Consider the following 272,413-nt stretch of genomic DNA (forward strand, 5'->3'; position numbering starts at 1 on the left):
TGGGAGTAGTCGCAGACAGTCTTCACAAATCACAGTATTGTAAGACAAAGAAACCTGCACAAGCTGCAAAAAACGTTGCTTCTGATATTGTCTTATGTCTTAAGGGTTTAAGGCGTAGTCGGGTATGTAATCCTAGCTCTACATCTTCCTTTTTAGTCAAGCTTGTGACCATTTTTTCATCCTATCCCCTCATTTCCTCTTAGCCCTTTATTGTCTACTGTCTAGCAAAGCCACAAAATGCTCTAAAGTCAAGAGAAGCTTTCTTATGATTATAAAATCAATCTATATGAAGCTCTGGCAGCTTCATTATACATGCTAGGATAAATAGCTTTCTGCTAAATGTCTCCCAACCTCAATAAAGAGCTGTGGTTCCAGATAACTAAGAGTACTAACAATGACGGATTAGTATGTTGGTCTATTGACTTATTACTGAAATTGAATTCCCCTCACCACCAGTAACTGGCAAGAGCAGAGGCCATATTAAACTAATTATTAAAATAAATGGAATAAAAAAGAGTCACGTCTATGATAGCTTGCAGTCTTCACTGTCTTCTCTAATGCATTAAAGTTACTTTTAGGGCATCTACAATTTCTGTCAGCATCAATGTCTGTGTGTTCTTTAAAAGCTTGTTTCAACTCTTCACTGAATCTTGGGTTTATAACAATGAGTGAAAAATATACAAAGATCTTCTTTTGATTCATGGCTTATTTCCAAACGTTGGCCTCAAAGCTGTAATCTTTTTTTTGAAACTTGAGAAAATCTTCTGGAATTGAAACACTGCTCTGTGAGTTTGGCAGGACAGCAGCAGTCTGTAAAAGTTGGCCTGAATAGTCATTATCAAAACTCTTATCATAAGCTTTATACAACTATAAGCCATAAAAATCCCTCAGACTCTTTAATTTAACTCAAAGATTTGTATTCTTAATCCTACACAGAATCTTTTCAGGTTTTCTCTCTAACTCCAGCTTCCCCTCGGCTCTGCTTCCCTGTGACTGACTGCACATAACTCTCCCTGTGTGACTGAGGTGATGTATTCTTTTCATGTACAGAGGAAGCGCAATATCCTGTTCCCGCACAGCGTCTAATACCACACTGAGGCAGACTGGCCCCCGGCCTCTCAGGGGCCCGAGTGCTCCTGAAACTGAAGCCAGTGGCTCTCTTAGACTCTGATATATGAGGTGTGTGTCTGTCTGTGCCTCAGACTTCAGCCTGTTACATGTCAGTAAAAGCTGGGACTAATGGGGTCCCTGCTTTGAGAGTGCAGAGAGGACTGGTTCTCATTTTAGTGGCAAATGTTCCCTGAGGGCCCTCATTGAAAAAGAGCATTGTCCTGCTAAGTAATTGTTGTGAAATCCAATATTTCAAGTTTCAGTTTTCTGAGATAATCTCATGATATCCCTGTTTACTGCAACAAAAAATAACAAGTTATTGTCAGTGTACAAATAAATATTTGGCAGCTGCTCATCACGAGGAGACTGAGAAAAAATAAAACCTTCAGTCATGCTTTATTCTTGCTTTTACCATGTCTGCTGTCGGCAACACACATCCAGACATGTCCTGAACAATCTTTATGAGTTCTAACTTTTTTGTGTTGTTTTGTTATTAGTGAGGGATTGATGCAGTAATTTTATTTCCAACAGTTTTGTAGATTATCCAACTTTTGTTAAATCTTCTTATTGAGTAATGTGTTACTCGCCTTTTTTTTTTGCTGTGTGGTTTTATTACAGACTTCTTGTCATGTCTCCTTGCTGTCTGTCTCTGCCTTTGTCCTAGCTGTCTTTGCACTCAGGAATAAATGTTTTATAAGAGGAAAATAAATAAAATATGTAAATTCACTCAATATCATATAACAGAAGCTGGCTTTAAGGTGTGTCACCCCTGTCAACATGCTTCCTTTGATGGTGATGTGTTTGTAACATGCAGGAAGTATTTTTACAAGCCCTCTATGCTGCTACTCTTAATTAAGACCTTTCCTTCATTATGGACAAGATTTAAGCTTATTTTGCAACCAGCTGGCTACTTTGCTGGGTGCTTGAACGGCAGCCTGCATCATGCAAGTATAGCTTTAATAAATCAAATTAAATCAATGAGCAATTAAAAGTCATTAAATATAAATTGAAAGTATTCTAAATCAAAACGAGCTTTAATTGTAGGCCATGAATCAAACAGCACCTGCTGGTGTCTTTACAGGACTCCCTAAAAAGTCCATCAGACAACTGCAGCTCATGCAGAATGCTGCTGCTCAAGTCCTAACAAGGACCAATAAAGTAGATCACATCACTCCAGTTCTTAGACCCCTACACTGGCTTCCTGTCTGTCAGAGAATATACTTTAAAATCCTGCTGATGATTTATAAAGCACTGAATGGTTGAGGCCCAAAATACATTGCTGATCTGCTGCTACTTTATGAACCATCTGGACCTTTGAGGTCATCAGGTACTGGTCTGCTTTCAGTCCCTAGAGTCAGAACGAAACATGGTGAAGCAGCGTTTAGTCATTATGCTCCACATATCTGGAACAAACTCCCTGAAAGCTGCAGGTCCGCTCCAACTCTCACCTCTTTTAAATCAAAGATTAAGACTTTTTTATTTGCAACTGCCTTCCTATCTTAGCTTATTTTAACTTTAAATGCAATTTTTAATTTTATTTGTAATATATTTCTAATTTTCCTTTTTTCCCCAATGTTTTATTATATTTATTTTTATTATAGTGTGCTATTTTATGCTTGTCTGGAAGTTTCCAATGCTTTTAATGTTTTAATGTAAAGTACATCTATACAAATAAAGTTGCCTTGCTTTGCCAGTAAGGTACAGGAGAGAAGCAACACACAACACATACACACACACTGGTGCACAATCAGTGGGAGGTCTACCTGTGTGACCCAACAGCAGCAGCAGACTGATGATCCCTCCTCCTCCTCCTCTGCACCGTCACTGGTTTCCCTGGAAGCCGAGAGAAACCAGTCGGACGTTCCCGTGCCTCCGGTTCACTCGCTGCAGAACTCTGACGCACGCACACAGGAGGAATGCGTGGCAAAACACGGAGTTTGTTTGGATTTCCACAGAGGAAGAGTGTCTTTTAACAAGTGCATTTCAACTCCTGGCGTGGTAGCTCCCTCCTGGAGCCGATAAGGGAGGTAGACATGTCCCACCAGCAGCGGGTTGTCCAGCTCGCCGCCGCCTCGCTCGCAGTAATCCTCGGCCCGGACGAGGAGAGTTTGCGCGCCGGCGGAGGGAAACTTAACGCCAATACTGTGACCGGACAGGAGATTTTTGCGGACTTTAGGGCGCAAAACTTGCGCAGTTTCTGGAATAAGAGACTCGTTAAGGCTATAGCTGAAGTATACTTTCAGGGATGGATGGAGAATTTTGTGCTTTTCATTCACGGGAATGCAAACAACCTGGAGGTGCTGAGAGAAGCGTGGATGCGCAGAGCTCTGAGGTCACCGAAGGGATTTATCATCAAAGCTGTCGGTATGTAACATCAGTCTTTTTCAATGAAATGTCATCGGCCACATGATAAAGTGTGATAACGAATCAGTCGAGTCGGGTTGCACAACTTCCCTGCACACCTGAAGTTGAGAAGTTACACGCCTGTGTCTGTAGTGCCTGCAATGCAAATGAATAAGAGTAGGATAGCCAATGGCACAGGAAATAAAACACTGTAGTGGTCAGCTACCTATCTTCTCGTGCAAGAGTATAAGTGTTTTTGTTTTTTTGGAGGGACACTGTGGAGTCACACAACCGACAACATTTGTTTTACACGCTGACAGAAAAGTGTGAAAGCTGTAAACTGTAGACAATGCTGAGCAGAGTAACACTGTCCCTGTTACTCTTTGGACTTTTAAGACTATTCTACATGATGCCAAACACAATACTTGTTCGATTTTTAGTTTAAACAGTAGAATAACACCAGGTTTGGACTCTTACACTTTGCCATCAGTGACTCTATGTTCCATGGATGTTGCAAAATGAAGAGGAAAGATATCTAAACCTGATTATTCTCCTTTCTTTCCTACAATACTTCTGCTCCAAGTTGCATTATTTTAGCAGAGCTTCTTTGAGCAACAATCACTTAGTGTTTGTGTGTTGTTAAAGCTGATGAATGGAGGAAATGTGCCAGCTTGCCTTCTTTACCTGTCTGCAGATCTTTTTTGTGATGTGCTTAAAACTGTACCCCCCTCCAGGTAATTTGAACAGAAACCACAAATTACCTGGAGGGGGAAGGGAAACTTTGCATGCTCAACAAACTTCAGACACATTGTAACACATCATGTTTTGCATAAAGCATCAGTTTAACTGGCAGATAATCCTTAATCTCTCCCCGCCATCCATATTTGTCCTGAGTGTTTAAGGGGATGTCCCGACCATCAGTGTCTCTTTCTTGACGACGGTGTGATATGTTTACCGAAGCTTGTTAACAAAGCTCTGTATACCATGTTATTACTTCTAATGGCTCCCCTCCCCTCCTCTGGCTCCCCCTCACAGATGTGTTTTAAAGTGCACAGAAACAATGAATGGAAACCTTAAGGTCGCCTCCTGTAGCGTGATCTCATGGGCTATAAATGCATGACAGAACAGACTGCTGAGAAAATGACATTCATGCGTGGGTTTCAGACCTAATGACAGTATTAACGAGAGATACAGTTTTTTTTTACATGTATGAGAGACAGATGCTACAGTGTAAGTGAGGAAACTGGTAAAGCACCACCTCCAAGACAAAAGCTGCACAACTACTGGATGCAAAAGTGTTTCGAAGCTGCTTCATAATGTTTGAAGGATTGTTGAGCTGCAGCAGGTTTTTTGTGTCTGTTGAATAAGTGTCCCAGTGAAACACACGCTGGCTCTGAGTTACCATTTGGTCCAGCTGCTTGCCTCAATCTCAAACCTCAGCTTTGCATGACCTTTTTACGTGTTGTTTTAGTGCTATTTGTCTGGATGCACTCCTTGCCTCTGTTGACTTTGCATCAGTCCGTCAGCTCCCTCGGATGGAACAGTGCGCAGACAAGTGAAGGTAGGAATGTGAAGGGAAAGAGAGGAAGAAGAGACCACACAAGGGGAGATGTGGGAGGGTGTGGAGCGACGGAGGGGTTGGGGGAGGAGGTAGATGCTCACATGCCAACCTGCTGTGAGATGTTTTCTGACCCAGAGCTTCAGCTTAGCAAACAAACAAACTGCAGTGTGAGCCAAAGGTGGAGCTGAGCTTATTACTCTTCACTGCGTCAGCTTTAATGTGCTGACCAACGTGTGCGAGCTCACAGTTCGAGAAAGGTGGCTAGACAGAGTATCCATCCATTCAGATGTATTCAGATATTGTGTAAAAATAAGAAAACACTTGTAAAAGTGGACTGAGAAGTGGAAGTACAATGAAAAAGTACAGACTTTGACATGAACTCGCGGGACGAAGTGGATGTGATGAAATAGAAGCATGTGCTGAAGCTGCTAAATCACTGCCCTGAAGGACCTTAACATGCTTCTTTGGTAAGGCAAACTGAACCTAGCACCATGTGTGGGAGACTTTCAGACTTTTGGCTCATAACTTCCAATAAAATAGCAACAAAAATCTGACAAATATGGCGGCTGGTTCGGCTCATGTTGCTAAACATTCTCTCTGTTTGTAGAGGTCACATTCATAGCAGACATGTTTTTATTTTCTTGTCTGTTTCATTTTGTTATCTTTGAAGTTTATTTCATCATGTTTCAGTTATCATGTGTGATATGCACTGGAAATAAGGGCTGCATTAATTGAAATCCCAGTGTTGCTGCATTATACACATCCCAAGGGTCTGGATGCATCAGAATTACCAAGTTGTTGTTTTTTCATTTGTATTTCATTTTTTATTGCAGGCAATCATTTTTCACACATGTGTAAATTATAGCTGTACACAGTTCAATGTAATATGATACAATACCATATGATATGGTATGGTACCAAAGGATACGACACAGAATGATATCATACAATGTGGTGCATTTTATTGTCCTCATTTGTCCTTCCGAAATTTATCTTCCTCCAAAGTATTCTCAGTCAATGAAAAACAAACAAGCACAGATTCCTGAAACCTCTACCCAGTGCAGAAAGAATTTGTGCTCCTTACTTCCCATCCTCACACCCGGATGCCAGGCAGGTGTCGATAAGTAGTTGTGTTTGAGCTTCACACCAGTAACTTGTAAGCAAACACGTCTCTGTGTGGACTTGTCACCTCCTTCTCCTCCCCAACAAATCTCCCGCCTCACACTGCAGCAATTTGTATGGAAATCAGTGCTGGCATTCTGTCAGAAGCTGGTTTACTGCCTCCTCACTGAGAGTCGGTCAGCAGTGAATCACCGTGCAACTGCCTGCCGACCACCGCCGCTTTTTTTTGTTACACAGGATTGATGTGCCTCCAGTTTCATGGCCAGCGAGGGAGTGTGGAAGTCAGACCTCTGGATTGATATCCGGCATGGACTCAGAGGCCTTGACATTGTCGTGAGATAAATATGTCATCTAGAAAACAGAAATGTTATGAGTTATGGGCTACAGTGAGTTTCAAACAACCCTATTTCCTTTCTCCGGGTCAGAGCAAGGTTGGGACGTGACTTTACTAGCAACCGGAAGGTAAAGAAACCAGTTTAAAAGATTAGCTAAAAAATGCCAGATGTGGCGCAAAGTGGTGTTGTAATTGGAGACAAAGATGGTAAAACAAAAGCACTTGAACAGGTTTGTTCTGGTTCCTTAGTTTGTCCTGTCTGATTATCAGAACCTGAGTGAAAACAAACTGTCCGGTCAGCCACCACTGGGTCTGCTTTGTAGGAATAACATAGAAAAAAGAGGTGATGAGGAGGATTAATAGAGGATTGGGATGGTGGTGAGGTTAGGCAGAGCTAAACAGACAGAGTGTGGAGTTAGTGTGAACAGGCTGAGTTTGTTATCCTTGTGGGAATGGGACTCACTGGTACTGAGGTTGACCTTTCCCCTTCAACTCATGAATGTCTGCAGGGTGTTTCTCATTCTTTCTCTAATACTCAGAGATGATGTCCTCATCCCTTCCCTTCACTCATGTTGTTGTTTTTGAAGTTCCTCTGCGTAGTTTCTTTATTAATAGACCTGAGTACAGTCCAATTCCTGCATGTTAAGAGCAGACATTCACTGTGTTTGCATTTACAGTACAATCTGAATACTTAATAATGAGATTAAGATATGGTTTATGGCAACCCAGATAAAGTTTAAGATAATATTTAAGTATCAGGATAAATATGTGGCGGATATGTTAAGTTATTTTCTATATTTCTCCATGTGTACTCAGGGTATTGTCGTAGTTGATGCCTGATAAATATTCCTTAGATCATCTGATTAAGGTACCTATACCAGCAGCTGACTTGCCCAACACAGTAATGGCCGATACATTACAAGGCAACACATTTCTCTCCAGATCTGTAAAGTGAAGACTGTATCTGTTCTGACTGACACTAGCCATGCTAACCCGGCACACCTGTAGAAACCAGAGGCTTCATAATGACTGTTAGCGGGTCCTGCATTATTTAGAGTCTAGCTGTTGTTCCTGCAGCAGGATGAGCATGGATCCAAGAGCTGAAACATTTATATGGAGTTAGCCAGTGGTGTAATGAGGTGTCCCGTGTCCTCGCTCCAATCAGACACTGTAAACAGTTCTCTTGAACATGGACATGAATGAGTCCTCTCATAAGAGACCTCTCGCTTTCGTTGTGAAATTGTTATATTCTTACCAGTATGGGGCAAAGCAGGTCTGTCTCCTCGCTTTGGAGAGCTTGAGGACAGCTGTGCTGGACTTTTTCAGCCAAGTTTTCTTTTTCAGGGGTGTGTTTCATTTAACTTGCCATACCATGTGAGGCATTCCTGAAATGCTTCATTTACTCTTGAGATCATTTCCTGAGTTTGCCAGCTCAGAGAGCCTCGTCTCTGCTCCTTACTTTTCACTTGAAAGTGTCCCAGTTTCACACTGGGGGTGTCTCCTTTCATGAGGGTGTTTTGTCAGAGTCTCAAAGCGCTTCACTAATGGTCATAACTCTTCCAGATGTTGGCTTATTAACTACGACACCCCCTCGCAGGGCCCTACCAGGTTTAAATGGCCCACCCTGTCCTAACTAAGCAGCACAGGTCAAAGGTTACAACCTCCTTCCTAACAAGCCACCTTGAGGTCACACAGCTTCAGAGGGCTTGTTAGCAGGCAAACAGGGAAACACACATCAATACAGTATCCAGGTGTTCCTTCCTCACTGTTCAGCTTCTGAGGGTTATATCTGTCTCCAAAAGTCTAAGTTCAACACACGCCTACACCCCCATTTTGTTAAAGTAGAAAATTCTTTAATGCTCTTTTGAAAAAAGTTATTTACTTTGGTCAAGTTTGCATTCATACTACCACCAACCAGAGCAAAGGGGATGTTTAACCTTTTACTTATTTTAGCTAACACTTTAATCTATTCACTTCAATTATGCCAGCTATTCAATATTTCCAGAAGTTTATCCATTGGGCTCTTTTAGCTAATGCCTGTTTAACTATTAATACATATATAAGCTACATTACTTAAGCTAACCATTTCCAGTGTTCGAGACTTTTAGCCAGGACATTACAATTGTTTATTCAAAAGCTAGCTTGTGACTGTTTATCTGTTAACTTAAGCTAACTATTATTAAATTGTTTGTTCTTAACTAGCTAACGATTTCCACTGTTTGATACTAGCCTGCTATTGCAACTGTTTCACCATTAGCACACCAAAAAAAAACCCCAGCTATTTCTGCAGCTTATTTATTTGCATTATGCTAACTTTTTCAGTTGTTTATAACGTGCAGCTAACCCTCTGATCTGTTCATCCTTGTTCTTTAGCGACCGATTTCTGTTTTGAGATCGCTAGCATGATGGTTACTGTAAGCTTAGGGGCGACTACCGGTTTGTAACATAGATGGCCTGTTACAACTTTGAGTTGGTTGCTTATATGAACCCTCTTAAGACCAAAATTATTTTCAGGCTGCATTTCCCCTCGCTGAGCGTATCTTTACCGTAATGTGCAGTGTATCATACCATACACCATTGGAAAGCTCTTGTTCTCTACTTTTGGAATTTGTTTGAATTTTTTTAATTCAGGAGTTATGGTACTGAGAAGCTCACGTTACAAACGTGTGTGAATTTTGTCTGTGATTGGACGGTTTTACTGTAGAAGTCCTAGTGGCCACGGTAATGACAACTATCTGGGCACAAAGGTCTATTTCCCCGCTTTCTGGTGATTTTTGAATTTTCTAGCTATCTTAAACGGTTCAGGAGTTATGGTTTTGAGAAGTACGCACGCCAGCGGCAACAGATTGGGCATACACTGTGCAAAATGAGGCAGATTCTGGACCGATATTTGAGTTGCACAGTTGATTTTGAAGTCAGGCCTGATTTTAGTCTGATCATACATTGTTTGCTGATCAGTGTACAGAGGGGCATGAGGAGTAGTTGAGTTTCTACTTGTGTACAGACCTGTTCATTAAGCCTTTTAACTGAGGACACTGTTAAAAGAAATCGTATGATGTTTAATGCACTGCTCTGTGTGTTTTCTCTATTTACACACTGGTCACTAAAGGGAGCACAGAGAAAACCATTTGATAGAGATCAGCTCCACCGCGCTCAGTCACAGATGAGTTCAAATGAAAGACAAAGATAAACACTATCCAGCTCCTTTGAGGCTAATATTGAAATATTGATATTACAACATTAAGCTGTTAAACTAAATGTATTGTGCTGCTTTGCAGACTGGAAATGATGAAGAGTCTGAATTTTGACAGCGGTGAGTGCAATCTTGTTCTTTCAAAAACAGAGCTGGAATGTTTTTTGAAAGCTTACACCAAATATTATACCACATGTGCTTGGACCAAAGTGAAGTTGTCATTTAAACTGACTTCTTGGTTTAGTTATATCAAAGCCCACCTAATTTTATTCATAACACTTGGCTAGAGATTTATTAAATGTTAACATGAAAGGGTTTGACTCCCTGCAGGAAAATTGGAAGAAAATTAGCTTTCTTGAAGTTTAAAATTACTCTTTAATATCCTTCCTTGGTATGAGGCGATTAGTTTGCAATCTTATTATACAAGCAACATCCTTTTAATCTTTATTGCAGTGCCAAGGGTATGTCTTTGCGTTCAGAATTTACTGCTATTTCTCTGTAAAAGTTTTATTAGGCCTATATAGTCGAGGTATGAGAAACCTTGACCTCTGTTTCCAGACGTGACCCTCCACAGTGCCTACACATGTGCATGCACGCCTCTCAGCACATCATTTGTCAGCCACATCCTTTTCCATTGAGCAGGAAGCTCACCCCTGGTGCAAATCAGGCATGTTGGCCTTTTTATCGACCCAAATATTGGGCTCACCCGTAGCGGTGGAGTGGAGCATTGCCAACAATAACAGTCGAGGAGTTTCCTCTGTATCCCTCAGCTTATACACCCTGTCAGCAGCTGCTTGGGTTTCCCACGTGGGATTTATATTCATTCACTCTCTGGGCAGACAAATGGGTCAACAAAAAAATGAAGCTCCATTGCATTAAATTTGGTATTACTATTACTCTTCACTTTCCTGGCAGGATGTTTTCTTTGCTTCATTTAGCAGTGATAAATGCACTGGTATGCTAACATTGGTTCTGTGATAGCAAAGTGCTGTGTTATTGTAGTTCAAGAGTGAAAGATTCTTTCAAAGACCTGGACTGAGCAGCGTGCTGACCATTTAGAATGCATTAAAAAGCAATGGATCATATGGCAGACACTGGACAGGAGCTCTGGTCTAAATACTGGGATAACAAACGCAGGAATCCACTGCAGCATGAGCTTGGTTTAAGAAGAGGAAATGGGTTTCATCTGCCAGCAATAACTGCCATCACTCTTGATTAAGGGGTGTGGATCTACTGGAAACCCTCTTAGATTATGTTCATATGTTTTGGTGGCGGTCGGTGGTGGTGGGGTAAAGCCACATGGGGCACTGAAGAAAATACCTAGACTAAGACATAACTGAGGAGACCAGACACTTAGGCCTATTTCTGAGTTAGATAATCAGTCTAAGTGTACAAGCATGATTTAGCTCATTATCACTGAAGTAGTCAAACAAAGTTTACTGACAGTTAAGCATGCACCCCATATAAAGAGTTGTAATCCTTGTTGCAGCAGTTTCTGGTTTGATTCTTGGCCACAACCCTTTGCTGTATGTCTTCCCCCACTCTCCGCTTCCTGCACTTCCTGTGTCTCTTCATCTGTCATATCAATAAAGGCAAAAAAAAAGACAAATTACATTGGCTACTGAAATTAAATCAAAATACATTTTAGAAAAACATCCGGCTAAGAGCTTGTGTCTTTCTTGAATGAAATGTGACGTTTGAGATCAAGTGCATCTGAGAAGAACCATTCACGCAATGCAATTACAAAGTTATTTCAGGTCAGCCTGTCCATGCATGCAACCTCAAACTCATTTTTATAATGAGATGTACAAACAGCCAATTTCTGATTCATTTTTTGAAACAGTGAGGGCCATAAAGTTTCTTTCCATAATACCTGGAATACCCAAATAAGTCTTTTGGGATTGACCAGTGTTGATGTTTCTGGCTCCATTAATAACTGTAGACTATGACTGTGATGGATTTCAAAGATATTCTGCTGTAATCCATAATTAATCAATCCCTACTCATATTAATGTTGAGCCTTTGAGCCCAAATTGTAATTTTAAAGGAATTTGTGATCATAGGTTACAGGCAGAATCAGAGAAATTGGGCTTTGTATGAATAAAAACTCCTCTTTAATCCTGCTATTTTCATTAAAATAGACTATGATTGTGTTAAAAAAGTAAGAAGTTGTTTTCTCTGTTTTCAATGTAAGTGAATTCATCAGCTGCGAATGGTAGGACACAATTTCTGTCAATTGGTTTTACATTTTCTTTTTTAAATTCTTCTTTTCTTTTTTTAACTTCTTGTTTCATTGAATAACTTTCATATCCTGGCAACAGTAAGTGGTGGTGAAAAGGGCTCTGAATCTGAGGTCATGGGCACTGTCAGCGCAGAAAAACAGCTTGCAGTTTGTCCCTTTGGCTGACACCTACCATGTGGCAGTGGTTTTGGACACCAAAAATAACATAGAAAGAGTCAGTCTTTTGCTTGTGTTCTGGTTTGCATTTTTAGTTCTTCAAGAGGCTTCATTGTTTATTTCAGTCTGTTTCGTACCTAGTTAAAAACTCCTCACTTCCATAAAAATGAAAAACATGTACGTAACCAAAGTGGGGCTACTTGGGCACATTTAAATGATCAGGACTATAACCAGGCGTCTGGCAGACTGTGCGCTAATGTTCAGGTTCTTGAGAGCAGACGAGAGCCAGAGATGTTGGGGTGTGTCCCATTAAGTCTGAAGAGGTTTCAGGTAAAGAGATGGGAAAATAAAGTGTTGTGCATAGAATCCACTCTCCCGGCATTACAATGTGTTGGTATCAAGTGACACTAGGCACTTTGGGCTTTGCAGTAAAATACAGGCCAGCCTATCTGCACATTGTTACAGGTCCTCTGTTAAACACCTGGTCGGGTGTATTTCCTATTTCACAAGAACATGATAGCAGGGTTTTGGCCCTCTAGCTCAGCACCAGGTCTTTTATTCATTATTGCATGATGTGGACCACATTTCAAATAGGTTTTTTCTATGAATCAGATGGTAAAAACATAGCTTAATGGCATTGCAGCTGCAGAGATTTGCAGCCAAGATCTATGGCAACCAACTATGTCAGCGTAAAGATGTTTTCTAGCCAGGTTGAGAGTCTTAGGCGCAGCCTGTCTGTGCCTTGTTGCCAACATATGTTAAATGTCAAAGGGTTAGTTCTGGCAAAATGAGTCTCAAGGCTATAGGTGGATTAAAGACACCCGTACTATACTTCCGCTGCTGTTTCTTCTTCTTCTCTGGTTTTGTATTGCATGTGGCAGGTCGCTGCAATAGTAAAGGTTTCTATGGTGATGAGTGTCAACACAAAGCATGTCTGTGTTTCATTGGTTGACATTTTAGCTCTTGAATCCTATTAAACCAAGCTATTTTGGCTTTCTCTCTTATCTGTTTTGTTTGCGGTCGGATGTAGCATTAAAAGAGTCAGAATGAATATCCTGACAAAAGACAAAATTGCATTAAATGATGCAAAAAGATCTGCTGATTTTATCTCCTTTGAATCTGCAGCCAACGAGACAGTCTCTCAAACGCTGATTACTAAGAGTCCAGATTTTAGTCATTTCCTCCAACTTTGCTCAATTTTTAAACACAAGCACTCTGACACACTTGACTGCCAATGGGTCTGATTAAATATTTACCTGATACCTTCAGGTCTGGGCAGGTTTTATTGTTGTGAACCAATCAATAAGCCGTAAAAAGATGGCTAGCTCAGCTCTCCCAATTTGATTGATTATTGATTGATTTTTAAGTGGATTTGTGAGAGACACACTGATGACACTTTACCAAACACATGAAGATGGGCCATGTTTATTACTTGCCACAGATATTTCTTTGTCTACATCTTAATATAACATTATTAGCAGTATGAAGCTACAGTATTTCTTTCAGTGCGCTCCAATTGGAAGGACAGGAAAGGGCAGTGCTGTCATTAGTCTGGGCGAGGTTTGGTTGTTGGGACACTCTGGGCTGTGATTGCCTTCTGAAGGGATCTTTTCACTCAGTTTATTGGGCCATTTAACTGCAACGCCCACTTCTGTGTGTTGTACGAGACTGAAAGACATAAACTCGTAAAGGCCTTTTTAAAAGTCTGATGACTGCACACACACACACACACACACACACACACACACACTCACACATTAGAAGGGGAGGGAGGGGTCCTGGAGGCCTGCAGATCCAGTAACAAAGGGAAGTGGTCGTGGGACTTGGAGGGATTTGTGACATAAGTTACAGTCGGGATCTCCTCCCATTACACTAAATCTGACTGTATGAATGTTTGACGTTGTATCACCAGGGATTTGACTCAGATTTTTCACATTTAGCCAGCAGATCCGCTGGAGCGTGTTCTTCACATGCTCTCAGTTGATGGGAGAAGTGGAGGATTTAGCAGTTTGGGCAGGCTTCAAGTTTATGTTGAATGCCGTGCAGTGTGTCCTTAATGAGGGAGAGAGAAGATTAGCCCGTTTGCTTAGTGGAGCCTAAAAGATTAGACGGAACCAGGATGAGATAAGATGGTGTGTGTCTGTGAGTGTGTGTTTCCAGAGAGGCCCTGGAGTGAGGGACCGCAGCATGATGTTTCAGTTAGATGTTACCTGTGATAGCATGAATGTGAGCGGTCGGTCATGGACTAGATTCTGTCACATGCTATGCTCCCTTTCTGCTCTCCCATGAATGTAGTATGTCTGAAACCCTGTCATAATAATCTGTCGTGGCATGACCCTTAAAGGGATAGTTCAGATTTTTTTAAGTGGGGCTGTATGAGGTACTTGTCAATAGTAAGTGTAGGCTGCAGAAGGGGCCGAGTTAACCATGTAATTAAGCTTATTTTAAGAAGATCCAACCCAAACAGTAACGTTGACATAAGTGTTGCTATAATTAGAATATTTTCAGAGCTTTACTTTGTCATCAGAAAGCCCATTTGTTGTAGCCATTTTTGCAATAACATGCATGTTCTGCAGCGTGCTGATCAGCTGTTTGGGTTCACAGGCTTTGAAAGAGACACATTTCAACAAAGCTTAAAATGTGGGGATTCTGACAGCTACAATTACATGCCATTTACTGTGGGTACAAGAGGACATCTTTTGATCCAGAGTATAGAGAGGAAGAATGAAACTTAATGGGTTGAGAGAACGAGGAAGAAACTTCTGTGCTTGCTAAAGAGCAGAGAGATCCTAAGTTACCTGGAGGTGTAGGTGTGTGACTCATGCCCATGAACCCAGAGAGCTTTAGCTGTCATGCGGGGACTTTGAGATGTTCTAGCAGCAAAAAGCAGTAGCCTCAAACTGATCATATGGTCATCAACCCCACAGCATTACAGCTAATGTCTTCACACATCAAAACCTTGTTTATTTAGCACAATACATTATTCCTTGTTTTCAGATTTCAAGGTCAGTCTACTGCTTAGTATGTTGGCAGAAGACAACCACATCACAATTTAAGCTGAAAAGTTGAACTGTAAATGATGTGCTAGTTGTCACGATGGGTATAACTGTACCCCTGAATCTGAATAAGTGTTTTTTGTTGGTTAAACTGCGTATTTAATAATAATAATAATAATTCATAGAATTGATATAGCGCTTTTCTCAATACTCAAAGTCACTTTACATAAGGTGAAAACTAAAAATAGAACATATAAATAAAACCAAACAGGGACAGAGGTGGGGCGGGGGGAGAGGTCATGTGTTGTATGCTTTTTGAGACAGGTAGGTCTTGAGGTGGTTTTTAAATGAGAGGAGAGAGTCAGAGTTGCAGATGTGTGGAGGGAGAGAGTTCCAGAGTGTGGGGGCAGCGATGGCAAAGGCTCTGTCCCCCAAGGTGCGGTGCTTGGACTTGGTGATAGGGGACAGGAGGATGGCATCTGATGATCTGAGGCAGCAAGATGGGGAGTGGCGTTTGAGGAGGTCGGTCAGGTAAGAGGGGGCGAGGTTATTGAGTGCTTTGTAGGTGATGAGCAGGATCTTGAAGTGGATTTGGTGCTGAATGGGGAGCCAGTGGAGGTGCTGAAGGATGGGTGTGATGTGGGCTCTGGAGTGGGAGTGGGTGAGTAATCGGGCAGCTGAATTTTGGACAAGGATACTTTGGTGATGTTTCTGATGTGAGGTCTGAAGGAGAGGGTGGGGTCGAGGGTGATGCCAAGGTTACGGACTACTGGGGAGGGTGTGACTGTGTGGTTGTCGATGCATAGTGAGAAGTTCTGGGTGGAGGGGAGGAGGGATTTGGGGCCAATTAGAATGATTTCAGATTTATTGGAGTTGAGTTTTAGGAAATTGTTGCTCATCCAATGTTTGAGGTCAGTGAGGCAGTTTGTGGGAGTGGAGATGATGGCAGGAGTGATGGTTTTTGTGGAGATGTAGAGCTGGGTATCGTCGGCGTAGCAGTGAAATTTAAGTCCATGGTGGCGTATGATGTGACCGAGGGGGAGCATGTACAGGATGAACAGAAGGGGACCAAGCACCGAGCCTTGGGGGACACCATGTGTGACGGGGGTGGTACGGGACTTGCTGTTATTGATGGAGATGTATTGGAGTCTGTCGGAGAGATAGGAGCTGAACCAGGAGAGTGCTGAACCAGTTATTCCAATGCATGAGTGCAGGCGACTGAGGAGGATGGAGTGATCAATTGTGTCAAAGGCTGCGCTGAGGTCGAGGAGGAGGAGGATGTTGAGGGAGCCGGAGTCAGTGGAGAGCAGGAGGTCATTTGTGACTTTGAGCAGAGCAGTTTAAGTGCTGTGGTGGGTGCGGAAGCCGGATTGGAAAGTTTCATATAGTTGGTTGGTGTGGAGGTACTGCTTGAGTTGGGCTGAGATGGCGCGTTCTAGTATTTTTGAGAGAAATGGAAGGTTTGAGATGGGTCTGAAATTATCCGGGTTATCAGTGTCCAGGCCAGGCTTCTTGAGGATGGGTGAGATTGCAGCGAGTTTAAAAGGAGAAGGAAAAGAGCCAGTGGTGAGGGAGGAGTTTATGATGTCCAGGATGAGCGGAGTTAGACAGGGGAGGCAGGATTTGACAAGAGCGGAGGGGATAGCGTCCAGGTATGTGATCATACCACATATTAGGTTATGATAGGCCTGCATGTTGCGTTCCACTGTTCAATGCCAAAGATCAGGAAGACTGATCTTCAGGACATAATGCTGGGCAGTGCATTGCTGCATGACTCAAATGTCTCTTATTTTGTGTTGGTTTGCACGTCATGTTGCAGTGTCCATAGCTATAAGGATTTTCTGCCTCAGTTCAGTTAAGATAATCTAGAGATGGCACGACATTAAGAATAAGACTTTCCTTTCAATCTGAGGTAATGCAGCTGATGGAGGCTCTACAGTATGCACTGTATGGTGTATAAGTAAGGTTTTTTTCTTAGAGACTTGAGGTAATGCAATCACTTATGAAATTGGACTCATGTGGCTCTGAGAGCAGCTAACGATGCAGCCATGTGAATACATGTGGCATTGATCAGCGTCTGCTGCCAGAGAGATCTCAGAGGGAATAGAGAGAGAAGGTCTGTGTCAGTCATCTCCACGATCTGAGCACTCAGCTTCAGGCTTTTTTCATTTTTATACCCCAGGCTGCTTTTTCTTAAATTTAAAGTTAATGACTAAAGAAGAAATGCACGATTTTGGTCTCTGTGGGTCAGAGAACATGGTCTTTCAATTCATTTTAATGGTATTAAAAAGAGGACCATTAAAGTTAAATTGCATTTTTCTCTTTTATACCAAACTGTCTTATGGTTCACTCCTAACCAGTGGTACTTTGGCTTCATTTTTAAAAGTAATGTAATGACGTATGGCATTCATAAAGAAACCCAAATCTAGTCCTGAACTTAATCAAATATAACCTCCTCTTTCCAACTCTCCTCTGTATGTTCGTGTCTAACTCCACAATGTTTATGGCACGCAAGAAATAGTCTGGGCAGAAGTGGCTGACATATCCCTGTTTTTATTGGTCAAACTCCAAAAACAATAGATCCTAAATTCCCAATCATGCAATTCAACTGTGGTTTCATTACTGTGAGGTCAAAGCAAGTTTTTAAAAACAAAAGTGATTTGATGTTCCAGACAGCATCATAAAAACATAAAAAAAAAATGAACTCAATGTCTGTCAGAGGGCATTTATAATTTAGTACTCAACAGTATTGTTCTTCTCGCTCAGGTGTAAAAACCATTTGAACACCTGACAGACAACTTAGATAAAACGCACTGATAGATTTGAACTCCCTAGTCTGCACTACCCATTAGAAAGTTCAACTTTTCAACCTGATATAACTCTTATGATATCTCTGGGACATTATCAGGGTTATTTCTTTAGCCTTGTAAATTCTCCTCCTTACTTTCCCAAGCAGAGGCGGACCAACACTTCAGAGTAAACACGCACTTTATATCCAACCTCTGCGTCTCTTTCAGTGCTTTAAGTCAAGCCTCTTCTCCTGCTCGTCTCCCTCCCTCTTCCTCGTGGCACAGAGTTCGGTTGCCATGGCACGGAGCTGGGTATTCATTCAGTGTATGACAATGAGTGTAAAGTCAGCGCCCTGGTCTAAGATTACAAGAACACAGAGGTCTGTTTCCCCCCTGAGAGAAGACAGTGAACCTCTACGACCGTCACGCCTGCTAAAGTTAGACTCAATAAACACTAATCCTCTTTCTGTTGCAACCTTTTCCTATAAATAAATACTCTAGGTCCAATGTTGTCTCTTTTTCCCAACTCTTTATTTTCAGTCTGACTTAACTGTAAAACTTTGTACTCAATACCGCTCTCAGATTGTAACATTTGAATATTATTTGCAGGGGTGTATCCAGACTCTTAGTACTGGTGGCCAAACTCAGGCACTAAGTTCAGCAGGGGTGGCATAAAGTATTTAGTCACACATATGAATGCTTTAATGAACACATGCATTTTTTATTTAACCTTTCTGTCTGCACCAATCATATCTACCAACATTAACTAGGAAAAATCAATGCATTGAAATGCAGAGAAAGCTACAAGCAGCCTTTGGCATACGGACAAGATTGATCTAGCCAATCATAGCCACAGATTTTGGGATGACAGCAGTGGTGGTCAATCCGATTTTAAGGGTCCTGGCCACACATCGGACACACACCTGGTGTGTGGGTATGCATTTCTCCGTTTTAACTCCTCTGAGAGTATAAATCTTGCTAGCAGGCGTTCAACAGGACATCCTGCTTTAATCCAGGACATGAGTAAAACTTGATCTCCTTAAGATGCCTCTGTACAAAGAGATCAGGGAGTTTGTTTAAAGAAAGAATAGTTTTCACATTAGTTTATGATTAAGACATTAATGTTGTGCCTCCTCATCCTCTAACCCCTTCATATCTTTCCTGGCCTTTTCCCTGTTTACAGCAGTATGAAGTGGTTGCTATGTGGACGACCGGCCAGACATCCCTATAGGAAGTTAACAACAATGAGGAGCTAAGTCAGCAGCACTAATTCACTGCCCAGGGAGACTCCTATTGAGATATCCGCTCTGAGGTTTAGTCAGATTAACGTCTTCTGTCGGAGCAGAGGAATGGCAGATGGGATTTCTTTACGATCCCCTCCGTGTGTCATGGGATCAGTTTTAGAGAGAAAGACCCCTCTCTGTGAGAATTACAGACCTTAAGAGAGCCCACTGTGCTGTTAATTGTTTTGTAACTTACTTTGCTTGAAATATTTCTTACAGAGGATAAAAAATGTTCTCTTTCAGCCTCTTCTGAAACTCAGGAAACCCATGTGACAAATTGAAGCAGAGAAAGGTGTTGCTGTAGTGAGTCGTTTTTACACCGAGTCCAGCTACTTTTCATTTATTTTGGTATGTTTTGGATAGTCTGAGAAATTTGGGGTGTTTTTTTTCCACAAAATTTGCTTCTCACATCTCCTTATTGGCTTTGCTGATATTTTCACAAAGTTAAGGCTTGGCTTATCACATGATGTCTTAAATAGATAACCCATGAAAAACAAAGATCTGTTTACTCTATGACCACTAACATTTATTTTTTTTTACCCATTATAGTGCAGGATTTTGGCCAGATAACTCTTTGCCAGTAAAATGGAGCAACAGAGTCTGCAGTGTGTCATTAATAGTGATAATGTGCAGCAGAGAAAAAGGCCTTTTGACTGATTACACCCTTCTTGTTAAACAAAAGTTATTATTAGGTGTGCCTGGATGTGTCGAGTGTGTCTGTTTTTGTATGTGTGAGTGTGTTCTGTCATACTTTGCTACAGCAGATATCTGATTTGTTGTTTATTTTACCTGCCTCCGACATAAGTGGTTCAAGTGTGAGGGTCGTAAATGTTTGGTTTAAAAGAAGTGTGAGCTTGGCAGTGTTTTCATTATATGACCTGGGGTTGATGGAAGAATTACTCGCAGTCGCACACAACACAGTTGAGATCTGAGTTCTAACATTTATACAAAAGGTTGTCCACACAGCGGCTCATGCTTACATTCAGATTGTACAGGATAACTGGTATACCTGCAGCACTTCAAGGGTTAAATTGCTGTTTTATCTCTTACCCTTTCAGCCTTTCATTAATGATGTGTAGCTGATTAACTCAAACTAATTTTCCAGTCCTGTGGGTAAGGTTATGTTCATGCCCTTGTATGCAGTTTTATATAAAGGGGGGTCTGTACTACCTCGGTTCGGAGGCTAATCATTTACCAGCAGTGGTAAATGGTTTGTTTTGGTGCTTTTTCTGAGCTCACCTCTGACAAGTAAACATCACTCCCTGTGCTCTGTTTATACTGTATGCATGTTTTATGGAGAATTAGCCCTGAAATGCAGATATTGGTGTCAGTATGTCAATGATTTTAAATAATTGTTAATGCAGGCTGCATAAGCTGAGCAAACATTTCTCTATTATCGCTCAGGGGTTCATTATGTAGTCTCAGAGATCCCAATGTAATTATGCAGAGAAATAAATACGCTCATTGTAACCACAACCACATCGAAGCTACACCTAACCACCAACCATTCATAATCCCACAACATAGACACATGCATACATTAACATTTTTTAATCAGCTCTGTTGCTTAAACTACCATCTGGAGATTTATACAGTATCATAGGGATAATGTATATTGGGCAGGTGGATTTTAATTTGCATAAAACGTACCTGCTGTATGTATCCCTGAAACTAAATATTGTTGTAAATATTATTTTACGAGTGATTTATTTATCTAGCTTAAAAAAATAGTCTCAAAACCAAAATTGTGTTCACCTTCCTCATGGTTTCTGCACTTTTCCTCCTCTCCTCTGCCTTACTTTGCTGCTGACTGGTCGACCATTAACCACAAATAGGAAGTTTCTTGTTCTCCAGATAAATTAAAAGTAATCAATCCACCATGTTGTTAATCGATGCTGTCAGAAAGTAACATTTTTGCCACAGTGTCAACAGGCCAAGGAACGTGTGATGTGTGTGTGATGAGGTGTGTGATCAGGTTGTCCTTGGTGTCACTTTTGCTGCTGAGAATTCATCAGTATTTTCAATTGGTTTTTACCAGTCTAAATCAGCTATTCAACACCGCTGAGTAATACCTAAAAAGTGACATTTCTTACGTGTTACATAAAAACAACCTTCAATTCTTGCAGCAACTGTAATAATCAGAGGTGGAAATAATCCAATTAGAGCAATCATGTCCACAAATGAGGTAACCAATTACTAAAAAACAACTGTGCTATTTAGTTGCTCCTGCTCCTTCTGTTAAATTTGCTCAAGAAACCCCTGGTTGCCTGACTGTATGCAACCACTGCATGTTGTTTCAATTACGTTTCTCCATATGTGACATTCTGCTGATTGTTTTTATTCTTAAATGTTTCTAAAATGTCTGGTAATCTTTAAAGCAGCTACATTTTATGATTTAAAAGCCCTGTGGCTTTTGTATAATGGGGTCCCACGGTTTGTTTGTATGCTTAACAATATTTTTCAAAGACAAATGTCTCCAAGACTGTCTCTGTCTTCTTTCTCGGTCCTCTCACTTTGGGTAGCATGTTTGTCTTAGGGAGCCCCCTAGACGTGTGGGGCTGTGTGATATGTGAGGCAGGATATCTGATCTGCCCAGCAGGCAGACTTGTGGTCGTTTCTGTGGGAGTAATGGAATTCTGCGGTCTATCTTGATACAGATGGAATTCTCAAAGGCAGTCAGGCATGGTTCATATAACTCACATAAATAGACCACCTCGGTCATGATTTAGAAGGTGGTCAGGAGAGGAATGTCAACTTCAGAACTTCAGGTTGTTTTCACTGGCAGCACAAGCCAGAGGGAGACCTCTCTAACCCAGGTGTGTTTGTGTTTTCTGCAGCAGACCCACCTGTTTCCAGCCAATCATCTGCTCATGTTTGTGTGTTTCAGGTGATCTGTCACCAGTGCAGATGTCCGCTGTCCCACAGTCCCAGTTCATTCCCTTGTCAGAGGTGTTGTGCTCTGTCATCTCGGACATGAACTCCTCTCAAATCATCGTCAACCAGGAGGCTCTTGTGAATTACATGAGCAAAGCCCATCCAGGTAATTAATAAAATATTGACTCATCTCATTTCAGCTGCAAAATGTGTAAATTGATACTTCTGTTATGCCTGTATGACTAATAAGAAGCTACAGCTTAGTCTGTTAGGTTTGAACAAAGAGAGGAAACAGGAAAAAACAGCTAACCTGGCTTTATCTAAAGGTCACTAAAAATGTCAACCAGAACCTCTAAAGCTCTAAAACAGTGACTGGACATTCTGTGTGTTTAGAATGTTTATTGTCAAAATGTAATAGTTTCCATTAGCTGCTTTAAAACAGTAATATATCTTGGCCAGCTCCAGTCATTTCCATGAAAAGCCCTGCACATTACCCTTTGTGGCTATAATGTCACCATGTTTCACCATATCACCAGTTCAAGGCTCTACATTTACACTCCTACAACATCTCATGTTCACAATTTCACTGTCACAGATACATGATGGTGGTACAGTATGGCGTTATAGGGGTGAGACCGGGTCACTATGAGAAAGCTGAGCAGGCAGGACAGAGCAGCACTGTGTGTGTGTGTGTGTGTGTGTGTGTGTGTGTGTTTGTGTGTGTGTGTGTGTGTGTGTGTGTGTGTGTGTGTGTGTGCGCGTGCGTGCGTGCGTGTGTGTGTGCATGCCTGAGTATGCGTGCATGAAGTTTGTGTTTGTGTGTTTTCATTTTGTGCCTCACACACTGAGACTCCAGTATAATGCTGTTTCAGGATCAGTATAAAAGAACCGAGGCTTGATGATGGTAGAGCCTGTTTTCAGATGCAGATTTCAGATTCACAATATTAGAAGAGCTCGAGCTAAACTGATCTAAAAGTTACTATTAAAAATTTCCTTTATTGGCATGAACAAAGACATGTTGTTGCCAAAGCACATAAAATTCATACACATACATTACATATATATTCATTACATATTATATATATTACATATTTTATACTCATTAATGAACAATGGTGTCACCCATACAGCATATCTCAATGTCCTCACTTGATGCGGAATGCTAAAGCTTTATTATGTGTTGAATGCAAATAAAACCCAAAGCTTTAAACTAAAATCTAGAAATGGGTTATTTTCTGTTACTATTTCTTGACCACCACTCAAGAGAGATGGTGCTTCCTGTAACCCTATGAAATTTTTGATCTGTTGTTACTCCTTGGTTTTTGCTTGTGTGAAAAAAGAGAGGGATATACGTGACGTTGATGACAGAGTTTAGAGGTGCTCTTTAATATTTGTTGCTGTACGGTGTTGCATGTTTGCTGTTTTACCATTCTCAGTCTTTGTGCAATGACATGGTTCAAAAATGTGGAACTTTCTCTTCATGGAGTTGTTTGACTTTGACTCTGATGCCTTACTTTTTTTTCTATTGTGTCTCAGGGATAACCATCCCCACTCAGGACATCCTCTACAATGCTCTTGGAACTCTGATAAAAGAGCGCAAAATTTACCACACAGGCGAGGGTTACTTCATCGTCACACCTCAGACCTATTTCATTACCAACAACATGGTCCGAGAGAAGAACTTGTGGGCCTCTGGGTCAGCAGACGACCTTCCTTCCCCTCCTCCCATCACTTACCTATTGAGCAATGATGCTTGTGTTGAGAGCACTCAAACTCCACCGGTTGCACATTGCAAGTCTTGCAGCTGCTTCAGTCCTCTTCAAACATCAACTAATATCCCCTCCACCACGGTGACAGCAACCATCCCTCCCTCTACTGTCCCAGACCAGCACTCTGTCTCTGTTTCCATGAGTGAATGTACAGGCAAGAGTTTGAAGTGGCCGCGACCATTAGATCACAAACCCACAGTGCAACATCAGTCCACCTCCACAGCTGCAGATTGCCAAGCGAGTGAGATCAGCAAAACTACAGGCACTACTAATGCCACCGGTCGCAAAGAAAAAGACAACAAACCAGGGAGGAAGTTTGGTCTCAGTTTGTTCAGGAGGAATGGAGGTAAAAAGGAGAAGCCGAAGAAGGAGTATGCGTCATTCTCAGGTCAGTTTCCTCCAGAAGAGTGGCCAGTGAGAGACGAAGACGACCTCAACAACTTACCCCGGGATCTGGAGCATGCCATCATCAAAAGGATCAACCCTGAACTGACCGTGGACAACCTGACACGCCACACGGTCTTAATGAAGAAGCTGGAGGAGAGGAAAGAGAGAGGGATGGACAGAGTGTTGGATAGGGGTCTCGAAAAGGACGATAAGGGAGTGGACAAAGGAATGTCTACTGAGATCCTTACCTTCTCTAAACCGAGGCATCATCACTCATCCAAGACAGGAGCAGGGAAACGATCTGCTCAGAAGGCCTCTCGCAGCAAAAGGAGGGCCCATTCCTCCAGGGAGAAACAAAGAGAAAGGGAGAAGGAGAGGGTTAAGAGTAAGGCCCCTATATGTGTGGATGATTATCCAGAGGGGGAGGATTTGATCCCGTCTCGGCTCAGAGTGGAAATCCCTGTAGACGAACCAGATCAAGCAGAAGAAGGTGCAGCTGTCGAGGGAAAATCTCTTTATAAGAAACGGATTGAAAACCCTTTCCAGACGAGTCCAATCAGAGAAGCTGAGCCGGTTATTCCTACCAACATAAACAAAGAGCACAGAAGACGAGAAACAAAAGAGGGAAAGACTTCAGTGCCAGGGAGGAAGGAGCGAGCCAGTCACCGCTCCAAATCGTGGGACCCGCATCGAGCAAAAGCAGGAGAGCATGCAGGGAAATCCCCTGCGTCTGAAGACAGGTACAACTGTTTCAATGAGAGGGATCTTACCCCTAATAATGTGCTCCAACCAGACACAAAGCTCAGCAGAGAACTGCCGCTCGACTACAGCTCAGCCTACCCACAGAGCAGTACACTCCGGATAGACGACAAGGTCCGACATCAGAGGGAGGGCAAGGAGAGCTGGGAGAGAGAAAACAGACCAGGTCAGGAGGCAGAGTTTGGTGCTGTTTCAGACCAAAATCAAACTACGAATAACGGTCGTTCTGATATCCAACAATACTCCAATAGTAATGTGATCCGTCCTACCCATCCCTATGAACCTGTCATAAACCACTCATATGACCAAACTCTGCCCTGGCCAAGGCCTCCTCTACAGCGGAAACACTCCCTCAGACTCTCCAACCCACAAAGGGAGGATATCCAAAGACCGGACGAACTCCTTTCACATCAGCAGACCCGTGAAACTACAGCCACACAGGAACAACAGGAGGTAAGACCTTTTGCCATCCATAACAGAGAGGGGAGTATCATGAGCCAAGGAGAAAGGACGGATCTGATAGCTGATAGAGCACCCTCCATAACGGACACTGATGGCTTCATTGAAGACGACTACAGACTCTACAGGAGAGTAGAGGAACAGGAGGAGGAAGACGCCTGCAGCTCCTTGTGTCTGAACGAGGAGGAGGGAATTGATGATGTGTATCAAACAAGTTTAGGGGACTCCCGTGACCAAAGGTTGGTTTACCGTTGCCATGATTCAGATGTACGGTATCAGGGAACCAACCGTCACTATTACAACTCTGACCTTCACCAACCACAAGCTGCCTCAGTACAAGGCTCAAGGGATTTCAAAGAAACCAAAAGGGACGTTTCCCTCAGCCCCACCAGACCTGGAGAGACCAGCTGGAGACTCCATCAGAGGACTAGATCATCAGGAACACCGAGTGAAACCAGCCTCAGGCGAGGAACACTGATTCAGGGGGATGCACAACGTGAGGTCAACCTTGATTTGGAAACACCTGAAGTTGCAGACAGCAGCATCTTTGACTACTGCCAGACTAGCGAGATGGAGTCGGACACAGAGACCGTCCGCAAGTCAGCCGATGAGGGAGATGGGGAATCTGCACACTGGGCAGCTGAAGTGGAGGAAGTGCGGGACGATGAGTTTGACGAGACAGGCGATCCTCAGAGCCACAGAGCTGCTCTGAGCATGCCCAGTGGAGCCAGAGGAGCAGACGTTGGGGAGGCAGTGGAACTGTTAGAGAACCAGAGCATCACGGGAGACAGTGGCATAGATTCTCCTCGGTGAGTGTCTCTCCCTTATACTTGTTCACATCAAGTGTTATAAGATACTGTAATATTGTGTTTCCATTTCATAATAGGTCACTTTGAGAGCAACAACACCTTCTCAAAGCCACTGAATTACACAAAGGGAGAGAACTCAGCACAGATTGAGACAAAACAAAAACAGGTTTTCAGAAGACAAAATCGTCCCAAGGCCCAATTTTATCTCAACACTCGACTCTCCCTCTGCATTCTTGAGGAGACAGGCAAAATAAACACTATACTTGAGTTAGTTAACCTCTAGGTTACGTGTGTGTGTGGTTGGCCTTCTTCCCAATTTGAGCTTTTTCCTTTAAAGCAAGCTGAGCAAACACCTTGTGACCAATTATACCATTGAGTATTTGGACAGAAGGGACTCATTTTGATAATTAAGTGTAATTGGTGAGCAGCTCTTTAACTCATGTCGTAATCAAAACAGCAGAAAAGACTCTTTTATGACACTGAACTTGGGTTGCACCCAAAGTATGTTGGAGGACAGATGGCTTTCATGAACACGTCACCCCCGTACAGAATATGTGGAATATTTATAGACGTAATCAATCTCATGCACACTGGTTTTTTTCTTCTTCTGCTCTATAGGACCCGTGTCAGTCTGGCCTCCAGCAACACGGTCATCCTCGAGGGTCTCAAGAGAAGAGGCTTTTTACAAAACCTGGAGAAACTGCATTCAAAGAGCAGCACCATCCGACCACAGAGCTCACTGCTTCAGTTAACTCCTGTCATGAACGTTTAACAGATGTGCTTTAATACTCAGCTCCATGCAATCACAAGCATATCCAGTAACATCTATTCCCATGTTGATAGTGATAACAGCTAGGGTATGTGTACAGATGTAGAATATATATATAAATACGTTTTTCTTTCTGTAAATAATTTTAAAGGTATTAGCTTTGATTTCTGTATTCATTGAGTACTTTGTTTATGATCTGTTACTTGCATGGTGTACTGATCTAATGTTTTGTGATATAAGTGTACAGTTATCTTTCTCTACTTGATACATTTGTGAAAATTTTCAAAGCATTAACATCTCATTTAACTGTCTCTTTTCATTTATGGTGTAGCAGTTCATAAAATAAAACTGTGTATTTCAACCAAGGTGTTTTTTTGTCAACACATTGCCCAATAAAAACGTCCACCTGTAACATCAGCACAAGATCAATAACTGCAACAACAGAGGAAAAATACATGTATCCATCAACTCAGGAAAGAACTACATTTGTTGTTTCTGCACAATTAAGATTTGCCATAGCAATTTAGCATTTTATTTAAAGTTCCTGTGAGGAATTTTTGGTTGTGTTGTTTTTGGAAAGCTCTTGGGACAAAGTAACACCTCTTATCAGTGCTGTCTTTGTCCTGTACAAATACGAGGAGTGATTTTCACAGAAATATTATCTTGTGTTCTTATAACAGCAGGGGAAGATCCAGGGACTTGCCAGGGGTGGCTGTGCCCCCACATAAAATCTGATAGGCCACCCAAATGGTCAACTTAACCGAGGCAGGACTTATGATCTGATCAACTATTTAGTAACAAGCTGATATTAGTTTTCCCTGAAATTAAATACAGCACCTAGCTATTTGTTAACAGTTTTTTAACTGGTGACATTGGATCTAAATGTTCTTGAGTCCTTTAATATTTAATCTGAGAAAATTCATATGTTGGCATTTCATTGAGTAACTTAAAGTTCTAAATGTGCAGAGGAATATGTAGTTTGTAGTAAAAGTGATCAGGCAGAAAGAGTAAATAAGTATTCATTCATGTGTGCATGTATACTTCATGCCATCCCAGAGATAGTCAGTGACATGGATGGCCTCCCAAGTCGAAAAGGTCTTGCACTGCCTCTGTTCAACAATCTAATGTATCACTCATCTTTACTGTGGAAAATGTTAAAAAAGACAGACTGTCACAGCAGTCTGCAGTTAATGTTACACCTACCCTACATTATCAGTATTAGGCATTAAAAGATGACCACTTTAAAATAATCTTGTTCATTGTGGTTGTTTTTTCTTTAGTGGGTCATCAATTTTAACGTATTGGTTTCATAACCAGCTAAAAACTCCTCACATGAGCTTTAGGGACAACGTATAGCCGACAGCCAGACAGCAATAAAACCTTCAAACATACCAGGTTCTACTGTGTTAACTGTATGTGTTTGTGGGAGGTGTCTGTACCTTAGTATTAGCTCAAAGAAACATGCTTAGTGTTATCTCTAGTGTAAATATCAGTGATTTATACCAGACCTCACTCCGGACCCAAAGGGCAGATAAGCCGCCCATTATTCCTGAAGGTTAATGTGACCGTGTGAGTTACCTCCACAGACAATCAAAGCCTGACCTCCAGCTGTGAAGGAAAGAGCACCAGCAGAGCATGTGACTTAAGGGAGGGTGCTTTCCTGTCATTGATATTTTTTTTTCTGTAACAATTCACAGACCCTACCCAGGAGCATTTCTCCAACATGGATCACATTACAAAACTAACTTGGCTGGTCTGACTGCTCAACTGTTTCAGTTTTATAAAATTACATGTCAAGACTTTAATGATACCGCTGTAGAAGGATAAGGGTCCCATGAAAGTGATGTAGTGCCTGCCTTCTGTGTGTAGAAGCACCTGGATGGAAGATTTCACTGAGAACTTCAAGATTGTGAAAGGGTGACACCGTGTGGACACTTAAGAACAGTGCAACAATTAGTGATGGCTTTTCCTGAAATGCTTGGTCAAAAAATTACCTCACTCCTTTGTCTTATCCACCAGTTTTATGTGCTCTTTCATTTAGATTAATCAGAACTATTTGAAGGCAATGCATTTGAGTAATTGTAATATGATACGTGTTGCAATTAGGTTTAATGTCCCATGTTTAAACCATAACTGACTCAAAACACCACTTGAGAGTCAACAACCTTTATTTATCCATATATGTGCCACTCAGAAATTGGGAAGAGGTGTTACAGGATTTGCCCTTAAGAGAAGCCTATATGGATAATTTACAATTTCTTTCTACAATGAGGCCATTGACAAAAATGAAGGGGAAAGCAAATAAAGACAGTATGGTCGTAACAGTGTAAACACATGGTAATATACACAAAAGCGAAAGGAAAAAAAAAAAAAAAAAAGCAATAGGTATCAGTGACAACAAATTAAAAAGGTAGGGTAAGTTAGTATGAATAAGAACAAAAGACTCCTGAAAAACCCTAACTCTTTTCTCAAACAGCTCGGCATACATTTCTACATAGCATGCAATAAGGCACCTATCTAACACAAGGAAGAAAACTATGCTACAGTTTGAAGCACAATTGTTATCCAAATTAAAAGAAAAGAAATATTGCTCACCATGTTCACTCCCATAAAAACTGTATATCTCTCATTCCCTTTCATATAACCCAAGCCATATCTAAAAAAATACATCAGTTTGTAAAAGATATTTTACACAGAACAGTAAATAGAGCACAATCCATTGGAATTCAGAAAAATCTTTAAGTCTTGTAAAAGTGAGATTATCTCGTGTAGTCTTTTAGTATACACAAACCTTATTCTTTTTTTTTTTTTTTTTAGATCAAATTGTGGTAGTTTGCAACATGAGTCAGAGTTACCTTTATCAGATACACAGGTCATTGAATTAGTCTCCAAAGCAGTTAAAGTGTGGTTTTGCATTTCATGTACATTTGGTGTGTGGGTACAAAGGAAACTGCACTGTAAAAAAATTGGACACAGGTCATGTTGTCATATGCTACCCAGTAGGTTTTTATTTTCTATTATGCATTTCCTTATGGCTAATTGCATGTCATAATAGAATCAGGTAACGGCCAGTATTGCTCTCTGTACAGTCTTTGCAGCAGTGCTAACCCATCATAGACATAGAAGAAAACAACCTTATAAATATACAAGATGGCTCATGTCCGATGGAGCCCAAATTCAAGAACAAGCTGCATGAGAACACCTGCAACATGTTTATCTCCAACACTTAAAACAAATTAAAGTCATAAAGGAAAAAAAAGTGGAGACAAAGTGGATCTTACTATCAAAAATGTAATCTTTTGGAACAGCACACTAGTCACCTATACATATATATATAAAAGAAAAATCAATAAGTATTTACATTGGATTTTTTTTTATGTTTGCTTCAAATGGGTTATGTGGGTGAAAAAGAAAAACTATTTAAATTGAGACAACAGTTTTTGTTCACCAAATTGAGTTGGTAGCGTTGAATAAAGTTGCAGCTGAAAAGCGCATGTGCCCACCTGACGTTACATAAACTGAACTCTTCTATCAAAAATGACAAACCAGAGGGTGAAGCAAATTTCCCCACAGGTAACAATTTTATCATGTCGATCTTCAAATAACTTTTTTCTTCTTTAAAAGTGTTCAAAAGGAGGTCCTGGAGAAGGTGAAGCACAATCACAAACAAGAACAGAGGCTCCTTCACAACCTATGACACCCTCTTTATTCTGAGCACAAAGTCCTGGGTTCAGCTCTGAATTAATCGGCCACACAGTCCTTTCCTTATGAAGACTTGCTGTATGTTTATTCTCAGCTTCTCCACTTTAAAGTAGTAATGTAATGACTGGATCATTTTTTGTCTATAGAAGCTGGCCTGATGTTTCCTGTGGTGTTACAATATCAATGATGGGACTGTCGAACAGAAACAGGGTGTGGGAGCATGAATGTTTGCGCTTGCATGTGAGGATGGGGGAAAGGAGCTCACTGATCAACATGGATTCTGTGATGTCTGGAGAGAGAAGATGAATGGTTAAAGCCTTTTCCACACTGGGAGCACCTGTATGGTTTTTCAACTGACAGGATGCGCTGTTTTGGGAAGGCATTGTTAGGGAATCCCTTCCCTGTGGGAATGGTGGTGTACTGCTGCGGTTGCGGCTGTGGTGGTTGCGGCTGCTGCTGTTGCTGTTTGTTCTCCAAGTGAACTCTCTGATGCCGAGCCAGGGAGGAGGAGTGATTGAATCTTTTGCCACAGTGAGCGCAGGTGTAGCTCTTTCCCTCAGAGTGGACTCTTTGGTGCCGGGACAGGGACGAGGAATGATTGAAGCCCTTGTCGCAGTGGTGGCACATGTAGGGCTTGTCTCCCTGTTGGTGCACTCTCTGCTTCGGGGGAGTGCCGTAAGTCAGGGTCTTCCCAGGCTGAGGTGGAGAAAACACCGGGTTTTGCAGGTGGGTCTTGTGGTGGCGAGACAGAGAAGACGAGTGGTTGAAGCCCTTGTTGCAGTGTCTGCAGGTGTAGGGCTTGCCTCCGGCGTGGACTTGCTGGTGCTTCTTCAGGTGGCGTTTGCGGACAAAGCTCTTCCTGCACATGTTGCATTTGTATGGCTTCTCACCCGAGTGGATCCTCTGGTGCTCTCTCAGAGTGGCAGCGGCCGCAAAACACTTTCCGCATTGTGCGCAACGATGGGGTTTGTCGCCTAGCACAACTGCAGCATGTGTCTTCTGGTGCTGCTTCAGGTTGGAAGTTGTAGCAAAGCCTTTGCCACACTGCCCACAGGTATATGGCTTCTCGCGTGCATGGACCTCCTGATGCTTTTTCAGATGCCTTCTGCGGACAAAGCTCTTCCTGCACTGAGTGCACTTGTATGGTTTATCCTCTGAATGCATCTTCATGTGTTCTCTCAGGGTGATGGCAGCAGCAAAGCTCTTACCGCACTCCGAGCATCTGTGGGGCTTGTCTGGTAAATGAATCATTTGATGAGACTTGAGGCTGAAGGCATCGATAACATCTTTGCCCATAATCTCGACTCCAGGGGGAACATAGGGCTTCTCTTTCATATGGATCTTCATGTGCTGCTTCAGACTGGCCTCCACAGCAAAGCTTTCACCACAGTGGACACAGATGTAAGGATTGAGGTCCTTGTGGATCTCGAAGTGCTGGTGAAGATCAGCTATGCTGCCGAAAATCTCCCCACACTCGTTACACTGCAGGCCATGGGCTTCATGTATGATCACGCCGTTCTCAGACTCCACTGTCAGCTCTCCGCCATGGTCGGACTCCACTTTCACCACATGCTCGCTTTCTGCCTTGAGCAGCACCTCACCCAGCAGAGCCTCGGTCCCTGATGTTTTGATTTCTGCTCCCGTGAAACAGTGCATCTCACCATGTTCCACCTTAATGTAATCATGGTCTGTTTCGGCTACAATTGCATCCACGCAGGCTACAGCTCCAAGACCATCGCCCAGGCCCTGGATCTTTAAGTCTGAGCCATGGATCTCCAGCTCTAGTCCACGCTTTTCTTCAGTCATGATCTCCGTTTCTGCTCCATAATGTAGGTCGACATGGCTGTGGGCTATGACACACTCCGACCCAAGCGTGTCAAGGCCGGGTGTGTCACATTCAGTCTCTGACTCCGCCATGAGGACACACTCCAGCCCTGCGACCTCCGTTTTTCTGCCGGACGATTACTCAATAAAGAATCGGGGTAATGTAGGTTTGTTTGATCCGCGCAGCACCGGCGTTGTTAGTTAGCAAACCTGAAAAAGAGGAAAGAGAAAACACTTTAAATACTGCATGGACAGCATAGTCACTAAGACTGTACAAAGTCAATTGAAAAACAGAAAGTAAATTATCAAGAGGCTAGCAAGTCTCTGTCCCAAACAACTACCAACAAGATGTGTTGTTTGGGGCGGAGACGTCTTGAAAGTTCTGGACAGTGCCGACATATTTACTAGTCAAATGAGGTAAGAGTCTCCTTTTGGTGTGCATAATCTACCAAAAGGAGTCAAATGTCAAATGCTAAACTAAGCATGATATGAGGAAGGTGGAGGGCTATAATAACCAGTGCAGCTATGAAGATATTTCACATGATAATGTATGCCTACCCTTACATAAAGATGATTCTGCTTCCTCTGGGGAACACACTATAACAGCATCACAACAGAAATATTTCAACCTTCAGTAATTGCAAGTGTGTCACTATTACAAAAGTCCAAATCACTGTAAATATACAAATTCTCAAAAACAAAATTTGGCTATTTAAAATTGTTGTTTTCACCTAAAATGTCAATGTGTCTTTATTCACTTCAGAATGCCCTTAATTGTATGTAATTTACTGTGTAATTGCCATTACACTTTCAAGACATTAATTCCACTGAGGCGCTTTCATAGCAACTGATTCAAAGAGTTATGTTGTTCCCAATAGAAGTTAAAGACTATCCCCCAGGAGACGGACAGCCTCATCAAAAACATACATTCATATAAATGAATTATTGGTGGGACTAAGGGAAAGACCTTTACATGGGTAGAGATTAGCTGGTCTGCTCTCTTCATAATTAAAGAGATAACAATGACTTCATATGAACGATTATAACAATTCATTCTTTGCTAAACTTTTACATTTGTTCCTTTTGGACTGAAGTTTATTGGCCATGTTTTGTACACCATTATAAAGCAGTCAGATGAAGCTCAAGCTAGATATCAGCAACCATCTGGTTAACTAAAAGAAGTGGAGATGGGAAAGCTTCAGGATTGATTTTGGAATCAGGAGAAACTTGACACAATCACAGGTGTATAGTTAAACATGATATACATTAGAATTACATCAGAAAGTATGATTAAGGAAAAATAAAAATTAATTTGTATCATTTATTACACTAAATATTGTTATGATAACTATATTTTTTTTGCACATTTTATATCGTGTCATCCAGGCCTAGTCTGCTCTGCTCTGGGGTATATCCTCCAGTCTGTGCTGTGTGATATGTAGCAGCTGCCGAGCCTACTGCAACACGTTTATTAAAAAGGTATGAGTGTATCTCTGGGTGTTTTTAAAATTAAATTTAAGACTTACCTAACTTTTAATTTGGAGTAATATATTTTTAGCCCTGAACTGCAGCATTATTTTTATTATTATATTAATCTTTATTATTTGAATCATTGCTTTAACATTTAATTATATATTTATTTGTAACTACTTGTATCCATCTGATCTTGTTGCCTACCTGCTACCTTATTTTAAACTTTCTTTCCACTATTACATATTTTGTTAATGTACTGTGCTGATCTTGTTTTTGGTTTTCAGTATTTAATATAAAAAGCATGCCTTTTATAATTTTACCATTGCAGTTGTTTTCTGTCTCTGTTATTCTGTGAAGCACTTTGGGCTGCATGTTTTTATGTATGAAAAATGCTATATAAATAAAGTTGCCTTGAGTTGAATTGACATATACATATAGCCAGTGGGCTATATGGGCAAGTATTAGGACTTAGTGCATAAATATTTTCTTATCACTGCACGCCTCACCTGTCATGAACAGCACACCTGCCCTGGTACCTAGCAAGCTAAATGACCAATTTGCTTGCTAAGTTAGCTTACTCCAGATGAGCTTAACCTCCCTGGCTAGCAGAATTGATAATATCAAAGTGGACCACAACATCATGATGAAGCTGCCTGTTCTAATGTAATCCTCACCACACAGACTGCACGGCCTGAAAGCTGCAACTGCGCACTTCAGCATGTTTTAATGTAAAATGCAACTTGAGACATGTAAAGGCATGTAAACAGAGGCAGTTTGATAATAAACAGAGAACTGTGAAGATGCTAGCCTCCAATTACAGCTACAAATAGCTTTCCATAGCGGCTAGTTAGCTGGCTACGGACGAAGGGAGGACTGGTTAACGACACAACAGCATTGTGTTAGCTGCTAATATGTTCACCATTTAGCCCGCTAACTAGCTTCCTAGCAAAGCAATGCAGGAGTAATACTAATTCAGAGAGAATCGGCAGCTTTTTACTTATAATAGGATGAGCAGAGGAGTATTTTGGTGTTATTTCTTACACAGCTACTCTCCTTGTGTGAGTATTAACAGGCCATCTTGTTGTGCCACAGCAGCACTTCCAGCTAGCCAAGATTACATGCTCGCCTAAGATGGCTGCCACTAGCTAAGCATAGCCGCGTTAGCTTCCGCCCTTCTAATCACGTAGAATGTGCTAGAGTAGGTCAGAATTATTAAACTATTGCACAGTATCCTTCAACACAAAGATGGCGTACTTGTATTATATTTTATTATTTTACTACCACTTAATACGTCCATGTGAGCTCAAGTGAGGCAGGTTAGCAAGCTATGAGCCACATCGTAATTCCTACCAGGAGTTGGCTAGCTTGAAACAAAGATGGCTAAGAGCGTGAGGGCGATGAATGCTGAGGGGAAAAGCCCGGGAAATGATTGAGTTTTCCTCAACTACGATTAAACTCCCTTACATCAACCTCGTTTAAAACACAACAAAGTAAAAGACAACACATACGAAGGCTCTCCGGGTGTTGCTAGTCACGTCCAGGACGAATCTTGGCTACAAACCTGCAGCTCTCCTTTCACTGCATACAGGACTCCAATGGCGGCCTAGCAGCAGCAGCTACCCAGCCGTGCCTGCTACATAGCCACGATGCCAAGCTAACGACAAAGCTAATCCAAAAGGCTAGCGAAGGCTAAAGCCAGCTCTTCAGTTTTTAGTACAACCCCAGCGAGATTGTTGAACATTGAAATTGAAGCTTGGCTTAACCGCGCATCCGACCATATTTAGCCCTGTTTCGCATTTAGCCATAAACTGATCAACTGGGTGATTCAAGACAAGCGGAAAAGGGTCATTCCCGTACATATATACCTTCAAAATAGTTCCTTTCTCTTGCAATGTTGTGTCCCTGTCTGATTTTTCAACAAGAACACAATGCTGTAACGAGTACGAGTCCAGGCCTGTATTTTTCCATTACAAACTTCGTGCCATCAGATCAGGTGAAGCCAAATAGACTCCTTTATGCACTGACTGCACAACTTATGATTATATCCAGTTTATGAGACTTCAGCCAGACCCTTGTGCTCCTACTACAACTCATTAAAGTTGAATTTAGGGTGAGTGAAATGATCTATTAATACATAAATTCCTGCATGCACACACCCACCTTTGTATCCGTGGCTTTTTGATTGCAGAAGGAGGAGAAAAAGGAGAATCGTTTGTCTGTTTTAAAAGTCTAGGTTGAGATGGGCTTTGCAAGCTGTTGTGAGCCTCAGCAAACCGCTGTGTGTCTTCCTCTCTGCCTCGGTCTGTGTGTGTAGCTGGCGCCACAGCTCATCTGGCGCCAACGTTGGACAACCGACGCACTTTAGCGAAAGCAAGTTTAGTAGTTTCAATAAGGTGCAGACGACACTACTGCCCCCTACAGGCTTGGAGTGGTTACTGCGAGAGAACTACGAGATCATGAAGAATCATTTATGTGCTCTTTTTTTTTACCATTGGCTTAATAAGCAGTTTGGGTATCAGAGGTGTCAAAAGTATTCACATGCATTACTCAAGTAGAAGTATAGATACTAGGGTTTAAAATGACTTCTGTAGAAGTTGAAGTATCAGCTCAAGCATTTTACTCTAGTAAAAAGTTTAAAAGTACTGGTTTCAAAGCTACTTAAAGTATCAAAGTAGAAGTAATGTAAGGGGAAAAAATGCAATTAAGGACAAAAGCTTAGGCTGCGCAACAGGGGCCTATAGTGCACTACCCCACCACCCAAAAAAACATTTTTCTAAAGGCCATAATCAGTGGCGGTTCTGGGGAGGGGCCAATAGGGGCCAGTGCCCCTGTAAAACTGAACCTGGACCCCCCTGTGGTCCCCCCCCCTCCACACCAAACAAATATTATACAATAAAAAAAAGTTTCTAGTGCTAAGGGACTCATGTTGAGTGTAAACGGCCAAACAGCGGCTGTCAGTCTGCATTTCGATATAGTACACAGTAGTATATATGTCTAGTATATAGGGATGCACTGATGTTTTGCCAGTTTGTTCTCAGCGGGTCCTCGCCCTTCTCAGTCTCTTTTGTCAGGGTTGAATGTGTCCCTCTGACAACACCCTTGGCCCCAGCCTGGCCCCCCCAGTAAAATTGGTCTAGAACCGCCACTGGCCATAATGACTATAATGTTATATTAATATGTTAATGTTGAAATATTTGGGTTGCACCTGTTTCAGCCACATTTATGCCCATTGAAAATGAACACATTTTTGTTCAATGCAAATATATTAAATAATATATATGTGTTCTACTGAGCATTAACGTGTTTCATGGAGCAGAAGATATGATGACTAGTTGCCTATAAGTGTTTTAATGGTGCACAAGGTTAAACTTCGCAGGCATGTTATCAATAGCCTTTAATTTTGTGAATCAAATTAATCTTTCTGTCTTTTTTCCCCTAAACTGAACTCTGTGTTGAAAGTGAAACCACAGTCAGAGGCCACTCCTGTGCCAATTCATTCCACACTGACTAAATGAAAGTGAGTAAGTGAATCAGCATAATCATTTTAGAATGTCAATGTACAGAATATATATATATATTTTTTCAAAGATGGCAAGCCGGAATGAAATAAGAGTAACAAGGCTATTTTTAAAATGTAAGGCGTAGAAAGTACAGATATTTGTTTGAAAATGTAAGGAGTAGAAGTAAAAAGTCGGCTGAAAAATAATGACTCCAGCAAAGTATAGATACTCAAAATTTACTCAAAAGTAAGGTAACAAAGTATTTGTACTTCGTACATTTTGGGTTTTCCTTGTATTTATTTGTTGTTCTAATACACTTGAGACTATAAGAGACCATACAGATGTCTACATTTATTGTAGTAATGAAATGGTCCCACAAGATGCTGCTGTTTACCCTTTACCACTGTGATACATATACTTATTGTGGGTTGATTCTCATATGAACCCCAGCAGCATTCTTAAAGTAATGACATGCACTATAATGGTTGTTTAATGTGTCACATAAAAGTGTAACTTCTATTTTTAAATTCTAAAATAGTTTGTGTGTGTGTGTGTGTGTGTGTGTGTGTGTGTGTGTGTTTTCATTAACCAAACCTCAGGCATGAAGTGTTTCTTTTTACAGAATTCCTCCATTCATTTTTTTTCATCCTACGAAACCATATCTAGTAGCAATATTCAGGATATCTTTTAATCTATCTACGTCAATGAGCTCCTCATGTATTTTACTAGTTTCACCTTTTCCTCCCCTTTGACTCAGCCCTCTTGTTTCAGGCAGCATATTTGTTGTAACACCCATTCCTTGACAATTAAACTCCCAACCAGTCAAACTGGTTTTACAGTGAGAGTTGAACACATAGCTAACATTCTGTCACATGTAACGTCATTCACACAGTTTCAGTGAAGCTGTTAACTTCAAGAACTCATTCTCTCTGTGGATACCAACACTTTTACAGCGTGGATTGAATCCTCTCTTTAGCTGTTGATCCTAACCCATTTTATTGAGGAGATATCACACTGCTGCTGAGCCAAATCACCTGTGGATTTTATTTTTGGATTAAATCTGAAAGTACATCTTTTTTTGTTACTCCTGTTAAAAATGTCCCACCACGGCTCTCTGGATTTGGACAGAAACAGCAATGGGGAGAGGTCTCGCCGCTCAGCCAGCCGTAACCAGCCCAGAAACCAGGCCAAGGCTGGGGATGTTTTGTGTGATTTTTGCACCACCAGGAAGCAGAAGGCTGAGAAATCCTGCTACGTGTGCCTGGCATCGTACTGCGAGACACACCTGCAGTCTCATTACGAGTACCCTGCCCTGATGAAGCACAAGCTGGTCAAAGCCACAGGTCAGATGAGGGAGAAGGTCTGCGCACAGCATGATAAGCTGCTGGAGGCTTTTTGTCGCACTGATGAAACATCAGTGTGTGTTTTGTGCATGATGGACGAACACAAGCACCACGACATCGTACCAGCTGGAACCGAGAGGACTGAGAAACAAGTAAGTGCTGAAAACAATCTGTCCATCTTAATGTCTCTCTCTCTGTACCACTTTCTCCATCCATCCACTCATGCCAGATGACTGTCTCCCAATGAGTCTGGTTCTGGTTGAGGTTTGTATCTGTCAAAAATAAAACATTTTTTTGCCACCATTAACAGGTGCTTGCTTTTTTAAAAAATGTATCTGGGGTTTCTATAAGTAGTATAGCAAAAGATGTCTAGACATGCTTCAGATATGGTGCCATAACTTTCATTTGAAGTTGACTGATTTATGAAGATAGATGATTTCTAAGGTTGTGTGTTGTACAAAAGTGACGCTGATACAGAAAATAGTGCAAACATGTCTTAACTTCTACTTTAATGTCAACCTCTCTACAGAAACAACTTGGAGCCACGCTGCACAACTCTCAACAGAGGATTGACCAGAGAATTAAAAAGTGGCAGGACCTCCGACAAGCTGTTGAAGCAGTCAAAGTAAGTTAAAAAAAAATGTGTCGACATGCTGCCAAAACAAGTCAGTTAGGTTTTCTTGCATTTAACACACTCCCTCCTTTTCTCTCATGCTTATCATCAGCACTCTGCTCAAACAGTCCTGGAAGAAAATGAACGCATCTTCACGGAGCTTCTGCTTTCCATCGAGAGGAAGTACAATGAAGTCAAAGAGATGATCCGCTCCCATGAAAGGACCACGGTGACACGTGGTGAGATACTGCTGGACCGCTTGGAAGAGGAGATCACTCTGCTGAGGAAGAGACACAATGACCTGGATAAGCTCTCACACACTGATGACCACATACACTTCCTGCAGGTGAGATTGGTGTCTAATGAGGATCCCAACCTAAAAGCAGTGGTGTGCATTGTTAAGGTAGTTTTCTAACTATATTCCTGTTTTGTATATCTTCAACCCTTTTATGTTCTTTTTTTCGCAGAGTTGGCAGTCCCTGTCAGGTCCCTCAGGATACGAAGACCTCAACAACATCAGTGTTGTTCCCAATTACTCCTTTGATGCGACCAAGAGGGCCATCGCTAAACTGAAACTACAAGTGGAAGAAGTCAGCAAGGATGAAATGAGCAAAATCTCAGGAGCAGGTAGACTAAATGATCTTTCTTTATCTACAGAGGCATTGATATCTTTCTAAAGAGGGGCTCTTTTAAAGTCGGCCATTGTTTTCTTAAAGCTTAAGCTGCTATGTTTTATTGTCTTTTTCCTCACAGTTAAGGAAGTCTATGTCACCCAAGAGGGCGAGACAAAGACAAGGGGGGAATCAATTCTCAGGGAGGAGTTGAAGCCAAGAGATGACCCAAGGACAAGGGAAGATTTCCTACAATGTGAGTACTTCCTGGCATGGTTCTAATATCATCTGCTTTAAATACATGCAGAATTAAACTAAACTGCATAGAAGCATGGCCACACTACTTCAAAGTCTTATCAAACTCCACCTCCTGCAGTGAGGGATATTTTTAAGCTTCATTATATCATAGTTTTATTGTACAGAAGGAAAAGTCTTTTAACAAAAGGGAAGAAAGACCACGCTTTGAGGTGAAACTACTAAGAGAATTGCGCAAGTTATGCTGCCTGTAAAACAGGTTTGGTGAATATAACAAGACAAACAGTTCAGTTTTATTTGACAAACACAGGTGCTCCGGCTTTAACTCCACCTGATGATGACATTTTAACAGGCTGATGCAAGGGAGGTCCCGTACTTACTTATCATTTGGAGTTAAGAATGTCACAAGACATCCATAGAAACCTTTGAAACCCTGATATACAAATACAAGAGCATATGGTGCCATTTAATTTGAAACAGAGGCTTAAAAACAAACCAAAAGTGATTTATAACTTATTTCCCCTCCATTGTTTAGATGCTTGTCAGTTGGCTCTGGAAGTCAACAGCGTTCACCCCAACCTCTACCTCTCTGAGGGAAACCGAACAGCTACAATGAAGAACGAACGCAAGAACTACCCAGACCACCCAGAACGATTCGACCACTGGCAGCAGGTGAGGAATTACTTCCTGCCATGATGTTATTTTGTTAGTACAAAAACAGAAGAGGAGTGCATGTGTTGTAATCGTTTACAGCTGAAATAAATAAGAGGGCTTACTCATTCCTGAATACAGGCTGGTATAATGTGACTTATTTGTCAGGGAACTTTAAGTTTTCATGACTTTTTAAAAAGAAGATTAGTCTAATATATATTTGAAAATGAAATAACTTTTCTTTCTCTCTCTGAGATGTTTTACATGTCTTTAAGTGGTGTTATTTCTCTAGTCAGGCCTTCAGTCTTTGTTCTTGAAGTCTGAAATTGTCCAACGTGTAGACACCGTAGAACATCACAATGTAAGCTCATCAGTTTTACAAAAATGATTTATTCTGAGCTCAATCAAAAGCTTCAATGATGTGTCTTGAAGCTGCATCATGTTCTCCTCTATTTCACTTATTAAGGCTGTGCAAATACTATACTACAATAATTGGTAGTGTGTGTTGTGATTGGTGTATGCCTCTCTGTTTACAAGTGGACTGTTGATTGTTGTTTATTTTCATTTGTTTATTTACTTATTAATTCTCCTGTGGAGGCAGACACATGTGTGCAGCAATGGAGTCTAGAGAAATTTCATGAATTCATGAATTAGGACTACTTCTGTCAATCATCTTTTAATAATTGATTTCCTCAATCCTCTTTCAGGTCTTGAGCAGGGAGAGTGTGAGTGGGTCTCGTTGTTACTGGGAAGTGGACTGGAGAGGAACAGAGATCGACGTGGCCGTCACCTACAGGGGAATCCGTCGCAAAGGAAATGGCAACGAATGCAGCCTGGGCTGGAATGACAAGTCCTGGAGCCTGTACTGCTCCGACTCCAAATACTCCTTCGTGCACAATAATAAGAGCACAGATATCATGGCTCCAGTGTCACCCCGCATCGGTGTCTACCTTGATCATGCTGCAGGAATACTTGAGTTTTACAGTGTTTCGAGTGGCATGCAGCTTCTGCAAAGAGTCCAGACTATATTTACTGAACCCCTCTACCCTGCCTTCAGTGTTTGGGGCTTTGGCACCACCATAAGGCTGTAGTGGATTTGCCTTTGTCCTGAGAAGTGCCATCAAATTACAAAATAATCTCACTGATTCTGTGAAATTTGAAACAAGTAATATTACTTGGTCCTGTCTGTTTTACCGTCCCTTTTAGTATTTTTCACAACTCAGCTTTTAAATATTGTATACATCCTTCATAGAAATCAAACATATATTTTTTGTTATTTGTATTACTGCTTTTTGTTTTGAAGCAACTTAATTTGAAGAGATCTTCACAAAATGTGTCTGTACCAAGTAGGACAGTTGATGTGTGTAATGTTTTTTGATATAGTGTCATGATGTATTGTTTGTTTCCTCTGTTATGCTAAAATACTTTTGATTTTTATTTCTGGTACAATCATATCTGTAAAATTAAATCCCAATTTCAAAATAACCAACATAACTTCTGTTTTTTTTTTGTTTTTTTTTAAAACTTCTGTTCAAGAAAGCTGTCTCTGGTTCTGTTCAAACACATCATGTGACAATGGCTGAGCTATACTGGAGCTGGTTTTACTTTTGTTTTAAACATTAATATCAGTTTTGTCATATGGGCTTCGACAGTACTCCTCCACAATCAATTCTTAACAGCAGAGAAAAGAAAAGAAAAAAGCTTATTTTAGAAAACAACCATTAAGTGCTTCCAACTGGGGTGAGAGTCTGAGTTTTTTTGTTAAAAGTGACACATCTGGAATTTGATATACAAAAGACTGAAAATATGTAGGACATCATGGTGGAAAAAAAGTTAGAATACCAATAATCACATATCCAAAATAAAAAAGGGTGGTATTATTAAAAAAATATAAACCAGGTTAATTATGTGCACCACAAGTGGCGTATTCATAGTTTGTTCTGGGTTACAAATAAAAAAGATAAAGGGGAGATAAATCACATCCAACCATGCATTGAAGCTCACATTTGACCCACTATCTCCCTGACTTCAATGAGGAATGCTCCTATAGAAAGCCATGAAGTGTATGCTCCAGGGGGCAGCAAAAACACGTTTGGTTGTGTTGACTTGCTTTAGTTAAAGGAGGGATATGTAAATTGATTTCTGAACAGGCAGTGTCATATCTTCTGACAGATGTATCCTACTTGTATATTTCCACTGGAGTGAGAAAACCCATTGTTGAAACCCATTGTTGGGTAAAATTGGGAAGGAAAGCTCCGAAAACAGAGGAAGTACTTTTTGAATGAAATACACTGAGATTTTTCACATGAACCAAAATGAAGAAGTGTTTCCTTCATCTGTTCTGTGTTGCTAGGAAACAGCACAGTTCCTAGTTTACTTCCTGTTATGGTGTCAGGCTGCTGAACTTCAACAATTTCAGATATCAGTATTAAAGACTGTAAAAAACAGTTTGCAGCACCAAGTTGTTCGCTTTTGAGGGAATCTGACAAAAGCTGCACAATATATTATCAAATAGGCTTTTTTTGTTTTATTGTATTTTTATTTGTGCCATAGAACATTGTCATTACAATAACACACATAACAGACATAAGTACATAACAAGCATACAACATTCTTCTGAGCTCTTTGAATACAAACTTGCATCTACATTTTATCCTCTATGGACTTGATTTTCTATTTTTGAGGCTAAACAAAAATGTTAAATATAAATCTAAATGTTCAACGATAAATCTAAATGTTAAATATAAATATAATTGTTAAATGTTGCTCCGCGATCCTAAATATTTAGCTGATATGCGGCAGTGTGAATTTGCATATCAGCTAAATATTTAGGATCGCAAAGCAACATTGAACATTTATATGTAACATTTATATTTATATTTAATATTCTACATTCTTCTGAGCTATTTGAATACAAACTTATAGCTACATTTTAGCCTATATGGACTCGATTTTCTATTTTTGAGGCAAAACAAAAATGTTAAATACAAATATAAATGTTCAACGATAAATCTAAATGTTGAATATAAATATAAATGTTAAATGTTGCTCCGCGATCCTAAATATTTAGCTTATATGTAGAAGTGAGAATTTGCATATCAGCTAAATATTTAGGACCGCAGAGCAACATTCAACATTTATATTTAACATTTAGATCTATATTTAACATTTAGATTTATATTTAACATTTAGATTTATCGTTAAAAATTTAGATTTATCGTTGAACATTTATATTTATATTTAATATTTATATTTATATGCAATATTTACATCTATATTTAACATTTATATTTATATTTAACATCTATATTTATATTTAACATCTAGATCTATATTTAACATTTGTATTTGTATTTCTATTTATTATTTAGATCTATATTTAACATTTATATTTATATATAACATTTAGATTTATCGTTCAACATTTATATTTATGTTTAACATTTTGGATTTATATTTAGCATTTGGATTCAACAAAATTTAAACTTTATATGTTTTTCACAACAAAATCAAATGTGAAGAATATCACAAATATTCCTCTAAATGTTAAAAAAAAAAAGTGACTTTTAAAAATTCACTCTACATTGATATGACGTTTAGGAGCTAAATGTGGAGAATTGTTGCTGTTCTTTTGAGTCCCCGCCCCCCCGCCCTCACGGCGCACAACAAGACATGAATTCAACGCACTTAACTACTACTACAGGTTTCTAGGGGGCGGAGTCAACAGCTGGAGACTCTGAAGTGTCTCGTGGCGGCGATGCAAGGAGAACGACTGCATGTGAGCGCGAGCCTTCCCCCACTGCAAGACGGCTAACGGGGACTTCAGTTCTTCGGGAAGAAGAAACCGAGTGGAAAACAAGGTGACCACATCGAGTCCTTCGAGTACAGGGTGGATTATTTTTGTGCCAACAGGTCGGCACACTTAGTCACCGAAAAACCCAGCAAAAAGTTTGAGCTAACGCAAAGGCAGAAGGTGAGCACTCAGTTTTTTCTTTGATGTGTGTCTTTGGTAGTGAGGGACAAAAAGGTGAGCAGCTGTATGTGTTGTGAGGAGAGATGAAGCTGAACACACATAAAAGGTTTTCGGGGGTTAATTGTGTAAAATTCTGCAGTATGTGAACCGAAAATGCAACAGCAAGTGATGTGTATTCAAGAATATCAACAGTAGGGCATCATAAAAGCATTTTGTATTGAACAGATGGATTGTCTTACAGGTGTTTTCATCTGAAATGTTCCCCTTTTGAATAGCATTGAGTAACTGAGCTTATGCATACTGTGTGTTACTTAAAAATGAAGCTTTTACAGTAAGAAAAACACTCCTCCAATTTCATATCATTTGCATCTGTCAAAATCCTACAATGTAAAATCTTACACCCTTTACTAGATAGATAGATGGGTAGATATACTTTATTTCATACCCATAGGTCCATATCGAGCAATATAAAAGACTAAAAATAAGTCAAATACATGTCCGGCAAGAAATAAAAAGAACATATGACAGCAGTTGACACATTCATTTTGATTAGAGCATTAAAGGCATTTGTTCCAATGTTTCCAAAAGCAAGAAAAATACCTTGTGTCACTTATGCTAATGACTTTTTTAATAATTGTTACTTTATAGGCACTTGTTTGCTTTATGTATATATATATATATTGCACTGTCTACTTTGTTACTGTGACACTTGAATTTCCCCGTTGTGGGACGAGTAAAGGACTATCTTATCTTATCTTATGTTAATGTGGGCTGAATGAGCTCCCTTAAAATGTCATTTTCTGAATCGGCTAAGTGACACACAAATGTATACATCAAATTTCTCATTACAGCATGAAACATAGGGATATTGTTTGATACAAACATAAAACTTGCACCGGTCCATCTTGGTATTTTCCAATTTGTCCATGTCTACCGGTAACCATCCATTCATTTGCAACATGTATTTTTTCTTTTAGAATATCTTTCTTTTATCCAGGTGGATCTGTGTGTAACACTGAGAACACCTTAAACCAGACAGTTTCCTCTGAAATATGGCTTGGTCAATAAACCTCATTTACATTCTGGTTAAACTGGCAAGGCACGAGCATGATCGTACAGATTCTAATGATTACTCACCTTCCTTCTCCTCTCTTTCACCAGCTACAAGGGACACATCTGTCCTGCAAGGGTGCCATCTACCATCCTCCCTCTTCAAGAACATGAATCAGCTGGTGGCAGTGCAGATGTCCGTCACACTCAGTTAAATGTTAGTGCTACTTGAGCAGACATTGCCCGGCTGGCCGAAGAGGAAAAAAAAGAAAGGGGCTGTTGAAGGTGCTGGAAGATGTCTCTGTGGATGATGCTGCCCGTCAGCCTCCCTGTGCTGACTATCACTGGGATATGGGTTGTGTAAGTGTTACATTTCTAAGTTCAAAATCCTATTGCAGCATGCCTATATGTCTAGAAGAGGTCAAGTACAGGCTGGCATTGAATGTAAGATTGTCAGTTGCTATAGTGGTGGTAGTTGCATTTAGTCAGGAATGATGTAGCCATGCAGAAGCATTTTTTACTAACTGAACAGGCATTTAGTTACCAAAAGTGAAAGAGACATTTTGGGCTGTAAAGACATTGTTTCTACATTCAATTCAATTCAAAACCTTTATTTATTCTCAAAAAGACATTAGAAACAACAAACAAACACACAATCATCACAGAATAATAGTTTAATTAAAAGAAATACAATTTGAGACACAGTGGTCTGAGATCAAAGTCTTAAACTCTGCAAAAGAGGGAATGGATATCAACTTTAAAGTCTATTGGAGGGTATTCCATGATTTAGGGGCATCAATGGAAAATGCTGATCTACCGAGTTCAGTGTTAACTCAAGGTGCATTGATAGCCGCAAAAAATGATTGGGGTTTTTACACAGTTTAGCCACAAGGCGAACGGGAAACAGAATTCCCTGGCCCGATATTAAACTCTTTGACTTCTTAATAGAACTATAAGAGAAATCTGTTGCATACCTTTATTACCTGCACAGGCTTTGACCAATCACAACCTTGTTTAAAACAAACACAAAATCCTCTCTTCTACATTTGCGTCTATACGTACTTTCTCGGTTTATATCCCTTCTTTTTCAATCAGAATTTGCCTAAAAAAATATTTGAAAATTATAATAATCAAAGTGTGAACCCCCCTAAATTACAGATGTTCCATATTCTAAAATCTCAGTTATGTTATTTAAGTTTGTGTGAAAAACCATCTTTCTTCTTGGAAGGCAGAGCAGCATATTTACCCTGACATTCCTGGCAGCCATGGTGATCTAGTTTGGCTTAACTGTGTCTAAGACGGACCTGGGATTATCACCCCTCTCTTAAAAGAGTGATGTGCAGGTTCACGGAAAAGCTTAATTATGAACATTACAGTATCTGAACAGATGTGTAGAGGTGTGCCAGAGTACCTCCTGGTTATGTTTGAGCTGACAGCTCTCCTCGCTGCTCTGTTATTACTCTTAAGAGGAGGAATGCAAACCCCAAGGGGAGAGAGACAGGTGGCCTGATTCCAAATTGCCTTCGTTTTTTTGAATCTAGGCTGGGTGTTACATCTGTGATGAGTTATGTTTGGGTAAAGCCGTCAAATCAGATGCCAGAACTGACAGCAGTCGCACCAATAGCTGTCAGTGGCTGCTTCACAGTCTAAACATGAGTGTGCATTCAGGTGTACAGAGCTCTGCAGAAGAGAAACCTCTGAGATAAAAATGTTGCTTCAGCGCTGCAGTACACTGAGCTGGAGAACATACAGGTGAAAATGAGTGCTGGCACTGCACATCTCCTCCGAGTGTTATTCCTGGGGCAGAGAGTTGATCTGAGTTGAGATGCCAAATTCTGCTGACTGTCAGTCCCTTAAAACACTTTTCCTTCCCGTTACCTCGACAAGGGCGCCTTGTTTCTAAGAGCAGTCAAGGGTCTTTTTTTACAGACTCGTGGAATGTCAAAGGATGTGACACGTTGCGCAACTCCCTCTTTTACTGTGGGTGAATTTGGAGGGAGTAAGGTAAATACTAGAAAGGGGAAAAAAGAGAGCAGCAGAACTTTCCCTCAGCATCTGGTGACCATGCCCAGTGTCCAGAAGGTCTTCCGAGCCAAAAAGACTTGTGCTTGTGCAAAAAGCTAAGAGTCTTAGTGTAGATCCTTTACAGACCTCTTATCCGTGAGGCAGTCGTTGGCTCCATTATACCAGCAAAATCTACTTTCAGTGTTGAAATACTTCTTGAACTACTATGTCTTTTATTCCTAACCTGACCCTAAAACTTATTCAGAGCTTATACATCTCACCCTTCCTGTGGTTTTTGATTTGTTATTTTTGTGTAACTTTTCACAGTTTTCCCCCTCTTCACCAGACCTTTCCATGACGACTCTCTTAAGGTTCTTTGTTCAATCCTAAATAAATAAAACATGGCCTGTACCACCTAAATACTGCTCACAGACATGCAATTACTGGTTACAACCACTGCTGAGCTTTGATAGAGGTCTAATTATGTAAACAAACCCATTATTACTTAGCCCTCTTGGAGCGCAGCCTGCACAAGTATAGTTTCACATACAGCTAAAAAGAGCCTCCACATTGTATTGTGTACCAAGTAGTAAAGATATGTGCCTCTAAAGTTGTGGAAAATCTAACAACCTTATTTGACTCTAGTTTGTTTCCTAGTTTGAAGTCCCTCAGCGATCCTCTACATCTCTGTAAGCTTCTTCTTCTTCTTCTTCTTCTTCTTCTTCTTCTTCTTCTTCTTCTTCTTCTTCTTCTTCTTCTTCTTCTTCTTCTTCTTCTTCTTCTTCTTCTTCTTCTTCTTCTTCTTCTTCTTCTTCTTCTTCTTCTTCTTCTTCTTCTTCTTCTCCTTCTCCTTCTCCTTCTCCTTCTCCTTCTCCTCAAGTTTCCATCATACTTTGTTTAGAAAGCTCCGAGCTGGAGCTCTGGCAGCCCCCCGTACCTGACGAACATATTCCACTCACACAAGTGGGTCCTGTCACTGCATTATGCAACAGCACTCCCCTTAACAGACAACATGCCTGCCATCTGGTTTAATATGAGTTCCACATGGTCATTTGCATATAAGCTAATGCCAACCAAATGCTGCCATCCTCCAAGGCAGTCGCTCTCAGACCTGTAGCCACAAGTCGTGTCAGAGAAAAACTCATGTAGAGAAAATATCGAATGCTGCTCCCTGCTTCCTCTCACTTGAGACTTGAGCTTATTCCGCAGATACACAGCATACTGTGTGAAGTACAGTATTTTATAACATTACTGAGAGGTCTTGGTTTGGCGTCACATCCATCAGAATTATGTGGAGAAATCTGTTATTGTAGTAACCATTGTTGATTGACTTTGTGGTGTACAAAACGATGCAAATAGAAGAAATTAGTTTGATACCACAACAATGAAATCCAAACTAAACTGATAAATTTATATTTTAAATATGAATTAAAAAACTTGATGATGTTATTTGAAGTGAAAAAGACCTTCACCTTGTGTTTAACCTGGAATTTTGACCCTGCTTTCAACTGGGGAAGAAACTGTGCAGCTTAAATAAGCGATGCACCGATATAATGTTTTATACTGATACCAATATTGATATGGAAACCGCAGACTGTACAAAATATGGACGTAGTAACCGTCACGTCACCCCTGAAGAGCTGTTATGAGGCTAATTGTCTGCGGCAGCCATATTGCTGCTGTTGAGCGATTGTGACGTAAAGAGGCGGGCTTTGAGCCTCCGAGCCAACAGTTACAGTGTTCCTGCCTGTCAATCAAGTCAGCTGTGCCTCTCATTGGAAGACTCGTAACATCAATATCTTCTAAATTGCCGTGTTAGAAAAAAATCCCCCCCCCCGTACAGTGTGTGCCGACCGAGAAATGAGCTATCCAGACTACACTGGTCTTTTGTACCAGGCTGTAAACATGTTCATTTCTGCTGTAAAGATCGTCTTTTTTGAATTGGTGTGTATGTGGTTTCCAGTACTTCTGGAGCCAGCCTCAAGCAGATCCTCTGAACTGCAGTTTTTAGCACTTCCACATTGGACTCTTTTTTTTAGACCCGGAGTTTGCCGCTTGATGGAAACCTAGGCTTTTGTATCAGTCGATATTGTCACTGATTATATCTGATACCACAGTATTAAATCAACAACCTGAATCTTTCAATGTGAGGAAGAGACTCAGAATTGTTTTTTGGCAACAAATGAGAAAAGAAAAGAAAATGCAAACATCCAATCACAAGTATGGCACAAACAGTGCAAACACCAGTGTGCACTTACATGCTCTTTATTCAACAGAGTATGCCTCTGGTCAAGCCTTTCATCGATGGCAGTCTGAATCAAGTCCCTGCTGTGTGATCTGAGGAGGTTTTAAGCCTGTAGCGCTGCATTGTGTGGCATGTAGCTCGTGTCCAACCAGAGTACTGTTAAGCTTTGACATGATCATTCTTGAAATGCTTGATTAAACTGATTGTGTTATATTTCGCTACACTACCGTAGGGTTGAAAAATTCTGGGAATTTTCATAGTTGGAAACTTTCCATTGGAATAAACAGGAATAAACCAGGAATTTACTAGGGAACTTAAATATAGTTGGGGTAAATATATTCGAGCATAATCCTGACTAAAACAACCAGATTTCATGCAAGTACAGTTGAATATCTATGCTATTTCTCAATCACATGCACATAGTTCACTGCTTAATGTAGGGCTATTGAGACCGCACTCCCTACATGCACTGTGCATTCCTTCCTACATGCACAGATGATTTTTATTTTGATGGATGTCTGCTTATAACAAAACAAATATTTATGCTTGGATATGATACCTTTCAATTAAATGACCCTTAATTCCCATGAATTCCCATAAATTCCCAAATATTTCCAAAAATATCTCCTTAACTTTCCATGGAAATTTACCAGAAACTTTCCGGAAATTTACCGGAAATGTTCCACCTCTTTGCAACCCTACACTACCGCCACCCCTCGAAACCTGAGCTTTGCACATACTGCGAGCCGCTTTTGGAGTTGTTGGCGAAACAAGCGTGAAATACCTCCAAACTGCTGAGCGTCTGTAGTCAGCTTCCCACAGGCTACGCTAGAATCTCCGCCTATCTGATGATGTAGTTCTGGACACGTGGTTGTTGTGAGATGTGTGGAAAGATCTGGGATGCTTTAATAGAATAGAAAGTGTCATGATGAACGTACATTGACATGTTGCTCTGTATTTGTAAGTGGGTAGCAGGTGTGTGTGTGTGTGTGTGACATATATTTGCTCTTCGAGAGCTGTTTTGTGTGAAGGATACTGTGTGCCATGGAAACAAGCTAAATTGATACTTAACCTCCTCCTGAACTGCAAATGCATTCACTGATCAGGACAAATAGTCTCTGCCTCTGACTCCATGCTTTTGACACTTAACTGTATGTACTGGCTGCTGAAAATATCATGTGGTTTAATATTTACTGTTGACTGTATAGTATGTGCGTGATGATATCTCCCTCCCCTCCCCCAAGATGCCCTCTCAGAATTACAGCTATGACTCAACATCAATCAGTTCGATGGCGCCAATTCATGACAAATGTTATCTCAGGACACTTCACAAAAAGGGCAGGTCTAGACTGTACCCTTGTTTTCTATTATTGAGAAAAACCCAACATTAATCTACGTTGAGCAAGGAAATACACAACAATTAGAAAGTAACAGTGGTGATGAAAAATGTCCTTATAACAGGCAGAAACAATGAGCAGATCCAGGCACATGTTGAACAGCCAGCTGTGACTGTGTTAGGCTTGGAAGGGGGGTGAGAAGGAGATGCAGAAGGAAAGAGATGGATAGAGACCGAGTGGCATCACATCAATCATATTCATGACCGTGTATCTTGATAGTTTCTACAGTTTGAAAGTAGTCTGTCATATACTCAAAGACTAATCATTGTGTCCTCATCTTCTGTTCATATTTAATAATTGACTTTTCCGTCTTTTCCATATTTACATAATATTCTCCATGTGACTTAGGCATGCATAGTCAGAGCAGACAGTTTGAGATTTACATTCTGCTGGTGGGGAAATAATCATAGTCCTGACGCTTAAGCCCAAAGGCAGCAATACTTCAAAGTGAGGCATTCAGCCCCAGCACTGACTCACTGTACAAATCTGCCCTTTCTGTGCAATCTCAATATTTTATTTCTGAAAGTTATTAATCATATTTCTTTGTTTAGCTTCCGCAATTGAGTACAGTAGATCAGTCTCCACCTGGCTGAAGAGGCCCTAATTGCTCAAATTGCTGTTCCCTGATCAGTTCAAAATACCTAGATCTGCTCTGATGTGACAGTTTGGATCAGAATTGGGACGTCGGTACTTTTCACACAGATATAATCTTTAATTCTGAAGGATGGACTCACTTAATAATGGTAGTTCTGCTTCTAAATCTGGGTCTTTAACTCGCGATCCAGTTTTTATCTCTTGATCCTCCGGTCTTTGACTCCTCTGAGGATGTAGCAGGTCAGTGACCCGATCGAATAAACACTCTTGTTGGATGTCAGCATTCCTCATACCAGCTTTACTGACACAAACCAGTATTTTCTCTCTTTGGTTTCTGAGTTCCAGGCTGATAAGAGGTGGTCAGATATCAAGTCCCCCGTCCTACAGGTTGAACAAACAGGTACAGCTCAGTGTGAGGTCAGACTTACAGGGTTGTTCTGTATTGGGACCACTTCTGACTTTCAATGTAAGATTGGTGACTTTAAGTACCACAAAATAATACATTTTGTCAGTTGAGTTATTGCACAAGTTTAAGAAGTATGCTGTCATGATGCCCACCCAATGGTTGTGTGGTACGTCGCCTATATGTGGAAACACAGTGGTCATGGTAAACTGAAGATCTTGTCTTGGCTCCGGTTGATCTCCCATTACTTACTGTTGCTTTAAATGTTGTAATGGATATGGAACATCTCTTATTGAGTCACTGTAATTGTAAAGTAATCTCACAATATGCTAATCACACTCTCTCTTTCTCTCTCTCTCTGATAGGTATGCCATGGCCTTGTACAACCAGCATGTGTGTCCAGTGGATAACTGGTACGTGGCTCTGTCCTTTATTTTTGGCTCCATTACACATCTATTGATCTCTGCACACTCTAATATCAATTCCAGTGTTGCGATATGTCTCTGTCAGTGTCTCCTCCTATACTCTCTCTGTATGATGGAGTCTGCTGTTTGGTACATTAAGACCCAGGATTGTTTTCAGGTCATTTCTGTAAATCTGTCCGCATAAAGCAAAGCATTTTTTATAGAGCATTATATACACTGAGACAGTTCAAAGTGCTTCACAGAGTAGTAAAACAAACAGAGATACAATTCATTAAAAGGATTCATTAATTGAAAGCCCATAGGTTAGGTCCAAAGTGTGATTGTTCTCAGTTCATGCACTGTCCGTGAGTGTTTGAATTCTCGCTGGATGTTTGGTTTGTCTGTGCAAGCTTATTTTAATCTCTACCAGCAAAGCTACTGTTTGATGACTGAGTGATTTTCTGCCACTCTGTTTTCAGCCCTCTAATAAAAGGCCACCTGGGTGTGACCCCACAACATGGCAGCCAGACAAAAAGTTTCAACTATTGTCTCCCTACTGTTGTCTGTAGGCAGCAACTACTTATTACACACATTCTAAGGATATACAGGAATTATATATTACAACAGTATGGCTCTGTAGTAGAAGAGTCTGTATGCTAAACTAGCTTGTTTGCAGTGCTGACTTGAAAACATTTGGCGCATCATGAAATGAAAAATACAACAAAAGAGACCCTGAACTGCTGAGCAACTTAAATCTTATCTCAGACATGAGGGAGAACAGTTCTGTATCAAAACTCCAGAAACTTGTTCCCAAATGTCTACAGAGTGCTGTTAAAAGACAAGGATGCAACACAATGGTGAACATGTTCCTGTTATAGATTTAAATGAGCAAACATTTTTTATAAACCAAGTAAAATTTACATTAAAGCGTGTTTTTCATTGGTTGTTTTGAAGTTGTGCCATTTAAAACTCCTTCATGAGTGTATCTGATTATGTATGTGTTTGTACACGTATGTTTGATGTCCCAGGTTGTACAACCAATCATGCGAAGAGGAGCTGTATTTGCAGAGTGGGCCAACCTTGTGCTGCACATTAGACAACGTACCTCTCATCAGGTCGGTGAAATCCCACCCTCACCTCTCCCAGTCTGTCTCTATTCTGTCTCTCTTCTCGGTCCCTTTGTTTCCAGTTTCTGTCTGGTGATTTAATAACAGGAACACTGTCCCATTGTCTAACGTGACCCCTGTCGGCACATTGTTGATGAAAAGCGAGTGAGCTTAAAGGAGACAGTCCTCCTGAGTGTGGGGTGTGTACATTCTGAAAATAACTTGGGGCTGAAATATCCTGCTGCCTGCCACCGTGGCAGTTCAGAGGGAAAGCATGGGTCTGCACTTCAACATATAAACACACACACACACACACACACACACACACACACACACACACACACACACACACACACACACACACACACACACACACACACACACACACACACACACACACACACACATACACACACACACACAGAGGAGTCAGCTTACAGTTAGAAGGAAATCAAGACACTCCCACTCTTATGTTTAGCTTTTGTCCCTTGGAGCTTTAAACATCAAAGAGCGGAGTGTAAATGCTGTGGTATGTTCCAAACAACAGGAGAAAACTGTTTGAAAAAGCAAAGACATCACTTCCCTAACGCAGTAACATTTAATGAGCATGAGAAAATATTAAGTAGCCTTCAAACTAGATGATCAAAATGTTTGAAGGATGCGAAAGTAATTTGTACTGATGCAGTGCCGTATGTTGTGGCCTTGCTTTTGTTGTTGAAACATCCATTCATCCACTAAATTCACCAAAGATTCCTTTTAAAAACCATCAGTGTGAGTCTGTTTGATTTTTACGTTTTACTGAGGAATGTGTGAGTGTGTGTGTGTGTGTGTGTGTGTGACTGTAGTCAGCTGAGAAAGCTTTGGCTTTGTTGGCAGCAGCAGCTCGGGCACAGACAGCCTGTGTTGACTGTCTCCTGCCTTCCCCTCCTACAAACATTTCCCATTCCTAGAAGAGAGGCAGTATGCAGTAGGTGAAAAGTCAAAAGCCTGTAAATGGGAAGCCAGGAAGCGTGATTGTACCCCCCTCCCCTACCTCCTTATTGCATGAGCATAAATGCATCTCTCTAAACATGCTATGTGTTGCTCTAAATGCACAGTGATGTGGTAGAATAAGTGGTACTGTGTTGTGTGCAGAAGGTTGATTTACAACATTCACTGATTTATTCTCGTGTACTCTCTCTGACAGTAAATGTGGAACTCTTCCTCCCGAGAGCTGCTTCTTCAGCCTTATCTGCAGCATGGGATCATTCATGGGTAAGGCATCATGAGCACACGTGAACATTACACGCATGGCACACGCACATACACACAGTCCCAGGCTATGACAATTTCTGCCATAAGTCACCTTGTGCCTGATGAGAAGAGGCTTTATTAGGGATCCAACTAGCTCATCCTTTAATCTGATTAATTTGTCAGCTGGCAGAAGCTAGCGTGACTTCTTCATATTTCTGATGAACTGTAAAAACAGATTTTCAGTTTACTGACTTGAAAAAGTGACGGTAGAAGAAAACTGTCACGTTTAAATCTTGAAACCAGCAAATGTCTGTCATTTTTGAAGACTTAAGCTGTTTTTTTTTATTCAGCTATCAAAATAGTTCCTTATAAATGTGATTATCTTCAACCTCAAGTTTTAATGATATTAAACCAGCTGAAAGAAGCTAATTAAATATGTTTAAAGCTGGGGTTGGTAGTCAGATTTAGATACACTTTTTGTTATACTGGTTAAAATGATCTTTATGTCCTGATGGCAATCAATACATAATGTGTTCTTAAAAAAAGAACGGTAAAAAAAAAAGCCGTTATCTACAGCCGGAGTAAACCCGGGAAAACACCAACCAATCCCTGCCTTTGGGAGCCAAATTATGAAACCAATCAAATCCTGCCCTTTCGTTCTGCCTGCCTCCTGCGCATACATTTCATGTTTGTTTGTTCTTTTAACTTTCACTATGATAATGTTTTGGTGTTTTCTTTCCCCTGAGTGAGACAATGTGCTGAGGACGGGTTTTGAATCAGTCACGATCATATGGTTGCGAATCAGCGGCGCTTGTGCATGTGAACGAGGGCATCGTTTTGGAGGAGCTCCAATGGGAGGGGGGAGGGGTTAGACGGAGTCCTGAGGAAAGGCCACATTCAAATTCATGCTAGTTTTCTGTGGCTACCAACCCTAGCTTTAACACTACTATGAGGAATTTTTACCAGTTAAAGGCACTGTGAGGAACTTCTATATTGTGATGATTGTGGTGATATTTGTAGTGTCTTTCTCGGATGAAGACTGCATTTCCCACGAGCACTATCACCCACTGTCGTAAACACGTGGCGCTTGCCAAAGGGTGTATTTGTTGTGGAAACAAAATGAGTGGAATAGAGATCTTTCTTGTTCAAGACAACTTTTTGCAGGATGCTGAGTGATGAGGTAATGGTTTGATTTGTGATACGTATAATTATTAACTGTAACGTGACGTCAACAAAACATTAGTTAGATGCAAAAGGTGAGTAGACACCACTTTAATGTCAGCCTCGGTGTCCTGATGTGTGCTCCGGTGTCCCAAGCAATGTCTGATTAATGTAAATATGCAAGTTTTATCTCTTTTGTCCTAAAATGGCAGTGAAGCTTTAGAACTCACACGCTGGCATGAACACTAAATCCTGTTCAGAGCCATTTTGCTCTTCAAAGCCCAGGCTGAAGAGTCTCACAGTCTAAACAATTCTTCAATTGTTCTTCTTATCTTGCTCCATGAGAACAAACATTATGTAAGAAGAAAACTAAAGAAAGAAAAAGCTCCTCCTGCTTGTTAACTTACTCTTCACTGCCAAACTTTAACAGCAGAGTTCTAAACATAGACACGTCTGAGCTAGTGAGTGAGCTAGTGAGGGCTGAATATCAAATCTGCTTCCTTGGGGGGAAGTCTGGTCCAAACTCTGGCACCAACCTTCAGTCAAAAGAAATAACCAGTCTCATCAATGATAATCTCATTTTACTGTGTAGATCATGAAGAGCCATCAGTATAGGAGTGAGACTATTTCAAATCAGTTAAGAACTCCTCACTGTGCCTTTTAAGAATCAGTCATAGTCTTGATGTGACATCTTTATCTAACCTCCAAAAACCAACAAGGCCATTGTCTACTTTGTCAGATTCTCATATCTATCGTCACCTGGTCAGATTACAATGAAGGAATCAAAAGCATGTACACTCGAATACCCTTTGTTTACACTTTCCCAGCACACAACTCAGAATGTCTTGGCCTTGTAAAAGGAAGCAGGAGAAGCTCCTCTTCAGAGTAATGCACACACATTGAAGGAAAGGAACAGTAAAGTGGCGGCAACCATGAGGGACAGAAAATGAAAACTCATAGCTGCTTTAAAGAAATGGATATAAATACGACTGAATGGTGAAGCCATCACTTTTTTAATTTCATTATATACGTAATGACAAATACAAAAACTACCCCAGATCAGTATTATTTCAGCTGGTAGAAACCAAGTGTAGTAGTGTTAATGAATTATTTTGCATCTGTTGAGACCTCACAGTAACATTAGTTTTGTTTTCCTGCTGTAAACTCTACAACCACACTGAGAAAACTGTAGCCAGAGAAAACCCTGCATGTGGTCAGTCTGAATGAAAGAGAAGGAAGAAATGGTAACAAATTAAACCTAAGAATGGCTTCATGCAGAACATTCACACACACACAGTGAGTGTGTATTTTGGTAGGAGACATGCATGACTTGAAAAAAAGGCATGAGCTCCCATGTGCTGGCTTGTGTGTTTTTTTTGTGAGTCTGCACGTGCTGTTCCCTGCACTAACTGGTGGGTCTGATCTGGTTAATGTTTCCCAGCTGTGGCAGCGACATGTTCTCTCTCTCTCTCTCTCTCTCTCTCTCTCTCTCTCTCTCTCTCTCTCTCTCTCTCTCTCTCTCTCTCTCTCTCTCTCTCTCTCTCTCTCTCTCTCTCTCTCTCTCTCTCTCTCTCTCTCTCTCTCTCTCTCTCTCTCTCTCTCTCTCTCTCTCTCTCTCTGTGTGTGTGTGTGTAAAGCGGGGGAGATGTTTCTTTGCCTTGTTTGTCTTTTCATAAGGAGTCTCCATGACTTTGGCAGCTATTTAAGGCCTGTCTGTTCAGCTGTGTGATTGGCTGATGCTAGATCACTTTTGCTCCATCTGAGAGGAAAGTGGAGACATGACAAGATAATGATCATTGTAGGTTTAAAAATAGAGTGCAGTATTGTAGGCTGTATACTGTGTTGGTAGAGACTCAAACTACAGCTTTATACACTAGAAAAGCCTTCATGTGTGTATTTATTTAACTGATGGGAAACTACACGTTGTATCTTGATACTTGTAGCATTTCAGGCTGTTGCAGCTCATTGTGAAAGTCCAGAATTGGACCAACCCCAGAACCAAAGTTGGTCCGTTTGATAACCTTGGGTACATATATTTATTGATGTAGGAGAAAGTGAGGGAGGATAAACATTGTAATGTGTTTGGATTGCTTGCAGACAAATAAAAAGTGAAGTAACAATTTAGCAGACAAACATAAGAGCATCACTGGGGAAACAAACAAACAAAAGTGACACGTTTATCTCAGTCTCAAAATGAATGGGGTGTTTTTCTGTGGAAAGTTTTCAGTGTACTGTGTGTAAAGAATAACAGGAAAGGATCGCTCTGCATGGAAACAGAGCTTGCAATATAACTGCCTGTTTTAAAATCAGCTCCTCTGGTCTTTTTTTAATGTATATCAACTTGTAATCACACTTCAGCTTACTGAATTATATTTCATTCAGCACTTCTATTTGGACAGCAGCATGATGACAGCAGGGTTACGTAGACACAACCTAACTGAACTTAATAGATGCCTCATATTGCAAAAGCAAAATATCAGCAGTGAGATGCCATTGTCTGACTGGAAACACAAGGTGTATTCTCTTTCCACGTTGTTTTGTTTATACAAATAGATTTATGAAATCTAGGGCCCTTCTAGTAACTCTCGTGCCCTAAAGATGTGAGGGTGTGGTGAGACCAAAGAGGATCAAACAGCAATTTAAAGTTTACACACAAAGCATCTGCTTGTCTTCGTTCATTTTGCAAAAGCAGCTGTGTTCATTTATCCTTGGTATTGAAGTTAACTTCCTTTTTCTCTTATATCATAGTTTGCTCTGAGTTTTTAAAATATGATGTCAGTGGCAGACTCGCCCATGCTTGCGGTCTGTCATATGTTACTTACAGAGTCCCGGTCATGTGAAGTGTTTCAGCTGCAGTAACAACAGCCGGTCTCTGAGTGGTACGTTAAAATAAGGGTGTTATTCCTTTGTTGTGTTTCTGTGTGTAACCTCATGTGGTCTGCCCTTTTTAAAGAAGTACAAGGTGAAATAATTAGCACAAACATACAAATTAGCACTAGGGATGCACTGAAATGAAAATTCTTGGCCGAAACCAGAAAAACGAAAATGAAGACCAAAAACCAAAAACTGAAACACCCAAAAGAAATTGTTATGCCAATTATTAGTATCATTGCATTTATGGCTATGACTGTGTACTAACCTCACTAAAATCAAGGATCTCACTGAACATATCAGACAACGAGGGTGCGTGCCCCTCATCTGGTTTTGAGAGAGACAAGTCCTTTTTTCTGCGCTCTGTTCTCCTTCCTGTGGGCTTCTCCATCTACTAGAGGCTTCTTCGCATCCATCACAGCCTGGATCATCTCTCGTGTGCGCTACTTTATTCCCACATCCAAGTAATGATCTGTATAATGCGGGTCAAGTACAGTCGCGATGAAGTGCAGAGGATCCGAATAGATCTCAGTGAAACGTGTGCTGACAGACTCTACAAGTGTACTTTTCATTGTTTTCACTCCGTGGTCCGTCTCAACCTCTTTGCTTAGAAGCTGTTTAGCGCTGCAATTAAAGGAAGAACGGATGCAGACATGTTGGCTCTTATCCAGACAAGCGCGTACTGGCTGCGGTTTTTGCCTGCATCATTTTTGGTGCATCCCTAATTAGCACCAACTGTAGCTGGCTCGTTGTTGTTAATAATAAAAAGGAACCACTATTTTCGTTTGTCCCTGGTACTGGGATGGAATATGAACATTTGTGTTGGTTGCTACAACAAATATCTGAGCAGTCAGTTAGTCTAACTCTAACCTTTGACATCTTGATTGTGTAACCCCGAAGCAAAACCACAGTAGGAAGTAGGAGTCTCGAGAAGTGTGAGTGGTGCTGCATGGGAAATCCCTCCTGTCTTTACGGTTTCCTTCACAGTCTCCTGTCAAGGAAACTCAAATCACCTTGTAGAAGCTTTGTTCCCCAGTAGGTAGGCTACAGAATTGATGCAGAGGCTTCTTCACTTCCACCTTCTCAGGGTTACTATGCTGAGGATGGAGTATATACTGTATAGGCATTAGGCAAGGAAATTACATAAAGAGTGGTTTGAATTTTCATGGCTGAAGGAAAACTACATTTAGATAGAAGTGAAGCCACTTTTGCATCTGACTGATTGGACGTGTGAGCACCTCTGCGCGTGATTTCAGTGCATAAATCATCAGGTCATATTAGGTTGCGTTCACAGCCGCTTTGTCTGGGTGTTTTTCTCTGCTATCCAATTAGGCTCAATGCTGGGTATGTTAATGCCCATTGTAAATGAAGTTAATATGGCTCTACGAAACTAGGTTAAGCTAATGTGGCATGTAGATGTACAACAGGCTATTGTAAATAATCAGCACTTAGCTTCTTAGCCTATTGATTTGTGTCTCACTTTGTAGATTGAGCTGGCTGCAGTGGGCTCAGGGGTCCACTTCTTCCCTGGACTCAATGAACTGAATATTGCCTCATAATTATTATTCTTGATTTTTATCCAGGTCCCCACCTCTCTGCCAGTGTACACACACAATGTTTCAAAGACAATGTGTGTATTCTTTCTCAGCATACCTCCTGTGGGAGAGAATGCAGCCCGGTGTTTAGTTTGAAATGTATCTCCTTGTGGGGACTGCAGGGTTTATTTAACTGAGAGGTGTGGTGTGGCCAATGTGACGTTTGTAAGAAATGGACGTGTGTGTGTGTGTGTGTGTGTGCGAGGTTTGGTGTTAAACCATGTCTGCGCAAAAGCAAGTCTGTGCTTGTGCTTGTGATTGCAGGCTGACATTACAGCGTGTCCACGTGTTTGAAAAAGGTAACATTGATGTGTGCGTGTCCGTGTTTGAGCCAAGACTCTGCTTCCTCCCCTTGGGCTTCCTGAATTCAAAGAAAAGGACTTAGATCTGCAGACTTAAATCCCATCTAAAGCAGGGTGACTGAAGCAGGGACTGTGAATGGGATACAGGTTGGCGTGGTGTGTTTATGCAAACGTATTCCTGTTGTTGAGCTTTAATTAGAAAACAGTTTATCTTGACTGTCAGAGGCCAGGTGGAGGGTGTCCATGCTGCTTACTCATCAGACACGCAATGTCCTTGTGCCGTAGGAGCCTGTGACCCTACAACGTGACATGCATTCTTAAAGAAATAAGCCTGAGAGCAGGGAAAACAGTTGCAGTTATTACGGCTGTGAAATAAATTGCGATTTCCTTGTAACCGCAACGCAAGTATCCACTATAAACACACCGCAACAGGCAGAATTTACCTCAATGAATAACAGAAGTTATTTTGTGTAAACAAGCAATGCTTCCTCATTTCGCATGTGCACGTTTTACCTGTTGGATGTGAGCCTGAGTATCATGGTCATGCTTTTACACACAGTTTTATGCCAGCAGCTGAAGCTCAAGGTAGCTATTATCTAGCTTTAGATTAATTAGTGGTAAAAGAAGTATGCCTGTTAGATGTATTGGCTTCTGTAGGGACATGTTGCAAACACCAGCATCTTGTGAAACTTGAAGAGGAGCCTGAAGTTACAGTGGTAATGGACTCTTTAATATTATTCTGTTAATTCCAAATCTTACAGTTGTTGCAGTATTGGGTAATGTAGTCTCCAATTGCATATTGTTCTCCTATCCTGCAGGCCTTCAGCTTACAAGAGTGTGCTAAATAAAAGTCAAAAGTGGATAAGAAGAGTAATGGAAGAAATGTTCCTTCTGCCTTAACCTTCGGGCCGAGCTTACATCATCCTCAGATAGTTTTAAAATGCCAGCGAGCTCAAACGTGCTTGTTTGTAATGGTGAAAAAGTCATTTTGTTGAAAGAGGAAAAAAACCTCCTCAGCCAGCCAGTCTGCAGCCAAGAGGCCGAGATGCCATAATCTAATGAAACAAGCTGCAGCTGACTTTTTGTCCCTTTAGCGGTAGAATATGTTCTCCATTTTAAAAAAAGGGGGGGGGGGAAGAAGATGGAAAAAACAAAGACAAGATTGTTTCTGAGCCTGGAGACTCTGCTGTTTGTTTTTCCGTGAATGTTACTGAAATCACTTTGCAGAGACAGTTTTAGCGCTGCAGGAACAGAGGGGAGCTCGTGTACACAAAAACACTCTCACAAGACCGGCCTTGAGGATCAAACAAACATAACATTTACATACACCTTTATATAACATGTATATATCAGCTGGACTTCCTGTGTACATCACGTCTGTTTCCCTGTGAGTATGGATGAAGCTGTGTTTATCTGTTGTCCTTGCCATGTTTAGATATGTTATAAAACCCTCTTCATGGTAAAGCTGCTGTGAGGACTTTTGGTCTGTGTTGATTTTGGTGACCCCTGTTATCTCTTTCTTGTTCTTGTCCTGTGCATACACGATTAGTGTTTGTGATGAAAGCTGTCGTCTTGTTTCCTTTTCACATTCAAACACATCACTCACAGAGAATCTTTTGCAAACAAAATCCCTTTTGGTCTTCGTGGTGCAAATCCTTGAAAACCAACTTGTTGACGGCAGAAAAGGCAACAACAACAAAAAAAAAAACAGAATAGAGAAATAATCAAACTTCTTTGTGCATGCTTATTAGCTTTTATCGTTCATATAGAGCAGGGGTTCGCACACTTTTCAGCCAGCGACCCCCAAAATATTGGTGACCCCCACTGTCCCTTTAAAGGGATTTAATGTGGCTTCACTTAGCTGGTCTGCAGAAATTTAGCCTACCTACTTGAGCATGTGGCTGTGTTTCTTGTGCCTGAGATTAACCGTCTGCTACTGATGCTTTTGATAATTAACTGTTCACTAACCCTAAACTTAGGAGTCATCTGGCAACAAAGAAAGGCAGAAAACTCATCACATGTTCTATTTTATGTTTTTTTGTTTGGCCTTTTTGCCTTTATTTGATAGGACAGCTTAAGAGAGACAGGAAATGTGGGGAGGAGAGAGCGGGGGAAGATATGCAGGAAATGGTCGACCGGCCAGGAATCGAACCGGCGACCCCTGGGACAGGGACTGTAGCCTCTGTATGTGGGGCGCTTAGACTGCTAGGCCACCAGCTCCCCTACGTGTTCTATTTTCAAGGTTTTATTTCAAGTTTAGCTACTATTTTTGTTGATATTTTTACCATAATGGGTAAAATGTACTATTTCTAGAAAATAAAAAAATAAAAAAAAATTCTGGAAGACATCCCACGACCCCCCATTTGTGTCTCGCGACCCCCCCAAGGGGTCCCGACCCACACTTTGGGAACCCCTGATACAGAGGCAACATCATCATACATTCCAGTATGTGCCATGACCAGTGGATCACTCCTCACAGTAAATGAAAGCGTAGGCTTGCAGTTTTTAAAAAATCATTGATAATGTCAGTATTATGTGTAATTTATTCGCATGCTGCTGTTTCTGCAATGTGCTGTAAATCATCTTATATGACAACCACCTCCTGGCAGTGGTTTTAGGTGATAAAAATATATATAGAAACTATCAATCTTGTCACTGTGGTTTCTTTTGCTTTCGTAGGTCATGAAGAGTCAGTTTGTGGCATAACCAGTTCAAGACTCCTTACAGTCGAGGAGCTTTAACAGTACAACGAGGAAAGATGAATATCTTTGACATTTAAGTCAAACTGTGAGGACTAGTGTGTCCTTATTTTCTTCAACAGATTAATGTTTGTGGTCTGAACTTCCCCTTCTGTCCATCACAAAGACCTTTCACAACAACATCAAGATAGATTAGCATTTTTTCCAAGTCATTAACAAAGGGAATAAAAGATACATTTTACCAATACAAGAACTTTCCTCGCATCAATCATAGTTAATGCTTCAGGTTGAGGTTGTGGTTAGGTTCTGAAATGCGACCTGTCATTGAGACACCGGCCTAGACTAAACCCTGGGTAGTGGAGACAAAGCTTTACATTGTTAAATCCTCCACTGGAGTTTTCTTTCCTCTCTCTGACCACACTTTCCATTTATTTTCTTTCTGGCAGCATGGTCTGCCGTAAAGCCTGTTTCTGTGACCACGATGGTGACAGAGTAAAGACAACAGTTCATTCTCTGAGACTAATGTACGCGCTTCAGGTCAAGACACGGGGGGCTCTCTCATTCTTCAAACCTCCTCTTCTCCTCTCACCCCAAGCTTTCACCAAACCCAGTCGGCCTTCGTCGGGCAGAAGACGTGAGGAGCTAACAAAGAGAAAACAGGCGGGGGTCAGCTCCCAACAATACACCCAGTCACAGCCCATTAGCACATCAGCAGCAGCCCGTCCCGTGTACTGTACTCGGTTTCCCTCCACCTTTAATCTTATGTAAGACTTTGACCAGCCCCCACTCAGGCATCGTTTCCACTTTCCCGCCAGTTCCTGCATCTCATTTTTCCACTTTGGGTAACTCTAAATCAGCTTTCTGGAAATCCTTGTGTTTTTTGGCTAAATGAGGTCTATGTGTGTTTGCATTAATTGAATCCAGGCCCTGTGAAATACTAATACCCCAAACCTGCTATGTGTGTGGTACTTTTCCAGAACAAATACAACTCTTCTCCTTGTCCTCCAACCTTCAACAGTTCTGCTTCAGATTTATGTATTTATCTATTGAACCACATAAAACTGACTTTTGTTCTCTGTGACTTTCTTTTTTTTTCTCTGTAGTTATGCTCATTGTGCTGTTCCGCTATGCCCATGTCATCGAGAAGCACCAAAACTGTGTCCTCAACACGGCAAGTCTCTCCACAGGCTGGATCTGTGCCGCTGGACTCATCATGGTGGGCAACTTCCAGGTATGCTGACCCAGATTACTCACCTAGTAGAACAAACAGATGAATAGGATGATGATGTCAGTAAAAATAGAAACATTATATGAGTAAAAAATAAATAATAATAATAATAACAATAATATATTTTTCTTATAATCCACCTTTCAAATCCAGAGTTTCAATGTGCCTCAAAAGCAGATACAGATTAGAATACAAGGGACGAAAAAACAAGCTGATGAGTTCCATCAAATTGTTCAACCACAATAAAATAACAATAAGGATGAATACATAAATAAAACAGTTTGTCAATTAAGAAAGGATCTTAACTCGGTCAGGGCAGATAGCTGTCTAACATAAGTCTGGTTCTGCTTGAGGTTTCTGCCTGCTAAAAGGAAGTTCTCCCTCGCTGCTGCAACTAGCTAAATACTACAGGGTGCAATGCTCATGGTGGATTAAGATGAGATAAGATTGAGTCCTGTCAGTAAGATGGGACTGGACCATATCTAGACATGCTATGTTTGTGAGAGCGTCTTGAGATAACGTTTGTCATGATTTGGCACTATATAAATAAAGATTGATTAATTGATTGATTATCATAAAGAACGGTCAAAATCTTTGATACTCTGAGATCCTGTAACAGGGAATCACAAAGCTTAGGAGCCTGAACAGTTAAAGCCCGATCACCTGGTCACTTGTGAGATTCATGAACAATCAGGAAGTTCCTGCAAGAAGATATCAAACAGCAATCAGGTGCTTAAAGGTAAAAGATCACAAATATAGGGTGGTGCCTCTACACATAGGGCTTTAAAAACAATGAAATCTGAAAATTAATTCCTAAACTAACTGATATGGGAGTTATGTTTTTACTTGTGCTGAAGGTTGTCTATCAGTTTGTCTTTGACTATCTATGGGCATTGTAGGACTGAACTTTAAAAACCTATTGCAAAGAAAACTTGGAACAGTTGACTTTTGTTTTTTCTTAATAATTTAATATTATTTTCAAACACAATTGTCAAAGGATCTGCTTAGTTTCTTTAATTTGAGGGTTTGTGTTTTTCCTGTAGTCTTATATTCAGTCAATGTATACTTTTTTATTTCTCACTCTAAACATGTCACCATCTTAAATGAAAGGATCATATGTTTGGCTATTTTGTATGTTTTCTGCTGTTATAAGGCCATTCAAGAAAGCAAGCAGCAACATTATCATCAGTGAAAGGAGCATTTGAATCCTTTAACAGAGCTGTGTTTTCTACATTTCTCAACAATTTCAGGCCTGCAGTCATGACTCTTTTTGCTTTCTCTATCATCCACACACCTTATATTTCACAGTAAAGATACATTCAGGTTTGTTGTAGTCCTGAATCCTCTGATCAAAGACAAAGCCCTGCTCAACCTTTTCTGGTAGTAAAGTGTTAAAACTTGTGGCACTTAGAGAGGAAATACAACCTGAATTCCTTCCCTGTAGATGTTTGTTCTTTGGGGAAGAATTTGTACAAGTTTAAATATTTGGAGCTCTGGCTGGAGCTCTGCCTCGGCTGTGAGTGAGTGAGTGTGTCTAAGTGCTTTTAGAGAAAGGGAAGAAGCCATAGAGCTCTTACATGTAGGTTTCATCAGACATACTTGGTATTTTTCCGGAAAAGAAAAAAAAACAGTGAATGAATTCAGAGATTAAAAAACAGTTTGTCTTCTGATGGGAGCCTGGAAACCTCTGTGTCATTTTGTAACCTTTCAGATTCTGTCCTTCAATTCTTAAACAATCTTGTAAATCTTGATGGTTTATGGGAAGTTACAGGAGAAAGATGAAGAGGAGGAGGAAGCCATGTGACTTAAGTACTCCTCACTTTGGCCTTGCTTAACTTCCAAAACATGCCTTCAGATTTTGATACAAACTTTTAAGAATCACACAGGTTGAAGTTTATACTTCATTAGAACTTGTTTCATCATGAAGTTATCAAACTTTGCCTTGAGAGTATCCATTGCTATTGTAATCTTTTTAGGATAACCTCACCAAAAAAACAGAACACAAGTTACCGTTATTGTTATTTAGGAGAAGTGACCACAAGGATTTTCACTTTCACATCAGTTTTTTTTTTTGTACATGATCATGTGCAGTGTTTTTGTGGTCAATGAAGAATAGTGGAGAGAGGTTAATTGAAAAGAAAGGGCTGCTTTCTACAGCACTGTGTTGATTCCTTCTTTTAGGTGTTGTTCTAAGAAAGATAAATAGATCTTAGATGAGGGAAACAACACAACTTCCTGTGTCTGAAGTTCTCTGTGTGCTGAGGAAGAAGAAGAAAAAGGAGAAATTTCACAGGAGTCTGTGAACAGATGTGCGGCTGCAGTTTGTCTAAGAGTACAAAAAGGTCGTCTGCATCTCTGCTCGGAAGAACTGGGAGGAATTTAACGGGAAGAGCCAGGGGGAAGTGAGTCATCAAGTCTGGCCATGCATGGAGAGGAGCTGGGCAGACGGGGTGTGTGTAGCAGAGGGCCTCGTCTTTAACCAATCACAGGCCGGATCTTTGCCGCTCGCTCGCAGACTTACATCTCTCGCAGTCAAGGACATTCCAGCGGGCTGAATATAGATACGTCAGTGATGGGAAAATAAACTATTTGAACCACAGAACAGAATACAAATCCTACTGTAAAATGAAGCACAGACCCAAATCCATACGCTGGAAAACACGTGGACACGTGGACCTCAGGCAAACACCACAAACATGGAGGAATATGTGGAAGAAAAAGACAGTGGCAAACATTGGATGAAGCTGACAGATCAAAACAAAATATCATCACATGGAAACTTACTCAACGGTGGCAACCGCTTCAGCCTGTAGTTCTGTGTTACGTAAGGCTTTGGCAGTCCAGCTGTGGTGTGGCCAGAGGGGCTTTTCCTGTCGAGAGTCTGTTGGTTTTGCTGAGGAACACACGGATAGATGATGGAGACGAACATCACTGCTACACAGAGGACTGTGAGATTGTGTGATGACTAGTTCCAATGCTGCATATCAGAGGATAACAACAAACGTACATTTAAGGTAGTTAATGCACAAAGTTGTGTGTGTGTCAATGCATAGTTACCTGAAAATAGGGACAGACCGATTATCGGCGCTGATATTCGGCTTTTTGACGCATATCGGCATCAGTCTTTTTTAAAAATCCGACGGCCGATAGGAGATTAATTTAAAACTGGGTTATATTGGCTCTGATGCAGCCGCACCACCAGCAAACTCCAAGTAGAGCATACACCTAAACCGAAGTGAGTGCTCGGGTCGGAATCTTTCAAAATTTGCTAAATCACGTGACAACAATGACCCCGTCTGCAGGAACCGTAGCCTAGCTTGCGTTCCATTTCTCCCTGCAGTTTCTCATTACAGGAGACGAGCTGAGCAGCATCAGTGGTGGCCTCTACAATTAATAGTGATTTAAAACTCATACAATCCCACTTCAGAAAATAACCCTGAAATATCCCCATAAAACAAAGATAAGTGAAAGATTAACACCTATATTGACATTTTGGAAAACTTTATTTACTGTAGAAAACTTTTTTTTTTTTAATTTGTTTTAAGTTTTCATTTAACTTTATAAGACATGCTGCTGAGCCTGGGAGCTCCCTGAACTTTGTGTTAGAATTTTAAAACAAAGATGTCTACTGTCTAAGATAAAAAAAAAAACCTTTAACATGTTGCAAATCTAAAAGGTGTTTAATAAACATATCCTTAAAGGCATTTAAACAAAGTTAAGTGTTTGAGTTTGTATTATTAAAAATTTATGACGCCAATATTTTCCCTTTTACTGCCAAATGAATATCGGCTCCAAATATCAGTTATCGGACTCCTTGACTACTAATAATCGGTATCGGAATCGGCCCTGAAAAAAAAAGTATCCACCTGTCTCTACCTGAAAACCAGCAACAGTTGATCCTCATTCTTAGAAGATGTGTACTGTCTTGTTAGAACAGTGAATTTGAAGCTAAAAGCAGCAGCTGGTATCAAAAAATGGCTTAAGAAAAAAAGACAATTGGTCACACTTAATGCCAAGAAAAGTTTAATGATCACAACATTTTGACTTAATGGTCTTCAGGTGAAAATCTATCTCATGATGGAGAGCACTGTGTTGAAACTTTGTATTAAATCTTCAATCGGTGAGTGTGCCAGCTAGCCTTCATTTTCTTGCTGCTTATCCTGCCTGATGCGATATTTGTACCACCCTCATTCAAGAATTGGTTTGGGTGACAACATTGCCAAAACCAAAAGCTTCAATACTACTGGCACTGTAATGCGACTGGAAAAACAAAGGATTTGAGCTTGTAAGTAAATGAAGCATATAAATGCTTGCTGCACAGGACTTTTTCTGAGTGCTGAAGGTCTGTTGGAAGTAGCTTTGTTGGAGTTGGTGGTGACAACGTCTGTTATAGGTTTTATTAGGCGGTTGGCACCGCGGATGTGTTGTAAACAGTTGAAATTGAAAAGAGTTTCCTTTGGTCTTTGGATCAGTTTCAAAGAAAGTCACAAAACAGAAGCTGACAGAGAGCTGGATGTCAGTTAGAAGATGTTTCCTCCTCACATCTTAAATCACTCACACACTCATCAGCTGAAAACATTTCCATGATTCTACGCAAAGTCACTTCACTGAACACACATGGTGTCAGCCTCGCCCCCCCGTAGGGACTGCGAACTCTGCTGATTCCAACATTGCTCTGTGTGAGCATCATTACTATTCATATATGCAGGGGAGCTGCTGGTCACTGTCAGCCTGCAGGAACTGATTTATCAGCCTGAACTTGCTTAGTCATCAAGTTGCATCTTACATTGGATCGAATGCTGCAGAGGTTCATGGCTGAGACCTTTAGAATGACATTACACGTGGCAGGTGTGGACAACAGATCGCATAAAGAAGCCACCCCTGTATTTGTGTTACTGTATTGAAGCTTTGGCTCATCATCTTTTGCTGTGACCATCTTTTTATTTTTTATGGGCAAGAGGGAGGATGGATAAGTGTTGATTCGTCTCTTCTTTTGGTTAAGACATCATGGCAAGAATCACAAAATTGCAGGGAAATGTTAACTAGTTAATACAATGGGCTGTGGGTGGGGTCATTTTCTCATAAGCTCTTTTCACACTGCAAGTTTGTAACGGTACCATAATGCAGCTCCGTCGTCATCATGCCTTTACACTTTCATAAAGATCCAACAACAGCGTATTATTGGTGTGCCAGTGTGCGATTATTGCATTGCTTCACAGTGTTGCAGAAACACAAGAGGTAAACACACAGCGGGAGCTTCATTTACTAACACTCAGACATGTACACACACAGCGCTGCTCCGGCCCAGTTGCTCAAATAGTTCGCAACTCTGTAGCATTCATACTGAAGGCGAGGCGTTACAGGGATGCTACTATCATGCCTTTAACTGATAATATAAAAAGGGCTATTGATTCCCATACATTCAGACTTATTGTTTGAAACAGGGGAGTCTCCCCCTGCTGGACATTAGAGAGAATGCAGGTTTAAGGTACATTTGGATTGGCTTTACTTTTCAGACCTGGAGGCTGCATACTCTTCTTAATATAAAATCTATGGTGGTGGAGAACATTTGAATTATGGCAGATGACGACAGGTACCAAGAAAAATGTAGTTCCTGATGAACACATGCAGTCACAATGAGAGCTGTAGCCCAGCCCACACCTCATCTTACTATCCCCCTCATGCCTCTCCACCCCTATGTCTCTTTGTTGTTTCATCTTGCCTCTGTTATGACTTTTTAGACCATTTCACTACCCTCACCACACACCAGGCATTCATACTCACCAATAAGTCAGCCACCTCCACCTGCACCTCTACTCCATCCATTCCTTAATTGCATAGCTTTTGCGTGCTGTGTGAAATGTGAAAACGTACATTAAGTAGTACATCAATGGTTTACCTGCTGGGTTAATGTTTCACTAATACAGCAGGTAATGGCTTCAATTAGTTATATATCTGGGGCACCAGGCACACACAAAAACACACGTACTTACACACTCACACACACTCTAGCAGTATAGAATGTAGGGCAGAGTATAGACTCAGGCTGCAGCTAACAAACATGTTAATTATCCACTAATCTGTGGTTATGTATTTGATGTAGGTCAATCATTTGGTGTGTAAAAAGGCAAAAAAAGACTGAAAAACACCTGTCACAGTTTCCTTTAGTGCAAGGAGACATCATCAGATTACTTTTTATTGGTAAATTTCATTCATTCTGCTTTACTTGCATGTATGTGATAAGATAAGATAATCCTTTATTCGTCCCACAACGGGGAAATAAGTGTTACAGCAGTAAAGTAGACAGTTCAAAACAGTATAAAGTAAAAAACAGCATATAAAATAGCAATTATTAAAAAGTTATTAGCAATTAATATAAAAATAAGCATATGTTACGACGTATATACACAACTAAATAAGTAATTTACAAATAATTACAAAACCAGTGGTGCAGGGAAAACTGTGCACAGACTTGTTGCATAGTATAAAACAATAGAGACTATACTGCTACATAATCAAAGTATGGTATGGAGAAAAAACAGCTGTAGTTCGTAAATTGAAGGTAATAGATGAGGAGAGGAATTACTTTGACTTTGCCATCACATCAGACCAAAATGCAGCCAAGTCAGATACAACTGATAAAGAGGCTGGAAAGTGATTTTGGTTGTTTTGGAATCTAGAAATTACAAACATCCTGCACACTGTCCAACTTCAAAACATGTTTATTACAACATTTCAGCCATAGATAAGGACAAAAAACCCCCAACAAATGTGTTTTGTAATAAAAAAAAATGTCACTCCTCTCTTACGCACCTGTCCCATGAAGTCGATGTGTGAAGCCCTTTCACATTTATAGTTCTTAGGAATAAAGTTAACAAGTTATTAAAAATGGCTAGACAAATAGAGCACTGGTTGTCTGAGGTTTTGGGAGTGGAAATTAATTTCAATGTTTATATTTGCATCTTTCAAGACATCTCACATGTAAGAGTCAGATATCCTAAAAGATGGGTTATTCTTTTTTTCCTCCATTGTATTAAAAAAAAGTTTTTTTTAAAAAATGGAAAGCTACATGTCCTCCCTCACTCAAACACTGGAGTAACAAACTGCGATATTATTTGAAATTGTAAGAATCATTAGCCTTTGAAAAAAACAAAATATTTCATTTTGAAAACATACGGGGTAAAATATTGCACACACTTAGTTCATAGGTTTTAGTGAGAGTAGTGCAAAATTTAATTTGTGATCAAAGATTTTCTGTTATTTTGATAAAAAAATTTTTTTTACAGCTAACATTTAAAGAAGAAAAATTATAAAATTATAGAGGTCGAGCTTCTCTGTTCTGTTTGTGGATCTTGTTTTTGTTTGTTTGTTGTTTTGTGTTACTGTTAATTTAATTGTCCCCTGTGTTTTATTGTTTTATTGTTTATTTGTTTTGGTGTCATGTGAATAAGGTTAAATGTGAATTAAAAAAATGTATACAAAAAAAAAAGTTCCAGTGTGGATCCTATATCAGGGTCATATTTAACATAAAACATCGCTCCTCAATCAGTGCATTAACAGGTATGATGTACCTTGAGAAATACCTCTTTCTTCCTCTCACTTGCAGAGCATGTGTCAGGCTCTGCAGGTTATCAGAGCGGGGCGCAGAGAGCAACCAGAAATCATCTACATAATTGATCCCAGGTGGTGATCTTATATGAATAAAAGAAAAGAAAGAAAAAATGTAAAACTGGTTGACCATTATACTTGGGCATCCAAAAATATCCTTGGGCGGCCCCCGCCAAGGTATTGTCTGTGTGTGGGAAACACTCCCACTGAAACAAAAAAGCAGCTAGAGGACAAATGATATGCTTGTTGTTAGTTTCTGTGCATGTATGTGCGTGTTCTTCCATTACTGAATAAAGGGAGTAACAGATTGGCAGTGGCACAGTGCCACTGTGATGTAGGTGTGGTAGAGAGAAAGAGAGAAGCTGTAGTAGAAAATCTCCACCCCAAGCTGAGGAGGAAACACTGACATTCTGCTGCGTGTGCTTTAACATTGAACTTTCTAGAAGTCTTACTTTGCTGCTTACAGGATTAACCTACTACACAAGAATGTTGAGTATGTACTAGCCCAGTCATTGTACTAATGGCTTAAAAGGCCAAAGCTAAGTAACTTCTAGAGTATTGCTGTAATGATCCCTAAGAATTATGTGGAGCAGAGGGACGTTGTTACTCCCAACACAAGGCTCTGACCAGTCAGCATCAGCCAAGTAAAGACGGTCTTTGTCATCAGCCCAAAGAGATCTTGGAGATTTGTTTGTAGCTCTGCTCCCTGAATTTCCCATCAGTTCAGATCAGTAGATCTAAACTCTGTGTGACTTGGTTTGTGTGTCTGCGACTGGATCTTGCAGTGGGAACTGTAGTCACATGGTCCAGCGGGGCTCTTTTGTGCATTGTTTCATATCGTTCTTGTGACCAGAAGGGAAAAGAAGGCGTTCATCGGCTTTCTGCTCTCCATGTTACCATCTCCTTTTCTTCTTTGACTCCCACTAAAAGAAGTCTAACATAACCATCACAACACTGAACAATCAGACGCTGTTTGATGTTGCCCTCTTCTGAGTGTTCATCCAAATTTGTGTCTTACCTCTCTTCCTCTCTCTCTCCCATCTTCTCATGGCAGGTGGATAATGCCAAAGTTCTCCACTATGTCGGAGCGGGCATCGCCTTCCCTACCAGTATGCTGTTTGTGTGTCTGCAGTCAGCGCTGACTTACCGACTGGCCAAGACCCAGGGGGAGTACAACGTGGCCCACCTCCGGCTCTGCATGACCCTGCTGGCCTTCGTAGCCTTGGTGCTCAGTATCCTCTTCAGACAGTAACAGATGGCAGGCTTCAGGACTGCCAAGGGCTTTCATACAGTGTTTAACAGTGCTGTCGTTAAGGACATGAACATCCTTTTCACTCTCTGTGATGATTTCATGTCTTGTCTAGATTAATTTCTTTCAGTCTCCATTAATTTTCACAACTTTGTATTAGAATAGATTCAAAGATTGTTAAAGGAGACATGAATAATCATAAATCTTACACATTATTTTAAGCTCACTAATAGAGTGAAAAAAGGGAAAAAAGGAATAAAGGAGTATCTTATCTTATCTTATCTTATCTTAATAATCATGTTATTGTTAACAGTATATGGCTTTATGGCGGGCTGTGTACTACCATTTCTTGGCTAAATACAGTGATTTTTTGCCCACCCAAGGAAGTCTGCTTCAATCATCAAAATGTCAAACTGTTTCTTTTAAAGCTCCTGTGGACAAAGCAGTACCTCTAATCTCTTTGGATATGTTTTCCTATAAAGAATGTAATGGTATTTCAGATTCAAATAACGTCTTTGAGAAAACACATAGCCCCTACAATATGCTGCCCTAATATTTAAAAGTGGGTTGATGTGTTTGGTGTCTGATAATCTTAAAATCAAGTATATATATTTAAATTGTAATCCCTGGGTCAGGTTTATCCTCTCACCTGCACCTTTAGCAGTATGTCCTCACCATCACAGCCTGCTAGTTTTTATTCTTTCAGAACCAATGCTAATTTTCGATCTATAAACACTGCAGAGAAGTGAGCATCTGTTGTTACACCGCTGTTGTTATCCTTGACCATATTTTCAGGTGGCGTGTTTTTCTGTCAGGAGAGCTTCGTCCTGCAGCACGCGTCGGCCATTTTTGAATGGGTGTTCTGCGTCATCATCATGCTGTTTTACGGGACATTTGCTTTCGAGTTTGCCGGCATGTCGGGAGATACCATGGCGGTGCTGGCCAGAGGAGGGGCCCTGGGACCTGCTGGGAGGGAACACAAGGTGGATGCACTGGGACCACTTGGACCACTAGGACCACTGGGACCGCTTGGAGGATCCGGTCCACACTCACAGCCTCATCCACACCAACCTGAACACATGTCTATCCTGTAGTTGGGAAGCACATCTTGATGCCACAGAGGTGGCATGTTTGTTCCTTTCAAACTGCGGTTGTTGAATGAGTTTAATTATTCATTTACTGCCGCAGTCCTCTGAAGCTTTGAAATAATCCTGGCCAGTGCTGTCACAGTTCACAGCAGAGCGGATTCTACTATTTCAACCACAGGGGTGTCCATGTGCTGCCACAGTGGAGAGCTCAGATTGTACTGAGCTCACGTCAGAGCTAGGTTTCTCCTAAAGACTTGTTTGCATTTTGCACATTGCACAAGTGTGAAACCAAATTCTGTCCAATCCAGTCTTGTTTGTATTTTATCAGTTCAAGAAAATGTTTTCTTCCCCTGAGATCTTTTAACCCGTTCCATAAGTGGCCTTGGACCATTGTAGCTTCATGTGACTGCCGTAATGCTTTCATCAAACGAAAGGGAGGCTGCTGGCCGGCCGAGCTGACAGTATTAGAGCGGTGAGACAGAGAGAAATGCGCAGAAAGGCAGAGGATGGTGTACGAGTGTTACAGTGAGAGCAAGGTCTGTTTTCCTACGAGAATGTTGAAGGCAATAAATTCAGAGAATCAGTTTGTTCTGGAGACAGAACAGGGCCGCTGTTTGCATTCTGCACTCCTCTAAACCTGCGTTAAGCAATAGTTCTGTATTCATTCAAATAACTGTGTTGCTACTTTTTCATTCATTAGATCAAACTGAACATTTGACACACTTTAGCTGCTGTCCGCTCACTCTTTTGGTTGTTCAGCCTGATAACTCTGTCAAGCAGACTGTATGCTGCCTTTCATCCAAAGCTCACAAGTAGTTGGTAACAAAAAAGTCAACATCTTGTTGAGGTTAAGCATAAGTAGAAGGAAGCTTGTGTTGGACTTATATTTTTCAGGTGGCTATTGTAATAATAATGTAATGTCGCCCTGCGTCTGCAAGATGTGTTCGTTGGCTCAGGCGATAGCCGTGAAAACTTCAGCAAGTTTGTTCTGTGGTCGAAAACTGTCAAATACAACCTTGAAATATGCACCATCAACAAGTTTGTGTTTAGTTAAATTTAGAAACATATGCCTTACATTCTTCTTCAGTACCCATGCTGCCTCAGTTGATTCAAACCTTTACTGCTGAGTCTGAACAGGACATCCCCCTCCCTCTTGTTGTTTACTTTATTGACCTTCAACTTTGAATACTGTATGCTTCATCCTCCTTACTGTAGAGTTCTGCCAAAGGAAGAGAAATGATGCAGTGTCCAAACATAACCCGGCTAATTCAATCCAGAGCTCTGGGTTTATTGAGTTTTGTGACGAGGCATCATGCGTGTTTTCAGGTTCTGTGGGCGGATGTCTGCATCTCATTACTCCCTGACGAGGAGGGGGCACAGCATGCTCCTGTGGGTTTACTTGGTACTTTATTATGACATTTCATAACCAATTGTTACATGTTTTTTTTTCCACTGGTGTAGTGTTACAAAGGGAATGGGAAGGTTTTTAACAGACATGAGATGCACTGTGCTGCTTCTGTGTGAGGGTACAGCGGAGTATGCCAAAAACCTGTCTGCCTGTGGCATTGGTGCTAAAACTCCTGAGGCCTTATCCTGCCTTTTCCACGAGTGTAGTTATGATACTGTCTGTTAAATGAAAGCAATAAGATGGAGTAAAGAAGGTTGCGTGCACCTCGGGAATACCAAAGCAGATATCTGCCACGACTAATTCATTCACTAATACTCCCTGCTTGAACCTGCACCAACTTTAGATCCTAACACGTCCGTGTAGTCAACCATTCTGTTTGTCTTTCAGTCTGATTGTACTCATTGACTTTCTCTGAAGTTCTGTGCTGTTATATAACACAAAGAGTGACTGTTTATATTGTTAGGAAATCTTCCACATCTGGGTGTAATATTGAACTCTGAGCTCTCGAGCAGAGGGTTCACAACACTAAAAGCCTTGTTAGTATACCTTCACATGGTCAAAATATTGCTCCCGAAATGCCACAGCAGGCCTCATGTTTGCTAAAGATTTTGTTAGGTCAGTATTTTTGGTGCAAGTGTTTTTTGTTGCTGAAAAGATATGCTTCAAACATAGCCACAGGACTTAAATACAGCTGGTAACTCACAAACTGGATGTATGGACACTCTTTTGCAAGACTTGAAAAGTTGCACATGCTACAGCTGGAAGGTGGAAACTCCTCTGATCACTTGCTGCCCTCTGCTGGTAAAAGTGCACATTGCAGGCCAGATAGTGTTGTAGTTGGCGCTGTTGTGTTTGAGTCAAGTTCTGACACAAGATCTTTCCTACGGTAAAATGAAACCCCTTAAGAATCCACAAGAGTAAATATTAATTTAGGACAGTTTTTTTAAGTTTATTCTAAAAAGTATTGTACAGTAGTCATTAAGAGGAATAAAAACCCTGCCTGTGCATCTGGATTAAGTTCTGCAGTGATCTTCAGATGATTTAATGTCATACCTTTAAACTACCGCCCGGCCTTTTCACACTTGATACACTATACCTTCATGTGAGGGTAAAAAATCAATGCATTTAAAATATAAGCCAAATGCTGCTCATGCTGCTCTTTAAAGAAGCATTACATCATCATACAGTTACTCAGTGTTTTTTTGAATGTTATACATCTATGCATAATGCCCGTTTCCAGTTGAACGCTACACAAATGATTAAAAACATTACTTCTCAGTCAGATCTTGCGTTGCCCTCTGCACTCTTTGTCCTTAGTTTTCTAAGTTACTGATCAGTCTAAACTTTGCTCTCAGGAAGACGTTCTAACACCAGCTGTATTCATTGTTAGATTCAAAGCAGAAACACTGCTCGCCTCTGCTTGTTGTCTTTGTTTCAGTGCGTTTTTTTGTTAATGAGGATCTGTCATGTTTGTTTCATGTAGCGTAGCTGCTTTTTCATCATTGTGGGATTAATGTTTTAACGTAATAGATTATTTTTATTAATCAAGATTCTGTTAAGCTGAAAACAATAAACATTCCTGTGTATTTAGCCTGTGAGATATGTATGCTGCTCAGACAAACCTGGGTAAATATCTGTAAGAAAGAAACATGCAATCAGTGGATCAATGCTGAGAGCTTTCTGATGAACAGACTCACATCTGTAAACCTCACAAATCTGTATCTCAATCCTCAAATGCAAACTGCTCCCTATGTGCCTTATGTGTTATTTTGATAATAAAAACCAAAGAGGTTTTGGGTTGTAAATTCTATTTTGATGAAAAGTCATATGATTGTATATATATGCCTTAATGTTCAACAAATAAATGATGTTAAAAAAGAAGCAGCTGTTTGAAATACTTTGACTCCATACTCAAAAAAACAACATGGTTGTCTGTTTGATCAACATAAGTATAACATGTAGCTTCTATTATATTAATTCATGTTTAGTGATTAAACATTTTTAATTCATGTAGTTTTAACACGACATGCAAACTCCTTAAAACTACAAGATTGCTTTATGTCCAAACAACCTGTATCTGCAATACCTCTTCAGAGCAGAAGGTGGCAGTAACGTGTGACATCTATAGTGGAGAAATGTCTTACAGTTTTTCTCAATTGTTTACACACAAATACTGGTACTTCAGACACAATGACCACAACATGTAACCCATGCACCAACCCCCTGAACCAATTCTGCTAAACTACAAGCAAAATTCCTGTTTTACACTCAAATTGCAGTCCTAAAACACACTTTTTTCAAAACACTACACAAAATTATCTGCATTTGGCACAATTTTCATGAAGAACATATCTAGTTTTCACAAGAAACACACTGTCATTCAAAATCTAAAGTTAACTGCCCTACTATGCACATCACATGGGCAAACACCTGTCACACAGCTTTACAATTAGCAATCAGAGCTGTATTTCCGTCTGCAGCTTGGCCAGGGAAAAGATTGCTTGTGATGTGGATGAGGTGCTGTGGCCAGACCAAAACAGAAGAGAGGATGCAGCATAGTTTAGTTTTTTTTTTTTACTGTAACTGTATACAGTAAATGATTCTGTTGTTGTTTTGTATGTAGATCACAGTATGATCAACTTTGTGTTCGTTGGTACTGTTTTTTTTTTTTGGGGGGGGGGGGTAAAATATATTTGTTATTGTGTATTTGTGTGTTTTTGAGTCTTTCCATAATTTTATTACGTTCACCCCACAAATGATTTCTTTGAGTGCAGCACGTCGACAAAGGAGCCACACCAAAGTTTATTTCTTGGATTTTCTTTATTGTTTAATTATTTACATTGTCCAGTTTCTCTGCCAGCAAAGTTGACAGGAGATGACACAGATCAACACATTAAATAGAGGAAAACCTCTCGTACAAATAATGTGAGCTGTAGATGAAAGCAGGGCTGTTACGCTCACCACTAAATCCTAGACGTCTAAAGACAAAGTTTGAAGACTGTTCACACCTCCTGAATGCATTCAAAGTGTTCCAGAGGGAAATAATGTAATGCTTTATTATTAAGCAAAGCTAACTACAAAATGTCTTAATGCCCTTTTAGAAATACTTCAATAAATTCTCCTTATTTTTAAATCCACAGTCACAGATTTCTGTCTAATATATAAAGCTGCAGTACAATCTGTCAACAGTCTCCAAAGAAAGAAAGAAAGAATTATGCTTTCCAAAGCTTGCTCAAATTTAAAATATATAGAAGGATCAGAAAGTATAAAACGATACACTCATCAGTTCAGCACTGATATTGCATTAAAAAGGTATTACAATGCAACAATCGTAAGACATCCGTGTGGTCCACTAAACTCTTAAGTCCTAAAAGCTTGCACAGAGAGGAGACGATGTGAGTTAAGACATTTTCTGTTTTTCAGTCACATTTAAAGACCGAGTCACAGCAGCAGGACTGCTGGTTAAGAGGAAGACAGTTAAAGGTACACGTGCTGACATGATACTGAAATCAAACAACGCCAAGATCATGATGAGAGGACAGAGGAGCAGTATGACAGCTTAAGACTGATGAAGTGACTTATGGTGAGTTGTAACATATGCTGCTAAAAGTTAGAATGACCTGATCGTAACAGTGCAAACAGCTGCACACATTACAAAGTAAGACTTTTTTCACAGTCATGACAAAAAGACAAAGTTTTCTATTTTCTGTTAAGTATTAATTACAATTCTGACATTGATATGGTAGAATGAAATCATAACTGTGTTCCCAGGGTTATATTCCTCATCACAATAACACGTTAATAAGACACATCAGGGAAACTTTTCATTGAATTTTAAGTTTTTAGGCACTACAAAACTTTATTTAAAATATCCATCTCTCTATTCTTTTGCAAATCTTTAACAAGATCAGTGAAAATAGATCCCTGAGAACAGAGGAATGACCCTTTATCAGGAGTACTAGCTGTTAAAAAGTACTTGTAAAAAAATAGAGCACCAGGGTTGTTTCTGTACATCATACTAATCATAGAGAGGAACTATCACAGCTTTGAGGTATACATTTCTGCCTCCAGTGGGGTAGAAGTGATTCTTTTTGCAGTTGTGTTCTCTTGCATTATCTGGTAATATTCCTAGAGCACCAATAATTGGATGCTTTGTAGATTTGGGGATTTGAAAACTGAGATGTCCTCTTCATTGTCCCTTAACATGTTCATCGGCTACAACCACTCCTGCAAAACCCTACCTTTTCACTTCTTTAAAGCTGATATATTCCTAACTTTGGCTCAAGTTCTTCCTATTAAAAAAATGTCCTATCTGTTGACAGAGCTGGCTGGTTGTAGCCCGTGTGGAGGCGTCTTGTTCAGCCTCTGGGCGAGTCGATCAGGACGAGCAGGTGGAGTATTTAGTAGGCAAGCTTTTTAGGCTGCTCCCAAGTAAACTCTGGTCGGCCAAAGTGGCCGTAAGAGGCTGTCTGCTGGTAGATCGGCCTCTTCAGATTCAGTTCCCTGAGGAGGATACAAAAGAAACACAACATGTGAGGGGACAGAAGACTCGGAGCATATTACAGAATGATATCACTATTGTTTGCTTATTTTTAAACATTCCTTCTTGTAGAGTGAGGAAAAATATTTCCTACACCTCCAAAACTGTAAATAAAACTATATATAAAAACCATTTCCCTGATAACCCAAGCTTCATTTCAACCCCAAGGTTTTAAAGAAGGGTTAATCTTAGCCACAAATGGTATGTTTACTGTGTCATTGTTAGTGTCTTTTGGTGTTCTGTATTCACTTAGTCCATCTCAATACAGACAACGGAAATTAACCAAGGCTATGACTGCTACTGTATTTGAATCATGCTATGTTCTTCGTCTAATAAGAATGAAATATGCAAAGAGATTCGAAGTTCTTGAGCTACATGTACATTTCATCCTAATATCTGTGGTTGCATAGAGCTGTCATTGCAAAATAATTGAAGCAAATGTAACCGTAGAAATAGAGTACCAACTTACAGCCGCTATAGCCATGTTTGCACCACAGGACATTTCTAAAAGGGAACCAGGAACCTTTGGAGAAACTCTGTGTGTTCTCACTTATTGGTTCAGGTTCTAAAATAGGTCTTGTAAAAATGATTCTTCACCCCAAAAGTCACCACTCTAGGTGTGAGATTTCCTAAAGTAGAGTTACTTTGTGATGAGGCTCTGATCATTGAACATTTCTAACTGCTCGGGTTCTTCCATCATTTGAAATATTTGCCATAGTTACCTGCTACCTGAACTAGTGCTACTTTTTTTTCTTTATTGTGCCTCTTTACATCATTGGAGTTACAGAAGAGATTTTTGGACCTATGAACCAACAATGATGTTCAGGCTCTACTGAGCATTTATCTGAAGGGCAACATCCAGTGGGGACTGATCAGAATGACCGACTATGATACCATGAGAATGGTATAGAAGTGTTAGTATTGTTGAATGATAAGTTCCAGGGACTAAATGTTTTTGGTTCTTTGTGATTAAATATGTGTAAAATTTGAAAATGATCGACTTTGGTGCCCTCTAGTGATAAGGAACAAGAAAGCAGCACACTTGCAACATGACTTTTCAAAGAGACATCTCATATATCATCAATCTAAAACATATTCTATCACACTTCTTTATGTTATATCATAAAGGCCTGATATGAAAACATTCCTGTCTTATCATTGTTTTGCATGTGGGAGATATAGGTGTATGATTACCTAACAATGACTCCTGGCCTCAGATCAAAGTTGTTGTTGACGATGTGGAGCAGCTCTGTCTCTGATTTCTGGGAGGAACCGTAGGTGAACAAGGAGATGGAGAGAGGATGGGCTACTCCAATAGCATAGGACACCTGTAACACACATAAAGGTAGCAGTTTTTGTCACCATGATCTGTGTGCAGCTTTAGTCTGTATGAGTGAGACTTAATACAGTTATACACTCACCTGAACCAATACTCTCCTGCACAGTTTAGCTTTGACCAGAGACTTAGCAACCCAGCGGGCAGCATAAGCAGCGGAGCGGTCCACCTTTGAGAAGTCTTTGCCAGAGAAAGCTCCGCCCCCGTGAGCTCCCCATCCTCCATATGTGTCTACAATGATCTTCCTGCCTGTCACACCAGCATCACCCTGGTAGAAGACAAAAGATTGAAGCTGGTTAAAGAATCTGTGGTCACTTTGATGATTTAGCTGGATGAGATAAGCTGTTTGTGAGCGATGGTCACCTGGGGTCCTCCAATGACAAAGCGACCACTGGGCTGGAGATGGTAGACGGTCTTGTCGTCCAGATATTTAGCAGGAACCACAGCGGTGATGACCTGGTCAATGCAGAACATAGTTATTTAACCTCTGGAACGACACCTTGTATGCTAGAGCTGAGTTGGATGATTTTGTGAGGCTCTACCTTTTCCTTGAGGACCTTCTTCTGTTCCTCCAGAGTGATGCAGTCATCATGCTGCACAGAGATCACGATGGTGTGAACTCTCTTGGGGATCACAGCACCGTCCTTCTGTTCATAATGTACTGTCACCTGAGGGACAGACGAGGAGGCCAAAAGTTAACAAGCTAGTACACAGAAAGTTAGGTTTCTGTAGAGGGAAGAATAAACGCAACACTTGTCCTCACCTGTGTTTTAGAGTCAGGACGTAGCCAGGGAACGCTGCCGTTGCGTCTGAGCTCGGCCATCTTTGAGTTGAGTTTGTGGGCTAAGACGATGGTGAGAGGCATGCACTCCTCTGTCTCATCTGTGGCGTAGCCAAACATCAGACCCTGCAGGAAGAGAGGGAGAGAGAGTCAGAGCAGTAACTTAATTAAAGATGCAAACTCTAGAGTATAATGTCACAGATCATGTGCAGAATCTATAACAAAAAGGTCACAGCAACAGACATATTTTACTAATTACTATACTTAAACACAGGAAGTGCCCTGTTATGTCCCTCGTTTATTACTGGTATTACTGTTTGATACTGCTTTGTTCTTATACTCCACTAAATAATTTCATTTGCACTTCAGTCATTCTAATCACATATGAAATGCATATTTCACATTAAAAATGATACAATTAGGGGTGCTGGTTTGACTCAGGTAGAGCCACAGTCCTTGACAAACTGGTTGTAGGATTAATTTCCAGTCCCCACATGACTTACTGTATTTCATTACCCTCTCTCACCCCATATTTCCTGTCTCTCTCAAGCTGTCTTATCAAAATAAAGTCAAAAAGCCTTAATCTTTAAAAAAAGATATGATTAACCACAAAACTACGCCACTGTTTACAAAGCTTTATGGCCTGTGACCTCTCATATAAACATCATGTCTGGATGCGACTTCTTAGTTTATTTCCTTTAAACAGTTTAAGTGAAACCAAAACAGGTGAAATAATTAATATTACATACATCAAGGCAAACTTCTGACAAATAGTCTGAAAAGTAATGACAGATTGTTAATCATTACTTAGTTTTTTCTTCTTCTCTAACCCTCTTTGCTCAACTCATGACCCCTCAGACTTATCTTGTGACCCCTCAGAGGGCCTGACCCCTTCGTCAGAAACCACTTCCCACCTGTTCATGAAGAGGTTAAACCAGCTCCATGTTAGCTGCAGAGTGCTCTGCTCATGGTGGATGAGATCAGACTGAGTCCTGTCTGTAAAATGGGACTGGATCTTATCCTGTCTTGATGTTGAGTCTTTGTTAGTTATATAACATAGAGTACGGTCTAGACCTGCCCTGTTTGTAAAGCGTCTAGGGATAACATTTGTTTTGATTTGCTGCTACATAAATAAAAATTAATTGATTGATTGATTGACAGTTTGCAACAACTTTCACATGTGAGCCACGTTACTGATCATCTGTGTGACTGAGTTCTGATGTTGGCTCAGTTCTTCAACACAAACTGTGATGTCTGACTTTTGCCGCCATCACTTGAGACAAAGGACACTTTATCCTGTTGTGACAGTCTGACCTGGTCTCCTGCTCCAATGTCCTCCTCCCGTCTGTCAACATGGACTCCCTGAGCTATGTCTGGACTCTGTTGCTCCAGAGCCACCAGCACGTTACACGTCTTGTAGTCAAAACCTGCAAAGCAGAAATTAAGTTGAACCTCTGACGACACTGATCAAGTATTTCCTCTATTTCTGCTGATTTTTAACAATCTCTTCTCACCTTTGTCAGAGTTGTCGTAGCCAATGTGTTTGATTGCGTCCCTCACCACCCTCTGGTAGTCCACGACGGCTCGAGATGTGATCTCCCCACAGAGCAGCACCATGCCGGTCTTACACACCGTCTCTGTCAATCAAAGCAACATATTTAACAAACATCTCAGGAACAACAAAAACTTGAGACCACTTTTGGATTTGCAAACAAACTGGTAAACAACCAGAACGGTCACAGGGTTTCAAGTGTTCTCCCTGTGACTTTCAGACATCAATACTGAAATAAGATAAATTATCTGAAAAGTGTTTTTGACTTAAAGGAGAAAAATAGGTCAGTGGGTTGGTTATGTCAGAAGTTACTGAACAACATGTTGTTTTTTGTCATAAAATGCCAGGTGTTTTCATGGGATAAGAAACCTTTCTCTCTATTTCTGTCTCGTTTTTGATGTCACAACAAATAACATAGACTTGATCTGGATTCTCGTGTCCTCACCACAGGCCACTTTGGCGTCTGGGTCCTGCTTCAGGTGAGCATCCAGGACAGCATCACTGATCTGGTCACAGATTTTGTCTGTAGGAAAGGAGAGAGGAAGCAAAATGTTTAGATTCAGAACATCTTTGTTGTTGATCTAAGATTTCAGCACCTGTTTGGTGAATAAAGGATAAAACTGCATTTCAAAGCTCAACCATCATTGGCTTCACATTAAATGAACAATAGGAAACTTAAGCTCAAAAGACCAGGTTTTGAGATATTACCACACACTACTATCTGAATTCCTGTTTCAAATATCTCTGTGTTGGATTTAATTGTGTCAGCTGGACTCAGATGGAGCAGCAGGACAATGCCTAACAAACTGCTCTATTCTCTTTGTCATCCTGCTGAAGCAATGCAACACACAGATTACAACAGAAACAACATCAGCGTCTGATTCTATTGGCTTATCACATTACTGTAGGCACCAAAAATGTAGCCTGAACACAGTCTCTCATACACGAAACCACATAATCAATATGAAATGATGGAGTGTAGATTTAGAGGTATGAGACTATATCTTTGTTGCTCTGATCTACAAAAACAGCCGCTATCAGTGGGAAAAGCCCAGGCTGCAAGTTGTGTTATCAAATCTTCTGACAAGGCCATGCACCTCTGTGGAGGTAAAGTGTTTTAAAGGTTTTAACTGTGTGAACAGACACAACTATGGATTCATGTAAACCAAACCAAGATCTAAAGATTTGTTGAACAGCGAGGTTGTCAGAAGAAAACAAACCCCACAAGGATCTGTGAAGACAGTTGATCAGAACTGGCAGTTTTGCCCCCTGCTGGTAAAATAAATCACATGACTGTAATACTCAAAAAGAGCTCAAATGTTCTGGGAAATAAAGCCATCTGCTTTTCTTCACAGCACTGCAATCATAACATTGACTCTGACAGATTGCATTTCTTTTTGGATAATGTTTATCATATGGGATTTTTCTGCCTTTATTTGTGTAACTAGGTTTGCATGTTTTTTTGCTCTTAAAGAATACTATACATATCTTAAAATGTGTTTAAAGACCTCAAAGGGAAAAGATGCATTTATGATCTATAGAATAAGATGTGATAAAGGAATATAAAATATCTACTTTGATGATCAAATGCAACCTTGAAGAATATGTCTGCATCTGTTATTCAAAATCAATCAAATCAGTTAAATATGACTTTTTATTTGGTGTCTCATCATTGTCTATAAGGCTGCACAACTGGACCGGTTCACTCTGCAGTTTACTCATTATTGATCAGAAACAGGGGGACTTTGTCAGGTTACATATTTGTGAAGGGATTACAACACACTAACAAGGAGAGAGAGAAGGAGAGAGGGAGGAGGGGTCCAAAGGCAGCAGCGTAGAGGACAGAGTACATCATGTTAACCGTTATCACTGGGTTTAAAGTCAGGCAAGTTTTAAAGTACAAGGTGTGCACAGAATGCCCGGGCTTTCTTTTTTTAATCTCAGTCTCCTTCTGCAGCCCATTAAAGCCATATGTCAGGATTAGATTAATGATTTATTAGGGGTTGTTTTCCTCAGAGATAACGCTTTGCTAATTTAAAAATATTTTCCAGCACTACAACTGGGTTTTACTCTCTTCCTATTAATTATTCATCAACCTTCATTCATGGGTGACAACAGGAGGGAGTGTCGGTTTTGAACCACTTACAGCCTCCCTTGCTATCAAAAATTGTCTTATCAAAAGCTGTGATAGGTGACTTAAATTATACCGACACTGTGAGATAAGGTTGTTTTGTTGCAATGATTTGCATGAATTGTTGATCATACTGCAGCATTTGATCTATGTACTTAACAAACTATTTTACAATCTGAAATCAACAAATAGATGTCCTTAAGACGAGCATGGAGCCCACATGTCCCTCTGCACTCTCTTTTGTAGATCCCTTTTTCTCCAGCGTGCAACCTTACACCCGTTACACATGCACATAAGCTTGCCCCACAGTCACATACACACACATTCTGCTGCCCATAAGTGAGAGTGAGAGTGAAGGGCAGTAAACACATGTTGCTGTGAATGGAATACCATCCATGCTTGGAGAGTAAATACTCAGCACTGTGGAGTTATTTTGGACATAAAGTTCAACTTGTAAAATGTTCACTACTATGTGTGTTTATGTTTTCAGAAAGTTAAACTCCACATTTTCAGTTGTATTATTCTGTGCATAGATGAAAGAAAAGTACTAAACAATTAATACAATTGCAATATCTTAAAGTAAACACATTAATGCACTTTATATTGAGTGTGACTAACAGTCCAAGTTACCCACAGGTACCTAAAGCTGACTGAAGACTCACCTGGATGTCCCTCTCCTACAGACTCCGACGTGAACATGAAAGAGCCATCGTCCATCAGATCACTCATGTTTTCTACCAGGCCAGGTACTCAGTACTCTCAGGAAGAAAAGGTTCCTCAGTTCCCACAAACAAGCAGTCCAGAGAGATCTGAAGTCTGCTTTATATTCCTGCTGTTCTCTTTAGGAGAGAAATGGAGAAAGAGAAGCCAACAGCCCTGTAGCAAATACAAAGTCTATCCTACAAAACTCCACGTCTGTGTCCACATGGGCCAATATATATGGCTAAGAGAGCACACACACGCGCACATACACACTCACACACACACATGTCATGTGAATCCATGGGACAGTCCATTCCAGGGGGGAGTGGATGATGGGAGGGTATTTCAGTGTGTGGAAAATGCTTGTTAACCCATTATGTGCTGTATGATGCTTGAGTGTGTCAATAGTCTTCACCTCTGTGTTGTCAGCTTTGGTTCATGGTGTGATGCTTTCTGGGTAGGAGCAGGAAGATCTTAAATGTGGGTTTACTCCCCCCTTCTGTCAAAGAAGTGGGTCAGCTCTGTCAGCTGTGATACAGTCAGGTTGGGGCAACCTATGGACAGAGAGAGAAGAAGAAATGTTTGTTGTTACCTGTGAAAATGATGCTATTACTTTTGTTTATGTCGCATTCTGAGCCAATCTACTGTGAAAGAACAAAACTAGAAGTGTAATTACAGGAATCTAACCAAAACATTGACTTGTGAATACAAAATATGTTTAGCTGTATGTTACTTGAACTGCTGGTACTTTTCTACCTACTTTAGTAAGATTTGAAAGCAGGAATCCAACATATGGTTGTTTTGTCACAGCTACTTTTACTGGATATTATCATCAATGCATTCAGGTATGAACTTATTTTAAATAGAGGATGAGCTGGAGTTTATATTAACTTTCGACTGACAATCTTGTAGCAGTATTTAGCAGGATAAAGTGGCAAAACATCTAAAAACTGTATTTTCCAGTTCAAAGGAACATATTTTGTAACTCTGCTAAAACTTAAAAATAAATGTTGTAGACGAGATGTTAAACCCTTCTTTCTGCAATGCATTGAAATATAAGTTTACAGTTGAATAAAAAAAGTAGCTAGTTATTATTACTTTCCATCACTGTCAATGATTGAGTTTGCAGAAGTCACCTGTTGTTTTAATGCTCTTTTCCATTGACTGCAAGCCTGAGGCTTCATCTCTGTCCCTACTATAGAGAATATCCAGCCATTTCCTGAGAGAAGATCAAATAATGTAGATGTGTCTCTCTGATATTTCTAAGCCTAAGCCAGGTGACTCACCAAATCTGTGTGTTTTTTATGCAATAAATGATGGACAGCTGGGACTGTTCCCTGCAAAAGTGATGCAACACGCACACAAAAACATGCTGCATGTGCAAGCGCAAACATCCACCTGGAGAAACAATGGGGCTGTCACCAGCCCACAGACACTGACTCTGTACCTTTTCATACGGTAGACAGTAAGAGGTGAGGAAAACCTCTGTTTATTGTAGCATAAACAGAGCAGAGGGACAAACTAGTTCTCTCAGTCTTGCGCTCATCTGGCTTTAATTTCAGTTGGTGTTAAGCTGGCCTCATGAAATGAGCAGAGAATTTTAACAAGGTATCAACAGTGAATAAAACACCACACTTCCTCATTGCTTTAAGCCCTATTAAAAATCTGATTTTACCAGAGAAGAAAAAACACAATCACTCATTAAAAGAACATTAAACAAAGAGCTGACGAAAGTAATGATTCATGATCCCTTTCTTATGAATTTTACAGAACGTGAGCTAAATGACCTAAATCTCAAAACAGGCCAGCAGAATCAAATCAGAACAGAAAAGGTAGAACTGTATGTTGAGAGTGACAGAAAAATATCCTTATTTTTCAAATAACTCACACTGACAGATTGTCAGGCAAAGTCTATCTGTAGTACACTAATATCACTAAAAGCTAATTAGCAGCATCCATGACATCCGATTAGCTAAAAGAAATGGAGTAGCATTTCAAATAGTTAACTAAGGCTAAAATGAATACTTTAATGAATGAACAGTCAATTGGTAAACGGCTGAAATTCTAAAAACTCCAGCTAGAATGAAATGTCTTAAAGAATTTGCTGGAAAAAATATATTGTTAATAAGCTAACAGGGACTTATAAACTTTTATAGACTACTTCAAGTCAAAACAGTTTAAAAAAGTTATTAACTAAAACTTACAAAGGACAACTTTAGAAAAAAATTACTGTTCTACTTTTAGTTTTAGTTAAGTTTTGGATTAGGTTAGCTTAAACGTATGATTGAATATTGCTAACCAATAATAATAGATAAAATGGAGAAAAAAATGTAAGAGTTAGCTTGTGGTAGAGTATGATTGTTGAAGCTAATCAATAAACTGTTGACGTTTTTAGCTAACAGTTAAAATGGTTACAAATTGAACCAGATAAGTTGGGATGGGAAGATACTTGGTATGACCTACAGTGCCCTGATTATTTCTTCCACTCAGCAGGCTTAGTGTATTATTCAACAACAGGGGTACAAAGATGAAGCTCCACCACAGCTCTATAAATATTCCTATACTTCATGCTAAAGTAAAGGTGCTACTTTGGAACGCCTACATTTCCAAATAAACGTTCAACAGAAATCTTAATGCTTCACGATGATTAAATGTTGGTTGTTCACAAAGCTTTTTATACCCACCAAACTTTGTAGGTTTTTCCAATGTGAGTTCATTCCCCAATTCCTCTGTATGTTGCATTATGGGTTATGATCTATCTTATTTTTGACTTAAAAGTTGTAACAACCTGCTCAGATGTAGTATGTATGGATCTGTGACACAGCTAGTATATACAGGGAGAGGTCAGAAACATCTAAATGTGACAAATGTGAACAAGACTACACAAGATGAGACAGATGTGCCAAATGCAGTAGACTGATAGCACAATGTGCTACCCCTGGATGATACAGCTCTGTTTGTTTTGGCCTGGCAGTGTGTGCCAGGATGAAAGCACCCAAACACACACCACACTTGTTACGTGTGCAAATGCGAACCCTATCTGAAGAGTGTGTGTTGTGCCTCCAAACATCTGTTAATGACTGACCAGGTGGAGGGATTTTTGAACGCTAACAAGATCATTCTGGTTACGTTAAACGATAACAGCTATCAGAGTTTTGACTGCGTGTCAGTATGAAAGGATGACAGTGTGCAAGGGACTGCAATGTCTTCTTTAACAGATTTTAAAAGAAAAATAATACAGCTTCCTCAAAGTGACACTTAATGACTTCTGCTTAATTAAACACAGACTGCAGGGTGACCTTAATGTGCATTTTATATCATGCATATGGAGAGCAAATTGTCAGGAAAAACAATGCAATCATCATCCTCAAGGTCAGGCCATATTGTCCAAGAATTGTGAATCGTTCAGTTTAGATACCTGTAACTCTCTTTTATTCTGAACTGTTTTACATGACTTATTCCAAATACTTATTTGAGTTGTTCAATCATTTTGTGATTCCATAAACATAATTTAAAGTTTGCAGGAAACTTGAAAAGCACATTTTTACAAAATATTATAACCACCAAATACATTTTTGCATTTTGACCACTATCAGGATCTTTGTCGTTATTTTAGAATTACTTTTTATTTACATTTACTAACGTCTTTATAAATAAGCAAGCAAAAATAAGCAAAAGCCAGGGGCCATTTATGAGAGTTGGGTTTTTGATCAATTTACAGGATGCAAGGACTTGTGTTAAAGAAGGTGCATCTTCACCAGAGAAAAACTGTCATGGCACAAAGCTTACTTTGCTATAGGCCAACACAAATAAGATACATTTGTATTGTGCAATAGCACTGGGATGGCATTATATCAAGTGATAAATGGATAAATATTTAAGCACTCATATTAACCATATAGTTCCTCTATCTTTCTGCTTTAAGGCCAACACATGTTTCACCTGCACCACAAAATGAGGTCAAACACATAAATTCTTTGTATGAGTGAAAAACAAATGTACATTCACACATATTTTCTAACGTTTTTGTTTCAAGTAATCTCCATTAATCTATTTATTGCACACATTCATTAATCCAAAAAAGCCTCCTTCAATGAAATATACTTCTTCATTCTGCTTCAAATTACTCATTTTAACAGGAGATCAGTCTGAATATATATCAGTCTGAATAAATGTGTGTTTTTGTTTTTATCAGCCTGCAGGTATTGTTTGTGCTCCATTCCCCTTGCACTTGAAGTGATGAACTGAAAATCACAACATCCCTCAAAATGAACAGAAAATAAGCCCTTACTGTAGAGAAGTGGGCACTTCTTTCTTTTTAATCATGGCTGACTGAATCAAATGAAAAGTTTATACAATTCACTGGGTTAAGAGGGAATGAAGATTGTTGTTGCCACTCTACAGGCCAACAGGTCAGCGTGCAGAGGTGGGTTAATAAAACCTTCTGAGGAAACACTCTAGATAAAGTTTAAACCCCCCTGAACCTTTATCCACAGACCTGCTCAGCCTCTAAGAAGATGAAGAGTAAAACAATAAAGGCCTGATGACCTTTGTGTTGTTGCAAAGTGGGGTTTCTAGTTTGTTTCAAATCTTTCTGATCTTTTATCAAGCAAATTGCACTCAGAAGATGGCCTTCCAAGAAGTGTGTCAGAGGGCATGGAAACCCCTGTTTTTTTAAGATGTAATATGAAGAGACTTAAAGTATTTACCATCCTTACACATTAAACAGACAAACACTCCTGTGCTGAACCAATCCCAGTTTGTCAAAAATACAGTGTCTCCACCTTCTGCGTGATTGGCTACATGAAATGTGTGTCATATTGACCCTCAGTGCTCAATGGTTACGTTAAAAACCTGAGGTCAGGACTCTGTGGTCACTTTGGGGTTTGAGAGGGAATCAGAACTAAACTTGACAGAACAGGATGAGATAAACGAACCCTGGCCACCTCGGGGGCTGTTAACACCTGTTTGTCTTTCCCCAGGTTCAAGGACGCACCGTTTACCTCTGCGGCTCTACTCTCTGCGATCTGAGCTCATCTGGTCACCAACCAGTTTCATCTGGATGGCTGTCAGTGCAGGCAGAATGTGTTGGATTTTGCCAGTCATGAACTTTTATGGCAAGTTTGAGATAGTGGAATGATTAGAGTGGACAATATGTTATATAAGAAATAACCTGGTAATAAATAACAGATAATCCCATTAACAGCCTGTAATTATTAATGATTTATTTGATGTTTATTGTTCTTTTTATCACTGTTTTTCTTCTGTGTTTCACGGCATTGTAACTGCCTCTCTGTGTTCAGGATGATTTCCTACTTTGTTATTTTTATGACCTCCAAGTCTCATGTATTTGAATTTCTACTCCAAAGACATTTTTCAGAATTAAGAGACATCTTTTGGGGTTTTATAGAAATACAAGTGCTACTAAAATTCTACCAACAAAACTTAAAAATCAACACAAAACAAACAAAGAGGAGTCTGTTAAAAGCTGCACACAGCTTGAAATGCACCCAAAAGCAGATCCGCTACTTTAGAATGAACTCTGACTATAATTACAATCACACTCCCTGTATTTCCTTCACTACCACCTACCCTCTCCTGATTGGCTGTACTGACACTATAAAAATGTACCATTTAAACCAATGTCTGCAAGCAAAACCCTGCACAGGAGGTGGGGTGCAAAACAGCAGCTCTGATTGGCCGTTTGTGATGCACACTCCCAACTGGAGCAGCATTGATCCAAGAAGAGACCATTGTGTGTGTGTGTGTGTGTGTGTGTGTGTGTGTGTGTGTGTGTGTGTGTGTGTGTGTGTGTGTGTGCGTGTGTGTGTGTGTGCGCGTGTGCGCGCGTGCGTGCGTGCGTGCGTGCGTGCGTGCGTGTGTGTGTGTGTGTGTGTGTAACAAGTATACCAGCAGCAAAACAACCTGATAAAACCCAGGACCTTATTTGAACCTGACAGATCAGACCTGTGTACACGTCCTTGTGTCAAACTTTTATAGATCATAAACAAATTTCAGCATTTTGAGCACAAATCAGAGATTATTTAATGTGTAGGTCCCACTCTTAAGAAGAATTGTTGAAGAAAAGTTGACCTGAAATGATTTATCAACACACACACACAATCATGTGAGCAGAAACCATTTCTTCACACAGCCGAGTATAGGAGTGATCAGAACAGCCAGAGAGAGTGCAGCAGCTGGTTGTGGAGTGTCATCCTATCCCACCTCTCTTTAAAGCCAGTTTGGTCCCTCAGCACATTCCTGGGTGAAGCTGCCACCAAAGAGTGAAATATAACCAATCTACAAGTATTCACTTCAGCTGTCTGTCAATGATACTTTCCTGGCAATTTATCGCAATTAAAGTCTGAAACAGGCAGAGAGAGGTAGTGTATGCACAGTCTCTTCACACACTCACATTCCACACACAGTGAACCCCCTTTACTACACCGCACTGAGCTGGACTCTGTTTTCATCAATGGCTCTCTTCTTATAAAGCTGCCATTTCCACTGGAGGTGGTTGTAAAAGGCTCATTAAACTTATGGTGTGACAATCTTTCTTCTTCAAGTCTCTTTAGAAAGACTGTAGTACAAACAGTTTGACCTCTCGTGTGTACAAAGTGCAGGAAAAGACAGTATATGGAAAAATAACATCTTCTTACTACTACACATGGACTCAAGATCACAAGCACAACTTCTCCCTCAGTCAGTAAACAGTACAAACCTCAGAATTATCAGGTGTAGGAGGTGTTGTTTCAGCTTGCATTAGTAAATAATAATGAGGTAGCAAGGAACTCAAACTACCATTCTGATATTACTAACAACTACTGGTAATCTGAGGATGGCCTCTTGTTTTTGATTTGAGTGCATGACTTATGATCAGACATGATGCACATGTCTGATCATAAACTGTTCAGTGGGATATTATGTTGAGTCAGCAAATCCTGAACTAATGAGGCTGGAAAATAGTTGATAGAAAGATCAATAATAAGCAAACATTGTCATCGAAAGCGAATTATTTTCAAATCACACCAGAGATGTGCCAAAAATGAAAGTCCTGGCATCTAAAACTTGAGTTTGTTGTGTCAGGTAGTAGTCTGGATCTTTTTGGCTGTGATTCAAAAACAGGATTTTAGGCCCTCATGTGTTTCCGTGGGATATTTTGTTCTGTTTTTGTTATATTTGCTCAAATCTTCTTTTATTCTTATAAAACAATCTCTCTTTTTTTAACCATTCTCTGAAAGTTTAAGAACAGAGCAAATAACTGATAAGTATCTGAATTTTCCACTCTGTAATGCCACTCACCTCCTGCAGGGGGCAGCATTGCTCTGAGTCATGACAAGTGAAATGTGATCTCGGGGCCTCTGCAACTACTGACCTGAAAAGACCATGAAAAGACAAAACTCACAAAAAGATGTCTTTGTTTTCCACTGACACATGGACATTACAGCTTATGTATGAAATTCAAATTGTGTTTAATGTGTTTACATGTTTTCTTTCAAAGTGTTCTCTGACCTTTGTGGTAGTTCTTGTGTTTAGCACTTTGAGTTGCCTTGTTGCTGAAATGTGCTTAATAAAAAAATCTTAATCTTTCCTTTTATCTTTATCAAAGGACTCAGGACACTGAGGTGTTGTGCATGTTTGTGTCATTCTAAAACCCAAACCTATACAGATGCCTTTTCATATACTTTGGTGTTAAAACTTGAAAACCACAAAGACAAAATAATATTTTAAAAAGGTTTCTCTGTTCTTTGATAAGTGGTCCACTCTGCACCATGTTGAACCAGGTACAAGAATTCAGCTTAACATGAGCCTTGATTCACAGCAGCCTTTGAGGAATTCCTCTAGTGTTACGTTCTCATAAGCAAAGCTTTCACAGTGATTGGACTGATCACCGACTCAGAGAGCTTAAGGGGGCTGCTGGAAAACATCAGATTCCTCCACATTAGCAGAGCAACACAGCCCGGTGAGTATCACCTTTGTTACTCTATTTCTTGTTGATGTCTTTGTATTATAAAATGTTTATGTTTATTAAGTCACTTGACTTTTCATCGTATTAATATTTTCCTTGTTTTAATATGTGAAATTCATCCAAGTTGTTGATCCAATCAACTTCTGACTGAGTGCCGAGCAGTCACAAGGAACGGCACATTACTTCTTTGTATTCAACAAGCTAAAAGTACAGGGAATTGTTGTCCATGTGGATCTAAAGAAATCTGGGACAAATATATGGATCATCTGGCACCAAGAGTATGCAAAGTAATTCAAAAAATGTTTGCCAATGATGCACTTTTTCTCATGCACAAAGCCCAATGAAAATGTAGTTAATAGTCACGCTAACACAGGCTGACTGATTTGTTAAATCTTCATACATTTTTAAAAGTACCTGAAGCAACCAGCACTTTGAAAGATATTCTTCTGACATGTTTGTCTGCAGGTGGTCCTGTGGGGTGTGTTCAGGGTAATGGCGACTGTGACTGAGGCCCTGAAGGCGGTGAGCCTGTTTGTTGCAGAGCTCATCAGCTCCTTCACAGACTGGTTCCAGACCAAGCCAGCATGGGCAAACCTGGAAGTGCTGGGGGAGACAGAACTGAGGACCACTGGAGGAGGTGAGTCAGACAACAAAAACATTTAATATGCAGAGATGTGACACTTTTTTTCCAGTATGTAATCCCTTATGTTTGAATACTTAGAAGATGGTGAGCACAAGATCAGTCAAAATATAGCTTTTGGCAACTGTGTGACTGCAAATTAACAAATCCACAACTCTTAGCCATCTAAAATAGCTATTGCATCTAATGTATTATATTGTAAAATATGAATAAACACTTCTGGATTTATTAACACTCACACTCTCTCTTTTTCTCTTTTTCAGTCCATGAGCGACACAAAGCCAAAACTCTGTGGGAGAAGACAGGCGCTGTGGTCATGGTTGTACGACGACCTGGATGATTATTGTGCAGAGAGGTATGAAATAACACATCTGTATGCCTTATTAAAATATTCCTCTAAGTAGTTCACTTTTATTCATGCTTTTTGTTTCTCACTGTGTCTCCCTGTCCAGGAGGCTGCTGAGCTGTCCTCTCTGAAGTCCCAGCTGCTGGACCTTGAAGTCCCTCTGTTTGCTGTAATGAAAGAAAACATTGGTAAAGAGCTGGACTGCTTCAAGAAGTACTTCTCTGGGAAGGTTTACCTGGATCAGAAGGTCAGCGCTCCTCTACTTGGCTTAAAGCAATTAAAAAAAACATAGAGGGTTACATAACAAAGCTGCTTATATATTGCCCTCATAGAGAAATTTCTACGGCCCTCAACTGAGGTGGATGTGTTTCTCCATGTTCCTGCGTATTGGGGTGTGGAGGAACATCTGGCGGGCCTTCAGAAGGGGCTTCAGGGGAAACATCAAAGGTGAAGGACTCATCCTGGGTGGAGTCTTTGTCATTGGGCCAGGAGATCAGGTAGGCCACAGCTTGCATAATACATATTTTCTTAGTGTATAAGGATGGTTTAAAAGTTAGGATTGTTTTTGTCTCCCCCAAGGGTATTCTGCTGGAGCACCGTGAAAAGGAGTTTGGAGATAAAGTAAATATGCTTGCTGTACTCAGAACTGCCCGCAACATGAAGGAAACCCTGGCAAGATAGACCTCACTGTGTATGAATGGACTGTTTGTTAATCTGGTGTTATGTAATAGTGGCTGCAGCATGTTTCTGTTTTCACGTCTGGATATTTCAGCCTTACCCAGAAATGTTCTCCACACAATAGAATAGCCTCCAACATACTGTTATCACTTCATATTACATTTTTTCCACGTCTTTCTGGCTGCATTCCTTTTCCCCCCCAAGTATCTTATGCCAAGCCACAACTGTGGTTTAAAATGTGCCACTTAAACTGTTCATCGACCAACCGTCTACATCTCTGCTCTTGATTCTGTGAGGGTTTTGTGTGTACTGATGACGACTTGTTCCTAAACTCTACGGAGAGGACATCTCTGATGCTAGCACACAAACTCAGCACTTTAAACAGGGCAGTCTTGGCCTGACGTGAGGGAGATTCAAGATTCAAGATTCAAGAAAGCTTTATTGCCAAGTGAGCTCGCACACACAAGGAATTTCACGTGGTGAATGGAACACTGGTACTTAACAACAAGAAAGTAAGGACACAACAAGACATTAAGGGCAATAAATATATAAACCTAAACACAAAGCCAAAAATTCTAAATAAAAATAAAGATACTATCTGTACAAAGAAGATATAGAAGTACTTTAAAGACATGAAATAAGTTAAATTAGCCTAAGCCAGAATGCACATGTAGTAGATGGATATAATGATAAGATATGTTATGGAATAAATTACAATATTGCACATGGTTATGAGGTATTGCACTGGAAATCAAAGTATTGCACAGGTATGTTATCTGTCACAGGAGTCTTTAGTGGTTTCAACTATTGTAGAGTTTGTACACATTTTTGTCTTTGTCCTTTAAAAAGCAATAAACATATCATACTCACAGATCAATTCCTTGTTTATTTACCAATCCATGCTTGCTGCTTTGCAAAGTTGTCGTTATTTTGATGTTTTAGTCCAGTGATTCTCAAATAGGGGTACGTGGGTGTACACCTAGGGGTACGTGGGAGTACTGCAAGGGGTACGTGACAAATGTACAAAAAAAAAAAAAAAGAAAGAAAAAAAAGTTGAATCACAACAAATAAGAAAAAATCTGTTTTTAAAATTTTTTTATCAACAGCATTTAATTTGAATTTAACATCAAAAAAGGCACTATTTCCAAATTGAGCATTTTCATTCATAAAATGGAGAGGTGGTTGAAATGCTTCTTGTTTGACAGAAATAAATCGGTGTGCTCCTGGTGTGCTCCTTGGGCCATCAAAGTACGGAAGAGGATTAGGGCCACTGAAAAAAAATAATAATTTAAGGGCAATTTTTAAAAAAATCATTATTCTGATATTAACGTCAGAATTCTGAATTCTGACTTTAATCTCAGAATTCTGACTTTTTTCTCAAAATTCTGACTTTTATCTCAGAATTCTGACTTTTATCTCAGCATTTTGACGTTTTTTTTCGAATGTCCGGAAAAAAAACGTCAAAATGCTGAGAAAAAAGTCAGAATGAATTCTGACTTTATTCTCAGAATTCTGACTTTGTTCTCAGAACTCTGATTTTATTCTCAGAATTCTGACATTTTTTTCTCAGAATAATAATTTAAAAAAAAATTTAACCCATTTTTTTTTTTCCAGTGGCCCTAATCCTCTTCCGTATCAAAGGTACTAACTGCCTCAATCTTTGATTATTCCTAAAAAATATTGTAATACAAAAGCATATAATTTTTTTCATCTTTCATTTCAATGTTATTATGACACTGTAAAATCACATGCATACATTTATTCATGTTCTTTTCCCATAGTATTACCTGAACAATTTCCTCGGCAATACAATACAAGGGGGTACTTGGCTGAAATTGTTTACACAAGACTAAACAGTTTGAGAACCCTTATTTTAGTCCATGCTTTATTTTCCTCGCCTTTCATCCAGTTCGATTAGTTTCCCTGTTTCGTCGATCGATTAGTGCGCCTGCGTACTAATGTGTTTACAAAACGCTCGTCCGCGGAGGCTTCGCTGGTCGCTCCATTGATTCTGGTGAGTGTCCCTTTTCACTAAAGGCTTCATTATTTCCATATTATAATAACTATGTATAAATAATCGCAGTGGCTGCTGTGAACCCGGACAGGTCTGGACCTGGACAAAAAAAAACTGAGACTGAACCGTTAGCCGAGGAGCTAAAGGCTGAATTATTGATCTTTGCAGTCCTCACTGCGTGTGTACGATTAGTGACGAGCTACAGTAACTTTGTGGGACACTGCATGTATGCACGTGTTATATAATCTTTCCCCAAGGTCGCATAAATACCAAATTATCAGTGTCCTACTTGCTGAAATTAAGCTCGTAGAGACATAATGTACTGTCAATGATTACATTGTGTTTACAGTAAACAAGGTCATTATCTGCGAGCTGTCGTCTTTGTGCTGACAGGTGATTACTGCTTACTGCGTTCATTGTATTGTGAAGGCTACGTGTCGGTATACTGAAAGAAGTATTCAGATCAAGTCAAAGCAGCAGAGTGTTGTTGTATAACAAGTGGGGCGTCCTGCATTTAAAGGCTTTGTGTTTTATTGTATAATGAAGTCTAATGTACAGACTATTGGGCAAGGACGGAGAGGAAATTAGATTAATTAAGATTAGATTAATAAAACAGGGTAGGACATTCATTACAGATGCAAGGAAAGAGAAGGGAGGTTTATGTTTGTAGTACACCTTAACAACAAGGCAATTCAAAGTGATTCACACAAGACTAAACATATTTTAAGTGTCTTTACTGAAACAAGCATTTAAAGAATCCAGAGAAGAGTATATGAGATGATTGGATTGAAATAGAAGCTGAAATATAAATGGCAGTTATACAATTTATTTTTCTGCAGACCTGCAGGTTTGTTTCCAGGTAAACAAAGCAACAAAAAAAACTGATCAGTGCTTCTCCATGTTTGTTTCTGACCCTGGGGACAGAAAGCGTATCTGTCCCAGGTGACCTTTTATTACACCTCTTACATTGCACAAGAATATCACTCATGTGTGTTGGCATTAAACCATCCAGTCCTTCATAAACCAACAGTAGTATTGTGAAACAAGTGAGGTATGTTAGATAAAATGTACTAACCCTGAGGGCAGCTTTTTTTAAAAGCTATTTATTTTCCCAAGGTGAAGTTAGTTCCCTGTCTTTACAGGAAATACAAGCTTTACAAACTTTTTTTTAACCTCTGGGTTACACCTTTAAAAATAGAAAAGCACCATCAGCTACATAATCAAACACAAAGTTCATCATTCAGAACACCCCTCTTTAAAGTGTCAGCATATTATGTTTGATACTGATCAGGGTGAAATGAAACTAATCATTTGTATCCTGTAAGAAAATCATTTTAATGAATGTGATCATGTTCATCATGTTTTATATGCAAAAATACAAGCTATTAATTACAGCTGTGAGTTTAATTCATTGATTGAACATCACACTTTGCCTCCTTTGATAGGATAAAGAGTAAAAAGTAGAACCAAATGTTTTTCAAGTCTCAAAGCTGCCTCAAGACAAGATCTAAAAGCTGATGAAGTGGTCAGATACTTCCATGAATAAAGTTGTTTAGAGTAGTGTACAGTAATCAAAATACTTACTATGTTTTTCTGGAGAATATATGCTGTAAAACTAAAAAAAAAAGTAAATGCATTCAATGAACACAACATTATTGTTCTAACTCATCATTGTTATTGATGCATTCATATGTTGGAAGCATTTGAAAGTTGAGTCCAATTGAGGTGTGGTTAACTCTGTCTTACTTGTTGCTAACATCAACATAACAGCAATTATGATACATTATATAATATCAAATTACATAAATGATGTAATTATATTTCAGAAGCCAGGTGCATTTTTAGTATGAAAATATACAAACTGGTTACTTTAGGTCATCATTGAGTATAAGCACAGTTACATTTGACCACCAGCTGCTACAGCACGTGATTATTCCTCCAAGAATCTCATTAATCAACACAAGCTGACTTTATTTGATAATGTCATTGCTCTCAAGCTACCAGGAAACTCAACACATCACGTTTAGCCGGACCAGCGCTGACAGCTGCTTACTCTTCGTGCTCTGCAGACACAGTCAAGGAAACCAGACTCTTCCTCATGTGTCAGGAGGGGGTGTCTGTCTCTATTGGCTGCCGATGTTATCAGTTTTTTTAGCCCTTTGTCCTCTCTGTTTTCAAATCTCACAACACCAAATGCATTTGAGTGACTCACTGTTGGAGCCTTGATGAGCTAAATCCAAGAAAACAGAGCTTTTCTTCACATTCTCAGAACGGAGAGACAAGTTAGTATCAGACCTTCTTACTCCTCAATCATTTCAGACTTAAAATCAATTCACAAGATCCTTCCTAGAAAGTTATTTTTATGTGATATCTGAAAGACTGCTCATTTTGCTCAGTGTATGAATTACTCCGCGTGTCATTTTTAAAACTTACCTTGAAGTTTGTGTTTTCAGTTTAATATGCATAGCAGTGTTTACCACACACAGAACAGCTTAGGCTGCAAAAAGAGGAAGTTTGTTTGCAAATGGAGATGTGTTATGCCCCGGTAAGATGATTAATATAAGAACCAAACTTTTAATTCTTCATTCGTTTCAGTATCTTCTGTTTTGCATATCATATCTCCTCCAGGTCTGGTTGGAAATGTCTGAGCATTGATAAAACGTGGCTGACTGGTGTAACAGTTGGTGAAGAGTTTTATCTGTGTGGTTCTGGCATCAAGAAAGATGGCAAAGTATCAATTGTTTATTCAGCCTTTGAAAGAGGATGTGCATCAGAGGAAGATGAATGTTTCTCAAAGGGTTCTGAAAAGTCAAAGTAATTTACCTCACACAGAAGAGCTGTGTCTTCATCTTCTTTCTTCCAGTGAAGTCTTGAGGACTTTATAGTCAGAGGGTCAGACTTTATCCATGGTCCTCCCGATGCTAGCTCTCTCCAGGAGTTCTGCAGCTTCAAGGTGGAGACTATGCCTGCGCCGCTCTGCCCTCTCCGTGGGGAGCACTACCGCGAGCGGCTGGCCCCCCACCACGGCCAGGCCCCCGTTTCTAAGAACCCAGACTGCTGTGTTTCACCAAAGCAAAGCCAAAGCCAGTCCTGACTCAAACAAGCCCGCTTCAGGCAAGGACATGTTTGACTGCTGACACACTTAGCTGATCGCTGCTGTAACCAAAACTAAGTGTGTGATGTAGAAACATAGATTATAGTGCTTCAATTGTGACCTGTGCACCGCGTTCCCCTGACCAGATAAAGAAGCCATTTAATGAGATTTTATCCGTGAAGTGTTCTGGCTAAAGTCACTCAGGCAAAATACACATTTTAAAAATATTATTTTATCTCTGAATTATAATCTGACTGTATAAAAATGATTTGGAAATGTTACCTTGGGTTCATGCTGGTTACCCTTTTACTCTGACATGTTTTAGGCCACTCTTAAGACAGATTTATTGGTAATACAGATAAAAATTAACTTGCAGCCTTGTATTTAGCTGCAGAAAACAACTACAGTATATAAGTACAAGTAAAAGCAAACTAAAATTACCATACAAAGGCATGTTGCAGCTGCAGTAGAGAATAATTTCTGCACACTGGTTATCTTGTAATGAGATGAGTAATATTCAATTTCTTTTGTATGTGAGCTATGTAATCTCAGCGATGAGATTTAGATTAGAGCAAGGTGAGAAGAGGCTTTGCTGATGAACTGACAGACTTTCATGGCACTGTGTCCAAAATACTACATGCTGAGTCATGTCAGTCTCTCAGACTCGAGGAGGCATTAGGTCTCTTTGTGATAACATTCATTTCTTTGCAAATTGTGGCCTCACAGCTGCAATTTCAATCAAATGCTGTGGTCGTAGTAAACTCCCGTTCATGTGTCTTTAGGATCATGACAGAGTCTTTTCTCCCCTCACGTTGTTGCCTCTCTGTGCTGCAGTGTTGTCCTCGGGATCCGGGCTGGAGTGGGAGCTGTTTGGGATAGGAATGTGGTCTCTGGGTCTGGGTGCTGTTGGAGCTGCATTAGCCGGGATCTTTCTGGCCAACACGGATCTGTGTCTGTCTAAAGCTTCCAACGCAACGCTGGAGTACCTTGAAGAAGCTGACCTGCGCTCCACCGCAGAGGGTGTGTAGACTTTCTGATTGGTTGTTTTATTATGTCACTCTATAATAAGCATACTCGCTTACCTTTAGCCACTGCTAAACCCATTAGAGGGAAGATTATCGTTACATCATCCATATGCAGTTTTCAGCTCTGTTATTGTTTCATGTTTGTATTCATTGTTCTTGCAGTGAAAGAGGTGTTGTGTGACCTTTAAGGCAAAGCTGCTTTCTTAAATCTGCTACAGATTAGATGGCTGTAAAGATCTTTATCCATAGCTGAAGGCCGAGTTACAATGTCAGTTTAAGTGTATTCAACTTTGAGATATATCCCATGTGACCATGAACAATTTCCCCATTTGAAGGCTGCATATTTTGAATTCTTGCAGAAGTGAAATCGCTGTGAGTCCTTTTTTTATCAGAGAGATGTCAGATTGAAGGTTTGTTTATGAAACAGTTTCTTCTTGTTTTGTCTGCAGATGGCAAAGTCATCAAAGCACAGAGCCTGTGGGAGACGAACGGGGCTGTGGTCATGGCCGTACGGCGGCCTGGATGATTTTTGTGCAGAGAGGTGATGTAAAGTCGTGTTATAAATGACGCAGGAAATAAAAGGGTGTCTGTGGGTTGTGTTTCCTCTGATGGTAAAATCTCTCTCTCTCTCTGTCGACAGGAGGCCTCTGAGCTGTCCTCTCTCAAGCCCCAGCTGGAAGAGCTCGGGGTCCCTCTGGTCGCGGTGGTGAAGGAGAACGTCGGCACAGAGATCCAGGACTTCAGACCGCACTTCGCTGGGGACATTTACATCGATGAGGAGGTGAGCAGTGGTAGAGGACGTCAGATCAGCCTTGTGTAATTTCATTTGACGACTTAAGAAGCGCAAAAAGCACACAGACACACTCTGACAATGATAACCTATTTCTAATACCTGGTAATAGACTACAAAACAAGGATGTGGTCTCAGTGATGTCACCCGCTGCTTCCTGAAGCAGAATTTTGAAGCCTTTTGACTGCGGTCGCCATATTGGAAATGGACTTAACTTTACTTTCAGTCGATCTTGTAAGAGGCAAAGAGGTGGAGTTGAGGCGCGCCTAGCCTCTGAAACATCTAGAGTGTGCCGACCTGTCAGTCAAGTCAGCTGTGCCTCTAATTATGCAAAACTTGTGACATTAATATCTTCAAAACTAATGAGTGACAAAACAAATTCACACCCAGCCATGTTCAGACCAGAATCGTTTTTTGAACCAGGCTGTAAACATGTTCATATTTGCTGTTAAGGTGGACTTTTTAGAATGAGTGTGTATGTGGCTTTGGAGGCATTTGCAGCCAGCCTCAAGTGGACAGTCTTTTTCTTGTCACACTTTTTACACTTACACATCAGCTTCATTTCTCCAGACCAGAGGTTGTCGCTTGGTCGTGACTTATCTGTTTTAGTCTGCACGGTATTTTTTAAGCATTGAATTGATTAAAGAGTTTTTGTTTCACAGTAGTCATGTGGGTCACATCAAATTATTTTTTATTTTTCCAACCAAAACCACATTCAGAGGCCAAAGTTTTAATACTCAGGATTATTGAGTCTTCAGTGAGAGGAACACATTCTGAAAACAGATTCGCACTTGTGAACTCATGTATGCATATTGGATTAAAGTCACAGCATAAGAGAAATCAGTCGTTTTGGAGCTGATGGCCTTGTTCTGTCATAAATACATAAATATTCAACCATTACCGTGGCTTTCAGTTTTGTGGGTAAGGCTTAAAATCAGTGACACACAGTAATTCCTCTGCGTTACTGTACTCTTTGATTGAGTGTGAGGGTGTGTGTGTGGAGTGGGGGTGTTAAAGCTTGAATGAAATGTTGCAGAGTCAGATCAAAGGGGAAAGCACAATGAGATTATCCTTTCCTGCCTCATGCACTGATTAAATCTCAACTGTATTTATAGAAACGCTTCTACGGCCCGCTGGAGAGGAAGATGGGGGGTCTGGGGTTCATTCGCCTCGGTGTGTGGCAGAACTTCATGAGGGCGTGGAGGTCTGGTTACCAGGGCAACATGAATGGCGAGGGCTTTGTCCTTGGGGGAGTGTTTGTCGTTGGAGCAGGAGACCAGGTACAGTAGCCAATATTTTGACTTTATGAAGGCTTAATTTTTACTTTTAGCTTTATTTAACGTCCTGTTTTGTTTGCAGGGGATTCTTCTTGAACACCGTGAGAAGGAGTTCGGTGATAAGGTGGAGATCACAGATGTTCTAGCGGCTGTTAAGATGATTATGCCAGTGAAAGACGAGTAGATGGCATTAGACAGAGAGCAGGTGCACTGTGTTAGGATCAAAACTAGAGCTCAGACATAATTAGCATTTTTAACTTGACACACTGAGTTGCACTTAAAGTCTGTCCATCACTGAAGTACTCACGTTTTAATAACATTTAAGCTTAATATCACAATATTGTCTGTATTTGACACATGAACCTACAGGAGGGTACTAAAGTCAAGCTGTGAAATAAAGGACAGAGGACTTCTCAGTTTTTTTCCGCTTTACCTCTGCAGAGTGTTGAAGCCAGGGTCTTCTGGATGGGTATTAAAAGGTAGTAAGGGATTTAAAAGCAGCTTTCTCATTCAGGTACATTCATTAATTTAAGATCACTTGAATCCTTTAGAGAACCATGAGTCGACCTAAAGGCCGGATTACACAGTAAATTAATTATTCTATTCATTCTGATAGTAATGTATTTTTAATAACGTTCCTGTGTGTTACTAATGTTTGCCTCTTCTGGTCTGGCACCTCAGTGAGCTCCAAACATGGTGGACGAGTGTGTGTGGTCTGTGTGTGTGACAATGACAACCTGACTCTAAACTCAGCAGTGAGAGGAGCTGGTTTGATGCTCTAACACATTCAGGCCTCAGATGCTGTCGCCATGTTGAGGAGTGTTTGTGGTGCCTTGAAGCAGGCGTGGCTTGCATGTGTGTTTTGCATGTGTGAGAGATGGAGAGACTGAAAATTAAAGGTAGAAATAAAGAAGACCTCATCATGTCATCCTCAGTGTGATCCTGTGTGTTTCTTTCTGGGAATCATCTGCATGTTTGAGAAATACTGGAACAGAAACAGCAGCTATACTACCAAATAAACTTTATATAAAAACATTAAAGTATCTTTCAATCAGTTTTATTTATTAAAGGTGAAATCACTCAAACAGAAGAGCAGATCTGGACTGTACTATTTGTAATATAGTGACAATACCAAACACATCATGTGGTCTCTACCCCTTAGGTAATGTCTTATAAGCTGGCAGGTGTGCATTATATTTTAATAACCAAACATTTAATACAAAAAATTCACCACAAATATTTTTTTTTTGTTTTAAATGAATTCACTTTTATGGATGTCCTCACCGTCCTGTACACTAATGGAGCAACAAACCTTTCTATTGTTATCCCTGATGCATCTTATAAAGTGTTGGAATAGACCACAGAGAAATGATAATTCTGCTTACTATGGAAGCCCTGAGCAGACATTCATCCACACATTATATTTACTATGTTTTCCTGTGATGACGACTTTGTTCAGTTGTTAACTCAATAACTTGATTTATTGTCAAATGATCATAACTTATATCACAAGAGGTGCAAAAGCACAAAACAAACATAGAAAGTGGGCTTCAGGACTTTGACAGAGGATGCTGGGAGGGTCACAGACTGTTGGAAGAGGGGGAAATAGAACAAAAATAAAAATCAAGAGTGACTACTTCACTGTCACTATTACTGTTGAATATTATAAAGGGACTACAAAGGCTCATTATAACAGAAGGAGGACATCTTGAATTTAACGAGAGAAAAATACAAAAGTAATGTTCACTGTTTCTATTAAGGCCGACTGTTGATTTTTAAGATTGATATTATAAAAGATTGTTTACAAAAAATTACACTGAACTGAAAGACTAACAAGACTTTCAATTGTTAGTAAGTTGTATGTTTTAATTATTTTTGCCCTTACAATGTATGAAGGATTTAAGGACATTTGGCAAGAGTACGGTCTCTGACAGAGGCCAATTCTATATGGGGGTCCTTGGCATGGTAAGGTTTAGGAACCTCTGCTCTGGATCACCAAGACATTTATAATGTTATTTAAAAAAATTATCAAAAGTCAAGTTTTACTTCAACAACTTGTGTGCTCCATGGTAAGACAAGTTAATGCACTCATTAATAAATCAGACATTATCATTCATTAAGTGAATTTTTAAAGCTTCATAAACACGTGCACATACCATCAGTACTTCTGTCAACGTTTTCTAATCCTCAGACTTCTAAACCAAGAAATCTGCTACTGTAGAGGCTTAACACACGTGTGTGTGTGTTTTCAGGCTGGGTTGTTATCTTTGTGTGTGTTGTAGAAACATACTGTGCTATGTTACAATCTGATGACACTCAGTTTAATCTGAATTTTATCTAAGGTTGTCATGCTTCCCTTGCTGTTGAACAAACACAACTTTATCATATCACCACTGGATTTTTAACTGTAACGTCCTCATGTTGGAGCTTATTTTTGGCCTCTCCATGACAGCAGGAGGTGATATATTTAAGCACACAATATTTCAGTCACACATTATTAAATAAGATCAAATGAGGCCGACACATTTTGACATTACTGTTACATATTTTATTCTATTGCTCTGAGTAAAATACATTTCACACCAAGGAAATATATTTCAACACAATACAAAATGAAGGGAGGACACACTGTGCACCAATACTGACTGAATGTTTGCAGTTTGTGTAAAGGTGAAATCACCAACACATTCATGGAGTCTAACACAAACAGAGATTGTCTCAACATTTGTGCCTTCAGTACGTAAAGATTATACCTTTCTTTGTAACGCATACAACAAAAGTTAGGAACTCGCCTGTTTCAACTTGTGCCCAAATCACTGCGATGTCAAGTTTGTTTTGAGACTTCATACTCCATTACATAAACAATAGCAATATGACCTGTAATGTGATGTTTGTAAAACATTTGGTGTGCTGTTGAAATTGCAAAGGCCAAGGACCACTTCAGTGAAAAAAATATAGATTTATATGTTTGCATGAAAAAAGTCTGTCAAAAGGTCCGTATGATAAAGCTGAAACAAAAAGCTAGACACTTCCTCTCCTCGGTCCTCTACAAATCTTACCCGTCTCTTCTTTGGCTAGATCTATGGGTGTGACGTGTTACGATGGTAGAGTACAGTCACACGCTGACATACATGTAGACTAAAACCCTCCAGTTTTGTTCTTGACACTTTTGCGTTACAGTCCCAAAAGCAGAAAAACGCAGAAGGAAACAACGTGTGAGCAAAGAAAGCCTCCAGACAAAGAATGAATAACATATCAGCAATAACAAGATTATGAGTCATTCAACATTATCCAGCACAACAAATACAATCTTCAATATACATTTTAAAAGCTCCCTTTAAAAAGCAACACAAATCTAAGTCCTACAGCAGCACAGCAAGGGTTAAATAGTGCAGTTTCAGCATCAGCAGGAAATCATCCCCAACACAACACAGTGAGCACAATAAGCACAGACACATGGGGGGAAAGGAGACTGAGAAGTTTGACTGTTGCTCAGGCGGTTAGATGTTGATATGAAAATATGAATGAAGGGTTTAGTAGCTTAATGAAGAGCTTCATTCCAAAATAGACATCCATCATTTCAAAATAAGAGTCCCCCTGTTCTCTAAAGAGGTCACATCATGACACGCCTTCATGATAGAGACCTAGTGATTGTTATTACATTTGTCAGGGAGGATCTGGAGAGCACTTTGGAATCAAACCTTTCATTTCTAGGGTTGCATATAAACACAATCATTGTACATTTCTATCTGTGCAGACATTGATTCATAAAAATAGATGTGCAGTTGCTACAGTCCCTTAACACGCTCCTTCAGTAAACTTTAAGAGGATGGTTGAAATGACTATAGGTGATTCAAGGAGATTTATTTTACAATCTTGCTATTGTTTTTATTTTTTCACCAACACACACTTCACTTTACACAAACACTGAATCATACTTTGTAATCTGTGACGCTGTGTCTGAGCAGAGAAAACACTCCTCTAATCTGAGAGTGGTCTTCTCACTCCTTTGAACATTTCTTTCTGCTGCATACGAGGTGCCGTCTGGTGGATTAATTAGCAGAAAAACACCCTGAAGTTAAATCTTTAAAATGTCTCATGCATATGTGCTCCAAATATTTTACATATATCTTATATATTTCTAAATATATCCATGAAAATATACTTATTCTTACACAACCCTGACAGAAGACAGTAGCATGAAATCAGCTGATATTTCCTCACATACACCATCAACACGTGGACAGTCAGTCAGTGCTTTGAGCCAGGTTAGCAACGTGATCCAGTTTGATGAGAGTAGCGAAAACTCAAACTGTCCACTGCAAAGAAGCAATGACACAAACACAGCAACTCTCTGCCCAGACTCACAATCAAGCATCTAGAACCATGACTATGCTGCGCAACATTTGCTACTTTCATTTGGTACGATGTGAAATCAGCGGCTACAGTGCAAACAGATTTATGGCAGAAGGCTAGCTGGCTGTTTTACTCAAAAACCCTGTATCTCCAACTTTAAAGAACTTTAATCCGTTTTCATGTATTTAAAGCTCCTGTGAGGATCTGCTGGTGTGTTGATTTTGGCAACCTCTGTGGACAAAGCGGTGCCTCTAATTGTACATTTTTAATTGATGCAAAAACTCTCAGATTTCAGTCAAATGTATCACTCATCAAGACGCTGCGGATGAAACTGTTGAAGCGTTTTTTCTTGCAGCTGGTCTGTCAGTTTGACACCTACCCTGTGGCAGTGGTTTCCGGCATTCAAAATAAGTACTAGGAAATACTTATGCAGATCGTCTCTTTTGCCTTTTAAGGTCATGAAGAGGCATCAGTAATTATTTCAGTCTTCATCATAACCAGCTAAAAACTACCCACAGGAGCTTTGACCTGCTCATGCAATCCATCAGTTCAAGTTCAATGTCACGACAGCAACACACTGTTCTCTGCCTTCTGCACATCACTGTATTTGCCAAAGTGAGGGTATCCTTAATCCAATCACAGCCCGTCTTTTAGCAACAACATCTAGACACATATAAGTATATTCTCCCACAACCATCAAACAAGCACTACCACCTACAACAATGAAAGAGTTCCATTAATATGCCACTAAAGACAGCGACTTGACCAGTTTATAAAGTGATCTCAAGTGATGAAAGGCCTTGACAGACAGGCTGCCACTTCCACGGCATGACAGTACATATGCATTTTATAAAAATCACACTATTAGTGTTCACTGGTGTACTATATGAACTATATGGCTATGCTTGATGAGCTTTTGCAGAGTCATTGCTGCATAATTTCTGTACCTAGCACCTCATTACTCGGTCTTTAAATACTAAGGGGCATAAGTACACTTAAAGGAGAGATGATGAGAGTTAGAAGCTGCAATGGTTAACATGAAGTACAACACAAGAGGAAGTTATTCATCAGGGATGGACTACTTAAGAGATAATCTGCAGGTTTTTCCAGTAGAACTACAAGCTGGAATTACAGACGGTAATTAATCAGACTTAACGAACTACAGTTAGTGTAACAGCTTAAAATATTCCATACAAAATAAGAAATAATGAATAGACAAAAACGCTAAGTGAGGAAGGACTGAAGGCAAAACATGGTAGATTTAGAAACAATAACACGACTTACACTCAAGCACAAGCCTTCACTTAAACTGGAGTTACAAATGAGTCATCAGAGGACTTAAAACTTGCATGAACCTGAATGCATCATGAAATAAAGGGTAAGGGAAACACTAATCAGTAACATTATTGACTGCCATCCTGAAGGCAGTTTGACCAAAGGAAGACAGAAAACACATCACGATACAATAAAAAAAAAAAAAACAACATAAACATAAACGGAGTCAGTTGTGTTGTTTAAGGAGTGCTATATGTGTACAGTGAGAGCTGTGTCGCTGTGTTTCCTTCTCAAAGTGTTTTTTTTTCTCAGCCGTAAATCCTCTTCCTCAAATTGTCAGACAATCAACACCCTCCACTGTTAAAATCGGAGCAGCTCTGGAGCGGTCAAATTCAAAAAAACAAATGCAGCCGTACATGTATCAGCAAAAAACTTTGCATAAATAATTTTTGCAATGCTCTCCCACAAGACAACAGACGTGTGTGTATATATATGTATGTATGTGAGTGTCTGTTCTTCTCGTGTGTGTGCGTGGAGATGTGTTTGCTGGTCCTACAGGCCCTTGTTGAAGTAGACCCTGGTGGTCTCTGGGCTGGTCTGTCGTATTCTCTCCTGCAGATCTGCCTCCAGCCCGCTCACGCTCATAGAGCTACAAGACAAGATTGTGAATATGATTAAAATGCTGAAACGTTACACAACACGTCATGCACAGTCTGATATGCTCTCCTGAGAGAGAGAGGGTTGTGGCTGTTGGTACCTTTTCTGTGGGAAGAGGGCGCAGCATAAAGGAGTGGCAAACACCAGACTGAAAACAAAAGAGAGGGTAAGGAGACGCCTCAGACATTGTCACTTCTTTAAGTTAAAGTTTTTGCATGTCTTTAAAAAATAACAATTTAGATGAACTATGAGTTTTAGCTTACCAAAGGCCGACAAGCCCCACTTGCACTGGAGCGTTGAGAAGTGGGAACCGCTACAAAATTAGAAAAAGAAAAATTAGAAAATTGATAATTTGTCTGTATGCCTGAAGCATTCAATGTATGTTTAACATGCAGTACACTGGGCTATTTCCAGCCTCACAAAACACCAGTAGACCCAGTAAATCCTCTGACTAGATAAACAACAGAGTGACAGTCATGCATGCAGTGTGCTTACCTTCATGAAAGCTCTTTTCTCCAGAGCATTCATTATAACAGGGGGGATGGCTGCAACAAAGAGGAGCAGGTCATGAGTGATCAGTTTGCATGAACACTTTCAGTTTGCATCTTAAAAAAGAGTGAAGTTATTTAATTTATTTTCAAAGACATCAACTGTCACATGTTTACAGCTGACGATCAGTTTCTATAAACTAATAATATTGATGACTTGTTAAAGTGATCCTCACTCATTAAAAGGAAAAAGAAGTGGACTTACTACTAATATTTTGAATTTGGTCTGAATCGTGGTTTTACATCTGCAACTAAAGCATGAGTCTGCTTTTTTTTGTGTGTCACAACAGGACATTGAAACACGTTAGGAAGCTCAATACTAACATATCATCACCTTTTAAGACGTTAAAACAAACTCATACAAAAAGATTGTTTACACATCAAACAAGTACAGAGCAACGTTAGCATACATTTTGCAGCCTTTTGCTATACCTTTAGCCTCAGCCAACTACTGAGTTACAGTTTGTAGTATTTGGATTTGGTAGAAATGGATAATAATATTCTTAAGAATCTTAAAATTAGTGTAGAATCACCTGAATTTTAAAAAATATATTTTGTTAACTTAAAATGAGCCTTTAATATCTACACAATGAGGCCGCCATCTTGTACCGCCATGTTTCTACAGCAGCCCTGAAAGGACAAACTACTAACGGTCATATGCATTTTTGTAATAAGTGAGTGACTGTCTGAAATGCACCGGTTGGTATATGAAGAAGAGTAGAGTAGTTGTTGCGCTCAAAAGAATTTGTACTGAAAGACATTTTTGATGGTTGAAACTTCACAAAGGATCATGAAGGATCATTCTGATCATGCATCATAGCAGGTACTTGTCCTCAAAGGCCAGGGGTAAACAAGGGAGCATTTTGATCTAGAATCTGACTTCTAGATATTGTTAAATATACACACTGTATCTTTAAATAGCTGCTAGGTGATTGGTTATATTTATTTGCTAGTCATTCATTGTGGCTCTCTGTGGGGGCTGCAGAATCAAGTAATTATTTTCTGTTGGTTAATCACGTTCAGTAATACCATTCATACTTCTCTCATTGTAGTTTCATTATATATTGTTATAGTCAAACAATCAATAAGTGCCACTTTCAAAAGCTGATATAATGTCAGAATTACCCATCGCTGGTACCGCCATGCCGATCCTTGACACCACCACCTGTGCGATGGCCTGCTTGGCAGCGCTGGGAGATTCTCCTAGCCTGTTTCCATTCTCATCTGTCACAGGGATCCCGAACTTCAGCTCCCTGCAGGAAGGGAAGGTAAGAACAATGTGGATGAATTGTTGCAGCTGTCACAGCTTCTACAAAGCTCCAGAGTGAACTAAAAGGTTATTATCTCTGACTTGAAGTCTCACCTCTGTCTCATGAAGGGAATGTTGATACAGTTAGCTGCAGCGACGGCAGCAAATGGCACGAACCGGCTGGCGATTGGAGGGAGACGCTGAAAAAAGATCAGGCAAAATCAGACACACATTCAGAGAGGAGATTTTGTCTGCAGGAGAGAGAGTTTCTGTATAGGGGGTTGTTTTGATTTACTTCATCTGATTATGCACGTGAGCAGCATTACCGAAGCAAGAGACTTGAGTCCCAGGGCTGTGACTACAGCTCCAGTAGTGGCACTGATGTAGGCTGCACCAAGCTGACTGCAAAGAGACAGATTCATGAGACACTTCTCACACATTTTCACCCACTTCCTTTTCTCTTACATTTTCACACACTTCACAAACGCTCTCTTATTTTACAAAGCAAAAAAAAACTGTGGTTGAGAATCTAACAGTTACACCAACATGACACATTTACAAGTAGAGGTGCCTCTGTTAGAGCACAAATTTATGCTGTGTGCAGAAATAAAGAACAGGAACATCCTGACAAATGATGATACAGCAGAGGAAGAAGCTTCAACACTCATCTGTGTTGACATGCTTAATCCATGAATATGCATTTCCATATTTTCCTAAAGCAACCCTCTTATTCCTCAAATACCCTGCATGCAATTCTGCAGTAACAGATGGATGTTGTGGCACAATGAAGAGGATGTTACAGCTTGTCGACCTGAAACCAACAGGGAGCTTGTAACCTATGTCAGCATGAGTGCATGGTGACATGGGGCTGAGCATGCTTAACAGGGGAACGTAATACCGCTGTGAGGGAAGGGGAGAGGACAGCAGCTCCCACAGCCTCCTTACAGACACTACTTTAGAGGGAGGACAGGAATGATCTAGAGTGGGAGTGGAAGTGAGAAGTCCTCCCTACTTCACGGTCATGGGGGCATCTCCGCTGCGGTTGGTGTAGTTGACGACAGCGTTGAACGACTGGTTGACCCACTGCCAGAACACCACAGCTGGCGTAGTCCTGCAAACACAAGGGAACAACAACAGTGTGTGAGAGGAAGTGAGTTTTCACACAATACAAAAATGCTGCAGCTTCAGCTAACCGGTTTTGATGACGATGTACAAACCGTTAGAATTTCCTCCAAAAAAATCTCCATACACATTTTCATTCATTCAAAACAGTCTAGAGATTTAAATCTTCGCTCCTCACAGTAGAAAAGTGTCAGATTATCTATCATTCAAAGCACACTCAATGTCCTCTTCACCTTTTCTGATTTTATCAGTGATTTGTATATCAGTCAACCCTGCTTTTTAGTTCAGATGTTTTGCACAAGTGAAACACCAACACATCTGTTGGTGTAGTAGAGCTGTGTCAACCACAAAAATGCATGTGGCTCAGGGTGTTCTCTGTTTTTTGTAAGTGGGAAATGTTTACTATCCTGTGAGGCAGGTCTCACCACGTGAAATCATGTCAGAAGTACATCTATTGAGCCGTGTAATCATGATATGCTGCTGTTAAGAAACAGTGGATTAATACTGTGTCAATTCAAGACTAAGAAGTGTTCGAAGTACAACCTTCTGTCTGGTTATTTTTAACTCTACAGATAAACCCAAAATGGTTTTCTTATTCTTCCCTGTAAAAAAAATGTATATGATGTCATACCACATTTTCAATTTGTTTTTTTTTTTCCCTTTTTGAAATGTTTGAAGTGAATGTGTGAAGAACATGAAACTTCAGGCTTTGGCGGCCACCAGTGGTAGTTTGCAAGAATGACACGAGGTGATTGCCCCACTGATCACAAGTCTGATCACAAGTTATTTCTCAAATGTTTCACACTGAATATTCTGTGACCAGCTCATCTTGCCTATTTAATACTGTCTCTCACATTTTCTGCTCATGAATATATTGTTTCATTACAACATTATTATATTTCTGATTCTGATTCTGCAACTCAGCTGCCAAATGGGTTATCAGTATTCAGTGGTGAGAGTGGCATTCTAATTCTCTATGAGGATTTTTCTGCAGTACTGTATCCTGTATTAAAGTTCAAACTTAAATCACATGTAAACCATCTCATGACCATTCTGCACACTGACAGTGTACATGTTTTCTATTTCTTATATTACCCTTTGTTAGGTAAATGAGGCATCATCTATTCACATAAAATGACACACTGAAGCCTCTGCTGTACCTGTAGAAGGTGAGCATGCAGCCGGTGATGGTCATGTTCATCGGCACCTGAGCAGACATCCGGCCAATCACAAACATCTTCTCTCCTGTGTCGGGGTGGAAGGCGGAGTCGTAGACGTACTTGGCTTTCCAAAGCTCATCCTCCGTGAGGCCTGGCTTCACAATCCCGGCTCTGAAAAGTCCAAACAGTGGAGTGATGTGGTATTCCACACATACACGTAAACGTAAACATAGCAGCAGTTTTTTCTGTGTGACTCATGTTACCTGGTCACTTAAATTCTTATGCCTGTGTTTGCTTTAAAGAACCCCATCCTCAAACATTTTCATGTTATACATTATGTCTTATATATATTGATGACCTTGCTCATCTTATCCCCTGACCCTCTACCTGTAGTTCTCCACGGTAACTCGGGCCTCATCCAGAGCTTCAGAGGACAGCAGGACGGTCCTGGGATCTGTGACCATGAAGAAGTGTTGGGCACGCCCCATAAACGTGCCTTGATCCCATCTTGGCTCCTTGATGTCAATGTTGAGGGAAAGCTCTCCAGACATCCTTGCTGTATCTGATTAATAGAAGAGATGTTAATTAGTTTTTTCACTATGCTTTAAATCATGCCTTGATTGACAAATGAATATATAATCTTTAAAGGCAATATGTTTAAAGTCAATGCTCTAAAATAGTGATTACATCGTACATTGTCTGATCAAAACAACAAAGAAACACAACACCACTGATCTGGCTTGACCTTTCAGAGGATGGTTTGCAATACTCTGTGCTATTTTAACATTTTTGTAGCTATCAGATAAGGATTGCTAAAACCCACTCATACAATTTTCATGATTAAAAAAACCTGGGTTGCATAGTTAAGCCTCAGCCTCTGCTCCATTAATACCTCTGCAGCAGTACAGAGCAGCATCGAGGTGAAGCCCCTTCCCCCCTCACTGAACCACAAACATCCCAGAACAACCCAGATCAAAACCCAAAACGGCCGGTCGATGGCATTCTCATGTTCCTCTTCTGAATAACTTTTGGGATATAAAACCCATCGCTAAAGGATAAGAGGTTTCAATGTATTATTCTCGCAGTGTCAAATTTGAGGTTAGGCAGGTTCTTTGAAAGCATATGCCAGGAGGAGAGGGATGCCAAAAGGCATGTTTCAGTTGAGACTGTGTGTGTGAGATAAAGAAAGAAAAGAAAAAACTGAACACCAGGCTGGGCTTGATATTGAGCTCAGCATTTGTAACGGTTGAATCCATCTGGGCAACAATAAATTATTATGAAAATTAACTTTCTGATTTCTCCCTTAGATAAACATGTGTTTACATGTCTATGAATAGTGAATAATGCTCACTATGGCTGCAATGATAGTTGATTAATCAATCGAGAGATAATTTGTTGCAAATAACTTTTTTAATCATTTCAGTCATTGAAGTTTTTCCTCTTTTTGTTGTCATTTCTGATCATAAATAAAGACTCATTATTGATTTGCCACTACCTTGATTTATCTTTCATTACTTTGTATATTAATTAATACATAAAACAACAATTATTTTCGGCCCCATAACATCCCAATTTCCTCAAAAGCATGAAAACAAAAAGATGCTCAGTTTAATGTCACTTTACACAGTGACAGGTTGGGATGAGAAAACATACATGTTTGTTTTGGAAAGCTTTTGAATATTTTTTTTTAATATGGACAAGTTACCATTACTCTCATATTGGAATAATGATCAAGATGACCATTTCTGTACTGTACACCTGTACATATTCAGTGTGGGCACAGGTGAGACTTGTATAAAAACTTAGTCATGACAGGAACCTGTGTGCTGATTTAGATGGCAGTAATCTATATATTGCTCAGGTCATGACCAGACATAATCACCTTCAGTAACATCTGAGGACTGCAGACTCTCAGAAAACAAAAGGAGAATACCTCCAGGACGAACAAGGGCAGAGTAACAGCTGATTTTGGGGGAGCCAAAGTCACAAGCGTTTTTTATTTCTGCTTAACACGCACACACGACATGTTTTCATACTATTTAGCCTGACACTCAAAACGTCCCACAACTGAGACATTTAAAGTATTTCAAATCGTCACTTTGTATTAAGTGGCTAATCGGAGAAATAGCGTGACACACAAAGTGACAGATGGGTCTCAGGGAAGTCACGACACGTTTCCCAGCTCCTGTCAGCAAACCGCCGGTGTTCTACCGAATAGTGCTTCCAATCGAGATGTGGCTTTGCGCATGCGTACAGTTACAATCCCAGCCGTTAGTCCTCATTTGGGGTCATTTGATGGGAAGTATAAGATACTCGACCTGTGATTTTCTTAAAGTTTTAAATAAAGATTTGACATAGAATACCGACACATGACCCTGATATTCTGACAATGCACCTGGAGTTATTATTTTTTATTATTATTATTTGAATCATTGCTTTAACATATATTTATCCTATTTAATTATCTATTTATTTCTTGTATTCATCTGATCTTTTTAACGCTACCTTATTTTTAACTTTTCTTTCCACTATGACTTATTTTCTTAATTTTACTGTATTGATTTTATTTTATTTTTAAGTATTTTATGTATAATCATGCCTTTTATAATTTCACCATTGCTTTTGTTTTCCTAACATTACTCTCACCCTGTTTGTAATTTTTTTTAAAACCTAAATAAATACTGCAAGTCGACAGCTCGTGCCTCTGATGCACTGCAGGAGCAATTTTCGTCAGGGTAGCACAACTCGACAGAACACCGGCTAACGAGTGCAGCTAACACGTTAGCAAGGTAGATGATAACACTATTGGGGCTCAACAGCAGAAAACATAACAAGCAAGACTTCAAAATCAAAACAAATAACAGTGATAACTACACAAACTAAGCTGGAAAGGACAACCAACAACGTCCTCGAGCAATAAAACAAATCACTTTGTTTCTCTGTTTGTAAACTAACGTCTGATAGCCAGCTAGCCAGGTAGTTCACTAGCTAGCCCCTCTAGTATGCTAGCACTTTAAGGACACATACTGACACGGAGTAGGTGTTAACTTAAACCTGATCTTGTGATTCATTAATCAAAGGTGCGTAGTCAGTCAGATCTAAACGTACCTGTTTTGCTTTCTCTGATTTTGTGAAAATGTATGACCTCTCAATATCACAGCACCATCGGGTGGATCTGTGCTGCCTTCAGGTACTGTTACATCTATCTTTAATTCTGGCTCTATCACCAACGACTGGGAAGTAAAAGGGAAGAGTGCATATCTTTCTCAGATTACCCAACTGGACTAAATTGTAGCCCACTAAACTGTTTCTCCAATCACAAGGTGGTATTTTTATGACATTTTTTTTTACACATTCCATGTTTAAGGCCTGAAACATCACTGGTTACCTTCACTCTTTTGGGATATAATATTTCAGATTCCTTACCAACAAACCGAAACAGAAAAAAATTATTACCTGTGTTCTGACTTTAGTTGAAATTGTAAGGTAAATGTATCGAATTATGTCACTGTCACTGTCAAATTGGCGTTTTAGAAGTTAAAGCCTAAAGATCCGAGCTTTGTATGGGTCATTGAAAGCAGCACTATCACGTGACACACCGTGGGCGGTGTTTGTCATGGAAGACATGAGTCGCTGGAATCTCTTGGGCGTGGGAGGCAGACAACACATGATTGGTTTGAAAAAAGGACCGGCCCCTTTACATTTGTAGGAGCCATAGGCAGGAGCACTTCTCTATAAAAGAACTTCTTTATTGAGTTCTTTATTCTGAATGATAATTTATTTATTCATTTTTATTTGATTTACTGTGCGCAAGAAATGAGCAAGTACCAAATAAGATAGTCAAACAAGAAAATAATGTGTTTCATATACATTATCAACTTATTTCCTTCATATAATAACTATTTAACCAAAATACTTTAACTGTTGAACCATGCAAAAACTTGTTTTTATGTAAATATGAAATTATGTTAAACACAAGGTTTTGTACGAATAACAAGATATCAATCAAGGCTTACCTTTTTAATCTAGCTTTTAATCTGGAGTAATTTATTTTTTAGCCCTGGACTGCATTATTATTTTAATCATTATTATTTTAATAATTGCTTTAACATTTATTTATATTGTTTCATTATTTATTTATGTATTTATTTCTTGTATTCATCTGATCTTGTTAAGGCTACCATATTTTTAAAATTTTATTTCCACTTTCACTTATTTTATTAATTTTACTGTATTGATTTTATTTTATTTTATTTTATTTTTGAGTATTTTATTTATAATCATGCCTTTTATGATTTTACCATTGCTGTTTTTTTCTGTCTCTCTGTGAAGCACTTTGGGTTGCATGTTTTTATGTATGAAAGGTGCTATATAAATAATGTTGAGTTGAGTTGAGTATCTGTTATCTGTTTTTTCTGTGCTTTTTAAATAAACAAAAAACGTGGGAGAAAAAGTAGCTCCCAAAAAAAAGCGTTAAAAGTCATACTCTCTTTAGACGACAGCATATTTAATGCCCTGTTTATTATCAATTACCTATTGAGGTGTGAGATGTGGATCTACATTCATTTTATAGGAGTGGCCACATGATGGCGTTGTTTGCCTTTCTCATATACACCTTGAAGGTAGAGAAAGGTGTACGGTTCATTTTTCATTAAGCACCTGTCTGCAGTTTCACTAAAATATTGGCTTAATTATCACACATCGTTCACTCGAGGACAACATGACACAGACCTGAGTCAGGGTCACTGTGGTGTTATTGTATTTAATCATCAGTAGTCCATAATAGCCTCACAAAGGCAGGGGATTATGTCAAAGGCTTACACCTCCTGATAATGGTCACCTGGAGAACAAATGAGGTGGCACTAATACCCCGGCTGTCCGAGAACGATGCGTCAGCGAGGCGGACAGGTGAGAGTCTGTCCGGGCGCATTATTCAGCACTGATCACAACATGGACACAACAGGTAACGCTTTCACACTTTGTTCACTTTAGTTAGACTCTTACGTTGTTAAAGTTGTTTAAGTGTAGCAAGCTGCTGTTTTTAACAATTGATGGTGTCAAAGGAGACAAGTTTGGACGCATTAAAGTTAACCGAAAACGCTCAGTATGATAATGATGCAAAATTTTACAGCAAGGTAACAGAGTCGACAACTTGTCCGTAAGTTAAACACGTTAATTATAAATGAATACATCATTGAATTGTGGAAACAGACCATTTGTTTGTGTTTACTGTCTTAGTCGCTGTCCATGGTGCTGAAAAGGCAACAAGCCCAGTAAGATAGGGACACCTTTACCTATATTCTATTAAAACAGTATGTTCAAATTAGTTTGTTTATCCTGTCTTGAACTCCTGAGCCTTCATCTTTCACAGCATTTTCTTTCCACAACAGAAATCCATTTAATTAAATATGACCCAAGGGGAATCACCATGCACTGCTGACCTCTCTGCATACTGGCCCTCAGTCTCCCAGATGAAGAAGGAGAAACAGACACCATGGGCTCTGTGGAGATGGATCAAGAAGCTGAAATTAACAGCAGGTTATTTCCATCTTTCTTAATCAACATTGGAAATAAGGATTTCAAACTCCATTCAGGAATGGACCATGACTTTTTTACCCTCCTTTTGTGAATGAGGATGTTTGTTCGACTTCTCTTTTTTGCATTTCGTCATTTGGATCTGGAATTAATTTATGAAGCATTATTTATGACCTGAAACTGCCTGTAGAGGATATTACCCACAGTTTGGTAAGTTTGCTGCTCCACTGGGAACCAAATTCTGTAATTTTTCATCCATTTTGGGCCGGCAGAAGCAGAGAGGCCCACTTCCTCCCTCTTTACCAAATCTCAGGCTGCATCTCCTCAATCCTCTTGACAGCAGACACCAGTTATCCTCCTGTCTGGATGACTAAGGGAAAAATTACCTTACACATAGCATGGCTCACTCCTCTCACCCCTCTGGCCGGAGGGAGATGACAAATGGAGGCGGGCACCCCCACTTCCAAAGCGGAGTTCAGGCCGGGGGTTCCCACACTGCCACACGCTACATGCTGAAGAAGCAGCACCGCCACAGACGCAGGTCCTCCTCGCCAATGGGCAGGGTCATCCTCATCAACGCACCTGTTGATGGTGAGTCCAGCACATGATTACTGTCTCTGGTACCGTGGTTACACTCACAGCAGAAGCACATCAGGTCAGACATTCAGTCATTCAGTCAGTCTGAGTTTAAATTGGAGTTTGGAGTGAGGCCATAAATTATTTCAGAAAGTAATACAGCGTAAACATTAGACTTGAATTCAGTTTATATATGTAGCAAAAACTCAGAGTGTGGTCTCTATAGTGTTAATATTTACTTTTATAATTCATTTGGCTCTTCAGAAGTTAGCTATGAGAGTTTGCAGACTTTAACTGATGGGAAATGTTTGTGTGTTTTGTGGCCGCTTTGTGTTTTCAGGAGGGGATGACTGTGAAGACATTCACACAGTGACAGTGGATAAGAGTCCAGACGGGCGTTTAGGTTTCAGTGTCCGTGGAGGATCTGAACATGGACTTGGAATATTTGTCAGTAAGGTGGACAATGACAGCTCTGCAGGTAAGTGTGTGTGTCTGCTTCTGTTCTTGTTACTAAACTAAGCTAATACTTATGTATGCTTACACTTGGGTATTTGGTCCCCTGTTTCCATGTGACATGTTCACTTGTATATCATGTTGAGTCCCACCTCTGTGTGCAGCGCAGGCTGGGCTGACTGTGGGCGATAAGCTGGTGGAGGTGAACGGGGTCAGCCTGGAGAGCATCACCATGAGCAGTGCTGTGAAGGTCCTGACAGGGAACAACAGGTTGAGGATGGTGGTGAGACGGGTGGGAAAGATCCCCGGCATCCGCTACTCCAAGGAGAAGACCACATGGTGAGGCCAAACAGCTCATGTTGTGTTCATACAAACATGGCTGCCTAAATCTTCTCCTAAGTCTAATCTAACTTTAATTATTTTCACACATCTTGGTTAATTTAACATCTCCACTAAACTGTAACTGTACATAATTACAGTTTATACAAGGCCAACCTTGTTGTTAGTACCACTGACCTTTGCATGGCCATTGTTTTGTGAAGGCTTGTCACTAGTCTACAGCTCACACTGGTTATCTTTCTTTTGGGATATTCTGTATCTTGGTTTCATGTGGCAGCTGTGGATGGATTACCGCTGTGACCTTTATGGCTTTTTGATTAACCGATACTGACAGGCTTGACCTCAGCAGAGAGAGAAGAAAACAGTGTGTGGGAATGTTTTCATGTGTGCATACTGGCCCCTTCTTGCATTTGTGTGTTTTTATGTGTGCAGGGTTGATCTGATTCACCGGCGGATGGTGGTGGAGGAGAGTGGTCACACGCCTTCAGAGACCAGTTCAGACAGCGCTCTCCGCAGGATTGTGCATCTCTTCACCACATCAGACGATTACTGTCTGGGCTTCAACATCAGAGGAGGCAGAGAGTTCGGGCTGGGAATTTATGTTTCCAAGTATGATCTTTTAAAGTTGTTCAGCCAGTGTTAGTTTTAAACCTGGAGAGAGTATTGGTATTAGATAAACACACTTATTCAGGATGGTGCAGTGTGTATATGCAGCAGGATTCAGGTTTAACCCAACCTGCTGAGGAGTGAAAGGCATGACAGACGAAGGGAGGCACAGAAGAACAGTAATTTCCCACAGGAATTAAATATCTTATTAAAGCGGTTTATAGAAGTTTTTTTTAGGTATGTCATAAGACCAAAGCAAAAAGGCTTCAGAGAGAGGGAGTTTTGACTAGCTTTATTCTGTTTCAGCTAAATTAGTTTCAGATCTCTTTTTGTGAGCTTGTAACATAAATAGGAAACAAACTTTCAAAACAACAAACACAACTAAAGAGGGTCCAATACAATTTTTTTCTGTCCAGACTTCAGTACTTGCAGATAGAATACCCCTCAAAAAACACTGTGTGTAAAATTTGTAATGGTCACATGATAATTAACCTGAAACCAGTTAATGTTTTGGATGGCTGGGGGCTGGGGGTGCACTAAATTATAGTACAAGAAGGGAGCAATAATTGGCACACTGGCCGATACCTGATACTGCATTTAAGGCAGCAACAACTAACGTATTAAGAATCTGTATAACTCTGCACAAAACTTAAAATTAGTCAAAAAATTGAAGTTTAAGATAACGTTTCAGTTCCCTCAACCCCTTTAGGTTGGACCCTGGTGGGCTTGCAGAGCAGCATGGCATCAAAATGGGCGATCAAATCCTCGCAGCCAACGGCATCAGCTTTGATGAAATCACCCACAGCAATGCAGTCGAGGTCCTGAAGAGCCACACACACGTCATGTTGACCATCAGGGTGAGAGAAGACTTAACAGATACACTTGTGGTCAGATTTGAACTTGAAGTTATCCCTGCAGATCATTACTGGAATTTGGACTTTGATCTTTTGCGGACAAATGGACAAAAATTATCTTTGCTAGTTCCCCTCAGTTCTTTTGTGCATTTCAGCCTCGTATTGTGTTGCTTCATTTTAACCACTCTCATTGTCCATGTTATCAGCTAACAACCCACTGTGCACAACCTTTACAGCACTATATAAAGGACAGACACAGCTCTTAGCTCTTAGCTTATGAACATAGCAGAACATTTAAGGGCTAAAGAGCTGTATAGGAATCCTCAGAGGTGGTGGAGAACAAAAACAGAGCTAAAAGAAGAGTGAATTTTAGACTTGCGCTAATTTACTGGACAGAAACATACCTCATAGAAGTGACTTGTGATCCCTGATGTTGTGAACTGCCAAGTGGATTTGTCAGTATGTTAACATCAAAAAATGTATTTGGTGATAACATGCCAATGTTGTGCAGCTTGTTGCCCTAAAGTGTCCAAAAAATCAAATATAACAGGTTATAGGTGTCCCTCTGGTCTTTGACAGATCCTTTGTTCAGTGTTGTACGGCTGTATGAATCATTTGTTCAGGTTCAAACATAATTGATCGAGTGCTTTACGTGCTGTGACACAATAATAAATGTTAAAGCATGTTAAACAACACCGGCTCCTCTCAGGAGGGGAGTGCAGCAGAGCAGACAGCTGGCTTACAGCCCTTTAATTTCTTATGTGTGTCTATTTGCGCATGCATGTGTGCCACTTAACCTGTGTCATTTTTAGAGAAAGGCATTGTGTGCGTGTTTGTGTGTGTGAATAGGCACATGCGTGTCATGCAGTGTGGCAGAGTGTGTGTACTCTCTAAGCTCGCTGACATCGCTGTGTGCTCATTTTACTCCTCTGATCTCAAGTTCCACGTGCGAAAAACAGCCAGGGACGACTTTCATTATTCAAAGGCAGTCAGGGATCAGGTTATAATCAACAGAAAGCCTAAATTTATGTCTTCCTTCTGTCCTTTATCAGACCCGTATGCTTTTCAGAGTCAAGTGTAGTAAAGCATAGATCAACTTTTGATTTGTGACCACACTTTGTCACACTTTGGTAAACTTGGATAATTTGATACTGCAACCTTGAATTTATTTAATTGTATATTGGTGAGACCCCTTAAGATATGATATGTAAAGCAGGGACACAGTCTTGGTGATGTACTCTCTTGGTTTCTGAAAAGTTGTTCTAAAGCCAAACAATGATGGTTGCCATGTTGGAAATGTTACCTAACTTTCAATCAATCTACAAACAGACAGAGAGGTGGAGCTGAGGCGGGCCTGAAGCCTCCTGGCAAACAGCTACAACACACCCACCTGTCACTCTCTATGCCCTTTATAATGCAAATGTATGCACCGTTTTTAGCCTTAATATGATGAATCATATGAACATTCACCCACCTTACAGTTTGTAAAATAAAAGAAATGAGCTATTGAGGTCAAAATTATATTTTGTGCCAGGCTTTGAATGTCTTTATTTTGGCTTTAAAAAATGGGCATTTTACCCAGGAACCTTAAGGAGATTCATGGATGGCTTTTGGAGCCAGCCTCTAGCAGAAACTTGAGGTGCTGCAGTTTTGGACTTCTTTATTGGCTTCATTTTTTATCATTGGGAACAGTAATGGTCAGTGATTGTGAACCTGGGTAATGCTGACATATGGGTTCAATGAGAAGTAGAAAAAAAGAAAAGCAACAAATCAGTGAAGAAAGTTGAATCTAAATGTAAGTTTTTGAGCTAGTAAAAGCAAACAGGGAAACTTGTTCAGGATCATTACATGGAGTTTTCTTGTTTAATTATGTGTTGTTTGTTTTTGATAGCAGATTTTTATTTCACTTCAACAGGAAGCTGGGAGATACCCAGCATACAAGGAGATGATTGCAGAATACGGCTGGCTCGACAAATGTAGGTGTTTCATTACATCAAGTATTTTTGTCATGTAGTAGGATTTTACAAGACTGGCTTAGAGTTTAAGATGAGTTTTGTAAGAGAGGATATTTACTTTAACTATACTACATTGAATTCTAAGATAAACAGAAGACAACAGATATGATTTTATTAGGTGAATTAGAATTTTTTATTTCTACTACCATTAAGAAAACTGAAAGACTTGAGCCTGCTTATACTAAAACCCGGAGACCCAGTGTCTTCTCAGGACTCAGTTTTTCAGTTTGTTGTGAGGACTTCTTAACACAGCCAGGGATTAATTCAGCGTACTCAAAGGCAGTTAAGTTGTCTGGAACAGTGCATGACCTGACATCTGGGTCAAGATGCTGAGTCATTTTGGAGTTTCATTGCAGGAAAAAAAAAGAAAAGCATAAGAACTTCTGGCTCCTGTTTGGTGTCCCAAAAGTTCACAGGATTAAGAACACACGGGGGCAGAAAGGTTTAATCCAAACAAAGAAGACTGTAGAATAAGGAAATGAAGCTTGTGTAAACCTTAATCACTGAGTAACCTAGTTGCTTTTGCATGCATGTTTTTTTTTCTAAAATACAGATGTTTTATAAGGTTTGGCTTTTGCACAGGAGTGTTTAAAAAACACACTAATCCCTGTACTGTTCTAATTATGGTGTGTGTCTTACAGTGGCTAATGGAGGCCCTGCGCCATCCTCCCAGGGTTCAGACTCCAACTCATCTGCCTCCTCGTTATCCTCCAGCACCCCCCTCAGCTCCCTTAGTGGTCTCTCCCAAATCCTTTTCCCTCCTGTTTTTGGCTCTGACATGGTAGACGTCGCCATCTCCACAGAGGACCGCTCCAGACGTCCAAGCAGTACAGAGAGAACTGCTGACACCGCCATACAGACTGACCCCCAGCCACCGAACCACCTGGACCACTATTCACCCAATGGGTCACACCCTGACAGGCTGGTGGCCACAGAAACCAGCCGGACTGTAGGTGCCACAGTGCTTCTGAAGGATACAGTCATTCGTGGAAAAGGGGAAGGGCCAAGGGAGATGGGAGGAGCTGGGGAACAGAGACGGTCGAGGACATTGTCATCAGGAGACCAGAAAGTAGAGAAAAACTCACCTAAAACAGAAGCGCTGATGGCCCTGAGCAAACCACGGAAGCCAATCAGACGCTCACAAAGCCACATCACTGTGTCAGGTGAGAACTGCAGGGCGACTGTGATTGTAAGGAAAGTAAATCTTTGGATGAACGGTGTTTTTGGGAGTGGATTTAACCTTTATTTATCTGGTTTATTCATTTGAGGGTATCTAATAATGGAGCTGTGATAATTTATCAGCTGAATTTTTGGTTATTTTCGTACAGCTGACCTCACATAAAATGGCGAGTCTTAGGCACATCCAGGAGCAGCTGATCAGTGGACTCAGTGCTCTGGCTGGAGTATAGACATGGAGAAGTTCAGCTAAGTGTGGTGGTGCCAATTCAATCAGAGCCTTGCAGGTCAACAACTAAATCTTAAAATCAATCCTGTGATGGACTGGAAGCCAGTGGAGAGAGCAGCACAGGTGTGATGTGGTCCCTCTTTGTCTTTCCAGTCAGGAGGCAAGCAGCAGCTTTCTGAACTAGCTGCAGGCGCTGAAAAGATGACTACTCTAAACCCACATACAAAGAACTACAGTAGTCAAGACAAGATGTTATAAAAGCACGTTTCACCCCCTCTAAGTCTTCAGGAGGGAGGTAGGCCTTTACTTTAGCTATGAGTCTCAGCTGAAAGAAGCTGGACTGAACAACAGAGGAATCATACTAACCATTCAGGGTGCCCAAACACAATGATAATAACAATGATGTCAGAAACCATTTTTAAAGTAAACAATTTCGACCTGTATTTAATTTTAAAGTTTGACGCATGTCCAATCTAGTAACATAGTGAAAGCAGGCTTTATGACCTATACTGCAGCCAGTCAGGAGGAGGCAACTCAGACTTTTTGGCTTTGCTTTTGGGACACATCGTCCATCTTTTTAAGCAGTCTATGCCGTACGCGTTGACTAAATTTAAACAATAATAGGAGATATTTAAAAGAGAATATATATTATATTTACAATATTTATTTCTTTATTATGATTTTTTATTTTTATTTTTTATTTTATTTCTTTGTATGGATGGTGAGTGCTGTAGAGAATGTGTGTTAAGTAGTAAAAAAAAAATAAACAGTTAAAAGATAAAAATAAAAAAAGAATATATAAACATAAGCAATATATGTATACTTATATATACACACAATACATGTCATGTTAATTAACTTGTTAAAAAGAGATAATCTGAGGTATTTTATTGGTATTTGATCTCAAGCAGTCATGGTCAGGGAGATAGTAAAATTACATTTAGATGTGCATGAAAATATTGCAGTGTTTGTGTATGTCAGGATGGTATAATTATGAAGGTAAAATAGAGCCACTTCAACTATTTTGTCATATTTTATAATTTTGGGAGAAAGATTTAAAAAAAAATAATAAGAAGAAACTTTCTTTCAGAACACTTTTGTGTTATATTTTTATTATTCTGGTTGCAGTTAATGTGTTTTCATCTGAACAAGCAATATAAACACACTTTGAATATGTTTAGTCCTAAGTCTAGTTTAACTGGTGCAACACTGAAGATCAGAGTAACATCAAAGTTTACAAAGTTTGCAACGACTGGGTGTATCTTTTTCTTTTTCAATTTATCATCATCTGATTTTCTTACACACCCCACCATTGTCCTCCAAAACCCAGAATCAGTCAGACTTTATTCTGTACTGTGGTTGTTGGTTAAAACAGAGGAATCATCTATCTCAGTTAAGACAAACTTTTCCAGGATCCTAATGCGGTGAGAAAAACCGTCAATGTTGATTGCAATCTTACGCTCATATTTGTGACAGCGCCTGAACTCACTGTGTAATGAGATCCACTCTCACACTCTCTAGAGATTCCCCTGCAGGGCATCAGTCAGTTTAATGACCCCTCATCCCTCCATCACTCCAGGTGGTGAAGAGGAACATCTAAGCTCCACACGGCTGATTTAAACTCCCGACAGAATTTGTTCAAGAGCACAAAGTGAACTCAAACTCCTGATTAATCTTTGCCCTTTACGCTCAGCTGTTGTACCCCTGTGAGAAATGAATCCGTACACGCATACAGAGGAATATCTATCCCTGCCTTCCTTGGTGGGGCTGCTGAGTTATTGGGCTTTCCTTTTCAATTTATCCCGCTCAGTCATACCTCCAGGACCTGACAGGGGCTTGTGGCAGAGCCCCAAGGCTGATTGGACATTTGTTATGTAAGCTGGAGCTCTCTGATATTGTGTCCTCAAAAGATGGGGTGGGGTGAGGGGGTTAGGTTGGTGTGGCTGCAATTCATCAGTATTACTGTGTTACTTTTCACAGTGGCAGATTTACTGCAGAGAACAGAGGAGCTGACTGGAAGAGAAATGAACAGTCTGTACTCATAGCGGAGAGCGTGAATCACCCTCCTTTATTGGCTAACAGTTAAACAGGGAGCAGGGCACAGCTAATGAATTATGTTTTCAGCGCCATACACAGAGATGCAGATTGTCCTGTTCTTGCTGTGACACCAGTGATGAAAGGTTTTCATTTAACAGATATGGCTGTAGCTTATATTAATGACTTTATTTACACAGCAATTTTCTAAAAAAACAATGTTTACTCAGTGATTTCCAAGAAACTAGGTACAATAAAAATGTCCCAGCTGTTACAGGGTACACACTGTACAGGCCCCCAGTGTGTTACAGGGCTAACAAACAATCGGACACACGCACACACACGGGCAACTTATACAGAACAGGTAACCAAGTACGCACATCTTTAGAATGTGGGAGGAAGCAAGAGTGCCCACAGAGAACATGCACATGCCCGGGGAGATCATGCAAACACCTCACAGGAAGACCCCAGCTGAGATTTGAACTACAAACCTTCTTGCTGCGAGGCAACAGCGTGATCTGCTTCACCATCGTGCAGCCTCAGGCTGATTTTGCCAGCTTAATTTTCCTCTGGCAGGCTGCGTTCAAGAGTCCAGAGCCAAAAGAAACAGCTGATAAAGCAGCAATATATCTCAGGCCTTGGACCTCTCTGTGCCTCACATGCAAACAGGAATTTTGGAATAAAAAAATCCAAATGTAAAATCAGCCAGCTCTTAACTGGTTAGATTTTGTTTGGATTAAGAATGTTCTTTCTTCTAGTTGACATAATGTAGCTGTTCATTTTAATTATTTCACAGCATTCAGTCGTGACAACACAAACTACCCTCACTTAATGCACATATTGATTTAGAGAGACTTTAAACTGAATGTTTTTGTCTTTTTTTCTCCACCATTAGAGGAGAGAAAGAAGAAGAAGAAACATCAGAAGGAGAAGCAGTCTTCGGAGGGTAAAACCAGCCTGCAGCGATCTAAAACCTTTGTCAACCTGTTGTTTAAGAAGGACCGTAAAGAGAAGAGTCGCTCCAAGTCACCGTCTCGCCGTGCAGACAAAGGTGAGGTCGTGGTCACAGTGCTGTTTCTCTGCCTTTTCACATATTCTGCATCACACAACGCTAAATATGACCTATGTTTTGGGCTGAATTGTCATTTCCTTTAACCCACTGTACAAATCTGAGACGAGAGTAAGAACTACAGAGGTCTTGAACTAGGCCAACTCAGAGTGTACTGTACTGTTTCCTTCAAGGGGCGAGCAGTTTGGCCGCTCTCTGAGTTCCAGGGTCAGGTGTGTGTGCCTGATTGCGCCTGATTTGAAACAGGTGTACGAAGCTTATATAAACTTTTCAGCTTCAGTTCCCTGTGCTGACTCATGAGCACACCTTCTGAGGCAGTGAGTGGTTGCTCCTTGTGTTCTCTTTTTAGCGTGTGTCTGCATAAGCACCACTTCAGTGTGTTTGGCTTGCAATTCCTAGTTTCTTTAAGGAAGTAATTGTTGGCACGGTTCCTCTTTTCAACCCAAGCCTTCCTGTGCTCTCTCTTAAGACATCCCTGTCCACCTTTGTGTTTTTTATGAGGAGTGACTCCTGTGAGTTTGTTTTCTCTTTGTCTGAGCTTTGTTTTGTTTAGGGAGCCTGTTTGTCTCAGCTCAATATTATTTTATCTTTTCCTTCTCCCCATCTAATCGCTCCCAATTTTTACTGGGTACTCCTTTGGGGTAACTTTCAGAGCCCTTGCGTCCCACTTTCCCCTGATCTTGACAGTTTCCATTTTATTACATTTTTTGGTTCAGTCTATCAGACAGATATTCCCTCATTTCTTGGAGTTCATGAGTTGTTATTATGTTTTTCCGTCATGTGGTGATATCTGGCATTATCATATCCAGATATTCCACACAAGATAAAATAATTTGAAACATTTGTTGATATTTTGCTGTCATTGTAATATTTATGATTCTTAGATTGAATTTCAAACATCTACAAAGTGAAAACTCATAAAGCAGGATCTAAATAAAAATCAAAGATCTGCATACTGAGTTAAGATAAGGTAGTACTTGATTGAACCTCAGAGGGGAAATTCAGTTGTTGCAGCAACAAAGACATGGTAAGAAAGTAAGAATACAATAAGAATAAGAGAATAGAAAAAAAAGAGAGTAGAAACAAAGTATAAAGAACTAGATTTTTTTTTTTATCTCTGTGAGGAGGAGTGACTCGGTTTGTTTTGTGCTTTTTGTGAGACTGGAGATGAGGTTTATTTCCTGTCTTTTTTGGTTAAGAGTTGGTTGAAATTATTCATTTTTTCTTCAATTTCATCTGGATTGATGACCTTACAAAACTTGTCTTAGGAGGGGAATATCTTGGTTGAAGATTTTAGAGCTTGGGAAGAGGTCAACGTTCAAGTTTTGATATTATGTTACATGCAAGGAGACATGTTTTTGAGTGACAAAGGCTTCACTACCGCAGCATTGTCTACGTCGCCTTATGAGTCAGTTTGAGCTTCATACTTGCAACCGCATGATGTTACTGTCTACAAGAGCTGCTGAGTTTTCATTGGTAAAAGGTAAAATGCTGTCTAGATTGTCTGTGCATCTTGTATATCAAGGTTCAAGTTTCAAGGTTCAAGGTTACTTTATTCGTACCCGTAGGTAGATTCTGTTTGCAGTGAGTGAGTCAGCCTCCTTTTAACATCAAAACAACAAACAGCACAAGACAATGTCACAAGACAATACATGACAAACAAAAGTGACAAAGTGCTTAGTGCTTAAGAGGTAACCCTGAATAAAGACAATAAAAACAGGAAATGAGCAATCAATTAGAGCAAAATCAATAAAAACAAGATAGAAACCAGATAAAAGAAAGAAAGTGCCACCAGTAAAAAGCAAGATAAAAAGGTCCATAAATACTTCATAAATAGTGGAGAACGTGTTTATAGAGAATCATGCTGTATTACTGTGACTTGTTTATGTAACTGATGGCTGCTGGAACAAAGCTGCTTTTATATATATCACAGTTCTCACTTTCATTCTCAGATAAGGAGCGGGGTCGCCCCTTCCAGCTCTTGACCTCCCCGAGAGAGTCCCGAGCTGGTGTTAAAGACAGCGCCCTGCTGCCTCGACAGGAGACCCTGCAGCACGTGGAGAACATGGCCAAGAGGCTGCTTATCCAGGACGAGGTAGCTGCTGTGATGCGACACTGTCAGCGGGTGAGTTCCTGATCCAAAACAACACATCTGCAACACCTCAGTGATTCTCTCCTGTTTGTGTTTATATACTTCTTCTGAAAGAGAATCAGCTGGACTTCTTGAAGGCTTACTGTGTCACTGAGTGTCCTGTAGTGATAGATATGTCTGGCAGCCACTGTGACAAAGCACAGATTTGGCCTGTCATTTATGATCTGGATCAAATATCAGACATCCTTTGATCCTCTTGGCTCTCTCAGCCCATCTCACACTCATCGGCCAATTTCAGGGGATCAGCTCCTTGGCCGGTCCTTTTACCACCACTGCAGAAGATTTTCAGTCTTTGAATAACAGTATGACTTACCTGTCGATACAATAATTGATCTATAAGGACTGAAACATCACTGTGAATATCTTTGAAGTTTGAAGACTCACAGAGACAGATCTTAGAGAAATTATGAGCTTTTAGTCTCAAATATGTCAATCAAGAACACTGGATCATGCATATCCCAGAATGCATCTGGATATCTTTAATCAGAAAATCCTTTTTTAGCTCCTTTCAAACCTCACAACATTTGGTTTGTTATGCACATTCTGTCTAAAGTCTCAAGAACATGTTGAAATATATCTGACTACATCACTTCGACATAACCAGGGACATTTACTGATATACAAAACTTGTTTCAGGAAAAAGAGGACATAAAACAATTACTTTCACAGGCAGAGTAGTCCTGTATGTAAAAAATGTTGCTGTTATCCCTGACCTATAACTTGATAAAAACCTTCTTATACAAGCAACTTCACTGAATGCCTCCATCTGTTTGTCTAACTCCTGTCTGTCTTATCTTTCCCTTAGTTTTTATCTGAGAACGTGGTTGATGATTTAGTGCGCCCCCTTTTGGCGATCTTGGACCGGCCAGAGAAACTGCTTCTCCTCAGAGAGATAAGGTGAGACACATGACAGTAGTGGTACAGTATTATACTGTTATATTATTGGAGTATGCTTTAAAACATTTGTATCTCATTGATCATAGGATGCTGATACCGACTGCTGAGTTGGGTCGGTTTGACAGCATGGTCATGCCCTTTGAGCTGGAGGCCTACAATGTTCTCAAGAGTCGCTCTGGTAAGCACAGAAACATACTTAACTTTCTGATGATCTATGATGTAGGTAAGTAGTATTTCCTGTTTGTACGAATGACACAAAAGAGGAAGAACTATAGTTATTTAAAGACAGGTATAAAGAAATGAAAGGAGAAAATCGGTGATATATCTTCAGTTGTTCATTTCTCTGTAGTGCGTTCTCCAGCTCTGCGATCCCCTCGCAGTGGAACCCCTCGACGTCACCTCATCACCCCAATCCCAGGTACATCATCTCCCTCCTCCTCTTCTCACACTTTCACTTTCTTAACCTCACCTCTTTCTCTAACTCTGTCTCTGTCTGCTTTCTGTCCTCTCTCTAATCCCTGAGGAAAATGAGATACACGAGGGGCTTAAACCTCTCACCTTGTGTTTCTTTCTCCTCCCGCTCTCACTTTTACTCCCTCGCTTCACTTTTCCTGCCTTCTCTCATATCTACATCATCAAACTGAAACACATGCCTCCACAGAGCATATCCCGTCTCATTCCCACCTCCTGACCTCGTATAAAACACACTCACACACACATTGCCGTGCACAGTCTATCTCAGGTTTCCTGTGCCTGTGCTGAAGCAGAGGCTTATGTTTCATCTCTGCGGCCAGCTGAAAGGACTGAGACGTGCCTGCTGGCCAGTGTGACACTTTAACAATACAGAGATGCTTTTAGTCTCTTCTTCATTCAAGAGTCATCAAGACACAATCAATACAGCCTCACCTTAGACTGACTGCAGCCATCTCACTTTCTAAAGTCACAGGTTAGAGGTCACAGGGTCAGAGTTATAGAGACGGGCAGACAGCTCATCACTGAGGTGACAGAGTTTTAGAAGCAGGGATTAGACGTTTTTTGTCCTGTGCTGAAGGTGTAGTATGTCTGACAAGTGAGGTTGGTCGTGTAGGGAGAAGGAACTCAAGAAAATTAATGTTGAAAAAGGTGGACTTTATTATGCTGAATATCAGTTTGGTGCTCTCTCTGCAGAATAAAGTAAATTATACAATGTAGGTATGTGTGCTGGGGTAATATGTGCAGGAACTTTTAGGGGTCAGGAGAGTCTTGATTTATTTATTCATTGTAACAATTCATACCTATCTTACAATAAAGGTGTGGTATTGTTCCATAATATTATTGTCATTCCTCAAGATTTTAGGCTTGATGACGATTTGAAGAAGGTAGAGTCGGAAACCAGAAGAGAGAGTGTGGTGTGACTTTAGGTAGAGAGCTGTGGGTTGCAATTGAACTCATAAAATGCTCCTAAAATGTAATTTTTTTTACAGCAAAACTGAACATGTTTACTTTCTGGTTCAAGAAATGGTTCAGGGTATGTAGCTCATATATCTATTGATACACGCTGTGCATCAGTGAGGTTGTTTTTTTGTAACGTATCCTTTAAGACAATAGAAATGGTAAGAGTTGTGCATAAGTCAGCATAACTAGGGCACGGATGAGTTGATGGACATGTGGGTGCGTAGTAGATGTTTGCCCGGAGGCTAAAAGCCCAGCCCCTACTTTGCCTGTGTGATCAAAAGTTAGATTGAGTCAGCATTTTCAATGTGGTGCCCTTCATCGTTGGTCTTCACATCTCTCTAGAAACTAATGGGTAATGTCACTTAGACTATGTGCATGTTTTATACAGTCTTTGGTGAAGACCATAGAGTCTAAGTGATGATTTGCTGACAATGGCGAAATGTTCTGATATCTACTGTCATGATCATGTAAAGAGGGAGATGAATGACCAGGTTTCTCATGTCAATGTAAACATCATCCTGACTAAGATCAAAAGCAGGATAATGCTCTAGAATAAGTGCTGTCACTGTTTGTATGCAGGAGTTCTACATCTGAGAGAGACCTCTATTAATGCTGGATTACTCCTTGTGTTCATGTTTGTGTAGACCTCAGAGGCGGCTTCTACCTGCAGCCAGTCCAGGACCCTCTCCAGGAGCGTCAGCTGATAGATGAATTAGAGAGATTACGTTTGTCCGGGCAACACACCGGCCATCTACCTCCATCCTGTGCCTTCACCCCTCTGCTGGATGTACCAGTGGACAACTACACCTCCTCCACCATGCGCTCCCGCTCCCCGAGCCCCTCACCCACTTACAGCACCATCCTCACAGGATCCTCTCACAGCACCCAACGTGGGCGCCAACCCCATCGCTCCCCTGAAGTAAGACAGAACGGGGTGGCAAGGTACGACGAGGTCCCCTTATTGTCAGTGTCTGACCGAGGAGATGCGTTTCCTGATAGAGGGAGGTCGCCTGTGAGGAACGGCCATGGGAGAGCGAGGAGGGAGACGAGCCCTGACAGCATAGATAACAGACGGAGCAGGCAGGAGGGCTACACAGAGGTCAGCGTGCGTGTTCCCTCACAGCAGAGAGGGAGAACCCCGCTCGCTGAAGTGTTTGAGCAGCAGAGAGAGAAGAGCCCGTCCACAGGTAGAGGGAGCAGTCAGCAGGTTAATGGACATTCACAAAACGGTCACAGTGTGACGCCTGAGGAGTATGAAATCAAGACTTTGACTATTTCCAAGGCCAAGCAATCACTGGGTGAGTACAAGACAGAAAAACATGTATTTTCTTATTTAATCCAAGTTTGAATTAAATATCTGTTTTTGGTGCTTCTGAATTTGTTAAAATCTTAATGTGTGAAAATTAATGAAAAAAGTAAATCGATGTATTTAAATGTTTTAGCATCCCTTGTCTATATTACCACCAGTAGAGGGCAGAGTGTCACTTATTTCTAGATTGAATGGGATTTGGAAGAGTAAAATGCATCAATGTTTGTAGTCCAAGAGCTGAGAGAGTAATGGCTAAATTAGACCAGTTAAAAATAAGAACCTGTTACTGCCAGGAAACTCCTCTGTTTATTATTAATTCATTCTTTTCCTACAGGTATTAGTATTTCTGGAGGAGTGGAGTCAAGAGTCCAGCCGATGATAAAGATTGAAAAAATCTTTCCTGGAGGATCTGCATCCATGAATGAGGCTCTGAAGGTGAGCATGTGTGGCAGAAACAGGAGACGCGGCAATAAACAACAAGAAAAGCAGTTTTTGAGTGTGGAAGGTCTTCAAATATTAATTCGGCATTAGGATTCTTTGCCTTCAGGTAAAACAGGTTAGATATAATTCCACCTTTACACCATTAATCCTGACAATGTAATTCAATGTCTTCATAAAACCCTGATGTTGAAGCTCATTAGACGTCCTCTGTGATTGAAAGGTGTAAGTACCTGTCTACCCTCTGTCCTGTGTTTATGAGTCGCTGCTATAAGACAGTGAGTCTATGACAGAGGGGTTGAATGTGAGCGATGAGGAGTGGAGAGAAGATGAGTGGATGTCTGTCTCATGTAGCCCATCACGTCCATTATTGATGAGGTACACAGGTGCTGGTCTGCTAATGTATTGGTAATATATCGACTGCACAGTAACTTAACAGTCATCCGTGATCTTGGCCTTGTTCATTTAAGCACACCTGATACACACACGCATTATCTACAGGTAACCACAGGCTAATTCTTTAAAAGAGTCGACACCAGCATCAGGACACTAGAAAGGAAATGAGTGTATTAGCTGTCTGAAGCAAAGTGTGTGGCTGGTTATTACAGTACACGTGTGATGTCCTAACTGCTAGGTATTACTTGCCATTTGCTACCTACTGTATGTCATAAGCCTAATAAGAGTGTCAAACAATGAGAGGATCCAGTATCTGTACAGGATTTCAAATTCAAAGAACTATCCTTGCAGTTCCCTGTACACAAGCACAACACACACACAGACACACATACAGTACTCTCACACACACAGAGAGAAGACATAGGCAGAGGCCGCCAAACTTGGCAGAAAAAGGGATATGAAAAGAGAGACATAAATTGAGATATATAAAAAAAAGTTATAGAGCAACAAAAGAGGCAGGAAGGAAAATAAAGCAGGATATTACATTGTGTAAAAAACAGAACCTGGCAAAGAGAGACAGATGAGAAGAAGACTGAGGCCAAAACCCAGCTGGCTGTAACCTTCTGTTTTGTGTGGATGGGTAATGTTGTGTTTTGTCTGGGATCAAGGGAGCAAGCTCACCTAGCCTCCCAAATTCTCCTTAAAAAAAATGTGTTCAAATGCAGAATTCATATGGTATTGTGCAAGGAAACTCCCAGAATTACTTGCAAACTGAGGCCATGTCATTCTGGACACAGTTAGTGTAGAAAACTATTTGTGCACAATCTTCAAAATATGTGGAAAAACTTCAATGGCATATCGTTTAAACTACAAGTTTTAAAGGGCAGTGCAGTCATTTCCAGTAATTGAAGAATGATGAGCAAGTTGGCCCAGTCAAGAGGTAAAGATGCCACCTCTTGTATTTTGAGCTGTCCCTTAGGGGGCACCCGAAAGGTGCACTCTAAAATTGTATTTCGATTAGGCCTGAGAGTATACAACCATGCTAGCACATCTTTGAGGACCTGTTCCTTGGCACAACATGACTTTGAGCGATATGCTTGCATCTGAATTCATACTACAATGCTATATTTCTCTACTACCTGGATGTAAACAAACACAGATGACAGATAGCATTACTCATAGTGCAGCTTGGTTTGTCAGTATTTTGATGTAGAAGTTGTGTGTTAGTTGTGTTTGGTCAAACTGGGTTATAACCACTTGACTGGAGCAATGTGCGATCTACACAGGCATGTGAATGTTAAACTGCAAGGAGGATCAAAGGCTGGTGCTGCTAGACCTTCTAACCTTAGCCACACTCTGCAAATCAGTTTGATGTTTACCAGCAGACTCTGTGATCTTGTGTTAAGCAGTATTGTATAAATTGTGCTCAATTTTGACTGTTTTCTGAGAGTGTCCTTACCTTCAGACTCGTCGGTAAGTTGGAATTGAAGATCTGTAGCTTCAGAACATCCCGAGTCTGTACTATCAAAGAGAAACATTTTGAGATATAACAGGAAAAGTGAAAAGCTTGTGGCTGTAGAGGAGAGCATCAGTCCCTCTGTTTCATCTGGAGTTGATATATTATTATTCAACTCTAGACTTAAGTGGTGCTAGCATGTCTAAAAACAGAGCCATGGTGTCATGCACAGATACACAGCTACTTGCTACTACCCTTCTATCGGCTGTTTCTACATCACACCTCAAAACGAGGCATGTCAGCTGGCTCATATCAGCCCCTGGCTCAGTGCTATCTCTCCGAACTCTGCAGAGGGAAGTGAGAGCAGTGCTGCTCAGTGTTAACATGCATCCTGTTTCCTTTGACCCTGATGATAACATATAATCAGTGAAGAATGTTGTTCAGTGTCTGTGTATGTGGAGATGTGTGATCATGTGTACAAAAATATTCCTGTTTTTTAGATTCTGGCACCTGCTTTATCAACAGATATCCAGAGATGCTGTCATGTGTCTCCTTTTAACTGGCTGTGTAAGAGCGTCTGGTAAATGTTCCAACAGGGAATAGACCTACAGCTTTTCCTTCGGAGGCTTGTGTGCTAGAAAGTGTTTGTTTACCCACACTAGAAAACATATTTTCTCACCACTGCTCTACCTGGAGAAAACTATAAACCATAGAGTCTTTAGCTCTACCTGGCATGCAGATTTCACATGCTTAACTTTGCAGGAGAAATATTTGAGTTCAGAGCTTATTTACATCTTTTTATCCTGCACACTTGAGGACAAAACTACAAGAAAACAAGCTAAAAGAGATTACAAGTAGCTTATGATGGTGCCATTAGGAAACTACTCTAGCAACCTAGATGGCTTTGTGGAAGTGAAGTGTTTGCATGAGTCAGAAACTTCCAAACTGGTTTCTGCAAAATGAAATTAATTAATTTTTGCGTTATCTGGTATCAGATTTTAGAATAAGTGCCATCAAACCCAGCTCTGGAGTAGGTAGCATGGTTGCTTTTTTGTACATTCATATATTTTTTATATATTTTGTGTTTTAAACTATAAACTCTTGTGTATGTAACTTATTCTACGGATTGTCCTGTCTTCTATCTGGACTGTAAAAAAAGTTGAAAACCAAAACCAGTTCAGGTATTAGATTCAGTAAATGTTTCAGGAATGAATATATGAAAAACCTGAACAAAAGTTTGGCAAGCCACTGTCACATTTGAATTAAGGCTTTCAGCATCAATGTGTTAATTATGATGTGATTAAGTTCCAAAACAAACACTTTTTTTTAACCCTCCTGTTATGTTTGTCTCTTAGGGACAGCAATAATGTTCCTGGGTCAACTTGACCGGGGGCATATTTAATGATCCAAAAGTGTGAGAACCCAAAAGAATCCAAATAAACATTTTTTAAATCTCATTACTAACTCCATTACTAACCATTTAAATCAATGGTGTTCTTTAATTCTCACAGATCATAGTTCAATGAGGATATTTTTTATGAAAATTCATGTTAAAACTTATTTTTATGTACATTGGATAATGTTTGGGGTGAACTATGTCCCACAGTTGCAAAGAAACATTTAGTACTTGACACTTCTGACCCCTTTTAGCCTCCACTTTAACTACCCGGTCAAATTGAGCCATGAACAGTATCTATGTAATATAAACATGCAAGGGGTTGCAAATGTGTGAAATCAGGCATTTTCATTTTTGCTAATTAAATCAAGCAGAAGAAGTTTCAAAGTGAAAATTACTTTTTCATTTATTTTTATTTTTTTAACTTTGAAATGGGTCAGTTTGACCTGCAACATAACAGGAGGGTTTAAAAACATATGCTATGTTGTCCCTTTTGAAACACTAGTAGTAGCTAAACTGCTGCAGTGTCTTCCTTCTGCCATTGTGATGGAAAATAACAACACCACACATGCCCCACATTTCTCTTGGAAAAACTCACAGATGAAATACTTCTCCTCTCCTTAGGTAAATGAAGTTACATTTATTTTCAATGGACTGGTAAACCACATTCAAATGCTCCACTGATACATCCGTGCAAGCTGTAATCATTTTACAAGCAAAGTTATTTTTAGATTGTGACATCCATTGGCCGGAACAGAGAAACTCAACTCAAAAACGCGCTCCATAAATGGCCGAAAAGAGGATGCAGCAGATTAGGTTGGATCTATTTAATTCAAACAAATTACTTTTTGAAAATGAAAAAGCACCTTTAATCTGCTCTTTGGTTAAATGGATCTAAATCTTTTGATACTGTTCTCACGAAAGGTTATGAGGTTATTGGTGAACACCGGACTGTCTGCTGAGCTGTTAGAAAACCTGTCAGGCCAGAATCAGGGCAGAACCTCCTCCCGTACAATCCAGATGTATTTGACACCTGGAAGATAAAATAGGGAAAATAAATATGAGATGACTGGAGAGGAAAAGGGAAAGGGAAAAGACGTTATAGGTGGAGAAACGACAATAGCTATCTGCATTGTGTTCTATGTGTTTCTAACCTTCACTGAGGATGAACACATGAGGCAGGTGCATCCTCGGCAAATGTTGATGACATCAGAGGAAGTTCCACTCCTCTGGGCTCCAGAGTTTTGCCACTCTCTGCTTGCATCCTGCAGGAAACAGAGTTCCCATCTGTGCGTGTGTGTGTGTGTGTGTGTGTGTGTGTGTGTGTGTGTGTGTGTGTGTGTGTGTGCTTGTCTCAATGTATGTTCTTTTTTCAACAACCTTGTGCTGAAGGGGAAACTTTATGTGTGCAATAGTGACGGCCTTCAGTGTGAATTCATTAAAGCAGCAGTAGAGCCCCAATTCTCCGTGGCATAAATCAGGTCCACGCTAAGGGACACAATCATTGCAGATTTATGGAGACCGTCTGTAATGCTGCTGTGGAAAGAGACAGATGACTACAGAAAAGAGATACAGAGCAGAAGGAAAACATACAAAAATATGTGTAAGCATGAATAGTCTCTTATTTTGTGTGGACATGGAATTCTGCATGTCAAACTTCTGACCATTTTGCTGTGTTTACATCTGCAGGCAGGGTATGAGCTGCTGTCCGTGGATGGCAAAAGTCTGCAGGGAGTGACTCATCAGCACGCAGTAGATGTTATTCGCCGAGCGTTCAGCAACAAGGCCAAAGACCCAATGGTTTTTGTGGTCAAGGTTCCCAAGGTCCTTACTGCCCACACAGGCCCCTGGAGACCTGCAGACTAACCTTTGTGTGCCTCACAGCAAGGCAGGAGCTCAGCCGTGAAGGACACATAAACCTGCAACCCCTGTGGGAGGTGACGAACTACAGAATTCACTACAGAGGGGAAACATGGGATTTGTTGATCTGCAGCCATGGTGATGAGGTGGATGCATTTAAGTACTTGACATGGTAGGAGAAGCATGTTGAAGAGAGAAGTTAACATGTTGAAGCAGGTTTGTATGGAGCTTATTTATCAGATAAAGACTGTAATAAATACATTTTGCTATGATGAGATGTAAGATACTACATTTTGCAGCTCCAAGAGTTTTTTTTAACATTCTTAGTAAATGTAATAAAGCTGCATTCATGCACATTAACTGCAAAGAAAGTGAATAATGTTTGCTTTATGATATCATGTGGTCCATGAACTTCTCCTTGGTTGAAATCGTGCCACTGTTGGATGCATACCATGACCTCTGAGCACTCTCTGATTGTGGAGCCAGTGGTCTGCACTTTTCAGCTGGATCATCTCAGCCCAGCAGGCCTGCCAGAGGGAGATTACCCAAGCCTGCTTTATCTGATTTATAGATTTATACCCAGATTAATCCCCTGTATTATGTCAAAACTGATAGTTTGGGTTTAGTGGATGTCATGGGGAGAGATTATTCCAAATTTCTGGTCAGTACTTCTGGCTGTATATGTCTGGCAGAAGCGCTTGTGCTCTGGAGCAATCCGCCACTTTAGAGGCTTAATTACACCACGCTGTGGACCAAGCCGGGGCCAGAGCTGGATAAAACATGTCAATGATAAATGCAGGACATGAAGACCAGTGGAATAGTTTAACTCAAAGTACTGGAGAAATGGGCAGCAAGGAAACTGGAATAGAGTGTGCATAGTGCCTTACTTCTGCAGACAGCCAGAGGGGAAAACACTAATTAATGTTACACAAACTTGGTTTTATTATGTGCTGGAAAAGCTCAAGGTGAAATGTTCTTATTTAGACATGCAATTAAAGTTAAAGATGAAATTATGTGTGCATATGCCTTTGAGTTATTACAAAGTACTTCAAGTATTTGACTTTATTGCAACACTTTCTCACTCATACTTTCCTCCCCTTTGATGAGTTTTGGCAAAAAAACTGACATTAGCACTCAATTTAAGGTGTGACAACTTGTTCTTTAATTAAAAACACAGTCATTTGTACAAGAAATGTACACATAAAAATATACAAGAACAACTACTTTATGAGTTACTGAAGACACACAAGTAAACATAAAAAAGCACACGAGAGGATGAGAAAGAAATGCCACAAAAGAAGAAGAAGAAGGTGTTAACGTTGCTTTGGTCTAGTCACAGTGGCTACATTTGAAATAGATATTTTGTCTCAATTAAAGACAATGTCACTCTGTTATACTATATAGTGTTTTACATATGTACAGAGAAAATAGTTATGCAACAATGAAGACAACTGAAATATGAGGAGGAAGTTCACGATGCATAAAGTACTTTCAGTGTGGGAGTTAGTTTGGTTTATAACACCTGTACTTGTTGCTAATCTGCACTTGTGCTGCATCTATGGTGAGTGGTAACAGTCTATGTCTAGTTTACAACTTGAACATGGTTGAGCTAACCCAACATGTTCCATTCAAAGTCACTTTCCAAGGCTTTATATAGTCTTTTTTTTCACAGTGCAGACTTTTTGATATTTTACAAAAACTCTCAAACCGCATTGAAAGTGGTCATGTCATGCGAAATATCGATTGATCAAAGTTTCTGAAAGGGGTTCAACTGAATTTCCTGATTTAGGAAACATGAAGCTTTCCTGTTTTTGCATCAGAGCTGACCTCAACTTGATGTAGAAGTCACTCATACAACCCATTTCATGCATTAACAGACAAATGACGTGCACAAAACCCAACAATGAAAACATGAACCATGTGTGATATTATGATACTGATGATCAAATGAAAGATCAATCAAAATGGAGAGACAACAGAGCCCAAAGTGAAAGCTCTCAGCTGTTATAACATCTGTAAAGTTTGGTCATTAGAGTGTATGTTTGTGTCACAAGGATTATATAATGTAAACATATTTGTCATGCATTACAGTATTAGGTGCACTCTCTCTATGCTGCCGCCTCCATTTACAACTGATCCATCATTTGAATTGCTGTTGTGTGATAGATATATTTATATATATAGAAGTCTTTATATTTTGTATATTAAACCCACACTTATACCAGTACTACAACAAAATATCTTCAGGTGCTATATATAAAAAAATATACAACATCTCCTCCATTATATAGATTTCCATGTATCTATTATTCACTGATATAGACTCTTTGTAAAATAAAATTTCTAAGCCCCTTACTTCTTTTTCAAACATAGAGACCCTCCATGCTCAGTGTTATACACAGCCCTGCATATAGTGGGAGAAAACACTCCAACCCACTGTTTCAAATGTCAACATGCTCCTCATATATTCACCAAATGCACATTGCGGCCATTTTCCTCTGACTGTGTTCCAAGTTATAAGAGATATAAATGTGCTTCTTGTCCAAGAAGCAAATGAACTAACAATTAGGAGTGAAAATCTGGAGAGACATTGGGCCATATTTGAACAATGGTACTAGGCTATCTTACCTAGCTGTGTTAAATACTTGGTGATACTTTGTTAGCATTCATAATTGGTAAATTTATCTCAGGCTGGTCTTGAGAGTCTGGAAATAGTTACAGTAGTTGGGCACAGACATGAGCAGCCTCTGGACCTACTGGACCCCAACAATTTCTTGTTAGCAAAAATGGAGTGAAGTCCTTTAGGATGGGACAAGAACCCTCCACATCAGGTCAGGGTCCTGCTCACCCTGTCACGATTCAAATTTGCATTACCCCCTACTATACATTAGGCCTAACTTAAACACGCAGATAATAACAGCTACCATCTAACAATATCTAACGCTAGGACTCAACTACTTCTTTGCTAACACTCATTTAGCTTTGAGTAAGCTAGGAAGTTTATTCATGCTTACAATACGTTAGCACTGTGTTCGCTAGGAATTAATACCTAGCTAACTTCACAGTCGCTAGGAATTTACAAATTTCCTCTTGTATTATGTAGGAAGTTAGTTTCTAGCAAGAAACTAACAATTTACACCTCGCCAATGGATTTGTGTGATTTGTGTGGGGAGTTTATTCCTAGCTAAAATGAAGTTAGCTAGCAGTTTACACCTTTCCTGCTGCATAGTTTAGCAGGCTGATTCCTAGTTAACATTTAAGTGACACAGCATTTACTCTTTTTTATATATTGTACAACTGTAACACTACCAAACAGTATTAGCTAGACAGAAGCTAAATGCTGATGTTAGCCACTGTAAAACATCAACACATGTTGTGTCTTGAAATATGGACTAATATGTATCCCCCCACATTTTCACAACTGATTGCTTTTTCAGTTCCTGTACAATCAAGAATGACAATACAGCTTAAAACTTGGAGCACAGTTGAGCATTTGGGCTTTAAAGCCTGATCATACTGTTAAAGGAAAATGGCCGCCTTGTAAATATGGTCATTTAAGGGCTTCAAAGCCGACCTGCCTTGAGGACATTTGCGTTGGAGCTACTGCATCTGCAAACTCTCATTTTACCGCCATCTCAGCAGGCTTCTTCAGAAATCTGATATAACAAAGACATGCAGTCATGCCAGTCTCATTTCCTGTATAGCAGTCAGTGAAGATTATAGTCTATGGTGAGACTAGGAAGACTCTAAAAGTGTTAATTTGGCTTTAGGCGGCCAGAAGCTAAATAAAGAGCATTAATGGGAACAAAGGGGAAGAAACGGAAACTCTGAATAAGCATGCCTACAGTTCAAACACTGGCTTAAATCTCTCAGTGACGTCACATCCAAAGTAAAAGAATATGCTCCATTTTTAGATTCCTGATACTGACTGCTGAGGCGCTTTTCACTGATACAAAAATAGTTGAGTGAGAAGCAGAGTTAGAGATGGAGAATGAAAGAGAGAGAGAGAGAGAGAGAGAGAGAGAGAGAGAGAGAGAGAGAGAGAGAGAGAGAGAGAGAGAGAGAGAGAGAGACACAAAGGCAGAAAAAGCTAGACAAAGAGGGGAACCAGCAGCCTCCTGGTCACATCTCCAATGCTACAGTCTGCTTTCTATAGTGCTACATAAATGTTAAATGGAAATGTTAATGACAGAGCTTGCTGCATTGTTTACATGAGTTGACAGATTGATTTAGTGTGACTATTTGTGGTCAAGAAAACAAGAGCAGCTTTCAAATGAAGCATTTCCTCTGAATGCTGGGTTGCCTGTGTCCTCTGCGGTTTGGATGGAAAATGACAGAATAAGAAGTCCGCATGTAAGGAACCCAAGAAACTAAAGTTCAAACTTCATGCTGATTTACTTCTCAGGATGATGGCTGTATCCCAAACTAAAGTAAGAAGGAAAGTTGTGCAAAATGACACCTTGTTTCCCTTTGCCGATGGTGAACATTGCTACTGCATTTCTCTTGGGGGTAAACAGTCAAAACACTGCCATGGAAATTCATTTCATCCTGTTAAATCTTGTGTACTGCAATAAGTAGATGATCCTCTGATGGTGTAACATGTTGTGATATTTTCCCTTTTGCTGTAACTTGGAGGAGTAGTGTGTTTATGTTGGGGTGATGATGTCATCCTTTAGAGCCAGCGATGTGGGTGGTGATAATGTGACTGTTGTAATGATGCATCGTTTAATGCATGCTGGTGGCCGGCTTTAACCTTGTGTGCTACCCAAGAGCAGGTGTGACGCGCTTGGACTAGATTGCTGTGCAAATTGTAACTTTTTTTTTGCATCATTTTCCTTGTTGGTTTTGGATACCCTGATCTGAACATGGTGTAAGAAGGAAACACACTGTTTCTGGAAAGGAGTCTTTGTGCTGGCTTTGTAGTGGAAAAACCCATTAAAAAAAGCGCCCAGGGGGAGACACCTTATAAGGATTTATTGGAGTGCTTAGTGGAGCAGGAAGTAAGAATGCACCTTTGGGAGATCTCCCTTTTGACAGTGACAAGTGGCGAGTGCTCGCTTAGTCGTCCAGGTAACGGCATCTTGAAGGTAGTGCAGTATTTGGCCTGGAGATCCACGTTTGGTTTTTTATTCTCAGAGTGTTTCCATGTTCCTGTGCACATAATACTGTAAGTCTTTGATTGTTTTTTTTTTTTAGATCTCAGTGGCGGTGATTTCCTCAAAGTGGATGTCGTTGCTGCCACTGTGGACCTCGTACTCCTCCATGTCCCTGTTCTCCAGCTCAAGACTCAGCTCCCTCATCACCCGCTCAAGATCCCGGTTTCGACGGTACATCTGGATGTAGTTCTGCTGCAGCTGTTTCTGGTAGCGGATTACCTGTGTGGAGCAGGGTACAGTGAATAAGTTCGTATGTTGGGAAGATCAGGATGAGCTTTGAAAACAGTCTGATAACCCCAAAATATAAGTCCATGAAATTCATGAAATTATTCCAGATGTATGCTGATCATATCATACTCTCTTATCATAGTAAAAAAAAAAAAAAAAAAATCTGGATGTGTTGCAAAAAAAGCAGAGCTCCACTTTTTCATATTATGGCAGGAAGAATTCATACAACTCTCTAATTATGAGAGAATCAGCTCTCACTTTCACTTAAAGTCACAACCTGTATCTGATAACTGTACAACAAAGATAACCCTCTTTTAGAGTGGCATGAGGAATAAGTGTAAGTTGTGTACTATTTTGTTTTTTACTCTTTGACTTCTTTAAAAATAAGGACACATCTGTAATATTATTTAAACTAAAACAAAAGAGAGAGTGTATGGAAAACAAAATCCTCTCTTTCCTTTTTACCTTTTCCTTCTCCTCATGCCACACTCTCCTTTCGTCCTCAAAGTGTGAAAGTTGCTCCTCGCTCGTCCTCCTCTCATACATAAGTTCAGCCTTCAGCCGGTCCACCTGAGAGGAAACAGGTAGAAGAAATGTAAGACACTGCAATGTTTCAGTGCTGGAAAAGAAAGCTCACTACCAACAAATTTTGAGCAGTAAAAAATTGAAGGTACAAAGCAGTATACGACAGAAAAAGTCAGCTAACATACAGGTGAACTGTACTGAAGTATGTTGCTTGAGTATATGTTGTTACTGTTTACTCCTTCTGCCTTGGTTAGCAGTAAATAAACTTGTACCTGTTGTCTGAGTCCCAGCACTGTCTCTGCATTCTGCCTCTGAGCCTTTGCTTCATCACTCTCTCCTCCCCACACCAGATGAGTCTCTTCTCCATCGCGGTACACACAGGGGCTGGGACCTCCTCTTCCTCCCATACTTCTACTTTGTTGAAGGGAGAGGCTCATGCACTGGCCTTTCATGGTTGCATTTCCGGATAGATGTACACTGTGGTTGGACAGAGTGTCACGCAGACGGACAGACTCGTCTTCTAAACGGCCCGCTTTCTCTCGGAGCAGCTCGGCTTCGCTCTTGCGCCTCTGGAGTTCATTCTCGCAGACTTCCAGCTCCAGTGATCGCGTCCTCAGGGCCGCCTGGGCCTCCTGGGATCGTGCCTGGCTAGCCTGCAGTTCAGAGCGGGCCTCTCTCAGCTGAGCCTTCAGCACGACAATGTCTCCGGCTTTCTGACTAAGCTCTGACTGGATCTCCTTCAGCTGCTGCTTCAGGAGGGAAATCTCGCCTGACTTCTGACAAACCTGAAGGGAGTGGAGAAAGAGAGACAGAGAGAGGTTAAAACTCAGAAAAACTACAGAACACACTGTCATGGAGGCAGACTGCAACCAGACAGTTTGAATTTGGTTGTTCCTGAAAGACAAACTTCAAACAGTTTCATGCTTAGAAGCTTTAATTAGATTAATTAAGCCTAATTAAAGGTGTTTGAACACCTTGTTTTGGAGGTAATTTATGCTTCATTAGTGAGTCATCAGTGGAGAGAGGTTGGAATCCCTCACATTATGCAGATCTAATCACATCACAGTCTGCCTCTCTAATTGCCTGACACCTTTCCAGTGGCTGACTCTCTCTCACCTCCCACTTTGTCTCCTCCAGCCGTGGCCCCAGCTGAGTCTGCTCCCTCTGGATGCTGGCACACCTCCTCTCCAGTGTCTCTCTGTCCTGTAACAGAGAGGAGACGTCCTCCTGCAGCTTCTTTTTCTCCTGCTGTAGCTGAAACACCTAAAAAGACACAAAGACCCAGTGTGTCAGACTCTCTTAAACACCACAACAGATGTGTTGATCTACAAAAACACATAAACCTTCAGAGAAAAAATCTTCAGACTCACACCTCAAGTATGAGACTAGTGATCCAAATAGGTCAGCCAATTTTGGAAAAAAGAAAGAACTCTTGCAATTCTAAACAATGCTTTGTTTCTTTTCGAACATCTCTGTTTTCAAAATTTCTTGAAAAGGTTTTTCAGTGTTTGTTGTACCTGTAACTGTAACACTTGCTGTGCCCTTTGGGCCTTTTGAGAAGCCTGCTTCATCTTCGATGAACAGCTCTGTCTCAGCTCCTCCATCTCTCTTTCACAGCGACGCTGCTTCTCCTCGTACACCTTTCAAAGCAAAAGAACAGGCGAATGATTTCCTTGCATTTACTCTATATGAGGATGTTAATTTGGTATTTCACAGGCAGGTTTGGTCAGTGTGTTCAGGTGAGTGTCTTGATGTCTCACCTGGCAGATGGCTGCTTCATTCTCATCCAGATTTTCTCTGAGCTGCTGCAGCTCCAAGTCTCGCTCCCTCAGCTTCTCCTCCAGCTCCCTCACCACCCCCTCGTAGCCCTCCACAGGTGGTGGCGAGTGTCCACAGGACCCGCTGTCTGACAGGGGCTGCCCGCGCCCACTGAGCGACCCTGAGCCTGTGCTCTTACTGGATGAGGAACGTCCACTGTCTGAATTAGTGTGATTATGGCTCCCACTCCCACCTGAAGTGTTCCGACCCAGACTGGAAATAGGCTCCAGCTGGCCACCAGTGCCTGACCCGGAGCTGGAGCCCTCACTGGGGGCCAGACTGTAGCCTGTGCTGCTGTGAGTAGGGAGGCTGGAGAGGGAGTTCCTCCCTGAATCTGACATGGAGCAGGACTGGCTGCTCCGAGCATTTCGCCCTCCACTGAAGGAGTTTCGCTTCCCATCAGAGCTGGAGCTACTGCTCCCTCCATTCCCGTTCGTGCTGTTGGAGCTGTTGGACCCTCCAAGGGGCAGCAGGAGGTTGAGGCTGGCCTGGCTCTCTGATAAACTGCTGCCCCCTGGCCTGGGTGATAGGTAGTGCACAGAGTGACGGTTCTTGGGGACGACAGGTTTGAACGCTGTAGGACGGATCAGCACTTTCTCCATGTTCTGAAAGTTAAAAAAAAAAAAAAAAGTATAAGTGATTGATAAAAGCAAAGCTGTGCTAATTAGCAACAGCTGAATAAAACTCATTAGTAAGGGGTGAGTGATATGCTGGCAGGTCAACCCTCCAGGCTCTGATTAGTTTAATTTGGTTTAATTGATATTCATGGGCTTCATTAAGCAATTTTCTTAATGATTTTCCTATCATCGAACATACAGGGCCAGCCAAGAGACGGGGACAGTGACAGAGAAGAGGACAGAGGAAATCTGATTAAAGGACTGAGAAACAGAGAGGAGGAAGAGGAGGGAGAGGAGGAGATGGAGGGAAGATGAGGGGGGTGAAAGTTCTCACATGTTATGTAAGCATTTTTCTAAACGATCTCCCTCCACTTCTAATAATCACGTCACTGAATATAAGTGAGCTCTGATATTGATCATGATGTCTGTGCAAGGTGAGGAGCTGTCAGGCAGTCGGGCCGCTGATTAAGTTTCCCGGCAGATCGATGATAATAAATAGCCAATTAGACAGCTGTGGCGATCTGCTGTAAAACGTGGGCACATGCTGCAGAAAGACTCATGGGTACAGTCCAGGAAAAGTCCTTGCTATGATATTTAATGTCACATGGTTTAATACTGAGCTTTAATTAAAGAAGACATTTACCTATAAATATCTCCAGGATATGGAGGTGTTGGGGTTTCAGTATTGTGTTCAAGGGCACTTTAACACTTTCACAAAGTCAGTTTTTACCTTCCTAATATTATTTTCAAAGCCTGTTGTATACAGAAGTTTTGATTCAAAAACATGAAATTACAGTTTGAAGTATTGTGGATTTTTGCCTTTTTTTGTCACATTCCTATGAGAGATTAAAGTCGCTCCCCGCAGACTTTATTAGTGAGGTCTTGGAAGTCTGAGATGTGACTGGAAGCTCAGTAAAAAGCTTGTAAGTGGTGCTTGAGTTCAGATGATTTTGTCAAAGATTACTTCAAACATCAAGAAAAAACTTTTACAAAGTATCATAAGTAACTGCAGAAAAAAGCATGTATGTGCTGTAACATTTAAGAGTCGATGTTTCACAAAGTATTATCTTCAAAAAGCGAGATCTTTGAAATCGAAATTGAAACCCATGCATCATTTTCTAAAAGTGTGTATGTGTGTGAAAGTAGTCTAGCTTTTCTATACTATGGGCCCCTTGATACCAATGTGTAGAGCTGTTCCAATACAAATACTAATATAAAAAATGTCTCCTATATTTCCTATGAGGTGGTATCACCCAATAAGCCAGACTATGTGCTCATCAGATACGTTGGAAAAATCTTTTTTTATGATGCTTCTTCTCCACTCCAAAAGAGACATCAGCTTTAAAGTTATTCTCTTCTTCTGTCATGGAAGTTAAATGGCTGCCATCGCTGACTATTGTTTTTGAGTATCTAATTTAAAGTCAGCAGACAAAAGTATAGGGGCTAAAGTGGATGTAGCAGGTATGAGGCAATGATTCATAAAGCAGTAAAAGGCAGAGGAAGCATGGCCTGGGGTCAAGCCTCAGGTAACCAAACAGGGTCAGCAGTATAGGCTTTAAGCTATAATTACAATAACAGTCCATAGAATTGGATTTGCCTCATTATCATCTGATATACAAGTTCAGGTTTCAGAATCAGTACTGGAGAGAATATGATGACATCAAAACTTCTCTTACATTTAAATCAATATGATCCTGCGTACCTGCAAGAAGATAAATGTTTCAGTGTACAGATTTATCGGCCTGGCTTCTCCTCTTACCTTCTCCAACTGTCCAGACACTGGGATGAGTTTGGGTGGAGGACCTCCAATGTTGCCGTTCATTGCCCTGTTGTCCCTTTGGTCCTCAGAGTCACTGCAGGGGCTCGCAGCTGGCAGCACCTGGTTCTCTTTCCAGTTTCCAGAAACCACCTCATCTCCCACATGCCCATAGTTCCCATTAGTGATACCAACGCCACCTACTGCCCCAGTAACCCCTCCACCACCACCACCACCTGCCGCAGCAGTGTTACCCGGCCTGGGCTGTTTCTTGGTGGGCAGCGGTGGAGGTAGAATCTGGGCCTGGGGAAGTGTTTGGTTGCTGATAACCAGCAGCTGCTCCAGGGAGCTTGTGCTACGAAGGGTGTTATCCTGGAGCCGGAAGCAGCTGGTGGCCGGCGTGGAGCGGCGTGCCTTGGCGGTGAACTCGCTGGCAGCCCGGCAGTGTCTCTCCTGGTACGTTCGGCCTGATATGAGGCTGCTAACGGAACCCATGGCTGTCCCAGAGCTGCAGGGACCACAGGGTCCAGGGCAGGGGCCGGAGGGAGAGTGGGACGATAGCGGCCGGCACTGCTGGATGTCGAGACCTTGGTTGGGGTGGTCAGTCACGGTGACAGGAAGTGCCTGAACCAGAGCCATGGCACCCTGACGGCGTCAGACACACCACACACTCTGAGAAGAGAGAGAAAGAAAGAAGACATCTTAAGTTCAAGTGTGATAATTACACATGATTAAAGGAACAGATTTTATTTCATATTTATAAAAGAAAAACTTAAGTCTCATTGCCCATGATGTCACAACCAAGTTAATGCCCCGTTAGCCTTCTCAAATGTGATACACTTCTCCCAAATAATTTATTCCAGCTTCTCTGACTGATTTATAATTCAAGAAATTGAAAAAAAAGGCACGCACTATGACCCACAAAAGTATGCTGCACAGACCTCGTAGGTGCTGAGAGTTGCAAATGTGAAACGTGTTTAGCATTTCAGAATCAGAATCAGCTGTATTGGACACTTATATGTACACATACAAAGAATTATTTGTACAAAAACTAAACATGAAAAATTACACAAACATGTACAATCCTGCATTAGATATGAAACATTTCAACTTATATATACAAGAATGGGTAAGACAAGAGTGCAATGTTCCATGTGTTAAGAATATGTGAAGAGTCTTAAGGGGTTTAGTGGTAGATGGTTTTTATCATCACCTTAAAATTCTAATTAAGTTTAATTTTGTTCTAGTTAGGTCAAACAAGGTGCCACAAAGACTGTCACCTCTGTATCAAGCAGCAACTTCTGGTGTAGAAGAATCAACCTAATGCAGAACTCCAGAAAACTGCAGTTCCTTGAGTGTCCACTTGAGGCTGGCTCCTAAAGCCAAGGAATCCCCATAGGGTCCCATGTTAAAACGCCCATTTTGACAGCAGAAGTAAACAGCCAACAATTTCAGTCTATGTGGCTCATTACTTTTAGTGAAAAAACTGAACAGGGGGGATTTTTTTGTGACCCATCCATTTTGATCACATCAAGGCTAGAAGTTAAGCATACATTTGCATGATCAAGAGCACAGCGAGTTTACTGACAGGTGGGTGTGTTGTTGCTGTTTGCCAGAAGGATGTGCTATGGCCTCATCGCCACCTCTTTGCATGAGTGTAGGCTGATGGAAAGTTAGATTGAGTCAGCATCACACCTACTTCAAAACAAATAGGGGGGCATCACTGAGACTGATCATGTTTTATTCAGTCTATGCTCTGTCAATGAGGAGTAAACCCTTGAGCTACACCGACGCCCCTTAAGAGCTAGTGCTTATTTTTTATTTGCAACAGTAAAATGTGACCGATTTATCTTTAAAAATCAAGCTTAAAAGAATGTAAACATTCTTCTTTGCGACAAGAGGGCCAAATCATTTATTGATTTTATCCCTGTTCCACTTGCAAACCTCATTAGCTGCGGCCACTTTAGAGCTGTTTATCTGAAACATTTCTCCTTGGGGAGTAGGTCCCCCCCAGTAAAGTCTCATTCATCATTAAATACACTCTTCATCGCATGTGATGCTGATGCTAATTGTCAATGTCATTAAGGAGTCTGGAAGAGAGAAAAAAAAAGGAGGATGGATTTAGTCAGGACTCAGGATGAAACAGACACAGGGAGACAGAATGAGTCACGGTCATCACCATGTGCAGCTGCTCTGTGATTTTCCTGAACGTCCCCGTCTGAACCTGGTGAGCAGTCATCTGTGTTGTGTTTCTAAACGGGTTTGAAAACTCATCCCTTCACCGCTTCATGATCACAATGCTCACACTCCTATCAAAACATCACTGAAGGCAGAATCAGAGCCTCACTTGGTCTGTGCACTATTTTTAGGATGAGAAATGTGGATACATAATATTAACACAGTAAGAGGCAGCAGATTAAGTCTTCCATTTGCAGATAGCATTATCAGTGTTAGATGCCCCCGGGGGACAGAGAGGGGACACATCCTCAGCATGTCGTGCCAAACCCAAATCCGTCTGGCCAAGTGGAATAATCCGTGCCAGCTATGGCTGCACTCAGTCTGCCAGGACTCAAACAATAATACACACACAGTGCAGTGAAAGTAAATGAACATCCACACACACGTGACGATACAGACAAAAGAAGATGAACAAGAGTTTTTGTCCCCCCCAGATTATATCAGATTGCAGTTTACTGCTGGATGCATCTGAAGTATGTGTGATGCAAAAACTTTCACATTCACAAACGAAAACATGACTTTACATAACAACAGCATCAACTCTGAGAGCTAAATATGCTCCAAACGAAGCAGCTGACGGGCAGTCCAACAGACCAGAACACTTTAACAGGGCGTTAAAGGCTGAGACGTGTGTAAATGATAGGGATTCATAATATCAGTAGCATAATATCAGATATAAAAATGTCTGCTGATATGTACAGATGATAAGGTGAAGCATATTAATGTGCCGCAGTGTGCTTCATCATGTTGGCTGTGTAGAAGTTTTTCCAAGTGTCAGAAACTGACAACAAAAAAAAATTGCTGTTTGAAATGTTTGTGGAGCACAACTGATGGGAGGAGCAGCAGAACAACACTCCTTTAACACTTGCAATTTTACTGTGCATCTTATAACTGTCATTCTGAACAACTCCAAGAGTTTCCAAAAAGTAAGAATGAAGAAGTGTCATTCAACAACTAAGCTAAGAAATAAAGCAGCGACAACCCAAAGATAACAGAGCTTCACAAAATAATAATTGTATACATTGCTCTCAATAACCAGCCTTTCACCACGGTGGAAGACGCAGGCTTCTACAGGCTAATGATTGGAGCCTCACTAAGTTAATTCTCAGGTGAAGCCTTCAATCACATAAAGAGGCACCTCGCTAATGCTTCTTGTATTAGCTTCACCCTGGATATGGAATTAAATGTTGTTTGTCTTGTTTTATGTCTGCTTTTAAAACAAATATACTGTCACAATGAGCGTTAACAGGTAAGTTATAGTACAGGAGAGACTTGGTGTTTTTTACAATTTTAAAAAGTGTGTTTATGTTGATAGTTGCCAATATGATTTTGAAATATTGCCATATTGGATATCCAATGTGATGCATCCCTTGTAAATAGATCTATTTGCCTTATCATGAAGGAAGGCCAAAATTTCTCCTCGGTCTGCAATGTGTTCAACTTGGTTGTTCGCCCACCATGTGAGCACTAACTGGGACAAATATCAGAGGGGTCTAACTCTTAAACTGAACACATCCATTAAAAGGTAACATTAGATGAGGTGAACGGGACTCCTGCAGGAATATTTATGTTGACATTTCAGTCTGCATTAAGCTCTCCTTCTCAGAGCTTTTTATTGTACACACCACAACATGAGAATGTGAGGCAAATGTCACAAATATTTACATCACTGCTGTTATCACCACCACTTATAGTTTAGGACACTTGTTAGTGACCTGCAACTAGAAAAGCACTCACATCCTGCCCTTGCCTGGATTGCAGGACAGGATCTTGCTCCTCAGGCTGCTCTCACATCTGTTTCCAGTAACTGACATTATTTCCTGATTCTAAAGTCCAGCTTGAGAACGATACTAACTGTTTTGCCACAGTGTCAACAGGTAGAGGCGAAATTAGACAGACTAATGTATTTGGATTGATTTTATATGACGTATTTGCTGTTGAGCGTTCATCACCATAGTTATGGGGTTTTGCCCAATCAGAATTAAGCATTCAACACAGTGGAGTGAAATAATACTGACAACATGTGCTGATTCTACCAGTGCCTGGAGTTGAACAGAAATCTATGAGGTTTGGTGTTGTTATTTATTGATGAGAAAGCAGCATGGTTCAGTTTCAGGCAGTAAAATGGATTCTGACTAAGTCTGAGTCTTTCTTTGAGTATGTGACAGGGAGTGAGGGGGACTTTCAGAATAATGAGACACTTCATGAGTTTACATGAGTCAAAGAGATGAAGATATGTGTGGTATGTGATCACTTCCCATGCCAAAATAATCACGCCTCACAACCTCCTTTCACCTTTTATCCACCCGTTCCCACCTCTTTTCCTCTCCCAGCCCTGACAAGGACCTCTCAGGCAGGGATAATAGAATTAACAACCCCTTGAGACCGTCAACCATGACCCCCCAAGCTCTAACCCTGTGACCCCCTGATGAGAGGAGGGGAGCTGGCCTGATTCTCTCCTCCCACCCGTGACCTCAAAGGGTCTGGTTTTGTTCTGGCTACTCTGGCAACAAATCCCAAAAGCTAATTTTCTCCCTCTGTAGTTGCTCACTGGTTGTTTCTTAAAAAGTTATTGAAGCCCTCCTCTCCTCCCACTGCATTCCTCCGACAAAGTGAAACTACTTTTACCATCCCTCCATCCACCCTCACCTCTGCCTCCACCTTCCTCATTACATGCATCCTTTTCTGCTGTCAGCAGCACAAGACAGGAAGAGGGAAAAAAACAGTCACCACTAAAAATAGAAAGTATCTCAAGTGCCTGAAATCACTCTGATAGTCTTTCATGAGGCGTTCTCTCGGCGAGGTATTTGATTCAGTGTTCAAAAATAACTCCAATAGTGTTGCGGCAAGCTCTTATGGGGTCAACCTGGGGCCACTTTACACCACATCCTGACACTCTAAAACTATTAAATGATGCTGAATGGCTTAAAGCAGCCCCATTGCCTCTGACGGGAGCTGTGAATACACCAAGGGGGTTGTGAGAGTTTGCCCTCCACATGCCACCAAGCGGCCCCCGGATGAGTTTGAGCAGGACTGACAGAAAAGAGAGGTTCCCAGGTAGCTTTCTAACAAGATCCAGAAGTGGGGTTTGTGACAGGGAAATAATCCCGTTATGATAAGTCTGTTAATAACGAGGGAGAGAGGAAGCCCATTATTCTGAACCAGTAGATCGCGACTCCCAATCACACGCAACCTCAGAGCTGTTCCGGAGACTCTGCTGGGCACAAGACAGAGTAAGAGAAGTGAAAATCCAGGAGAAGTGGGTTTAAGAGTGAGAACACAAAGGCAACTGGCAGGAGGAGGAGGAGGGGGAGAGCTGCTGCTGGTGGTGGTGGGAGGGTTTTAGGGGAATTCCAATACCAGGTAGTCCAAAGAGAGGCACCAAAGAGGCCTGAGATCTTGGGAACACTGGGCAACTATAATCCTGTTTAGACACTGTTTGGCAAGCACACTGAGGTTTGAGCGCCTTAAGATCTTCGAGCGGGAGAATAAAATGTGAAGGCAGACATCTCTTCCTAAATCTTAACCATCTCCTCTACTGCTGAGCAATGAAAATGTTACTTTTGTCAATTTTCTTTTCTCTTTTCTTATCTTTCTCATTCCATATGTCTGTGAGATGTTGTAGCGATAAGAGACTTTGTAAGAATTGACAGCTTAATCTACACTTCGGTCTTAAGGTTAAAGAAACATTTCAGTTGATTTTAAAGCTTCCTGTGAAAACAGACTGCAGTGTCTCCAGGCCTGTAAAACCAGACAGGTTGTGAGAACAAGTTGTCAAACTTTATAACTGCAAGAAAACTAAAAGTAGATTTGTTGTGCTCAGTTATGTCGAAACCTATTAAAACTGGATTGTGTACAAACTTGCAGGGAAAGATGTCAGCTCCTGTGCTTGGTTTTGGTGAAAGATGCAAACAAATAATATATTTCAAGTCTATTGGTTTGGCTTACAACTTACTTCAGTGGTATCTTTAGCTACGACAGGAAAAACATACAAAATATGGTAAAATGATTTGTGTTTCTCTGTTGCAACCAAGCGGCAACCTCCGGTCTCAAAATATGAAGCCCATGTGGAAGTGTTATAAACTGCAATTCATCAAGAATTTGCTTGAGGCTGGCTGCAGAAACACCGGAAACCACATAGACACCAATTCAAAAATGGCGATCTTTACAGCATTAATAAACATGTTTACAGCCTGGTTCAAAAAACGGCTTGGCTGTACATAGCTAATTTCTCTATTGGCACACACTGTACGGGGGGTGAATTTTTTTCTAACGCGATGGTTCAGAAGATATTAAGATTAATAGTTTCGCCCAAATAAGGACATGACTGACTTGACTCCCGGTCGGGAACACATAGCTGTTGGCTAGGAGGCTCAAACCCAGCCTCTTTACGTCACACTATGCCTGGTTGAGTTTGGCATTTCCAACATGGCTGCCGCCGACAACTGGCTTCATCTTGTGTTTGCACCGTGTAACCATGTGAAACTGTGACCGTATTCTATTTGTGTTGTTTTGTGTGCTTGTGTATTGTGACTTATTTTGTGCTGCCGTCTTTGCCAGGTCACTCTTGAAAAAGAGCTTTTAAATCTCAATGAGTCTCTTACCTGGTTAAAGAAAGAAAGAAAGAAAGAAAACAGTGCTCAGGAACAGATGGGTGATGTCACGGATCCTACGTCCATATTTTATAAAGTCTATGGTTGCAACATGCTCCCAATATTCTGATACCTCATACCATCATCTCTAAATACACCCATGCATTGGTTGAAGCACATTTTGAACTTACAAACAACTGCTTTTATTAAATAAGTCATAAATAATCCTACTCTTTTTCTACAGCTTGTCTATCGAATGTAAATAACTTGTGAAAAAAAACAAAATTAAAGCACCTCCACATTCATCTACTAGTATGCTAAGCTGTGCTAGTAAGCATATAGATCTTTTCCCCTGAAAGAGGCTGTCTGCTATGGGTAAAATAATCTGTTATGGGTGTTTAGGGTAAGTTTACATGTGCAGTTAAGTCAAGCTGAGGTTATAGCTTGGACCTTTACTCGATTAACCTTTTACGTCACATACCATTCCCCCTATGTTTGTCAAAGCTTGATTTCTGAGATTTCATTATCTTGACGGAAGCATTTTTCGTGTAGGGGGTTTTGCACCCTTGAGACCAAATGGGAAGTTCTCATTATAAATCTGTAATAGACAAAGGTGTATGCTCACTGGAAATAACAATGAAAAAAGGTAGCAGAGAGCATGGATCTAGCTCCTTGCCTTCTGGAAGTGATCCCTTTCACCTTCACATAGTGATCTATTGATAATATTTATAGAGTGGTGCTGCAGGTTTTACTATTGGTCCTGAAAGACTGCCATATTTTTAGGGTCATCCACCTCCTTCCCCCACTTTCATCCCTCTTTCCTGTTCCTGATTATTTTCACCCATATCCCTTTCCTCTTTACCTCGCTTCCTGTGCAGAATTATTGCTCCACTGCTCTCCTGTCCCTCTTTCCTTTTCCATCCCCCCCAACTCCCTGCACTGGTATCTGCCCCCTTCTTATACATTAACACAGCAGCGTGACTAACTGAGGGCAAAGCCAGCGTGAAGAGCAAAGCAACAGGTGGAAGGTATAAAATTGTCACACCGGGGCAGGGAAAGAACAGGGCAAAAGTATCAGGATGTGAGTGAAAATCAGAACCGTTCATGAAAAATGCTGTTGTATGTCGTTTCTTCTTAAAGGGGTGGTCATAAGAGTGACAAAAACAGTAGAGAAGAGCAGAGTTTCCATCATTGAGCAGGATGTTGTTCAAATACTTTGAGCTTGTTCAGACCAGACGAACTCTCCCACTAAGGTAAACACAGTCTGGGTGGCCTTGATTAATCCTGAGACCCGTGATCTTAGTGGATGGAGAGAGTGAGAAAGAAAGACAGACAGACAGATTTGAAGAGAAAATCCAAGGCTAGGTGAGTCACAATAATCCTCCACGTCTGCTAACAAAAGAAAATCCACAAGTACAGGCAAGGCAGCAGCACACTGACACATATAATACCTCAGCAGGGCAATCAGTCTACACCTAATCTACCATCCCCCTCATTTGTCATGCATCTACCCACTGAAACTGCACAATAAAACTTCAAACAGGAAAGAAAATGGTATTGGGATGAAGTCAGCCGACTCCAGTGTAAAATGAGAAAGGGCTTTTAATGTTTTGCCAGAAGACCTGAGGTTATAATGTGCCTCCATTCCAATACAATGACTGTCTGTCTGTCTGGAGGGGTAGCTCACTGTCACCTACCCCCACATGGACTGGCTTTAAGGTCTCGCAGTTTGTGTGTGGAAGTCTGTGTGTGAGTGTTGGAGATTGCTGAATGCATGCAAAACCCACTGAGGTCTCATTAACCCGTCGCCTCAGTGCCAAGTCTCCTTTCACTCAAATCAGGGTGATATTGTTCTTTTTGGCAAACTTACATGGTTGACATTGTAGCTCAAGAAAGTTGTGAATTCTTGCATCCATGCCTTGCAGCTATCTGACTTCATTAAACCAAGTTTTTCTGTGATGGCATGAAAAGAGAAATAAGGTTTCTAAAAAGTGAGTCTGTGTCAGAGTAATTGGCAGCAGATCCTCCCACAGTTTGTTTTTTTTCTAATCTTCTTTCACAAAAACTTGTTGCTGTTGCAGATTTAAGCTTCAGTTTGGAAGCATCGCAATGGCAGCTGAGGCCCACATTTTTTATGCAAATGAGAAAAGGAAGGCAGGAAGAAAGAGAAAGAGTTAATGAATAGGTGAATGAGTGAGTGGATTTTAGATGTGTGAGACGGTCTGACAGCGGACAGGTTGGCTCTTTAGCATCTCAAAGCATCTGGCCTCAATTCAGACGTGAGGGGCTGCTAGAGAGTGGGGTGACCAGGGACTGATTTTTTTTTTCCATCACACTCATACACTCACACTTACACACTCACACACACACTTACAACTGCAGAGAAACTCCCTGTGGGGGTTGACAGGGAGAGCAGCCAGCAATCTATTGAAATTAGATTACATGAAAGTAGCGACACAGCCTTGTGAAAACACTGTGGTGATATAGGGACACTATCTGTCAATCACAGGCACATTTGAGTGTCTCGTTTGAAATGAAGTGTCCTGTTAGTTACTCTCCAGAGAGAGTCTGCAAACTAAACTGAAGAAGGTCACACAACACATTTTATCCAGGTATAATCCTTCTATGAAAAAACATATTGAGTTGCACACATTAAGCCACACTGTTTGTTCTTAATTATTAAAAAATTAAAAAATGGGCTGTTGTCTGGATGTCACTCTTGTTTTTTAAGTAAAGCCTCTCGCAGTTCAGTCCACAAGTCCAGCATCAGTGCGTAGACATACAAGTTAACATGATAACTTTGAGGTTAAACAACATAAGTAACATCATGCACTAATGTACATTAAGAAAAAAGACAACAAAAGATTTTAAGGTACCTTATTTAGTAAAACACTTGTTTTTTTCTATAAAATATTCTTAGGGATCTGGCAAAAGCCACAGTTTGACTATTCAAACACGTCTTTACTGTAAATATTGAGCTGCAGCTAGCAAGCAACTGAGCTTTGAACAAGTATGATAGCAGCTAACATGCTCTAGTGTCTGGACCAAGCAACCTCTGGTCTAAAAATATGAGTCCAATGCAGAAGTGCTAAAAACTGCAGTTCATTGAGGATCAGCTTGAGGCTGGCTCCGGAAGTACCGGAAACCACATACACACCAATTCAAAAAGCCGATCTTTACACAGAAATAAACATGTTTACAACCTGGTACAAAAGACGAGTGTAGTCTGGATAGCTCATGTCTCTATCGGTACACACTGTAGTCGGGTGAATTTTTTTCTAACGCAGCAATTTCGAAGATATTGAGATTACAAGTCTTGATTGACAGGTGGGAACACTGTAGCTATTGGCTGCTGGCTCAAAGCCCAACTCTTTACGTCACAATCGCTCGACAGCAGCAATATGCCGACGATGATTGGCTTCAAAATAGTGCTTCAGAAACAGATGGGTGACGCCACGGATACTACATCCATATTTTATACAGTCTATGGGCTGGACACAAGGGGGGGGGGGGGGGGGGGGACTAGAATACCTTGTCATAAAACTTAAATAAAATATTTTAAAGTATTTCTGACAATCAGAAATTGAATAGCTGTATTTTGTTTAAATTGTGAAGGGCAAAAACTCAAGGTTAAAGCAGACCGGGAGCATCAAGTGCATCTAATGTATCAAAGAGAAGATATCAAAATCTTTAGATATCTTCTACAAAATACTGTTCTTTAATTTATGAAAATAAGACAAAAGCAATAGTTCAACTTTTAGTAGTTGTTTTGTTACCTATTAAGCTGTTGCAAGCAGGCAGTTAGCTAAGCTTATCACAGGGATGCTAGCAGCTAGCATGCTCCAATGCCTTGGTACTGGGAAAAAGGAGGGAAAAGCAAAAAAGGGGGGATGCAAAAACATAAACAAGCACACTAGCCTCATAAATAAATTGTCTTGGTTAATGAGTAAAAGGGTTGAGTGGGACAATGTCTGGGTGCAGTAACTTCCTTGAGTCTCTACGTGTTAACTTCAAAAGAGTCTCCTTTAAAAGTTAAACCAGGAACTTTTTGATCCAAGAATGGGTGAATAATTTGTTAATAAGACTATCGATCTAACCAGATATTTAGTGCTAGTTTTACCCACTTGAAAGTTTTGATTCTGAAAGCTGTGGAAACATTTTTAACAGCATCAGAAAGCATCACATTTTCACAGCACGTGCTGCTTCACAGTCAGCTGGACCAAGAGGAAATTGAGGTAACAGTTTGCAAAAAGGGAAAGATGGCTGACATTCCTGGTCTTCTCCAAATGTTAGATTTTCCAGGAGTATTTCCAGCCACTGACAGTTATCCAGTGGCGGTCAGTGGTCAGACCCGCAGACACTGGAAATACTGAGAATACCAGTGGTAGAGACACGGGGATTAGCCTGGCCAGTGGACTACTGTTTGTCAGGATCAATGCCCAGTCCAGCCTTAACTCTTTGACTTTGACTTAAAACAATTATTCCTGGTGCAGCTTTGATGTCTTATCAGTACAGGAGCAGCTCGTTTGTCTCTGGCACGATGTTTACTTCAGCATATTTTGGAAAATCCAGGTGCTCAGGCCACTCTGATTTCTCATTGTCCCAAATTTGGAAAGAGAAGTCACGTTTTCCCTCCTAAACTTTGCTTCCTTCCCCCCTGCTGCTTTGGCTGTGGAAGGCTATTGTTTCAGTTTAACAGAGAGCAGACAGCACAGAGAAGGGGCCTGTTATCTCACTCTGAAAGCAACAACACTTTGACTGACAATGTGACCCACAATGTGAGGGAGAGCGAGGAGGGGGCAGTGACAGGAGTCTGAAATGTGGGAGAGCTGTTTTACTTTCTTCCAGGCTTCAATGAGGAAAAGTAGGCCAAGATAGCTAAAATTTCTCAGCAAAGGTGTCAAAGCTTTATTTTGAAATCACTGATCAAAGCTGAGGCAGAAAATAACACACACAATGCTGCCCCCACACCCTGTGCTCCTAAAAACAGCCAGGCAAATGAGTCCCTCAGCAGCTATTACATAAGCAGCTACGCCTTAGTTTTAACTGTGCCAGCCTCGATGTATGATATATAATTCACTTCCACTCATCTGAGAAAACATCCAGCATGGCAAACAAGCACATGTGTGTTCAGACAAACTGTGCATGCCGCTGTCAACATGAGGAAAATAGAGTGAGGGGGGAGACGGGTGTGGAAAACTCTCATTCAGCAAACTGAAGAGAAGCCAGGCCGACTTCTAATCTACGCTGTCTCTCGCTCTTCCTCTGGTTCTTTCTGTCTTACCTTCATCTGTTTACCTTTAATGCCTCTCAAATAAAGGCTTTAGAATAAATACCTTGCATGATTTTTAACTCAATAGGAGGTATGGCTCTGATGATGGGAAGTAAAAGTTGAATCTGAATCAAGGTTTGAATCTTTTATTGAATATGTTTAGTCTGTTTGAATGAAGACAATAGAAACTTAATGTTTGATCTCATTCTGTATTATACACCCTCTCCTGACTCATTTAGGAGAGGTACAAAAGTTAAATTCTCCTCGTTCATGTCATTCGTCTTCTGTCAACACCCATTTTCAGTAAAATACTTCTTCTACGTGACCGTGCCTTTCTCAAGTTATCAAAATGCCACCAGTTCTTACTTTATCATGATAAAAGGCAAGGCAAGGCAGCTTTATTTTTATAGCGCATTTCATACACGAGGGCAACTCAATGTGCTTTACATTAAAACATTAAAAGCATTGGAGACATTCAGACAGGCATAAAAGAACACGATTAAAATGACAAATATAATTAAACAGAAAAGAAAAGGAAAATTAGAAATATATAAAAAATTACATTAAAATTTTAATTTAAAGTGGGTTAAAATGAGTTAAAATAGGAAGGCAGTGGCAAATAAAAAAGTCTTAATCTTGGATTTAAAAGTTAGAACAAGTGTTTGAGAACTATTTTCTCGCCTTTTGCAGCTAGTCGCCTCCTTTTAAAATGACATTTCAGAGCCGTTTCATTTTACACCTACAGTTTGAAACCTGCAGGTCAATACAGTCATCAAATTCAATCAATAGTCCATTCAAGGCTGGACTTTTACAGCCCTGTAACGTGTCACCTTCAATGTAAATGTCTCAGTAAAGTGTAATTGTGGGAAGATGTTGTCCCTTTGCTGAGCTGGTATAAGAGCTGGTAGTAGAGGCATAACAGGCAAAAGTGGATCACTGCAAAACAAGCCAGCAGGGCAGAACGGCACTTTAGGGGAGTCTGAGTGTATACGTGTGTTTGTTTACACGTCATGCCTCTCATGCTTCCATGACACCACAACGTAATGTAAAATCACACATGGGACAAAAATGTAAAACCTCTGTAAATTATATGTAATGGTATCAGGACGTGGTGATGGTGGAGCTTCATTGCATCACTGTTGCAGACACAAATTAGGCTAATGAGATAGCTTTGTCCATCACCAGTTTTTCCTTCTTTACAGAGGCCTTTAGTGTCCAAAATACACACTACACTATCTAAGAGAGATGTGAATTGAGAGATGTGATGAATTCATTGAATGCAGAGCTTTACATGTTTTATCATCTTGGACCTGGGAAACAAAGATAGACATCAGGAAAAGCAAAGGAGAAAGAGAGCAATTCAAGGTCTCATTACCTTTTATTTGGAGCAATTAACAATCTTTACTACTGCACTGAAACACACGCACACAAAGCATGAGTCAACACGGCTGGCAAGGGTTACATCTGTGACCTGCTCAAACACGTGACTCACGTATACCTCATTTGTTTTGTTCAGAGCAGATGAGGTAACCCACCTTCTCCATCTATGACCACACTCCCTCTCTCCTCCACCACTAAGTTCAACTTTACGTCAACATTTGCGTCTCGACACCTGCCCGTTTACAGCCGCAGTGTTTATAGAGTCAAACGTCAGTCCTATAGCTCTGCCAAAAGCCAGACGTGGTAATTACAGTCTTCATCCAATGTGCGTTCAAACGAAACCTTAACACGACACCATCACACACACAGCTACCATAGAGGCAGGAGAGAATGGACGGGCCTGTAACCGCACTGATTATAAACGTATCTGCTGACACATAACAAACTTGATGAGGAACTACAATATGCGGCCCAGGGCACACAAAGAGTCTTGTAATTATACGCGTGGGGAAGACAGAAGAGAAACAAGAGCAGCCTGTGTCTCTCAAAGTGCTCGCTCATCAAAAGAAACACAAAGATACTCTTTGAGTTTTCTGCATGAAAACATGTTCTGTAAGGGTCAAACTTTGAAGATGCAGCTAATGGTCTACTGGAAATATATCTGCTGCCTCATGCTCTTTCTTATCTTCGGTGTGAGTGTGTGCAGACAGATTAAATAACACCCCCCTCCTCTTACTCCTCCTCCTCCTCCTCTTTCTACTTCTTCTTCTCTCCTCCAGGGCCAACTGTCCAAAGGAAAGAACAGATTTCCTAAAGGCTAAAATTTCAAATCAATACCCCCAACAGACTGGAATGAGCAGATTACCCAGGATCAGGATTAGGAAATCTGGGCTCTCTCACACCACCAAAAACTCATCATCCCACCTCCTAAAATCCAAGATAGCAAGTGTGTGTGTCCCTGCATGTGCAGGCCAAATATCTTAGGGGTCATTTAGAAAAGAGGCACGGAAATTAACCATGCTACTGCCCTTCTCACTGACAAAATCCAACTTCAGTAAATACTTTCATATTAAATGTAGTGTTTTTATTAATCTGTACGCATATTACTACTTCAATCTGAGCTTAATAACATTTAAGAAGTCTTCACAAACTTCTTCGCCCTGTGGCATTGCTAAACTAGTTTTCAGTCCTGTTAAAATCAGTGTTTCCACGTGATTAGGCCCGCCAAGCAACTTTTATCTTCAACTCTTTCCGTTACACACCTTCCATTATTGGCATTTCTGTAACTGACACCCTCTTAAGTGGCTTCACACTGATTCAAGCTGCTCATGAAAACAAAGTTCCCTTCAAACAAAATCATGTAAAAGAAGCCAAACTGGAATAAAAAGCAAAGTAAAAAAGAGCCTAAGTTTAAAGACATGCTCGTATTTCATACACGCTTCTGCAGACACATGCACAAACACACATTCTTCACTCACCCCAGTGAGAGCCCTGCATCGCTGCCTCCACTTGTCTCCGTCTCTCGTGGAAAAAGAGAAGTAAAACTCACTCCAGTCTCTTTCCAGTCGTCTACCTCGTCTCTACAACACTCCACCTTCCTGCTGCTAACTCCACGCTCAACCAGGACTTCATATCACGACACTTTCAAATGGAAGCCCCCTTATTTTTCTCTCCTCTTCTCCTCCTCCTCTTTGCTCCTGTCTCTTCTCACTTCACTCCACTGTTCCTCTTCTCAGCTTTCCTTCCCTGCTGTCTGCCTTAGCACCGCCCCTCCTCCTCCTCCTCCTCCTCCTTTTCCTCATTCCTCCCTCCCCTCCCCTCCCCTTCCCTCTCTCATTTTTGTCTGCCAGCCCCCCTGCTTCTAGTTTCCCTCTTTTTTAACACACTACTCTCCTCTCCTCCCCCTACTCTTTTTTAGCCGGAGCTTCTTCCATCCCCTTCTCTTTCACCCATATTCCCTGCATCAACATAATCCTGCACCAGTTTGAACGTTATTCCTGTTTTGGGGGTGTTTGTAAAAGCAGAACGGCCCACATTTATCAGGGGAACACCTCCTTTTACTCCCAAATTTAAGCATCTGTCCTTAGGCTTAATAAAATCACAGTTACACTGAATTATGCAATTATCAAACAACAACGACTACATCAAGAGCTGCAGCAGCTTCAGAGAAAGGGGAGCCAGTTCATTCAGATGGGGTAAGTTACGTAACATGTTTCTGCTCATCGCTGCACACTCCACATGCGGTCTTGTGCACATGAAGGTGAGACGGTAACAAAAGCAGGGGATGAATGAGGGGAAGGTCAAAAGAGGAGTGCCTGGAAACGATCTTTGTGTCTTTGGATATGTGATGAGGCAGTTTGATTGGAGGTAATGACACTGAGAGAAGTGAGTCTGAGTGGTTTGAGATAAACACACTGATGTTAAACAAAGGAAACAAACGTTGATAATCTGTTTCATCCAGTACAGCGGTTTCTAATCTTTTTGGCATGTGACCCCCTCAAATCACAGAGTATGTCCTCAGGGTGAACATTTCTATCAAGAGATTTCTTTCCTCTCAGTATGCTCCTCTTAAAAACTGTGTACCTCCAGTAAGATGAAGTAGGAAAAGGGAAGAAAACCCCCAAAGTTTTCAAAAGCAGGAGAACATGAAGATTATTTCCTGTAAGAGATTTTTGGGGGCTTTTCGTCTTATCAGCTAAGACAGCCAAATAGAGACAGGAAATGTGGGAGTAGAGAGCAGGGGAAGATGCAGCAAAGGGTCATGGCCGGGAGTCCATCCTGCGACTGCTGCATCAAAAACCAGAGCCTCTGTGCATGGGGCGCGCTTTAAGTGCCCCACCAAAACGGCGCCTCTGCTGGGCACTTTTGACTTAGTAAGTATCAAATACAAACAAAAATGTTTAGCACTCCTTCTGAGAGCTCAAAGTGATGTTTTGTTTTGTCCAAAGTGCAGGCAGAATGTGAAGGGTAGAATCCAGAGGGCACTATTTTTTCAATTATGTTAAAAAGGAGCAAACCATGCAGCAAATCATTGCTTTCAGAAGCTAGAATCACCAAAGCTCTGCTGTTTTTAGCCGTTCTAAAATTGGCTCTGAGTCTTCCAGCTTCAGCAGACTTCAGACTAAAATAACCAAAGAACAAATGTACTAATTTCTAATGACCTTTTGTTGAGATATCCGTGGTGCCCAGAGGTTAAATCCTCATGGCTGGTTTGATTCCCTGACTTTTCCTCTGGCAGTTCCTTGGACATCAAAATTAATTTCTATAGAACGATTGACTTGTCTTTTAATTTGACCGAGACTTCAATCCTTCCCTCACTATGATTTCTTTTTTTTCTTTTTCTACTAAAAGCCTACAATGACATTTGTTATATATTTTTTTTCAGCATACATACATTTTATCAGCTTAAAGGAGTTCTGTGTATAACTGCCATGCTTTCACATCAGTCACTTAAGGCTATCAGAAGCCCTCAGATCAGCTGTTTAAATTCAAGACATGCTGCAAACTCAGGTGTTGCATTGAAAATGAGGAACAGCAGGCAGACATAGAAACTGAGTTAAAGCTAACATGCATTATTTTATATTTGGTAATTCTTGCACTTTACATTGTTATTGCAGTGTTGAACAATGTAAATATATATATAAATATATATATATATATAGAACAATTTAGTAGCTCAAGGAACATAAAGCAAAAAGAAAAGTTGCAAACTACAATGATATTTCTAACTGCTAATATAATTACTAGCATGCTAGCACAGAAATTCACAATAGTAAGCATGATAAACCCAGCTTCTGTGCATTCGCATGTTGACATTTGAAACCCACAAAGTAGTCTGATTAAAGCTCCTGTGAGGAACCTTTAGTTTGGGTGTAATTTGGCACCCCCTGTGGACAAAGTTGTGCATCTTATCTCTTTGAGGATCTTGTCCTGTTCATGCTTCTTAAATCTCATCTTGCTTTCTTTTACAGTCAATTCTGTGAGTGATAGTAATATTTTTGGTGGAGAAAGTAAAATAAAAGGCTTTAGTTTCAGCGTGGTGTAAACACTTAAACTGTGGCACCATTTACAGGCATCAAACATCTCCATATCTAATCATCAGTCTTTTTTTTTGATAGTCTTGTTTGCCTTTGTGGGTCATGAAGAAGCATCAGTATTAATTGCAGTCTTTTTCATAAGCAGTCATAAACTTCTCACAGAGGCTGTAATTTACTCTTTGTTTCAGAACTAGGCTGAAGTATTTTTAAACACACACAGTGCCCTGCTGTTGTACACAACACTGACACGTCTTGGCTTATTGTTGTGTGCTTCCATGGAAAACCAGTAGGATGGCTGAGTAATGCTGAAAGAGAATAGTGTGTTTGTGCGAGTGTGTGTGTGTGTGTGTGTGTGTGTGTGTGTGTGTGTGTCTCCTCACTCCCTTTACTGGAACTTCCCTGTACCTCCCTCTGAGTCCCACAGCCGTACAACAAGTGAGAGGAGAGTTCACTTCTGTGCTCTGACTTGGCACTTTACTGCCATTAACACAGCCCAAGTTCTGCATGCTGGAAACACAACACCAGAAAGCTTTTGAGTCTTTTATGTGTGTGACAGCGAGTGAGTGTGCGTGTGAGTCAGCAAAGGTTTCTAATCGAGCCTCAAAAAAGGTAATAACTGACAAACTGAGTGCATTCCTCCAGCGTTACACGTTTAACTCTTTATATGAGGCAGCACAAAGGAGAAAGGTAAAAGTGACATTTAATACAGAAGTTGTGAGGATCAGCGGCTCTGTAGCAGGTAACTTTTTAATTGAAAAACAGATGGACTTAGTTATCTTAGTGTCAAACAACAGGCATCAAACCAAGCTGATATTTTTTGGTTCATTTTTAGTTAGCTTATGTGCAACAGCACCACAGGTTTACCCTGGTAATGGACTGTGTCGTCAGCGTACATCTGAAGACCAGAAGGGCACATGTCTGGATATTCATTAATATACAAACTGAAGTGGATGGGCCTTGAGACAGTTCCTTGGGGAATTTCTGTGTCAATTTTGCAAAAAGCACACTTTGTTATTTATCGCAATGCACTATTCATGACCTTTCATACATGGATCAAATCATGACAGAGATGGTTCTGAGAAATTAAACATAGAAAGCGTTGAAATGAAAATGTCATGACTTACAGCGATGAATGCATTTTTTTTAAATCCAGGAACACTGCGCCTATGGCATTTAATTTAAATGGATTAATGGTTAAATGTGCCCACCTCTTTTAGTTCTGTCTTTGGTCTCCACCAGCTCCCAAGGGAGCGTCCTCTGCTGCTAAATGATCAGCTGTTGACAATTTATTCTAAGCCTGCACACTATTTGAAAACAATGCAATGTGTAATTACACTGTTTATACTGAGATGCTGGAATAAATAACCAAATATTAACCAGTTCATATTTACATATTACACATAACCTGTTTGCAACATGTCCCTCCGAATCAAAATAAATCCAAGGTAGGTAACTGCCAGATTGAGCTTTACATGACTGTATCAAAATTGTGTAAAAGCATGGTCATTTAACCCTAGCCTCCATCCAATAGGTAAAATGTATGCATGCTGTTGAGAAAGCCTTTATTGAAAACAGAAAGTGATTTTTGTGACTTATTGTGCTAGATTCGGCCTTTAGCGATGTATTAAAAGCGTATTGTATTGCTTGTATTGATGAGAGATGAAACTGCAATGTATTGTGCAGGCTCTACAACAAGGAAGCTCTAAGACACTGCACTTTTGTCTTTGAACTTCATTCCCACATGAAGGGTGCTGTTTCACAGTGTGTACTTTTATATCTGCTTTGATCACACTGCATGCACACTTTCTGACCAACTCTATTACACATCAACTTCCTGCACAGAGCAACACTGATCAGACCGTGTCCTTGGTCTTTTGAAAGTGACCTTGCCTAAGCAGGCGGTGGGTATCGATGTGGGACGGCTAATGAAGGAAGGGGACAGCTGGGCTGGGACAGGTGGAGCTGGACCGGAGGAAAGACAGAGAGCAGAGAAGACAGCAGAGGATCTGTAATAGAGACGGTGGAAAGAAGAGAGGAAGACAGCTGCTGCTGTGTTGACCACGCATTATTATCACCACATCTTACAAACGCTTAACTGTGAGGGCTGAGCTGATAGAAATGATAAGGAAGTGATGCCAGGGTGCAGTGGCTGCTCATGGTCAGAAGAAAAACAATATACTTTGATGTAGCTGTGCAAAGCAGATTGACATAACTGAATTTTAAATCCCTGGAAACCCGAAAATAATCTTCTTGAAGTGTAATTAAAGTTTTATTTAAAAATAAGGGAGTATCTCAAAGTATAAAGACTAGTTTGATCTAAAACAGTGTAATTTAAGTTTCAGTAAACATTCCTGTTATTAGGGCTGAATTTGACTTTTGTATCCGTGAGCATATTTCACAAAAATATGAGATTAATTCTTTAATCCAATTAAAAGAATAGTATATAACAAATCCACTTTTCACACCTAATGTAAGCATCCTCTTTGGGTCAATTATTGACAGCTGCGGTTGCTGACGGTCGTCTGTGGGTGTCTATTTGTGGCTCTCAGAGGTTAGTCTAAGCAGCATTGATGATCTATTTTGTAACGTAACTGAGCCGTCATTGAGCATTGCAGTCATAGCTTTAAGAGGATATAGAGGCATCTTAGCTAGCACTGCATGTGTACTAACATCACTTATATGTGCCAAAATCCAAACGTGATAAGCCACGACCACAAAACAGCAAAACCAGCAGGTTTTAACAATGTTTTCTGACAGTTGATAATGTTTATTTTCATTCAGATTTTTATTTCGACTCAGTTAAATTCAGAACTTTAATATGAAACATACTTTTTTCTATACCAACCATATTTTTTAGGCTTCACAGGAAGAAAAACTTTATATTTACTTGAGGGGAAGAGGGAGAGTTGAGAAAATTAAATTTGCAGCAGAAGTAAACAAACACATCTTCCTTGATTTCTTGCTTGCACTCGGTTGCCGTATGGAACAACACGGCTCATCCCCAAATTCCTGACCCCCGACCCTCATCTCCCCCCTCCTCCCTCTGTGTCGCACACTCCAATTGCCATCCATCTCCGAACCCAATCCCTAACCGGACACTTCAAAGAAGGAGGCCAAGACCCCCCATTACCATAAATGTGTGTGCATGTCTTTGTGTGATAAAGTGACCACAGCGGGTCACTCCATACTGAGCCCACACCACCAACAAGTCAGACCATTGATCAATGTCCCCAGACTCCCAAAAAGACAGCAGAGAGAAGGAACAACACGGAAAGGGCGGGAGAGAAAGAGAGAGAACAAGTGATGTAGGAGGAGTGGGGGATGCCTGAGTCAGCAAATATTGAAGGTCAGCGTCTTCAGAGAAGGGTTTTGTCTGCAGAGGGTGTTTTATTTTTTCTGTGTGCGTTTTTTACCTCAGAGTGTAAACCAGCGTATTCCTCCTGGAGGTCTGGGGGAGGCAGGGAAAACGCAGAGAGTTCTCATCCCAGGACCTCGCTCCTCTGACCCTCTCCACCGACCTGAGGGAAAACACAGAGCTGTAATGTTAACACGTTGTCTCCAATCTTCAGTTTAGTTATACTTCACACTACTTGCCAAACATACAAGTCCAATATTCAGTGTGTTTGTCGCTATGGTTTTGTTTTGACGGCACTGACTACCCAAAAGTGGAGCCAAAATATTTGAAGCTCCCCTTGTATGCAGCTAGTTTAATGATTGATAGTCACTGCCTGATGCAAATGTGTACAGCACTGTTAGATGTTGTCCTGTTGTGTCTGCATGTGTCATCTTTAACATCTCCTTATTGCTGTTGTCTGATTGTCTTGCTTCATGTATTTTATGTCCATGGACACTTTCTCAAAGACTGTCATATCATGTCCTTATGTAGCTTTTAGTCATTTTAATCATATGGGGCTATTTGTACTTTTCTTTTCCTCTCTTTTTGGTTTGTTTGTTTGTTTGTGTTACGGTTTCTCCTCTAACTTCTTATTCTGATCTTATTTTATTCTATTTTATCTTTGTTTAATCTTGATCTTTTTAGGGAGCCTTTTTAACATTTGGCAAGGGACTACGAATGTAAACTAGCCTTTTGGCTAATTCTGGCATATTTACAGAAGTGTTAATTAATATGCATGGTCCTTTTAAATAATAATATATATATATATATATATTTTTAAAAGTACTAAATGGCTACAGCACAAGTCATAAAGTCCACCTCCTCCATATTAACAGGTGGGAAATGAGTCAAACTATAAAAATCCCAATTAAAGTTTTCTCAAACATGGTTTCTATCGTACTCCGCTTTTGTCATGCTGATTTATGTCTGAGTTTTTATTTTTCTAAGAAGTCTTGTTTTGATTGATTTTGACCTCAGCCTGATTGACAGCTCTATTAACAAATGAGGCTCCTGCAATGCTGCGTGGATTAGCAGAATAGAGTTCATTTGACTTTCCATCACTGTGAGTTTCTGCTTCACACTAACGCAAGAAGACATTTCACTGTGGGTTCACCAAACTGAGGGATCTTTGCTTTTTTATCAATAAGTTAAATGTGTTTAAATGTGTGTCGGGGTTAGAAGGGCTGAGAGGTCAATACTGGGGCTCCAACAGCTGATCCCTACTTCGGAAACACTGTCTCCAAATGCACAAGATTTTAGCATCTGTTGCAGGGGGTATTTTGGCTTCACTGTTGTGCAACGGGAGGAGGTGGAGGCGCACCGTACATCTTCATATACAGTTAATTGTGTCAATGCTTAGGTAATTATTACTTGGGTGGCCATACAGCTAAAGAGGCTCTATACAAGTGCAGACTTCCAACTTAAAGTGCAAGTTTTAGATAGTTTCAAAGAGTGCTGAGGTTATACAGGGACGACAAAGTCCTCAGTTCAATTCTGGTGAAAGATGTTTCTTATATGTCTGCCTCATCTATCTGTCATCTCTGTACTGTCAGCTGTCAAGTAAAAGTACAAAGTGCCTCCACCCCCACCAAAAAAAAGGGACTTCACTTATTTTAAACCTCAAGAGTTCATAACCTCTGCCGAAGGCTGTTTTTAGGTAAAGATCACTGACGACCAAAAGGTTAAAAAGTAAGAAACACCAAGAGCTACTGCATACTTCAACTTATTAAAAAAAGGGAGCAGTGAAAAGGGACTACCTTTTGAAAGTAAGTGATGTCCCGCAGCAGTAGAGCTTTGTGCCGTGTTGATTTTGGTTATCACGTAATAACCTGATTTTGCTAAAATTGTGTTTCCTGGTTTATTGGCTGAGCAAGAGACCATCAAGATAAATCTCTGAGCTTATCTGACTCCAGATAAATGAAGTAAGCAATTGTCTCCTCAGTATTTGCACCACCAATCTGCACACTGCTTCAGAGAACAAGTGTGATTCTCTTCCTTATCGACACCAAGTGGTTTCAGCTTCTTTCCAAAAAATGTAAATACATCTTTCCTTTTTCAATTACACTTTTTTTTATCATCGGATCTCACCCTTCCATCTCTCTGCTTCCTCTCCACCACCTCTCCACTCTCTACACGAGCAGCCAATGAGGTAATCAGTCCGCTTGTAACAGTCTGATAAGTGATACGATAGAGCTATTGATTTTGGCCGCTCTGTCCCGATGCAAGGGTCAGTGCTGCCACATCACCCTGCTGCTAAAGCCAAGTCTAAGAGCTGCGTTCAGGAGCCATGAACAGATGCTGACTGGGCTCTTTCACAGCTGTTGTCACTGAGAGATGGACTGCAGAGGAGAAAAAAAAAGGTATTGTCAAGGCAAATCGTATCCGCTGGAGTTGGATGTTGTGATTCACGGTAAATCAGCTTTTGGGGTCAGACTTTGATTAACAATGGATTCATTTCCTCCTTCAATGGCTTTCAGGTGGATGAAGAGGATACCTGTCTACATTTCAATGACATTAACACAATTTACAAGGCAGAAAAATGTCAAAAGAAACCTAAAGCATCAATTACAAAACAAAATCTGCTGTAGAGATGCAGCCAATTGCTGATTCTAGTAAGTCGATAACATTTGCATTCCATTCTGACATATGATCCTATACATTAACCTTTACATTTCCTTATAGCTCTGAAGCAGCTGATGTTATGAAGAAGCTCAAATAGCATCAATATAGAGTAAACGTCAAATATCTGCGACTATCAACACAAAATCTTAGACATGTATTTTTGGATTTCCACAAAACCTGGAGGTCAGTCAGGCCTGTGGCAGAGGCACAACTGAGCAAAGCGGCAATATCGTTATGGGATTTCTGCCATAAGATAATTATCGTGTTTAATCCATTTTAAGACTCATTTGACGGCTGGGTGCCTTGTATGTGTTACTTTCAGCCCTGATGAGAAACACCCTGATCTCATGAAGCTGATGGGGCAAAGATTTCAGTCTGTCCTACTGGGCAGCCTCCAGGAGGACAGATGGTCTAGGTCTCTCCTGAGGGACACAGGGGAGGGTTAAGGGTGAAATTGGAGAGATAACGGGGGAGGATTAACTTAATTCTAATCTCTGCTCAAAGATCCTACTTAAAAATGCAGAATCTGTAGGCAGATCTTGGTATTGAAAGTGTGCTGGTTTTGGGTTGATGTCTGAGTATCTAACATTCTGGCAGGCTTTGGCTTTACGCAGGAGAACAATCAGAGAGCAGAGCAGAACGGGAAGAACATAACATGCTGAAATGCAACATTTAGCTTAAATCAAGTACTTTTGAGTTATTAACAGATATCTGCATGTCAGTGCATCTGCGCGGTGTCTAACCAACTATCTAAACCCTGTCTATCCTTGACTCTCATTCTGCTGCTTGGACTGTGAATAATGTGCACCACTGCTCATTGATGTATGTGTATGGCTTATAGACAGTAGTCTTTGGGTTTACAGTTTGACTTTATTCAGATGTTCATATTCTCTCTTATACTATTTCATGGTAATTACACGTTCATCCATAACAGACAGAAGAGATGTGCTGTTTAGTCATTGTAATTGTTTATTTTCTATTATTGCCTTTTTAATAATGATTGTTTGCATTTTTTTTGCATACTTCAATATTTAAAAAGTGTGTTAAGCATAGACTGTAAGGAAGTGCACTGAGCCACTACGATGTAAACCACTGGTTTTTGAACTCCTGGTTTGAAGACTGTCATAAAATCATTTCTCTTTCTTACTAGTAAAGTCTCCCCCTGCTGGCCATTAACAAAATGTAGGTTTAAAATAAAATAAGAGTGTCAGCAGCTACAATCATAGTCAAGACACAAAACCAAATAGTGGACATAAAAACAGTCAGATGCATAAAAACAAGACATAGGAATCTGGTAATTGCATGAAAAACCAACTATAAACTTACTAAATCTTGATAAAAGATATCTAACAAAAAGTATTACAATTCTAAAGTGCAAAGGCATATAGGGAGCACTGTTTTGAATTAAAATGTACAGAAATCTAAAATCTAAATATTACTAGCATATATGGGTAGTGAATGAATATCAAAACAAATGAATGTATACATATTAGCATGTGCAACTGTTCTTGTGAGTGAGGGTCTGTTTTAGAACAGTTTTTTTAATGGTTGCTTTGAGAAATGACCCTCTGTATCGTTCAGACTGCATTTTGGTGGAAACAGCCTGTGACTGAGTCAGCTCTGGTGAATCACATTTAAACTGTGGAGTGGGTGTGTGGGATTTCTCAGAATGGACTTAAGTTTTGAAAGCATCTTGCCTCTGTAACTTGCTGAATACTGTCCATCTCAGATCCAGTTTAGGTTTTTTTGCATTGGGCTCAGTTTTGAAACCAGGTTGAGAGCACTTCTTTGTACGGATTCTCTTGTATATTAACTTAAAGATATTCACATGTATCACCCTTATCAAATGACTTAAAACACGAGATGTGGCAACACTTTTATGGGGTCTTAGATATAAAAACAACCAAATAAAAAGTTGAGTTACAGAGTTACCATTGACTTACGGGACCATGTGTTATTTTATAACAATCCTTGCTGCAGATATCAAAACATTTAACCAAAACCACAAAAATGTCACCCTTAATTTGGTGCTAATGAGAATGATCACCCAAAGGAGGACTGATTCTCTGAGGACAATGAATGCCTGTTTGAGGACATTGGATCCTGTAGTTGTTGTCGAGATATTTAGTTGGGAAAGGAGCTATTTATAGAAGCTGTGGTTCACGAATACAGGCACTGGACTGTATGTGGACATGCACACGTACGTATATGCATACAAGATTATACGCATCTGACCCGGGTCAGCTTGTGGTCAGCTTTACATTTTTTAATTTTCATAAAACCCTCGTCAAGGCCAAATGACACGACCTGTGATGCTGTGATGACCTCTGCAAGAACAGCTCAGAAATACATGCACACACATACACACACAGTCACACACATAGTCACACACATAGTCACACACACACATCCACTGTGCAATATCTATAATCAAGAGATGACATGTCACCCTGTATACTGGTCAATGTGGACCCATAGGTGCAGATTAGATAGAGATTATTAATCCTTTAGATCTCTGGTGGATAGATTACTCAGCTATAGCAGCATATGTCCTCTCTGCAGGGACCACACTTAATGTGAGTAGAATGACACCATGATTTAGGATACCACTCCCACAGGGTGCCGCAGTATTAACTCAGCTCAGGGTGTCATTAAGGTTTTGCAGCCTGTGTTACAAGTGTTCACTGTGTTAATCACGGTGCGTCTAATGTTATAGTTATGTGCTAACTAACTTTATGTCTGTGCTGTGTTTCAATGCTGAACTGATGAGGTGTGGTAAAGGAGGGTGAAGGAGAAAGTAGCTGTCACACAGAAGGCGGTGCTAAATCTGTGCCAAGGTGACTCTTACAGGATCGAACAGGAGGGAGAAGAGTTCATCTCAGTTCTGAAACACAAATATAATTTAGAAACAAATAGGCTAGGACACATGCTACCAGAGGGGTGGCCTGGGGTGGCATGGGCTCCCCTTGAAATTTGACTCGCAGCTTTTGAAGGTACTTTAAAGTGTGAAAGACTTAGCACATTTAGTAAGCAGACACTTCACTGCGCAAAGCATGCTGGATACATAGTGAGGCATACTAGTCTAGACGCACCATTTTTTAATGCTTTTATCCTTCATCAAGTATTCAAAGACAATGTTGGTTCACTCAAACAAACCTTGTGGAGTGCTGGTATGAGTGAAAATACTTATGTATTTAAGACAAGTGACCAGCTGAGTAGAGTGGTGTGAGTCTCAGCAAATTGGTCTTGGGCAACGGGTCTGTCCGTACTTTCCTGCAATTATCATACACTGAACTTAACTACCACACAGGTAGCTGGCAGGGTGGTGATAACAGATAGGACTAGAAAGAGCTACAAATCTGATTAGCTACTGCACGTTGCTTAATGCAATAGGAGTCAGGAACACAGTTTAAACCTTTCTCCCTCTGGAAGCTCTTAAATAACACACTGCACCTTATATCCACATGTGACTTATATTCTAGATTTTACAGTAATTAATGTGGGCACACAATCATCATGTCACCTCTGCAAGAGCCAGTGCCCGAGTTGGGCAACCCCATGCAAAAAAGTCTGGACACATCCATTACATGCCGTTTTATGTCGTTACAAAATCCAAAAAACTGTATAAAAGTGTTTCATGAGAAAAAAAGTTTTGTATCTTTACTTTTTTAAAATTGGTTTGCCATTTAATTTCTTCATTATCAAAACTGTGGTAGACTTATTTTTAAATGAAATGTCAGCAAATACATTATGTCCTTCAGCTTCAAGTCCGAGATGACGTCTTTAAAAGTTTTGTTCTGACAGACTAAAACTAAATACAAATTGAAATAACAATCATAACTTCAAGTAAATAATGCTCAATATTATTACTAAAGATACTCAATCAAAATGCATCACTGCGTCTGACATGGCACTCTGCCTCTGGGACCTTCTGCATCCTCCTCATACACTGTCCTTCTGTAACTTTTCTGTTGTGATATAATACAGAGAGAATGTTAAAGAAATTCAACATTTGACATTTTTTGCTTGAGAATTGCAAAAAGAGCTAATGTGAGTTATCAAAAAAGTTCTGTTTCTCTGTAAACAAGCGTATTCATTACTCAACTACTTTCTTCACTCATAAAAATATTAAGACAGAATATCAGCTTTGCATAATCTTAAATATAAACATTTTTGACTCTGACACCAACATGTTGTTGACATTTTGACATCTGTGTTGTTTTATTCCTGTGATCTACAATGCTAACCATAATTAAATATAGGATAAAAATATATATATATATCATTTGATTGACAGAACTTTACTATTATTATAACTCAAATGTTTTCATAGTAAAATTATATAATTGAACAGTTGGTAAATACAAAAAAGGCAATATAAACAAAATGTGTGTAAAATGTGCATTTGGCAGTTCTGTCTTACATTTTCACATTTTTTTAAATATTTCATTATCAGTAATGAGGAAAATAACCAACAGCTTACGTTAAAAAAATGCAGCCCTTGTATGGTACAATGGTAGAAAATAGCTTCCTTTGTATAGATCAAATATTCTCATCATCTCATGACATAATTTGATCCATCATGGTAAAAATCGTCATAGCTCCTCCCTGAACAGATCTATCAAACAACAGAGCTCACGAGTCAACAGCCGTTTTCCTCACCAGAATAGAATCAATAGGAATAGAAAAACACTTCTTCCCAGGAACAGAGCAGTCATATAATGCCGTTTCTCTGTATCCCTCTCCATTTTCTGCTGTCATTAAATGAACACTCATATTGTACTCCATGCCCGGCACTCTGCCTGCTGCTGCTGTCATTTCTCCAAGAAAGTGGAAAGCTGCTTTGTTGCCATAATATGCCCTGTGTGATGCTTGGCCCACTTTCCAGCCTGCTTTCATTGTGTAAGCACACATACATAAAACATGATTTGCTGCTTCAATTTCTGACTTTTATTCAGCAGGGATTTGGTGGCAGACAACATCAGAGGCATGAAAAGCAGAGCAGTGCAGCAGCGAAATGCAACTCTCGCTCTGATCCACGTAGCGAGGGAGGGAGTGACAGATCGAGAGAGAAAGAGAGAGAGAGAGAGAGAGAGAGAGGGAAAGAGTGAGTGAGAATGAGAGAGAGTTGGCTGTGTTTCAGAAAAAGAGGTTTAATCACTGACCTCTAGACTTACAACTGAAGACAAATGGCCATGATTAATGAGGGCCATTCATCTTAAAGGTTAGGGAAAAAAACAACAAAGGGAACTGCATTTGGCCGTGCTGCTCTGATGGATCTATCTGCTGAATATATTAAACTCCACTCCTGTTAGTTTGCACTTCACTCCTGATCAAGAAGTTCAGGTCAGGCTGGGTGCAGTTCCAGCGCTACTCACTAGAGGGTGGCATGTCTGAGTCTAGCAGCTTTAAAGTTGGCTGTTTTCTACTACAACTTATTTTACAATTAGGGAAACACTGCTGAACACACAATAAAGGAAATACCAGAGAATAAAAACTACGCCCTCTGGTTTTGTTTTCAGTTATTCATTATTATTTATTATTTCCTCTCTCCTTCTTAAGTCAGCAACATACACCCAGGAGGAAAGCGCTTTTTTGTCTGACGTCAATCAAAAGCCTGAATCATAATAATGAGCAGACTAATATACAGCCACACCAAAAGGTTCACATGAACAGCAAACAAACAAATCTTCATGAACCTGCTTTCAGGGGTGTACACAACTCACTCAGAAACACTATTTTGCTTCTAAAATGTAATGGAGTAGACGTATAGAGTAGAATATGTAGGAGGAACTCAAAACACCTAAAGATTTGATCTACTCTGGTATTTCAGCACTGCATATGAACTTCGGGCATGACCTCATCATGTACAGAACTCAATCCCCCCTGAACGGCTAATCGATACACTTCTCCTCTAACTCTCCTCTCTCTCCACAGTCTATCCTTCCTCTTACATTTCACATCTTAAGTTGGCTCTTTGGTGGCCAGATTAGATGAGATGATCGAGGGGGATGGGGGGTGGGTGCAGCAGCAGTGGTGGGTCACATCTATCTGTGTAAGTGATCTTAAGAGCTGCAGCTGATGCTCGGCCACAGCTGCAGAACAAACTCCACCTCTACAGTGGAGGCCTCACTGGTGAAATAGGATGATGTTGCATGATCACAGAAGGCTGATGACTAATGTGGGTCTTCTGTGTGCGGGAAATATAAGGAAATAAAAGAAAGAAGGAGGAAATTATCAAATGAGGGGAAAATACTGGAGGAAAGTTTTCTTCTTCTGCCTTTTCAGCACTTTAACCACGGGCTGCAATGATTTATCTTGGCTTCTGTCTGTCTCTGCCTGCCACTGTTGTTGTAACGATTTGTCTGTCTGGAAGATGTGAATCATCTCTTTTTTGCACTCTCTTATATTATCCTCCTTGTCCTCAGCTTCTCTTCTTTTATTTCATACGCTTTTCAATGCATATGCTTCCCTCTGTCTCAGCTCAAACAGATTATGCACAGGCTGCCAGACGAGAGATTTGCACATATTTCACAGAAGCACCTGTCAGCATCTGGCAGCACTTGAGCTGTGCATTGAACATAATGTGGAAAAAGGAGAGGTGGGACAAACAGCGTGAGAGCTGCTGCTGTCACGGTTCACTTGGTCTGCAGAAAATTGAAAGATTTTTTGTCTGCATCATGTTTCACCATCCATGACCACCACAGCAGGAGAGTTTCTGCTGACACAAGAACACATAGAAACCACTCTGAGTGAGGGTGCATGTGGTTCATTTACAGCCCTCAAAGAAGTGGTCAGACTAGACTAGTCTTGCATTTATAATCCTACTTATCTTTAAAAAAGTGCAGAAGTTTAGTGATCACATGATATTGAAGAATAAAATGAACAGAAATTCATCAAGGAAGTCCTTTTTGGTGTCAAATTCCATAATTTTGTATCTCTGTTAGAGGCACTTTAATACCAGACTTTGGAAAAGAGAAACCCTAAACCATTTTCCGTGCAGTTAGGTAGTTTAATCTCCCTCTAAGGGGTCACAGGATAAATCTGAGAGGTCATATGATGATTTAAGGAGGCTAAAAGAACCAAAGCAGTCCCACACACACCACATTTGTTGCAGTTTTCAGGACTTTCTGTCTGTTCAGATGGGGAATGTGTCGTTGTTTGGACACTTTGCTGTTACATTAACTGAATTCTGTTAAATGTAGTGGAAAAGTACAACGATTCATTCTCTCCTACAGTGCGACAGAAAGTAGCAGAAAATGGAAACACTCAATTTAGCACAAGTAGCTCGAAGTTAATTACTTTCGACCACTGCCACAGACATTCCACTATCGTCCACAGAGTATAGAAGCTCTTATTTACAAGACTAAGGTCAATAACCAACAACAGAGTGAAGACAGAATACAAAAGAAGGTTCAACACCAGAGAGCAAGAAAAAAAAGTCCCATGCCTCGAGATAGTTTTCAAGTTCTGCCTCAGTTTGCTACACGTGGTGCTGGGAGTGAAATGTGGGAGTGAGTACGTAACTTCTGTCTCTCTGCAAGCATGCAGACGCCTGTACATGTGCATGTTGTGAATGCTCGGGTTTATGGGCGTTCATGAATGTGTGTCTGTCAGTGTGTGTAGCCTCAGAGTAAGTGTGTTATTGGAGCAGGGTGAGCCGGGGGCAGAAACAGCAGAAACAAACGAGGTCCTGTGCAACTCTGAGACTGTTCCATGAATCATCCGGGAACTCTGCTGGACCGTCCTCTCTGCTCACAGTTTAGAACTTAAGATGAAACATTTCCTAAAGTGGACAGATTAAAAAACTTACAATGCATTTTCTCAGAGCACGCTCCCACCAAAATAAACAATTAATTATCAATCACCGTGGATTAGGGTAGGCATGTGCTGGTTGACTGAATGATCAAACGTACTGGTCAGTCAAACTAACACATATTTTTATATTTTAGGCCTGACCTGCTGGTCCTGTGTTGTGTCTAAGCTGTAAAGCAGCCACCCACCACTAGCAGGGGCTGTAGCTCTGGTTAAGTGCTACAGCCTTAATGTTATTATGCTCTACAACCTGGATGTAAACAAACACAGATGACAGATGGCATCTCGAAGCGTGGCAAGGTTTAGATGTATTTGATCTAGAAAATGGAGATGAAGTTGTGTCTGGTCTGGTTAAACTGGCATGGACCCTCTTGACTGGAGGAATACGTTGGAACACATGACTATTCAACGTTTTGAGCTTCTGCTCTGTTTGCTTTGAGAGAAATGTAACATGTTTCACAATAGAAACATGAAATCGCTTGCAAACCACACTATATCTAACTACCATTTTCTGTATGTGTAATATAAGTTAACAGTAATAAATACAAAGCTAAAGCTGCTGTTGGTAGTCACAGAGTAAACATCTTTTCAGAGAGAGGGATTTCGAATGTCAACACTATCCCTCCCAACCAGTTTTCCTCTTAGCCCCCCAACATAGATCAGCGTGTGCAGTCATGATAGTGCCAGACTCTTAACTAATTGGAGGACTTAGTAGGGGCCGCCCCTTAACCAATCAGGATAGAGGATTGGAGATTAGCTATGATTGGTCCATGATAACGGGAACGAGGGGAATAATAACATTACTTGATACAAAGGCATTGGAAAACGCAGAGATTTTGAAATTGTTTCAAATTACTCCACTTACTGATGAGTACTGATGGGCATTATGACCTTTTCTCCAAACCCAGCAGAAAAAAAGTAACGTGTATTACACCATTCCTACCAACAGCAGCTTTAATCCCAGATCTGAAGTTTGTCACATGCCTTGAATACAAAGTTTTATGACTGTATTATTGTTTCAGATGTATGTGCTCTTGGACTTTGCTCATGTTTTTTGGTAAATGGAGCTGCTATAGTGCCATAAAAGGTCTGACTTTGCATGACATAAAGCATTAACAAAGTGACTCAAATTAAAATGAGAAAATAAGAGCTGTTTTTCCAAATTGAGAACCATACAAGCTTAAAATGTATCCAAAAATAGCATTGTGTGTGTGTGTGTGTGTGTGTGTGTGTGTGTGTGTGTGTGTGTGTGTGTGTGTGTGAGTGTGTGTGTGTGTGTGTGTGTGTGTGTACGTGTTTGCCTGCAGTAGGTACAATAAAACAAGTGCACTGATGTCATTGTTGTCGGCCCGAGGGGGAAGCCCACTGTGGGCCGTGTGAGGGGGAACACGTTGCTCTCTTTTAAACACATGCGCTCACTTTCACGTGTGTTTGTAGCAGCATGTATGTGAGGAAAATAAAGAGGACAACACAGATATGCAAATGTGATCTAGAAACGGAGGGAGGGGAGACGGTGTACTCTTAATGTTTACCCCCATACTAAAACAGAATATCGAGAAAAGATGCAGAATAAAAGCACATTTTGATTCCAGTGTGTCAATTGTTTTTTTTTTACTTCACTGGAATCACAAAGGATTTCTAATGTTTATACAGTCATCATTGGTAAGAGATATCCACAGTGATGCCTCTTCTTCAGCTTTTTTTGGTGATTATTATGTAATTATTAAAAGAAATGGGCCGTTGTGTCATAAATCCTAAACAGAAGAGCTTGTGTGCTTTTTAAAATGAACAAACCTTTTTTCTGAGTCGCGCCATTTTCTTCAAAAAGACAATCTTTTCCTCCCCTGAGCTAAATGGCACGCAATTTCAGCCTCATTTCACACTATATTTATGTCACACAGTGTTTTTCTGTTTACTTTTGCACCTCAGCACCCTACACAACCACACACACACACACACACACACACACACACACACACACACACACACACACACACACACACACACACACACACACACACACAAACAGACACATGATTGAATCTATCAGTGTGTAATTCCCTTTTTACTCCTACGTCTTCAGTGTCAAAGGTCAGCAGACCCATGCTTTCGTGACAGCCTGTATTTACCCCCCCTCAGGCTGTACACTCTATACGTGTGTATGTGTGTGTATAGAGCTAATGGAGAGTGACACAAAGACTGACATGGATGCTGAGCTGTGCTGCACTGGGCCAGGCGGTCTAACCCAACAGCAGGGATAAACTATAAATAGATTTATCCCAACACTCCCCACCTCTATCCCCCTTTATTCTCCTGTTTTCTTCTTTTGCTTTGTCTGCAGACCTTTTGTTACAGTCTCTCAACAGCTTCCTCCATTTACTCTCTGTGCCTCCTTCTTTTTGTGCCTCACCTCCATCATTTCCCCTCCACATGGTCTCTTTATAAATCCCTCTTTTAGTCCCTGACGGTCTTATTTTCCCCCCAGGAGTATTGCCCTGAAAACAAAAATGAGCTAAAAAAAAAAAAAAAAAAAGCTATCTAAAATATTTGAATAAAACATAGGCCAAAACCAATCTTAGGATCTGAAAACAGAGAGGAGTGCGAGAGGGGTGGAGAACAAGGGGAGATGGGCTTGTCAAAGGGGGAAGATGGGGGAGACAGAGTTATGTAAGCGAGGCTAATCCCCTCCCAACCCTGCATAGCAAATGAGACTGGATGACACTGGCCTCATTTCATCCGCTCATTTCTGCATCTGCCGAACGCTCCTCCTCCAAACCTCTCCGTCTCCACCTTAATCTATCTGTTTGATCTTTGACAGAGAACCAGAGCTACCATTTTATACAGCAGTAAATCCAGGTCTGTTCACAACGAACAGAAGTTTGAGCTGTAACTCACGGTTTAATCGTAGAGACGGATCTCTTCCCTGGGCTTTCCCGCTCGTATCAATGCTAACATCTGATTTTTTTTTAAAGCGCTCTTATGTAACGCCAGCAAGGACACAGTCACAGGAACGAAAGGAATGGGACGTAATCCTGTTCAAAAATTCTGCTGACAACAACTATAAATATTTCAGATGCTTTCCAGTATTTGATGCCAGTTCAAAAAAGGGGAAGTCACAGTAATGGCCCGTTTTCAAACTTTATGATTCAATACTTTGAATTTGAACTTATCAAACAAACGTCCCACGTGACCCTCAGCCCCCCTTCAGCTCCTCTCTTCTCAACTCTAACCCCACAGTCTGACCCTCCTAAACCCAGTCGCCCCAGACACCCAAACAGCCTAATCTGCAGAGGTATGTTTTACCCAACATGGTCACCAAGGCTGGCAGACTGAGCTCATAACACTCAACAGCTGACAGGGTATTAACAGTTACAACTATTGATTGAACTATCTCACAAGGACACATAAGAGATTACACTGAATGTGACCGGTGAATAACACATCGTCTGTTTTTCTCTTCTGATCCAGATCATAAGCAGAAGTCAGCAGGCAAACACACTAAACATTGATGATGACGACAATAACTGTGAACCTTAACCTGCTTGATATCAGCTGATTAGCATTGTTGATGTGAACTTGAAGAAGACAGCATTTAGCTCCAAGCACCATGAAGCATTCAAGAGCCTAGAGCATGGCTGAAGGCTGGTTGTGTCATTAAATGGGATTTCAATGAATGACAAGGTAGATGGTGCAAGTCATCTATTTTACTTTCTTTCTTTTTTTTTTTTACATTTTGTTCATCAGTAATGTTGAATTTATTAAAAACATACTCTCTATATGCTCTGTTTTGCACAATTTATCTTAAACGGATGCTCAATTTGAATATCTGAGAGAACTGAGAACTCTACAGTGATTAAAACATAAAGTTAACTGTGTATAGACATCTCTTTCAAGGCGTAATGACTACTCTCTAGAACAGGGGTGTCAAACATACGGTCCAAAACTGGCCCGCCAGAGGCTCCATTCCGGCCCGCGAGATGACTGCAAAGTGAAAAAGTTACAGAGAAGACTTAAACTGAAATTTTTAAATAAAAGTAACTACGATTTCAAATGTTTCCTCTGGAGGTTGCATAAAATCGAAATGCTGATGGAGCACACCTGAACGGCGCTCTGGGACTTTTTTTTGCCTAAGTGAGGAAATAGAATACTTTCTGTTTGCATATTCCGGTTGAAATTCATATATCCTTTTTTACTTTTTGTGTTGATGGTGTGTTTGCAGCAGGTTTCAGTGCGTTAAAAAATATATTTGGCCCCACTCATTTTAATAGAAAATACAATAGCTGTTTTTGTAAAAATAATAGTTCATTAAATGTGAACATTTAAATAATGTATTTGTATCTTTTTTGCTCTAAAACAAAGGGAAACATTTGGAGATTTCCAAGTTGGTCACTTCAGACCAACTTGGGCTGTATGTGGCCCCTGAACTGAAGTTAGTTTGACACCCCTGCTCTAGAAAATCCAATGACTATAACTCGGGCTGTCAGGATAATGGTGTTTTAATTGTTGTGTTTTAACAATTAAGGCACAGACATAAAACGCTTTCTTTATCGCTTGCTATTTTGTCCCTTTCGGCACACCATAGTTCAGACATAGCACCTGCATCCTGCTGCTGCTGAGATGGAAAACTTACCATGGCACATTTCAATCAATATCATAAAGTACATTTCATTTCATTCATATGATTCCCAAATAAAGACGGGGGTAAGAACTCTTTTTAAATTAAATTAAACAAAAGAGGTGCCTTACACCATTATTCTAGCAAAAAAAAGGGTAAAAAACATACATAAAAGCAGACTTAAGTTAAAGAAGAACCAAAACTTTATAATTTTAAGTACCAGGATGGATTTAAAATAATCTTAAGGGCATTATGAAATTGTCCCCCCCCTCTCCAATCCGTCTACTCAGACAGGACGCTCCACTAAACTTTGACCTACTTCTGTCGGCCCTCAGACTGGGCTGAAGGGGGGTTACAAAAACGCCAAGACCCCAAACACTGTGAGCTTCACGCTGATCCAGCCTGTTAATGATAATAATATGAATATCAAAGGCTTATTTAGACAATGAATCTTTTGAATGTCAGATCGCAGAGGGATGCTGGGGGAGGCTTGAGGACGCGTGCTTGTGAAAGAATCACACTGGACTCTTTGTTTAGTAATATTCCGGAGGTTATACACACATACTGGATGCACACACAAACAGATACACACACGTTTATTAAAAAAACTCATGCTGAGGGATTGATTTCACTTTCCTGCTAATCAGACACGAGACAAACCCCGTCCTTCAACTTTTTATCGGCCCTGTGTCTCCCCATTTCATGAAATCTCCCTCAGCAGATGGACACAATCCTCCATAACCAATTCTCTGCAGGATAATACAGAGCAGACAAAGACACCATGACACAAAGGCAGACAACACCTACGAGACTCTGGGCTCTGTTGGTCTGAGCCCACAGTCCCCATGAAACTGAGCTAAAACTGCAACTATGTTCAAAATCTGCCAAATGTTTCATAAGCGCAGGAAAAGCTTCCAGGCCAGCTGAGTCCTTTTTCGTCCACGTGAGTTGAAACCGTGAGAGTTTAGGCCTGGCTTTGACTTTGAGGAGAGGGCGGTGGGAGTTATGTTACAGAGACCACGACTGGGACTTCATCCCAGAGGTTCCCAAAAGAATTCTGGGAACATCCAAGCCCAAAGTGTGCTTATGAAGAGGGTAACATCTGCCAGCAATTAAAAAAGGAGGAGATCAGTGACATTAAGAGAATGCAAAGAAACGCCTGTGTCATGATGTAAACACTCTCTCATGGTAAAAACTTCTCCGCTCTGCTCTACCTCCCCTCCTCTCCTCTTCTCTTACAGTTATCCAAAGCCAACGCAGGAAGGGGGAGGGGCGTTATGTGGTACACATTCTGCCGAGGGGTCATCTGGCAGACACATCCTCCGAGCTGGCTTCACTCCGCCGAGCAAAACACACACACAAGAAGAAGCTGTCCAAGAGTGTGGCGGGATTCTAATCTATAAATCAGACACATGTCCAAACAACTGGGTGTCAACAGATCTTTGCTTATGTTATTACCTCAGAGGAGCATCGCTGTAATGTGTCATGCTGATTCAATTCTGCTGAGGTAGTTGCATTAGACAGGGCTGAGGAAAAATTGTTTGTTAGACAGATTTATATTGGAGAGGCTCCTTTAAAAAAAAATCAAGAGGAAATTGCAGCCAAATCAAACCATGAGGGGCGGATGAGCTTTAAAATCCAGATCAATAACTCCTGTTTTGCTTCCCTTGCTTGCACAAATCAGGTTTCCAATAGAAGCAAATCAACACACGCAGCTTAATCGATGGATTTCTCACTTATAAGGAAGCAGTGTATTGTTAGTCACGTATGGAGCGCCAGCCTGACAGAAGATTGCTCTTCTTTTTTTAGAGGAAGAGGAGAAATGTCTTCCGGATAAACATAGAGATCAGAAAGTTTTTTTCTAAGAGACAAGATTGCAACCAATAAAATCATGTAATTGTCGCAGCAGCAGCAGGTCGACTCCCCAACCTCCTAAAACTGCTCCTCTGCTACCCGGCAATGAGGCTCAATCCTGGACCTAATACTAGTGTCATCCATCAATCTTGTGTTTGTGTGTATCTGTGTGTGCGTGTGTGTGGTCTGCTGTTTCAGCACTGGCCATTTCGGTCCTCGTACATCAACCTCCTGACAGCAGTGAAGTGACGCTTTGTGACATATGAGGCCACTTTACCTTCTCCTCAGAGAGAGAAAGTAAAGAGGAGAGGGGAGAGGCATGCTGTGCTCGGATGGAAAAAGTCTACTTACATATAAATGGGATTTTTGATGCATTATAACAAAATGAGGACTCTGAATTGAAGTAGGAAAAGTTTCTGTAGAGTATCTTAGGGATGCTGTAAACAAATGCAAGAGTGTTGAGAAAACACAGTTTGATCGGCCATCTAATGGATGTTAGGAGTGGACGGCAGACTTCAGCACTCCTGGTTTTAATGTGATCTGTGCCAAAGCTCTGCCCACTAATGTCCATTATACACAGACCTGCCCCACTCTGCATTGATTGCGTCTCTTCTTACAGGCTGTAAAGGCTTTCAGAGCCCATCTTTGCCCGCCATCTCAGCTATCAGATTCCAACAGCAACTTAATTGACCTGAAATCTACTAGTGTAGGAAAAAAAAAACGAAGCACTATTTGAGCCTGCTTTTGTGCTGAAGAGGGCTGTGCAAAAGCATGATAATAGACAGGCAGTGTTCAAGTTCATGGGGCATTTTATGGCTGCTACAGGGTGCTTTTAGCTCTTTAAAAAGTCACAAGGGGGTAATGAAAGGCTGAGACTGACGACAGCTTGACGATGACAGGCCAACAGCAGAGGGGGTCCACCCATGTCTATACAGCCACACCTCGGGGCTGATGAATAGGCAGGGGAGATGCCATGTCCCTCTATACTATATAGGTTGACCGTGCTAGCAGCAGCTCAGTGATACCAGACAATACTTTCAGGTAAATGCTAACATCTTTTCTAAGTCTGTAGCCCAGGTAGTATTGTCCAATCACATTACAGCAAGCTTTACACGGGACTTCCACCAGATCCGTGTCCGGTCCGTCTCTGATCCGCTGCGGTCCGGCTCCGAGCTCTCTCGTCCGTCAACACCCGCTGGTTGCATTTTCGGAACGCAGCACGGCGCAGGACTGCTGAACAGCTTGAGTCATGTGACCGAGGTTTTCCAGCGACAATCACTGAATCAAGGATTCTCTTCCTCCTCTCCTCATCCATGCTGTCTTTATCGGCCTCTGAAAACCTCTGACTTGATGACTCCAGGCCTGCCTCCGCACAAAATGCCATTTTTTTTGTCATAGTTAAGTTAAAAATGATCTAATGATAACACAGAGTTTTTTATTCTGAATATTAACCGGATGTTTTCATTTTGTTTTGGTGCCTGACTTCCTGTCCCGCTGATTGATGCGTTGTGCTCCGGCATCTGGCAAAAATAGAAGTCTTGCGTACCTGATCTGTTGCTTTCCGGAACACAACAGTGGGAATCCAGTTGGAGTTAACAGATTGTTTAGAATAGAAACATATCAGATCCGGTGCCATGACGGATCGGAGACAGACCGGACACAGATCTGGTGGAATTTGGCCGTTAGTGTAAGCATGAAAAAAACAGTCCGTATGGAGAGCAGGTGGAACACAACCCACCATGATGACATCTTGCTGGTACTTTCAACTTGAGCCCTTTTTTGGAAAACTTAAGACCTTTTAATTGCAAGTAAATCACAAGACAATGTGTTCCCTTTTCAGTTTTGTGCAGCTTAAGTAAGCCAGAGTAAAGCCTCGGTGTAACTTTACAGTGAAACTGAGACTCACCAGAAACAGATGAACAGAGAGGCCCCTTCAGGATGATGTAATGAACCTAGACAGACAGTGTTTACTCTACACACATATCTGGAGGGAAACATTCCTCTTCACTTCTGATCTTTCGAACGCATGGTAAGTTTTTAAGTTGTTTGTTTTTGACCTGTAAACAATCCACAGTGTATAAAAATAAGTATTAGCCAGAGGTTGTACACTGCTAACTGCTGACCACTCACGTTGGGTTCAGAGATCATATGTATGCTAAAATTGAGGCACAAAATGATAATTCTAATATTATTGTTTACCTGCACTATAATGTCCTGCATCCTACTTTAGTTGTTAGCATATCAGGACTATGAAAATAGTGAACAGAAAATAGTATCAAAGATAAATAAAACCTCAGGCTGGTGGATTAGTCATTAGCTTCCCAGGCGTTCAATCGTAAACTAAAGTATAGGATTGGATGAACGAAAATCTTGACCTATTAGTGAGGCTTGATGTAAAGTTACATTATTACAAAAGTTATCATAATTTATCCTGAGGGAAATGTGAATTTTAACACCAAATGATATTGAATAGTTGTTGAGATATTTTCAAGCAGAAACCTTTGAGGGTGAGAAATGAAGCCAATGTGGCTGCGTGAGCTTTCCTATCTTAACTTTTCCAGTCTTGAGATCACTCAGAGTGATTTTACATGTCGCAGAAGCTGGGGATCGAACCACCCACCTCCCGATTAAGAAATGATCCACTCTACCACTGTGCTACACCCAACATGTCTAAAAAAAATGTCACTTGAGGCCTCAGTTCCATGGAGGCCCCAAAATGTCAAAATCAAGGCCTCAGGAAGGCAGCTCACAGACTACCTCTGTAGTTCTGTTCATCATTTCCACAGTCCCTCTAACCCAAGTGTCAAAGTAACACTTAAGTTTTAAGGGCCCTTCACCTTGGCGCCACCTGTGCCATTTTTCAAAAGATTTCAGCCTCCACAAAGTGTAGAACCAACAGACTGATGGTGCCATGTGTATGGGAAACACTTAACACAGCCCATTCTCAAACTATAAATCTCTCCAGACTGAAGTCATCCTTTCCCCAGGCAGACCCACCCTGACCTTGAGCAGCGTGATGGATGAGCTGCCTGTTGATATTCATCACTTGACAAATGTTGTTTCTTTAATTAATAAGTAATAATAGACCTGAAGCCAGGAGAGCATCATAATAATGACTTCACTTTGTTCAAAACTCTCACAAGAATTATGAATGCAGTTATTTCTCTCTTTCTTTTCTCTCTCCACAGAAGTGCTTGCTGTGTTTGTTTTTGGCACGGCACAGACCTGGTCATTATCATCAGCGCCCAAGTGATGGCCTCTACTGCAATCACTCGACTAATGAAATGTTTCTCCACTGGTGATTGGATATTCTGCCTAATGCTAGAGACTAAAAGACCTCTGAATAACCTCAGACTTAAAATGTCAGAGTTTAAACTCTTTATTCATTCATTTTAAGAGATTTATGAGATTATCAAAGAGCCCGGCAAACCTGAAATAGCTCAGCTGGCTTTTGTGTCAGGCAGGGTCAGAAATGCAAAAAGTCCTCATTTGATCTGATTTTAGGCTGTGTACTTGTATCCAACAGAAAAGATTTACAAAAGAGGCTGGAATGTCCTGCTGCACTGTTTATGCATCCAAAAACAGAATCACAACAGAGGCTTAGGACCATGTGTCTGCAGGAGAACAACAACCGTGCATCACTTGTATTTGGGAGTTTTGCCCAATAAATGCAACATTTTCTCGAATGCCAAATTCAGAATTCAATGCTGGACTCCAGCTGCATCAGCTACTACTACTACTACTATTACTACCATTTGTCTCATCGCTATCATCACTCTCTCACTCTCTTATTCTCCTCTATCCCTCTTTCCAACCCAAACTCGGTCGAGGCAGCTGGCTGTCTAACATGAGTCTGGTTCTGCTCGAGGTTTCTGCCTGTTAATAATTTAACATAGAGTACGATCTAGACCTGCTATGTTTGTAAAAGAGTCTTGAGATAACGTTTGTTGTGATTTGGCACTATACAAATAAAGATTGATTGATGATTGATTTACATACTTAAACAAAAGTGGATTAACAATAACTCAGGAGTTCAAATCAAACATATAAACACCTTATATATCAAATAATGCATCAGAAGGAGTTCAGCCTCCTGACGAGTTTTAAGAGTTTAGGCTTCCAGAGAAGGCAAAATGCAGCCCTCCATCAGTGAAGAGTTAATAAAAGTGAGACGTTGAAAACAACAAAAAGGAAGACAGATTCTTCCTTCAATGCAAAAAAAAACCTACACAACTATGATTCATCCATCAATGTAAAAAAAATAGTTTTGAAAAATACATCTGGAATAATTTACAAAGCACTGAGATAGTTGTCTCTTTTTACAGCTTGGAGTTACACACAATAGATCATTAAACTCTGGCAGTCCATCATTTATATCTATTCAAGTCCAATTTGCTCAAAATAGGCTTTAATTAAGCAACAAGACAAACATGTGGACACACAAAAGCAAAGACAGACTGGTGCTTTGAAGACAAAAGAGAGAGAGACTATGCTGGGTCTTCATGTTAGTCAAATGCTCTTTGGATATTTTCAGGCTTGATGTGCTTATTTCTTCTTGGTAAGGAAGTCCCTTTAACACCAATGTTAAAATGATCAGTACAAAATACAGTCTTCATGTGGACTCATTATTTCTCTGGTCGTACACACTGTACAGGGCGAATTTCATTTTATAACTATCATTTTGAGGATTTAAGGTAACAAGTTATGCATTATAAAGCCTTTAATTAGGGGCATGACCGACTTGACTGACAGACTGGCACATTATAGCTGTTAGCTGGAGGGCTAAAAGCCTGCCTCAACTCCACCTCTTAGCCTCATGCTAGGTGGACCAAAAAGTGGGTTGAGTCAGCATTTCTAACATGGTGACTGCCATCGATAAGCTTCAAAACCCCTCTTCAGAAACCAAGAGACGATGTCACTGAGACTGTGTCCATGTTTTTTATAAGCTATGATGAGGATGCATACAAAAACAAAGACTTTTCTTTGAGCTGATTCAAAGCAATAAATATGATGCAAATACAACTTCAGCTCTGACGATCTGTTCTGAGGGGATGTGTTCAGGTAATATTAACAGACCTGGGGTCAGTTTTAAAGAAGAAAGTCAAAGTGCTACAGTTAATGCCACAGATGATTTATAGCTGGGAATAATCTGTAACAGGCAGAAAAGAACCTTCTCTTGACAGTATTTTCTACAAAAAAACAAGCTTCATGTTGTTGTGTTTATTTCTTGCCACAACCACATTTGTTAAATACATTATGATGCAATGCACCCAGAAATTAACAACATATGTACACTTTCTGTACATGACCACTTAGAAACTCATTGTACTGTTGACTTTAGAAGTTTGACAGCTTAATGTGCAACACCTCTGACTGCTCACACATCCACCTGCTGCTATCTGACTGCCAAAAGATGCAGCCTCAAAACACTGTCTCTGTGAAACTGCAGCTGTTTCGTATCTCCCTCCATGACTTTGGAAACAAACTGCAAAAACCAGCCAGCAAAGCTATAAGTGATGTCCTTGCTGGCAAAAAATGCAGGAAAAGGAAGGACACTGCAAACCCAGGCAGCTTCTAATTACAGTTTGACATACAGTGGTAGTCTCAGTGTGTGTATGTGTGTGTGAGTCTGACTGACAGCTTGTCTGCCCCCCGCTGTGCTCTTGCTCTTGTCTCTTTAATAGGCTGGCAGTGAGAAACTCAGACAGAAAGCTCAATGACACTCCCGCTGTTCAACACATCACAGCTGAGAGGAATCACAGGCAGAACTGGATCTCAGAACCAACATTACTCTGACAAACTGCAACTTAAAAAGGAAACAAACTGCATAGGTGACATTGAACCGCTGCGTAACATCAAACAGAATGACTTACAACTTTTCACATAAAGAAGATATCCGAAAGAGGCTCTTTGAGAGCTTCTTTGAGTGCACGATCCCCCTCGACAAGGAATTTCACATCTAGGACTTGTAAATGTATGTTAGAAAGCAGAAACATTCTCAGTTTTCTTTTAAGTTTTCCTTCAGTGTCGTTTAACAACAGCAGCGTTTGTGTTGTGTGAGGCTTTCGTGGCCTGTGTTACATCATGATGGAAGAGGATAAATTAAACATGCCGACACGCTACTTGCATGTTTTTAATCACATCCACCACTCAGCGTCATCATCATCATGGCTGCAGCAAAATGAAATGGCAGACCCAGATGGCTGCAGATGCATTTCACTAATTGAGCGTCACAGGTGTGGATCAGATTGTTCTGTCTCTTTACAGTACAATAGTTCAACTTGGGATTTACTCACTATACGCCGCTTCATGTGGGAGTTTCCATTACTTGTTATGCAAGAATGCTCCTGTGTGCACAGATGTGCCCCTGTGTGCACATTTCTGAGCTATTTTCAGCTAAGACAACCTAATGAGCAAATTAAGCAGCAAAATATGCCAATACATTTTGAGCAGGAGGCGTGTCTGCAATGTTTCAGCGTCTTCTGATGAAGAAGTGGCAGATGTGCATGAGCAGAGATTGTGCCTGTAGCTGTGTTCTAGTTTTTCGACTCGTCTTATTTGTTAACTGTAAATAGAAGAAGATGTAGATGATGGGAGGACGCAGAAATATGAAGACAAATGTATAATCTATAATAAAAAGGAGAGCAGGAGCAGAAACATCGTTTTGGGGAATTCCTTGACCAATAATCTTGACTGTGTTCTCGCAAAGTGGCCTCATACTAAGGCTGCTGCAAATCTTAATCTGCTGCTTGTTTTCAGGATTAATCAATCAAGCAATCAATCGTTGAGTCTTTTAGATGTCAAATATTATAAAAAATGCTCTTTACATTTTCTAGACTCCTCAAGTCTTGACATATCTATGACATATTTTCGTTAAAAAGGCTACATCAAAAAAATCTGTCCTCAAAACACTTGGGATTTTTGGTCTTTGCTCAACCTATTGATCAAATGACTAATTTCTGAACTCATCATCCTGTGAATTCACCATGTGATGAAAATGATCCCTCAGCATCACCCCCTCCTCCCCTACCTGCCCTCCTGCCTTCCTCCCATAGCTGCTCCAATCCGCACAGCCTGACAGCTTGGCTATCAACCCCCCTCCGACACCCACACCACCACCACCACCAAATCCCCCTCTCCCTTTCTCTCTCTCTCTCTCTCTCTCTCTCTCTGTGTCCTGCCACCTCCGCCTCCTGCTCCTCCTCACCCATGCCTCTGCTCTGCTGTGCTACGCTCTGCTGTGCTGTGGTGACAGGTCAGGATGATATAGGGTCTCCCAGTGAGACAGCGTGGTACTAAGTTAATATCCATGCAGGAGGGGATGCAGCAAGTGCCTGCAAAAAACATTTATGAATGCACATTCTGCAGCCCACACACATCCAAAGTTTCTTTGTGTTTACATTCATCTAAAGACACGTAGCTTTAACAACGTGATGTCCAGACCATCAATCATCTGCAAGGAGGGCGTTCACACAGATCAGAAGGTGATGGAGAGGATCTCAGGCATTTATATCTGCTCCTGCAGGGGCATTATTTATGGTCCAATAAGACCCTGGGCGTTTCCAGTTCAACTTCTAAGTTATCCATATATTTAAGTATCAGCCTTGAGAGCATAAAACAAGTGGAGCAAAGGTCTCTCTCTCTTTATGTGACCTTTCCTTTCTATCATATTCTGTCCATCCTCTGTGGAAAAAGAAGCCATTGATATCAAGAGAGGGAAATGCCAAAACAACAGAAGTGGCAATGCAAGAGAGGAGCAGTTGTGTTGGTGTGTGCAGCAAGAGCAGCCGAAACCCCATTCACTGAAACAGCTGGATGCAGATAACACAGAAATGCTTATTCTCTAGTTTCTCGCTCCCTCACACACACAATTCTTTGTCTTTCTCTCTTTACACACACACTCACTCTCTCTCACACACACACACACACACACACACACACACACACACACACACACACACACACACACACACACACACACACACACACACACACACTTCCTTTACAGACAAATTCTTCAGGGAAAACAGCTGAAACAAGTGCAAAAAACAAAAACTTGTGTTGAATTAAGCCTCTGCATTCATCTGGAACAACTACAAATTATGCTCAAGTAGCCTACCCCCAATTACTTAGAAATGTCAAACTATCAAAAATAATTAATTATGTGTAATTACTGCACACTGAGTACTACACAGCAACATCAGCCCAAACATGAGTTGTCTTTAGCCTCTAATTTGGACATAAATAGGAATTAACCACGCTTGTTTACATTGAATTTTGCACAAATTGGCTGAAAGCATGAACAAAAAGTTGCTTTAGTAGAAATAAGGCTTCACAACAGAGCTTATAACTTTACATAACAATGTTACACTTTCATGGTAAATCACTGTCTTGTGCTGCGTTCATGAACTCACCTCAAAACAAGATGTTCTCTACAACCAGCGCACGCGCTGCAATATCCTCCAATATCCGCTCGTCCTTTCTTTGAGGCACAACTTTTTTGAAAACAGTGAACACAGAAAAGCAGTCCTCTTCTTTTCTTTACAGTCTACTCCTTCTCCCAAGCCTGTCCAGTCCACTGCAGCTCGGTTTTGGTCCCGTTGCTGCTGGTCCGGATCATCCGACGCTCTCTGCTGCTGTCCCGGCTGACAGAGTGTGTTTGGAACCGTCACCGTCAGAGCCCGGTCTGCTGCTCGGCGAGGGCGGGCTGCTCTGTGCTCCAGCAGGGCTCGACTGATGATCCACAACAGAGGGGTTTAGGACTGGAGGAGAAAGAGCAAAGGGGGGTCCGCAAGGGGGGAGCGACGACCGGTGAAGCAGTTTCATTCAGCGGATGTTTAAGTTTAAGATTACTCGGTGTTTTAAGCTTTAATGTTCTGATATATTGCTTTATTCTTAATATAGGTAAAACTATTATTTGCTGAGTATTTGGCGGGGTAAATCACTGTATTGATCACATATTTAAGAGGTTTAAGATTTAAAAACTACTTGGGTGAAATTATCCAGCTTTAGAGCAGGGGGTTCCAAAAGTGTAGGTCGGGACCCCCTGAGGGGTCGCAAGACACCAATGGGGGGTCACGAGATGTCTTCCAAATTTCTTTATTTTATTTATTTTTAAGTATTTTGATTTGCTTATTTTACCCACTATTCAGAAAAAAATATACAAAAATAGTGATTACATTTGAAAATAAAACCCTGCAAATAAGTTAATTTCATTAATTTTCTGCCTTTCTTGGTTGCCAGATTACTCCTAAAGTTAGGGTTAGGGTTAGCTAACAGTTAATTAACAAAAGGATCAGTAGCAGCAGGCATGTGCATGTAGATAAACTAATTTTGAAGTATGAGGCAACATTTAATCACTTCGAGGGAAACAGGGGTCACCAGTCTTTGGCATCTATATTCTGGGGGTCGCGGGCTGAACATTTTGGGAACTCCAGCTCTAGACAAGAGGGAATATAACTGGAAGATGAAAAAGGAGCAGTTTGCGACACAGAGATAGTTTTAGTGTAGACATATGTTAAAAGCTTGGCATACCTAGCTCCTGAGGCTTGTGGTAAGTGGCTCCTTAGGGCCCCATACTTCAGAAGGGGCCCCAACAAGGCAAACACAGCCAGCCTGGCATTGCATTGGTCATTTATTGTCTTAAAATTAGCATTTTTTTAAAGTCATATTCATAATATTATACTTTTTTTGAATATTGATCCGTATTTTCCACTGTAATCTGCATTATTGCGTAACATTGATCTTTTTACAATTTAGTTTAGGAGACAGCAGAGCTCAAATTCTGCCAAAATAATTAAAAGACAAAGTGTACAAATCCACTATTTTCAGTGTCTTCTGTTCTCTCTTCACAGTAAGCTCAACCTGGGTTTAAACTAACTTGTGTAATAAGGCCTATTTGTGTTTACCTGTGGCCTCTTCGGGCCCATGCACAATACAAACACTAAAACACACATTTCAGGGTTATAAAGATAGAAGGATACGTCATCCTGAACAGAGGAGCAGGCCGGCTGCAGGTGAGTTCCTCCTCGGCTGTATCTATCCTGCTTTGAACTCTCAGGTGGAGAGATCCCCGCCCACTACCTTCTGTCCACTCAACCTTCCTGGAAACACAATCTGGGGTCTTCTCTTTTAAGTACAATAGACCACCACCTCCACCACCTGCCTGTTTCATCTATGAAAGAGGAGCTGCATGAATACCTGAATGACCTAATTTGTAGGAGGAATGTATGGATTGATTTTCTCAAGGGGCTCAAGGTGCAAAAAAAATCCTCGCCATTCAAAAACAAGCAGCTGCCACAGTAATTTTAATCCTTACAGAGTAATCTGAGCGTCCTGATGTACAGCAGGCTTGATAGACCTGCCAGTTATGATAAGTCACACATGAACTACTGTAAAGGGAAGCTGATTCTCCTGGATAAGCTTAAGACCAAATGGTGGATTGTCTTGTAATAAAAAACACAACTCTGGAAATTAGTTTAAGTGCATTGTCAGGAGCATGTCCTCTTCTCTAATGAGCAAATGTAGCACCTAAAATCCTCAGGCAAAACTTTATCTGTTCCAAAGTCATGACTAAAAGCACAAGATGAGCACAAGCTCACAGACTTTAAATGCCCTGCATGATAAGAACAGTCCTGCTGAATCATACCTGGTGGAAACAGTTCTCCCGTCTCTGATTTCAGAGTAAAAAACAAAATTACGGTTGTTTTGTTTTGGGACCACAAATTAATTACAGGTTGTCCAATGATACTCTGACCTTAGAGCTTGGTATTTTACACACAAAAACACATAGATGCCATGGCTTTGTTTTTTCATTTCTGCTTCAAAACTTGCAAACAAAACCACATGACCTTTTCAATTTTCAATCCAATTACAGATTATCCAATGATACTCTTACCCCGGTTTTACACTACTGCTCAAAACCCAGCTGTAAAAAGTTACTTTTGTGACTTAAATCCAAAACTTTTTTCATTGCTTCACTTTGTTTGTCAGGTATTCACCTAACTCTATTCCCCATATCAAGTTATTTTCTTTTTACATCCACACTTTAAATGTTCCTGCAGTAAACCATCACTAATTGACACTATCCATGCTGTTTATTGCTTTGCTTTGTTTCATACTTGTAGAGCAGTTTGAATCCATCTTTTTGAAAATGTGGAAAATACACTAAGTTACATTGGTATTGTTAAAAAGTTTTTTTTTAAAAAGGCAAGTTTGACTATATTTCCCCCCAACAAGAGAGGTAGCTGCGATCATGTTAAATTGACCGTAAAACTCAGTTACAAGGAAGAAAATTATTGGGATATCTTACCTGCATTTACTGCTGCACAGACCATAAACTCTGAGTCTTACCTGGCATCTTTGTTACAGTTTATACCCTCCCTTTCCTCTTCTTCCCTCCCTCTTGGAGGCATAAAAAGCTTCAAAAATACATGAGAAAAATGATAAGCCTTGCATGAAAATTGCCTGGACTATTCCCATTGATTTCTTTTGCCACTTAAAGGAATATTCATGACTTACTGTGATATTCACGAGCTCATAAAGGTGATAGCAACCAGGGCTGTGCTGCATTTTTATACCACTCTGTTTGGGATGTAATCAGTCCTCGACACTATGGGATTGTAAACAGCACAGAAATTATAGAACCATGTTTTTCAATATACATTTTGGAACAAAGTGCAGCATTTTACTATTACCTGACACCTGCAAGACATCACTTTATGTCTTTGATGTTCTCCTGCCTGAGGAGGAGTACATTTAGGAACCCTGTCACTGCTGAACTCCACCTGACCCCTCCTCTTCTGCCTACAACATACCAATTTATTTCCTGCACCAAAGCCAAGTACATAACCCCCACCTCTTCTCTTCCTCTTCCTCCACCTCTGCTCCTTGTTTCTCCTCTTGCTCGTTTCTCCCTGCAGATTGTCTCACACCTCTGCACCTTTTCTTCTCTCTCATCTTCATCTCCTCTGGTTTCAGCTGCTCTATATGAGCTCCATCTCTGACATATCTGGCCTCTACCCTCCCGATTCCCCTCCACAGTTCTCCTTTTTCTCAATCCCTTTCTCCTTTAAATTGTCTCCATGCTTCATTTCAACTTCAGGCTTCGGCTGCCCATGACGCTAATATGATTTCCAGCTGAAATGAAACGTGAAAATGTGCTGCAGTCTCTGCTTATCCCCAGTGGGTTCCAATTGGAGTCTCCTTCATTAGGCCAGGGTGGATACAACTGCAGAGGATTAGAGTTGAACATTTTCTGGGATTTAGTGTTTGTGGGTAGAGAATAACTTATTTTTCCAGCACCACAAAAGCTTGTGAGTTTATTGTCTCCTGAGAAATAAAAGCAAGCATGTGTGTGGAAGTGTTTTTCGTGTGTATGTGTGCGTAGTGCTGGATGCATGTGCTTGCGTATCTCTGTTTGCTCAAGTGTGTATTCTAAAAAAGTCCTTGCCCTTGGCAGTCCATGAGGTTTGCATAAAACAAGACTGTTTATTTCATAATCCCTGAGAGGAGGACCAAGAAGTCCAGCTATTTTCCTCTCCTGGTTTTGCTAAATGGTTTGTTTTAGCACTGTTAGCGGTGTGACTCTGGGGATGGCAATGCACCACTTAGGTTCAGAATGAAACGTATCAACAACTATCACTTGGATGATGGCAATGGAAATTTTTACAGACAGTAATTTTCCTTGGAGGATAACTTGTAACGACTTTGCTGATTCTCTTTTGCTAGAGCAAAAATAGGGTTGACATTTCACTTGTTTATTTTTTGTTGGAGATGACAACAGTCGAGTGGATCGCCAGTAAACAAGGTAAATGTAGTGATGGTCTCTGGAGGATTAATCCTGGTAATGAAGTTGACCTTCCAACACTTTTCTTGGTGCTCCGCTACATTGACATTTTTCATTTTAAGTCTTAAGTTAACAAGGACCCACAATGGACACTTATTTTTAAAAACAAAACCCAATATTATTCAAAATGAGCCACAGAGGGGTGAATTTAATATAAGATAAGATAGGATATCCTTTATTCGTCCCACAACGGGGAAATTTAAGTGTTACAGCAGCAAAGTAGACAGTGCAAAACAGTATAAAGCAAAAAAAGAGCCTATAAAATAGCAATTATTAAAAAAGTTATTAGCAATTAAAATTAAAGAAGTAAAAATAAGCATATCTTACAACATATATACACAACGTATATACAAAACTAAATAAGTAAATTTACAAATATTTCCAAAATCAATGACGCGGTGATAAATGTGCACAGACTTGTAGCCTAGGTATAAACAATGTACAGAACTAATCCTGGACACCTGTTCTGGTCAATGCAACAAAATCAAATGTCCAATGTGCTTATCTGCTTTGGATATGATCATTATTCACAATGATAAAGTATAATACAACAAAATATAACAGATACACCCAAATTAAGCCCACATGGAACTCATGAGTCGCGTGAAGTCTGGTTATTCTTGTTAGTTGTCTTATAAATGTTTATTTGTAAAGGGACAAGTAGTTGCATTTCATCACTGCAATAAATTTTAGCATGAATAATCAAGCTGAGTATGATAGCAGGCTAAAGCTAGCACCTTACTCGAAGCATTGTGTCCTTCAGTGCAGCCTCAGGGAGCTGCTGGTTTAACTTAAGATTCTTAGTTTTAGTAGGTGTTTGGTAAGGAAGGTTCTAAAGTGATCAATTTCCTAGTCATCTGAATAATGAATTAAATTCGGATTAACCCTTACCAGTCTTAACAGTCAACAATGGGCACAATTCATTTGAAGCAGGCTGGCTAAACACGGAATCAGGGTCTGCGTGCAAATAATGTCCAGTTTGTTTTGCCGAGTGTGGCTAAGGTTTGCAGGGCTAGCACCACCAGCCTTCGGTCCTCCTTACAGGTTAACCTGCATGCAACTGAATGTCTACTTCTAAAGAAAAAAATACTGCCAGACCACACAATGCTACAAGATGATAGTTAACCGACTATTAACTATTGGTGCTGACAAGCAAAGGGGACGTAGTTTAATAGTTGAGTCTACTACACAAGCACAACTCAACTTCTCGTGAAGTCAATTTAGGATTTAATAAAATTTTTACAGATTTTTTCTCCTCTGATAGAACACAACACACAGTATTTGTTCCACTTTACATACGTACAGTGTTAGTAAAGCACACATGTGCCTCCACAGCAGCTCTGATACCGTGAAAACAGGCACGGGGCTCCCAGAGGGGGGGTTATGAGGAACAACCTAAGTGACACATCTCACAGTGTGTTTGGTGTAACGGCTTCAACAACAAGATGAAACAGATTAATGGAGAATTCCTCACGCTCACGCCTCGGTAGGAATAACACAGTGCCAGCCTTTGTTTCCAATCCGCTTTGGTCTGTCCATGGATGTCTGTGTGAAGGCCAAACGCCTGGATCATATGACTCACACATGCTCTGTCCCCTTAGGGTCTTCACCCACCGCCAGATACCTGACCAGAGCCCGACCTTCAGCCCCAACATGACTCAGAAATATCAAAGAGCTTGAAGCATTGTTTCTAAAATTATTCACAAGACCTTAAAACATTCTCTCGTGCGCTGTTGTTTTCTTCTGTTTCTACATAAAGCTCCCTCTACTTGTCCAAGCTCTGTTTTTAATGAATCATGAATTGTTTATGCCTCGTTTGCCAACTGAGTGAATTTTAGCTTTTCAATAAACAATGAAGCTCAAAGTGTATACAGGATGAATCTGCCAAACTCAACAACAATGTGGGATTTTGAATGATGCCATTATCTTTGTTTCGCTCCTTTAGAATTTCAGGAAGTACACTAACATCTCTGTCATGTTCCCAATTAGAGCCCTCCAATCCGAAAGCCACAGCTCTCTGTGGAGGTTTATTTACATATTTCCATAATGGTCAACTACGGAGAGTGCAGTGTAGCATGAAACACCTCAGATCCCAGCTCCAGTCTGACCCTATGAGCTCATCCAATATTGAATTCTTTGTCTACAAGCAGAATCAGCCTGGCTGGGAAGAGAAGAAGAATTGGGACATCTTTGTTTTGATACTGCTGTCTGTTCAGAGCGTCTCATCCCTTTGCTGTCAAGTTTGGTCTTGTAATACAATATGATTCCTCAGTTTGTGCCTAATTCAGAGGAATATGCTGCTGCTACTGCTGCTGTGGTAGACAGTGCAAACTTGTTTAAACCACGCAACGAGGATGATTTTTTAATACCACTATTCTGCACGTGCTCGTTAGGAATGTGTCTGTGCAACAAAAATAACCACATAGATGATTTATTCAGTCGCCAGCCACCACTTTGATCTCTCTTTTTATTCCCCGTCCTGATGCACTTTCATACATTTTAATTACAGTCCCATATGCTCATCCATCCCTCACTGCACTGTAACTGAACCCTGACCTAACCAAAACCCCTGCGTTAAAGAAATGTATCATTAGCACTCATAAAATACAGAGATGCTGCCTTTACATGCTCAGAAATGACAGTACGAACTCATCAAACGCTCTGAGAACATACAGACCACATTTTTTGTCCTCATTAATGTTCAATTAGAAAACCTTGTGCTTTTCAGAAAAAAGGTTATGCCATTGTTTTTGCACTATTAATGTTTGAATTTATGCATGATTTCCATATTCCAATCTTTTTGTACGGAGTGAGAAGCTGAGAGGGGATCTGGAGGTCTTGTTTGAAAAAGTTTTTGACAATGAAAACAACCTTGGAGTCCTGTTTCATCCCCGGCTTAAAGAAGATGAAAGTCACAATTTGTGATAACACCAAGCTTTGTTCTTTATTAAGAACTTTCTCTCATGTAAATATTTTATAGTTTTGATGTTTACGTGAAAAGTTACAAGAGATTTAACCAGCAGGAAAAGCATCAGACAAAAGGGGCTCAGCATAAGTTCAAGTAGAAAACTGGTTTCATACTCATTCATTCATTCATTAAGCCACCATTCATTCATGTCCCTCTCTCTCTCTCTCTCTCTCTCTCCCTCTCTCCCTCTCTCCCTCTCTCTCTCTCTATCTCTCTCTCTCTCTCTCTCTCTCTCTCTCTCTGTCTCTCTGTCTCTCTCCCTCTCTGTCTATTTCCGCTCCAGTGGTCATTTGATTATGGTTGTTTACTCTTTAGGTATTAAACCCGATTTGGCAACAATCCCTGTCCTCAATCTGTCCTCTCTAAAGGCAAAAATGTCCAAAAATATATCTTATACAAACAAAACAATAATTAATTCTTACTTTAACAAAAAAAACTGTTCTTTCTCTCTTCCACTTTCAATTGTCGTCTCAGTTTAATGGCACCACCTCCACTTCACTCTGGTCAGTGTTCAAGCCCACTCCTCAGCTCATCCCGCATCCCTCCTTATCCACTACCACCAGAGTCTGGACTCCATCGGGGGCATCCTGTCCTGCTCTTAGCCTCACCACCCCTCTGAGCACATGAAGACATCATGATGGGGTTTAATCGCAAAAGACAGCACATTTCTCATTCTCTCTATACATGTATGATAAATAATTGCTGACTCATAATGAAAACTTTGAGATATTTTTCCTCTTCAAAAAATCCAAAGTTAACACTACATTTTTCAAAAACACTGTTAGTGAAGCGGCTTGTATTTCAAGTTCTCCACCAGAGAGAAAGCGGAAAGTGATCCAAAGTAAATTTTTTAAAGTCTTTTCGTTAATGAAAACAATCTTTTCATCCTTTTTCCTCTCCATTTTACCAACAAACAGACGACATGAGATAAAATATGACTCTGGGAAGGGAGCCCAACTTTTGAATAACCCTAACCTTAACCCTAACCCTAACCCTTATCATAACCTTAACCCTAATCTGAACCCTAACCCTAATCTTAACCCTAACCCTAATGCTAACCCTTACCCTAACCCTAACCCTAACTTTAACCCTAACCCTTATCCTAACCCTAATCATAATCCTAACCCTAATCATAACCCTAACCCTAACTCTAATCATAACCCTAACCCTAACCCTAACCCTAACCCTAACCCTAACCCTAATCGGAACCCTAACCCTAACCCTACCCCTAATCATAACTCTAACCCTAATCCTTAGTGATGTGTCATGATCAAAAGCTGTGGCGCTGAGAGCCAATGCTTTATAGAGAGTCTTCTCAAAGACAGGGCAAATACTCACTGAGAGAAGAAATTGGATCAGCCTATCCAAGCTGAGGCATCTGATTTTTGGCAATGCCAACCTGAACTGAGGACATTAATTATTGTTTACTTGAATTTGGTTCTGGTTCCGTTTGCTTGAGTTGGTTCTGGTTCTGTTTGCTTGATTTGGTTCTGGTTCTGTTTGTTTGAGTTTTGTTCTGTTTCCGTTTGCTTGAGTTTGGTTCTGGTTCTGTTTGCTTGATGTGGTTCTGGTTCTGTTTGCTTGAGTTGGTTCTGGTTCTGTTTGCTTGAGTTTGGTTCTGGTTTTGGTTCTGGTCCTGATTCTGTTTGCTTTAGTTTGGTTCTGTTTTTGTTAGCTTGAGTTTGGTTCTGGTTCTGTTTGCTTGAGTTGGTTCTGGTTCTATTTGCTTGAGTTTGGTTCTGGTTCTGTTTGTTAGAGTTTGGTTCTGGTTCTGTTTGCTTGAGTTTTTTCTGGTTTTGGTTCTGGTTCTGGATCTGATTCTGTTTGCTTGATTTTTGGTTCTGATTCAGTTTGCTTGATTTTGGTTCTGGTTCTGGTTCTGTTTGCTGGAGTTTGTTCTGGTTCTGTTTGCTTGAGTTGGTTCTGGTTTTGTTTGCTTTAGTTTGGTTCTGGTTCTGTTTGCTTGAGTTGGTTCTGGTTTTGTTTGCTTTAGTTTGGTTCTGGTTCTGTTTGCTTGAGTTGGTTTTGGTTTTGTTTGCTTTAGTTGGTTCTGGTTCTGCTTGCTTGAGTTGGTTCTGGTTTTGTTTGCTTTAGTTTGGTTCTGGTTCTGTTTGCTTGAGTTTGGTTCTGGTTCTGGTTCTAGTTCTGTTTGCTTGAGTTGGGTCTGGACACTTCTGGATAGTTAAACGTGCCCGGGTCAAGTTGAACCACGAACATTATTGCTGTCAGTAAGAAATGAACATAACAGGAGGGTTAACGTATTGCCACATCCAAAAGGGCAGAAACACAATAAAAGAGCAGAACTCGTCAGTGTTAGTGAAATATGTTTTTCTTGCCGTACCGAAGTCACAAGCATTCGGCAGTTGCTTTCAGGCCACTCAAGGGTTGCTTTCGGGCCTCATGTGGCCCTCGGGCCGCTAATTGAATAGGGCTGGGTTAATTGATGACAAAAGTTTTTTTTGTTTTTTTAAAGTTATATTTTTTGGCCTTTTTGCCTTTTTGCCTTTATTTTATAGGACAGCTGAAGAGAGACAGGAGATGTGGGGAGTAGGGAGCGGGGGAAGACATGCAGGAAATGGTCGACAGGCCAGGAATTGAACCGGCGACCCCTGCAAGGAGTACTGTAGCCTCTGTATGTGGGGCGCTTAGACCGCTAGGCCACCAGCGCCCCCAACAAAAGTATTATTTTGAAATAAAACTGAGCTTTGTTCCTTATGAAGAGTTCGCACAAAGTACTCTATATCACTAAAATGTAATCTAAATCCATCAGACTAGCGAGGCACAAATATATTTTTCACTGTTGAAGGAGTAAGATCTTTCATACCATATCTTTAATAAATCCATGGGTGATGCAACTTGCATCTTAAGATCTGTTTTGTTGTTCTGTGGTGTTTTTTCTCTGCTTGGCTAAACATAAATGAAGTGACCTTATGTTGACATTTCAAGTGCAGCTACAGTCCAATGTAGTCTGATGAAAGAAAAATATGGCAGTTGTTAAATAACCGTGTGAGGTTAGTTGTTGATCAGAATCAACAAACAGGGAGTCTTTTTTACAATTATATCTTTTATTGAAGTTTGAAAATTATGAAGAGATTAACTAAATTCAACAGAAACCTTCATTATCCAAAAACTCATTCAATCAAACCCAGTCTCAGTCCTTTTGTACCACAACCATTAGCCTTGTGCTTATCTGCAAGAGGGCACCGAATACCAAAGATAAATGAGGTTTTACTTTAAAGTATCTCTGCAAAAAAATAGCATCCCTATTCTGCACCTTCTTGTGGTGTGAACACACTGTTAGCACTTAGTAGAGCAAAGCAGATTTCCAGGCCGACAGATTAAAGCTAACAACCTTCAGTAGCTCACACATCTTCTCATCCTCACCCTCAAGATTAAGGATTTTTTTTTTTCCCCCTTCATTTTATTCACTGAGCTGAGCCGAAAATGGGATGCCAAGATGAGCAATCCTCTCTGGATTATTTAAACAGCCACTTCAAAGGCAAGCAATTATAATCCTGCATTATTGATATGCAGGCATAAAAAACAGTCGGAGTAAATGTCATAGTAACCGGAGAGGAGCTGCCTCAGACATATTTGGGAAAGTAGAACGTGAGCGGAGGATGTGTGCTACAGAGTTTTAGGTTTAATTTGTGTGTGTGACATAAAGAAGTAGGTTGAGTAAAATTCATTTTACAACCTGTTCAAATACAAAACTAGGCCTATAACCACTCATACACAGTGAAATACTCACAGAGTTCAGTATATATTTAAATGTAGGATTCTCTTATGCACTAGTTTAATGTTTGATATGTAATTCTTGATTCTTGTATTTTTGCTATCAAGGAAATCTGATGAAAACATGCACATTGATGAAACCAGCCCATATACTTACACCCAGATTAGAGCATGCATGTGTACGTCTGTCTGTGTTTGTAGTTAGTTGGTTGTAAGTGGCAAGTGAATTATGCTGCACGTGTCCCAGAGAGCTCAGTGCAGATGGTTATTTTAGTCAGGCAAAGGCTGCAGGCAGCACGCTGTCATGTTGTGTAGATCTGGCTGCAGGAAAATGGTCTTCCCCTGCAGGTTAATGATGAGACTACGGCACGTTTTTTTTGAGAAATGATGAATGAAAACACCAGGGAGAAAATGAAAGTTATATAAGATTCAGCCAAGCGGTTTTGATTTTACATTCTGCAACCCTAATAATAACTGTCTGTTCACTGCCATCAGCACTACATGAATAATAACATTTTGTGCTTCAGTGACCATCAGAGTTTAGTGACCTTTAAAAAGCCTGAATCATGACCAAATGTATTTGTCTTCAGACCAAGGGTGGCGGGATGTGAAGTAGCAGGGTCTACAGCTCCACTGACGGATGCTGAGAGCCCCCCTAAGTCCCCCTTCCCTACAATACTTCAAAAGATATAAAATATGTTGATGGAATAAGAAATGTAATTAAGACAGATTAAACATGTATTTATTTAAAAAATGCCCAAGCTGACATTATGTGATATCATTAGTGGATTCATTCCTTTGAAAGTCTGATTCAATGTGTGGGGAAACAAACAGACATTACTTTAACAGTTTCCAGTCCAGGAGTTACTTCAAGTGTTGGATCAGTTAAGTTAATTACAATCAGCTGGTGCGTTCAGGTGTGCTGATCTAATCAACTGATTACAGACCTCATTACGTCTGGTGTGCATAAGAAACAAGTGAGAGTGGATGACTTTCGTGTTAATGATCACAGACTGCTAACTCTGGCTCGGGAGATGCTAACATGGTGAGAACTGAGGATGAGTGTGGAGCAGGTGACAGTTCACAGTTCACACCAGCTGCATAAGAATGTAAGCCAGTGTTATCATGTAGGGTTGGAAACTTTCAGTACCAAGTAAGGGACTTAATATTTTTGTTTGGAGCAGACTGCCACAGCGTTGGGGTGTGATGCATTAATCTTGTGAATAGCAAGGCTTGTGTATATGATCTGTAGTTTACTAAAACCTCATAGTCATACAAGTTTCTATTAACTCCTTTTCCTAAAAATGAAATAATTTTTGATACAGAAAGCAAATGAAACAATGGCAACAGATGGTTCTACCTTTCACTAACGTGGCTTTCTTGTGCACAACTATATACTGTAGCAACACTCTGTGTTGAGTCATGCTCACCTCAATGGATATTGAAAAGGTGTAAGTGCAGAAGGCTTTCGATGAGTAGCTGCTAACTGGCTTCCCCCACGTCTTCTATGCTTCCAGTGGCTTGTTGGAGTGGGAGAGTCTTTTCTGTTTTTCTGGTTCATCCATATTTTTATTCACACTTTTGAGCCCCAAGCTAACTGAACAACACCATATATGCATGAAAGTGATTTCTGAGGGATCAGGTGTTTGATGCTGAAGGTATGTCTGATGCATGTGAGGGGGGCCGTGGTAAGACAGGTGTGACTCGATGGATGTGATTTGTGCATGATGGCCTACTGGCTGTGTTGAGAAGTATTGAGGTATTAGTCAGCAGCTAAGAAATACATTACTTTTGTTGTGCTGTATATCTCCAGGCAACGCCAGTTGTAAAGCTAGCAGGAGTTGTTCATTGCTGTTAGTTGATTTCGCTTTGTTATTCCAACTCCAGATGTTACACTCACGGCCTGAGTCATTTATAAATATACATGTGTTTGTGATGCTTCTGACTTGTGCCATTGTTGTTTATGGTTGTTGTTGTGTTCATTTTGAATGCATTTGTATTTTAAAGTTTTAATTTATTAATTAATTCAGCTTGCAGAGTACATTGTGTCATTTTAGTTGTATAATTGGCATCATTCAATCTTATTTTCTGTAGGTATATTATTTGTTATTGCTGTTACATCAATTTACCTGCGCGGCCACTGCTTCAGGCATATAAGAACCTCCCTAAATAAATCCACGGTACACTTATTAAACTTGCACATATATTAGATTTGCCAGGTTGCCCTGTACACCTATCGTATTTTTATGTGATTGCGTTGCAGTCACAGGATTTGTGCCTGTGTACATCACAATGCTATACACCGAAGGTTGGACAGTGACATGTTGATGGTGTGTAACTTATTGCTCAACACACCAGCATGTTTCTAATATCAAAACGGGTCAAGGATGTGGCTGCAGCACAACCCTTAAATTATCTCCAAAGCTTCTCACAGTGACGCACAAGAGAGGATCAAGGTACAAAGACGCCTCAGGAAGGTGTTTGTGTTTAGCATGTGTCTCTAAAACCATAAATATAGGAAAAAAACATCTTCGACATAAAGTAACAAAATGTTCCATACGTGAAGCATCCATTCAGGCAGATGGAGCCGCACTGGGTGGAAAACAGAATCAGTGGACTTAGTTTGAAACCAGCAGCTGTGGAAATGTTGGGTTTGGCGAAGGTGATGCAAACAGCGTGACTATCTGCAGACACTCAGCAGATGTGTGTGAACACACACAGAGACGTTCATATAACGTGTCCTCCCTGCTAATGCTACAGCACATCTGAAGTTGAGCCATAAATGATGTTGTTGCGGGGTCCTTGAACTCAGCATGAGTCACACACATAAAGCAGCCGTCTACTTTGTTTGTCACAGTAAAAAGCTGCACAGAGAGTGTTTGTGTGTGTGAGTGTGTGTTGTAATGACAAGAGTCTGGCATTCTTTCATATGGAAGAAGAAGGCTCAAATGCCTCCTCTGGAATACACACTGTACCTTACCTTTGACCTAGTGCAAGCCCAGAGACTGTTTCTCTTCAGTAACAGTAAAATATTAATATTGCTGTGCGGCTACAGACTGCTGGTAGCTTTCTTTGTATTTCAATGAAGCACATTTTCTTTTGTTTGTGTTTAATTTGACTTTGGACAATATCTTCCTTCAATATATCCTTCAGTAATAAGCTGAGGAGATTTTAATGTGATCACTCTGTTGTTATTTTAAAGTAAAAAAATAAGTACAGGAAAATAGTGTAACTTAGATATTAGAAACAGCTCGGTGGTTTCAGAAAGGGTCAATAAATGTTGTTTATTCATATGTGTGAGCACCAAGCGTCAACCTCCGGTCTAAAAATATGAGTCCAATGCGGAAGTGCTAAAAACTGCAGTTCATCGAGGATCCACTTGAGGCTGTCTCCAGAAGTACCGAAAGTCACATACACATGAATGGGAAAAAGACGATATTTACAGCAGAAACAAACATGTTTACAGCCTGGTACAAAAGACAAGTGTAGTCTGGATAGCTCATTTCTCGATTCTCATTTTCAAACGCGGCAATTTTGAAGATATTGAGATTACGAGTCTTCCAATGAGAGGCACAGCTGCCTGCAGGAACACTGTAGCTGTTGGCTAGGAGGCTCAAACTCTGCCTCTTTACACCTCAAACAGCTCTTCAGAAACAAATGGGTGACGTCACGGATTCTACGTCCATATTTTATACAGTCTATGGTGAGCACACATACTTCACCACCCTGCTTAAGTTGTTGCCTCCCAGATGAGCCACCCTAAAAAAGTCTGGATCCACCCCTGACGTGCTGACACTCAGCTTACGCAGCTAGCAGCGGCCTTTACACCTGCCTCTTGAGGTCCCACCTGGCTAAGCTGATGTTAGTGTGGATTATCTTGTAACACAATAATAAATTCTACTGGTTTTGTCTCCTTTGTGGTTCAACACAGAACAACTGGAGGATATTTTTGGGGATGTTTTTAGGCACAAAAAAACAACACTGGGTAGATGAGGAGGGAGTGTGTGATCCTTTTTACATGAGGATGTTCATGTGAGAAGTAGAGAAAAAGGAGGGAGGGGTGACAGAGGAGGAGAGAAAAGCAGGTACATTGCACTAATGTGGGGAGACAGGGCAAGTCTAGGGAGCATCTGTTTTTAGAGTCTCTAAGAACCCCTTTCTTTATTTCCTTTTTTGCTGCCTCATCTCTCAGCCTCTCCCTTTTTTTCTGTTTTTATATCTGCACTGTGCTCTAAACAGCCCGTGTTTTACCATCAGAAGGCATAAAAAAAGGACCCGGAGCTTCTCCCACAGGAGTTGAATAACAGCGAGAAGAGATGGCAGGGGTGCAGTTATTCCTCGCGGCTCAGGGTCAGTCACGGCTGCTGTGTTTGATAGCAAAAGGCTATAAAAATATGGGAGTGTTATTATAACATGGGCCTTAGAAATAATTGGAAGCATGTGTGTGTGTTCACGTGTGAATGTGTGATTGTGTCTGTGTGGAACATTATTACATAAGAGATTAGCATGTGCGGTTCTGGGTGCAGAAATGAGGGGAAAATTTCGCCCTTCTTTCCACTTTTTTCCCAATCTGGAGATGATTAGAGGTCAATCAGCCTCAATCAAACAGCACTCATTCAATAATTTAGAGATCATTTATTTGGAACTCAGCCACTTGAATTCTGCTCTTTGATAAATAAAAAAAAAGTCCTCCCCGAGAGAATTTGCTACAAACATGCTTCTCATGCTCCTCCCATGTCCTCCACTGAACCCCATGACTCTCTTACTTCTGCTTGTCCACGACTTGAGGGCTTCAAGTGGCCTCTCTGGAGGACTGCATCACTTCATCTTCATTGTACACTTCATCTTTCACTTAGAGAGAGAGAGAGAAGGGGAGAGAGGGTAGCATGGGAGCGTAAAAAGATGATGTTGTGACAAAGGCCCCTGAGTGGACCCCGGGTTCATAACTGCAACACCATTAGACCTTACATCAGCCATGGTGGAGAAGGAAGCAGAGAGGAGGAAAAAGACTCTGTGGTGGGCTGTCAAGGCGAACATTTTCAACCCTGAAGACAGTCTGACCTTCACTCTAAGAACAAAACAAAAACAAAAAAAGTAAAAGAAGTAATAAGCAGGATCATGTCAGGGATGAAACTTTGGAAGAGGATTAACACATTTTCGCATGTGTAGCTATCATCCCTACTAAATCCAACGGTGCATCCTTAAAAGATGACCATGAAGCGGACACAAGATGCAGTATGGATGGTAGAGATATAGATAAAGGCACAAGGGAAGTGACTGTCAACACAGCAGCAAAGACAACATAGTAGGAAAGTTTTAAAGACAAGCTTGGTGTCCTTGCCACTGACCACTGGCCAACTAATAGCTGGCAAAAGATTAGTTCAATTTTAAAAGTTGACCTGGAGACCTACAAAAATAAATGAAGCAACTTCGGTACATTTATGTCTGAGCACAGAGGAATATGTCAGAAAGACTGAGAGGGAGCAGAGCTGATGGTTTGTTCTGTCAACCACTTATCAGTCTCCAGAGCTGGCTCAGGATTTAGTCACCCACCGTGCTACTGACACCCCGAATTAACATTACAGTAACCTCCACAATGACTGCTTAGACTCTTGTTTACATTCTGCAAATAGTTGCATGCAGCCTGAGCTCTCTGGTGCACCCTCAAAAGGTATCTTCAAGTAAAATACATAGTGCAGAGGGAAGTATGTGTGCAATTACGTTCACAAAGCAGCTGGTTGTGTACACCAATGCAAGGGCCAACATACAGCAGGTGTATCTCCAGCCTAATGAGGTAAGTTAAGCCTTTTTCTATGTTTGTTTTATGCTTGTGCAACTCTGGGGATGCAAGTTCTACTCATCTGACATTGAGTCGAGTTCCTGAGAAAACAACTGAAACTCCTTATCACAGGATAACAGAGTAAATAAAATGTATGAATGCATGTCTGCTCGGGCTTCAGTAGATTTGTACAATTTCAGGGTCAGATGAATCAAAAGCTGAAGCTTGCATTTTCCTCCTGAATCCTTCCTAAAACAAGCCAGTGTAAGAATTCCCCACAGGTACACAGGAGTAAAGTTGATTGCTTTCTGCCTTCCCTTAAAAAGCGATGGATCTCAAAGTGGAGTGTGACATGTGTTTCCGTTAACCGCATCATGCAGGTATTGATGATAGTTTAAGAGAGGATACTGCAATGCAGATCTTACAGACACATGCATCACTGAGTCTGAGGTGAAGGTAACAAGTGGACTCACAAACTCTCACTCTGGAGTCATTAGTTGCTCCCTGCTGACTTTGCCACCTGCTACCGATGTTTCTGTTAATCAATCAGCAAAGCAGTAATACACGCACTGATTTCCTCATTACAGTCTGCTGCAGTTTGGGGTGCTTTTGTTGTGTGTGTGTGTGTGTGTGTGTGTCTGTGTGTGCGTGTGTCTGTTTGTGTGTCTAAGTGGGTCAAACCCCTCTGTTGCTTCTCAGATGGTCCGCTGGGAGATAAACACAGAGAACAGGAGCTGTAATCCGGGATTGGAACTGGATCCTGTAACTCAGTTAAATACACACACACACACACACACACACACACACACACACACACACACACACACACACACACACACACACACACACACACACACACACACACACACACACACACACCTTACACTAAACTCCCAACTACAACAAAACCCTAAAACTAACCCGTACCCTTCACGCACATTTACACACATTCATGCACCATTAGAACACTCCTGCATGCTCCCTCTTCCACACACACACAGTCACTGCACACACACACAGTCACTGCACACTAACACACACACGGTCATATATCAAACATGAAATCTCAGTGTCATCTGTGCCTCACTGTCTGTATTCAGGGTGATGTTACACAACAATGTCACAAACTATGTTTACTGTCTCAGTCTGACTCTCTGTGTCCTCAACAATTACACCCTTTTTACATAACAGTGTCAGACATGGAAAAAAATGTTTTTAATATTTTGTTTTACTTTATTTTTATTTTTTTCAAAACTCTTCATTGTATCACATATTTTTCAACAACAAACTAAGTTACAAATGTTGTCATTTTACATTTTTCTGAGCCCTTAGGGTTTCTAAATCTTGCAGCTAGTCTAATTGAATAACCTCTCAGAACTTCTTTAAAGGTTAAATGACTTTACAAAGTGAATTCTACTTTAAATCATTATATTTGGTTTACACAGCATACCTGCAGGTGCAGAGATCTAAGTAAAGCATAGAAGTACTCAGTACTTTGAATACATACAAAGGGCTCGAGCTAGTGCTTTGATCTGATGTTTTTGTTCACATTCTGTTTAAATGCAGCCTGTATCAGACCCCTGTGTGGACTGGTTACAGTCCTGGAATGACCTACATGAGCAAAAAGAACAACAACAAAGACATCACATGCAGCACAGCCATTACAGAAGTAAACATGAGGGTTACTGAAGTAAGTTTCATGTTGAAAATAATATGCAGCTGAAGCTGAGAGCAGATAGTGAGGAGGAGGAGGAGGATGAGGAGGAGGAGGAGGAGGAGGAAGAGGAGGAGGAGGAAGAGGAGGAGGAACTTTAATGATGTTTTCTTTGTTCAGATATTGCTGCAATGACTTTTACTCCCGTCCACCCCACCAATGTGGAACTGTGAAGTATCACTCGAGTGATGTCAAGGTCTTGTGCACGATCCCTCCAGTGTGCAAAGTTCATGGCAGAACAAAGTTTTATGTTGGTTACGAAAAGTTGAATGACTCTTGTGTTTATGTTTGTTTTCTCTCGCCGTTCCTCCTCTTCTCTGCTAATCTGGTAAAGAACTGCAGGAGTCCACATTTGTCACCATGGAGCTCTCAATCATGATGTCATATACTCTCTTTTTTGCATCAGATGACTAATTGAAAATTGCACTCTTGCACATAAATCTGCTATGATGGAAGACACAGGCTTGATAGCCTACACTGCAGACAATCAGCAGGGGGAGCTTTAAAGTTTTGGCTTCACTTGGGGTAAGCTGTTGTGCTGTCCATGATTTAATACAGTCTATGACTCCTACACCCTGCAACACTATGACAACTCCATGTTTGAAGAACACTGACCTACCCAGCCCAGATGTTTTTTTTATATGTAGGACCTTTGTAAGTGGCTGAAGTCCAAGGTACTCCTGACCTGTCTACAGCAGTATTTAGCCTGAGGAATCAGTGGCCATGCTGATTTTTAGCTATTGTCCAAATTACAGTACATTTATCATTCAAAAGTACCTCAAACAACCCTACGTCAAAAATCCTGAACCCCTGATCCTTTTAATCAAGTTGGCAGAAAAGTAATCAGTGCAGCCACATTTTTTTTAAATTTAGACGAGATAAGCACTTATGATGTAATGCCTTGTACCAGCGGACTTTTAGTGTTTTTCAGTGTTATGAAAAGTCACGCTGAGTTTCAGCTGCACAGATTTTTCCGGTGGAAGAATGTGACAGCGTATTGATGTACAGATAGTGCTGGCAACATGTGCTTCCAATAAATGACAGGACAAAATGATGGAAGGAGGCAGGAAATGGTATAAGTCAGCAGAAATGAGACACACATGCATTAGCACACACACACACACACACACACACACACACACACACACACACACACACACACACACACACACACACACACACACACACACACACACAGAGACACACACAGGCACACACAGCCAACGTCTGACTTCTCCATCCACCCTAAACAAGAGTGACACTGAAATACAGACAAGTGTTCTCGTCGCTGAAGCCTGAAATTGCCTTTCCTTCCTGCTGTTGATTGTGTTTCACACTCAGTGAAACAAGAGCTGGGACCCCATGACAGATTCAATGTGTGTGTTTGTGTGTGAGTGTGTGTGTGTGTGTGTGTGTGTGTGTGTGTGTGTGTGTGTGTGTGTGTGTGTGTGTGTGTGTGTGTGTGTGTGTGTGTGTGTGTGTGTGTGTGTGTGTTTGTGTCTTGTCTCATTCATTTGCCCTGCGCTCACACCAATTTGAGAGAGATTTGATATTCTGCTTGTGAGATTGAATTTATGCATGGAGGGACGGCAGTGTTCAACAAGAGAGCTTTCTGGCCAGTTAAGCATCCAGCAATCTAACTTCTCCTCCAGTTAGCGAGGTGGGACTGCACCGAGTCATGTGACTGCAACGCTACAAATGAGGTTAAACTTCATCGCAAATGTATTTTCTTTGCAACACTCTGCAGCAGACTCTCCTCCCTCCAGGTAAGAGATTTATCACTTGAGCCAAACTCAATACTGAATGAGACTTTTCAAACTCCAATATATGAACTTTGTCACTTTTTATAGCCGAGGGTGATTAAATTCTCCCCCTTTCAAATTAAAAGTTGTATTCATAAACAATAAAGCTCACACCGGCTCAATTTAAGATCCTGCTACTGTCACGTCTCCTGATTAGTTAAGTTGTTTCATTTAATCCCCTCGTGTCTCTTGTCTTATGTTTCCTGTTTTATTTTGCTTATTCACCTCAGGTCCTTTGACCTCCTGTTCCTCTGTGTTTCCAGCTCTCCTGATTACTCTAATGTGCCTCACCTGTGTCTCGTTATCCTCACTCCCTGTGTGTATTTAAGCTCAGTCTTCCCTCTCCCTTCTGTGCTAGTTCCTCTTGTACCTTTGAGTCAGCAGCCCAGCCTCTTTCCTTGTGTTTGCCTCATGTATTTTTTGACCAGTGTTTGTTATTTTGTGACTTGAGTTTAGCCTGTTTTATTTGGATACCTCTGCCTGGTCTGACTGCTTCTGGATCCAAACTCAGTTTTTCAGTTTTTACAGCTATGGCTTCTTTCTAACGTAAGCTGATGTAAGCTAGAAGTTACTCCATCAGGTTACAGTCTCTTACACATTGTGTGTTTTAGTTCTATGTAACTTCATACATTTACAAATAACACACCTGAAGGTTTAAGTTGCTTATTATTGTCTAACATTATGATTTAGTTTGCCAATGTGTCTTTTAATTGGTTTTATTTTTGACTGAAACTTTTGCTAATTATACTTGCAGTTTTATTTTGAAGTAGAAAGTACTTCCTACACCTGTGGTATTAATGACTGTATTTTAGCTTTTCAGTATTATTCACAAATTGTCTCCTACGCAAGGGCATGTCCCGAGTGGTGACCAGCGGTGGCATGGCCCCTGCCTCGGTCCACCCAGGTAACCATAGACATATAAAGAGTAGACACCGGACTGGCTGCTGGGGTGCAAGAAATACGGCCGCCATCTTGGTCCGGTCATCCTACCCATGATCCTTCCTGTAAACGTAAACTGAAGCAGCAGAGACTTGAAGATGCCAGAGCACTGTGCGGCAAAATACCTATCATACATCACATTTATCACATATCAGAATATTCTATTACTGTTAAGCCCACTATGAATATTAAAATACGCTGAGCCATGTGTCCTGTATCATACCTACATGTATGACATTTGCAGAAAAAAAAATCAGTTTAGTATTCAGCAAGTTATGATAAATGTGCTGACACTTAATTGCGCCTGCAAAACAGATTACACTAAGTGGAGTGGGTGACCGGACCAAGATGGCGGACCCACGGCTCGTCAGCGCCAAAAGGTAGTAGCGGTCGATGTGGCGTCTACTCTTTATATGTCTATGCAGGTAACAATCCAAAATCCTTTAAGTTGAAAATAACTGTTTGGGCTGTGTAGCAACAGGCTGCTAACATTCATAAATTTATGTATTTACTTATTTATTAAGAAGGTTAGTCAGGAAGTTATTTGCATTGCAATGCACCACATTTCCTTTTGTCAGTTATTTAAATTCAGACATACATTTTCTTTTTAACCCATAAAGAATTAAGCTTGGAGGTTTGCCTTTTATGTCCCTGTGTGCGTGTCTGTTGACTTACCTCTTGCCACTCCTATATGTCAGTACCTCAGTTGGGCCACCCCAGTCAAAAAAAAAAGTCTGAACACACCCCTGCTCTTGCGGCCACAGTGACTAATGGACATTGGAAGCATGTGGCTCTTTGTAAGATGCATGCAGAGTGTAGTTGGCTGTAAACATTATTTTTTAGGCCGGTGCTACTTGTTTGAATGTTAGTAGCTGGCTTACATGAAGTACCTACTTCCATATGCAATGACAGATTCACGTGGAACTGTGATTGGAACATGTGTGAAATCTGAACCCGCACACACAACTTCTGGTTTCAATGAGAGGTTTTGAAGATTCAAAGTTTCCACCCAGTGAGAGTCATATGTTTCATGTTTTTAACGTTTGTAATCTGTCTGGGGATTTTTGTTTTTCTCTTCTTTTTTTTGCACAGGAGGGTCAGAGGTCACAGTCTGTGATGGCGGAGCAGCTCTGGAGCCGGCACCTCATTGTTGCTCACATTCATCAGGTTGGAATCCTGCAGACATGAAAGATTGAGGCCAGGGTTTTCTGGGCCAAGGTCAGTCCACTACTCACTTAAACCTGCTGGCTGGTTTTGTCAGACAGGCTTGCAGGAAAGTAAAACAAGAGAGTCAGACAATCAAAGGAAATCATCTCAACTCAGATGAGTCACTGACTCACTAACATTTGACCTGTTTTGTTTCCTCCGCATCAAACACACACAGAGGTAATCCTGCTTCTTCAGGCCAGATGTCATTCAGCCAGACAGGCAGTGAAAGCTTTACTGGAATCTGGACAAGATAAACACACAGTCAATACACACAGATGCAAACACAGACACACACATAAACACACACTTTATGAAACACAATTAGATTACTTTCATCTCTGCTTGTTGGGTCTCCCTCAGATTATCTCCACAGCTGTTTGATCTCAGACAAGAACATCCTGTGTGTCCTGCCAACGGGGAAATACGATTAAATAAAGAGAGACAGGTGGATGAAAAAAGAAAAAAAGATTTTTATTTAAACTTTCATGTCATAATCCAGAATATTTGCTGGTGGTTTAAGGGTTTTTACTGTGAGAGATGAATGTGGGGATTACCAATAAGTAGACTGTTGATGACCTCTAATGGTGAAGAGCAGAATCACAGTTAATATCACTGAAAATAGAAAATCACTAGGTGGCGCCACAAGTGTAAAAATGAATGAATAAGACTGAGATCAGAGTCCAAAGGGAAGGTTTAGTGCATAGCCTTGGGAAATACACACACACACACACACAGAGACACACACACACACACACATACACACACACACACACACACACACACACACACACACACACACACACACACACACACACACACACACACACACACACATTGAAGAACGCAATAATTACTGAGAAACATTCAGCCAAACTTGAAGTGCCGCTTCCTGAGGCTCTTTTCTGTCCGTCCAGTTTTAAACATCAAAGCGAAACAAGATCTTTGTTCAGGGCCAGAGGTTGTTTACACATTGTCAATAGTTCAAAAGTCCAAAAGTCAAATTCAGTATTATATGTGTTTACAGACATGTCTGTGACATCTGCATAAGTACATAACACCTGAGCAGCAACAGTCTGTGTTTGTCCAAATCTGTTATTTTTGTATTACTCTTTGTGTCTTTTTACCTTTCTTTATGGGAGAGCTCCAATAGAGAGAGGAAATGTGGATAGAGAGAGGGGGAATGACACGCACCAAATCATGCTGGGACCTGGAATTGATCTTAAGACCACAGCGACGAGGACTGTAGCCTCTGTACACGGGGTACCTGCTCTACAAACTGAGCTGAACCGGCACCCTGTGTTTAAATATGAAAAAAGGAGTTTAGCTACTTTCCTTTCCCAACGCTCCCCTGTACTTGGGTATGGAAGACCTCAGTAGATATGCATCCATGCATTGTATTTACTGTTTTCCCATGAAAAGTTTACTTTTTCCCCACAAGATCTCAACTTGAAAGTGGTTCTCAAACTTTTTCTGCTGAGCTCCCTTTGGTAAATGAGAATATTTCCAAGGCCTCGCTGCACTTGAACACACTCTCAGACACATCACCTGTTAACAAACTCCTGAATCTCTAGAATTATTTGGAACATTGTCTGAAAATGAAACATACCCCATCATTGGTGGAGGTAAACTCAAGGCGAGGTTTGTCTCTTCACACTTCCTTGTCTGTTCCAATATTTGTGATGTTTGATGTATTCACTGTCAAACTCATGTTGACCTGTAAGCTATTTCACAAAATGTGCCATGTCATGCTTTGTTAGCACTAAATAACTATGTGTGTATTGTTCTTATTAAACCCCTCACTGCTTCATAACTAGGGGCAACTGAGGTGTCTAATTTCCTAGTGATTTAAACAAAGTGAAATTCACATTCTGACTGACCAACTAGTCTAAAGGTAAGAAGGACACTCAGAAAACAGTTTAATTAAACATGGGCTCACTGCACCTGTGGGTAAACAATGTCAAATTGGTTTTCTGAACGTAGCTAACGTTAGCAGAGCTAACCAGCCTTCAGTCCTCATTGTAGGCTAACGTCCACATGCCTGTGCTTGCTTTATCAGCATTCTTAGATCAAAATACCACAAAAGGCTCTGCACTCAAGATGCTATCTGTCACTTTTTATTTTGTTTCCTTGTTGTAGAGCATTATAGCATTATATCAGTAGCTCAGTAGCTCCAGCTAGTGGTGAGTCTGGTTCCAACTAGCAAGGGTGACGACATCTGATCATTCAGTCAACTGAACGCTCCTATCCCCAGTCATAACTTCATGCCCCTAAGTTTGGGAATCACTGACGTAATAACTTGTAACCCCAGAGGTGCAAAAGCACAAAATAAAAACAAGAACATAGAAACATAGCTATAGATGTAATGTGTAATTGCAGTGTGGCATGTCATGGTCTAGTTTACTAGTGACCAACCTATTGTTTTATTTTCATGACTGTTGTCATGAATAACAGTAAGTAAATTGTATGGATTTATGTCCACTCTGGGCTTCTGTACTTGCAATAACCTTACTCTTCACTCAAGTAATAATCATATGCCTACAACACAAGTATCCCATACATGTATACACACAAAATCTAAAAAAATATGCCTCATCTCCTTTCATTTTTTCATTTGGGTTCTTCTTCTTCTTCATCATTGTAATCTTCTTTTCCAGAGTATGTCTCCTTCCAGACTTCTCTAAAAAAATGTATTAATCACAGCAGACCTTGTTTGTATTCCATCAGCTGTCTTCACCTTTTGTTCTATTTTTTATTATTGTTTGTCTTTAATATTACTGAAGAAGAGGAAGATGAAGGAAAAGAAGAGGAGGACAAGATGAGCAGAATTATGTTCAAGAGAGAGGTTGTTATTTGTCTCAAAGTTTCAAGAGAAACAGAAACTGTGCTGCTGTCAAAACATCTACTGTGAGTGAAAGTGTCATCCAGATAAACAAGTGACACAAAGCACGAGTGTGTGTGTGACTATGTTGATCGTCCAGGTGATGTGTCACTATAGGACACAGTCACCAGGGTGTGTCTGTGCCCTCTCTGTGGCTGCAGCATTTATTTCCTTCTCCTGTTTCTTCCTTGCACACACAGAAAACCACAGGGCTTCTTTTAATGCAGTTTGTTTTGAAGAAGCTGCCTCTGTATTGATTTTGTTGGCTGCTGTCGGGAAGAATCTGAGAGAAAATTGTCTGCTGTTTGGGCAACAGCAAAAACCTAAAGTGTTTTATTCAGTCTGGCTAAGATAAGAAGACAGCCAATGAGCTTGAAATAGTAGTTTGGTATTTTAATCTCTATCAATTAACCCGGTTTGTGGTGGATTCTTCTCTCCAAACTTCCCACAGGTTTATCTGGTTTTCCTGCCGATGCCCTCCTGTGTGAGTTTGACAGGCATGTGTCTTTGTCTGGAAAAAAACTGTGACAGACAGACGAGGAGGCTGTCGGGTCGAGTAGAGGAAGCAGATAAAGGGGCTGATTGATTTGGGAGTGTGTGTGGTTTGTGTGATGGCTGAGGCGCGTGGCTTCTTTCTGGTGTCAAACCGGTCTGGGAGGAGGCCTGAACCAGAAACAGTATCTGTTTGTTTTGGAGGAAGAAGAGTGCAGAGTGACACGCTTCCCTTTTGTCAGTTCAAATGACAGGCTTTTCCATGATGGTGACATTCACAACAGTGCCTCAGAATGGAGACAGTGACGAACATTATGAGCCTGTTTATGTGGGATATTGTTTTCTGTACAATGAATGCACACAGAAATAACTTTAGATTCTCTTCTGAATGGGTACAACATTTGGTTTTGTCTATCTTGTTCACCAATTTTTTTGAAATGCGAGACCACAGTCCGGGTCTTACAGAAGACTTTGTGTCATACTTGTCCCAGAAGCATTAGCTGTACTCTACTTAAGGCTTGAGATCCTCTTACTCCTTCCCGACTGTCAACATTTTAATACCAAATCTCAGAAGCAAGAGTCCAGGCAAGGAATGGAGAGTTTGGGAATGTTGCATGAAGGTTTGGAGGGTAGATGAAGGGGAAAAAGGCTAAAATTAACTTTAGACCTTGAAGGAAGAGTTCATTTGCATTAAACAGATAACTCTCTTTTAAAAAATTAAAGAAAATGTTTCAAAAAACACGTTTTTTTTAATACTAGCTTTAGGTATTATCAATCAATTGAAGTTGGGCTGTTTAACTAAGTCAAAATGACTTTATTAATTAGAGGTATCCTAAAAATGTAACTTTATTAAAAATCTATATTAAAAAGAAATTTGTTTTTTGAAAATTTATAAAAACTGAGATATCTGTTTTTGCAAATGAACTCTTCAGATGACTTTCTCTCAAATTTAATTGTGTTGTTGTTGAAGAGGACAGTGTTTCACAACAAGATCGTCATGTTCAAGATATTTGTCCTCTGTTCACTCGTCATGAGTCACACTATTTCTTCTGACCTTTTAGACTTTTGTAACTCAGAGCTAATCTGTATCAGGGTGCACATGTTTCCTGGGTGTGTCATTTCATTATTGTGGTTTATCAAACCTGCTCTGACAACAGCACCTCAGCTCACATCTGTGAATTCAGAGCAAGGAACAAACAAGACAAAGAGGAGCAGGGATAATAGAGCCTGCAGGAACAAAAAAGGAAGAACACGAGAAGTGGGACCTATCAACCACACAGAAATGATTCCCACACCTTCTTTTCTCTTTCTACTCCGTCTCACTGAAGGTTACCTTGATATGTGATTGATGTCTGCGAGCAGAAATCTATTTTTTATTTTCATCTGTCGCTGAAGGCTCTTTCATCTGTCTCTCCTGAGATGATATTTATCTACAACTTGGTGTCACAAGAAAGAAAGAAAGATCAGGAGAAATCATTTTTCTCTGAGGTGAAAATCTCGTCCAGGAATAGAAAGGCTGTTTTAATCTCAGATTAAGTCATCTGACAGGTTGTTTCTATGAGATGGAGAGCTTTACAAATAGCACAAGCGGATCATTCACTGTCAGCATGTCTGAACGGCAAGAGCTACAACACAGTACTCTAACAAACATACATATACGTAAAATAATAGCAAAGGCTAACATTAGCGTCTAGTTTATTATGTCTAGTTAATTATATCCATTTTATTCTGCTGCATATAAAGATAACACCAATTATCTCTGCATTTTCCTACCACAACACTGCTTCCCTTGAGTTATAAAAACATTAGCTCTCACTCACATAGACTCCTGTCCTGCAGTGTGGTCTGCTGCATCACATACAGACTTTGAAAAATAACACTCCAAAATAAAGCCACAAGACTTGCTCGAAACTGTGACAGAAGGGCTCATCATCATCATCTTTATCATCATCATTGGTCATTGGTGAAAGAAAGGATGCTCATTTCTCTGCTCTGCTTTTTTGGAAACATTTCTTCGTCTAAAATTCAGAATGTTCTGTGATATAAACCGTCCTACAGTAGTTATGGCCATGTTTTCAATGACGTGCTTCTAGAGGTGGTTATAAATCTCCATTCACAAACACTAAAGCAAAGCATGTTACTGTTTTGTACGAAGATATTAAGATGTGCTCAGTCATTACAAATTCAATAAGTACATTTTTTTTTTTTTAAAGACTGTAAAGCAACATCCAATGACACAGAGACTCTCTTAGTGTAATTTGCTGCGTAATACCAAGCGGCTGGCTCCGGAAGTACCCGAAGACGATCTTTACAGCAGAAATAAACATGTTTACAGTCTGGTACAAAAGACGAGTGTAGTCTGGATAGCTCATTTCTTGATCGGCTCACACTGTACGGGGGGATTTTTTCTAATGCAGCAATTATGAAGATATTGAGATTAGAGTGTTCCAATGAGAGGCACAGCTGACTTGATTGACAGGCGAGAACACTGTAACTGTTGGCTAGGAGCCCGCCTCTTCACGTCACAATTGCTCGACAACAGCAATATGGCTGCCATTGATGATTGGCCTCAAAACAGTGCTTCAGAAACAGATGGGTGATGTCACGGATACTACGTCCATATTTTATACAGTCTATGCGTAATACTAATATATGACCATAAATTAAGAACCTCTTGGTAAATCTTCTTCTACTTCTTCTTCTTCTTCTTTCTTCTTCTTCTTCTTGTTCTTCTTCTTCTTCTTCTTCTTCTTCTTCTTCTTCTTCTTCTTCTAGTGTAGTCTCAGTATGCTTTTTAATGTGGAAATACTGTCATTTCAAGCTCTGTCATGTCAGTGCCATAACCCACTGTACTGTTTGTAGGGTTGATTCCTGCTCCTGTCAAAATTTGGCACTTCATCCCCTCTTTTCTCTAACCACATTTCTTACAACTCTCTCAAGCTGTCATACTCAATGTAGGCTAAAAGCCCCCAAACAAACAAGTAAACAAACAAACAGACAAAAAGCATCAGTTCAGTCTGAGTGGTCTACATGCCTAGGCTATAAAGGGTGGTCAATCTCTACTTCTGAAGCAGCAAATATCTGACTGATTTAAGGGCACGATCCATTAGATGGTGAGAGACTAAAGTAAATAATGAAAAAGGCTGACACTAAAGGAAGTTAAAATGGGTCTGTTCATCCTCTAGGGAACATAACTGTCAAAGCAAAATTGTATGAAAACCCATCTCAGAGATGTTTCAGCCTGAGACAAGTTGATGGACTCATCTGCTTCCTGCTTGTCTGGCATGTTCCATGTATTTTATGTCCATTGCCACTTTCTGGAAGACTATCATGTTATCCCTTTGTGTCGTTTTTTGTCATTTTAAACTGTAAGGTATTATTTGTACTCTAATGTCTTTTCTTTTCTTTTCTTTTTTTGTATTTGTTATGTTTTCTTCTCTAGCTTTTTTGTTTAACTTTGTTCTTCTCTCTATTTTTAACATCTGGCAAGGGACTACAGATGGAAACTAGCCTTTTGGCTAACTCTGGCATATTCACAGAAATGTTAATTAATATGCACAGTCCTTGTAAATGAAAAAAATAAAATAAATCTGTCAATCACTCCCAAATATAGGTGAAAGTTAAACTGCAAATAAATGAGTATCAGATGTTTTTCTGCTTTTCCTTATTTCAATTATCCTAACTGTCTCCACATTTAGAATATTTCACCCATAATCCACAAACAGACATCACAGCCTTAATTGGTCCTACCTTGATCATTGATACCACAGCACTTACCCTCAACCTACACTATCATGATTTTCATCCACTTATGTAATACAAGTCTTTGAAGTCAGTGCTGATATGGCTCCGACATGGGCACACACTCATTAAAGCAGCAGCATTTTTATTTGATCTGCACTCTTGAAATGACTAAGATGAAAAATGTTCTCCTCTTCCACTCAGAGAGCAGGAGAAGCTCTTCTCGTTGACTCTGTTTAAACAGACGCAGCATTACGTAGGCTAAATAACACACCAAGCATGACAGTCTGTTAATCACACGTCAAGCTGTCGCACTGCAGGTACCTGGCGCTCTTACAGGTGGCCCCGTGGCCGTGTTTGTCTGCGTGTGCATGACACGGCTGTCCTATTTATGGCTCTGGTGTCGCGCTGCCGGTTTTATATCACAACAGCAGTTATTGTCTGAATGCTGGGCGTTTCCCTTGAACCCAGGAACATATGAAAAGGTCAAATGGATGATGGAGAAACCATTTTTCTATATTGACTGTGGCATTTGTGAGAGATCAATTCAAAAGGTTTAGATTAAAGGACGGCTGACCTTTTGTAAAAGCTGCACACACTACTGTCATATTCTCACCTGTGATGCAGAATGCAAGACACTCTGGTTGTGGATTTTGCAGACAATAGTATGCAGACACTCCAGTTGGATCTGAACCAGTCTCGTTTGGACTTCCACCTCCTAGCAACATTTTCCATACCACTTTCTGTCGTGCTGTTTTACAGCCTGAGGCCTGAAAAACTCTACTCTGCTCCTTGTTATAATACAGCCAGCTATCTCCTGAAGTCTGCAACCTGGCTGTCATTCTTGACCGTACTACTCCACCCTCTCCTTCCGGTCACACATCAAATCAGTCACAAAGTCTTCCTTCTATCACCTCAAGAACATCTCCCGTCTGTGTCCATCTCTCTCAGATTCAGTTGCCCAGACCCTCATCTGCACTTTCATAACCTCCCGGCTGGATTACTGCAATGGAGTCCTGTGCGGGGTACCCAGCAATGCCCTGGACAGGCTCCAATACGTGCAGAACTCAGCTGCCAGGGTTCTCACGCACACCAAGCCCTGGCAGCTCATCACCCCCACTCTCATTCACCTCCACTGGCTCCCTGTAAAGTACTGCATCACCTATAAGCTCCTCCTCCTCACCTACAAATCCCTGCATGCCCTCGCCCCCCAATACCTGGCTGACCTCCTACAACAACACACTCCATCCCCCGGACTAAGCTGCGGACCTTTGGAGACAGAGCCTTCAGTGTGGCAGCCCCTACTCTGTGGAACTCTCTCCCTTCTGACAGCCACAGCACCCCTACCCTGCACACTTTTAAGAAAGCAGTCAAAACACACCTTTTCCTCAAAGCCTTTCCCCTTTAGATATCCCTACCTACCCCCAAGACCCCCTACCTGACCCTGTGAAGCAACCTTGGGTTTCTTGAAAGGTGCTATATAAATATCAGTTATTATTACTTTCTATGAATGTCTGACAATAATCACACAAAGATCCGAGGATATTCTGCCTCCTTTTACCATATCATACTAGTTTTATCCACCTATCTCTGTCAAACATAAAAGACGAGGAGTAATTTAACACAAGCAATGATGAGAAGTTGAAAAGAGATGAAGTACAAAGTTTATTTGAACTCTTTGAAATGTGAAGGAACTCACTGCCCCTTTATTCTCTGTGTTAGTTTGTGCACAAACCGAGTGTAACATGCAAATAGAAATCAAGCTAATATGTGGACATTAAAGTGACAGGAAAGCCGAATGATCCCTAATAAAAAGGTTACAGTAAAAAGGTAAAGTGGTGTCATTTTCTTCCCATTAGTAGGTTATACATATTGAATGATGTCGTTGCTGGTACAGTCTCAGCATGCTCTTGGCTACCGTGCTCTTATTTATCACATTTTGTGCAACACAGGCCACTTGTGCACCAGCAAAGTGATTAACAAGTGGCATTTAAAAACAACAACATTGACAAGAACTTCCAACAACACAATGTACAAAATTTGAAAAATAAATAAGCCTCATAAAACATTTCCCTTCTGGTTTTTGCAGGAAAAAGCACTTTTTAAACATCAACTTGGCACTTTTCATTAAAATCAAAGAGTTATCCTTGTTACTTAAAGAAGAAAGAAAGCACTGTTGACAAGAATTCATGCAGCAGGTGTGACAGGAAGTCAGAGTTTATATAGTTTGGTCAAGACAGTTTGCACCAAGGCAAGAACACTCTGTGCACACAAAGCCCGGCTGTCTGAGGGACAAACATTGCTCGGCGAGACACTGCAGCTGACAATTTTCATTCCAGTTGTGTGAGGGCAGAGCTGTAGGTGCAGACACTTTCATGCAGAAGCCCTTATCCAGCCTTTCTTTCTCATCTGGGCTCAGCCGTCCTCTAATGATGGTGGATTTCATTTGACTGCTCATTAAAAGAACATCTCTGCAGCGGGTCCTGCCATCTGACGCTGGTTGGGAGTTTGTGTCCCCGAGAATGAAATTAAGGAACTGACCCATGCAGACCTACAAACAACAGAGACAGAGAAAATCATTGTTAGGCTTACATAACGAGTTAGCAGTATGTTGCCATTATAGAAACCAAAGCTTGACGTATTTGCATTCAACCAACATTAACTGGAGGAGCTGTTTCAGGACTATGGAATGAGAACGTAACAAACACAATCCCAGCTGTTGCGCTCACTTTGTGTCATGCTTTGAGATGAGGTCAAAGAGCATTAATGAGTGTTTTAATGTGCAAAGCATGAAGCTGCATCTTTCTCCTTTCATGTCTTTGATGACTGACTGCAGAGCTTCAAGTGTTGTGCTTTGCATCAGCAGGAACACTCCCGACACTTCTGGCTTCAGAAATTAAAATATATGTGCAATTATGCAAGAGTGCGACACAATCGCCTATGGAGACGTATGCACTGCTCTGCTATATGTGCATATACGCATTCAATGCACCCTTGGCAGTTTGTATTGTGACATGCAGTGATAAAAACACAAAAGCCCAGACTGAGCCTGAGGTCATGAGAAAATAATTGGGAGCTTGAGTGTTTTATTCTCTAAATCTCTGAGGAAATCTTGAACTTCATCTTGTCTCTCCTTCCTTCAGCAATAAGGTCAGACTTGTCATAAGATGGGTGTTTAATTAACACTGCCCTCTGACAGGAGAACAACAGCGAGAGGGCAGGAAGGAAAAATAAACAGCCTGATATTCAGATGCCAAACTTTTCTAAAATAAGTTCTGCTCTTTCGCAGAGATACGGCAGCTCACTGAGAGGCTGGGAGTCATCCTGATTTACACAAATGAAGCCCTTTGTTTATGTTATAATGTCCTTCATGCTCCGATTCCTCTCATTAATAAAATATGCCTTCAGATTGTTAAGTGCTTCTGTTTAGCTGTGAATCAGACCATAGCAGACGTTTTCATTGGGCACCTCTGAACTTCAACTTGTTCAACAAATTAAAAAACAATCATGCAGTCAGACGAGCAAGCTGTTGGCATACAAATGGATTCAAATCTATTAAATTAGGAGAAAACATTGTACGTTCAGGGTTTTTTAACTAACAAACTGGTGCAAAGCCAAATGCAGCTACTTCGGAATCCATTTTTATAAGTGCTTGTTTGGCAAAGCGCCTGTGCAGCAGATGAGTCGGTGAGATAAAAACATTATTTACCTCAGATTCTTTTGGCTCCCCGTCTTCCTCACAGTCCTTCACTCTGTGTAATAGCCTCCTGCTGGTTGTCACTCAGTCAGCAGAGGGTTTGGGTTCATCTGAGACAGTCAATGTTTCCCTCTAATCCACTTGTGTCAAACAAGGTCCAGCAGACACACATGCAGCTCTTCACACTGAGAGACAGACGATAAAAAAAAGCTCCTCCTGCCGGCTGCCTCTTGAGTCAAGGTCTGAGTGAGTGTCCATTCACTTTCTCAAAGAGCTTTAAAACTGGAATTAAAAGTGCATTAAATGAATAATACTGTCATATTTAGTCAGGTTGTCCTTTCCTGCATGGTGAAATAATCACTACTTCGTATTTCTGACATTATGCAAACGTTAATTTATGCTATTTGTTTATTAATTTGCCTGTTATGTTTGGAAATTGTATTTATTATGAATTCACATTAATCTTATATAAGTGTGCGTTGGATGGCCGTTTGTTATCAGAACTGCTGACTTGATTTAAAACATGTGAATGGAAGCCAATATACGCCTCCATGAGGCAATTTTTTACCACATACTGTGATCTACAACTGCAGCATGTTACAGTAAATAATTTAATTACCCATAAAATGTTAGAAATGGCAGTCAAAGGTTATTCATATATACATATTTATGTACTTTTTTTGTATTAAAAAAGGATTAGTTCACCATTTCTTAAGGAAGGCTGGTTTAAAGTGTGATGTGCTGATCTGAGTTAGTGTTTAATATTAAGTCTTGAGTCAGTTTTTAAATCATCACCAACCAAACTCCCTCGGTCACCACGTCCATCTCCCTCAATATTTATAACGTGTGAATGTCATGGTTTAAAAATGCATAGGCCATCTGTGCACTTGTCAGTGCAAACAAACTTTGGCTAGCTGCCCTCCATTTGAAATCCAGCCAAATATGGCCGCCTCACAGCAGAAGTCTTCACATGTATTTATATTCCTGTGGGGCTCTGCTCTTCCTCAGAGGCCGTGGGCCCCTCTTTGTGCTTTGTGGATCAGAGATGTTTCTGCGGCTGAGATTAGACTGACGGCCCATGTCCCACTTTTGAGGTGAGGTAGATAACTCTTTGTTTTATTCTTGATCCCTTCCCAGAATTTTAATTCTCCCTTGTGAGTGGTTGGGAAATTCATGAATTGTGGACGTCAATCAGCTCAAACTGGACTTCAAAGAGAAAATCCAAAATAAAAATGTAGACATGACTCTTATGTTGCTTCAGTCTGAGCAATCATGAGTCATATGCCAGGCACTTCAGCACCAGGTAAAAACACAGCAGTTCTCCCACCACAGGGGGAGCTACATCAGTCTACACAGAGCTCTCATCTGGCCTTGGAAGCAGCTGAGTGTGTTTCCTCTTCTCTAAGATCTTGTTTAGCTCCTCAGCGAAGGAGTGGCAGAGCGAGGATGTGTTTTCAGAGTCGCTCTGCCTCAGCAGCACGTAGCTGTTGCCGTTCATCCTCCTCAGGACGCTGGGCAGTGTGGCGGACAGCCCGTTTGGAAATTCACACTCTGGAGAGGGAAGAAGAGGAGTCGGTGGTAGAGGAGGAGCTGGGGGAGGAGGCTCCTTATTGGGCGACGTGTGACCCTCACCCGGGACGATTTGGAGGAAGCCTCCCTCCTGGATGTCACCGTTGTGCTGCTTTGAAACTCCATTACAAATCCCGTTGCCGTTACAGTGGCTTGAGATAGTCTTCAGTTCCATGTGGGCGGAGTTTCTGCTATGTTTCCTGTTCCTGTTGTGCCTCTTGTTGATGGGATAAGCAGCAGCTGCAGCGCGTAGGGAGTACTTCCCTCTGTTACCAACTCGTAGGCAGAAACCAACGTAGACCAGGACAACGGTGAGGACCATGCACAGACCGCCGAGGACAGTAATGAGGGACAGGTACATGGCCTGCATGTTTCTGGGGGAGAGCAGCTCTGAGTGGGGGAGGAGAGAGGCCGGAGATGGAGGAAGGGGCCTCTCTGACCAAGGATGCTGAGTCGGTGGTGGGTGAGTGGCGAAGAGACTGTAAGAGTCCTCAGTTGCCTCAACAGGTGGGGGAGGGGGCAGGTCCAGGCGGATAGTGACATTGTAGGAAACCATGGCAACCTTGATGCTGTTCTCAACAGCGAAGCAGGTGTAGAGTCCGCTCTGGTCCTGCCGGGCCTCGATGATCAGCAGGCCATCTGTGCCGGTTCTGAAGCCGGAGTTGAGGCCGTAGCCCTGCAGCTCGCTGTCGTCCAGAGTCCAGAGAGGAGTTGCCAGGTTGGAGCTGAGCTCGCACTGCAGCAGGACGTCATCGCCAACACGCACAGCACGGCTACGGAGTACAACACCTGCAAACACATCAATACAGTTAGACAGTGCAGAGTCACACATAGGCTGTGCTCGAGGTTTAAAAGTGAAGCCTGTGCAGAAATGTCGTAAAGCTGTGGTTTTTGTGAGGTCCTGCAGGGGGCGACTTCAGATGAGAGGACAGCAGTCAAAAACAAACCTACCCCACAGTTGGTTTATGACCTCAATAATTTTATAACTTTATAGCAGTTGCAACCATTGTTCTGTTTAAGTGATAGATGTTTTCTTGAGAGCTTAACATAACTTTATTGAATTGGAGTGTCCTGGTCTCCCTTCTGTGTGTGCGGAGTAGGCAGGGCTGACCAAAAAGCGTAGCTAATCCTTTAGGTTTCACTACACATAGTTAAGCATCAGGACTGGTACGCCTTGTAAGTGAGTAATTGTATGCTGGCAGTACTGATGTTTCAAACGAGAATTAATGTAAACTTATGTTGGTTAATTTTGAGTTGTGTCTTGTGTGTATATTGCAGGTTTACTACCTGATTAAGAGTCAAGATAACTTCTAACCACCAAGTATCGGTAGGCAAGTGGGCGTTTATTGTGTATGCGTGTGAAATAAACGTTAAAAGAAGGAGACTCGAGTTGTGTCCGCCATATCTGTTCTGACAACTCTTCCAGAGGGGAAATTATTAAACTACAGTAGGTAGATTAGTAAAAATCTGGACAATAATAAGGCTTTATGTATCTCAATAAAAATTACTTGATGGTTTTAATATCCAGTTCCAAGTCTCCCTCCATACAGCATGATGTACATTTTTCAACTAATGCCCCCCTTAGGAGCCAAGTTAGTGAAAAAGTGAAGCATGGTCTGTTTATTTGAGACCAAAGATGAAAATCAGCCTATTTATAGAGTAACGCATGACCTCTGAAACTTTCTTCTTGATGACTTTATGGTCTTAAAGTCTTATTTTAAGTCTCCTTCAGTACAGTACGAAGTAAATACTGGTCCTACTTAGACTCAAATACACAATAAAGCAGGTCACGCTTCAGGGCTGGGCTGCCAGTGATTTATAGGTTGCTACTCTGACAGCCTGTCACCTAGAGTAGTATCAAAACACATCACACTGTTAGTCAAATATGTCAGTTCTGGCTCCAAAAGTAAGAAGATGACAGTGAAAGAGGCAAGTGGAGGCATAAAGTTACATCAGAGAACTACATTCACTTAATTTATAGTCTATGATGTCACATTAGATAACAAGAAAACCTACGACTTAGCCTCTGACTTATTTTATATGTTAACTGCTTAACATCTGCTTAATGTATCGAAGGTTACACACAGATAATAAAACATAATCTCTAATTACATATCCTTTAAAACCCTGCCATCATATCACCTTTCGTATAGAAGGAAACCAACACGGGGGGCAGAAGTTTCTATATTTTATCAGACTGAAAGAGTGAACTGAGAGGAGGCATTAGCCTGACTTGAATATCAAACAGATTTCTCTCCAGAGATGGCAAAAATGTGATTAAAGTAGAGAGAAGAGGATTTTGCCAACGCGGTGTGCATAATCAACTTTCAAAGAGGCCTTCATGTCGTCTGATGACAACTATACATCTTTCAAGTTCCTCGTTACGTTCTCTGTTTTTATATCTGCCTTTCATCATTCATTGCAATTTTTTAAAAGCAGCTGCACCTGCCACACGACGAGGTTTCTACTTACCATCTTGCGTGTTCTCACATCCACTCCTCCCATGCTGGATATCTTGGATTAAAGTGGATCTGCAAAATGGAGAAAACACAACAGTTAGCTAATTAGTGCCAAAATAATCAGGTATTCGCTTTAACATGACAAATATCTTATTCTGTTGGTGCATAAACTCAGGATTTATTTCCCTATTTCAATTTTTCTACTTCATTCTGCTCCATTTGTGTCTCTTATTTCAGTTGTTGCATCTGTAACTGCTTTTTACAGAGTTAGCGAATCTGTCAGCATTAATCAGTACACTCTAAGTACACAGCTGCACGCTATGTTTACTATCACAGCTAGCATCAAGTTTCTGCCAACATTGTGATTACGCAACAGTTCTTGTTGCCAACATTGTGGCAGGGCACGGTGATACTTGGGGTTAGTCAAATCAAACATACAAAAAGGGCACCTGCAGCACTATTCACCTGATCCAATCACACACACACAAACCCTTTAACACCCACCTATCTGCCTGTGACATGATGTCCACACATTGGGCTCCGTTCCAGCCACAGTGAGGGTCTCTGGAAAAGATGCAGTCATAGCAGGAAGTGTATCTGGCGCAGTTAGAGAGTGGGAGCTGCACCACACCTGAGGGAGAACTGACGTAGACACTCATCTGTGGGCAGAGAGAGAGAGGTTTTTAACACTGTAGGATGATGATTACTCTGTGCGTGTGTGTGATAGTGATGCTCAGACACGCTACCTGTTTAGCAGACACCCTCAGGTTGTTAACAGGCTGTGGCTCCTCAAAGACCTGAAGCTCCTCGATAATGTGCAGCTGACCCTCGACTTCTACAGCTTTATGTAACCATCCTTCATCTGCGCACCACAAAGAGGAGAGACATAAAACGTAAGCACCATTCCACCACAAAGGAGCCTGTGCTGCAGGATGAGTGTGATTTGTTTCTCTGCTGACCAATTTCCAAAACATATTACTGTCACTGACTTTTGTGTTCCTTATCCACTCACTCAAATGTCCTGCCTTTTTTAATTTACAAGTGTTAATGCACTTATCTTTGGTTCATTCAGGAAGGTTAAGAAAAGAGGATTTTGTAGTTCTCATTTAAACAACTGAATGTATTTAATGCAAGAAATGCACAAAAGAAGAAGTTCAGGAGTGACAGTGCTAATAGGGTGCAGAGCAGTTTAATAATAATAAGAATTCATAAGATTTATATAGCGCTTTTCTTAGTACTCAAAGTCGCTTTACATCAGATGAAACTAAAAATAAAACAGGTAAATCAAACAGAACAAGGACTGAGGTGGGGCAGGGGTAGAGGTCATGTGTTGCATGCTTTTTTGAACAGGTAGGTCTTGAGGTGGTTTTTGAATGATTGAAGTGAGTCAGAGGTGCGGATGTGTGGAGGGAGAGAGTTCCAGAGAGTTGGGGGCAGCAATGGCAAAGGCTCTGTCCCCCAAAGTGCTTGGACTTGGTGATAGGGGACAGGAGAGTGGCATCTGATGATCTGAGGCGGCGAGATGGGGAGCGACGTTTGAGGAGGTCGGACAGGTATGAGGGGACGAGGTTATTGAGGACTTTGTAGGAGATGCTTAATAATTTTTAACAACTACCTGGACCAGACTTGGGTGTAACTTTGCATTATTATAGTGTTGTGATGTTTGTCTCTGTATAAAGTCGGGTGATTTTTTTCCCCTGCCGTATTTATATTTTATTGCATTTCAGACGTTTTGATATCAAAACGTGAAAATCCCACACGGCCAAGAAAAGAAACAAGTATGTCTAAAAATGAAAGCAGTATGTGATGCAGGTATCATGTCCCTGCCAGAACACTGAGATTGTCAAGTCAGTCGTTATTGGTCACTCCCAAAACGAGGCTTAAAACCAGAGGTGAGCGAGCCTTTGTAGCGTCCGCCCCTCGGCTCTGGAACAACCTGCCCCAACATATCTGCTCTGCGGGATCAATTGAGGTTTTAAAATCCTTTCTCAAGAATCACCTGTTCACCCTGGCTTTTAATCAAGGTTGAGTGGGCATCTGGCTTAATCTTAATTCAATTTGAATTTATTTTATTCCATCTTATTTTATTATATATTTGCACTGTGTTTACGTACTTCAGTATTGTATTTTAGTATCGTATTGTATGTTATGTTTGTCATTTGTGCTGCTTTTGATCTGTACAGCACTTTGGTAAACCCCAGTTGTTTTAAACGTGCTCTATGAATACATTTTGAGTTGAGTTGAGTTGAGGTATCCTCGCCACAGAGACAGCCAGACCCCAGGAAGGCCCCGCACTCAGTAGAGAGAAAGCCCAGGATGTGATCATTCAAAAAAACACAAGGGATAGGGGCCTGTTTGAGGAGGGCAGTCCCTTCTTTTTAGTCTTTGGGCAGGAGTAGAGCTAAGGACTACACTCAGCTTGATATAGAGCAAACAGCAGTGAAAGAGGTATCATTCCCTTTATGTAACTGCCTACAACACAGGGAAGCATATTTCAAGTTTGCACCATTAAAATTCAACATACGTTCATACACACCTGTGCCCATATATAATACATGGTATGTTTGTCCATCTAAGCCTTGTATCATTTCTACAGCCATGTGTGTGTAGTCTGTGGTCCTCCTGAACAGAAGTGGACGTCTGTCTGAAGGTTGGACCTGCTGGGACATCAGAGGATGCCTCCTGACAAAATCCAGCACATCATCAGGCAGGGAGGTGGACACATTTATGCCCTTGGCCCTCAGAGCGTCGGTTATACACTGCGAGGAGAAGAAGTCAGAGGGAGAGAGCGATGAGAGGAGGGATGATAAGCAAGTTACAAAGCAGGATGTGTGCTGCGGGGGGAAGAGAGACATTTTTGGATCGTTTGTAATAAAGTTGTCTGGAAATAGAGGCGGAAAATGGAAGGAAGCAAGGATGTCACGAGGCTTAGCAAAGATGGTCTGCAGGGAAACTTAAGCCTGTGGAAGATTGAGTCGGTGCAGAATGCAACTTTTCACTTGGACAACGAGGAGTGTGTGTGGGTTCAGCAGACGGCTTGTGCTGACACTCGGTCGACTCAGCTATCTCTCCACCTGACTAAGGGAACATCTTTGCTTCTCTTTTTTTGTCCTTTTCAAATGACTTCAGCCAGCTCCCGTAAGAGGCTTTCACGCTCTGCAGCTAAAACTCTTGACCATTTCTCCTCTCCTTTTAATAGCAACATTAAAATTAAGTCCTACAAAGTGTTGAAGTGACACTACAGTGGATAATGTCTGCTCCTGCTAACGATGCCACATACACGGCTGCCATGCTAAGCCATTGTCGCCAAAGCTACGGGCTGGAGTTAATCGCCATGGAAATGGGTTTCAGTGACATAAGCCGGTTGTGTTTCGAGCCCCATTCTTCAGACTGACACTGTATCGTTTTCCCTCCATCTTTTCCTCCGCTTCCTCTCTTAATGCATTTTTATTTTGGATCACTTTCATTTTCTCTCTGCTGGGATTTTCTGGTGTAAATCATTGAGGGATGAAGGAGTAGGGATCTTTCTTTTCATGTGTGAGTAACTGAGAAAGCAGCAGTGCATGTAAGTGCTGCATGCATCTACGTGTTTACCGTTCCAGGTCGTGGGTCAGGGATCTTTCCAGTGTACTCCTTCCACTTAGAGCCAGAGTCCTGGTTCTCCATGTAAGGTCCTTGAAAGGCCTCCTGGACTTCAGACAGAGAGAACCGACACACTGCAGACGCCTTCACGTTTTTCCTAAAGACCATAACACATACAGAAACACACACACACACACACACACACTGAGTAAGAAAAAGACCAGAGCAGAAGCCTTTAAGAGTAACAGCAGTAAACCTAGTGTTGCCATAGGGATAGCAGTACAAGTACAGTAGATCAGTGGCTCACCTAGCTGAAAAGTAAAAAGACAAATGAGAGGAAAGTACGGGGGAGGGAGGGGGGTGAGCTCAGTCAGAGATTGTATGAGTGTGATATAAAGTTGTACGTATCTGAGAAGAGTGGGAGGGAAGGAAAAGAAAGCAAAATGGTTTCAGAGAGGTGTAGTTAGTAGGAGTTGAGGTACGAGACAGGTACAGGAGACAGAGTTTCCTAACAGAAGTAGGCTCTTTCACACATGCACTGCACTACCAAGAATTTCCCACCATTGTTCAGGTGAGGTGCATGTGTGCACGCAATCTGTTCCCCACAACTTTATCCAGGCTTTTTCAGGCTGAGCTGATGTGTGAACACAGGAGGTACAAGTCTGGAGTGTTATGAGGAGTTTTGCTTCTCTTTACTGCTCGCATCGCTTTTAAGTTTATTGTTTCCTCTGTTGTGTTTATCCATCAGACACATCCTCACGTGTTGTAGTGTGAGCCCAGAAACAACATTACATAAGACTCCTTCTCATTCTACATGTGCCACCCCCCTCTCACTCTCAAGAATAGCGTCCAACATAGACAATATCCTGCTGTTAGATGCATGTGTGTACGGCAAGTGCCTGAAAAAATCCAGTTCTGGGTGTCCTGAAATGATCCAAAGATGCTTAGCAGTGCGTGTGTGAGAAGAGATGTTGTTTCTCAATTCTTATTTTCCACTGCAAAAGATTTTATGTTTCCCTGGAGTAACTTCTGGGACTGTTAAAAATACAAGGCATCTTTAGAAATAAATACACTGTGAAACAGTTCAAAGTTTTTAAAAATTGTATGACAAAACATCTGTGCTCATTGATTCTTTCCCTACACAGAGGCTTTTTTGCTGCAGCCTAGCCTGCACTTCAACACAAGATTAAGGTTTCCTTCCTGTTACTAGGCAGTTTCAGGAAAATGCATGCCTGTAATCCTAAAAATGTAACTTTTTTGAGGACTCTTTTTACTCTGTCTTTTTACTCTGTCTTCAGATCTGCATAGACTGCTAATGCAGCTTTCATCTTTGTTCTCCCACAACCTGCTTTTAAATGTGACAAACAAAAAGGTGACTTTTATTATGAGGCAACCACCAGAAATGTATTTGTCCCTGACAAAAAGTACCACAAATGAATTTAAAAGAGTTCTTTATTCTGCATAATTTTTAAAGTGCTGCAAGAAAGTACCAGAAAAAACCACACATCCATACTAACCAGCGATGTTCCTGAACAACCACCGCTGAAGTCGTATGGATTAAATCTTCTTTTAAGCCTGTCTAAATCTGCATTTTTAATCAATACCCTCTCCTCAAACTGCTGTTAAAGTCATGCACCAAACTTCTAATTTTCACATCATCTGGATTAAAAAGTTCTCATCTCTTTCATCTCGACCCTTACTATCTTCTTTGGCTGTCTTTATGCATCGATTGCTCCCTTTCATCTTTCCCTCACTCATTTACATTAGCGCCCCCTAAGTCCCCCCCCTGATGCTGACAACTTGACAACACACACGTCTCCACTCACCACTCCAGGCCAAAGATGCCGTAGAAGAGCGTTTCCTGCGGCGTGTGGCCGGGCATGACGAACATGCTCCGCAGCACGTTGAAGTGGAAGTCGTACTCGGGTAGAGAACACGTCAGCCTTGCTTTGAGGAAGGACGTCCAGCGTTTCTGGAGAGTGAACTGGCCTCCTCGGTCCCCCTGTGGGAAGAGAGGTGGAGGGGAAGGACAAACAGAGAGGGTCAAATGAGGTAAGGCCTGGAAGAAGGTCGAATGAGGTAAGAGCTGGATGGATGACAGAACAGAATATATGGCGGGCTTAAGGCGGCACACAAGAGGGAGTGAACCTCCTAAAGAGAGCAACAGATGGCAGAGAGAAGCAATAATGATAGCTTTAATAAGGTAATGGCGTCCCATAGGTTCCTTCTGCAATGGTAATGTTAGTGTATTCGTGTATTCGTGTGTGTGTGTGTGTGTGTGTGTGTGTGTGTGTGTGTGTGTGTGTGTGTGTGTGTGTGTGTGTGTGTGTGTGTGTGTGTGTGTGTGTGTGTGTGTGTGAGGGATGAACATTTTTTGACAGGATGACAATGAAATGGCCTGATACAGAGCCACGATTCTCAAGCATCATCTTGCCCTTTGATTTAACTTTTAAATGTATTCAGCCGGCGGCAAATTGGGAAAGTCATACATGCAGCCCCCATGCATCTCTATTACGATGTTAATATGCTACTAGGTTTTAAGGAGAGAACTCGTGAGTATTTTAAGTCGGCCCAAGAGAAAGCAACAAGGTCACTACATCTCAGTATGAAGGTCACTTTTTTTAACCCCCTCCTGGGCAGCAGGAAACAAAAGTTATTTACATTTAAGGCAGCAGAGGATGTTTAACAGTCTGTCTCTCCCCTGCAGTCATCCATCTCTCTCACCCTGAGCCACACTGGCTCTGCAACACATTCATCAGTCGGCTCATCTAATCACAGCGGGAGGCCTTGTTACAAATGCATTCCTCATCCAGCCCCTCATCTATTACAGCACCTCAGCTATCATCAACCAAGACTTCACTGAAGACTTGCAAATTAGATCCTGAATCTTTCTTTTTTTGAACGGCGCTCACCTTACAAACCCGAGCCACCCGAGCCACCCTGCTGTGACTGTACGTCGTTGTCTGCTCCTGGCTCTTCTCGGTGAAGAAGAAGTAGATTTTGTCATCATCGCCGGAGCTGCTGTCTGAGCTTTCTCGAACCAGAGCAGAGCCGACAAAGTCTGCCTCTGTGTGGGGGAGAGAAAGAGGCATCAACTCAAACTGTCATCCTCGGTGGAGACATCTGAAGTCTCCTGAATATGAAGCAATCAAGCCTTGAAAGTATTTACAACAATAGAGTGTCATCAAGTAAGTAGGTCACTGGGAGAAATACGCATTAACAACCCCAGAAGTGTCTCTTTAAAGCCGTGAAAGGTGAGATCAGTGAAGATAACCATCTTTATTACAGTGGTTTTCTTCTTGTAAAATGAGGGCAGAGGCGTTACAATCACAGCACTGACACTGTTAACACAAGTGTTGAGAGCACAAGTACAACAAGGCGATGTTAACATGATTCATTGCTTTGGGGTCATTCCTTATGGGCACTATCTTACTCTAATGTGGTAGCGTGTGTCACAAGTTCCTTTGCTATTTGGTCATAAGCCTAAATGTCGGACAAACTGATTACGGTGCAGAATAAAGATCTCAAGGTATCATCCAAATTATTATAATTCATGCTGAGGGGAGCACACATTTTTTAAATAAGTGAACCTAAAGTAGAGGCATGACACTTAAACTACAAATGAAAGCCTCCTGATGGAGAACAAAGGGGTCGTCAAAGTCATTAGCGTTCACTGTGTGGGAAGTATGAAAATGTCACTGCGCTCCCTGCAGTAGTTGTTGCTCTGCTGTTCGGTGTATATTAGCTAAGCTGTACTGCAGAAGGAATTAGTGGAGTAATTGCGACAGTATAGTTGCCCCGATGTGTTTTTACAAAGCATGCTGGCATTATAACAACAGAGCCAGCATCTCTCCACACTCACACACATAGTTCTGCCAGTTCTGCAGGCTCCCTCATTTACGCAGAAGTTGATTCACCTCTAGTACCACCATTGCTGCTTCTAACAGCAGAGAAACTTCACTGGATGGAGGAGGGTTCTGCCTCCATGCCTTTAATACAGAACAACAAGCCAAAGCAACAGCTTAAGAGTCCACGGCTTGAGCAGGCTGTGTTAAGAGGCGAGTGTCTTAGTTGTGGTTCCTACTTCAGCAAAGAGTTACTTGTTGATATGGATCTTAATCCAGTTGTGAGCTCGGACCTCTTAGGCCGCCCTGCTGCAAAAAAGCTTAAAAGTCTTTTATGATTCCAGGAGATTTACTCACCGTTCAGCCAGCGGGTGGGAGCATCCTCTGTCTTCAGTGTGGGGAACGGTGAGTTGCGTCGGATGTCTGGGAATCCCCTGAACCAGTACTGGGAGGCTGTATACATCTGTTGGTCTGCAGGACAAATCATTTATCTGGTTATACAGTATTTTAGAAAAACTCTTAAAACAGCTGATAAATGCTGAGGGCTTACCAATGATGAGGCCTGTGTAGCCCATTGTCGGCCCATAGGGGCATTTATCTTTGCCGTCTTCAGGCTGAGATGACATGACAAACTTCTCCTCGTTCTACAACGGATACAGAGAAAGTGTTACCATAGTTTGTTCTGTACAAGCAACAAACTTTCTGTCCAACTTTATCTGCTTTGAAACAAACTATCAGCAGCACTGGAAGGGCTGTAATGTATTCTGCATTGACGTACTATATATGCACAGAGTGGTCTGAAGGCATACGTCCCACACATGTAGAGATGAGTGGAGTTGAACCTCTGGAGGAAGCGAATGTGATTAAAACACTCCGTCTGGAAAAGGAAGAGAAAGGCAGAAATATATGACGTTTGGGGAATATTATCTCATCGGAGAGAAGCAAACAGAAAAAGATGAAAAGAAAAGGACTGAGGGAGATAGATGACTAAATGCCTACCTTATTGTCTTTTCCCTTGAGCATACACTGAAGTTTTTGCTCGGAGGAGGCCTCCCACTCAATCTAAAACACACCACGTAACATGCAGTTAGTCAGAAAGACAGAGTTAGATGATATCACATCAGTGACTTGCATAAAATTCAGCTGAATGCCACAGATCTGACAGCAGATAAACTGAGTGATATCTTTTGCTTTAATAATTCACACATCAGGAATGCTGCCTTCACAGCATCTGAATTTCTGAATGATGTTTTCAACAGCAGCCTGTTTTCTAAACTCTCCTGTAACAGATAAATAGACTTAGTGTCTAAAGCAGTAGATGGAGGTGTGGTTGTGCATCAGCGTTACACACATACTAATAATTACACCTAATGACAGATGCTACTGTGGTATTAACATAATTAGAATAACAGCTTGACGTCAGGTTGTCAGCAGGTTACACACACAGCAGCTTGAAAGATGAAAGAGCGTTTTCAAGACATTCACCTAAATGAAATTATCCTGCAAAATGCAATCATTCAAGGATTGGAGTCAGTCACAGTGATGAAAATACACTCCTGGGGAACTTACACAGTCAATGCTGACATCAGATATGAATATAATTTTAGTAATATTTCAGTTCCAGTTGATTTGTCTGTTGTTACTGGTGCCAACACTATGAATACTAATCAACACGAGTACTTTTAGAATTAAGTGTTAATCGATCAGCGGAGTCAGAGACAGACTTTCTACTTCCAGCCTGTGAGAGTACATCACAATGAGACGCTATGTTGACAATCTGTTGTCTTCTTTCTGAATTGTTGAACCGAAACAAACCTCTCAAATAAAGTCTGTATTGCTCTTCTGGGTTTTAACATCGACTGACATTTTTAGATTTATGCGCAGTGTCCTGACTGAATTGTACCTCCTCACACCATTTAGAGCCTCAGAAGGAATGGCCATGTGAATAATATACTGCATAAAGAGGTTCCTATGGAGTGTAGGTTGAATGGGTAACAGATGTGGCTTGTATCCTTTTCACATTATGCAGAGTTATACTGTATATCTTAAACATTTTCCTCGAGGATGTCTAAAAATATCCTCAAGGAAAGATTATTAATGATATTCTGAATAAGCCTTGGCGGAACCGTTTGTGTTGTGCAAAAATGTTCAAGGTATAAACTTTCTATCACTACAAATAATACCTCAGTTTCCAAAGATAGAGCCTGAACAGAAACCTGGTTCAGTTGAAATAGACGGAAAGCTAACTCCTGCATTAATTAGGAACTATTTCTGTGTCAACTTTCTTCAATATGTGGATAATTTGTGCATAAATTCTGTTTCTATTTAGAGTTACAGTGATAAGATACAGTAGTTAGTTTCTTCTTATTAGTATGTGAATATATGCAGCCAGATGCTCCTGTGGTGTAACTGTCTTATTGTGCAGAAAGTGAAGCTAATGCACGCAGACAAACACACACAAAAGGGGGAAACTGGGGAGTAAACACTTTCGCCTCAGAATGAAAAAGTTCCAGCACTGTGTGATGCAAATGAAGCCCTGACAGAGTTAAATGTATGGCAGCAGAGGCACACGACTTGCAGCAACACAGAAACAAACAGACTCACAGTGAGAGCAGAGCTGGCTGAGATGTCGGAGGCATTAAGAGCGAATACAGCCCCCCGAGCCCCCACGTAGAGACGCTCGCTGTCAGCCTCCAGCAACATGGTGCTGTAGTTGACTGCAGACGACTGGAAGCGCCTGCAGCCCTGGAGACCTGGGAGAGGAGAGGGGAGAGGGAAGGAGAGGAGGATAGAGTGGAGGAGAGGATATGTTTTTAATGAAGGTGCCCTTCTTAACTTCCTGCTGCTACTAAATCTATTTAGCAAACCTGCAAATAATTATCCTACAAAACACACACATCCTTACAGCAAACATGCTCCTTAGTGGCCGACTCAGTGATGTGACATCCAGATAACGGCCTTTTTAATGTGGTGTTGATGAAATTTTAGGGAGGACACACTCTGAATAAGTGAAACCACACAAAGGAGGACAAGCAGAACCTCCTTTGTTGTGGTTCACTTCTTCAGGTAGAGCCTGATTGTCATTCATAAAGCTGCACACATTACCACCTGGACTCATCCCCTGCTATTGATTACCATCTGTCTCTACGGGAACACCACAGTGCTAACAAATAACACTTTCTAGGACAAAGCCCCCCACTGATGACATTCAAAGTTTCTGAAATACTCCCTGAATTGACTTGTACCTATGCTAGCACCCTTAGTCTGATTACTGCATACTGTACATCCCAACCTACTATATATATAAACTGTATTGTCGCCTGTTTTTTGTGTGCCAATTTGAAAAGAAAAGGTCCAAACTGGGATACAGTCATGCTTTAGCACATCTCCAAATCTCAGTGTCTTTTAAAAAAAGCCCCCTCATGTGCATAAAGTTATTGCTCTCGGGGTGGCGTGTGTTAACAGTAGAAGAGAGAGCACTTTTCCAATCAAACCTGACAGTACGAGGATAAAGGGAGAAATAGAAATCCCTTCATCCTCTGTGATGGATTTCTCACTGTATTATTGTCGAACCTTTGAGCAAGGCGGGGAGAGGGCTGTGCTCTTTGATTCGGATTTGAATCTTTTTTTAGACTGTGAGAGAAAATGTGTCTTATTGAACTCTGCTGTACTGAGGCTACACAAAGGATCTCTTTACTTGACGTCAGTCCCTTTAGTAAAGAATATTATAAATCATAATGACTTACAAAAAGGAAAAACATGATGCATATAATTAATAGGTCCATTTCTGGATGGATATTTCTTTTGAAATTTAGAGACCAGACAATTTTGGTTAACAACAAATTCTGATCATTTTGTGTCAATAATATCAACTATTGATTAATTTATTGTTAGAAAATCGAAACAAAAAATGTGTTTGAATACGTTCCTATCACATGGAACAAACATCATGTGGTCTCATATTTCGTTTAGCTATTAGAGAGGCGTTTTAACTTTGAAGCATGTTTTGATGTGAATCAGATGACTGAAGGTGTTGCACACAGCAGAGACGCTGAGCTGGGCGCTGCGGCTGAGTGACAGGTCTCCACGAATGCTCTTTTTTCCACCGCCAGACTGATTATGACCCGGTTGCGCTCCTGGCTAACACCTGACCGCATTCACATGTTTATTTTTCTCAATAAGAATGAGTAGGCAGAAAACTGGGCACTGTGAGTCTGAAATATGTTTCTGTTCAGTTCCCTTGTTGCAGTAAATCCACATGTTGTGGTCTGAGCCTTCACTTTATCTGACTGTATGTCCGCAGAGATTATGAGCGTGCTCCACATGTTGATATTCAGTTTGTTTAACGTTCTGAACACCTCAATGCGATCCGTAGCTATTTAATACCTTCAGTTATATACATTGTGTCGTGAAGGAAAATTTGATTCAGGGGACAAAACACATTTGGGTTTGTTTTTGACATGGAAAATGTTAAGGTTTTTTCTTTTAATGATTAATCGATAATTGATCGTTAACATTTCCAAAGATTGATCACGGAAAAGACTTGGGATGTAGATCCCTTGTCAGTAACAATATCATACTGAAATGTGTGTGTTAGGTTTGTGTCTGTGAGAACCAACCCCTTCATTTAATAAAAACGTTCTGAATCAAACAACCATTAAGGGTTAGCTTGCACGTAACTAGACAATCACAGTGCCTCTGCACAGCCTTGCATCGTCCAGCTTCTCCTTGAATTTTGTCAGCAGCTCTCTCTCTCTCTCTCTCTCTCTCTCTCTCTCTCTCTCTCTTTCTCTCTCTCTTTCTCTCTTTCTCTCTTTCTCTCTCTCTTTCTCTCTCTTTCTCTTTCTCTCTTTCTCTCACTCTCTCCTCTCACTCTCTCCTCTCCTCTGTTGCTTGGAGCACAGTGGCTGTGGGCACACACCAGTTGCTACTTTTCAACTTTGTTTTTTTTTTGTTATATATATTGATAGTCTGTCAGTGTTTCTGTCCTCAGAGTCCGGCATAACTAGCTGAGTGGAACAGACAGTTCGCATGACAACAGTTTGCATGCATGCTGGTGTGTCACTTGGTGGGAGGGGCTTAGCAGAGTGATATAAGGTGAGAGAGGGAGAGGTGGAATGTTTTAGCATACAAGTGTTCACGTTGCTTACTGCATCTTTAATGGTTTCTTTCTGTACTACATTGATTAGTCAAGTATTGATCTGTTCTTACAGCTCTGATGACTCACTGTGTGTTTTTGTCATGAGGACATTTCAGTATGAACCAAAGTACTGGTCTGACCTCCAAAAGTGCTACAAACTTGGTGGTTATGGTGTGCCGATTCTGAGGATTTTCAGCTTTCCTCTGGTTCATATTTAGTTATATATAGAACAGGCAATAAAAATTAAATAATAACTTTATTATGGACAAGAGAGCCAGGGGATTATGCTTATCCTCCGTGGCTTTGCTGAGGAAGAGGAAGATAATGAAAAGAGGCCCAACAAATCAGATTTTAGAGGTTCACTTCTACTTAACGTGAGTTTCTGTTATTTAAAGGTTTCTTTGCCTTTTCTATGCGTCCAGTATTCCTGGCTTTTTTTTGGGATACTACAGCTAGACAGGGAAAAATTATGAATGAAGCCAACTTCACAAACACTCAGTAGAAACACACTGTACTTCAGAGACGTCATGGCATGTCTGACCAGTGTTCCTGTATGTGCTGTACACACATTGAGAAGACATGCCATGAAGTCACTTGCTGCAGACATGCAATGCCGAAGAGTTATGTAAGCTCTAAACGTACGATATATCAAGACTCCACTTAGCTTGGGTAAATATGAAACCATTGTCAATACACAAATCATAATTAAGGACAACCCCGAGGCAGGTTATAACCACAACAACATCTCCACAATGAGTTCAACAAACAGCGTCATCCTATGTGGAAAAACAACAGCTGCCTTTTAATTTAACATCTAATTAAAATAATTGACATAAGTAATGTTGAGCAGGTTTTACTATCAGTCAGGGTGGAGTATTAGCAGCAATAAAATCATAGAGACTTGATAGACAGCCACCTTTTTTTAAGTACTGAGGAGCACAGATGCTCAATAAGGCCAAACAGGAAAAGTAGCAGACTTCCTTCATCCTCAGCCAATCCTCTCCCTCCACCCCTCCACCCCCCGCAGACTGCAAGCTATCAAGAGAGCTGTCATTAAGATTCCTATCAGCTGCTGCAAAACACAATCCACTCTGCTCACTTCAGCAGCAGCAGAGGCAGCAGGCAGCTCCCAATCTCACGCTGCTCCCGGGGTTATCAGGTTGTCTACTTTTCCTCCCTCATTCTCGGCAGGAGGAAGAAGAGCATCACCTGAAGGGGATTTCTCAACAGTAAGTCTTTCCTACATGATATGAGTCTTCCATTGTGAGGGAAGTTGTTGCATTAAATCAGATACAACTCCCAAGTTTCCTCAGTGTAATCTGAGCATTAAGACATACAATGCCTGACAGCTGGAGCCAGGTAACTAAAAACAACCTTGCTGAGAGTGTGACGCAGCGGAGGGGAGATTTATTGACGAGCACAATTAAGCCTCAGATTACATGATCGTGAGAGGACAGACATGTTTGGTTCAATCTCCAGGGAGAGAAAAAGAGGCAGCGAGAGGAGCCCAGATGATATTATTTACTGAGCAAACACTTGGAGGGACCTCAGCTGATCAGCCCAGTACACAGTGTTCAGGGACACACACACACACACACACACACACACACACACACACACACACACACACACACACACACACACACACACACACACACACACACACACACACACACACACACACACACACACACACACACACACACGTGCAAATGCAAGCACACTCTCTGAACCTCTAGGCGTTGGACTGTGACGTGACAACCTTACATAAAAATTCACAGTCCAGCGTCAGGTCTGTTTACGGTTCAGAGTATTCTGACGGGTAAACAGGCCGGCTGGAGAAACTGAACAAACAAAGTTAAATCCATCGCCTGAAACTGTTTGAAGTCGGGCTGAACTCTGAAAATACCTGACAACTTGAAATCAGTGTGCGCTGAAAAAGGTATTGAGATGTAACACAAGTTCTCATTCATTTTGACAACATGCGCCTTCTGTTTTATTAGTATTCAGCCTTTCAAAACTGAGCCGGGTATTTAGAGCCTCCCAAACTTTGCTTGAAATTATAAAATAAACTCATGTTACAATATGAATAATATTAAAGCATCTATAATCAAAAAGTTAAAGTCACCTGAGTCAGGGGACAAATCAGGAGTGATCTGAAATCATAATTTTTTAAAGTGGTCACTGAAAGATGAGTCAAAGATGCTTTTCTTTCAATATTATGGTTAGCAGTTAGCATACATGTATACATCTTTAGCTGAGATGCTAAAGTTTGTTCTTCAATTATTCAAATATTTTTTATTAGATTACCATTTGGATACATAACACTATACTTTATTTTTTATAATAGTCTCTAAACATATTATAATACATCTTCTGTATTAACTGTAATTATTTCATCATCTCTTGGCTTTTAAATAGTTTGTTATAATATTTTTAAAGCCTTTTTGCAATATGTTTTTCTCTCTGTCATGATGCTTTAAATGTCCTTATTGCTGAAGAAGAAAAGAGAAGAACAAACACTTAATTAATCTTTTCACATGCACAAATAGGATCCTTATGGAGAGGTGTCAGAGTGAGGGGGCTGCACCGGAAACCCCCCCCCCACCCCCCAAGCTGTTTGAGGCTCAGTGCCTTACTCCAGGGCACAATGGTAGTGACCATGAAGTTCCCCAAGCAACCAGTACCATCTTCCATACTTTGGTCTAAACTAAGACATGAACCAGCAATGCTTTGGTTTCCCACTGACTGAACTATTATATGGCCCCAAAAGTGCCATATAAATAAATTTGCCTTAGGTATGAATGCAATGCTAACATCTAGCTTGTGCTTTTTTATTCCAGAGCTAAACTCAAGAAGCCTGACTCCAAACACCTGCTGCCAAAAAAACATTATCACTCACAACCAGAAACTAACTGTCCCACACTCAAAAGAAGACATTGGTCAACACCACCCGCCTTAAATATTAACCTGCAAGGATGCTAACACTGGGTTTGATCAGCTGAATTAGATGCTGTGTTATTTTTTAAACTAATTGAATCCTAAAATAAGTGGCACAATAAATGCATGACAAAGCTCCACCAAATTTAAACCCATTAGATCCAGTGTTACAGTGAGAGGACTGATGTTGAGATGGGTTTCTAGAGACTTTAATACTTCTTGAGGCTCCTGTGAGAAGCTCAGCAGTGTTTGTTTGACGAAAACTCCTTCTGGTTTATTTACGATCGACTGTATCACCCGCTAAATCTCTGCCCCAAATTTAAACAAATGATGACATTTTAGCATGTTTTCACTTTCTTTCTCTGACACTTACTAGCAATCACAGTAACAAGTATTAAAAACGATACAAATATCAATTTAGTTTTAATTTTTGATAGAATTCAGTATTAACTTCAGCCCATTGCATAACCTCCCTCCCACAAACGTTTTGAAGAACAGTGACATTGCAGAGGGGAGAGAACACAGGTGTGTGTGTGTGCATGACTTTTCTTCTGGGCATGCATGTGGGATTGAACTACCCCACACAGGTTTGGAGGCTTTGCTTTTAGGTTGCTAAGAAACGCAGAGTTTAAAGGGATTAGCTGTAAGTTTGCATATCGAAGTCTTCTCATCAGAAGGAGGGAAGCTAAAAGAAACACAAAGCAGAGTTAGGGCAAGATAACAGTATTGAACAAGGCCAGAGCAGCCAGGAAGAGTACAATCTAATGAAGAACAAATTGAGTAGAGGAGACAGAGCTTTAGTGCAGCTGTGCAGAGATGGATGGTGGAGGACGGGGGAGGGGATGAGAGAGCGACGGGGTTGCAGGCGAGGAGATGTGTAGGAGGACCTGTAGGCTGGCTTTAGCACAGAATGCTGACTTACAGAAACTGAGATAAAGGTATCAAGAGAGGATCACAGCAAGAGCAGAGAAGATGGATAATGGGGGTAAGAAGGTGATGTACTGTGAGAAAGATAAAGGTTTAAAATAAAGGAGGAGGAGAAACCTGAACCCTTAATAAAATTCAGGACTCTTCCTTAACATTTTGCTCTCTTTGGAGCTAGACGACCATAAAACAAAGACTGTAAAACATGGCGCTCATCATATTGATTATACTACCTCCACCTAACTTTTGGCTAATGCCATAGCCTAGCAGTCTGTCAAACTTCTGCAACATGCCCACCTGTAAGATAAATCAGCCACACCCCTAATTATGTATGCACAGCTTTTTGCCTGAGTGTAATCAAAACAATCTCCTTTGCTTTTGGAGCCAGCCTCAAGTGGACACTCGAGGAACTGCAGTGTTTTTTACACTTGTGCATGGTCATCATCTTTCAACCCTGGAGGCTGCTTCCTGACGCAAACGTACAACTCCTCCTGGACCACATCAAAAGTCACTCTCTGGAGTGCGTGCGCATGTTTGTGGTGTTTACATAAAAAAAATGAAAGCCAATAGAGAGCCACAGTTGGGAGTGGAGCGGGAGAAAGGTGGGAATAAAGCTAGGTTGTTAGTTTGTCAGTTTGTTAATTCATTAATTCATTTATTTACTGATTGATTAACATCTAAAACCATTGATTTCAACTGAAGGATTTATAGATATGACGTGTGAATCAGATGTGTCGGTTCATTATTGTATTTAATTAAATATGCCCATGTTTTTTTTTAAACTTATTTCAATCATTCATTAACATTATTAATAATAACAATGTAAATAATGTTATATATTGTTATTGTAATAATCTTAATATTGTCTTTGTTACTGCAACTATTTTCATTATCATTTTTATTAGTTATGGAAGTTATATTGTGTTTCATTTCAATTTCATTTATCCTTCATTTTATATAAACAATAATAATTAATATTATTTTTAGTAGAAGTTCTTAAAGTAGAAGTAGTTGTTGCTTTTAATTAAATGTTATCAAATATATTATGTTTTTTTTCTTTTGTACGTCACCATATTTCCCGAAATTAACAAATGTTCACTTGATGTTTGTTTAATTCTATTTTTCTTTCATTCATTTCTTATTTTATTCATCCATCAATATTTATATTTTATTTATACTTCTTTATTTTTCATGTATTTTGTATAAACTTAAGAATATGATGGATCCACATCATAAATGTCCAATGTAGTGGTACATGAATCCTTATACAGATTGCATATTATGTATTCTAATCATTGTATTTCTTCTATAATTGATAAGATTAAGTGTTTCTTAGAAGTCAATGGTATATATACCTGCACATTAGAACAGCATTGTAAAAACAAGTTTTCTTCAAACAGAGAGAAATGTTCAAACAGGAGAGGGGGCGAGGGGCGTTACTCTACATGCAGATCTGAGCATGAAGATGAGAGAAGAGTCCTTTAACATGGATGTGTAATAACAAATAAAGTGACACACTCACACAAATGCACAAAAGAAAAAAAAATACAGTATACAGCAGTATTGCGCCATACTACAACAGTTGTCATGGTTACAGTGCCTCTTCCCTCTACCTACAGTCATGTCAGTTTCCTCGGATGCTCCTCAGGGATTCGAGTGTAAGCGCTTCACTCATCTTCCATTAACTCTGTATTACCTCGGGCTGCATGCCATCACTCACTCAAGGTAAAGGAATAATAATAATAATAAGTGTTTGAAATCTTAAAAAAGGGTTAAAAATGGTTTACAGAGGAGGCAGCTGTATGAGTTCCCCAAGGACAGCAGGTGTTTGCGCAAGTTGGAGATGTGTCAGGAGCAAAAAGAACGGAAATGAAGAAAACTGAACGACACAAAGATAAAGACGGCTGCATCTGATATACTATAAAAAGAGATTGGTTGTTCTGAGTGTCATCTCTATTTTCAGATTTTGCAGAAGAAAGATGCAGAGTTTGTAGGCGTGTTTTGGAAGTGTTCAGGTTTTTGTTTGCTGAGCAGTATAGTCCACTTATGTATCAGCGGGGTTTTAGCTGTACACCGGAAAACAGTCAGCATGAGAAGCAAAAGAGAGGAATGCAACTCCTCTGCAATGCAATCCAAGAACCCTTCAACTGTCATCTCACAATGATTCAGCTTTAATAAATGTCTTTTAAACGGCATCTGCATGCAAATGCAACTAATAAGAATTTCCCCAAGGAGGTAATAAAGTCTGAAGTCCAAAGTCTAAAGTCTAATACAATCTCAGAGGTCATTTCTCACACTTCTCATGGCAGCAGGACTGCTAGGACTGTAAGCAATGGTAGGGTACAGAGAAGGAAGTCTTCACTAACTGCTGGCTACATTGAAGGCCCTGAAATGTTAGCCATTGCTCTCAGAGGCTGTTGTCATCAATGAGTTTTTAGATTGGTCCAAATGTTGCATAATTTAAAACTGATTTGAGAGTCATCTTTATATCCTGTATGTAACAGAAATACTGTTCAATGTCCAAAGGTCATATGTGAACGTTTTTTACATTTGACCAATCTTCAAATATTGAACATTTAATCTGTTTAATGTTGAATATTTTTCAAATTCATGTTTGTTTTTGATGCATTAAAAGAAAAACTGCTGACAAATTAAGAGCAAGGTTTGAAGAAAGAAGGCAGCAACAGTAGTACAACAATAAAAGATCCGTCAATTTAAATGTGGAGCTGTCGTCAAAAACTGAGGCAAGAGTCAAATTATCATCCAACAAAAATACAGTTAAAGCTAGGGTTGGTAGTCTTGGAAAACCAGCATGAATTTGAATGTAGCTTTTCCTCATGACTCCGTCCAACCCCTCCCCTCCTCCCTCGGAGCTCCTCCAAAACGACGCCCCCCCCGCTCACATGCACGAGCGCCGCTGATTCTCGACCATATGATGGTGACTGATTCAAAACCAGTCCTCACCAAAACATTCTCATAGTGAAAGTTAAAAACACAAACAAACATGGCTGCTGTTAGTACTCACAACTATCATGCTAGCATTATCCAGTTGTACCGGTGACACGATATCAGGACAAAAGTTATAACACATATAATACTGTAACAGCTGTACTGTTTGTTAAACCTGTTCAGTGTAGATGTTCTTAATTCCTACAGTGTTGGCGGTCATTGAAGGCATCAGGAGAGGTGTAGAGTGTGGGAGTGGGAGAGAGGAGAGGAGAAGTTTTTCATTCATTCGGCCGACAGTGACCGGTTATTAAAGATCAACGTGTTCACGAATCGGCTCGTCATCACTACAGTGTCCGGACGGACACTACAATAAATATATATTTTCTGTAGGACTTACTGAACGTCATTAATTATTCTGCTTGTTGGTGAGAGCTTTTTAGACTCTGATCCGGACTACAGTCCTGAGCAAAGCACCTCATCAGGTCAGAGGGGACAGGCCCGAGGACGAGCGAGAGGGGCAGTAAATAGAGCCAGGGGAAGTAGAGGCAGGAGACGGGGACTCGGAGGAGTGCACGCCGGGGAAATGTACGCGCAGGAGGAGGGCAGAACGGCTGGGCGGGATTTGATTGGTTTAAAATTTGGGGAGCCAAAACACGGTGATTGGTTGGTGTTTTCCCAGGTTTACTCCGGCTGTAGATAGCAGTTTTTTTTCACTCTTTTTTAGGAACACATTATGTAATGATTGCCATCAGGACATAAAGATCATTTTAACCAATATGGCAAAAAGTGTATCTAAATCTGATTACCAACCCCAGCTTTAAAGGTGTAAGGGTCAAATGATTCAGATTTTTGAGAATTAGATTAATTCTATTCACTAAAAAATTGATTAAAAACAAAACTTAAAACTAAGGTAATGAGAATCTGCACAGCAATACTAGAAAGAAATGAATCTGTGGGTCTGAATATAGCAAGGCCTATTAAATACTGATGTATTGTCCAATGTTCAAGAGTGAGGTGTCAAAGATTTTCAAAGTTATTCACAAAAAAAGCTGAAAAACTGAAAACAAGTAAAGAAAAAGGCAGCTTCCGCAAAACCCCAAATTAAGTTGTTTTTTTTATCTGACAGTTAAAAGTAACCATTGAGTCATCTTTGGTTACTAAAGAGAAAATCAGTTCAGTGTCAGGAGGTCAAAGTCACACCAAATCAGAAAGATTTGAAAGACTGAATGCACCAAAAAGTGCTCTTTGTGCTCAAAGCTCTTTGAGTGTGTGTGGTCTTTTTCTTACCGCTGCTCAACACTGTGATACGTGGAGTCACATCGAGGTCCAGGGGCGGTCTGAACGGGTAGCCGGCTGCAGCACACACCCAGCAGCTCAGCAGCAGGAGCCGCGCCGCAGAGGATCGAGCTCTCTGCATCTCCATAGCCGAGGGGCCTCACAGGACAGGTTCTCTCCTCTGACTGGAGCGTACAGGCATGTGAAGTTCTCACACAAACATGTTCAGCCTACTTCTCAAAGACACCCCCTGCAGACACGAACCAGTGCACGTAGTTTTGACAAAGCGAGGCAGGCTCTTTGAAACTGCTGTTCAGGAGAGTGAAGAACCTGCAAACAGAACACAAACACAGTAACATTAGAGGCAATGATAATACAGAACACAAAGTTTGACCTTTTAAAAAGTTGGAGGAGCAGTTGAAAGAGCTGTCAAAGTTTAACGTCACGCCTCAGACAAACTTAAAAAAGCTGATACGCAGGATTTCACAAGGATGACGACAGAGATATGAAAGACGCTTTGACTCAGAAAATATTGCAGGCTTTTGTAGATCAACGGCTGCCTCTCCGTGTTGCAACGTCTGCAGCTGCTGAGTCTAAACACAGCTGAAAATATCATTAACCAAACAATGGCTGTCAAACAGAGCTACGTGCCGATACCACGAGCAAACAAGTGGGGATTAAACGTCCATGTGAAGAAATCCAAGCAGATAAGGTGCCAGGCCAGTTCAAACAGCAGACGTACCTGAGAGGAGCCAAATCCAACCAGAGGGGGGAGATTGTGAAATATGATCATCTGAAAAATGAGTGTTGTGATGAGATGTGAATGCTAATGTTGTTCTGACAGAGAAAAAAAAGACCCTCTATTTCAGGAGTTGAAGGGGGAGATGACGGGGAGAGGAGTGGAAGGGAGGGGGGTGATGTGTTTGTGGCACCATCACATGCAGCAGTGCACACGCCGACACAGAGGGGGACACTGACTGCAGAGCTTCATCATTCTTATTAATGGTTACATCTCTTTAACGAACTCTTTCATATGTCTCTCCATCTTTCTCTCTCTCCCTCTGTCTTGCTCCTTGCCTCCTCTCTCTCTCATTTATCCTTCTTCCCTTCCTTTCAGTCTCTCTCTTTCTGTCTCTATCTCTGTTATTCTTTTTTGTCTTTTTCCATCTCTCTTACATTTTTTCTGTCTCTCTTTCCTTCTCTCTATCTCTTTGTCCTCATTATCTCACTCCTTTTTTTTATCTTACTATCTCTCCTTTTCCTATCTCTTCCTCCTTTTCTTCTTGTTTTCCTTGCTCTCCCTTATTTTCTCTTCTTTTCCTCATTCTCACCCGTTCTTTCCCTCTGTTTTGCCATTTGCTCTCTTTTGGTGCTCTGTCTCGTCTCTTTTTTTCAACCCTCTCCCTTCCTCGATCTCTCTCTCTCTCTCTCTCCTTTTCAAGGCTCCACGACTGTCTTGAAACACTTATATATTCACACATATTTCCTTTACAAAACGTGCCTCTAGCACCCTAAAAAGCTCAACGTCCGGGGATCTAGCCCTCTCTGTCTGCCTTGAGCACACACAGACACAAGAGCAGCAGTCTTTTGACACACACCCTGGATGCAACAATCAACAAGAAGAGAAGCAGAAAAGTGTTTCCTGACTGCCCTCTTTAGTCCCAGCAGTCCCTCAGGGCTGACACCATGACAACGGCTGGCTTGAAGGTTGCGTAATGTTACAGAAAAACACTGCAGCATCCAGGTGTGGAGAAGACAGATACTCTATTTACTGTGATTTTATCAGTAGGTAGTACCAGTAACACAGGAAACCCCACGGTCATTGTAAGTACTGTGTTTACTACGGACTGTTTAACCCACACCATGCTGGCATGGGGAGAATTTAATGACTGGCTAGAAAGGTCTCCCCTACAGCCTGAAATGTTGTACCTGGGATTGGTGTATATAGTCAATGCGCTGATATCAAGCAGCAACCTCCAACCGCGAGAATTGAAGCCGATGCTGAAGTGTTACAAACTGCAGTTCCTCAAGTGTCCACTTGAGGCTGGCTCCGGAAGTGCCGGAAACCACATACACACCAATTCAAAAAAGCCGATCTTTACAGCAGAAATAAACATGTTTACAGCCTGGTGCAAAAAACGAGTGTAGTCTGGATAGCTCATTTCTCGATGGGCACACTGTACAGGGGGTGAATTTTTTCATAGCACTGCAATTTCAAAGATTTTTAGATTACGAATTTTCCATTATGAGAGGCACAGCTGACTTCATTGACAAGGCGGGTACACTGTAGCTGTTGGCAAGGAGGCTCAAAGCCCGCCTCTTTACGTCACAATCGCTCGACAGCAGTTATGTTGAGTTCAACATTTACATTATGGCTGCCGCCGCCGATTGGCAGCCAAACAGCACTTCAGAAACAGATGGGTGACATCACGGATACTATGTCCATTATTTATGCAGTCAATGGCTGATACCCATAGAATATTGTTGTACACCAAACTCCAAAACAAGAAAAATGTATCAAGTGTCTTGATGAAAGACTGATGGCTATAACCTCATAACTGCCACTGAAATCTACTTTTTAGCGTTGCAAATAAAAAGTGAAAAATAAAGAAAATTGATCAGGGCTATACCAGCAGGGATGTGCATGTTTTGTAAACTAAATGATTAAATGCCATCTCCATTAAAAGTTGGCCCAAAAATGACCAGTAAGTTAGACAAGTAATTTATATTTTTAGATTTGTGTGCCAAAAATACTGGGCATATGTTTTGTCTAGTGCAGTCAGCCAAGGTCTGTAAGCTCTGTTTAATGGTGACAGACAGAATGCCTTAAAGCTCTACCATCTGGATGTAACCAAGTACAGCTGACAGATGGCATGTTGTAGCACGGTGCAGCTTGCAGTATCTTTATTTTAAAACAGAGTTTAAAATTGTATCTGGTCAACCTGGACACAGTGGTGCGGATAACTGAAGGCTGGTGGTGCTAGCTCTGCTAATGTTAGTCACACCCAGCATGTCACCTATTTGACATCATTAACCCTCAGACACTGCTGCTTTTTTCTAAGTGTGTTTTCTTACATTTAGACTTGCAGAATTTAAATTTATGTTTAATCAGCAGAAAAGTAGTGGCTTGGGAAAATCCCTAGTTTTTGGCAGAGAGTGTGATATTTAACATCAAAGCTAACTGAATGTCAGCAATCAGTGTTTTCCCATCACATATTTTTAAATTAAGATAATTAAAAACACAGTAGCTTTATGATAAATCAGGGTTTGACTGATGCTCTTCAGCTAACTCAGAATGTATTCAGTGTGCTGAGCCCTGCCATTAACAATGATAGCAGCTATGCCACAAACAGGGTTAGTGGTATTGGTCAATCCATCAGTCTAGGTATCCTCTGACATTGATCATGCCTCCAGCGATGGTTGTTGTTGCCTGCTCATTAATATTGTAAAAGGATCATCATGGTGGTTGTTCTGACTTTTAGATCAATTATCTTTCAGCTGCAGGCACCATCTTCACTTTATTTTCCTCTGGTACCATCAGAGCAGAAAGATGTGAAAACAACAGATGGTTAAAAAAAAATGTAGTTGGAGTACGCAAAACCTCACTCCTAACATGTTGTCCTCTTTGTCTTTTACAAAGACGACACGGTAATGAGCTTGTGAGGAAGGTCTGTTATGCAAATTAGTCTGTGTTTGGCACGCTGCCAGAAGTCTTGCAGTCAATGAGAAGAACGAGTAAACATGAAGGTCCTGAAAAATAATGATTTTCTAAAAGCCTAAAATGACTGAGCGATTGGTTCGTCCAACTACTCAAATGTGAAAATTTGCTGATTTTTCCTTCTTTATCTCATCTGTTGATTAAAAAGACTTTGGTTAAACAAAACAAGCGTTTTGAAGGCTTTCAAAACTTTAATCTTTTTATTTTTTAATATTTCCACAGACTAAATGCACAGTAATCAACAGCACAATCTAAAAAGAAAAAGTTGATCATTCGCTTGTTTTTGGTGTGTGTAGACTCTTATGTTTGACTTTTTTTTTTAAGGATTATTTTCAGACCTGTCCCTGTTGGCTAATTCATTACATGGACAGAGAAGAAGTTGGAGATGAAGGTAAATTTGACAAAAACATTCCCAATGATGGATTTCAGGTCTCTGCTCTCAGAGTGAGAGAAAGCCCGAGGCTAGAGGGATTGAAATCAATCTTTTGAAATGTGACGCAGAGCCAAATGATGTTCTTCCAGTGGAGGAGAAATATCCTCAAAACAGCAAAAGCAGCGCTGCCTTATGACATCCTGAGGTGCAGCTGTTTGGGAAATATGACCTTCAAACTTATGTTCCCCACTTTATTAAAGTTTTTTTCTCCTTCTATGGCAAATATACTTTAGGGACACCAATTAATTAAGTCAAACATTCTCCTACAGGATGTGTTTCCTCTCCTGAGCCAGGTCAAACACTGTTAAAGGTGTGTCAATCTCCCTCCTGGCTTTGTCCAAGCTCCCGTTAAAAGGTGGCAGAGGAGGTGCAATAAGTGGGTCATTTATCTGAATCATACACATCGAATCCCTCAAATAGGCAACCAGGGCCTAAGTGGTCTTTATGTGGTTTTATTATCTCGAGAGGAGTCTATTGAGATCACAATGTTTCACAGGAGAGAGTTGAAAATGTGAAAAATGGGAGAGAAAAGTGAAAAACCAGGTGCAATACTGTCAGGAAGTCCAGCTGCAATGAGCAAAGAGGAGAAAGTAGTGACATTTCCAATTCTCTATCATCTAAAAACCATTATCCTGACTTGCTCCGAGAAGCCCTCAAAAGCAGAATCCATCAATAGTTAATTGGCTGCTGAACACTCCAGTCCAAACTTTGAGAAAATGTAAAATCGAGACGTGTTGGAAACAAAATGACCCAGAGGAAACAGTGCCTGTACCCACACCACCTAAACTTTCTAATCCATCTCCCTCCCGATCTCACTGCCGGCTCTCAGTCCCCTGACATTCATGCACGGAAATAGATTTAATCAGGCAATTATAAAGTGTCTATAAACCTGCCTGAATAGAAGAGATTGGAGCTGTGCAGTGACAGCTCTGTCAACAGACAACAATTGTCCCAGACGACTAAAAAAAAAAACCCAACTCTCTGTTTTAGACTTGGATATGTGTGTCTATGTGTGTGTGTTTTTGTGTGTTTCTGTGACAAAAGATAGAAAAGATTACAGTCAAGGCCATTGAGCTGTGCTTCAATACAGAGACAGACTGCTTTTAAACACTGTTGTTTCACAGACAGACAAAAAGGAAGCAAACTGAACTGAACTCTGTTTGCTCTCAATACTGTAGACTTTACAGTCACTTTCTGTGCATGCAACACTGAGCTCTTTGGACTTTTCACACTGTTATTCTGATGATACGACAAAAGAGATGACACCCATGTACTGTCTGTGTGCTCATTTGTTGTTTACCATCTTTTCAAATCCAACAAAAATGCTTATATGGGCACATCTTTTCATTTTGCGCTGGATCTCTCTCCTTGGTAGATAGCAGACCAAATGTGAGATGGTCTAAATATCATGTGTTGAGGGTCTACAGGGAGGTTAAGACTAGCTGTTCTGATGAAGACCTCTAAATAGTATGTCTCTGATGCCACCAAAATATCAGGCATGTGCAAGAACCAAAGTTTATGCAACAATCCAAAACAAGAATTAATTGACCCTAAATATATTTACATCTTCCTTTGCTGCACGTTGTACTGTTATGTTGTTTTATTAAAGCAGCCTTGAGCAACTTCTGTTTACAAGAGGCAAAGAAACACAGATATTTTGGGATGCACCTAGTGTGAAAGTCAGGACCGATACCGATGTTTTTTTCATTACATCTTTGAAATTCTTCGTGTCTGTTTTTTCAAATAAGCTCTGATACTTGATGTATTGCTACAGCCTCATCTTGAAATGTCCCTGAAACATGTCTTACAAACTGTGTGCTGCTTATCTTTCTCAGAGAAGGTGTAATACCTCCTACTGGCGACGTTTTATTTGAATTTGATCATGAAAAGAATGTGTCACAACATCTGATGCCTTCCTATGTCACACCCAAGCGGCAAACTCCGGTCTCAAACGATGAAGCCCATGCGGAAGTGATATAAACTGCAATACATCGAAAATCCGCTTGAGGCTGGCTGCAGAAACACCGGAAACCACATAGACATGAATGGGAAAAAGGCGATCTTTGCAGCATTAATAAACATGTTTACAGCCTGGTTCAAAAAACGGCTTGGCCCTACAACGATAATCTCTCTAATGGCACACACTGTACGGGGGGTGAATTTTTTTCTAACATGACGGTTAAGAAGATATTAAGATTATGAGTTTTGCCCAAATAAGGACATGACTGATGTGACTCCCGGTCGGGAACACACAGCCATTGGCTAAGAGACTCACACTACGTCACACTCTGCCTAGTTGAGTTCCGCATTACCAATATGGCTGCTGCCGTCGATTTGCTTCAAAACAGCTCTCAGGAACAGATGGGTGACGTCACGGATACTACGCCCATATTTTATACAGTCTATGGTCACACCAGAGTTTGATGATCAGGTGACTTCTTTGTACCAATAAAAACATCTTCTCAGAATCAGCAGTAAGGTATACTGGAGCACCAACATTCAATTGATGGGACATATACATGTCGGCAACTGACACTGGTTCATGGGACATTATTTGCTGATGATCAATATTTGTCAATAGTGGTGATAATACTTTATACCGATGTGAAACTGATATATCTGTGCATGCAGGTTTTAGTTCCTGTATGATTTGTGTTGGAGCTATTTGATTATTTTCACTTTAATCAATGAATGTATTGTTATTTAGTTTAATTTTAGTTTATTTGATTATTACAAAACACATTAATCAACATGATGGAATTAGCACAACAGCTAAATTTCATCCGTAGTCCTAAGGCAGACCACATAAAACATATAACGACAAGATTTAAAAAATATAGAATGTCACAAGACAGTTAACAGGACACTACACGAACTGACTTACAAACAAATTTTATGTACAAAATGTATACTTTTGTGACATTATGAAAACAGGATGGAAGGTGAAGCCAAAGCCCCAAATGAGGAAATTATTATTCATGTGGCTGGTTTGTTAATTAACCAATGTTGAAGTGTTTTTTTTTTAAAAGGTAGAGTAGTTCTAAAGCTCCCTAATGTGAGCTGGTAGTTTGTTCCAGGACTGTGTGCCTCTGACAGACACTACCATTTGGCTGAATTTGGTTTAACGTCACGGTACATCACAGTCTCCTCTTGTTTCATTTGCGGTAATTATAGGATTAAGTTTGATGCCTTAGGTGTTGTCAATATATTTGGTTACTCACTTATATGGGTTGCACTGGGTGATGTGTATATAGATGGGCAGGTAAGATAGGAGGGGTGGACACGGGGGATGGTGAATGTTTTTTTACAGGGAGATGTGAGAGCACATCGGTGTTCAATAAACCACCAAAGAAACTGCATACTTGGCTGGACATTGGCAATTATTTGGATCACGTGTACGATCCACTCGCCCGGTGCCCCGTGGCTGGTTTTGATTTGAGTTTTGTTTTTGTAAAGTTGAAAAAGTCAAATAACCATAGCCATAGCCAGACTCCAGACAGACCACCAGAGTGCCCTCTTCCTGATCCCCAGGGACTTCAACCATGTATTTTCTACATAGCTTATTTTGTCTTCTGTACATACTTTTATTATCATTATTTTCATTGTATTGTATTTATATCTTATACTGTATATTCTTACTTATTGTGTATAGGAGCAACTGTAATGACTGAATTTCCCCCCGGGACAAATAAAGTACTTCTGATTCTGATTCTGATTCTGAAATTAGCAAACAGCCACAGTGAAGAGCTAACAGAGAGGGCAACATTAATCAGAACTAGCAAAATACTTGCCTGAAAAATGAACCCAGATATTAACAGTGTGGAAGACTTCAGTTTCAAGGGAAGCACTGTGCTGCAATAAAGGGTTTGTAGTGTTGACTTATTCAATTACTGTATGTTTTTTTTTTAGTCACAGTATCAGAATAAGGACAAAATTGCATGTGACCATCTCTAGTTGACACCCTTGATGTTCAATCTATCAGTTAGCAGAAGTTGATGCCTTAAACAGTCTTCATCATAATTTATATAACCCAAAGTTCCACATTAGGTTTGGAAAATGTACAGAGAAAGGGAAACATGACACATAAACCAGCAGAAGAGAGACGCACTTTCCAGCTACTGTGCAGTATTAGATGATGGGGATTATATTTCCAGTATGTGTTAAGATTAGACATTACTATGAGAGATAAAAGTCATGTTTTGTCGTTGATAAGGAAGACTAACTTTACAGAGCTTCATGCTGCTGTCAAGAATTATCATACTGCTGCTTTGTACTCTGCTAAATCCAAACTAGAGGCTGCAGCAGAATATTAAGTCTCCAAAACCTAAAAGCATTGGTTAATTCATTTCAAAAGCATTACTGTGAATGGACAAAACCAACATTTGAATAAGGTATGAGTTGAAACAGCTTATTTGAAAATAATACGAAGTAGAACATGATATTATTCAGGTATCAGTCATAGTTTTGGAGACTTACACTCCAACTCCAATATTTTAAAGACAAAGTAAGATGAGTGTGGTATTGATTAGATCACAGCTACAAAGACTATCAGCTTCAACAGGAAAGGGCTGATTAACATTTTTAACAGAGCAATCACTCTCTGTAAGTACTTTCAACACCATCAGTGTGTGTTTACAGCTGATTTACTCTAATCAGACCTGTTCAGCTGCCTTATGTTTTTAATACTATGAATCACCAGCTGCACCTTTCACTTTGCATGTTAAACAGGTAGTCCACATCCCCCTGTTGATATACCTGACGGATTGAGATTCACTTCACCAGTGTACATGAGTTATAATGCTGTGTAATGAGGCAGGAAGGAACATGATGGTGTTTTAAATGCATCAATTAACCAACAACACACAATATTGTCAATCTTGACTCAGTTTCGTCTGAACAGGGTTACTACATTGGACCAAATACCCCATTTAAACATTAAATTGCCCATATTTGAAAGAGGATGTAATGCAAGTGTCATAATAAATTAAAAAAGCAGATACAAAAGTGCTAATTGTAACACAAATACGAACACTAATCTCTCCATGTGTTATTCTCTGCTTTTTTTTTAATGGAAGTAAATTGTTCAGAGTGTCTTACCTGCTGTACAAATTCCTCGGAGATAAAGGTCTGTACGTTTCCTGGAGCACCCGATAATCCAAGTGGACTTTACACGCATGAGACTGCACTGACAAACCCACAAACACCCACTGACTGAATAACCCACAGTACTGACAGTGGGACTGACTGAAGCTCCTCCACACGCCGTCACAGGTGGCCCGCCCTCCCACGACGCTCACTTCTTCCCTTTTCTCTCTCCACCACCCTCTGAATTAAGTGTAGTCCGGTCTCCCGCTTCACTGTATCGATGTAGTTCAAATATAAGAGTGTTCCTGGTTCGTTGCCCTCCTGTTTTATCACGGTAGACCACGAGCTCCAGCACTGCACGAGGACGGTTACAGTTTAACAGGCAAAGAGCGATAAAGGTGCGCGAGGAGGCAACCTGTTCAGATTCAGGGGAGGGATGGCGTCACACTGACACCTGGCGGCCAAAGAGGGAACTTTATATACGTGCTGATGAAGAAAGCCCAAATAATGAAAATAAAGATAAAAATAAAGATAAAAATAAAAATAATAGGGATATTAAATAATAATAATAATAATAATAATAATAATAATAATAATAATAATAAATGATAACAATACTACTGCTACTACTACTACTACAAATAATAATAATGATAATAATAATAATAATAATAATAATAATAATAATAATAATAATAATAATAATAATAATAATAATAATGATTCAGCTAAACATAGGAAAACTGCATTTGGAAATTCTGCATTTTCAGAATGCATCAAACTAGAGACAATGGAATTTAATTTTAAATGTGTTATTGTTGATGGACTGTTGTTGAGTATGTATTTTTTTAAATGCTAGTATGTTTGTATTGTACATTCTTTTACATCTTCCTGCCCAGGGACCACAGTTGAAAATTAGCTTATAGCTAACTCTGGCTTGACAGTTTTTGTTTTGCATGGCCCCTGTCAAATAAACTAATAAATAAATAAAAAAAAAATAAAAAAAAATAATGATGATTACTATTATTATTATCATTATTATTATTATAAGGCCTACTTCAGATTTCAGTATTTTATTTCTTCCTGCCTGTATTTATTTAAGCTTTCCTATCTTTACTCAGGACAGTGCTGCACTGCAAATTACACATTAAAGCAAAGCCTATTTTAGAGCCTATTTTAGCATTCGACAGGTTATTATATTTGTCCTTGAAGGATTTATGGTTTATGGTGTGCAGCTGATTATTAAGCAGATACATGTATCATGTTTACACAGCAGCTGTGGATGGTTACATGTGATCTGTACAGTTTGACATCAATTCAATTAATCTTCATTCTTTCTTTGACTTATCTTTTCTATCTATGATTCAGAATCAGAATCAGAATCAGCTTTATTCGCCAAGTATGCTTGAACACACAAGGAATTTGACTTTGGTAAACTGTGCTCTCTTTGTACAAGGCAGAATAATAGGAATAAGAATAAGAACTACAATAAAAAATAAAATGAAAATATAATAACAATAACCTTAGCTATAAATACAAAGAAACAACAAATGGCTTGACTAATATGTACAGGCTAAAATAATATGATAAAGTGCAGTGGTGAGTTGCAGAGGTAGTTTTACATTATAAAATAGAAGTTAAATAATACAAAAAATAGAAATATGGAATTCTGCTTGAGAATTGTTGCATTGTGTATCTACATGTATACACAATGCAACAATTCTCAAGCAGAATTCCATATTTCTATTTTTTGTATTATTTAACTTCTATTTTCTATTTTCTATCTAATCTATCTTTATCTATGAATAATTAATCAAAATGAAGTCCTCATTTGGACGGCCCTAATACATTCAGAAAAACCCTCTTGTCTTTCAATGGTTATGGTTGTCTTTCTAGTGACAACCCACATCATCACATAGACACTTCGACCCTCCACACAGAATGACTCAACTGCAAGACATCAGTTCTAACCTCTACACCACCTTGCCACTGTGAGGTTAGCTTTGAAATGTCTCAACTGTGGGGTTCAAACATGTATCCTCTCTGTTTTAGACAGCAGTGCAAACAACTCAGTCACAATGCTGCCCCTCAATTGGCTGTTGCATGTTAGCTGTGATCACCTACATTAAATTATGACATCTCAAAAGAGGGAAAAATGTCTTCAATGATACAGCACAAACATTTCATTTAAAGAGGGGTACATAATTACATCAGCTGTTGATTCCTTTATTTCAAAGCTGCAAAGTCCCTTCCAAAAATAGAAGTGGATATTTAGCTCAGCTGGTAAAACACCTGCCTTATTACTTACAGCTTGCACCTGTAGCTGTGAGTTTGAGTCTCATCTCTCTAGCACATCTTGTGTAGTAACTCATTCTGTCTGGTAGAGAGGCTCATTCTTTCAGGTTAGGTAGCTCATTCTGTCTGGTAGAGAGGCTCATTCTGTTGGGGTTTTCATTTATTCAAGAGGCTCACTCTGTCAAGGTGCGTATCCTGTCAGATAGCCCACAGACTTCTTACTGTGAGGCCATAGTGCTAACCACTACAAAACCCTGCTATCCTGTTACCTTTCGCCTTTAATACTCATTAACTATCATATTTCAACATTTCATAGACATTAGGGCAGCAAAAAGCAAGACCAATTCCCATATAAGAAGAGTTTTGAGGCCATCTTTAATAGTTCAAGAGTTATTTTATATATTAGATATACTTGGATTAAATAAAACTCTACTGGCATTAATGTATAACTTAGAGAGAATATTCACACTTCTCTTGACTTTAAATTGTAATGATTCCCTTCAGTTTTAATATACTCTCGTTCTTTTTACCCCCAAAATTATAGTATTATCTCACTGTTGTGATTTAAAGGAGCAGATGAATAAATCTAAAGCTAGTGTGACACCAGTGATATTGTAAATGATTGGGTATCAATGAGTTGGTTGATATCAACGATTTCTCCCGAAGAGGACTGTATATAGATAACATTTCTAGAAAAAGAAGTTAGCCTAAAACTTTTCCCCCAGCTTTCTCTCTTTCGTTACATTTCCGTACTTTTCTTTTTGATATGCGTTAGCTGTTTTTCTAGGTAGACAGAGCGCTCCAGCATCAGTCACTTGATTCTTTTGACTGCGATCAGATGAATCCTGTTGAGGGACCATTTTGTCTGGTTTAGTCTGACAAACTATCTTTTCATTTCAGGCCCATCAAGGGCTTCTTCCTTCATTGCAGCCATGAGTTGTCAGTCCAACGTCTCCCTCGACTATTAAGTCCATGCCTGCAGTGAGAAACAAGCTGTAATAAAAACATATAACTTAATAACTTGAGTTGATCAGGCAAACTTAGCAAAAAGTTGACTGTTTAAAAAATTGCTTTAATGAGCATTTATACTTCAACCCTTGTTTCAACCCTCCTGCTTCCACTCTTTTTCAAGTTTCCTATTTTTTGGTTCCCTCTTAAGTTTTGTTTTCATGTGAAAGAGCTGCTTTCCAATACACTCTGCTGTTAGTTGCTTCCTTTGGTGGGTTCACAGGGCTTTTTTGGGGTAAAGTGACATTTTTAATATTACGCTCAAAAAACAACTGCCTGCTACAGCAAAAACAATCCCTAAAGAGCTTCAGCAGATTCAGCCATGAAACAAAATCAAGGAGCTAAAAGATGCTGCAGTGCTTTGAAGAGCTAAGGGAACAGGGCTTAGGGCACAACTCTAAGTTGTTGTTGTTTTTCACTGGGATGTATCTCTTCCATCTCCAAGTTGTAGTAATTTTCATGATCTAATTGTCAAAATTAAGCTGTAAAAAAGTTAAAGTTTTAAAAAGGAAATTCATATTTTGAGACTCAAGATTTCAAAATCTCTCATTGACCTCAATGGACTGAGAGGGGGATTGATCTGCTCAGAAAAAGCAGTACCCACCAAAAGTGATCAGAGGTCTCATACTAAAAGCTGTTGGAAAGCACACACAAAACAACAGGAGAGAAACTTTTCCCCTGCACATAATTACAACAATTTATTAAGTTCGACATTTCCATCATGCTAATGTGCTAGATTACCACTGATCAGTTGTAGTTTTTAAACCTAGAGAAAATAACTTACATTTATCAGGTGGTCAGCAATTAAAGTCCATGCCTCATGCACATACTGTAGGCTGCAATTCTCATTATAGCAGTTGCTGGTTTGACTCCCAGACTCAACCCTATGCTGCATGTGGACGTGCCAGATTCCAGATGCTACAACTACTATCATCTCCCTCTATCCCTCTTTCCAACCTCAACACGGTCGAGGCAGATGTGTGTCTAACATGAGTCTGGTTCTGCTCGATATTTCTGCCGAAAGGAAGTTTGTCCTTGCCGCTGTAACTTGCTAAATGCTACAGAGTGCTCTGCTCATGGTGGATTAAGATGAGATCAGACTGAGTCCTGTCTGTAAAATGGTACTGGCTCTTATCCTGTCTTGATGTTGGGTCTTTGTTAATAATTTAACATACAGTCTAGACCTGCTCCCTTGGTTACTTGGGGTAACATCTGTTGTGATTTGGCACTATATAAATTAAGATTGATTAATTGATATCTTAAACCACACATGTTCCATCTCTCTTCTGCTGCCCTACCTTAGAAAGGCAAAAGGCTCAAAATAATAACTTTAAACTGTTATTAAAGCCCCTATGTTGAATTTTTGACTGGTTATGAAACAGACTGAAATAAAAAGGATGCCTTTATTATGACCCACAAAAGAAAAGAAGAACATCAGTGAAAGGCCGGTATTTTCTGTATTGTAAGTTTTAGCGCCTGAAACCACTGTGAGGGGGTAGGCGTTAGACGAGACGATACACAGCCTGCTGGGGAGACAGCCTTTTATTTGAACTTTTTCCACAGCAAGTTTTCAACCTCAGAGATGTATTCCTCTGTTAAAAGAAAGCAGGATGAGGTTTTTTGGTCAGAAAACACTACCTAAACATGTACCGGACAATCAGGATGTAAAGGTACCACTTTGTCCAGAGGGGGCGCCAAAATAAACACAAACAGAACGTTTCTGCAGCCCTGAAACTGCTTATCAGTCAACACAGACTTAGAGGTCAATGAATTTAGCCTGCCTGCCTGAGGCTCACAGAAAACACTGGATGTTTGAAGCATGAATCAAATACAAATGTAGCTTTCCTTTTATGTTTTGTTCTCTTTGCAGTTGCTTGTAAAGAACTCATATTACTCACACTCAGAAACAGAAACACAATTCTGGTGCTGCTGGTCCTAATCTGTGTCCTCATCATCCACTTCCTTTTCCCCAGAGCCTCGGGTAAAAATATCATATGTTTCATTTCTGGGGAGGGTTAGATTTATGATGCAGCAGAACTCATATCCAAGTAAATGTGGGTTTTATGTACACAGACGCTCAACACTTAATGAAGGCGCCTGTGAAGAAAGCTGGTGCTATAGCTATCTCTTGCTCCCATGTCAGGAGACGCACAGACCTAATGAAATATCACACCCAGAGGGGATATACATGGGATTTAAGTCATTATATTGCACAAGGTAAGAGAGACATAGATCAGATGATCTGTATGCATGGTTACACCCTGCAGGTTTTTACACCTACACGCATGTACACACAAAGGGTTGTGCCGGTGTGTTACAAAGTTCAGCAACAGCTCTGATTATGAAGAGAAAAAAAGCTTTCTGTCATTCCACCAATGACTCTCTTCTCCCTCATTTATACGCAGAAGTTTTTAATCAATTATAAATGTGCGTATCAATTATGAATGCAGTTAGTCATGTTGAGTGGGCAGCGTTGATTTTAAATTCAGCCTTTAATCTGAACTCCTCACTGTTATTCAGTAGGGGATTTGTGTAGCATATGAGGTTGTGTTTCAAACACTCGGCTGCTTTAACACCTTAAAACTCATTATACAGCCGAGGAAGCTCACTGGAGCTCGAGGAGGGAGGAGTGTCACAGCGCACAGAGGTACCTTAGAGAAGGGGGGACGTTTGTTGATTAAAAGTTTGTTTTATTTATATCATTTAGTGTGTTCCTGCTAATTACTATTGAACTTGGTTATTCTTCATAATCTACTGGGACAAAACAGTGCATATTCAAAGCAGTCAGTTGAAAATCCAGGTCAGAATTACTGATTTATTACTTTGAAAGTTACAGCAGGTCTTACAGGTTATTCTCCAAACTTATAATTTGGGGTTTCTGCTCTAAATGCACTTTCCCCTTGCCCTTTTTGCTTAAATTGGATATATTTTAGAGTGGTCTTACTTTTAAAAAAGAGTATAAATAAAAATAAATAAAAAGTAAATGTGGAAGCTTATATCAAATCAATGAATTGATGCTTATTCAAAGCTCTCTTGAGGAGTTCTTCGATGGTATTGACACAGATTGAAATACATACTGAAGCCTCATGAGACCTAAAAGAAGCAAACAAGGCCACCAGAGAATATATAGATATTCTTAATGCCTATCAACCCTGCTGCAGGGTTGGTATCAGACAAGCCGATTAACAGCACGCTGCCAAAAATGGCCTGTGAGCTACAGGCAGGCAGCACAAGCAGCTCTGATTTCCCACCGACATGTTCCATTCTCTCAATCAGCTAACAAACGCATCCTCTCAATTTGCTGGTCTATTAAAGCTGCAAGATTTCCAGGCTCTCCTTCTGCTCTGTAATTGCATTGCTGGCTTGCACAAGTGTTGCACTCAACTTTCAGCCTCATTACCATCCCAGCATCCACCTGCAGGCTCCAAGTATGTGTTTTACCATCATTTCTCAAAATTAT

The 272,413-nt window shown here is 40.6% G+C and overlaps 11 protein-coding genes and 1 long non-coding RNA gene across 22 annotated transcripts; 7 read left to right on the forward strand and 5 right to left on the reverse strand.

Annotated features, from left to right (window-relative positions):
- Positions 1-2,889: 2,889 nt before the first annotated feature.
- On the forward strand, positions 2,890-27,316 carry stox1 (storkhead box 1). Its single transcript, XM_034682508.1, has 4 exons — positions 2,890-3,474; positions 22,017-22,169; positions 23,540-26,186; positions 26,805-27,316. The coding sequence occupies exons 1-4, from the start codon at positions 3,144-3,146 to the stop codon at positions 26,956-26,958; spliced, it is 3,285 nt and encodes a 1,094-aa protein (XP_034538399.1). The 5' UTR covers positions 2,890-3,143; the 3' UTR covers positions 26,959-27,316.
- Positions 27,317-29,105: 1,789 nt separating this feature from the next.
- si:ch211-198a12.6 (uncharacterized protein LOC563253 homolog) lies at positions 29,106-36,315 on the reverse strand. 2 transcript variants are annotated; one of them, XM_034681802.1, is made up of 2 exons: positions 36,115-36,315; positions 29,106-32,691 (listed from the first exon to the last, which is right to left on the reverse strand). In XM_034681802.1, the coding sequence occupies exon 2, from the start codon at positions 32,572-32,574 to the stop codon at positions 30,919-30,921; it is 1,656 nt and encodes a 551-aa protein (XP_034537693.1). In that variant the 5' UTR covers positions 32,575-32,691; positions 36,115-36,315; the 3' UTR covers positions 29,106-30,918. The 2 variants fall into 2 exon arrangements, with proteins under 2 accessions (XP_034537693.1, XP_034537697.1); XM_034681806.1 differs by lacking the exon at positions 36,115-36,315 and adding an exon at positions 35,463-35,560.
- A 968-nt stretch (positions 36,316-37,283) lies between these two features.
- LOC117811489 (tripartite motif-containing protein 16-like) lies at positions 37,284-42,364 on the forward strand. 2 transcript variants are annotated; one of them, XM_034681808.1, is made up of 8 exons: positions 37,284-37,471; positions 38,583-38,949; positions 39,327-39,422; positions 39,523-39,756; positions 39,878-40,037; positions 40,164-40,277; positions 40,812-40,948; positions 41,635-42,364. In XM_034681808.1, the coding sequence occupies exons 2-8, from the start codon at positions 38,770-38,772 to the stop codon at positions 42,016-42,018; spliced, it is 1,305 nt and encodes a 434-aa protein (XP_034537699.1). In that variant the 5' UTR covers positions 37,284-37,471; positions 38,583-38,769; the 3' UTR covers positions 42,019-42,364. The 2 variants fall into 2 exon arrangements, with proteins under 2 accessions (XP_034537699.1, XP_034537698.1); XM_034681807.1 differs by lacking the exon at positions 37,284-37,471 and having other exon boundaries at positions 38,499-38,949.
- Positions 42,365-44,643: 2,279 nt separating this feature from the next.
- zgc:154058 (uncharacterized protein LOC795538 homolog) lies at positions 44,644-78,426 on the forward strand. The gene is made up of 8 exons (XM_034681809.1): positions 44,644-44,900; positions 46,062-46,310; positions 52,959-53,006; positions 54,026-54,112; positions 55,290-55,357; positions 65,068-65,195; positions 73,855-74,032; positions 74,845-78,426. Exons 2-8 carry the CDS (start codon positions 46,246-46,248, stop codon positions 75,141-75,143), a joined length of 873 nt encoding a protein of 290 aa, XP_034537700.1. The 5' UTR covers positions 44,644-44,900; positions 46,062-46,245; the 3' UTR covers positions 75,144-78,426.
- A 920-nt stretch (positions 78,427-79,346) lies between these two features.
- mat1a (methionine adenosyltransferase I, alpha) lies at positions 79,347-102,292 on the reverse strand. Of its 2 annotated transcripts, none has more exons than XM_034682073.1 (17): positions 102,058-102,292; positions 98,091-98,218; positions 96,632-96,709; positions 96,436-96,528; positions 95,971-96,184; positions 94,890-94,962; positions 88,003-88,141; positions 87,548-87,724; positions 85,200-85,277; positions 84,717-84,839; positions 84,517-84,629; positions 83,185-83,328; positions 82,964-83,089; positions 82,785-82,877; positions 82,507-82,689; positions 82,280-82,413; positions 79,347-81,048 (listed from the first exon to the last, which is right to left on the reverse strand). In XM_034682073.1, the coding sequence occupies exons 8-17, from the start codon at positions 87,612-87,614 to the stop codon at positions 80,946-80,948; spliced, it is 1,164 nt and encodes a 387-aa protein (XP_034537964.1). In that variant the 5' UTR covers positions 87,615-87,724; positions 88,003-88,141; positions 94,890-94,962; positions 95,971-96,184; positions 96,436-96,528; positions 96,632-96,709; positions 98,091-98,218; positions 102,058-102,292; the 3' UTR covers positions 79,347-80,945. The 2 variants fall into 2 exon arrangements, with proteins under 2 accessions (XP_034537964.1, XP_034537965.1); XM_034682074.1 differs by lacking the exon at positions 102,058-102,292 and adding an exon at positions 99,008-99,024.
- LOC117811667 (peroxiredoxin-like 2A) lies at positions 96,006-97,704 on the forward strand. Its single transcript, XM_034682080.1, has 5 exons — positions 96,006-96,193; positions 96,460-96,551; positions 96,649-96,789; positions 96,875-97,039; positions 97,122-97,704. The coding sequence occupies exons 1-5, from the start codon at positions 96,049-96,051 to the stop codon at positions 97,221-97,223; spliced, it is 645 nt and encodes a 214-aa protein (XP_034537971.1). The 5' UTR covers positions 96,006-96,048; the 3' UTR covers positions 97,224-97,704.
- Positions 99,154-106,348, forward strand: LOC117811666 (peroxiredoxin-like 2A). 4 transcript variants are annotated; one of them, XM_034682076.1, is made up of 7 exons: positions 99,154-99,234; positions 102,098-102,348; positions 103,163-103,348; positions 103,803-103,894; positions 103,994-104,134; positions 105,259-105,423; positions 105,503-106,348. In XM_034682076.1, the coding sequence occupies exons 2-7, from the start codon at positions 102,141-102,143 to the stop codon at positions 105,602-105,604; spliced, it is 894 nt and encodes a 297-aa protein (XP_034537967.1). In that variant the 5' UTR covers positions 99,154-99,234; positions 102,098-102,140; the 3' UTR covers positions 105,605-106,348. The 4 variants fall into 4 exon arrangements, with proteins under 4 accessions (XP_034537967.1, XP_034537969.1, XP_034537966.1 ...); XM_034682075.1 differs by lacking the exon at positions 99,154-99,234 and adding an exon at positions 101,411-101,516; XM_034682078.1 differs by lacking the exon at positions 102,098-102,348.
- Positions 106,349-107,945: 1,597 nt separating this feature from the next.
- sfxn3 (sideroflexin 3) lies at positions 107,946-119,093 on the reverse strand. The gene is made up of 11 exons (XM_034682081.1): positions 118,896-119,093; positions 116,175-116,349; positions 115,788-115,958; positions 114,518-114,616; positions 113,832-113,907; positions 113,620-113,705; positions 113,382-113,509; positions 112,204-112,253; positions 111,972-112,021; positions 111,809-111,856; positions 107,946-111,700 (listed from the first exon to the last, which is right to left on the reverse strand). The coding sequence occupies exons 2-11, from the start codon at positions 116,336-116,338 to the stop codon at positions 111,604-111,606; spliced, it is 969 nt and encodes a 322-aa protein (XP_034537972.1). The 5' UTR covers positions 116,339-116,349; positions 118,896-119,093; the 3' UTR covers positions 107,946-111,603.
- Positions 119,094-121,059: 1,966 nt separating this feature from the next.
- pdzd7a (PDZ domain containing 7a) lies at positions 121,060-143,013 on the forward strand. 3 transcript variants are annotated; one of them, XM_034682034.1, is made up of 16 exons: positions 121,060-121,532; positions 121,663-121,913; positions 122,239-122,376; positions 122,516-122,690; positions 123,123-123,299; positions 124,006-124,153; positions 126,066-126,126; positions 126,807-127,328; positions 130,500-130,655; positions 132,626-132,798; positions 133,631-133,722; positions 133,809-133,900; positions 134,072-134,140; positions 135,801-136,454; positions 136,800-136,900; positions 141,841-143,013. In XM_034682034.1, exons 2-16 carry the CDS (start codon positions 121,721-121,723, stop codon positions 142,015-142,017), a joined length of 2,928 nt encoding a protein of 975 aa, XP_034537925.1. In that variant the 5' UTR covers positions 121,060-121,532; positions 121,663-121,720; the 3' UTR covers positions 142,018-143,013. The 3 variants fall into 3 exon arrangements, with proteins under 3 accessions (XP_034537925.1, XP_034537923.1, XP_034537926.1); XM_034682032.1 differs by having other exon boundaries at positions 121,060-121,913; XM_034682035.1 differs by lacking the exons at positions 121,060-121,532; positions 121,663-121,913 and having other exon boundaries at positions 122,327-122,376; positions 122,521-122,690.
- A 136-nt stretch (positions 143,014-143,149) lies between these two features.
- Positions 143,150-198,662, reverse strand: LOC117811788 (leucine zipper putative tumor suppressor 2 homolog). Of its 2 annotated transcripts, XM_034682258.1 has the most exons (9): positions 198,345-198,662; positions 173,044-173,148; positions 152,115-152,783; positions 149,681-150,343; positions 149,438-149,560; positions 149,037-149,183; positions 148,193-148,705; positions 147,861-147,965; positions 143,150-147,386 (listed from the first exon to the last, which is right to left on the reverse strand). In XM_034682258.1, the coding sequence occupies exons 3-9, from the start codon at positions 152,748-152,750 to the stop codon at positions 147,204-147,206; spliced, it is 2,370 nt and encodes a 789-aa protein (XP_034538149.1). In that variant the 5' UTR covers positions 152,751-152,783; positions 173,044-173,148; positions 198,345-198,662; the 3' UTR covers positions 143,150-147,203. The 2 variants fall into 2 exon arrangements, with proteins under 2 accessions (XP_034538149.1, XP_034538150.1); XM_034682259.1 differs by lacking the exons at positions 173,044-173,148; positions 198,345-198,662 and adding an exon at positions 167,072-167,344.
- Positions 198,663-219,151: 20,489 nt separating this feature from the next.
- LOC117811847 lies at positions 219,152-223,028 on the forward strand. Of its 2 annotated transcripts, none has more exons than XR_004631072.1 (3): positions 219,152-219,331; positions 220,807-220,932; positions 222,063-223,028. It is a non-coding gene; the product is annotated as an uncharacterized LOC117811847 (long non-coding RNA). The 2 variants fall into 2 exon arrangements; XR_004631071.1 differs by having other exon boundaries at positions 219,152-219,321.
- A 6,647-nt stretch (positions 223,029-229,675) lies between these two features.
- LOC117811726 (semaphorin-4G-like) lies at positions 229,676-266,084 on the reverse strand. Its single transcript, XM_034682162.1, has 16 exons — positions 265,663-266,084; positions 256,427-256,744; positions 245,791-245,939; positions 244,186-244,248; positions 243,965-244,063; positions 243,737-243,830; positions 243,544-243,657; positions 242,254-242,408; positions 241,168-241,343; positions 239,354-239,498; positions 238,296-238,518; positions 236,506-236,621; positions 236,264-236,418; positions 235,773-235,831; positions 231,744-234,089; positions 229,676-230,585 (listed from the first exon to the last, which is right to left on the reverse strand). The coding sequence occupies exons 2-15, from the start codon at positions 256,560-256,562 to the stop codon at positions 233,080-233,082; spliced, it is 2,694 nt and encodes an 897-aa protein (XP_034538053.1). The 5' UTR covers positions 256,563-256,744; positions 265,663-266,084; the 3' UTR covers positions 229,676-230,585; positions 231,744-233,079.
- Positions 266,085-272,413: the final 6,329 nt, after the last annotated feature.

The sequence above is a fragment of the Notolabrus celidotus genome, chromosome 4 (assembly GCF_009762535.1).
Source record: "Notolabrus celidotus isolate fNotCel1 chromosome 4, fNotCel1.pri, whole genome shotgun sequence".
Taxonomy (NCBI): domain Eukaryota; kingdom Metazoa; phylum Chordata; class Actinopteri; order Labriformes; family Labridae; genus Notolabrus; species Notolabrus celidotus.

Excerpts from the sequence above, each read along its gene's own strand:
- stox1 (XM_034682508.1), top strand. The coding sequence starts at position 3,144 with ATGTCCCACCAGCAGCGGGTTGTCCAGCTCGCCGCCGCCTCGCTCGCA. Across the intron at positions 3,475-22,016 it reads ATTTATCATCAAAGCTGTCG|GTGATCTGTCACCAGTGCAG; the intron begins GTATGTAACATC and ends TGTGTGTTTCAG. Across the intron at positions 22,170-23,539 it reads CATGAGCAAAGCCCATCCAG|GGATAACCATCCCCACTCAG; the intron begins GTAATTAATAAA and ends ATTGTGTCTCAG.
- si:ch211-198a12.6 (XM_034681802.1), bottom strand. The coding sequence starts at position 32,574 with ATGGCGGAGTCAGAGACTGAATGTGACACACCCGGCCTTGACACGCTT.
- LOC117811489 (XM_034681807.1), top strand. The coding sequence starts at position 38,551 with ATGTCCCACCACGGCTCTCTGGATTTGGACAGAAACAGCAATGGGGAG. Across the intron at positions 38,950-39,326 it reads CCGAGAGGACTGAGAAACAA|AAACAACTTGGAGCCACGCT; the intron begins GTAAGTGCTGAA and ends ACCTCTCTACAG. Across the intron at positions 40,949-41,634 it reads GATTCGACCACTGGCAGCAG|GTCTTGAGCAGGGAGAGTGT; the intron begins GTGAGGAATTAC and ends ATCCTCTTTCAG.
- zgc:154058 (XM_034681809.1), top strand. The coding sequence starts at position 46,246 with ATGTCTCTGTGGATGATGCTGCCCGTCAGCCTCCCTGTGCTGACTATC. Across the intron at positions 53,007-54,025 it reads GTGTGTCCAGTGGATAACTG|GTTGTACAACCAATCATGCG; the intron begins GTACGTGGCTCT and ends TTGATGTCCCAG. Across the intron at positions 54,113-55,289 it reads GACAACGTACCTCTCATCAG|TAAATGTGGAACTCTTCCTC; the intron begins GTCGGTGAAATC and ends TCTCTCTGACAG.
- mat1a (XM_034682073.1), bottom strand. The coding sequence starts at position 87,614 with ATGAGTGATCTGATGGACGATGGCTCTTTCATGTTCACGTCGGAGTCT. Across the intron at positions 84,840-85,199 it reads AGACGCCAAAGTGGCCTGTG|AGACGGTGTGTAAGACCGGC; the intron begins GTGAGGACACGA and ends TTTGATTGACAG. Across the intron at positions 84,630-84,716 it reads CTACGACAACTCTGACAAAG|GTTTTGACTACAAGACGTGT; the intron begins GTGAGAAGAGAT and ends TCTGCTTTGCAG.
- sfxn3 (XM_034682081.1), bottom strand. The coding sequence starts at position 116,338 with ATGTCTGGAGAGCTTTCCCTCAACATTGACATCAAGGAGCCAAGATGG. Across the intron at positions 115,959-116,174 it reads GTTACCGTGGAGAACTACAG|AGCCGGGATTGTGAAGCCAG; the intron begins GTAGAGGGTCAG and ends TGGACTTTTCAG. Across the intron at positions 111,701-111,808 it reads GCCCTCTTCCCACAGAAAAG|CTCTATGAGCGTGAGCGGGC; the intron begins GTACCAACAGCC and ends CTTGTCTTGTAG.
- pdzd7a (XM_034682032.1), top strand. The coding sequence starts at position 121,721 with ATGGCTCACTCCTCTCACCCCTCTGGCCGGAGGGAGATGACAAATGGA. Across the intron at positions 133,901-134,071 it reads TGTTCTCAAGAGTCGCTCTG|TGCGTTCTCCAGCTCTGCGA; the intron begins GTAAGCACAGAA and ends ATTTCTCTGTAG. Across the intron at positions 136,455-136,799 it reads CAAGGCCAAGCAATCACTGG|GTATTAGTATTTCTGGAGGA; the intron begins GTGAGTACAAGA and ends CTTTTCCTACAG.
- LOC117811788 (XM_034682258.1), bottom strand. The coding sequence starts at position 152,750 with ATGGCTCTGGTTCAGGCACTTCCTGTCACCGTGACTGACCACCCCAAC. Across the intron at positions 149,561-149,680 it reads ATGAAGCAGCCATCTGCCAG|GTGTACGAGGAGAAGCAGCG; the intron begins GTGAGACATCAA and ends TTGCTTTGAAAG. Across the intron at positions 147,966-148,192 it reads TGCTGGGACTCAGACAACAG|GTGGACCGGCTGAAGGCTGA; the intron begins GTACAAGTTTAT and ends GTTTCCTCTCAG.
- LOC117811726 (XM_034682162.1), bottom strand. The coding sequence starts at position 256,562 with ATGGAGATGCAGAGAGCTCGATCCTCTGCGGCGCGGCTCCTGCTGCTG. Across the intron at positions 241,344-242,253 it reads GGGTGGCTCGGGTTTGTAAG|GGGGACCGAGGAGGCCAGTT; the intron begins GTGAGCGCCGTT and ends CTCTTCCCACAG. Across the intron at positions 236,622-238,295 it reads TGTATTATATATGGGCACAG|ATGAAGGATGGTTACATAAA; the intron begins GTGTGTATGAAC and ends TGTGGTGCGCAG.